Source organism: Syngnathus floridae, chromosome 2 (assembly GCF_059516105.1).
Source record: "Syngnathus floridae isolate MCC-2025c chromosome 2, RoL_Sflo_1.0, whole genome shotgun sequence".
NCBI classification, from domain to species: Eukaryota; Metazoa; Chordata; class Actinopteri; order Syngnathiformes; family Syngnathidae; genus Syngnathus; species Syngnathus floridae.
In genome coordinates, this window is record NC_142414.1 from 7309680 (window position 1) to 7575645 (window position 265966).

Sequence of the window (265966 nt, forward strand, 5' to 3'; positions counted from 1 at the left end):
CGCTGCAAGCCCGGAGCGGCCTCTTGCCCCCGCCATCCGCGCGTCATTAACTTCGACCGGTGACATCACCACGTCGATTCCTTACGGCGGTAAACTTTGGATGCTTCGATGAAATATTCCGAAGAGCCACCTATTTGCATGGATGGCGTAAAGTCGCCGAGGCCTGGGGAAAGGAGCGGGAGGAAAGAGCAAAAGGTGATGACAGAGGACGCAAGAAAGGGAGGAAGTGAGCTCAGCTGCTTTTGCCGAGAAAAAGCTGGAAAAAGACAAAGACGGACGGCACGTCGAGCGTGAGAACGAGGCGCCAAAGAGAGCAAAGGGCCAACGCTGGGGCAGACGTCATTATTTGATTTCACGTCCACTTTGGCAAGACAGGTAAAGTCGGCAAAAAGAAAGCACCTCTTGGAAACCGCTGGGGGGACATGGGGGCATCATTTTGGGGTGCCGCCAGTGTGCGTGCCAGCAAATGAGCAACACGTGTGTCCAATGAAAGGTGACTGTCGAAGCTTTCCTCAAAAATCAGCCATGATGTCACAGTGAACCCACGTTGAACCCACCTCTGTCAAAAAGCAGCTTCATTTTCCTCCTTCACGCTCTGCTCCCGCCTCGCAAATTCTTTGCCTTTTTCCATATTTTCCAGGCTTTCCCCTCACTCCAAGGCTGCACGCATGCACTCTGGCAAGACTCCTCAATGTATTCAACCCCAAACAGTGGTGGTTGGCCAAAAATGCCAGGATGTTCTGATTACCGTCAACTTGAAGCTGTGGTTTGCCCCAAAAAATGCTCAGAGTGCATGAAGGGAAGCCAAAGAAAATAAAAGTAGCACAAGTCAGGAATAAAGGGAGAATGCAAATGTAAGAAGGAAGAGAAGAAAGGGAGCGAGGGGCGGTGGGGGCAGCGAGAAGGCAGCCAAAGCGCCACATATGGAAGTGATTCTGTAATTACTGCAAATCTGTGAGCTCAAAGGGAAGGCTCTTCTTTTCCATGCACATAAAACTGCCCTTGTGAGAAAGCTGCACGGTACTGCACGGCATAGTACGGCACGGCCACTCCGCATTGCCGCCGCAGCAGCACAAAACGCTTTTACTCCTGGCGCGCGTGCTTCATATATAAACATGGGAGTGTTTTCCAACTCTCGAGCCTACTTTTGGCCACAAGAAGAAAGTGCGCTTGATTATGCACGGTCTGACTTTCCTGTTTTCATTGCTCGCCACTTCTTTTTTTCCCCCCTCCTCTTAATCAGCCACGCTGCCAGCGAATCTAAAAAAAAAAAAATACTGGGAGGTGCTGCGTCGAATCCATTTAAATCTCTCATCGCAAAGAGCTGTCATTGCTTTCATAAAGGCCACATTCAACAAGTTTTGCAAAGGGGTGGGGGCGGTGCCATGCAAGCAAACATGGTTGGCGACGATGCAAGCGGGCTGTGTTTGGAGCCTGGGGCGAAACCCCGTTTTGCAGGTGTGCTGGCAGCCTCTCGGGCTCCAAGACTCGCTGCAGCCTGTAATTACCGTGTGCCATGCCGGAACGTGTTCCGTTCACGAGAGCGCGTTTCTCTGCCACATTTACACGACGGTAAACAAACCCAGTTTGCAGAGGCGTCACTATTGCCCCCCCCCCCCCCCCCCCCCTCCTCTCTCGTGCGCGGCACGCCTGATAAACGAGGGAATAGTTTATGTAGAAGATGCGAAGCTTACCTTTTCTTTTTTCCGACTGCAACTGTACGCCGTGCGTCGATTTCAACATTCCCCGGCCACAAGTTTGAGATTGGAGCGAGCCAGCGAGTGACTGACAGGCCGACACAGCAGCGGACTTGACGGTGAAGGAGACAACAACAGAGTCACGGACGATGTTCACAAGCGTCTCCTTCCGCCGACGCGTCGAGGAAAGCTGCCAATGTTTGCTCTCGAAGCCTCACAAATCAACGTCGGACTCATTTGTCAGGTTTCCCTCGGTGGGTGCCATTGCCAATCCGTCACCGAGGCTTGAACAGATTAGGGGCGGCGATGGAAGCATTCGAGGGTGCGCATTACTGGCACGATGCCTCCCTCTAGCGGTAAGAGGGAGCGCTGCTACGGAAATCGACAATGACTCCACTGCTTACAAAACATTCGGAAGATTCGGCTTTATGATTAAATTAATTATAAACTTTTCACCTCATTTGACTGTGCGCTAACGTCTGAATACAAATTTCCAGAGGCATTTTTGCACGACTTGCTGTTCTCCACAAGGAGCTGAAATTCCCAACACAAGTTTGATGGATACATTTTCTGGTTTAATTAGAATTGGTATTCAAACCATCCTCCCGACGACCACTGAAATAAAAAACAAATTACATATTTCAAAAAGGTCATCTTTTGTACTTTATGCAACCCAAATCACAAAAAAAGATTTATGTGTTTGGGTTCCACTACCAGGAATAACCCATTGTTCAAATAGGGTAAAAAAAAATTGGGCGGGGGAAACAATCATTTATTTTCCAATTCCCACCAAAAAATAAAACATTATCGTTTACAATTTCTCGAGTGCTTATCTTACTCTGTGTGACAACCAGACTGAAAATACTCTGCATAAATATTACTCTTGAAAATTTTGTGGAAGCACTTCAAAAGCATAAACATTATTATTTCGAGTTTTGTGGAAGCACTTCAAAAGCCTCCTCAATATATTGTTGACTGTAAATTCATAATTGAAAAAAGTCCTTGATGACTCCGTATATTGGAAAGTTTGGGTCACGTCTTGTTGTGTTTACCAGCGACATGCAACGAGAAGCAGTCACGGTGAGGCACGCCTATTGTCCATGTGCTTCATCCTGTCGGCTCCATTGCTGGATGCGTCACGCGCTCGGAGCTTTGCATAAAATGTGTATCAGTGGGCCAGCGCACGAGTCGGCACATGGCGAGCGCGCATGTTGCTTGCATGGCTTTCCACAGAGCAGCTCATCAAATTAACCCTACTTGGCACGTCATTCCCACCAATCAAAGCGTGCGCGAGGAAGCGAAATCTCAAGGAGAGAAAGAGCGCGCGCGCGAGAGAGAGTGATCAAAGCTCCAACACACACAAGTTGGTGACGCTCACATTTCCAACTCACCTGCAAACGTGACGAATGTGTGTGTGTGCGTGTGTCACGCATGACACGCGGATGTGTTGACTCCACTTTCTTCGAAGGCGTGCACGAGAATGGTTCAATGTTCCCGCGTGCAGAAAGCATCTAGTTGACTCCAAGTAGAAGACGACTGCGCGCAATTAACAGCCGGAAAACGCTTCCATCACTCGGTCTTTTTTTTTTTGCTCCGTTGAGAAGAGCAGGTGCTTTGGGATTTTTTTTTTCCAACTGTATTCACCAGATTTCATCTCCAAGAAAAAATGGACAACAGCCCAGGTAAGAGAATTTAGTATTTTGTATTGCTCGACATTGATATTCTCAAGTGTCAGATGGTCCGGTAACCTTTAATGCACGGCTTGACACAGTTCACGAGTGTCCTAAAATTTGGATCCTCCGCGTCGCTTCACCAAGACGCGGCCGGTGATGCTGTTCACTTCCTGCCGAGGCGCTCCATGCAAACAAGCTCACGTGCTGTCATTGCGCGCTTCTCGCCATGCACCTGCCAAAGTCGCGTTATCAGCAAACAAACGAGCAGCATGTTTGTTTACAATGTCGAGACCTTCAAAGTTGACTTGCAGCAGTCCTCTCACTTGCTCTTCTTTCCGACGTCTAATCATCAAACGGGTAGTCCAGTCACCTTCTTTGAATTGCAGCATGCTACCGAATTCAATTTGGCAATGTAGGCACGATGCTTAAGTTCCATGCTTATGACGAAGATCTTTTTAAAGCATCTCCACAATCATGATTCTCCACTATGCGTTCTTTTAAATATTTTAGCCAACTCCTCTTGACTTGGGTGAAACGCACCTTGAAATGCACTGAACAAATCAAGCTGAGTTGGAGTAGCAAAAAATACTGAAATATCTGAAGCCTTTTTTTTTTATGCCTAGAACGGTTTAAAACATCCATCGATTTTCAACGAGCTTTGCTGATGTTGACCCACAAGTGATGAGCTGGACTAGATGTGGACTTGAGATAGACCCCGGTGCTTAGCTAGCCGCACATCTTATTTAGTTTTGCTTATTTGTAAGGTCTTACTCTAACAATATAGTGGGTGCTATTTTAGGTGTTGCAATGCACTCACTCAAAACTCGTTAAATGAAGGGAGGCAGCCGAAATATTAGGAACTGTCCTCAATATGATGCAGGCTGATTCTCTTATGTTGTGGTTTGCCAACAGACATGACAGCAGTTTCTCGGGCTGCATTTTATAATCAAAACATGAGTGAATAGTTAAAAAATAAACATGTATAGCATGCATATGAAAAAAAAATCAATTATCAAAAATGATGCACTGGAAGGCGACCTGCTGCCTTGTTAGCATGAATCACAAAAGCTCCGCCTGTAGTCCTGACTCCAAGTTTTGCATCCTTCGATCAAAAATTCCAGCAAAACAAACAAAAAAAAAAATCTGCACGTGCCCTCTCTCACAGAGCCCCGTGCAACGCGTGAGCGGCTCAAGCCCCGCCCACCGCCCGCTCCCTCTCTCACGGGCGCTTCAGTGTTGTTGTTACCGCCTCCGGAGTTTGGTCAGTGGGTCAGCGATTCCATGCATTCAAGTGCACTGTTTATTTTTTTTCTTCCTCTCCGCTCTATATCAGTCACGTTTTCCCACCTCATGGTGAGGCAAAAGTCAGGCGCTGGCTCCGCCCACCTCGTGCAGTTATCAGTGAGTGCAATGCAGTATCTGTCCCCGTGACATCGTTCCAGGGCAAGCATCCGATTAGGGCGCCTTGGCCTCTGGAACGTGACTGCGTTTACAAACCAACCGGATTTCCGATAGCAACGTAAAGGGGGGGAAAAAATCAGGCTGAGCAATGTTTTCAAGAATACATAAATGATAAGGCAATTTTTTTTTTCATTTAAAAATCAACTACAAGCCATTATGACTGTCAAAATAAATGTATGGCCTCATATTATATTTAGCGTAAACTCCAAAACAATCTGAAAAATAACTCATTTTCAAATCAGACTGGTAAAAAAAAAAAGGTTAAAATATTTTTAAAAGATGATTTTTAAAAGTGAAGACAATTTGGAATTTTAGTAATGACATGAATTCGATGCACAATTTGTCTTTGCAGGCCACGTAAAATGATGTGGCGGGCCGCATCTGGCCCCCGGGCCTTGACTTTGACACCTGTGACATACATCCAGAATGTAAATTTTGTTTTGTTTTAATCAAGAAATCTAGCAGATATTCAAATCCAGTACAACACATTTTTCAACTGCTGCAGGTTTACATATGACACCCGAAACCGATTTGCGTCCCTCTCGAAGTAGGTTGATGCACTTTGGAGGGAGGCTTGAGGCAGGTTGCTGTGGCATTGACCTACTTGAGCTCACTTTGAGTTCCTGCGGTTGCTGCAAACACCAAAGGCATACGAGTAACCATCGCTAGTAGGTCTTGCCGTATGCCACATTAGCGAGGGCCTTTCCCTCATGCGTGCACGTTGCTCCCTGCTCACGTTGCTTCTCTGCCTGACTCCAATCGCACGCACGGGTAAGCTGCAGATTGCCATTGAAGCCTCATTGTGGTTTCAATTAGTGCCGTCGACAGTGACCCAAATTCAAAGTGGCTCGGGCCGAGCGACAATGTGCGCGTGGGAAATCCCAGAAGATGAAGGCATGCATGGGAAAAAAATGAGGGAGGCACTGACTTTCCTATATTTGCTTTTACCCAATATCAATGTTTTGTTCCAAAGCTATTTGAATTGATTATAAATTGAAAATCACACATTTGACAGTCTGATATAGATAAAAAGGATAAAAAGTATGCAAAGAGAAGAAAGGTGCTTGAGGCAATCGTGCCAACTAAAAAAGCCTCACTTTTATTGCTCATCTCGACACGGGACTGCGGATTTGTTTGGAGCCGAAAGCGTGTCAGGAGCTCACGCACGCATGTGAGGCGGCAGTCAGGTGTCGTGCGGCTCGCTGGCACTGGGCACGATGCCAGTAGAGCGCGAGCGCGGCGCGGTGGTTATTATTGGAGTTGAGGAGGCAAATGCACGTGAGGCCATGTCTCAGTTCATCTACAACGCATGACTGGAAAAGGAGGCGGGGCAAAGACAAACCCCGGATGCGTTGTGTGCGCACCGGCATAATACTGCAGTATTCGTGTTTTTCTTTTGTGCAAAAAAAAAAAAAATGCGAGTACGAGTGCTCTCCGCCTTCCCGTGCAGAAGCCGTATTTTTAGTCTGCACGTTTTGTCAGCTTGAGCAGGTTCTCACGGAGCTTCTGCCCACCGATCCAGGACCATCATTACACGACATTGCGTTTTAGCTGAACAAATGGCGGAATTCTGGGGAGCCGCTCGTAGTTGTACATTCATGATTATTTTTGTGCGTGCTGATTCCTAATCTGCCCGTGTTATTTCTCTAGCACGTCATTTTTTCGTAATTCGATAATTCCACTTTTCTGTGTGGAGTTTGCATGTTCTTCCCGTGCCCTCGTGGGTTTCCTCCCGCATCCCATTGGAGGCAGATTGGAAGAACTGTGTGGTGACACCGATACCCGGTCTCGATACTCGTCCATCCCTTAAGCATTCCATGAAGATTCAAACCGAGACCGCAAAATCAGTTCTTTTGACCCTACGACATAAAATCGAAGCAAACATCCTCCATAAATATCCTAAAGATGAACTTGAAGTGAGTAACCAAAGCGTGGCTTGCTTCGCAGGAGGTGGTAGCGGAGTTATCCTATATGCAGGCTCCTCCGGAAGCTCCAGCCCCAGCCCGGGGAGCCCTTCCAGCGGCTACCAGACACACTCGCAGCCCTCGTCGCCGGAGAATGTGACCTTCACAGAGATCGGGGCGATGAAAGAGAGGTCGGACGGGTCCGCCAGTCCGACCTCAAAGGTCCGCTTCGGCGAGGTGTACGGCGGTTCTCCTGCACCGCAGCAAACCTATGCACATCTGATTGGTGGGAAAAGGCCCAGCTGTGCTTTCCATGGAACCTTTACCAGTATGTATTTTCTTATTGTCCTTATTATCTGACTTACTTAGGGAAGTTCTCTGGCAACTCATGACTGTCTTCTTGTGCTACCACAGAAAATGGTGGAATGGTTCTGCTCTGCAAGGTCTGCGGTGACATTGCGTCCGGTTTCCACTACGGCGTGCACGCATGTGAAGGATGCAAGGTAAGCCCCGCCTCCTCCGAGGAAGAAAAACCTGCTGTGGAATTTTGCAGCTGATTTTAGAGAACGCTCCGTTCTGCTTTCAGGGTTTTTTCCGCCGCAGCATCCAGCAGAACATCAACTACAAGATGTGCGTGAAGAACGAGAAGTGTCTGATCATGCGCATGAACCGCAATCGGTGCCAGCACTGTCGCTTCAAGAAGTGCATGTCCGTCGGAATGTCACGAGACGGTGAGATTTTTCGGTTTTCGGTCGAGAATGGAAGGTTGTGAAATGTTCTTTTATGAGCAAAAGCAGTCTTCTTTGATGGACGCTCGTGTTTACTCCCCCCCTCCCCCCTCCTGGTAGCCCGCCTCCATCCCCCTGTCAGACAACGATTTATGGGTACACCAACCCCCAAGTCCCCAAAGCGATCTATCATCCGGGAAACTGCTACAAACAGGGGAATTATTTTGAGAAATCGGAACAGGGTCGACTTGATTACCTCAAAGACGTCACGGGGAACAATTAAGCAGCCCGAGATGCAGAAAGCCGACAATCAAGTCGTCATCCGCCTCGATTGCTGAGCAGATTGATCATTTATCGCCGCAAATTAAAAAAAAAGGCTGACCCAGAAAAATAGTAATGTTCTCACGCAGCATGTTGTGACCTAGTTCGTGTAGTTTGCCAGCTTTTCTTCTGCCCTTATTTCTGCCAGGTGCGCAAACAGTCGGGTGGCAAAAGCATTTCTTCTGCCACGCCAACCCAGCAGCGCAACCTAAAAAGCCACTATTGCTCGTTTTGAAAAACAGGAAAACCACACGCAACTGCCTCCAGACCACAATCACCCCGATTTCGCAGTCGGGCAACCACGTTGGCAACGGCAATTCAGCACGTGAGAAAGAAGCAGAATGTATATTTAGCAAAACAGTAAATCATGTCACCCTCCTTATTTGGAGCATGCTTAAAAGTTTTCACACTTTGGCGTAACCTGGTTTTGCCAGCCCCTCCCCCACGCAAACACTCGCCCCTCATCCGTTTCACTTTCCGCGTTTGAGCGGAGCCCACCACGTCGGCGCTGTCACGCTCACGTTGCCCCACTGGCCTACTTAACAAGTGAGGGAGAGCGAGGTGGGGAAACAGCGCTGCATAGAAGGAGGAGAGGATGAGGTGTCTAAAAATAGCTTCTCCAGCTGATGGTTACCGTGGGAAGTTTGCAACTTACAATACAACACTTCCTGGAACATGAGCGCCACCTCCAGTCAGAAGTTTGACTTTCAGTAGCCAAGTGAAAAAAAAATCATAAGTGTGGCTTTGTTTTGTGCAGCTGTGCGTTTTGGCCGCATCCCGAAAAGAGAGAAGCAGCGACTTCTGGATGAGATGCAGAGCTACATGAAGAGCCTCAATGAGTCAGCCGCTGTGGACATGGACTCCTCCTCCTCTTCCCCCTCGGTGAACGAGAATCTCGCCAGCCACGATGACGGCGGCTCCACGGAGGCCATCGGGGCCATCTCCAGAGCCTACCAGGACATCTTCAGCGGCCGGGAGAGGTCGGCCAAGAGGGCCAAACTCTCCAACAAGGACGTTTCTCGAGATTGCGGTTCCCGCCAGGTTTCTGGACAAGCCAACTGCGCCCAGTCTTGCCCGCTTGAAGACAACCCGCTTCCATTCCACAACATGGACAACGCATATTTAGCGTCAACCAATCCAACTCATCGGCCGAGCGTCGACACTCTGCATCGTTGTCCCAAAGCGGGGAACGCTTCGAACCAGCCCTCCTGTCCGTGGAAGTTAGCTCCGGGAGCTAAAGTGTTGGTAAGTTCCGGAAGGAAACGACATTGGCTTCAAATGGGCTCACTCACGTCTTTCGTGTTTTGTCTCACCTTGTCCGATAGGCGTGTCCTCTGAACGCCTGCCCCGTATCTGGGCCGGAACGCAGCAGTCAGGACATCTGGGAGTCCTTTTCTCAGTGTTTCACTCCTGCAGTCAAGGAAGTGGTGGAATTCGCTAAGGGCATTCCAGGATTTCAAGAACTCAGCCAGCAGGACCAAGTCATGCTGCTTAAATCGGGAACCTTCCAGGTAATGTCATGATCACTCTCCAGCCGCAATCCAAAAGCTGCTGAAACACACAGAATCTTTTTTTCTCCACTTAGGTTCTTATGGTGAGGTTCAGCAACTTGTTCAATGCTGCAGAACATACGGTGACCTTCCTGAACGGTCAAACGTACCCGCTGTCCACCTTACGTGCTTTGGGGATGGGTTCCCTACTCAATGCCATGTTTGACTTCAGTGAGAAGCTGGCCTCCTTGGGTTTGGAGCCTGATGAAATGGCCCTCTTCATGGCTGTGGTGTTGGTGTCAGCAGGTACGCAGTGTTCCTCAAAACATATATTTGTTATCCATAATATACGTTCCCCTTATTTGAATACTATTTCCCCTTTTTAGAGATTTGCTGTGTGTATGTGAACGGATTAATTCTGCTTCCATTCATTTCAATGGAGCAAGATGATTTGCAATCTGAATGTGGTCATGGATGGAGTTACACTTGTATCTCATGGAGGCATTTTGGAGTATTTGACAGGCCTCCTCTGATCTTCCTCAGATCGTTGGGGCATCTCAGACGCGCCGGCTGTGGAGCAGCTCCAGGAGGGGCTTATCCGAGCGCTACGCTCGCTCCTCGCCCGGCGGCATCCGGATGACACGTCGCTCTTCTCCAAACTCCTTCTGCGGCTGCCAGACCTGCGCACCCTCAACAATCTGCACTCCGACAAACTTTTGGCTTTTCACATCGACCCTTGAGCAGATGAGCACGGCGAGAAAAACGTGTACATAAATATACATAGAATTATTTGGAATCTAGCGAGTCACTCGTAAGATTGTTTGGGGACTCAAGATACTAAAATGTATATTTCAAACGATTGCACCCAAACATTGCATTTGCATTGACCTCAATATGCAAATGAGTTATGGAAAGTCCCTGTGCATGTTTTATATAATTTTTTTTTGCTGCATACGTGACATTTGTCCAAATGCGACTGAACGGATAGAATGGACGGAAGCAGGGTCAAATGAAGAATGTTCTGCTGACCTTCCAGTATAAGGTGGGATTTTGCGGGCCAGGCGGAATATGTCGTAGGGATTCAGGATGGACCTTTAATACATGGAGATGATGGAGCCAAGCGCCTGCTTGCCCCCAATGTTTGTCATACAAACTAAAGTGATATTTTAGGGTGGGAGATCTCATTTGATTGGTCGTTTCACTGATTCCTTGAGTGATCATGGCTGATTGAGCACTTTCTGTACATTTTGTAAATCTTTCTTCCTAATAGAATGGATATAAACCTCAGATTGTGTAATATTATGTGTGTGTGTGTCATTTACTTTAACATCCTTTGTTATTTATTTTGGGAATCAGCTACATTTCACATCATTTAGATGGGTAAATGATTCACCAAAATTGCTGGAAAATAAATCAAGTCTAGATAAATTTTTTTTTTTTTTAATGTTATAATTATTTTCCAATTTCGTGGACCACCTGCAATACGCCACGGACCACTAGAGGGCCGCCGACTACCGTTTGAAACTGACGTTAACCAGTCCTCATCTAAAAATAAATACGGTAAATAAACACGACTGCCTCCTAGTGGCGAAAGAGACCCGGAAGTAACCGTTCTATTGACTTGAGCAAAGGCGACGGCACAGTTTTCCGTTTCACAGCCAATTTATCACACGTAATGGCTTGAGCTGCTTTTTGCGTCACAATGAAACCGTCTCACATCTTGGTAAGACACGTTTGGGCTTTTTAAATTGGGGGGCTCCGAGTAAGTGACCGTAGTAGCAGGTTAGCACGGATGCTAGCAAAAGAGCAAAAACAATCGAGTTAGCGACGCCTGCTAGCATCTTCGCATTTGAGTGTCTGTTCGAATAGAGATGCTAAATTTTCCACTCAACTGTTAATAGAAACGCGGCCATTGGCGTGTCTTTTATCCCTAACAGATGCGGAGAGTAAAGAGGGAAGAGGCGGCCAACGTCTCAGGAAAGCAGCTTTGACGTGAGCTGCTTGTGGTGTTATCCCAGCATGTTGGTGACGGCGTACCTCGCCATAATTGTCCTGCTTGCCCTATGCGTTGGCCTGGAGCTGGCGGCACGTCGCTTCGGCCCACCTCAGCCGACCCAGACGGCTGCGGCCAACCCGGCCTTCCGCCGCTTCCAGAGTGTCTTCCTCCGGGCCTACCTCCTGGCCCTGTGGGCGGACTGGCTCCAGGGTCCTTACCTTTATAAGCTGTACCGCCACTACAGCTTTTTGGAGTCGCAAATTGCCATTATTTATGTATGCGGCTTGGCCTCTTGCGTGCTCTTTGCTCCCTTTTCAGGCTGGATCCCCCAAGTCCTGGGTCGTAGACGGACCTGTCTACTCTTCTGCTTCTCCTACTCGGCCTGCTGCCTCACCAAGTTGTCCCGAGACTATTTTGTTCTGATAACAGGACGCATCCTGGGCGGTCTATCCACGTCCCTGCTCTCCACCACCTTTGAGGCCTGGTATGTGCACCGGCATGTCACTGTCCACGATTTTCCAAAGGAGTGGATCCCGTGCACCTTCAGCAAAGCCGCCACGTGGAATCACGGGCTGGCCGTGGCAGCCGGCCTGGTGGCCAACTTGTTTGCCGAATGGCTGCATCTGGGCCCCGTGGCTCCTTTTCTTCTGGCTGTCCCGTGTTTGGCGTGCTGTGCCTGGCTGGTGGTGAGCGACTGGGGCAAGGAAGAAGCGGAGGACGGCCCTGAAGGTGACAAAGGGACGCTCCTGCTGGGAGGCCCGGCCCGGACGTCGGCGAAGGGCCGCTTCTTGCACAGCTGCCACGATGGACTGCGCTGCTTGCTGTCGGACAGGAGGGTCATGCTCTTGGGCGGCGTGCAGGCTCTGTTTGAAAGTGTCCTCTACATCTTTGTTTTCCTGTGGACCCCGGTACTGGACCCTCACGGGCCTCCCCTAGGAATCATCTTCTCCTGCCTGATGGCCGCCTCCATGGTCGGCTCCCTAATGTTCCGCTTGGCCACGTCGGCGCACTACCGTCTCCAGCCGGGCCACGTCCTCTGCTTGGCTGTTCTGATGGCCTTTTTCTCCTTCTTCATGTTGACTTTTTCCACGGCCCCAGGCCAGCCGAGACCGCGCGAGTCCTTCTTGGCCTTCCTGCTACTGGAGCTGGCGTGTGGCCTCTACTTCCCGGCGCTCAGCTTCCTCCAGGGCAGGGTGATCCCGGAGGAGAAGCGAGCCGGAGTGCTGGCTTGGTTCCGCCTGCCTCTGCATCTGCTGGCCTGCTTGGGGCTGCTGGCGCTCCACGGGGAGGTGTCAGGCGCAGGTGGAGGGGAAGGGGGCGGCGGGACCAGGCACATGTTTGGCGGCTGCGCGCTTATGATGCTGGCGGCCTTGATGGCCGTCGTCAGTTTGTTCGCGCTGGGCAGGAATGACTCGGACCTCAGACTTGAGGGATCCAGAGCAGAAGGCGAAATGTAGTGAGGTGTCGACAATTCAACCCAAGTTTTCTTACAGATGCTTTCACCTCTGTTATGTCATTTCTTTGCAGCTAAGGTTAGAAATCAAAGGGTCAGAAAATAAATTTGACCGCAACTCTAGGTACCTATGCTTTTTTTTTTTTTATACTATACCTGAGTGAACATGTAAATGCATCATTGCTATTTCTGACTGTGAATGGCGAAAGAAGGGTCTGAATAATATTTAATCAATTTACGGGGTTATGTTGTTGTAATTTTGTTGTAGCCTTGAAGCAGTCAGTCATTAAAAGAGCAACACTCAGTGGACCGATCCACTTGACAGTTCCTCCTTTTTTGGGGAGTGAAGTCTGGTGATTAACTTCCGTCAGAAGTTTGTATCTTGCTTCATAAGCGAGATGTTCACATGGCCTGGTAAAGTAGTTGGTGTTGTTCTGTGGGTCTGAGTTTTCAAAAGCAAGTCAATTTCATGTGTGAAAAAAAATCTGGGTTAATTCAATATTTTAGCTGGGGCCGCTTTAATATGGGGCAGGCTGGGGGATAAACTCTTACACATGTGAAAATAGAGTTGGATTTTCTTAATCATGTACAAAAAAAACACATTTGCAGTTCTTCAAAATTGGCTGACCTTGTTGGTCCAAAATAGTCTTGAGAAGCTGGTAGGAAGTGATTTTCTTTCAGAATCAATGAAATGCCTTACTGAACTAAAAAAAAATAAACTGAATTTTTTAATGTAAAAAGATTCCCTTACTAAGGAGAAGCAGTCACATTATTTCATCCATATTTTATATTTTCACAATATTCATTCGGTATTACCAGAGTAAAAATGATGCTGTTCGTTCATAATAGTTGTGACGTCACATAAAATTAATTTGACAGAAGTTTTCATTGCACACATGACTTCCTATTTGTCTCATACAGGGCAGGGATTTGTTCCCTGTCCCAGCGTCGTGTTCGGATTGTATCACAATTTCTAAAGATCCACCATCGTCTCCTCGTCCAGGCGGCACTCCAGTTCAAGTGGCCTGGATCAACTGAGATTCTATCTGAAAATGCTTCTTGTCTGTCTGTGTGACCTGCACTTGGCTGGCGACCAGTCCAGGGTGTACCTGGATAAACACTGTCGAAAATAAATGGATGGATGGGTTGTTTGGTAAATCTGGCACTTGTGTGGTTCTTGCAAGAATCCTGTCGAACAAAGGCCTTAGCTTGAGCAGAGCCAATACTATATATTTTAACTTTGCATGACAGAACTATATATCTTAATGAGTGTAAAGCTTGAAGTTTATTCTTGAAAATCAAATGCAATTTTTGTGTAGTTTTTGAGTTCAATGACACAAAATTTACAAAAAGGTTTGCAACTTGCTTGGTGTCCAATTTAAATTTAGTTTCACAACTTAATACACAGTTTATATTAAATTAGTGCTGTTTGTGTATGTGACTCCTGTGCTATTTTTTTTTACTGGTTGTCTGCCTTATTTTGTTTGACAGTATTTTTCATGCAAACGTGTCTGTAAATATTGGGAAACATAACTACTGTGACAAAATTTTGTTTTATTTACGTTATGAGAAAAAAATATATATTTTCCACGTCGTTGACAGAAAAACGTCGCGGTAAACGCCGGCAACTATGACGTCATTATCAAACGCTCATCCGGCACAGAAGTAACCAATAACATACCGACATAGGAGTTGGCACGTCTCGCTGCCATCCAATCAAATCTCTCAATACTAGAGCGGACCGTTCAGCCATGTTGTGGTTTTGAATGAGGAAGAAGCGGGAGATAGTACTCTTCGACGACTTTTTTCCGCTTAATACCGTTTCGTTAAGGATATTAAACGGTTTAGTGTGGTACACAACACCATACGGGGCATTCCGAATGCATTGTTTGCCACCTCTCGCCTCCCTGTAGTAATTTAGACATAGTCCTGTAAATTAGCTGCGTTGCTAACAACGTTGGCTAGCGAGCTCGTTAGCATTGCTAGCAAACAAGCTAGCGAAGTCCCCGTTAGCTAAACTATCGGTCAGTGCAAACTTTTTGAATAAGCCCCGTTTAACGCGTCTCGCTCGAATGACTCGTGCTTGGTCAGCTAGTGTTGGCTCCAAAGACCGCTAGACGGCACCTTTTTGAAGCGATTTAATTGTAAACTGGCGACGTAATTAGGGCAAACTCGAAAATATGCTGAATAAATTATACGAATGGGTAAATGAATCAAGCGTTCGCAATGGTGTTCCAGCTGTGGAGCCGTCTCATACTGACCGGCCAGACGGAGATGATGACAATCGGATGAGACGGAAAAGAAGATTTGAATGGTAAGCAGGTTGCCGAAGCAGTATTTGATCACAAAACTAAACGTTGGTCATTTTATCTTCTAATTTACATGCACCACTGTCTTTTAAGCTTGGCAGACGGACATGTGGGCGACCAAAATGAACGGACACTAAAGAAATCTCGAATGGGTAATTCGATCACTGCATTAACATTACCCATCATCAGAATTGACCCTCTGCCCCAACTCTAACGCCTCATGTTTTCCTTCAGGAGATTTTATTGACACTGTCAAGATTGCAGCTGAAGGACTAAAGAATCGGAGCTCAAGCGTGGCGACATGGATGAAGACCAGTGTGAGTCCGACCTTGAGAAACATACTGCCTGCATTCTCTGGTCGTCATCGTCTTGAACTTCAGCCACCCACATCATCAGCAGCAAGTTGGACGCCGCTTCCTGCAAGTCAAGAATCGAAGGTTTGTGAATGCAATTGGGGCTGGATTGTTTTAGGGATTCCAGTGGTTGATATAAGTTGATGCAAACGTGTGCCTTGTTGTATTCTGTTCAGGACGCAGATGTAAATCCGACTTTTGCTGCTCCCGTTACAACTTTGGAATGGAAAACGCCCAGATCGGGTAAGTTGTTATATTTGGTTGCGCTTGTCAAGCTTCGGTGGGAAAGTATATTCTGCTCATGAATGCGGTCCACCATCCTCGCGATGGCTGGGTCACTGCTTGTCTCTTTGGGAATGTAAAGTTTGCAGGCGACACGTGCATATTAGTACTCCGCATCAGGAAGGCCCCAAAATAAACGGGCATCCATGCAGCTCGCCCACCACCGTCAAGCCCGACTCGGCCCCCTCCGCGCGGCTCGGCAGGCCCATCAACAGAAAGTACGCCATTCTGAGGTACTCCAAACATTGCCTCGCACCATGTTTGTTGTGGACTCGTTGGCGTGATGAACGCATTCTTCGCTTTTGCTGCGGCGGCCCCGCCACAAGCAGCTCCTGCGGCAGCATGTACGACAAGACCTTTCCCATCAAAGTGGCGCAGAGGCCGTCGCGTGCTGCCACGGCGGGCCACGTACGTGGCGCCAAAGCCCGGTGCACCGCGCAGGAGGTGCGAACCCCCTTCACTCATCGGCGGCGGTTCTTGTCCAGCTGTTGGCTGATGGCGTTTTCTGCAGTCTGTTCTTTTAGAGGAGAAGGAGGCGTACAGGCAGCTTCTGACCATGGTCTCGGCCGGCCACTCTTGTCTTTTCAACGGCCACTCGCCTACCGTGGTGAGGTCGCAGAGGGATTTGTACGTACGCTCGCTTCCTATTTTCCAAACGTTGCACTTTAACGATGCGACGGTCGGTCACAGTTGCCAGTAAAGATGTCCTCCTCTTCCCGTCAGCACCAGCTTCCTGAGCCCCAGCCGCCGACTGCTACACTTGTCTTCCTTCGCCGCTTCGGCGACGGGGGATTCTTCCGAGGGGCCGAGCAGCCCCCTTGGCAGCGGGGGGGCCTCGAGCCGGAGCTCCAGCAACCTTCCCAGCCCGGCGAGCGCCTCTTACAAGACCGGCAACGCCCGGGCCTGGTCCGCCGACGCCGACCTCAGCTCCGGTCATCCCTCGCCGTCCGCCGTGCTGGACTCCTGCTCTCGGGATACTCACTCATCGGGTCGGCTCGCAACCTTTCCGGCCAAGTCCTGAATTGATTTCACGTTAACTTACTCTTTGTTTGTCGCTCTCTCTTCTGTTTTACAGCACACGACGACGACTCTGTTATTATTGTAAATGAGAAAAAGAGCAAAAAGAGGTTAGAAATTCTTTGAACGTAAAGAACTGTGCAAGTCTTCACGCCCTTGTTCAAGCTGCTCGTTTTGTTTCCTGTGTGAATAAACGAAATAGGTCATTTGACTCGAGGCTTCAAATCCAGTTGCATGATCCATTTTTCTTTTGCAAATGACAACATGCTCTCCTTTGTCTTCCCAGCATGCCGTGTTTCCAGGCTGAGTTGTGGATTAAAGAATTGTAAGTGAAGAATTTAACGTCTCCTTTGTGGTCATTGTGTTCATTTGACACTACTGCTGCATTTTGTCCTGTGACTTCAGAAGCAGCATCTATGACTCTCGGGCCAGAGAAAGGCGAAGACGGATCGAAGAGCAGGAGGCCTTGACCGCCCGCCTGCAGCGACAGGTGACGAGACTACGTCGCACTTGTCTCGGTGCTCGGCCATTTTGCATTTCACCTGACTGTGTTACCGCCCGTCGCCTTTTAGCGCCTCTCGGAAGGAGGCCAGCGCGCCACCCATGTGGAGCTTCACGTTCGAGTTCCTTTGGAGAAGGAGATTCCTTTGACTTTCGTTTTGAAGTCCGAGGCTTTGGATGACAAGCCGGAATTCCCGGAACTCACAGAGGTGCCTGCATATTGTACTAAAAATAAAAATGTCACCGTTGCGCACTTGCTACCTGCCTTACCGGTCGGTGCTTGTCGCTCCATTTGGTCAGGAAATGGAAGCACAAGTCGACAGGGTGTTGCGACGCGGGAGTCCCGACGAAGTGTTCAGCGAAGGTTTTGGTCTCAGTCTGACGCGCAAAGATCTGCAGACTCTCAGCGGCCTCAGCTGGCTAAACGACGAGGTGAGCTCCGCCAAGGCTCTGTTGTCTCGCGCCAATAGAACTTTTCTAATCAAATTTTTAGTTAGAACAATCAATGCATATGAAATGTTCCATGTGGGCTCGGTCGAGTCAATTCTACCGTTCTTGCCTTTCCCCTTTTGAAGGTGATCAATTTTTACATGAACCTGCTGGTGGAGAGGAGCAAGAGCCCCAAGCTGCCTTCCGCCAACACCTTCAGCACGTTCTTCTACCCCAAACTGCGCAGCAGCGGCTACTCGGCCGTCCGCCGCTGGACCAAGAAGATGGACATCTTCTCCAAAGACATCCTCTTGGTCCCCGTCCACCTGAGTATGCATTGGTGCCTCTCTGTAAGTGTCGGCGAGCGGGTGAAAGGGCAGGCTCGGACGCTTTTCTCATCCGACTTCTTTCTGCAGGTGGTGGATTTCCGCAAAAAGGCAATCACGTACTTTGACTCGATGGGAGGAAACAACGACGAAGCGTGCAAGCTTTTATTGTAAGTTTAGTGTGTGCACTTGAAATGGGACCCTTGTGCTTTTTTTTTTTTTTTGCACAAGCTGTTGAAAGTCAAGTCTCATGCCGTGTGTCCTTTCTAGTGATTACCTGCAACAAGAAAGCAAGGACAAAAAAGGCAAAGAACTGGACACCTCAGGTTGGAGTTTACGCAGCAAAAAGCGGAACGTAAGTGACTCATTTGTTGTTGCTTTTTTAAAAATTATTTATTTTAATATAAATGTGATTATTTTCTACTGACCCTCAATGGGAAACTTTCTTCACTCGGAGGAGAACCGTCGGTTTGTCCCCCAGGTGTCACTGTTGGCCAGTTTGTCTCTCTACTCCAATGCACCAGGTGGCAGTAAAGCACCTCTGGTGCTCTGTCAGCATCCAACATGTCACTGAGAGGAAAGCAGAGCGCAGCTGCTTCTAATCCACTCTCACCACAATAGCCCACTTGTTTCATTGAATGCAAAAATCATCCACAGGGAGGAGCAAATCCACTTGAGAGTGCAGTGTCACAAAAACAACTTGACCAGAAATGATACTTTGTGTGTTGTCCTGTGTGTCCAAATGATAATGTCCAAATGGTTCTGAAAAATCCCAAAATGGCTTTGTTTTCATTCTTATGATCGCCTCATTTTTGTCATAACCAAGTGTGCCTCGCAGCATTAGTATTCGTGTTCTCCCTCTGCAGGAAATCCCACAGCAGATGAACGGCAGCGACTGTGGCATGTTCACATGCAAATACGCGGATTACATTACCAAAGACAAGCCCATCACGTTCACGCAGGTATGAGGCTCGCTGCACGCCGTCCTCTCCACAAAACCACAATTTCATCTCTGTCATTTTTGCAGAAGCAAATGCCATATTTCAGGAGGAGGATGGTTTGGGAGATAGTCAATCGCAAGCTGTTGTGAAAATGCGGGACACATTTGGAAGAACACCAGCAACACCAGCTCATCAATCAGATCAGGGACTGACGCCCCCTTCTGCCGCCACGCTCTCTTATCTTCCGAGGCTTCTCTCAACTTGGCCTACAGGAAGTTGCTGGAGCACCAAGCACTGCCTCCCAGTTCTCTACCTGAGGTTTGACTTTAAACATCACAATGTTTCTGCAAGACTATCACTGTGGAAATTGATGAGGAGGATCAAGTTTCATCTTAAAATTTTGTCAGCCGCCATCCTGTAACTCACCGTTGAGTGTCATCAAGATTTTATTTTATAAAAGGAAAACAATAACTCACAAAGTTATAAAGTGTCGCTGCAGGCAGGGCTCTTCACTCAGACATTTCTCACATCTCGTTGGTATTAAAATTATTTGGCACTTGGTTTGTGATGTGGATAAAAGCTACCTGAGTCTTAACCAGAGCCAAGGTGCGTAAGTGGAATCCCGCCTCCAACGCGGCACCTTCTGTCAGAAGTCGATTTTTCTGAGAAGTGCGGTGTCATGTTACAAAAAAAAATGGGAGATGCCAGCAAAAGCAAATGTTGTGGACTAGCCTTTTTTTTTGGGCCCACAATGGTTGTATATTTGCTTCGTGTAATATACGCATTGACATAAAAAAAATCAATATTTTTTTTATGTTGATTAAAAAGGTTCTTGTTTTTTGGGCCCACAATGGTTGTATATGTTTTGTGAAATATACACATTGACATTAAAAAAATCGATATTTTTTTATGTTGATTAAAAAGGTTTTTGAATTGCCTCGGAATGCTCTTTTACTTTGCTGTTGAGCAGCATGTGAAAGCAAGTAGGTTCAATTTCTACCGTCATTCGCCAGAAAACGGAGCGCTGGAAACACATGAGTCTTGCTAAAAGACTTTAAAGTCTATTTTATCTATGTCTTCTGAGTTAACAAATTTGGGCTATGTATATTCAGAATATTTTAAGCCTTGTATATATTTTCAATTTATCTTAGAACTTGTTTTGGTACTTTCTATTTTTATGTAGTAGGTCTCTTATAATAAATTCTTAATTGTTTTTTGTCAAACCGATTTTTCTCTCCAAACCATTGTACAACATGAGAATTTTTTTTTTTTTTAAATGTGGCCCTGAAAGCTGACACTTGCACCGACTCGCTTCATGCATTTGTGAAAACAAAAACTATTCTGCCATCAGCCGCGTCTCCAAAACTTTGCAAACACATGGACACGTGTGGTTGAAAACATCTGCCTTCTTGATGGAGGTCAACATTTATTTTGAAATACAAAGCTGTGGCTGTTCTCCCAAGTGACGGACATAAAGAGCGACATCATGACACACAAATGTGAACTGGCCCAAGATTTGGTAACATTTCCAAAAAAGCTGAGTCAACCCAAATTAGCAGCAATCATTCATGAGTCCCAGTGAGCCGTCTCCTCAACATTTCGAGGTCACGTATCTCAGAAATATATTATTGCCATTGTCAGGATAAGAACATAATTGCATAGATCAGACCTCGGACTTGATGAGCAATGTTTGGACGGAGGATGTATTGACACAGTACCAGCTGTGAGCAGCCTATTCAAGCGACTCATTGCCCCGTAAAAAAAACAATCTGTCGCTTTAGCTATATTTGTCGCAGCTAAAGTTCAATGCTACCATTGCGCTCGTTCCCAGCAGCCCTGGAATGATGTCATCAAACCTGGTGTGACGCAATAGCACCTTACAAACGGGGCTGATGGGAACGGGGTGCAAACGTAGCCTCAAAACCAAAACGGAGCTTCCAGATCAGGACTCGCGCTTAGAAAGTTTGTACAAAAAAAAAATGAATGAGCACAGAACGTCCAATAAAATATGGCGTGGAAATACAACAAACACACTTGATGCACACAACACGATATCAAAAATAAAAATCAACAATCTGAAACAAAACATTTAAATAATACAAAAACAGCACACGTCAAACAAAAAGTAGTTGCGGAAAAAAACATCAGCCTGCAAGTATGCCAACTCTTCTACATTTTACTTGCTGTCCGTATTTTGAAGTAGTTTGGCAGGAAAACGTGTTGAAGATGGTGCACGGGGTGTCAGCCCTTTTTTTTTGTTTCTTTGGAAAAGTAGAAAATGCACTGGTGACTTGTTGGAATATTCAAAGAAGTGCGGTGCACGCCAACCACATTCACCGGAATGATTTCAATCCACGTTGCTCTTCACTCGAGAGGAATTGTGTGATTGTCAAAAGCCTTGTCAAGAAAAAAAAAAAGACTCTTCTGTCAAACTTTCACAACTGACGAAACTGTTTGAGGAGTTGGTTGCCTGTCACCATTGTGCGTGAGATCAAAAATCATAGCAAAAGAAAAATCTGAACATCGTAGCTCCACAAAAAAAAACATGTTGGTCAAAATAATGTTCCACACTTAAGTTCATCGCCGTCTTTGCCAGACCAGAGGAGCTCCAAAAAAAAGAAGAGCGTTCTTTTGCGTCACGGTCCAGTCTCGTCAGATGGCCAAGTTGGAAAAAAGTCAATGGAGGTCAGGTGAAGTCACGCACGCCGGTGGTGAGTCAGTCCAACTTGTCTTCACTTGTTACGCTGGTAGGAGAAGCTTGTGGGTTCAGTGGACGTCTCCATGGCGACGGACTGCTGGACGGCGCTTTCCTAACACGGAAGACGCCAAAGTCAAGCAAGCGGGGAACGCGAGCGTGCACTGTGTTGGACTCACCTCAACTGAGATGTTGGTGGGAGGCACTTGCGGGTACTGGGTGACGTACGGCCCCTGCAGAGATGCGTACTGGAAAAGAGGTGCAATAGTCTTCAGATGTTTTTTCAGAAGATGGATGGATTGCATGATAAAACCCAGTTGGGGAGGAAGTGTGCTCATCAGTTCTCCTGATTTTCACCAAAACATTTTGAAGTGTGCAGATGACTGACTGTGCCGCTTCCGCCCAAGGAGAGGTGGCCGAGCTGCTGGGTCAGGGGTCCCATCATGGACGTGGGCTGGATGGACACGGCGTGCTCCATCCCAGGCGTCAGGACGGCTCCCTTTGGGAGAGTTTTGTTTTGACGGGCGCGAGAAAGTGCCAAGACGGGCGGCGGCGGCTACTCACCGAGGGCGCCACGATGTACGACGGCTGGTGGAGCCACGACGGGTTGTGCACCTGACGGGGAGCAAGCACAACGTTGCTTTGAGTGAGAAGGTCTTTCCATGAGCATCTTTCTGTCTGTCTACCTGGTAGGCGGACACGGGCGAATGCATGTACGGAGGAACCGAGGCGGGCCCGACCATCCGGTTGGAAGCCATGCTGTAGAACCTGCAGAGACAGATTTTCAGACCACCTCGTCTTCCCTTTGGGCAGCGTGCCCGCGTCGCTGCATACTGACCCGTTAGCTAAGGCTGCGCCGGGGTCGTAGGTGAGGGTCAGTCTGCCCTGGAGGGGGAATTAGGTTTGGTAGAAAACTTTTGAAGGCCACAAAAGTGCTTTGAACTCACAGTGTCTCCATCTCTGGTCCAGCTTCGTCCATTTTGCAGGTACTTTCCTTGACTCTGGCGCTTCTTCTGGCCTCCATCAGCAAATTTACACAATAAAGGCTTCGGTGGAACTGGACCAGAACATTGAGGAATATTTGAGAAAACTTTGTTCACGTTGGACTCACATTCGAGAGTGGAAAAAACCAAACAAGGCAAGTGAGTCACCTAAAACTCCGGGTGGAGTCTTGAGATATTTTCCATTAAAATGCTGGATGATGGCCTCGCATTTCTCTGTTGACTCCATCCTGGAAAATAAAGAAAACAATGAATGGCAGATGATAGGAATGACGCTGCAAACCAGGTGATGGTCTCGTCTGGGCGAGCGAGGAAGCGGGCACCTGGCAAAGCCCACTCCTCGGCTGATTCCGCGTGCGTCGCGCAGGATCCGCGTGGAAATGGCCTGGCTGAAGGGCTTCAGCATGTTCTCCAGCTCCAGCTCGTCCATGGAGAGCGGCAGGTTGGAGATGTACAAATTGGTGGGGTCCTGCTCCTGTTGCTGGAATCACAGAGGCCGAATGAAACGCAACGTCAAGCGTCGTCTTGCTATCTTTTTTAATTGCGACCTATTTTAGCGTATTAAGTCAAATAGGCCTGTTTTGCCTTTAAGAGGCGGGGCCTGCCGGGGCGGTACGTGAGTGTGAGGCGTGGACGACAGCAGCGTTTCAAAATCAACATTGAAGCAGCGATGCGATATGAAAGCATCATCACCTCGTCCTTCAGTTGAAAATCACAGCTGCAACTTTTTCCAAATTGACAAAGAGGTTGATAAAGCCTAATTTCATCAATTCAAGCCACGTAGCCACAATGCATATTCATAATCCTGCAAAATTGTAAACGCAGAGTGAATTCATTTCCATGCCATTAGCAGTGCACGCTGTGACCTGAGGTGAAGGTGAGCCCCCCCACCTCCCTCCCTCCCTCCCCTCAACAGCATGGCGGCGAATGCTCCGGCTCGCCATGAGTAATCCGACGCAGACCTTGTATAGCCAAATCAAATTATTAGCTGAGCACGCGGGAGGGAAGAAGCCGTATAAATGTCAGTGATGCGGCTTAGCGGCAGATCGGCCCGCCAGCACGCCCCCCCCCCCTGCCCCCCCCAACTCACACACCATTAATTGTCTTTTTGTTGTGTGGCGGGAAAAAAAAAAAGCGCTTTGCAAGGTCATCCATGCTCTTGTTATTTGGGAGGAGTGGAAAAAGCAAAAAAAAAAAAAAAAGCTTTATAATTGAATCCATTGATGGTGTTAAAGCAGAAACATTAAAAGTTTTTTAGGATAGTTCATGATGGCAAGTTTCATTTCGTTCCTGCGTTTATTTGTTTTCATTTTGTTGAAAAGCACAATTAATAAAGACATTTTTTTGCTTTCAAACTTGGCTTAAAAGGGGGAACTTTTTTTTGTTGCATGGTTGTTTAGGGACACAATTAGGTGACGCACTGACTGCTGCAGCAGGAGACAGGATCTTCTCTTGAGAAGGTTGGTGGACCTTTATTTCTTTTGTTTCAAAGCTGTTCTTCATGGTTTGATAAAAAAAAAAAACACTTTAAGTTGTGTGCTCATCGAGTTTGGAATTGCTTTTTCCTTTGTCCTGACGGCATATATAGTAAACTCAATTAATTAGGATTAAAAATGAAGCGCTTCAAAATAACTAAATATGTGCCGCGCCGTCACATGACAGCCGCAACCGTATGTTATATTCTTTCAATTTCACTTCAAATCACGGGCCCGAATTCTTTTTTTTTTTTTTTTTTTTACGTAAATCAGTGCTTACCTTGGCCATCTGCGCCTGCACGCCCAGCTTCTTGAGCGCCGTCACTGCCTTCTCAGCCGAGGCTGGGCTGTCAAAGTCGACAAAGCCGTAGCCTGCAAAAGCACAAAAGCAAATCATTGACAGAAGCGGCACTCATTTGCACGCATCTGCTGAGCTTCTTGAGCAAGCAATGAAGTTAAGAAATATCTTTTCCATTTTTTTTACCTTTGCACATAGTGGTTATTTTGTCCAGAATGGCTTTTGTGGAGACTATTTTCCCATAGCTGAAAACAAACAGACCAAGAAACACAAAGCGTGAGTGATGTCAATGAAGTATCACGACGATCCAGGCCGCCACGTGATCAGCTCGGCCACGTTTGGTTCCGAAGCAGAAGTGCAATGTCAGCATTTATTGCATTGTGTTTTCGCCCACTGACCACATTCCTAATTTTGGCCGTGTGTATTATTGATGTGACCTCCCTCCCTCCCTCCCTCCTGCAAGGCATGACTATTTCATGCTCTCCTCTCTTTCCAAGCAACAATCACATCTTGCATCTCGAGTCAAGTTGAGTGCTTGGCATTCACGACGGGATTTACGACGGCTGAGTGGATTGAGCTCCACGTGACTCAGAGTCCAGGAGAGTAGCCGGAGATGGGCCCCATGTCCATCCAACTTGAGTCAAATTCCAACTATGTCATGACGTGTTAGCATCTTAGCTAATGATGACAAGACGCCTTCCAGTAAATGTTATTGGAAACCGAATCCTCTCTCTTAGGCTGGGCGCTCAAAGGAAAATTTCACGCCGTGATTTTATCAGCCGTAATACGAGAAGCGCCGCAGAAGAAAGCGCCTGACCCACAAAGTGAGGCCAATTGACTCGCAGGCCTCGCACGCAGCCCCGCCCCCCTCTGGACCATCGCCGTGTTTGTCTTTCCCTTTCCCCCGGGCTGGTTGTTTCCTGTCGGGCGGGGCGGCCTTGCGTATCTTCCAGACGGCTGGAAAAGAGTAGATAGGCCTCTCCCTCGCTTTCTCAAGGTCCCTTCCTCCTCCAGTGAGCTGGCTCGGGCTAGTCCTCTTCGCGAGAACGAACATTTCCATGGCAGAACTTGGAATGTTTTCTTTTTCTCCCCCGTTTAAACACATTCAGACATCGGGCGGCTGTGCTTTGTCGGGTGACTTACGGCTGGCAGAGTTTGACCAGATCCTGGTCTGCGGTTCCGGGGTGAAGGCCACGGATGTACAGGTTGGTTTTGCTCAGCTGCTCCCCGCCATGATGGCCGCCGTTGGGGCTCGGAGGCGGCGCCATCTGATGGATGGAGGGAGACGCGTACGTCTGCTGCAAAAGAAATTTAGCAATTCAGCCGCTGCCCTTGATGGAACCTCCCTCACTCATGTATTATTTTGCTTCCCGAGGTCAAGGTTAGCTTAGCATCTGCTGCCGACACACCTTGAGCAAGTCTGTGACCTGAAATCTGGCGGCAAATGTTCACCTTAGACAAAAATTAGACAGGCGCAAAGCACATTGTGGCAGAAAAAAAAGGAGCCCTGGTGTCCGGTTTTGAAGTTCTCTTGAGAAACAAAGCAGCAGCAAGGGGGGAAGTTAATAGAAAGCAGAGGAAAGGAGGGGGGGGGGGGTGTCCTTTAATCCTCTATCTCTCTCCTCAGCGTCAAAGACACAAACCAGGAGTTGAAGCTGGATTTAGACAATGTTACATGTGTCCAAATCAAGTGGAAGATGCTCTCCTCAAGTCAGAACATTGTCCAAATCCAGAATTCCACAAATTCCAGGTCAATGTAGATCCCAGCCAGCTGAGCGAGCTGTTTGATTTCCGCATTGTTCAAGCCTTCCGAGCCACCGGGGTGAATATTTGAACGTATTCAGTCTCAGCTCGGGCTTGAAGCAAAGACGTGACGTGCTTGTTCCATTGCATACGCAATCGTTGAGTTTGCTCCAAAAATCCATGCAGCTGGCTGTAGATCCATAAAGCGCATTATGCAAAAGGATCCTGTGGTACGGACATCTGCTGATGTATATTAAAAATACAAGACAGTGTCAATCATGGTTGAGTTGCTATTGGTCCGCCTGCGATCGATCTGGCCCATGTGGGTCATATAAAGTAAGGAGACTTGCGTTGGTGGAGAACTTTTTTTCTTTTCTGCAGGCTGCCCCTCTCGGTTGAAGGAAGGAAGGAAGGGGTGGGGCATGTCGCTCGGCGTCAAAGCGCAACTTTGCCAACTTGGCACGAGGAATTGAATGAAAACAAGCATGGCAAGATGCAAATGTTGGAATAGAAAAGGCATGAGAAGAACTGTGAGGAGCACACGGTTGCTATTATTGTGCACAAGATGGAGAAGGGTGAGCACAAACGAAAAGAGCCATAGGAGCAACCTCACGACAGCCATCTCCCACGGTAGTTGCGCAATTACCGCGCCGCGCAAAACGTATCACGCGCAGCCGGGCGTGTGCGTGAAAGTCGGGTCGCCCGTCTGCGCTTGACTTCGCTCAAGGACACTGCAGCTTTACGCGGCCCCGCCGAGCTGGGAACGCGATGTCGAGCTAGCGGGAGCGGCAAAGTTTACCTTCTTGATGCCTTTGCTCCCGTAGCCGTTGTACGCGTTCACCCCTCCGGATAGCAGCATTTTGACGCGGCGGCGGTGGAGCAGCTGACGTCAGCCGGGGAAAGACGGCCAGCCAGGAGCGCCGCTGCAGATGCTTGGAGTCGCCTCGTTCTTTTGCCGGCAATCGGACGCACGACGCAGGCAGGCACGGTTGGGATCGCTCTCACAATGCTGCGTGCGCAGGACATCCCCCAGCCCTCCCCGTCCCAGCCCAGCCCAACCCAGTCTCCACAAAACACCCAATACATACTCTGGATGTGGGTCATTTCATAGTTGGACTTTTTCCTGTCTTCCCCAAAGCTAATTTCCAAAACGCAATTTACAAGAGAGAAAAAAACGGTAGAAATTCTTGTTATGCAATTAAAGATGGAGGAAAAGTGATCCTTAAATATTATTTAGAATACCAAACAATTCAATTTTTTTCTTCCATGCTTTTGCATAAAAACGATGTGATTCTGCAGGGCACGAGAATAGGCGCCATTTCCACAGCAGTGATTATTGAAATGAGGTCACTCAGATGCTTTCAATCATTGCCATGTTTTGATAGGACCATTCAGCCAGATGGGCTGTGAGCTTCGCAATAGTTCAAGGACAGCCAGGGGTGGCGGGCTCGTCACAGTCTGCAGAATCCCTGAGCTGCTATGATAAAGTTAACGACAGTCGTTCTGTATTGTTTTCAAATAGATCTGAGTGACAAAGTGTTTTAGCAGGCCACAACTGTCCGCCCGTATCTACCGATACAGACTGCTGTGAAAATATCGAGTTGGAAGTTGGGAATGCTCGAGGATGGGGGAGGGTCGCAGGGGTGGGCCGGGCCGAGCCGGGGCGGCGGACGGGAGAACACAGCCTTCCGCTAAATGCTCGGCATAGCTTGTTCAGGAGCTGCCTCGCTCTGGAAACACGCCAGCAAAAAAAACGAGGGGGCCACACGAGGCTGATGGGAGTCAATATGTAATTAGATTTAGGCATAATGTGAAGCAGATTTTTTTTGTCCCAGAATTGTATCTGTTGAGTCGTGACACAAATAACTGCATGTGGTGCAACTCCAGAATCAGATTGTGGCGAGACCTTGATTTATGCTGCAGGCCATCTGAAGATTGGGGGGGGGGGGGGATTGTGTGCAGATGTGTCTGGAGAGCGGCCAGGCCTTCTGGCTTGGGAGAACATGTGGCGTGGGAGTGTTTAGGCTGGCGCGCTTTCAAGCCGCCTCCCACACAACACACCGGCGTTGGTGACACCGGCAACGGTTGGTTCACAGCTTAAAAAAACAGGTAACGTTGACCACAACTATCCTTGTATTGTAACACTCAGTGAATATTCTCCTTTGGGAAGTAGGTGAAGAAAAAAGTTACGTCCGCTCCATTGGCAAGGTTAGTTTGTCTCCAACGCTCGCCTGGTGTTTTGGGTGCCGCTATTCAATGGGAGTCCATTGTGGACAAAGTATCATTTGTGAATATGTCGTTATCTGCAAAAGTCCTCTCACGGTTCAATTTTTTTTTCAAAGTGGCCTACACGCAAGTCTCTCCATTATGTAAGTATTTAGTGCCCCCTGCAGGTTGACATTATTTAACGAAAAACCGTTGCTGTCCGTATACAGTTCCTGCGCCTGTTGGAAACGCTTCAGCTCAATTGGCTGGCTGCTATATTTTCAAACGCCACGTATTAGAATTCATATCAGTTGAGATAAAAAAAAAAGGGCTGAATAAAAACAATCCAATGTTCAAATTTCACAAAGGCTCAAATAACGTCACGGAACGTCCCATCCCGTCCCGATGTGCAGGCCAACATCAAAAGCTTCGAAATAAAAGCCTAAGAGGCGTCCGAACTCTGTGGGTGTCACTTTGCTGATTGCCCACTTGCTTCATAGCCACCAAAACCACCGTCAGATGATCGGACAGCGTAGAAGAGATGGAGCTCGGGACGATGCAGGTTGTCGCTTCACATCTTTCAGCGTGTGTGTAGGGCCGAGTTGAAAACATTTTTAAGAAACTCGATAGAAGGCTGTGACATTATTTTGTGCTCGTCGCCTGTTTGCTTAGAAACCCTACAGCTGCCTTCTCCTTGCGTTCATCGTGGTCGTGATTGTCTTACAAACGGCTGCCATCATCTACTTGATCAACAGGTACGCGCGCTCGGACGCACTTGTCCACCCAAAGTCAAATTCCCACCCGCGGTTTTAATTTTGAAGGCTGAATGGCAACTAAATTGTAGCTTTATGTTTCAAGGCCTCAGGAGGACGAAGAGTTGGTCGAGCTGATGTCGGCTTTGCTCGACAACTCACCGGAGCACAACTGTACTGACTTTGCCTGCCACTGGGCGGCGCTGCAGACGTCATTCGGAGACCTGAAGGCGAATCAGAACTCGCAACTGAGCGTGAGACAGCTCCTGCTTGACAAAATGTGCCAGGAGATTCGCAGCGACAAAGGGCTTTGGAATCAGGAACTGAAAGAAAACTCGAGTTGGGCTTTGACGGGTTCCATGTCCAGCCTGCAGGAGAAGGTGGTAGATCTACCCATACTTAACAGAGAACTCAAAGGTAGCTCGCGAGCGAGCGCATCGTGTTTGTTTGAAGCGCGCGTCCATTTTGCACTCGCAATTTTTTTTTTAATAGCTTTGACAGATTCAATGTCCAGCCTCCAGACGAAGGTGGGAGATCTACCCACACTTAACAGAGAACTCAAAGGTAGCTCGCGAGCGAGCACATCGTGTTTGTTTGAAGCGCGCGTCCATTTTGCACTCTCGCAATTTTTTTTTAATAGCTTTGAGAGATTCAATGTCCAGCCTCCAGACGAAGGTGGGAGATCTTCCCATACTTAACAGAGAGCGCAAAGGTAGCTCGCTCGCGAGGGCATCGTGTTTGTTTGAAGCGCGCGTCCATTTTGCACTCTCGCAGTTTTTTTTGTTTTTTTTAGCTTTGACAGATAACATTTCGAGCCTGCAGGCGAAGGTGGTAGATCTACCCATACTTAACAGAGAACCCAAAGGTAGCTCGCGAGCGAGCGCATCGTGTTTGTTTAAAGCGCGCGTCCATTTTGCACTCTCGCGATTTTTTTCTTATATTTTTTTCAGCTCCCATGCCAAGAGACTGCACTGATGTCATGGCGGAGGGAAATTTCCAAGATGGAGTCTATACCCTTTATAGCTTGCCCGAGGGCTTCAAGGCTTACTGCGACATGAGCTTTGACGGGGGAGGCTGGACGGTAAGTGCTTGAGCCCCGAAACACCTCAAAGTTCCCGTTGTGATGCGTTCACCAATAAAGTTGGCCCCTTTTTCTTTTCCAATGCTGAACCTCCTGTTGGCCAGTCATGCAAATTTGCTCAACTGATGGTGTGTGTGCGTGCATGTGTGTGTGCAGGTGATCCAGAGAAGACAGGATGGCTCTGTCTCTTTCTCTCATTCTTGGGACGCATATAAAAATGGCTTTGGAACAGTAACCGGAGAGCACTGGCTAGGTCTGAAACACACACCTTAAAAGACATCCTTCTTGTCAAGCCTTTGTCGTTTGTGCGGGTAACACTGCGTGTTTGCAGGCCTGCAGAAAATTTACTCTTTGACGGTCATCGGCGGTTACCAGTTGCGGATCGACTTCCACCCAACGTCTCGCATTCAGTACCATGCTCTCTACGAACACTTCTCGGTGGGCCTGAACTTGTTGGACCCCGAGAAGGACGGCTACCCGCTGCGTGTGGACGGCTACTCGGGAAACACAGGTAGCGACTCCCACTGCCAGCGCACGCACTGGAGAGCCTGCGTGATGTCAAAATCAAGTTTCTGTGCTTTGCAGGCGATAGCTTCTCGAGTCATTCTGGGATGAAGTTCAGTACCGTAGACCGCGACCAAGACATACTTCCTAATCTTAATTGCGCCTCTGTTCAAAACTCCGGTTGGTGGTACAAAGACTGTGGCAACGCTGACCTGAACGCGCCGTACTGGGATGGAATTCGTTGTGGAATTAAATGGTCCAATTGGGACAACCTGCCCTTCGTCGAGATGAAGATCCGGCCCAATAAAGCCCCGACATGTCGGTGCTGCCGAAAGTCACACTAAGAACACTTGATAATTGGAATCGACGTCCCATCTATCCAAGACTTGTACCTGTCCAGGGCCAGGAAACGTGCAAGTAACATCTCTACAGACCCTACAGCACCCAGGTTGCTGTCTGTCTGAACTGCTCACACCCCCACACACATACAGCAAGGCCTTCCAGGTGTTATTGGGATTACGAAGTTAAATCCTTAGCTTGCTTTCCCCTTTTTACAGCAGCCATTTGTTAAAAGAGTAAACACTGTAGTAGGATTTTTTTAAGCCTTTCAGGTTTGCAAAGAAAGGCGTGCATTGGACGAATAAATGTGCCTTGCTACTGAAATCCAAATTCCATGTAAATCAACTTCGACGACTAATCATGTTGCGGCTAAAACTAAAGAGCTTTCCGACACGGATGTTTCAATCTGCAGCACTATAGCGCCAACTACTGCAAAGGAGGACTTAATTGTCAGATTTTGCGGGGGGAGGTGAAGTATTGGTGGCTGGTATCAGCAGCCTTCACCAGTACTCGATAACTCATGTCGCTGTTGCTTAGCCATAGAAAAGTGGAATGCGGTTATTGGTGATAATAATGCAGCTTCTATGATAAAGTTAACGACAGTCGTTCTGTACTGTATTGTTTACAAATAAATATGAGTGACAGTGTTTTAGCAGCACACAACAGCTGTCCGCCCGTATCTACCGATACGGACCGCTGTGAAAATTTCTAGTTGGAAGTTGGGAATGCTCAAGTATGGGGGAGGGTCGCAGGGGTGGGCCGGGCCGGGGCGGCGGACGGGAGAACACAGCACTCCGCTACATGCTCGGAATTCCTCGCTATAGCTCGTTCAGGAGCTGCTTCGCTCTAAAAACACCAGCAAAAGAACCAAGGGGCCACACAAGGCTGATGGGAGTCAATATGTAATTAGATTTATTATTATTTTTATCCCAGAGTTGTATCTGTTGAATCATGACACAAATAACTGCATGTGGTGCAACTCCAGAATCAGATTGTGGTGAGACCTTGATTTATGCTGCAGGCCATCTGAAGATTGGGAGGGGGGCATTCTGTGCAGATGTGTCTGGAGAGCGGCAAGGCTTTCTGGCTTGGGAGAACATGTGGTGTGGGAGTGTTGAGGCTGGCGCGCTTTCAAGCCGCCTCCCACACAACATGCCGGCTTGGGTGACACCCGCAACGGTTGGTTATCATTTGTGAATATGTCGTTATCTGCAAAAGTCCTCTCACGGTTCAATTTTTTTTTCAAAGTGGCCTACACGCAAGTCTCTCCATTATGTAAGTATTTAGTGCCCCCTGCAGGTTGAGATTATTTAACGAAAAACCGTTGCTGTCCGTATACAGTTCCTGCGCCTGTTGGAAACGTTTCCGCTCAATTGGCTGGCTGCTGTATTTTCAAACGCCACGTATTAAAATTCATGTCAGTTGAGATTAAAAAAAAGGGGGGGGGGAATAAAAACAATCCAATGTTCAAATTTCACAAAGGCTCAAAGAACGTCACAGAACGTCCATCCCGTCCCTATGTGCAGGCCAACATCAAAAGCTTCGAAATAAAAGCCTAAGAGGCGTCCGAACTCTGTGGGTGTCACTTTACTGATTGCCCACTTGCTTCATACCCACCAAAACCACCGTCAGATGATCGGACAGCGTAGAAGAGATGGAGCTCGGGACGATGCAGGTTGTAGCTTCACATCTTTCAGCGTGTGTGTGGGACCGAGTTGAAAACATTTTTAAGAAACTCGATAGAAGGCTGTGACATTATTTTGTGCTCGTCGCCTGTTTGCTTAGATACGCTACAGCTGCCTTCTCCTTGCGTTCATCGTGGTCGTGATTGTCTTACAAACGGCTGCCATCATCTACTTGATCAACAGGTACGCGCGCTCAGATGCACTTGTCCACCCAAAGTCAAATTCCCACCCGCGGTTTTAATTTTGAAGGCTGAATGGCAACTAAATTGTAGCTGTATGTTTCAAGGCCTCAGGAGGACGAAGAGTTGGGCGAGCTGATGTCGGCTTTGCGCGATAACTTCCCGGAGCACAACTGTACCGACTCTGCCTGCCACTGGGCAGCGCTGCAGAAGACTCAGACCTCGCAACTGAGCGCGAGACAGGTCCTGCTTGACAAAGTCTACCAGAAGATTCGCAGCGACAAAGGGCCTTGGAATCACGAACTGAAAGAAAACTCGAGTTGGGCTTTGACGGGTTCTATGTCCAGCTTGCAGAAAAATGTGGTAGATCAACCCGCACTTAACAGAGAAGTCAAAGGTAGCGAGCGAGCGAGCGAGCGAGCGCATCGAGTTTGTTGGAAGCGCGCGTCTATTTTGCATTGTTGCGGTTTTTTTTTTTTTTTTGCTTCAGCTTTGACAGGTTCTCTGTCCAGCCTGCAGACGAAGATGGAAGATCTGTCCATAATTTACAGAGAACTCAAAGGTAGCTAGCGAGCGAGCGCATCGTGTTTGTTTGAAGCGCGCGTCCATTTTGCACTCTCGCTGTTTTTTTTTTTTTTTTTTTTTTTGCTTCACCTTTGACAGGTTCCATGTCCAGCCTGCAGGAGAAAGTGGTAGATCTACCCATACTTAACAGAGAACTCAAAGGTAGCTCGCGAGCGAGCGCATCGTGTTTGTTTGAAGCGCGCGTCCATTTTGCACTCTTGCAATTTTTTTTTAAATAGCTTTGACAGATTCAATGTCCAGCCTCCAGACGAAGGTGGGAGATCTACCCATACTTAACAGAGAACTCAAAGGTAGCTCGCGAGCGAGCGCATCGTGTTTGTTTGAAGCGCGCGCCCATTTTGCACTCTCGCAATTTTTTTTTTTAGCTTTGACAGGTTCCATGTCGAGCCTCCAGACGAAGGTGGGAGATCTAGCCATACTTAACAGAGAGCGCAAAGGTAGCTCGCGAGCGAGGGCATCGTGTTTGTTTGAAGCGCGCGTCCATTTTGCACTCTCGCAGTTTTTTTTGTTTTTTTTAGCTTTGACAGATAACATTTCGAGCCTGCAGGCGAAGGTGGTAGATCTACCCATACTTAACAGAAAACCCAAAGGTAGCCCGCGAGCGAGCGCATCGTGTTTGTTTGAAGCGCGCGTCCATTTTGCACTCTCGGGATATTTTTCTTATTTTTTTTTCAGCTCCCATGCCAAGAGACTGCACTGATGTCATGGCGGAGGGAAATTTCCAAGATGGAGTCTATACCATTTATAGCTTGCCCGAGGGCTTCAAGGCTTACTGCGACATGAGCTTTGACGGGGGAGGCTGGACGGTAAATGCTTGAGCCCCGAAACACCTCAAAGTTCCCGTTGTGATGCGTTCAATAAAGTTGGCCCCTTTTTCTTTTCCAATGCTAAACCTCCTGTTGGCCAGTCATGCTAATTTGCTCAACTGATGGTGTGTGTGCGTGCATGTGTGTGTGCAGGTGATCCAGAGAAGACAGGATGGCTCTGTCTCTTTCTCTCATTATTGGGACGCATATAAAAATGGCTTTGGAACACTAACCGGAGAGCACTGGCTAGGTCTGAAACACACACCTTAAAAGACATCCTTCTTGTCAAGCCTTTGTCGTTTGTGCGGGTAACACTGCGTGTTTGCAGGCCTGCAGAAAATTTACTCTTTGACGGTCATCGGCGGTTACCAGTTGCGGATCGACTTCAACCAAAAGTATAGCATTCAGTACTATGCTCTCTACGAACACTTCTCGGTGGGCCTGAACTTGTTGGACCCCGAGAAGGACGGCTACCCGCTGCGTGTGGACGGCTACTCGGGAAACACAGGTAGCGACTCCCACTGCCAACGCGCGCACTGGAGAGCCTGCGTGATGTCAAAATCAAGTTTCTGTTCTTTGCAGGCGATAGCTTCTCGAGTCATTCTGGGATGAAGTTCAGTACCGTAGACCGCGACCAAGACATACTTCCTAATCTTAATTGTGCCTCTAAGTATAACACCGGTTGGTGGTACAAAGACTGTGGCAACGCTGACCTGAACGCGGCGTACTCGGATGGAACTAAATGTGGAATTAAATGGTCCAATTGGGTCAACCTGTACTTCGTCGAGATGAAGATCCGACCCAATAAAGCCCCGACATGTCGGTGCTGCCGAAAGTCACAATAAGAACACTTTATAATTGGAATTGACCTCCCATCTATCCAAGACTTGTACCTGTCCAGGGCCAGGAAACATGCAAGTAACATTTCTACAGACCCTTCTGACCCAGGTTGCAGTCTGTTTGAACTACTCACACCCCCACACACATACAGCAAGGCCTTCCAGGTTTTATTGGGATTAAATAAAATACGACGTTAAATCCTTAGTTTGCTTTCCCCTTTTTACAGCAGACATTTGTTAAAAGAGTAAACACTGTAGTAGGATTTTTTTAAGCCTTTCAGGTTTGCAAAGGCGTGCATTGGACAAATAAATGTGCCTTGCTACTGAAATCCAACTCCAGAATCAGATTGTGGTGAGACCTTGATTTATGCTGGCTTCGAGGCTTACTGCGACATAAGGTTTCAGGGAGGCTGGACGGTAAGTGCTTGAGCCCCGAAACACCTCAAAGTTCCCGTTGTGATGCGTTCACCAATAAAGTTGGCCCCTTTTTCTTTTCTAATGCTGAACCTCCTGTTGGCCAGTCATGCAAATTTGCTCAACTGATGGAGTGTGTGCGTGCATATGTGTGTGCAGGTGATCCAGAGAAGACAGGATTTCTCTGTCTCTTTCTCTCGTTCTTGGGACGCATATAAAAATGGCTTTGGAACACTAACCGGAGATCACTGGCTAGGTCTGAAACACACACCTTAAAAGACATCCTTCTTGTCAAGCCTTCGTCATTTGTGCGGGTGACACTGCGTGTTTGCAGGCCTGCAGAAAATGTACTCTTTGACGGTTTCTGCCGGTTACCAGTTGCGGGTCGACGTCACTCACTGTAATGGCAGCAAATACTTTGCTGTCTACGACAACTTCTCGGTAGGTCGGAACTTGATAGACCCCGAGAGGGACGGCTACCCGCTGCTTGTGGACGGCTACTCGGGAAACGCAGGTAGCGACTCCCACTGCCAGCGCGCGCACTCCAGAGCCTGCGTGATGTTAAAATCAAGTTTATGTGCTTTGCAGGCGATGGCCTATTCAACTCGTCTGGGATGAAGTTCAGCACCGAAGACTGCGACCAAGACATGCATAAAGGTACGAATTGCGCCTCTGCTTATAGCTCCGGTTGGTGGTACAATGACTGTGGCAAGACTTACCCGAACGGGTTATACCAGAAAAGATGTGCTGGTGCGATGGACTGGTACAATTTTGCCCTGAAGTTCGTCGAGATGAAGATCCGGCCCTATAAAGCCCCGACATGTCGGTGCTGCCGAAAGTCACACTAAGAACACTTGATAATTGGAATCGACGTCCCATCTATCCAAGACTTGTACCTGTCCAGGGCCAGGAAACGTGCAAGTAACATCTCTACAGACCCTACAGCACCCAGGTTGCTGTCTGTCTGAACTGCTCACACCCCCACACACATACGGCAAGGCCTTCCAGGTGTTACTGGGATTAAATAAAATACGACGTGAAATCCTTAGCTTGCTTTCCCCTTTTTACAGCAGCCATTTGTTAAAAGAGTAAACACTGTAGTAGGATTTTTTTAAGCCTTTCAGGTTTGCAAAGAAAGGTGTGCATTGGACAAATAAATGTGCCTTGCTACTGAAATCCAAATTCCATGTAAATCAACTTCGACGACTAATCATGTTGCGGCTAAAACTAAAGAGCTTTCCGACACGGATGTTTCAATCTGCAGCACTATAGCGCCAACTACTGCAAAGGAGGACTTAATTGTCAGATTTTGCGGGGGGAGGTGAAGTATTGGTGGCTGGTATCAGCAGCCTTCACCAGTACTCGATAACTCATGTCGCTGTTGCTTAGCCATAGAAAAGTGGAATGCGGTTATTGGTGATAATAATGCAGCTTCTATGATAAAGTTAACGACAGTCGTTCTGTACTGTATTGTTTACAAATAAATATGAGTGACAGTGTTTTAGCAGCACACAACAGCTGTCCGCCCGTATCTACCGATACGGACCGCTGTGAAAATTTCTAGTTGGAAGTTGGGAATGCTCAAGTATGGGGGAGGGTCGCAGGGGTGGGCCGGGCCGGGGCGGCGGACGGGAGAACACAGCACTCCGCTACATGCTCGGAATTCCTCGCTATAGCTCGTTCAGGAGCTGCTTCGCTCTAAAAACACCAGCAAAAGAACCAAGGGGCCACACAAGGCTGATGGGAGTCAATATGTAATTAGATTTATTATTATTTTTATCCCAGAGTTGTATCTGTTGAATCATGACACAAATAACTGCATGTGGTGCAACTCCAGAATCCGATTGTGGTGAGACCTTGATTTATGCTGCAGGCCATCTGAAGATTGGGAGGGGGGCATTGTGTGCAGATGTGTCTGGAGAGCGGCCAGGCTTTCTGGCTTGGGAGAACATGTGGTGGGAGTGTTTAGGCTGGCGCGCTTTCAAGCCGCCTCCCACACAACATGCCGGCGTGAGTGACAACGGTTGGTTCACAGCAGCAGGTAGCGTTGACCACAACTATCCTTGTATTGTAACACTCAGTGAGGGCTGCCCCCACAGATTCAAGAAAAAAAGTTACGTCCGCTCCATTGGCAAGGTTAGTTTGTCTCCAACGCTCGCCTGGTGTTTTGGGTTCCGCTATTCAATGGGAGTTCATTGTGGACAAAGTATCATTTGTGAATATGTCGTTATCTGCAAAAGTCCTCTCACGGTTCTATTTTTTTTCAAAGTGGCCGACACGCAAGTCTCTCCATTATGTAAGTATTTAGTGCCCCCTGCAGGTTGAGATTATTTAACGAAAAACCGTTGCTGTCCGTATACAGTTCCTGCGCCTGTTGGAAACGCTTCAGCTCAATTGGCTGGCTGCTATATTTTCAAACGCCACGTATTAGAATTCATGTCAGTTGAGATATAAAAAAAAAAAAAAAGGGGGGGGGGGGGGAATAAAAACAATCCAATGTTCAAATTTCACAAAGGCTCAAAGAACGTCACGGAACGTCCCCAACATCAAAAGCTTCGAAATAAAAGCCAAAGAGGCGTCCGAACTCTGTGGGTGTCACTTAGCTGATTGCCCACTTGCTTCATAGCCACCAAAACCACCGTCAGATGATCGGACAGCGTAGAAGAGATGGAGCTCGGGACGATGCAGGTTGTAGCTTCACATCTTTCAGCGTGTGTGTGAGGCCGAGTTGAAAACATTTTTAAGAAACTCGATAGAAGGCTGTGACATTATTTTGTGCTCGTCGCCTGTTTGCTTAGAAACGCTACGGCTGCCTTCTCCTTCCGTTCATCGTGGTCGTGATTGTCTTACAAACGGCTGCCATCATCTACTTGATCAACAGGTACGCGCGCTCGGACGCACTTGTCCACCCAAAGTCAAATTCCCACCCGTGGTTCTAATTTTGAAGGCTGAATGGCAACTAAATTGTAGCTTTATGTTTCAAGGCCTCAGGAGGACGAAGAGTTGGTCGAGCTGATGTCGGCTTTGCTCGACAACTCCCCGGAGCACAACTGTACCGACTCTGCCTGCCACTGGGCGGCGCTGCAGACGTCATTCGGAGACCTGAAGGCGAATCAGACCTCGCTACTGAGCGTGAGACAGCTCCTGCTTGACAAAATGTGCCAGGAGATTCGCAGCGACAAAGGGCTTTGGAATCAGGAACTGAAAGAAAACTCGAGTTGGGCTTTGACGGGTTCCATGTCCAGCCTGCAGAAGAAGGTGGTACATAAACCCGCACTTAACAGAAAAGTCAGAGGTAGCGAGCGAGCGAGCGCATCTAGTTTGTTTGAAGCGCGTGTCCATTTTGCACTTTTGCATTTTTTTTTTTTTTGCTTCATCTTCCACAGATTCTATGTCCAGCCTGCAGAGGATTGTAGATCTACCCATAATTCACAGAGAACGCAAAGGTAGCCAGCGAGCGAGCGCATCGTGCTTGTTTGAAGCGCGCGTCCATTTTGCACTATCGCGGTTTTTGTTTTTTTTTTGCTTCAGTTTTCATGGTTAGAGACTGCACTGATGTCATGGCGGAGGGAAATTTCAAAGATGGAGTCTATACCATTATTAGCGGGTTCAACACCTTTGAGGTTTACTGCAACATGAGCTTTGACGGGGGAGCCTGGACGGTAAGTGCTTGAGCCCCAAAACACCTCAAAGTTCCCGTTGTGATGCGTTCACCAATAAAGTTGGCCCCTTTTTCTTTTCCAATGCTGAACCTCCTGTTGGCCAGTCATGCTAATTTGCTCAACTGATGGTGTGTGTGCGTGCATGTGTGTGTGCAGGTGATCCAGAGAAGACAGGATGGCTCTGTCTCTTTCTCTCGTTCTTGGGACGCATATAAAAATGGCTTTGGAACAGTAACCGGAGAGCACTGGCTAGGTCTGAAACACACACCTTAAAAGACATCCTTCTTGTCAAGCCTTCGTCATTTGTGCGGTTGACACTGCGTGTTTGCAGGCCTGCAGAAAATTTACTCTATGACGGTCTTTGCCGGTTACCAGTTGCGGGTCGACGTCACTCGCTGTAATGGCAGCAAATACTTTGCTGTCTACGACAACTTCTCGGTAGGTCTGAACTTGAAGGACCCCGAGAGGGAGGGCTACCCGCTGCTTGTGGACGGCTACTCGGGAAACGCAGGTAGCGACTCCCACTGCCAGCGCGCGCACTCCAGAGCCTGCGTGATGTTAAAATCAAGTTTATGTGCTTTGCAGGCGATGGCCTCCTCACCTCGTCTGGGATGAAGTTCACCACCTACGACCGCGACCAAGACATGTATGACGATCTGAATTGCGCCTCTCCTTATGGCTCCGGTTGGTGGTACAATCGCTGTGGCGACACTAACCTGAACGGGATATACCTGAAAAGATGTGCTGGTCTTATGTACTGGTACAATTTTGGCGTGAAGTTCGTCGAGATGAAGATCCGGCCCAATAAAGCCCCGACATGTCGGTGCTGCCGAAAGTCACACTAAGAACACTTGATAATTGGAATCGACGTCCCATCTATCCAAGACTTGTACCTGTCCAGGGCCAGGAAACGTGCAAGTAACATCTCTACAGACCCTTCTCACCCAGGTTGCTGTCTGTCTGAACTACTCACACCCCCCACACACATACAGCAAGGACTTCCAGGTGTTATTGGGATTACGAAGTTAAATCCTTAGCTTGCTTTCCCCTTTTTACAGCAGCCATTTGTTAAGAGTAAACACTTTAGTAGGATTTTTTTAAGCCTTTCAGGTTTGCAAAGAAAGGCGTGCATTGGACAAATAAATGTGCCTTGCAACTGAAATCCAAATTCCATGTAAATCAACTTCGATGACTAATCATGTTGCGGCTAAAACAGTTTTCCGACACGGATGTTTCAATCTGCAGCACTATCGCGCCAACTACTGCAAAGGAGGACTTAATTGTCAGATTTTGCGGGGGGAGGTGAAGTATTGGTGGCTGGTATCAGCAGCCTTCACCAGTACTCGATAACTCATGTCGCTGTTGCTTAGCCATAGAAAAGTGGAATGCGGTTATTGGTGATAATAATGCAGCTTCTATGATAAAGTTAACGACAGTCGTTCTGTACTGTATTGTTTACAAATAAATCTGAGTGACAAAGTGTTTTAGCAGCACACAACAGCTGTCCGCCCGTATCTACCGATAGACTGCTGTGAAAATTTCTGGAAGTTGGGAATGCTCGAGTATGGGGGAGGGTCGCAGGGGTGGGCCGGGCCGAGCCGGCGGACGGGAGAACAGCCCTCCGCCACATGCTCGGAATTCCTCGCTATAGCTCGTTCAGGAGCTGCCTCGCTCTAAAAACACCAGCAAAAGAACCAAGGGGCCACACAAGGCTGATGGGAGTCAATATGTAATTAGATTTATTATTATTTTTATCCCAGAGTTGTATCTGTTGAATCATGACACAAATAACTGCATGTGGTGCAACTCCAGAATCAGATTGTGGTGAGACCTTGATTTATGCTGCAGGCCATCTGAAGATTGGGAGGGGGGCATTCTGTGCAGATGTGTCTGGAGAGCGGCAAGGCTTTCTGGCTTGGGAGAACATGTGGTGTGGGAGTGTTTAGGCTGGCGCGCTTTCAAGCCGCCTCCCACACAACATGCCGGCGTGGGTGACACCGCCAACGGTTGGTTCACAGCTTAAAAAAACAGGTAACGTTGACCACAACTATCCTTGTATTGTAACACTCAGTGAACATTCTCCTTTGGGAAGTAGGTGAAGAAAAAAGTTAAGTCCGCTCCATTGGCAAGGTTAATTTGTCTCCAACGCTCGCCTGGTGTTTTGGGTTCCGCTATTCAATGGGAGTTCATTGTGGACAAAGTATCATTTGTGAATATGTCGTTATCTGCAAAAGTCCTCTCACGGTTCTATTTTTTTTCAAAGTGGCCTACACGCAAGTCTCTCCATTATGTAAGTATTTAGTGCCCCCTGCAGGTTGAGATTATTTAACGAAAAACCGTTGCTGTCCGTATACAGTTCCTGCGCCTGTTGGAAACGTTTCAGCTCAATTGGCTGGCTGCTGTATTTTCAAACGCCACGTATTAAAATTCATGTCAGTTGAGATTAAAAAAAAGGGGGGGGAATAAAAACAATCCAATGTTCAAATTTCACAAAGGCTCAAAGAACGTCACGGAACGTCCCATCCCGTCTCGATGTGCAGGCCAACATCAAAAGCTTCGAAATAAAAGCCTAAGAGGCGTCCGAACTCTGTGGGTGTCACTTTGCTGATTGCCCACTTGCTTCATAGCCACCAAAATCACCGTCAGATGATCGGACAGCGTAGAAGAGATGGAGCTCGGGACGATGCAGGTTGTAGCTTCACATCTTTCAGCGTGTGTGTGAGGCCGAGTTGTAAACATTTTTAAGAAACTCGATAGAAGGCTGTGACATTATTTTGTGCTTGTCGCCTGTTTCCTCAGAAACGCTGCGGCTGCCTTCTCCTTGCGTTCATCGTGGTCGTGATTGTCTTACAAACGGCTGCCATCATCTACTTGATCAACACGTACGCGCGCTCAGATGCACTTGTCCACCCAAAGTCAAATTCCCACCCGTGGTTCTAATTTTGAAGGCTGAATGGCAACTAAATTGTAGCTTTATGTTTCAAGGCCTCAGGAGGACGAAGAGTTGGTCGAGCTGATGTCGGCTTTGCTCGACAACTCCCCGGAGCACAACTGTACCGACTCTGCCTGCCACTGGGCGGCGCTGCAGACGTCATTCGGAGACCTGAAGGCGAATCAGACCTCGCAACTGAGCGTGAGACAGCTCCTGCTTGACAAAATGTGCCAGGAGATTCGCAGCGACAAAGGGCTTTGGAATCAGGAACTGAAAGAAAACTCGAGTTGGGCTTTGACGGGTTCCATGTCCAGCCTGCAGAAGAAGGTGGTACATAAACCCGCACTTAACAGAGAAGTCAAAGGTAGCGAGCGAGCGAGCGCATCTAGTTTGTTTGAAGCGCGTGTCCATTTTGCACTTTTGCATTTATTTATTTATTTTTTTTGCTTCAGCTTCCACAGATTCTATGTCCAGCCTGCAGACGAAGATTATAGATCTACCCATAATTCACAGAGAACCCAAAGGTAGCCAGCGAGCGAGCGCATCGTGCTTGTTTGAAGCGCGCGTCCATTTTGCACTATCGCGGTTTTTTTTTTTTTTGCTTCAGTTTTCATGGTTAGAGACTGCACTGATGTCATGGCGGAGGGAAATTTCAAAGATGGAGTCTATAACATTATTAGCGGGTTCAACGCCTTCGATGTTTACTGCAACATGAGCTTTGACGGAGGAGGCTGGACGGTAAGTGCTTGAGCCCCAAAACACCTCAAAGTTCCCGTTGTGATGCGTTCACCAATAAAGTTGGCCCCTTTTTCTTTTCCAATGCTGAACCTCCTGTTGGCCAGTCATGCTAATTTGCTCAACTGATGGTGTGTGTGCGTGCATGTGTGTGTGCAGGTGATCCAGAGAAGACAGAATTTGTCTGTCGATTTCTATCGTTCTTGGAACGCATATAAAAATGGCTTTGGAACACTAACCGGAGATCACTGGCTAGGTCTGAAACACACACCTTAAAAGACATCCTTCTTGTCAAGCCTTCGTCATTTGTGCGGGTGACACTGCGTGTTTGCAGGCCTGCAGAAAATGTACTCTTTGACGGTCTTTGCCGGTTACCAGTTGCGGGTCGACGTCACTTGCTGTAATGGCAGCAAATACTTTGCTGTCTACGACAACTTCTCGGTAGGTCTGAACTTGATGGACCCCGAGAGGGACGGCTACCCGCTGCTTGTGGACGGCTACTCGGGAAACGCAGGTAGCGACTCCCACTGCCAGCGCGCGCACTGGAGAGCCTGCGTGATGTCAAAATCAAGTTTATGTGCTTTGCAGGCGATGGCCTCCGCACCTCGTCTGGGATGAAGTTCACCACCAACGACCGCGACCAAGACATGTATACAGATTTCAATTGCGCCTCTACTCATGGCTCCGGTTGGTGGTACAATCGCTGTGGCAACACTGACCTGAACAGGAGCTACATTAAAGGATGTGCTCGTAGTTTGAACTGGGACAATTTTAACCTGAAGTTCGTCGAGATGAAGATCCGGCCCAATAAAGCCCCGACATGTCGGTGCTGCCGAAAGTCACACTAAGAACACTTTATAATTGGAATCGACCTCCCATCTATCCAAGACTTGTACCTGTCCAGGGCCAGGAAATGTGCAAGTAACATCTCTACAGACCTTCTCACCCAGGTTGCAGTCGGTTTGAACTACTGTACATGTGTCCTCTCTGCATCCATTGCAGCCTGGTCATCCTGGAAAATGGAACCCTCCCATCTGTGGTCTCTTCTCAAGGTTTCTCATTTCCCCGAGTTGGAGTTTTGAGTTTTTCCTTGCCCTCCTGGGAGTTTAAAATCAGGGGATGTTTGAGATGTCATCTTTCACACGTCCTGAGTGTTGTTAGTCACCTAAATGATGAACAGAGGCTGTGATCAAATTCCTTGTTCGGCACGCTCAAACATGGAGAATCAAAACTCTTGAATCTTGCGAAGCTCTTTTTTATCGTCTTGAATGTGGGGAACGTAGAGCCGACGGATTAAGTGATTAAAGAAATTTTGGGGCATCTTCTGCATGCATTTGTCTTGATGTAGCTTTGATGCTTGAGAATAATTGTCTGACTTTCATGCAAGGCGCGCTAAGCTCCTAGAAAGGTTGATAAACTCGGTCGAGATAAATGATTCAAAGGAGTCAAGTAGTTGCATAAACTTGCTGAAGAAATATAATTTTATTATTGAGTTTGTTTTCCTCTCTAATTTGCCATTATTGTTGATCACCAGTGTATCTTATTTTTGTGTGAATTTGTTTTCCTTGTTATTTGTCATTTCATAGATGAAAACTTCTCGTAGCAGCTTTACTGTACAATACAGTGCTGTTCAATTGTCAACAAAACAGAGCGCCCTAAAATACGCAATTCACGGTTGCGTGATTAAATTAAAGAGATCAGCTATCAAACTTCAAAGTTTCAAAAATTCTTCGCCTTGGTGGCGTTAATAAATTGTCTAAGAATTAAAACAAAAATTCAAACCGTTCTCATTACCACTAGAGGGCGCCATTTGTCATGAAACGCAGAGGTCTATTCATTGGGCTTCACCAAACTCTCTTTTCACTTGGAATTCCTGTTGTGTGGTAATAAGTGTGTCAAAGTAAGTGAAACGAAACGTGAATAAAAAAATACGTTGATTTTGCCTCCCCTTAGATTATTTCTACAAATTGCAGAATTGTAGCAAATTCACCCACTCATTCAAATGTTGCCATTTGTCATTATGATACGATTTTATTGAAAATCATTGAACACATTTCACACGTGCTTATACAGTACAAAGGTCCCATCACGAATTGAGCTCACTCCCGCAATCCCAACTCGACAGTGTACTAAAAAAGCACAAAAAGGGAGGTAAGGTGACGCATGCGCAGTGGCCGTCCGCGACTCGGTTTTTTTGTGTGTGTGGAATCATGCTGGTTACGTCACAGGCTCGTCCACGGTGCTTGGAGCTGCACATTTAGCATCCACTCACGCGCTTGCACGTTCGAGGAGACACTTTGGACGAACGCGGCTATCATTTGGGCATTTTGTAATTGCCCGTCATTTGATTTGCGGAATCCTGTGAGAGGAGCCGGTGTTCTCGCGTGTGCGTGCGCGGGAGCGAGCTTGTGGAGGTGGTGCTGGCATGCATGGTGGTGAGTGTGTGCTAAGAGGGGCCAGCCACACCGTGTGCATGATGTTTGAAAGCTGAGCGCCCCTTCCTGTATCTTACATGACAGTACTGCTGCAGCACAGCGCCTCGTCTAACCTGAGCTGAGCTTCACTCAGCGGCTTTTCCATTTCTTCCTCGCCCGAAGAAGAAAAAGAAGAGGCGTGCTGGACTGAGGGTGCAACCGAACGATTCCCACCCGGATGATATCGGAGCTGGAGCTCGGATGAGGTGCTCGATCGGACTACTTTGGGTTTAGAGATCCGGGCAAAGTACCACCCCAGACACCACTGCTGCTTTCCCCGATAGCAGTGAGTGCTTAGTCAGGAGATGGCGATGAGCTGGCTCTATTTGGGATTTCTCCTCAGCTTGGGGGTCATCGCTCCGAGCCGCGCAGCCGAAGGTAAGACGCCTGTTGGCTGCTTCAACACTGTCATACCCCAAAGAAAGCGGGACCACTTGATTTTGTGCACAAAAGGCCCGTGCAGCGCACACGGACACACAAAGCGGCTTCAGCCACACCGCAGCAGCTTCATCTAATGCTCCCTACCTTCCATCGATTCAAAGTGGCGCACCGATGTGATTTGATTCAAGGGGGGCCTGCCTTTTTTGTGATTTGCAAAATGAAGACAGACGCGGCTTTGCGGCATTGACGTAAAATCAGAATAGCGATTTTGTGGCGGTTTCTATCTCCTTTCAATATCTGTGTGTTTATAAGACTCATGTCCCAATACCAAAAGTGGAAGGTTGCTGACTGCACGGTTTGCCCTCAAACAATGAGCTTGCATCCTCCTTGACTCGACTAACGACATTTTAACAGCATCGACCTGTTGAGGCTTGGAGGGAGGCTCATAAATTCATCTCACAATGAGCAAAGGGAGAGTTGAAGAGCCGAGTGTATGCATACTTGTGTTCTCACATTGTCCCCATGAAGCTCCAAAGTTCCACGCGTGTGTGTGTCGTTAGATATGATCTACGTAAGCAAATGCTTGGAGAGGGTGAAAGCCATAGCAGGGCTTCCAAAAAGTCCCAAAGCTCCTCCCTTCTCCTCCATCGCAAGCGTGGAACATCTGGGTACAGGGAGACCATTAATCCAACGTAGATGGGATCGCCTCGAGGGGGAGGGAGGGAGGGAGGAACCAGCTGAAAAGTGAAATAAACCTCAGCCAGAGGAATTTGGTCAAACGGACGTATGGTTACGTCACAGCCAGGAAATGATATGGAAGTTCTTCTATATTTGTTCTCTGGGTCAACTTAAGATGGAGCAGGTTTGATCTGAATTAGAAATAGTGCCAAATAATAAGCGAAAGAGGGGGCTGTATTTTATGAATGACAGGGGATTAGCGAGGGGAAGGTGAAAAAGTCAAGGCACTTTAGTGCTGAACAGACGGCTTTTACTCGAGGCGCTCGTAAAAGTCTTGCCTTCACAAATGCTCAAAGCTGCAGCAAGTCAAGCAGCGGACTGACTGACAGACAGAATGTCTCCTCTTGTGAAGTTGAAAGTTAGCAAAATTCAAAATTGGAAACTTGCTATGGAAATTGAGGGCAAGCTGATACCAATGAAGTGGAAAATAACAAATATTTTGTCTGCATTGAGGTTCCTTTTTGTGTCCATGACCAAAGGGTCAGAAATGGAGTTCTTCCCAAATTCCTCAGCTGAACTTCTTGGTGTCGTCTGATAATGATCCACGGAATGTACAAAAAAATAAAATCAACACGCCGGGAAGGATCTATTTCCTCGTAGAATAATTGTCACATAAAATGTTCTCGTCTCTTCTGTGTTTGTTTGTGAAACTTTGGACTGACTTCAGACTTTGCTCTGTTTGCCCAAGCCTTTTGGTTGCACCTGACCTCACCTTTTCCTCTCATACTGACGCTGCAAACATCTGCCAGCCCTCAGATAATATCAGCGAGAGGTGCGGCGGTTCATTGAGTAACTTTGAATGATTTGATTGAAGCAAAATTCTCGGCTTCTCGGGGATGATTTTCACACACGGGCCAGTCCGTGCAGGAATTAGATGACCATCTCAATCGGCCATCGCGGCTCTGCTTGATAAAACCGCTGAGCTGTGATTGGTTGTGAGCTGACAACTGTAATGATGTCATCCAGTGTCAAAATGGCCGCCCCCTGAGATGAATAACAACTGGTGGATTTTTTTCATTCATATTCTACAAAGCAAACAATAATCAGAAGCTGGGCTGCGTAGGACATATTTTTACAAAGACAATTGTTGGCTCGACTTCCCATTTAAAAGGTAATCTCCAAAGTTCCTTTTACATGTGAAGCAGCAGAGCACATCTCCATGTTAGCTAACTAGCTGCTAACGCTCAGACAACGGTTGGTTGGTTCTACTCCTTGGAAAGTCCCATTAGCATCAATGTTGCTGTTCGGATCATCTTGTGTTGACTCGCCATCTCTTGATAATCGGTATTTTTCGTAATGAGAGACGTTCGAACAAAGTGCAAGAGCAGCAGTGAAGACAAGATGACGACAAGAGCCAGCAATGTTTTCATTGAAGTTCTTCCAGTCCATTCTCAGCTCCAATCAAGCTGAAGCTGTCTTTGCCCTCCAAACGTTGCTCTTCATCCTTCCTTCTTTTCAGCTGCTACGCATATTGCTTCTCTCTAAGTTGACTTTGGTATTCCTTAATACGTCCCAAAGGCCTCGACATGTGAATTATTCATGCGGCACAAAAATTCAGGACTAACAACTTCCATCTGCCCTGGTTCTCCTGGTGTTCCTCATCATGCAAATGGTTTGCCTGTGGGATTTGGCTACAGGACTTTCACTTTTGACCTTTCAATCGGTTGAAGTTGCTACTTAGAAGACATATCAAGCAAATTCTTCAAAACACACATTTCCTCCTTTCATTCTTTGAACTGCAGCGTCAGCAACTTTCAAGTTGAAAAATTTCGCTGCTTGCTTGTTACTTTAGGTTACCTTTTGCATCAAAATCCACTCGGGCAGCCAAACATAAACAATCACAAAACGGGCTTGATTCAAATCCATCGGCCAACATGGAGGATGCTTCTTCTCGTGTGCACCATTTTCAAGGAGCGTCAAAAACTCTTCGACTGGCAGCAAATTCAATATTTTGACAGCAGCTTATTATTATTTTTTAATGTATTCTATTTATTTATTTTATTTATTAATATTAATATAATAATATAAAAAATAAATACACATAATAATAAATACAATTTTATTTTTAAATTAATAAATGATACCTCCAGACCAGTAGTACCTGATTAAAAAACTCAAAATGATAACAAAAAGTTGCACTTGGACACCCAAAACAAAAATATTAAAATATTTAAAAATATTAATAAAAATATCCAAAAATAAATACACATATTAATAAATAAAATTTTGTTTTTAAATTAACAAATGTGTTTTGCGTGACTTGTCATATACATACATACCTCCAGACCAATAGTACCTCATTAAAATTTGTTTTAAAAATGAACCAAAATTTGCACTTAGTTGTTTGCGCCTTTGCTTTAGCTCACTCGTTCGTGTTTAATACTTTTTGCCATGCCACTGTGCTTGCGGGCACTTCAGTGTTTGGACAGCGCATGACAAGGTCCAATGTACACTTTGTACGAACGCGTATTTGTGGTACCGAAGCTTCAAATGGGTCTGAGGAGACCGGAAATTGTTGTCTTTTTATGTTTGTATGTTGCTTGCATACCCTTGTAATTTGGGGGTCACCTTTCCTCTGACTCAACTCGTTCAACAGGTCATCCTGAGCTCGGCTCTTCCAAAATTCTCTAGCACCCTGGCAAATTTAGCAAAAAAAAAAAAAGAAGAGTGACTTGCTAGATGAATCAACAAATCACATCTTGGTATGAAATATTCTCGTGGCTTTTAGAAGCCAGTTTTCGCCCCTCCTCAGCCAGCCCCCAAATCAAATTAGACTTAAAGGTTCTCTCCAAATGTCAGACTGCATTAGAAGGCGCAATGCTTTATTTCCCGTTTCACGGAGACCAAAGCTTGGTCAGATTGCGAGGGGACGCCGAGGTCGGCGCTTTTGCTCATTTGTGCTCGGGAGTTGGAGTCCGGCCATTGCTAGCAAAGCTCCCTCCCTCCCTCCCTCCGTCTTAAACAGCTCTCTTCCTGCCAAGCACGTAGGTGAGGCGAGTCATCCAGGGCGAAAGAGGGCTCGAGAATCACAATGAAACCTTTGCGCTGCTGTCAAGCGGCTAGCTGAAAAGACAACATGAAATGGTTTGCTCGGCTTGGATGGTCGTTGCTTGACGCTAATCCAAACCTATCCAGTCAAATGTCACACCAGATTGTTTGCAGGACATCTACCTGTTTGCTCAAACGACAAAACAATGAAAACCGGAGTGCCAAATGGCTTAAGACAGCAAACTAAAGAGTCCAATTTTGTTTTTTTTTCTCAGCTCCCAAAGCCGAGGAGCAAACCAGGACGTGCAGTCCCAAGCAATTTGTGTGTAAAGACCTGATGACCTGCATCTCCAAAGGTTGGCGCTGCGACGGGGAGAAGGACTGTCCAGATGGCTCCGACGAGTCGCCCGACATTTGTGAGTATGCATTTTCTGACCGCACGTCAAAAGAATCGCCATTTGACTTCTAAGCGGCTGATGTCGTCTCATTTTCTGGGTGCTTTGAGTGTCGTGAATCCAGGAAGGCGGCAGTGTCAAATTATGTTTTGTTCGGGGACGGGTCTGCTCTTGTCTGGCTCGCAGTCGACTGTTGCCGTCTCCGTAGATGGTCCCGCCTTCTTTTTGGGATTTTATTGTAGCGTCAGCGTGTGCCACAAGGCCGACTGTCACGCCGCAAGAGCTTCCTCACTTTTATGTCCAGACAGGAAGATGACAGGCGGCTCCAAGGTTCTTGTTTTCTTGCATTCTATTTTCATTGTGCAGAAAATGAAGTCAACTCTTAATAAGTGCGACACTTGCTACATGACGTCATGAAATGGGGAAAAAAAAATATGATTGATTGATAATGGAGGCGTTTCCTTCTGGTTGTCATTTGGAAGCACATTGCATTGGTAAGAGATAGCAAGTCCATGATGCATGTTTGCTGCAAGATGACATCGGGACAGGGTGGAGAGATTTTCACGCCTCAAACAGTGTGTGTAGAGAGAGAGAGAGAAAAAAAAAAAGAAAAGCTGGACAAAATGGCATTTGTGTCTTCAGGTCAATGGGATTTGATTGACAGTTGATAGTTGAGTGGAGCCGCTTACAGCTGATTTAGTTGACAAGAGAGCTTGATATTTTTATTTTTTTTTGTTTGAGATCTCATGTTAGCTTGATTTTTAAAAAAAAAAAAAAATTTTTTTTTTTAAATATTTATTTATTTATTTTAGGCCTCATGTTGCCCACTCGATTTATTTATTTATTTATTTATTTATTTATTTATGAGGCCCCACATTATAAATTTGCCATCTTGAACTGTTAAAATTCAATTTTAAAGTCATTCACAAAATCAAAAGTTGTATCTTGTCCAAACATGAATGTCTTCAACCAATTATTCCTAAAAAAAAAAAAGCTCGGCAGCGGTTAAGCGAATGCTTGTGAATGAATTGAGACTGAGGCGCTGACAGACAGCGGTGGTGTTCTTCATCTCAAAATAGCAACGTTGCGCTCAATTAGCCACGCGCTCCATTCGGCCCGCCGCTTTGCTGTCCGCTGATGCGCTTCTCTCGTCCGCCGAGATCCTTCAAGACGTCTTACTGAAACCAAAGCGCTTTTCCTTCTCGGCGAGCGAGTTTGGCCCGGAGGTTAGCTTTAACGCTCAGATGATCAGAAAACAAAAAGCACTCTGAGTTTGCATGACCTCTGGAGATCCGAGTTTGGAGGAAAAGATGATTTCACCTCCTGCTGTGACTCAGAGGAATGGAAAAGCAGCCGAGTTGGCTTTTGCCACTTGCAGTCTGAAAGTGCCAATCGCTCGATTTCTCCGAACTGGCTTCTTATTGCCGTTGTAAAGATAATTTTTGTTATCTATTTGGGTCAGGAGTGATTTAATGCGGATACAATAACAAGAATCGAAAGGACAGGCCTTCTCTTAAACCTCTTCTACGTTCTATCAAAACACTTTTAACCTCCATTTTGTGTGTTACTGATAATTACTGCTCACTAAGTCGGTAAATTTATGCTCGTGCTTTTTTTCGTTATCCTACAAAGGTCATTTGAAACGCAGTCGATCCCTTTTGTTAAAATTCAATATGCTGCGTCAGAGTTTTTTTTTCTTTTTCAAACTCCTTTTGTGTCCTTTTCAATCAAACAAAAGACAGCGTCTGCACCTCATTATGATTCTATAATTGCTCCAAGCGCATTCATTGCGGTGGAGCCGGAGACTAGGAACAGATGTTTGAGGAAGCCTTAGCATGTCAGGAGAAGGAACCCTTTCCCACATCAAAAAGTTGCGGGCGTCTCCGTTGGACTGCCAACAAGCTGCCACTCGAGGCCATTTCTGATGGAAGTTTGACCTGAATAAATTGGGCGGGGTGTATCAAAATGACCATTTTCACACGTGGCCATTTTATTTCCATTTTCCTGGGGCTGAACTCGGAGGAAGGTTTGACGGACGGACAACGTTATCATTGCCGTGCAGCTGCAGCCCACACGCCGTTGCTTATCTGTGCCTTTCCGGGACCAACGAGCCAGCTCGAGAAGGAGCCGTGTGGAGAGAGAGAGTGATTCCACAGAAAAAGGAAAATGAGCAGATTAACTTGTAGGCCGAGAACGGAGACACCATTATGTGCTTTTAAAGCGCTTTTTGTAGTGGGACACCTTTTATAGTAGGGGGGGGGGCTCATTTTACAACCTGTAATCAGTCATGTAACTGTAGGCTCAGGGGGGGGTGGTGACACGCTGCCCCCATAGGAAGGAGCAAAGCCCTGCAAATGGAGCTCGCTCGCTCGCCCGTCCTGAGTCCTCCTCATCTTCAGCGAGCTATCAACGCAAAGAGGGAGGGCGAGCGAGCGAGCACACAGGACTTTCTCACGCCACTCTGGCACCACTGTCTTCAATTCTTGTTGATGTGGCCCACTTGAGTGTTCTGTCACGAGCGTCAAAGTAGAGACGCAGGAAGAAAAAGTACACCTTTATGCCCAAAATGAAAATATGTTGCTTCAGAGGTCGAGCTGTTGGGCTGCAAACCCAATTTGGCAAGGAGATTGTGCAATAGCGATTTCAATAAAGTGGAGCATATCTTGTAATCTCCAATTTATGAAGGAAGATTGAGGCTGGGCTTTTTTTTAAATGGAAATCATCATTATGTGTCTTTATTGCGCACTCAAATCCTTCAAACAACAACTTCAACTGCACTACTGGGGGCTTCATAAAAGTCCACAGGCATTTAATTCATGTTTAAGTCAAGAAGAACTTTTGGATAGGAAATTGCAGTATTACAAGAAGCCACCAGCAAGATTTGAACGCAGCCTTGCTTCACTAATCCCGCCGCCCCTTTTGCGTCTCTGACCAAAGCTGCACCATTTATTTATTTATTTATTTATTTATTCGCTGCCCCCTTTGCGTCTCTGACCAAAGCTGCACCATCTATTTATTTTTATTTTTTTATTTTTATTTTTTTTTTATTTTTTATTTGTCAGCATTTATTTATTTGTTATCATTTATTTGATTTATTTTTTATTTGTGTCTGACTTTAATTATTTGTCTCAGCATTTATTTATTTGTTATCATTTATTTATTTATTTGTGTCCATTTATTTATTTAAGCATTTATTTATTTATTTGTGTCTGACTTTATTTATTTGTGCCAGCATTTATTTATTTGTTATCATTTAATTATTTATTTATTTATTTATGTATGTATTTATTTATTTGTGTCTGTATTTGTTTGTGTCCATTTATTTATTTAAGCCTGCATTTATTCATTTATTTATTTATGTATTTATTTATTTAAGTCTGTGTTTTTTAATTCATTCATTCATTGATTCATTTATTGTCTCAATCTTTCATGGGCCTCATATTCCAACAAGGAGCAATCTTGCGGCGCATCTCTTGGTGCCAGCATGAGCAAGCACATTGTTGCACGCACACCACCGACAACTTCCTACAATGTAACAGAGCGCATAAGCGTCTTTGGTTTTTTTTTTTTTTTTTTTTTTTTTGGTCTCCCCGCCACTGCGAGAGGCGCTCTGTGTTCCCATTCAACAATTTGCTTGATCTTGCCCAACCCACAGAATTTGGCACTCTGTGACAATCAAGGCAGGAAAAAAAAAAATCTATTTCTAGTTTTTATATTTGTTTGTAGTCAGCAGATGAACATGGGTTCACCAACCGGTACTAGTAGTTTGTGACAAAAAAGCAGTGTCTTGTGAAAAGCACCACTTTGATGCAAATATATTTTGCAAATATAAGACTGAGAATAAAGATTTAATTGATTTACTACTACACAGCGATGGAATGTGCCGTGAGCTGCGGGGAGTTCCTGTTAGCAAAGTTCACGTGGACTTGGTCATTTATTGAATGTAAATCGGGCAGGCTTAGAGGCTGAGGCAGCAAAGTGGGAGAGCTGCACGTGTACACAAACAGCCATTGTTTTTGAATGTGGCACTTTTTGCTCTCCGCTGCTCGACCATGGAAGCTGGGGGGGGGGGGGGTATTATTGCCACAGATAACAAATGATGTTCCTGACAAAAGTATCCAATGAGTTGTTCTTCAAACTTCAGCACCAGCACAATTGCTGCTGCAGAAGTCTTTTTCTGCAGGGGGTGAACTTGCATCTTGAGTGTTTTGGTAAAATGGGTCAGCCAGCAGATGTTGGAAAGGGAGAGCAACGAGGGAGGAAAAGGAGGCGCAGGAAGGATGAAAAAGAGCCAAAGCAAACTGTTTGGCCTGAGAATTGGACACAACTGTGGGAGAAATGGAATCAAAATGTTGTTGTCGTGTTGTTGGGGCATGCATGTTTGATTTTTGTGTTTGGACTGGAAACACCTTGGACTTCCCTGGAAGAAAATGGCTGCTCCGTCCAAACAATAAAATACTTCTTTCTCCAATCTAACCTTGCGTTTGGTTTTCAGGCTTGCACAACCGAGTGAGCAAATGTCCCGTCAATGAGCACGGCTGCTTGGACGTTGACGTTTGCCTCCACATGAGCAAACTGTGCGACGGAGTTCCCGACTGCTCCGACGGATGGGACGAGGGTCCTCACTGCAGAGGTGAGCATGCTCAGAAGAAAAAACTTCCCTCGCCCTCCTGCTTTGAATGCTTCTTATTTCTGGTTGGCATGGAGGCGGGGTCATCTGTTGAGCAGGGGTGTCAAACTCATTTTTGTCGTTCGAATATTTTAAAAATAAAAATTGCCAGCAATATCTATTTTTTTTAAGTGAAGACAATTTGTCATTTTAGTAATGACACAAAATTTGTCTTCGCGGGCCACATAAAATGATATGGCATGCCGCATCTGGCCCCCGGGCCTTGAGTTTGACACCAATGATTGATGAGCATCGAGGCAACAGAAAAATCCCCTCCATTAATTACAGACAGGAGACAAATGGGCGCTGGAACACATTGGGTCCGTATTGTCTTGCCGCTTGCAATTTTGAGGTCACGTTTGAATGAACAAAGAAGTTGAGTGTAATAAAAACATCGAAACACTTGACTTGGAGAGCAAAGTCAGTGAAGTCCATCAAAGATTCAAAGGAGACAATAGTGGGAGCTTTTTTTGCTCGCTTGATGTCTCAAAATCTTCTGAATCTTGTGGAGATGATTGTCAGCCAATCACAGCTCAACGCAAGCGATATACACTCGCGCTTGTAATGCATGCAGGCACCCAAACATGCACTCACACGGTCACATTCTTGCAAATACACACCCAAACACACCCATTGCCCCCCCACACCACTCCCCCAACACACACACAGCAGCAGTGTGTCCAGAACCCATTTGAGGAAAAGTTCTGGTCCTTCACAAGCATCCTTGTGTTTGCTTGTACAAACTGGCGTCTTGTGCTTGCTAGCGTATGGCGGCGCTGATGTCTGAAAGCGCACTTTGTCACTCGCCGCAAGTTGTTGACAGCGGCGGCCAGAGAAGCAACTCCGATCTCGTACGTAGTTCCGATTTGCATTGTCATCATTTTTGGAAATGGGAAGGAGATTCAACGAGGAAGTTTCACACATTTGCTCATCTGGCGAGTGAGCGATTCATCATCAATAAATTATCAAATTAATTGTTTCCTGACATTCTTTCACAAAAAATTGTCCAAATCTTAATTTCAGGCTGTCACATATAATATAATGTGTGAAAAGCTGACTGATTTGTTGTTTGTGTTTCGTCAAAGTTGGCAAAACATCATTCATGTTTCTTGTGTGATATTGTTTTGGTTTTTTTCCTGAATTTTAACAAAGTAATCCAACAATGATTGGTTGATAAACAGTAATTAAAAAACTATATTTTAGATTGGCTCAGTAAAAGTAGGCCAAATTTGATATAAATCAAATTCAATATTATGATTTTTTTAAAATTTCTTCCAGGTGATACTGAATAAAAATGCCCGATCTTGCTCTTGGGCAGTTATCTTTTTTTTTTTTGTCGCTTAGGGCTTGCTTTTGTGCGTCAAGTGTCATTTTGAGGGTGATGGGGCCTCTGCAGGGGGTCAAAGGTCTTGTTCCTCAGAAGTGACTGATTTATGGTAAAAGGGAAAATGGGGTCACGACAGTTTGTCGTCCTGTGAGCTTTCTCCTCTTTGCTTCTTATTCTCCGCCGATTGTTTATGCATGCAGTGAATTGTCTTTGTCCTTCATGTCTGAGTAAGTGTGGAAGGAGAGAGAGATTTGACGCAGCCTGTGGAAAGGCCACACGTTCATCTTTATTCATGAGTGGCTCTTGACCTGAATGCTTTTATGGCTGCAGTTAGCATGACAAGACCTGTTATGTCTTTAGCTGCCATCGCTATTTGTGTGTGTTGAACTCAGTGCACGGCTCCACCAAATGTTCCTTGCCTTTGTTTGTGTTTAAAGTCTAAAAGTGGATGTCTGGGGAAGCACGTTGCCACTGTTTGGAGTTCTCAAAACATTGTTTGCTCATTACTCAAGCTGCCTCTCCGACTCTATTTGTCAGTCTCTTGTGATTCTGCGGCCGCAAAGTCCAGCAAATTGAGTTCTGGATGGGATAAGCCTCCCATTTCAACACCACCCAGTATGGACTGAACCTGAACGCATCTTGTTCTCCCCGAGAGTGCTTCGTAGAATTCAGCTCAGCTTTCCACAAATTTTGAGGCATACAAAAGAAAGAAAGAAAGAACGAAAGAACGAAAGACACAGACAGAGAGAGACAGAGACAGAGAGAGAGCTAGCTAGATAGATAGCCAGCTTGATAGCTAGCTAGCTAGCTAGCGCTCGCCTCCCCGAGAGTGCCTCGTAGAATTCAGCTCAGCTTTCCACAAATCTTCAGGTATTCGAAAGAAAGAAAGAAAGAAAGAAAGAAAGAAAGAAAGAAAGAAAGAAAGAAAGAAAGAAAGAAAGAAAGAAAGACACACAGACAGACAGAGACAGAGAGCTAGCTAGCTAGATAGCTAGCTAGATAGCTAGATAGCTAGATAGATGGATAGATGGATGGATAGATGGATGGATGGATGGATAGACGGATGGATAGACGGATGGATAGACGGATGGATAGACGGATGGATAGATAGATAGATAGATAGATAGATAGATAGATAGATAGATAGATAGATAGATAGATAGATAGATAGATAGATAGATAGATAGATAGATAGCGCTTTGTGGGCCGGTATACTATAAGGTGTCACTATGCTTGCGTGTCATGTCACAGTGTTGGGTAAGCTGCAGCGGGTAGAGGACACGTCCAGACTTGTTTCCAGACGGTGAAGGTACAAAGGTAGGAATGTCCTGGGAAGAAGCCAAGGTCACACGCTAGAGTTGCGATTGCTGGGAAATGAAACAACTTTTTCAACAATATTGAGTCTGAATTTCAAATTCTCATTTGTTTCGCTTTGCTTCCAATGCTAATGCTAACACATCTCGCTGGGCTTTTCTGTTAAGCTAAGGCATGTCCAGTTTATTTTCTGTCACGGCATTAAAAGTTCCCAAGTGGAACAAACAACGAGCTGAGTGGATTTGTGTATATTTGTGAGAAGAAATAGCGCCGACGTTTCCAAAACACCAGAAACATGCTGGTTGCTCTTCCGGCCAACTCGAGGCATCAACAACACCCAAGTCGACCAAAATAAATGACACAAAGTTGGACTGGACTCCGTGAATAATGTCAGCAAGACTGTGTTGGCTGCCATCTGCAATAGATGTCCTCATTTTATGGTCGGTGCCAGATTGACTTCATATTTTTCGTTCTATCCCCTTCGGCGCTGTAGATTTACACCATCGACATTGTTTCTTTGTGTTTTGTTATTCTGTTTAGTTGGTAAAAAAATGGTGCGCTTTTGTTATCCGTATTTGGAAGAGTCAGTCGAAAGGATCAACAGAATTGGCGTGCTTCTTTGGAACGGATGGCCTCCTCCTCCTCTTTGTGCGTGATGTTTGCTTGGTTCATTAAGCTCTGCTCAAACGTCTCAAATACCGCTCTTCATCAATCGTTTTCCTCCATTGACCTTATTATTATTGATCGATGGAGGTAAAAGTATCTTCTTGACTATTTCACGGGCTGTCAAAAAGGCCATTTGCAATATTTGAATGAGATGTGGTCACACTTGGCCATAGAAGCAGGTGAACCAAAACGGGGGAGAACATGGCGGCGGCAACTTCTTTGTGGGTGTCCATTTGCCAGGGGGCCTTTCACGCCGTGAGACCCGCTGAATGGATTGGATATGGGGGCCACACAGTTTGCCGGGGGACTCTTCCTTTCACTGGGCTCGCAACAAAAGACCCATTGTGGCTTTACATAAGCAAAGAACTGCAGCTAAAGAGCCCAGGAAGATTTGGATTCACATGCAGGTGCATACTCCACATCGATGTTCCTTCGTTCGTGACTTTGGGGTGATTTGGGAAAACTTTGATCTTTCATATCTGCACCATTTGAATTGATCGATTTTTTTTTTTTAAAGTTCACTTCTGGAAAGGAAAATGAAATTGTCTGTTTATGAGTATAGTATTTCATAAAATGGACACAAATATAAATGTTTCACAAATGTCCCACCTTCACTTCCTCAAAGTTAATCTCATGTGCTGTTTTTTGGAACGTTGGGAAAATATTCAGGCGTTGGGAACGTGCTCAGCGTTTAACCAGAGTTGTGGAAAAATCAACAAGCTGGATTTCGCTCAGCTCAACAAACACCTAAGTTCTTAGTCCAAGTCCCGCTATGTTTTGTTTTGTCTTGATTTTATGGCCACGTTCCAATGGCCACCTGCCCACTCGAGGTAACATGGAGTGTCCGTGGACCTCACGAGGCTTCTCTGACCTCGTGTTTGATATCTTCTTCATCTTTTAGAGAGCGCACCGGCCTGCGCCTCCCACGGTTGCCAGTTTCACTGCGCCGTGACTCACGACGGGCCCAAGTGTTACTGCGCCAGCGGCTATGAGGTGGCTGCGGATGGCAAGACGTGTCAAGGTGGGTGGACGCCTTTGCATTTGTTCTCCAAAGTGAAACATCGCTGGACATTTTCAAATAACGTCCTGTATGTGAAAATATTTTTTCATGTTTGTGTATTCGGGCTGATTTTTCTGTATGCGCTAGACTTCAACGAGTGCGGCGTGTACGGAACGTGCAGTCAGAGCTGCAAGAACACGGAGGGCTCCTACGCCTGCAGCTGTGTGGAGGGCTACCTGCTGCAGCCCGACAACCGCTCCTGCAAAGCCAAGAATGGTGAGAGCGACCTCGCCTGTTGACCTTTTCCCCCTGCTCCCCCCCCTCTTACGGCTCCTCTTCTCCCCTGGCAGAACCGGTGGATCGTCTTCCCGTGCTCCTGATTGCCAATCTGCAAGACATCCGCTGCACGTCGCTGAGCGGCTCCACGTCCCGCCTGCCCTCCATCGCCACCAAACAGACCATGGCCATGGACTTCATTTACGCCGAGCAGACGGTCTGCTGGATCGACGTGGGGGAAACTCCGGCGGCCACGCGGCTGAAATGCGCCGACATCCCCGACCTCAAAAGCGTCACTAACGTCCGCACCATCAACATTTCCATCACGCTCCACCGTGAGTAGCGGCGCTGACGCAATACTCAAATTCCATTGGTGGAGACGGGCTTTGAAGGTTCTGCCGCGTGTCAGTGTGAAATATCAAAAGTACGTCGGCGGGCCTGAGCCGCCGTCGCGTTCAGTCACACGCACGTACTGACCCAAATACCTGTGAGTCGCTGGAGCAGGACCCGGTAAAATATTACCTTTTATTTCACGGGTGTCAAACCCGAGGCCCGGGGGCCAGATTCAGCCCATCGCATCATTTTATTCGGCCGGCAAAGACAAATTTATATCATGACTGAAATTGTAAATTGTTTATGCGGCCCGCGACAAAAATGAGTTTGACACCCCGTGAGGCCCGATCCGTTGCTTCCAGCGGAGCCGCCTAGAAAACAATGCTAGAAATTCTTCACCAGACTTCTCCTTCCATCATTGAAAATCTTCAGCTTCAACCAACGTACGAATTAAAGCGATTCATTCCGACGGCCGTCTGCTGTCCAGACGCGCCGATAACCATTTCCATGCGGCTGCGCTCCAAAACATCAAGCGGGCAAAACTCGGCGACGTCTTTATGGAGATGCGGTCAACTTGAAGCTGCGGAGCTCACACACAAGCTGATTTACGAGCGCCTCGGAGAGCGTGGCGGATGATGCCTCGGCTGCTCACTTTGGCCCGCAGGCAGAGTTTGTGCAAAAAAGTGAATGAATGAACGTCTCCAGAGAAGACAATAAATGGCTTTCCGGAATTGTCGGTTGTAGTTTGCGCAATAGCGTCTGTGTAATGGCTGCCTGCCGCGGGGCTTGGCTGCTTTGAGAACGTTGGAAATGTCGGCGTTGTTCTGCTTGGCGTCATGACAGACTGTCAAAACATGCCCCCTTCTTTCCTGGGTGTGTTTTGTTGCGGGTTTCTTTTATCGTCTTGCGTGTTTTCACTTATTTTCAAGTGGAAGACAACCCTCCCTCAATGATTTCAGGATTGGAGATGTGCCAGGATTTTCAGCGCAGTCGTCATAAATTTACCCTGCACAGATGGACGGCTGCCACGCCTTAATGCCGACCCGTCAATAGTCGTGTTCTCCTCCAGTTCAAATGTGCTGCATGATGCGGGGGGGAGATTAGGCCCAGATGGTGTCTGATGCGCTTTAATTCCACTTTGACGTTCCTGTCGATGCTCGGTGGAATATTTGTTCACACAAAGTCCAACTTTGCTCCCGCTGAGCGAAAGTGAGACTTGGAATTTAGCTGAGGCAGCACGCAATGTTCCTCTATGTTGCAAGATGAGAACAGTTCTTGAGGTGGTTGACGTAACTTCAGGTCACTCGATGTTCTTGGTGACCAAGTGAGCGAGCCATTTTTTTTTTTTGTAATCCCTCCTCGTGGGATTGAAACAAAAGTGCCGCATGGCAATAATCCAAATTCCGAGCACATTCCAGCTGGCTCAGGATTTAAAAATAGGGTAAAAATAGGAACTGTTTCGCAAGACCTAAGTCATGATGGTTGATTAACTGGAAGTGGTTTTGAAAAGTGCAAAGAGCAGCGGGAAAGTTTTAACTTGAGCAACATTACCAATTGATTTGGATTATTGGATTTGTGTGTGTGCGCCTTCTTCAGACGTAGAGCAGATGGCTATCGACTGGTTGACGGGAAACTTCTACTTTGTGGACGATGTGGACGACTGGGTGTTTGTCTGCAACAAGAACGGCCAGACGTGCGTGACGTTGCTGGACCAAGAGCTTTACAACCCAAAAGGCATCGCCTTGGACCCGGCCATGGGGTGCGTCACCACTCACCAAAATGCCGCCTTGAGCAAACGTGCTGATCCGACATGAAAGTGTGGCTTCCTCATTTTTATCATCCTGAAACTCTGACTCACTTCCTTTTTTTTCCTCCTCTGGTTGCAGAAAGGTTTTCTTCACAGACTACGGCTCCACGCCGAGAGTGGAGCGTTGCGACATGGACGGTCAGAACCGCACAAAGCTGGTGGACAGTAAGATCGTCTTCCCCCACGGCATCACTCTGGACCTGGTCAACCGGTTGGTGTACTGGGCTGATGCCTACCTGGACTACATCGAAGTGGTGGACTATGAGGGCAAGAACAGACACAGCATCATTCAGGGTCTTCTGGTGAGCACCCAATGTTGGCACAAGCACAGATGACCAAGCACCAATGGCATCTCCATGCCTGAATGTTTCCACAAATGATTCCCGGGTCACATCCCAACCCTCCAATCTAGTTGAAATAAGTCATCTTTGGTTCCGAGTCCACTGCCTATGCTGAATGCCCGGTGCGATGGCGTTTCAGATCGAGCACCTGTACGGGCTGACTGTCTTTGAGAACTACTTGTACGCCACCAACTCGGACGAAGGCAACCTCAACCCCAAGACCAGCGTGATCCGAGTCAACCGCTTCAACAACACCGACTTCCAGGTGGTGACACGGGTGGACCGCGGCGCCGCGTTGCACGTGTACCACCAGCGGCGCCAACCTCGAGGTACCCACGTGGATAATCCGCTGGGCCCCATTGGATTTCTTCATTCCTGCATTCGATTGGACATTCCGCTTTGCGTTGTGTGTTGACAGTGCGGAGCCACGCGTGCGCCTTGGACCAGTTCGGCAAAGCCGGCGGCTGCTCCGATATCTGTCTGCTGGGGAACAGCCACAAGACGAGGACCTGCCGCTGCCGTTTTGGCTTCAGCCTGGGCAACGATGGCAAGTCTTGTAAAAGTAAGTGACGGACGGAGGAACTGGCGTCCACTCGCCGTTGCGCTGACACCACTTCCTTGTCTAGAACCAGACCACGAGCTCTTCCTGGTATACGGGAAGGGTCGACCCGGCATCATCAGAGGCATGGATATGAACGCAAAAGTGCCCGACGAGTACATGATCCCCATCGAGAACCTGATGAACCCTCGAGCTTTGGATTTTCACGCCGCCAGCGAATTCATCTACTTCGCCGACGCCACCAGCTACATCATCGGGCGACAGAAGATAGACGGGACCGAGAGAGACACCATACTGAAAGACGGTGAGGAGATTCTTTGCTGCTTTTCAAGTCCTGGCTGATTAAGCCCACATTTTTTGGGCAGGTATCCACACGGTGGAGGGGCTGGCCGTGGACTGGATGGGAGGCAATCTCTACTGGACCGACGACGGGCCGAAGAAGACCATCAGCGTGGCCAGACTGGAAAAGGCTTCTCAGACTCGTAAGACTCTGATCGAGGGCAAGATGAGCCACCCGCGTGCCATCGTGGTGGACCCCCTCAACGGGTGAGACCATTTTCTTCGAATAGCAGTTCTTCTGGCTTTTAACTTTTACCAGTGACGCTTCTAGACGTCAAAGATATAAACTGGGTTGACAGTGAATGAGTTCATTTGTCAGGTGGATGTACTGGACCGACTGGGAGGAGGATCCCACTGAAAGTAACAGAGGGAAGATCAAGAAGGCCTGGATGGACGGATCCAATCATCAAGTCTTCCTGACCAGCAAGACGGTGCTGTGGCCCAACGGCCTCAGCCTGGACATTCCTCAGGGAATCTTGTACTGGGTCGACGCTTACTACGACCGGATCGAGATGGTGTACCTCAACACCACGGAACGGAAGGTTGGTACCCCCCCCATGTTCTTGTTGCAGCCTGGTCCTCCATCTGTGGTTTCTGATTGAACAGGTGGTGTACGAAGGCCAGGAGCTAAATCACGCCTTTGGCTTGTGCCATTATAAACAATTCCTCTTTTGGAATGAGTATCGCGGAGGGAGCATCTACAAACTGGACCAAGTCACCAAGACGGTCACGCTGCTCCGGAACGAGAGGCCGCCCATCTTTGAGATTCGGGTGTACGACGCTCACCAGCAGCAAGGTACCTCACCGTTCCCGACTCGGCATCGTGATCTCGGCTAACGTCTCTTGTTTCTGGCAAAGGCACCAATCTGTGCCGAACCATGAACGGGGGATGCGGCAGCCTGTGCCTGGCCATCCCCAACGGCCGGTCCTGCGGCTGCGCCGATGAGCAAATCCTGGATGTGGATAACGTCACCTGCAAAGGTAAGATCCGAGGCCTTGTGTTGCTCTCACAGCCTTAGCGAGAAGGTTTGTTGGAGTTTTTTTTGTGTGCAAAATCTCAATGTGGATCTTATTGGAAAATGAATCACGCAGCAGGGGGCGGAATGTCGACTTTGCTTCGCACCCACAAACTACCCAAGATAGTTTTTCCGGATAGTTGCCAGATGTGTAGGAGGGCATCCTGAAAATGTGGGCAGCAGGCTATTGTGTGAACGGTTGTGGCCGTCCCGCAGGCAACCCCTCCTACGTGCCCCCGCCGCAGTGCCAGCCCGGAGAGTTTGTCTGCAACAACAACCGCTGCATCCAAGAGCGCTGGAAGTGCGACGGCGACAACGATTGTCTGGACAACAGCGACGAGGCCCCTGGGCTTTGCCGTGAGTCTTTCCGGCCCTCCGTCGCCGTTACCCGGCAACGTGGGAAGAAGCACAATCTTTCGCTTTGCTAAAAACGAACAAGCACTAGCTGCACCTCTGTTTTTGGAAGTTGGGCACAAAGAGCTGAAATATTGAAGCGTGCGCCCTCCCAAAAAAATCTGCCCGTCAAGGTCATGCTGGCTTTTTTGGAAAGGTCGCCCGAAAGATCTTTTGTTGTTTTTACTGACGGCGCTCGTGATGTCTCCCATAAGACCAACACACGTGTCCGACGGACCGCTTTAAGTGTGAGAATAACCGCTGCATCCCTACGCGATGGCTGTGCGACGGCGACAACGACTGCGGCAACGACGAGGACGAATCCAACACCACGTGTTCTGGTATGTGTGCCGGCGTATTACAGTCAATGACAAAATGGCAGCACTTGTTGCTCATGAATCGGAACCGAGGTGGCGTGGGCTGTTGCTGAAATGCGTTTTCCACTTTGCAGCCCGCACGTGCCCTCCAAATCAGTACCCTTGCGCCAGCGGCCGTTGCATCCCCGTCTCCTGGAAGTGCGACCTGGACAACGACTGCGGGGACCGCTCGGACGAGCCCGACTCATGCGGTGCGCTTCGCCGGCGTGGCCTCGCCCTCGCTGGGTTTGACCCCGCCCCTCTCTCTCTCTCTTCCGCAGCCTATCCTACGTGCTTCCCGCTCACCCAGTTCACCTGCGCCAACGGTCGCTGCATCAACATCAACTGGCGCTGCGACAACGGTGAGCAACGAGCCGAGCCGACTCGACGACACGACAACTCGGAGCCGCTGCGTCCATCGAGCCTGGCCGCCGTCCGTCTCTCGTGTGTCCAGACAACGACTGCGGCGACAACAGCGACGAGGCGGGCTGCAGTCATTCTTGCTCCAGCGTGCAGTTTAAATGCAACAGCGGGCGATGCATCCCGGAATATTGGACCTGCGACGGCGATAACGACTGCGGCGACTACAGTGACGAAACGCACGCCAACTGCACCAATCAAGGTGAAGAGCGTGCGAGTTTATCTTCCTTTTTGAATCGGATGGCTCAGTCGCGAGTGCAACTTTGTTTTTTGCTTTGTCAGCAAAGTCAAAATTCCCCGAATCAATTGGCGCCACATCGACCTTTCACTTCCTTTTTAGCAGTTCCGCTTAGCGCTTGTGTTCTGCGCTTGGCTAACGATGCGAGCCTTTTGCGACAGATGTTTAGCATTTTCAGATCCGCGTTGGCCGTTTTTTGGAAGCGGCGTTTTCATAATCCGTGCTGGATCCCAGCCAAGTGCTGTCAGAACCCAGCAAGGAGTAAACACCACTCAGCGTGACCTGTTGGCTTGATGAGCAATCTGCCTCCTGATGTCATTAGCAGAAGCGAAAGTGCGAAAGCAGCACCCTCCTCCCCCCTCCCCCCTGGCAAATCTGGCTGTGGCCTCAGGTGGCCTGCTGAACGCGAGCCAAATGCTGACCTCTGTCATTGTGTGGCCCCCCCCTTCTGCCTCTTGGGACATCAATCAGAGAACTGTGCGCTATTGTCGTTTGCCTTGGCAAGCCGCCGCCGTCGGCTTGGGCGGTTGACCGCATCAGATCAACAAAATGACCCCCGGGGTCGCCGCTGCTGCGATCTGTCCGATCTTAGCAAAATGTCTTCTTCAGTCTTGTCAGTGTTTGTTTGCAGGATTGCACAAAAACGACAACACTGCTTCTGGGTAGAACAACTTTAAGCCCCGCCTCTTTTCTCGAGGCCATTCAAATTATCATCCTCTATGTTTCCATGATCGCCTTAAACGTGGTTTTCATCACCAACTCTGACCCGAGTTGTTGATTTCTTAATTTTGGGGGTCAACTTCCTCCCATTTGTGTGCGCAGCAACTCGTCCACCGGGTGGCTGCCACGTGGACGAGTTCCAGTGTCGCATGGACGGTTTGTGCATCCCCATGAGGTGGCGCTGTGACGGCGACACCGACTGCATGGACCACAGCGACGAGAGCAACTGCGAGGGCGTCACGCACATGTGCGACCCGGCCGTCAAGTTCAGCTGCAAGGATTCGGGTGAGGACGACGCGGCAAGTTTGAGTAGATGCAAGCTAGCTGTTTTTGCGCTAGCTTGCGAACCTTTAGCCGATCTTTCCGCCGTCGTCAGCTCGCTGCATCAGCAAGGCCTGGGTGTGCGACGGCGACAGCGACTGCGAGGACAACTCGGACGAGGTCAACTGCGACGCGCTGGTGTGCAAGTTGTCTCACCACGTGTGCGCCACCAACGACTCCATCTGCCTTCCCGCCGAGAAGCTGTGCGACGGCACCGACGACTGTCCCGACGGCTCCGACGAGAAGCTTTGCGGTACGCCGGTCTGGGTTCGATCGCCATCTAAAAAATGCCGTCCCGAGACTCCCGTTGATGTTTGCGTCGTGCAGATTTGTGTTCGCTGGACAACGGCGGCTGCAGTCACAACTGCAGCATCATTCCGGGCGAAGGCTTCATGTGTTCCTGTCCGCTGGGCATGGAGCTCGGAGCTGACAACAAAACCTGCCAGATCCAGAGCTTCTGTGCCAAACATCTGAAATGTAGTCAAAAATGCCATCAGGAAAAATCCAGCGTCAAGTGCTCCTGCTACAAGGGCTGGGAGCTGGAGGCTGACATGGAGAGCTGCAAAAGCAGCGGTGAGGAGGACAAACCAAGGTGGGGCAGGACGTGAAAGCGCTTATATTGACCTTTCCATCCTCCTCAGATCCCTTCAAACCTTTCATCATCTTTTCCAACCGCCACGAGATCCGAAGGATTGACCTTCACAAGGGCGAGTTCAGCGTGTTGGTGCCGGGTCTCCGGAACACCATCGCGCTGGACTTTCATCTCAACCAAAGCACATTGTACTGGACAGACGTGGTGGAGGACAAGATCTACCGCGGGAAACTGTCGGACAACGGAGGTGAGCTGCCGGGAAAAGTGTTTGCCTTCCTGAAGGGAAAAAGTTGCATTTTCAAAATGAAACCTCCACGATGTTCTCTCATCTGGAATCGAGGTCACCCGGTACGAGCATCAAATAGTTTGTTGTGCTTGTGCGTTGTTGTGTAGCTCTGACCAGCTTTGAAGTGGTGATCCAGTACGGGCTGGCCACTCCCGAGGGCCTGGCCGTGGACTGGATTGCGGGAAATATCTACTGGGTGGAAAGCAATTTGGACCAGATCGAGGTGGCCAAACTGGACGGGACCATGAGAACCACATTGCTGGCCGGGGAAGTGGAGCACCCCCGAGCCATCGCCCTGGACCCACGAGACGGGTAAAGCAGATCGGGCGGCAAACGCTCACCTGACGCTGCAGACTCACGTGCGTCGTTTCGTGTGTGTCGTTAGAATTCTCTTTTGGACCGACTGGGATGCCAGCCTGCCCAGGATCGAGGCGGCGTCCATGAGCGGCGAGGGCAGACGCACCATCCACCGGGAAACGGGCAGCGGCGGCTGGCCCAACGGCCTCACCGTCGATTACATGGAGAGACGCATCGTCTGGATCGACGCCAGGTAGCGATTTGTTAGCCGTAGCCGCTGTGCAGCTAGCGTGACTCCCCGGCTGTCCAAAAACTTTGATCATGACTCTCGCAGATCGGACGCCATCTACTCCGCCATGTATGACGGGTCGGGGTTGATCGAGGTGTTGCGGGGTCACGAGTATTTGTCCCACCCGTTTGCCGTCACCATGTATGGAGGCGAAGTTTACTGGACTGACTGGAGGACCAACACCCTCGCCAAAGCCAACAAGTGGACGGGCCACAACGTGACGGTGGTCCAGCGCACCAACACGCAGCCTTTCGACTTGCAGGTCTATCACCCGTCCAGGCAACCCCAGGGTAGGTCCTTCACTCCTTTCTTTGGTGGCCTCCTTGCTTTTTTTTTTGTTGCTTTTATGATGCCAATGTGTTGCTGCACAGCTCCCAACCCGTGTGCTGCCACCAGTGACGGCAAAGGCCCTTGCTCCCACCTCTGTCTCATCAACTTCAACCAAACGTTCTCCTGTGCCTGTCCTCATCTCATGAAGCTGCAAGCTGACAAACGCACCTGCAAAGGTAAACGAAGATTGTCGAGTTGAAAGCAAGCAGATGTTTTGAAACTGAGCTCCACTTTTGTGTGATCTTTCAGTCACCAAAATGTCCTCCTCACTTTGCAGAGTCGCGCAAGTTCCTTCTTTACGCGCGTCAGATCGAGATCCGGGGCGTGGACATCGACAACCCCTACTACAACTACATCATCTCCTTCACCGTGCCCGACATCGACAACGTGACGGCGGTGGACTACGATGCGGTGGAGCATCGCATCTACTGGTCGGACGTGCGAACGCAGACCATCAAACGGGCCTTCATCAACGGCACAGGCGTGGAAACGGTCGTCTCTGCGGGTAAGATGACTTCCGGGAATGTTTGAACACCTTTCCCATGCTCATCTGACGCTTGTGTGCAATTTGGTCAGACCTTCCGGACGCTCACGGGCTGGCGGTGGACTGGGTGTCCAGGAACCTTTTCTGGACCAGCTACGACGCCAATAAGAAGCAGATCAACGTGGCCCGACTGGACGGTTCTTTTAAGAATGCTGTCATCCATGGTTTGGACAAGCCTCATTGTCTGGTGCTGCATCCTCAACTAGGGTGGGTTTTCCCTCTTGCTTTTTGACCAAGTTCCCCTCACTTACAAATAAATAAATACACAAATAAATACACGAAAAAACTGTCCCGAAAACCGAGATACGAACCGTACCGCGACTTATCCGTACCGTCGTGTGCAAAGTCTGAGTTCTTTTGTCCGTCTGCTCGCAGGAAGTTGTACTGGACCGATGGTGACAACATCAGCATGTCCAACATGGACGGCACCAACTACACTTTGCTCTTCGTCAACCAGAAGGGACCAGTTGGTGAGCACCACTGCAACTTAACAGCTCCAAATGATGAGATGGGATCGAGCGTAGCACTTTCTTCTCTTGGTATTTTCAACCAGGCCTCTCCATCGACTATGACAAAGAGCAGCTGTACTGGATCAGCTCAGGGAACGGCACCATTAATCGCTGTGGGCTGGACGGCTCTAATCTGGAAATCTTGGACGGCGTTAAAGGAAAACTCAGCAAGGCCACCGCTTTGGCCATCATGGGTAAGAGCATGGTCCAAAAGTTTCTCGTGATGGCGTCACCGACCTGAGCACGCCCTCTCTGCAGGAGACAAGCTGTGGTGGGCCGACCAGGCCACTGACCAGATTGGAACCTGCGACAAAAAAGATGGCGGCAACTGGAAGGTTTTAAGAAATAACACCTCTCCCATGATGCACATGACCATCTACGATGAGGACGTACAAAAACGTAAGACGCAAAGCCGGCGTGGAAAGTGGTGGATTAGCATTCCAAATGGCATGGATTTTGTTTTTAGGCAGGTGTTTACGCCTTTTTGCAACGATGACCCAACTTCCGTCCATAACACACATTTCCCATCACCGCTTCTTATTAATCATCTTTCTTCTCCTCAGCGAGCGTCAATCTGTGCAGTAACAACAACGGCGATTGTTCCCAGCTGTGTCTGCCCACCTCACCCACCAGCAGGGCCTGCATGTGCACGGCCGGCTATAGTCTGAAGACAGGACAGCAGTCGTGTGAAGGTAGCGTGCATCATCAAGGCTTTTTGGCTAGCCGTGTCTAGCAATCTGAAGCAAGGTTCTCTCTCTCTCTCTGAGCAGGCATGGGTTCGTTCCTGCTTTATTCGGTCCACGAGGGAATCCGAGGAATTCCGCTGGACCCGGCCGACAAATCTGACGCCTTGGTGCCAGTATCCGGCACCTCACTGGCCGTGGGCATCGACTTCCACGCCGGTGAGTGAGACTCAGACGGCGTGACCACGAGCGAGGCTCGCCTTGAGTCCTGAGCTGGTCCTTTTCAGAGAACGACACCATCTACTGGGTAGACATGGGCCTGAGCACCATCAGCAGGGCCAAGCGGGATCAAACGTGGCGAGAAGACGTGGTGACCAATGGCATCGGCAGAGTGGAGGGGATTACGGTTGACTGGATCGCAGGTCTGCCTTTTTTTTTTTGGAGCGCTTTCTCCATCAAAAGATGGATATTGACCAAGCCAGCGACTGCTCTTCCAGGAAACATTTACTGGACGGACCAGGGCTTCGACGTCATCGAGGTGGCCAGGCTGAACGGCTCCTTCCGCTATGTGGTGATTTCCCAGGGCCTGGACAAGCCCCGAGCCATCACCGTCCACCCGGTCAAAGGGTGAGGCCGCTCGCTTGCCAGTCGTTCCTCGAGTCAGAACGTCAACAACGTGTTGCTTTGTTCAGGTATCTGTTCTGGACGGAATGGGGTCAGTACCCACGTATCGAGCGCTCTCGTCTGGACGGCTCCGAGAGGTTGGTCCTGGTGAACGCGAGCATCAGTTGGCCCAATGGAATCTCCGTCGACTACTCGGTAAGGAGCGCGGCCGACTTCTCCCATCATCGGTCGTTTGGACACAAGGTGTGATTACGGCGCGCGCTTGTATAGGAGGGGCTCTTGTATTGGTGCGACGCCAGGACTGACAAGATTGAGCGCATCGACCTGGAGACGGGAGAGAATCGAGAATTGGTGCTGGTCAACAACAACATGGATATGTTTGCCATTTCGGTTTTTGAGGAGTACATCTACTGGAGCGACAGGTCGGCCTACGCAATTGCAAGATCTCGAAAACTACTCCATGTTAGTCATGTTTGATGGTTTTTTTTTTTTTTTTTTGCTTTGCGTAGGACTCACGCCAACGGCTCCATTAAACGAGGCAGTAAAGACAACGCCACAGACGCGGTCCAACTCAGGACCGGAATTGGCGTCCAACTGAAAGATATCAAAGTGTTCAACAGGGCCCGGCAGCAAGGTGGGAGAAGTTTCAAATTCTCTCCAAATTCTGGCTCTTCGATACTTAATCCATGAATGTTTGTCCGTTCCCCCCCAGGCACCAACATCTGCAAACATAACAACGGCGACTGCGAGCAACTCTGCCTTTACCGCGGCAACGGGCAGCACACCTGCGCCTGCGCTCACGGCATGCTAGCCGAGGACAACCGCGCCTGCCGCGATTACGACGGCTACCTCCTCTACTCGGAACGTACCATTCTCAAGAGCATCCACCTCTCGGATGAGACGAACTTAAACGCGCCCATCAAGCCTTTTGAGGACCCGGACCATATGAAGAACGTCATCGCTCTGAGCTTTGACTACCACGGTGGCGGCGGGAAGGGCGCCAACCGTATCTTCTTCAGCGACATTCACTTCGGCAATATCCAGCAGATCAACGACGACGGCACCGACCGCAAGATTGTGGTGGATAGTAAGTAGTTTGCTTTCAAACACAGACACACACCGTCAACATGTTTAATCATGTTTTGAGTACATGGTGAGAAGGTCAGCCAGTTTGGAAAAAGTTCTGCAGCCGGTCCGGCGGTTCCTTCCTTCAGTTTCCAGTGTCCAGCTCAAAGGTCTGCACCGTGTCCCCGCCCATCATCGTGTGAGGACAAGCGCTTAGAGAGTTTTTGCAAAAGGTCCAGCGCTTCCTCCCCAGCTCCAGCAACTCCCTTCTGAACTTCTGCGACATGAACCCGTAGAGGACGGGGTTCACCACCGCCACGGAGGACGCCAGCAGTCGGGCCAAAACGGCGATTGTGTTGTAGCCCTTGGAGCCCTGAATGCTTCTTCCGATGAAGGAGAACATTAGCGCGTAGGAGGGCAGCCAGAGGAGAGTGAAGACCAGGACGAGGAGAGCCGAAGTGTGGGTGACCTGCTTCTGGTAGCGCTCCAGCCGGGGGGCGTTTCCCATCAAGCGCGCTCGGCGCAGAAAGCAGTAGATCTTTGCGTACATCAGCACGATCACGCCCAGCGGGAGGGCGAAACCAAAGAAGAAGAGCCCCAGGCTGTAGACTAACTGGCTGAAGTCGGAAAGAAAGGCGAAGCAGTGCACGGCTCTGGACGCCGTCACCGTGCGGAAGGCGAACTGCGGCGCGGCCAAGGCCGAAGCGGGGAGCCACACCAGGGCCACCGTGGCTTTGACGCGGCGGTGCATCCGGGAGCGGAAGGCCCAGGTTGGGTGCACCAGCGTCAGGTAACGGGTCACGGCGAGCGCCGCCAAGGTAAAAGCCGACGCCGAGGAGCAGGCCACGCCCAGGAAGCTGACGCCTTTGCACAGGAAGCTGCCGAAAGGCCAGAAGCCCAAGGCGATGGCCGTCGTGTGGAAGGGCAGGCAGAGCAGCAGCAGCAAGTCGGCGGCGCTCAGGGCCAGCAGCAGCGTGTCGGTCCCGTGCGGGGGCCGGCGCTCCTTGCGCCTGCGCCCGTTCAGGGTGCCCATGAGCAGGATTTGTCCCAGCAGGCCAGCCACCAGGATCAACCCGTCCAGAATGGGCACCAGGACCTTAATCACAGCCTCCTCTGCCCTCTTCCTTTGTCCCACTTCACTGCTGTTTCCATACTGGCCCGACATCTCCATGTTCACGTCCGCTGGGTCGTTGGACGACGGGCAGCTGGCCTGACTCACTCTTTCATTCAGAAGGTCACCTCGGTGCTGGGAAGCTTTTCCAGAGACTTCTCTCAAAGCTGCCGAATGTCCGCTTTTGCTCTGAAACGGCGAAGCAAGACCACAAGGAGCAGCAGCCCCTGAACGATGGCGTCGGCATGTTCGTCATCATCTCCAGTGCTCCATATTAGTATCGATTTCAGCTTCCTTTAACGGATTTACCGTTCCACTTGAAAGGCGATCACTTCCACTCGAGGTCCAATCAGTTTGTAGATGCTGCTGGAAAAATAGCGACGGAATCAAATGCGATCCTGAGAGTCTGTTGAGTCTCCGGACTGCTCTGCTCAGAGTGGTCAAGGTGTTGGAGCAGGTTTCTCCCACTCTTTGTGTTTGCACAGTATCCATGAGACAAGGTTACGTAATACTGTCAGCAATTGTGCAAGCAGGGAGGATAAAAAGAGCAACGATCGGTGTTTGTTGAGTTTGTTGACGTTCCTTTTAAGTGCTCAAGTTGGGATTCAGCAACAGATGCTCATTCATCCAAAATGTCTCAAAAGGCTCTATTGACTTTGCGCACAGAGTAAACAGCCTCTTCACGTTTTTATACTCATAAAGGTCGGCCGTCGTACGCCTACGAGCAAACAATCGACGCCGCTGAAATGATGAGTGGAAGAAAAAAAAAGGTGCCAACGTGGACTCGAACAGCTGCATTGACTCGGCCTTCCCCCCAAGGCTGACTTGTCGAGCTGTTCCGTGCCAGCTCTTGGAATGATCCGGGGAATCCGCGGGGAGCTGGATCCGGGCGCTCGGCCATCAAGTGTCAGGACGACTCACGCCAAGTTGAGCGCATATGCTCCCCCCTCCCTCTAAAATCATGAGCTCATCAAGTTGGGAAAGTGCTGGACCTGCTGCTGTGATTGCGGGAGCTTTCTCAAAACATGGCCGCCAGTCAGCAGTTTTCAAAGGAGCAACTTGGGAAAATATTGGACATTGTCATGGCTTGATCTTCAGCTCCTGACCATATGTTGAAAACAGCTGCCATGGAATATCAGAATGCTAAAGAAAGAAGGACAAAAGTCAAACCAAAGTGATCCACTCACCCAATGAAGATGAAAGCATAGCTTCTTATTCTTGACGGCTCCACAACTGCTTCACCTCCTCCTTGTCTTCCACAGATGTAGGTTCAGTGGAGGGCCTGGCGTACCACCGCGGTTGGGATACGCTCTACTGGACCAGTTACACCACCTCCACCATCACTCGCCACACTGTGGACCAGAGCCGCTCTGTGGCCTACAACCGCAACACGGTGGTCACCATGTCTGGAGAAGACCACCCCCGAGCCTTTGTGCTGGATGAGTGTCAGGAGTGAGTCATTCAGATCCAAACGTGGTCCAGATCCGGGCTCCGGCTCCAGCTCCTTTTGCGTTTCTCTCCACAGTCTGATGTTCTGGACAAACTGGAACGAGCAGACTCCAAGCATCATGAGGGCTTCCCTGAACGGCGCCAACGTGCTGGCCATCATCGGCAGCGATATTAAAACTCCCAACGGCCTGGCCATCGATCACCGAGCCGAGAAGCTCTACTTCTCCGACGCTACTTTGGACAAGATCGAGCGCTGCGAATACGACGGGAGCAGCCGATACGTAAGCTTTCCCGGCGAGGTAAGAAGAGAAATCGGTTCTGATCCGGCGTTCCTTTTTAGGTTTTGTTGAAGAACGAGCCCGTGCATCCGTTCGGCCTGGCCGTGTACGGGGACTTCATCTTCTGGACGGATTGGGTGAGGAGGGCGGTCCTTCGAGCCGACAAGTACACAGGCGGCGACATGAAAGTGCTCCGGGCCGACATCCCGCAGCAGCCAATGGGAATCGTCGCCGTGGCCAACGACACCAACAGCTGTGAGTTGCTCCGCCGTGTCCGCAATTCGCCGACGTCTTTCCCTCCGCCGAGCGATAACTCCGCGTCCGCCCGCCCGCTCGCATCAGGTGAGTTCTCCCCTTGCCGCACAAATAACGGAGGCTGCCAAGACCTGTGCCTGCCCACGTCTGACGGGAGGGTGAACTGCAGTTGCCGCGGAGACAGACGACTTCTGGAAGACAACACCTGCTCCCGTAAGGGGAACGGAGAAGCCGGCTGGCGTGGAAGGCAAATGCGGCTTGAGTGATGAAAAGTGTTTTGCACCTCAGGAGCGCTGAATGTGTCTTGCGGGAGCGTGGACAACTTTGAGTGCGGGAACGGCGACTGCATCAACTACAGTCTGACCTGTGACGGCATGGCCCACTGCAAGGACAAGTCGGATGAGAAACAGTCTTACTGCGGTGAGCGCGACGTTTTTTAGCATTCAGTGAAGAAGGAACACTCGAGGAGATGGTTTCAGCCTTTTGATTTAGATTGACAAGTCTCCCTGTTTGACTTCCAACACGGAAAAAACGCAAAGTCAATTCTGAGTGATTCTTTGCTGGCTGACCGACCGTCCTTGAGACTAGAACTGGAAGTTACGTGCCAAAATTTATATTTAAATATATTACACTTAATTATATTATGTTATATTATTTTATATTAAATTGAAATACAACCATTTTTCTCATGTAGTTAATTAGAGGAAAAGACATTAGGTTTGCTGTTATGTAATTAGCGGTAACAGCAATCAGATTTAATGCTGAAGTGATTCAATTTTGAATCGTTTATGAAACGCTGAAGTGATTCAATTTCGAATCGTTTATAAAATGCTGAAGTGATTTAATTTTGAATCGTTTATAAAATGCTTCACAAATTTCAAAGACTTCTCCGGTAGGAGACTCCTTACCCAAAAGCTGCGCATTGAAAAACAAAAAAAACAACAAAAAAAATCTTGTGATATAAACTTGGAATTAGAATCTGTTTTCTGCCCCCCAGCCAATCGCATTTGTAAGAAAGGCTACAGGCGCTGCATGAACGGTCGCTGCATCGGTCACCAATTCTGGTGTGACGGCACAGACGACTGCGGCGACCACTCGGATGAAATGCCTTGCAACGGTAAGTCGTCATCATGTTTTGTTTTTTTTTTGTTTCGTTTTTTGAGATGAGGAAGTTGATCCATTTTGCCGCCTTTTGCAGTGACCCTGTGCAAAGCCGGCGAGTTCCAGTGCAAAGACGGCAGCTGCATCTCCAACTTCAGCCGCTGCGACCAGGTGGTCAACTGCGAGGACGCCAGCGATGAAATGAACTGCCGTGAGAAAGCCGCTCCGATGACACGCCGACGATCCAACGGAAAGCCGTGCCAATTTCTCTCATTCCCGTTCAGAGGCCACCGACTGCTCGCGCTTCTTCCGGCTGGGCGTGAAAGGCGCTTCCTTCCAGAGCTGCGAGAAAACCACCCTCTGCTATCTTCCGGCGTGGCTGTGCGACGGCAACAACGACTGCGGCGACTTCTCCGACGAGAGGAACTGCCCGGGTGGGTGCCCGGGTGCCCACCCACTCCGCTTTTTTTTTTTTTTTTATGCCCACGCTGGCTTTTGACTTCTTTGTCTGCACTTGCAGATAAACGCAAGCTGAAATGTCCGGTCAACTTCTTTGCTTGCCCGAGCGGCCGCTGCATCCCCATGAGCTGGACTTGTGACAAAGAAAACGACTGCGAGAACGGAGCGGACGAGACTCACTGCGGTCAGTCTCGCCTGGACAACGGCCGTGCAAAATATTAGGAACACTCCTGATCATAATAGATATATATTATTATAATACATTTATAATGAATACAATATATTTATATTAATGATTATATTATATCATTTATATTGTATAATTAATTTGATTTTCATGATTTTTTTCAGACAAATTTTGGACATCCATAATATAATTAATATATTTATATTAATAATTATATTGTATAATTTATATTATATCATTAATTTCATTTTCTTTTTTTTTTTCAGACAAATTTTGCACATCCAGCCAGTTTGAATGTGGAAACCACCGCTGCATTTCCAGCCATTGGGTGTGCGACGGCGACGACGACTGCGGCGACGGATCGGACGAGGCCAAATGCGGTAAGCCCACAGTTCGGTTGCGAGCATCTCTTGAGCCAGGATTTGATTCAAGCGCAAACATGTCCGTGCAAACCGAAGAATGTCATTCCAACAGATTGACTTGTTTGTTTCCGTGACCGCAGAATCCAAGACGTGCAGCCCCGAAGCCTTCCAGTGTCCCGGCACGCACACGTGCGTGCAGCAGCGCTGGAAGTGCGACGGAGACAAGGACTGTCCCGACGGAGCCGACGAGAGCGTCAAGGCCGGATGCCGTGAGTCGGACGCCGTACGCCGAGCCGTCTGGGTTCGATCCCGTGAAACCATCTCCCTTTCCCGCGACAGTGCACATCAACGGCACGTGTGACGACAACGAGTTCATGTGCCAGAACAGGCAGTGCATTCCCAAGCACTTTGTGTGCGACCACGACACCGACTGCGCCGACGGCTCCGACGAGTCTCCCGAATGCGGTGAGAGAGTCGATGCGGAAAATCTTCAGCCGCTCGGGATCGGCGGCCTCACTTTTGTTTTCCCTGGCAGAATATCCGACGTGCGGCCCCGACGAGTTCCGCTGCGCCAACGGCCGCTGCCTCAATCAGAAGAAATGGGAGTGCGATGGCGAGTTTGACTGTCAAGATCACTCGGATGAAGCTCCCAAGAACCCGCGCTGCACCGACTCAGGTCACAATTCTCACTCGTCAACAATCGAAAATACTCAGTTTGGTCACATCTCCCACCGGTTCCAAATGGTTTTTGACCCGCTTGTGATTCCAGAGAGGACGTGCAACGAATCGGCCTTCACGTGCCGCAACGGAAATTGCTTGAACGAGACTCTGCTGTGCGACCGCAACGACGACTGCGGCGACGGCTCCGACGAACTCAACTGCTTCATCAACGAGTGTCTCAACAGTAAACTGAGCGGCTGCTCGCAACTCTGCGATGACCTCAAGATCGGCTACAAGGTCTGTACGCCGAGAATATTTCATGAATGCGGTTCCCCGCTCCAAACGGGTGCTTGCGCAAGACCTCAACTGGTTTTGGCTCTCCTTCCTGAGAGTAGGAGGCGCGTCAAGAACAGCTTGAACTGAGCGTGAACTTTCATGTTTGGAGTAGCGAGGCTGCAGTCAGAGCTCCTTTTGAAAATCGTTAAGCGTGGCTGCCTGCGCTCTGCTGATGGCCCGGCCCAGCGTAAATTAGCTGTTGACGCAAGCAGGAGAGCAGTCATGTGACACCCTTTGTTTCTCAGCTTATCGTATTGACTCGGTAACCAAAGTGACTGCTGGATTGCGAAATATATTCACAAGGCACCTGCCTCCAAGCTAAAAAAAAATATCAGCTCAACTTACAAAATGCGCTGCCATTTTTCAGCTTTTTAAATCATGCGGAGTATCTGGATACGTCTTATACTGCCCCCTGGTGGCCAAGGCGCACACACCAAAGGGAGCAGCACAATGGCCCTTCCATTCATTATTTCAAATATGTGGTTTGAGATACAAGTCACGGTTTGAATTGGAAAGTCGATCCTTTCACAATCGAATCACTACTCGGCATTCGATAGAAATCAAATTTTTTCACCAAGGGGATTGGGGGGGTCACAGCTGCGTCAATGCTTTGTCCCTGAGAGCCGTCTGGTGCGCTCGGCACATTCAGTGCAGGTGCCATCCCGGTTTCCGGCTGAAGCGGGACGGCAAGACGTGCGTGGATGTGGACGAGTGCACCACCAGCTACCCTTGCACTCAGCGCTGCATCAACACGCACGGCAGCTTCCACTGTCTCTGCGTGGATGGATTTGAACTCAGCCCCAACGATCCCACCATCTGTAAATCCACATCAGGTATACCATACGGCAAGTCGACTGGCGTCACCATTTGGCTTGATTTCAAAATGTTTCTTTGTGCAGAGGAGGAGGCCTATTTGATCTTTGCTAACCGCTACTACCTGCGAAAGCTCAACCTGGATGGTTCCAACTACACTCTTATCAAGCAGGTAGAGAAGAAAAAGAGATCTTGTTGCTATTTCCTTTACTCGTGACCACGCTATGTTTTAGGGACTGAATAACGCCGTGGCGCTGGACTTCCATTACGCCGAGCAAATGATCTACTGGACCGACGTCACCACTCAGGGCAGCATGATCCGACGTATGCGGATGAACGGCAGCAACATGGAGGTCAGGAAAAGGGAAGAAGAAGGGGAAAAAAAACAAAAGGCCGTCGGGTGATTAGAAATATTTGCAGGTGCTTCACCGGACCTCTCTGAGCAACCCGGACGGCGTGGCTGTGGATTGGGTAGGCGGCAACTTGTACTGGTGCGACAAAGGCCGGGACACCATCGAAGTGTCCAAACTAAATGGAGCTTACCGGACGGTGCTGGTCAACAGCGGGCTGAAGGAACCTCGCGCCGTGGCAGTGGATGTGCGCTACGGGTGAGAACCCGTGAGCGGTCGCTCTCATCCGGATCGGGATGATTGACAGCTTTGTGCGTCTAGGTACCTGTACTGGTCCGACTGGGGCGACAACCCCCATATTGGGAGGATCGGGATGGACGGTAGCAACAGGAGCGTGCTCATACAAGATAAGATCACGTGGCCCAACGGTCTGACCTTGGACTTTATCAACGACCGCATATACTGGGCAGACGCCAGGGAGGATTACATCGAGTTTGCCAGTTTGGACGGCACCGGCAGACACACAGGTTCTTCTTCTTTGTACACTTGCTGCACGAGATTGTGAGAGAGAAAGCAAAGCATTTTGATGGTCAAACGTGAAGGAGATCATTTCAGCTTTGTTTGGATTGAGATCAGAACGTACTAAAGGTCACGTCAGGGCAAATTGTGAAAGTATTCCTCCATGCCAGATGACACCCTTTTCGATTAACTATTAGCCCGACATCCATAAACGTGACGGATATGGATCATAAGCGGATTTTACAAGCAAAGCATTCGCGCGGGCCAGGCCAAGTCCATCGGAGCAGAAAGAGCACATTGAGAGTATAAAAGCTAATCGGGCGCATCCAACGTTGCGTAACGTGTGTAGATATAGCGTCGGCCGGGTTGCTGCGCACCCACTCGCTTTCGATTTATTCTCCACAGTATCTGCTGCAACTGCAAAATGTCAATTCCTGCAATTATGATACAATTAAAGTCCTCTATGAATTTGTAAGCCCTTGAAAGATGGCCACTTCAGTAGGTACTCAATCCATAATTTCCAATTCAAGTCTTTCTCATTGGCCCAAAAACTCTTCGTTTGTGTCCTCCGGCAGTTCTCAGCCAAGACATCCCACATATCTTCGCCATGACGCTGTTTGAGGAATACATCTACTGGACTGACTGGGAGACCAAGTCCATCAACAGAGCTCACAAGACTCGGGGGACCAACAAGACCACCCTCATCAGCACCTTGCATCGGCCCATGGATGTCCACATTTACCACCCCTATCGCCAGCCTCCGGGTAACGCGCTCAACCCAGTCGCCAGAATTTTGCTGTCCTTTTTTTCCTCTCTCCTAAATCCGTGTGATTGTGGAAATGCTGTAATCTTTCTTGACCAGTGAGCAATCACCCGTGCCAGACGGACAACGGCGGCTGCAGCAATCTGTGTCTCCTCTCGCCCGGCGGGGGCTACAAATGCGCCTGCCCCACCAACTTCTACCTTGCCAGCGACGAGCGGACGTGCATGTCCAACTGCACGGCTAGCCAGGTGACGCCATTCATGCGAGCATCCGCGCTAGCATTCAGGGCATTAGCTTCATTTGCATTTTGTCTTGTAGTTTGTCTGCAAGAACGACAAGTGCATTCCGTTTTGGTGGAAATGCGACACGGAGGACGATTGCGGCGACCGCTCGGACGAGCCGGCCGACTGTTGTGAGTGTGGATCGTCTAAAACGTAGCGGTGTCGCGAGCGATGGGTTCACGGGTAACGGTGCTCGGGTACTTTTTTTAACAGCTGAGTTCAAGTGCCGACCGGGCCAGTTCCAATGCGGCACGGGGATCTGCACCAACCCGGCGTACATATGCGACGGAGACAACGACTGTCAGGATAATTCGGACGAGGCCAACTGCGGTACGGCTCGTCTTTGTTTCTCTTGCGATGCCCGTGGTTCCGACAGGATTTCTGACAGTTTGTGTCACGGCGTGGCAGATATTCACGTTTGCCTGCCCAGCCAGTTCAAATGTTCCCACCCGAGTCGCTGCATCCCCGGAATCTTCCGCTGCAACGGCCAAGACAACTGCGGCGAGGGAGAGGACGAGAAGGACTGCCGTGAGTGTTTTTCCGCGCTCGGCCTGTTCCGGTTGCGCCTTGCTCCGGGTCATCAAATCCTGGATTTTTCTTTGTAGCTGAGGTCACGTGCGCACCCACCCAGTTCCAGTGCGCCGTCACCAAACGCTGTATTCCTCGCGTCTGGGTGTGCGACCGCGACAACGACTGCGTGGACGGTTCGGATGAACCCGCCAACTGCAGTAAGCAGGAGAAGGAGTTGCTTTCTACACATTGTTTTCATCTGCCAGCACATTTGAATCAAATGCAAAATTAGCAAAAGAGCTAATATAGCAAACATGCCGGGCCGCTCGGGGGGTGATTAGGGGCCGCGTATGGCCTGCGGGCCGCTGATTGAAGAGCAATGCATTTGAGCTCCTCAGTAAAAGCACGCTCCAAATATTCCCGCCCGTAGCCCAGATGACCTGCGGCGTGGACGAGTTCCGCTGTAAAGACTCCGGGCGCTGCATCCCGGCCCGCTGGAAGTGCGACGGCGAGGACGACTGCGGCGATGCCTCCGACGAGCCCAAGGAGGAGTGCGGTGAGCCTTTTCGCCCAAACGAGCCGGGTCGCTCATCTTTCAGCTTTCACCACAACACGTGCTGATTTGCGCAGCCGAGAGGACGTGCGAGCCGTACCAGTTCCGCTGCAAAAACAACCGCTGCGTCCCGGGCCGCTGGCAGTGCGACTACGACAACGACTGCGGCGACAACTCGGATGAAGACAAATGCGGTTGGTGCCCCTGCTCTTGACTCCGCCCACTTTGTCCATAACATACGGTCGCTGTCATGACGAGTACATTTCATCTCCTCATGTCTTGTCTGTTTCATTTCATACTGTCGCGTTGGCATGAGCTAGAGGTGAGTCTTCATTACGCCTTCCATGTGCCGCCTTCATGCCGGAGACTTGACTTTCCTAAAAGAATGCAAAAAAACAACTTTAATTGTCCTTTCTTAAGATGACGGTCGTGATAGTCGTTTATAATTTCATCGTTGTCATTGCAAAGACCCGATTTTGTGCTCAAGCTGTAATTCCTCTCGTTGAAATGCTTTTCCTTTGGGCGCAGTTCCTCGGCAGTGCTCGGAAAGCGAGTTCGCCTGCACCAACGGCCGCTGCATCGCCGGCCGGTGGAAGTGCGACGGAGACCACGATTGCGCCGATGGATCCGACGAGGTGCCTTCAACGCATTCCATAATTTACCGGGGTGAAGTTTGACACTTTTTTTTTTTCTTTTTCTAGGATGGCTGCGATGTCAAGTGTGACAACGACCAGTTCCAGTGCAAGAACGGCCACTGTATTTCCATTCGCTGGCGGTGTGACGCCGACCCGGACTGCATGGACGGCAGCGATGAGGAGAACTGCCACACTTCCGGTGAGTGCATCATCTTTTTTTTTTAGCTCCGATTGTCTGGGATGGACTCAAGTCACTTGCTCTTCTTTCAGCTGGCCGTCACTGTCCTTCGGACGAATTCCAGTGCAACAACACCCTGTGCAAACCTCTCGCCTGGAAGTGTGATGGAGAGGATGACTGTGGAGACAACTCGGATGAGAATCCGGAAGAATGCAGTGAGTGTCGAGCACAAAAAAAAAAAAAAAAAAAAGACCACATGGTCTCATAACTACACGGACAACAAACGTAATTCAGGAAACGTTACAATGCTCCGTAAAATGTTCATGGTCAAGCTAGCACAGAAGCACAAGTTGACTTTTTTTTTTTTTCTTCTTCTTCATAGGAAAGTTCCAGTGTCCTCCCACCAGAGCTTTCCGCTGCCAAAACGACCGCGTGTGTCTTCAGATGTCAAAGAGATGCGACGGCATCGACCACTGCGGCGACAAATCGGACGAACGGGATTGCGAAGTCCATCCGGCAGTTCCCGCTTGCGAGAAAGACCAGTTCTTGTGCGCTAACGGAAAGTGCATCAGCGCCAATTTGAGATGCAACGTCTTTAATGACTGCGAGGACTACGGCTCCGACGAGATCAACTGCAAATCAGGTACATTTCTTGATTTACAGGTTTTTTTATTTTTTAATTTATTTTACTTATTATTGACAGAGAGCAAGCTAAACGACTGCAGGAGCAACAGGACTCAGTGCGGCGACGGCGACGAGGCCCACTGCGTCACCAACGGCACCGACGCCTTCTGCTCCTGTAAAGCGGGCTTCCACAAGATCAGCCATCGCACGTGCGGAGGTAAAGGTGCACAAAAGAGCAATCTTTTTTTCTTCTTCACCTCTTGACTCACATCTTTGCTGTTTATCAGACACGAACGAGTGTCTGGAGTTCGGAGCGTGTTCCCACATATGCAACAACACCAAGGGCTCGTACAAATGCAGCTGCCACAAGCACTTCACCAAGATCAACGACAACTGCAAAGCTGACAGTGAGCGCCGACTTTTCATCTAAAAAAAACAAATCCGGATTGTCAATCTTGAGCAAACTGACATTATTTCTCCTCAAGCTATTTTCAAAAGTGTAAATTGGTTAACAAGATCAAAAAAGCATTTGTAAGTCCTCCTCTGTCTCACAGACATGAACAGCAGTCAGCAGGTCCTCTACATAGCCGACGACAACGAAATCCGCAGCCTGGACCCGGGCATGCCCGACTGGCGCTACGAGCAGACCTTCCAAGGGGACGCCAGCGTCCGCATCGATGCCATGGACCTGCACGTCAAGACCAACCGTGTCTTCTGGACCAACTGGCACACGGGGCGCATCTCCTCCTACGAACTTCCCGGGCAGTCCACCTTGTCGGCCAACTCCCACCGCAACAAGCGGCAGAGCGCGGGCAGGATCACCAACTTGCAGGTACGACTCGAAGGCCCAAACGCGACCTTTGACCTTTGGTTTAACAGGGACAAAGGAGTAAACGTCTCTCGTGTCGTCCAGATTAAAGAGCTGAAGATGCCTCGGGGAATAGCCGTGGACTGGGTGGCCGGTAACCTGTACTGGACCGACTCCGGTCGAGATGTCATCGAGGTGGCTCAGATGTCAGGCCGCCATTGCAAGACTCTCATCTCGGGCATGATAGACGAGCCCTACGCCATCGTGGTGGATCCGCAGAGAGGGTACGCTATCAGCAAAGCCCAGCTTGACCGTTTTCATTTGAAATCTGCCTTCGTCTTCCAGCACCATGTACTGGGCAGACTGGGGGAACCATCCCAAAATTGAGACAGCCGCCATGGACGGAACGCTGCGACAGACCCTGGTCCACGAGAACATCCAATGGCCGACAGGTCGGTCGGCCGACCTTTGCTGAGCCTAGCTTTTGTGTAGCTTGTGTAGTGAGGTCTTTTGACTCCCCAGGTTTGGCGGTGGACTACTTCAACGAGCGTCTTTACTGGGCCGACGCAAAGCTGTCGCTCATCGGAAGCGTTCGTCTGGATGGCTCCGATTCCGTCGTAGCCGCTTCCGGCGTCAAAAACAGTTGAGCTCCTTCCTTTGAACAAAAACTTCCACTCGTGACAGGAAATGAAATAATGCTCGTGTCTTTTGCCTCCACGTCCAGAGCTGGCCCACCCGTTTAGCATCGATATCTTTGAGGACTACATCTACGGAGTCACCTTAGTCAATAACGTTGTTTTCCGGGTCAACAAATTTGGGAAAGGCCCCATGGAGACGCTCACCACGGGCATCAACCACGCCACTGACATCGTCTTGTACCACCGCTACAAGCAGCCGGAGAGTGAGTGGCATCCGTCAACTTGATCAAATCGCGCCCGATTCTTTAACGATTCTCATCACTTGTGTTTCTGTGCATTAGTGACCAACCCATGTGACAGGAAAAAGTGCGAGTGGCTCTGTCTGCTCAGCCCCAGCGGACCGGTGTGCACCTGCCCCAACAACTTCATCGCCGACAACGGCACGTGTGTGGAGAGGTCCGGCCCGACCCAGTCGCCCTTCTGTACGTCTGCCTTCCTCACTCTACTCTTCCTCTTCCTACCGGCTGTTGACGCTAGTGTATATCTCCACAGCGCCCCCCTCAGGCCCTTGTGACATTCAGTGTCAGAACGGAGGGAGCTGCTTCCTCAACGCCCGACAGGTGGCCAAATGTCGCTGCCAACCCAGCTACACCGGTGAGAGATGCCAGATCAACCAGTGCCGGGACTACTGCAAGAATGGAGGAACCTGCACCGCATCTCATACAGGTGAGTGGAGAGGAACAGGGCAGGGTCAGCTTTCAAACAACTCTGACAAAGACGCTTTGACTCGCTAGGTGCTCCAACGTGCAGATGCCCAAAAGGCTTCACGGGCCCCACCTGCGACCGTCAAACTTGTCAGAACTACTGCCAGAACGGCGGCAACTGCTCGGTCAACTCGGGCAATCAGCCGACCTGCAGCTGCCCCACCGAATACCGCGGCGATCAGTGCCAGTACAGTAAGTGGGAGTTCTCGCACGGTCACCACCTACGCATTGCACCACCTTCACCTTCCGATCGCTCGCAGGTAAATGCGAAGGCTATTGCGAGAACGGCGGAACGTGCTTGCAAACGTCCAACGGCACCAAAACGTGTCAGTGCTCCAGTCAGTACGTCGGACAGCAATGCGAGCTGGACAAATGTGTCTTCTGTGGCACGGGGAGCTGTCTGACGTCCTCTTCGGGACAAGTCTCCTGCAGGTATGTCAAAGTCTCCACATGTCTCATTTTTTGTGGCCCTCACTGTCACCTGTGTTTGTGTGTAGATGCCCCAACGGTCAGACCCAACCCAGCTGCTATACCTGCTTGGACTACTGCTCCAATGGCCAATGTAGCGTTGATACTCGCACGCTACTCCCCCAGTGCAAGTAAGATGAGCACCTTTTTCTTCATGCCTGGCAACAAATGATTAAACACGATGGCCGTGTGTGCAGGTGTCCCACAGCATGGAGAGGTTACAGGTGTGAAATTGCTTCTGCGGTGGATTCCTCGGTGTCTGGTGGAAGTGAGTGGCAGGCGTCTTGAGTGACAACTTGTATTTTGGCTGGATTTGCTGAGATTTTTTTGTTGGCTCCCAGGAACGGCATCAGTGGTGGTCCCTGTGCTTCTGCTGCTCTTACTGGCACTGTTGCTGGTTGGCGCCATCCTGTGGTACAAGAGGAGAATGCGAGGGTAGGCCTTGTCACGGTTGTCTTTCTTTGAATCAATCTTTCGTCTTCGCTTGTCCATCAAGCATCTCTTTCCTGTCTCCCAGGTCTCTTTGGCCGGCCAAATCTCGCTCTCGCTGCTCGCGGTAACTTGACAGGCTTGCAACATTTAGGCTTTGCTAAGCCCACTCCCTCCCTCCCTCCCTCCCTCCCTAAAAAATGTGTTGTCCATGCATCCCTCTGAGCGTTGGCCTTTAAGTATTTTGTCTGTCCTTGCCTGCCTTTTGGTGCCCGAGAAACCGAAAGGACGACCGCAATTTAGCAAATTTTGCTGCTCCGTCATTCGTTATTCTGTCATTGTCAGTCAGCCATTTTTTTAAGCCCAACAAAACTGTGCTCCCCCCCCCCCAAAAAAAAAAAAAACATAAGAAAAGGATGGACTGCCTATGACAGATGGGTGCCTGAGCGGCTGACAAATGACAAGCGGGCAAAGTGTTGTTTTTATTTTGCTTGTCCATACGGTTTCCTGTTGTACATGTTGCAGTGTGCTTGCTTGGTGAAGTATGGAACGGTCTCTGAATAACCGATGATGGCGTGTAAACTGCTCAGCATTCTTTCCAATGCTGCTGCAATGTTTCCCCCAGCATTTTGAAAACCCAAACTTTGTATAGATGTTACTGCCGACTTAGCTTCTCGTCTGTTCTGCTTGTTGTAGAGCTAAGGGCTTCCAGCACCACAGGATGACCAACGGCGCCATGAACGTGGAGATCGGCAATCCCGCCTACAAAATCTACGAGGGAGACCCTGACGATGACGCTGGCGAGCTCCTGGATTCAGATTTTGCTTTGGACCCGGAGAAAGTAAGGACAAGGAAACATATGTAATACACAATGCAAACCCTACTTCAAAACCGTACCCTTAGTTTGAAACCATTCTTCAAAATCCCACCCCTATTTCAGAACCCTAACCCTGGTTAGAAAGCCTCACCCTAGTTTGAAACTCTAACACTAGTTTGAAACTCTACTTCAAAACTATAACCCTAGTTTGAAACCCTACTTCAAAACCCTAACCCAAGTTTGAAACCCTACTTCAAAACCCCTAACCTGAGTTTGAAAGGCTATTTCAAAACCTTAATCCGAGTTTGAAACCCTAATCCTAGTGTGAAAGCCTACTTCAAAACCCTAACCCTAGTTTGAAACCCTACTTCAAAACCAAAACTCGTTTTAATCCCTAACCCTGGTTTGAAACCCTAGTTTGAAACCCCTAGTTTGAACCCCTAACCCTAGTTTGAGACCCTAACCTTGGTTTTAAACCCTAGTTTAAAACCTTAACCCTAGTTTGAAACACTAACCTTGGTTTTAAACCAGTTTGAAACCCTAACCCTAGTTTGAAACCCTAACACTAGTATGAAACACGACTTTGAAAGCCTAACCCTAGTTTGAAACCCTATTTCAAAACCCTAACCCTAGTTTGAAACCCTAACTGGAGTTTGAAGCCCTCAGCCTAGTTTGAAAGCTGTATCACTCATCATCATGATGATGATGATGATGATCACTGATCCACTTAACAATGGGAATAGCTGCACAGTGCAAAAAAAAAAAAAAAAAGAACACCACTTCAGCTAACTTTTCAAGAGTCATAGAAATGGACTTGGAAGCCCATGTGACTAATTCTTGTGGTTTTGTGTGCCGCAGCCCACCAACTTTACCAACCCTGTGTACGCCAGCCTCTACATGGGCGCCCACAACAGCAACAACTCCCTGGCCAGCACAGATGAAAAGAAGGAGCTCCTTTCCCAGGGTGACGAGAGCATGAGCGACCCCCTGGCGTAGAGAAAAATCAGGAACACTGTATAAAATGTATAAAATGAAGGACTACTTTTTTAAGTGATTGCAGTATTATATTTTGTTCTTTGACACCAACAAACAAATCTTCCCGTGTGGAAAAAAGGAACCCTTTCATCCACTTTTCCTCCTTTATTTTCCATTTCTGCTCGCCCTCCTCTCTCACGGTTGCTCTCTGCAAAAGGAAAAGAAGGAGCAAATAGCCGTGTAACATTTTTGACTATTATTTTTGTACGAATGGTATCGTGGGCAAAGAGCGAAACATTTCCGCTGTGGATGAAAAGATGTTTTGTTTTTGCATCCGAGCTCAACATTCTTTTACGTCGCAAAAGTTCCATATATTTGCATCTAGACCAGATATAGTGATATAGATATATATACGTATATACTTGCAAAGCTATTAACAAAGTGTCTTGAAAGTATACCCGGGAATATTTGTAACAATTTGCAGTCTGGAAGTCACGTGTGAGTGAATGAATGAATGAGTGAATGAGTGCTGATGATTGTAATGTTCCAGGAGGAGACATCTGGAATCAACACTGTGGCCTTGGATTACTGTAAGAGGCAATTTATGTTCTAGAAGGTGACAGCAGACTTACCATATGTTAAAACACACAATAATTTTGTGACATTTGTTGACTTTTTTTGCTTTTATTCCTTCTGTGTTGACCGCAACTGTATTCTGAGGAAAGGCCAGCCAGGGTTGCCATTGGATGTTTGTTTTTTTTCCTCATCATTACGTGGAATTAATTCGGGTCCTCGTTCATTCCCAGGATGGAGAGTGATCAGCTTCCCGATAAGCATTCCTTTTTGTTCGAGCCTTCGCCGCGCTGCTAATGCTAACCATCTGTCTGGAGAATGTTCGCGCTGCTTCGATTGCGGGGCCCTGAATTTGTCAGACAAATGTGGAAAGCCTTCGTTTAACAGTGTTCTCATTTTTCTTTTTTTTTTTAACATCTGACCATGTCAATCAGAACAATCATTGAGTTGGAAAAGTGTATTTGTTAGCAGAAACCCACTTGGATCTGATTGTTTTTATGATTCTCTTTCTTTTTGATATAAGAAATTAAATGGATTTTTATAGTAGAACTGTATGGTGACTCATGTCTGTCATTTGAAGAGGTCTGGGATGGCGCAAACAAAAAAATGGAACAAAAAAAATCATTTAGGGATTCACAAACTAATCATAAAAAGGAGCTTTTTATCCATCATTCTTTATTACACAGAAAATCATCGATGCAGGATCATTTTTCAAGTAAATGTCTTGATTTGATTGTACGTTAATTGATCATCTTTATATATTGTCAAAAAAAAAGGATCACTTCCACTGAAAGAAACGGGAAAGCAGGGGTGACAAACTTCAGTCCTCGGGGGCCGCGTTCCAACATGTTTTCCAAGATTCCCTCGTTAAATGCACCTGTGTCAAAAGTTAGGCTCCTGGAGGACATGAAAATGAACCGATCTTTTCACTCAGGTGTGTTTAACGAGGGTAACTTAGAAAACATATTGGAACGCGGCCCCTCAAGGACTGACGTCACTTGGACACTCCATTAGGTACACCGCCATTTTCAAGTGTACCTAATAACAGGCCACTTTATTAGGGAAATATCATGGTCAAAGGTCACAAGTGTCAAGCTCTAGTCCTCGGGGCCGCGTTCCAACATGTTTTCCAAGTCACCCTCGTTAAGCGCAGGTGCGTGAAAAGTTTTAGCTCCTTTTGAACGTGAAAGTGGCTAAAAGTTTTCACGCACCTGCGCTTAACGAGGGAATCACACGGACACTCCATTAGGTACACCGCCATTTTCAAGTGTACCTCATAACAGGCCACTTTATTAGGGAAATATCATGGTCAAAGGTCACAAGTGTCAAGCTCTAGTCCTCGGGGCCGCGTTCCAACATGTTTTCCAAGTGACCCTCGTTAAGCGCAGGTGCGTGAAAAGTTTTTGGTCACTTTCACGTTCGGAAGGAGCTAAAACTTTTCACGCACCTGCGCTTAACGAGGGAATCACACGGACACTCCATTAGGTACACCGCCATTTTCAAGTGTACCTCATAACAGGCCACTTTATTAGGGAAATATCATGGTCAAAGGTCACAAGTGTCAAGCTCTAGTCCTCAGGGCCGCGTTCCAACATGTTTTCGAAGTGACCCTCGTTAAGCGCAGGTGCGTGAAAAGTTTTAGCTTCTTTCACGTTCGGAAGGAGCTAAAACTTTTCACGCACCTGCGCTTAACGAGGGAATCACACGGACACTCCATTAGGTACACCGCCATTTTCAAGTGTACCTAATAACAGGCCACTTTATTAGGGAAATATCATGGTCAAAGGTCACAGGTGTCAAGCTCTAGTCCTCGGGGCCGCGTTCCAACATGTTTTCCAAGTGACCCTCATTAAGCGCTCCATTAGGTACACCGCCATTTTCAAGTGTACTTAATAACAGGCCACTTTATTAGGGAAATATCATGGTCAAAGGTCACAGTAGTCAAGCTGTAGTCCTCGAGGCCGCGTTCCAACATGTTTTCCAAGATTCCCTCGTTAAATGCACCTGTGACAAAAGTTAGGCTCCCGGAGGACATGAAAATGAACTGATCTTTTCACTCAGGTGTGTTTAACGAGGGTAACTTGGTAAGCATATTGGAACGCGGCCCCCGAGGACTGGAGGTCGACACCCCTGTCCAAGAGTGTCTACTTTTTGGATCCGTCTGCATTGTGAAAGAACTGCTCTTTGGCATCTGGAGTCATAAGGCGACAACATAGGCAATGGAAATACATTCTTCCAAATATGATACAAATATGAAGACATAACAACAAAGGCACATTTGAAGCAACAACTTTTGGTGGCGCTACCGCTTCCTTCTTCTTGCTCAAGGGCAGACTCACCACCAGGGGGGGCTGGAACCCCCGACCTGTGGCTTGAGAGACCACCGTGTGCATCCATCATGCAACGGCAAGCGTGTTTTTCTGCAAGTCTTTGAAAGAAAAAAAAAAAAAATATCCCAATGGCTGCTTCATCATTGACGCCCGTGTCGACGAAAAAGATGCAAGTCCATCAGCTCCTCTCACCGGCTTGCGAGCTCACTCGACGCTCCTTTGTGCTTCACTTTTTTTAAAGTGGCTGGAAAAAGGCCTTTTATAAATAAATAAATTAGCCAGCTACAACAAGGCCTTTATTCTGACCCCCCCCCCTCCTCCCCCCTTTTCTTTTACAGCCCCGGCCGGCTGACGGGCGACAAGGCCAGGAAGGTTATAGCAAAGGAAGGCAGGCGGTTTAAGTGATCGATAAGTGGTTTAGGGTCTCTTCCAACCGTTCCGGATCAGGGCGTCAGCTCGCAGGTAAGGCTGGTTTCGCAGATCTGTGAGTAGGCATGAGAAGGGGGAGGGAAGGGAGGGAGGGGAGGGTGGACAAACGTTAGATGGTCCAAATTCCTCCTGTCTATTATTTTGCTCACAACGGCTTGCTGCACGAGGGACAAATTCCCAAAGCCTTGGATGTCAACAGACGTCTGTTGAAATTCAAAGCTTTTCGGAAATATAACCAAAGCAAAAAAAAAAAAAAAATCACAGTTGAGCACTAATAACATCAGCCGTCAACAGGCGCAACACAACTCACGTGTGACTTCCTCCAAATTTGTTATTTTGCTGTCCCAACTTCAGTGGAATTGATTTTGAATGTCCTCATGTTCTTTACAGACACCAACACGATGAGATGTTAACGTGCGTATTCTGCCTTGATTGGAATTATTTTTAAATATAAAAAAAGTATATATGCGTTCATTGTGAGAGCCTGTTGAGCGGACGGCAACAATCGACACGGGACAAAACACCATTGAATGAACACTAGACAACATGCAACATAAAGGAGCAGGTGAGGATGATGATGATGAAGATGGCGGAGAAAGGCCAGGGGTGATGGATGGCCTTTTTTTGGTCGAAATGAAGCGAATTTGTGCGGCGGAGTCATATGAGATGGACTGAAGCGACCGACACGACTTAAGCAGCGGGCGGACAGGGACAAAGCTCAGCTCGGCCCTACCCTGCTTACCCTCCTTTCGGAAATACTGTCAAAAATCCTCATTTGGGCTGAAAGGGAAGATGAAAAACAATGGGTGGTTGAGGAATGGAGAAGTCATGGTTAGCAGGGAAAACCGACACCAGCAGAGTTAGTCTCATGAAAGAAAGTAAAACCTATGAAGCCAAACCTCTTCGCCATGACGGGGGCGGGGCTATGCCATTTACGTTCCGAGGGTGTTAGCTTGGTTTAGCATTTTTGCTCCCCGCAAAGAGGTTTGGCCGACCGACTCTTCTCTCAAATAAAAGGACGGCCCAAGTTAGTGGCTGTTGGATGGAGTGGAGTGACGAGGATCATGCTGCATGCAAAGTGATGGGAAGGGGTGGGGGGGGGCATACAAGAGACACCTGGACAACCTTGGCGTTAAAGGGGGAGGGGCTAGCAGTTGGAGTCATCGCAGAGGTTGGCTTCACAGAAGAACCGTGAGCCGCGTTTAGCCGTGCGGGCTGTGAAGGGCACGCTCTTCAGGACTGGGAGGGGGGAGAGAACATGTCTTTATCAGCGGGGAACGCCAAACACTGGAACACGCTCGCGCCGGCGGGCGGGCGGGCGGCATCAGGGAGCTGGACGGACGGGCGGCTGGCGCCGGGTTGCCAGCTTGGCTCACGTACGTGTCAAGTTTTCATTCATTAGGAGCAGGAAAACAAAAATTAGTGCACACGCTAACCCTGAGGCTGACGCCGCTTCATCTTCTGGTAAACCAAAAGTCTACACACCCCTGTTGAAACGCTAATTCGTTCCAAACTTTTCCCACCCTGTAACACGATTCAAAAATAATCATCTATTTTTTTTTCCAGAGGTTAAGCAAAAATGTACAGCTGTGCTTGCATAAGTGTGCACACCCAGTACATGTGTTGAGTCAGCACGCATACATGTCTGGAGAATGTTTAGATGTTCTGGTAGGCTTTTTTTTTTTTTTTTTTTTCCTGAACTCTGATAGGAGCTATTTGGAATTGCGGCGTATCTTAATGCCTTGGAAATTGGCTACGTGTCGGATTCCAGACGTCAGGGCTCGGCGCGCGCCACATAGCACAAGGTGCATTTCAAAGGAGCCGAGTAGTGGACCACCACGGTGGGGGCCGGCCCACCTGTGATGATGTCCTCGATGGTGCCGTCCTTGCCCTCGTACACGGGCCGGTGGTCTTTGGCCTGGCGTTTGCGCAGCTCTGCGATCAGCTCCTGCTGCTGCTGCCTCTTCTTGTGGGCCTGAACCTGAAACACAAGTGGCGGCGGGCACTTGTAGTCGGGACCATTTATTTTTGGCCAGCGACGGGCGGGTGGGCGTGGAGCGCACCTTGGGGTCGTGCTGCTTGGCCTCCTGGGCCAGTAACTTTTCCCTCATGGCTTGCTCCTGCTTCTTCCTTTGTTCGTTATCCTCCACGGCATCCTGAAAGAGACGAGTAACGAGAAATTTAAATGAATTTAAATGTCCTTCCAGTTAGGGTTTTTTTGGGGGGGAATAAACGCTCCTTTTTTATTTTATTGCAATTCATAGACAAAAATATTTTCCATTTGTACTCATAACTCGAAAGTGGCCCGGAAGCAGACTCCGAGAGGCCCATGTACCCGAACTATTGCTTTATCAGAGCCGTATACGCAAAAGTCTTTGTGCCGCACATTTCCGTGAATGGACCCCATCAATCTGGAGCGAGAACAATGTCAGGAAGCCACCAGAGGGAAGAAGCCGTCTAAAGAGCACAGCTGCAGCCCAACAGCTGGCCTTTCCTGTTATTTGGCCTCGGACCGGACCGGGCGGGGTCCACACAAATCTGCCTGCCTGCCTGGGATGGGGGAGTCGGGGGATGGCGGGGGGGCTTCCTGAAAAGTGCTTTTCCTTGCCATGTGTGTGACGTCACCTTGTAGGCCTTGATGAAGCGCACAAAGACGGGGAAGAAGACAGACGGTGGAGTGGTCTTGGCGCTCTCTCCAAAGTAGTTGACCACATTGTTGAAGGCTTCCTACGATCAGAACGAGAAGAGCACCGTCGTTTGGCGTGAGGCGGGATTGGCGCCGCGGGCTCGGCGTCTCCTACCTCGGCTGTCTTGGCGTCCCGCTGCAGCTTCTCCAGCTGGGTCTCACTGGCCTGGACAAAGGCCTTCAGGACCGAGTGGTCGTGGAGACTGCATTCTCTCCGGATCAGCTCCATGCCTTTACCCAGCTCCCGCACGTCCAGCAGAACGTTTTCCAGCGACACTTGGAGAGGGCGAGGAAATGAGCCGGCTTCCCGCCAAAAACGGTCAGCACGCGGGCTCGCTCACCTGCTGCGGCTTTATCCACAAAGTTCAGTTCATTGTAGAAGTTGGCCAGCTCCACGTATTTCTCCTTCACGATGAGAGCGATGTAGTGGAGCAGCGTTATTTTCCTGTCTGTCGACTTGGTGTCCAGCAACTGCGCGGGAAAAACAAAACCATCCGGGTTAGGAGGACGAGACGAGAAATAAGCGCGAGCGCTCGCCGACTTTCCTCACCAGATCGAGACTTTGCAATTTGAAGCCGTAAACGCAGCCTCGCTTACTGCTATTCATATAGTTGCCCAAGGCTAAGATGATCTGAAAGTCCAGCAGAAGAGTTAAAGCAAGGAGCTTCCGTTCGGAAGCGCTTTCAAAAACCAACCTCGAGCATTCGTTTTAATTTCGGCGAGGATTTGACCGAGCCGGAAGCGGCGATGATGGCGTTGAGTTGCGGCGTGAGGAGCCCCACGTTGTCGGCAAAGTTGCCCACAAAGGTGATGATGTTCATCCTCTGCGTGAGCCTCTCGATTTTGCTGAACGAGAGCATGAAACGGTCCTCCTCGGCCAGCTGCTCCAGCGGACGGCGCTCTCGTTCGTACTGACGAAGAACTTTGACCTCTGCTTCCGTGGGCAGGAAGCGCATCAGACACTCCACAAAGTCCACCGGTAAGGCCTTCAGGTCGAATCTAGGCAGACATCAAGTTTGGATGTAGTGGAGGAGGAGATGACTTATGCTAGGTGGGGCTCAAGTGCGTCACTGGACCACGTTTTAACGACAAAAACAAAATCGGGGAAACTGAAATAGTTGATCCCACCGCGGCTAACCACTTCATTCTCAGCAATGATCTCAAACGTGTCATGTATTTGAAAACAAATGTCGGAATTCCTTTAAAAAGACGAAAGGTATGGGTTGAATACTTCTCTATGGCTTTGCAGATCTCCTCTGTGCTCTTGTTTGCCTTCCTCAGCGTGATGGCCAAGTTCTTGGAGCGATTAGCGTCCAGCAGCGTGACTTTGTTCACCGCCTTCTGAGCCACTTTGCTTTTTGTGCATGACAGATCCACAATGGGACCCTGTGCACGGGTTTTAAAGAGATCCTCGAACCTCTCCAAATCCAGTTCCTGCACACAGGCCATTGGTCACAAAGTCAACTCCTGAGGAAGCCAATCGGCAAATACGGCCAGCCGCTCGTTCGCTGTACCTCCAGCACCCGTTCGTCATCGATCTCATTGAACACGGTTCCGTTGATCTGATTGGGCTTCAGGGCGGTCCAGTTAAACACAGGTAGGCGGAACTTTGTCTTGATGGGCTTCTTGATTCGAATAGCTGCAACAAAGCGACCGAGTCAAGAGCTGCGGTCAAGACGAGCAAAAAAAGTGCTCTCACCGGAGAGACCCACGCTCAGGATGACAGAAGGAGAAGCGTCAGGCAGAGGAGGAGCCAGAGGAGGTGGAGGAGGAGGTGGTGGTGGTGGCGTACCTGGAGCAAATCAGGAGTGAAAATATTATTATGGAGAAGTGAAAGTAGAAGCCCACAAAATGCCAGAGCTGCGTGGAGGCTCACTTGTGGTTGAAGGAAGTGGAGGAGGAGGCGGAGGTGGTGGAGGTGGTGGGGGCGGAGCTTCACTGGCCGGAGGCAAACTGGAATCGAGTAGACCCGGGTCGGACGTGGCTGCCGCCGAGGCCAAAGGTAGCGACCCGAAGTCGGCGAGGGGGATGGCGAGGCCGGCGCCCGCCGCATCGCCGCTGACGCCGAGCGGCTCGATGGCGATTTCTCCATCGGGCTTCTTGTGCAGGCGGATGGTGCCTTGCTGCTCCAGCTCCAGCAGCCGTCTCTCAATGTTGAAGTGCCTCTGGAAGGCGGCGTCCTTCTCCTTCAGCACCCTCCTCAAGGTGGTGACTTGCGTGTTGGTCGACTCGTATGTCTCCTAAGCCACCACAGGGGGGCGACGTAGAGCACAAGAGCATGACTTCACAATCTGAAAAAACATCCTGCTTCCTGCCTAATTTGCCATCATACTGATTGAGTTCAAAGCTTCTGAAAGCCAGACATGCCACCTGAGGCTCCTCCCTCTGGCTTACCCGAATTGCCTGAAGATCTTTATCCTTCTGGAGGAGGACCTTCTCCAAGTCAGCCACTTTCATCATGGTTTCATTCTCAACCTCCAGAAGCTTCTCCGTCACCTGGCAAAGAGAGGAGGTGAATTCCACCTTCACCGCAGCAGCAGCGAGATGTTTGCCTGCCGTATCCGCTCCCATTTACACGGCGCATCCTCGAGGAGAAATATGATACGGCCCGCCGGCAGAATGATGCGGCACGATGCAGCAAGCACGTGACGCAGCTCTTATTGTCAATATGGAGAACGCACATGTTGCGCTGGAATTGCGCCTCCCTTATCCTCCCTCATCATTCCTGAGAGCGTTTGTGATGAAATTCCGACCATGATGTCAGGGCTGCCTACGAGCTTTTCCATGCTCGTTACAAGGCAGCGTGGGATGCAAAGATGGAAGGAGCCAGCGCGAGAACAATACTGGGATTGTTAGGTGCATTCCAAACTTCTCCATAAACCGCGTATGAACCACAGAGAATGATAATATTAGCATTAGCAACAATAGGTTGCATAGCGCACAGATCGGGTGGTCAGCTCCGCACTTACATGAGACAGGTGCTCCTCAAGTTCCTCCACCTTTTCCAGCGCCGCGTTCTTGGTCTCGGCATCTTCCAGCAGGCCGCCCACGTCAAACACGTTGTCCAGGTAGGCCTGGATCTGCACCGATAGCTTGTCGCTCTCGGTGTGTTTACATTTCTGATGGAGGGGAACATCACGTCACGTCACGGTCTCCAGGGTGATCTCCTCTGATAGTTTTACCTCCAGGTAGTCATCCAGTCCTAGCTTGGTGAATTCAAACTGCAGGTGAACTCGGAAGTTCATGTCCTCCACCGAGTGGACCACGATGTTGATGAACTGCATGCAAGCCACCTGGGCCCCAAAGGACACGTTGACGTCTTGCCGGCGGGCAGTAAAAGACGCAAAGCGGCGCCGCTTACCATGAAGTCGATGTTGCCCTCCTCGCTACGGAAGAAATCCATCAGCCGTTCAAAACGATGTTTCTCCTTACACACCTGAAAAGCACAAACATTGAATGATTTGGATTTGAATAATATCTGAAAATGTCCCAAGGTCTGATTTTGGTTTCAAACAACTTCTTCTCATCATCAGCAGTCACGACAGGGCAAAGAATATCGACCAAAAATACCCAAAGAAGGGGATAAACAAACAATGGCATGTTTTCCCAGCAAATTCTTTTTCGGTCCTAATAAAACAAAAAAAATGAGCTGACACTGTAAATAAACAACAAAGCCCCAATTTAAGATCTTGTTTTGATGAGCGGCTGGTTTTCTCCCCCTCCTTCTGGAATTCTGATCAGGAAGATGCCCGTCTGCTAAGAATGTGCAGTCCTCATCGGGGACTTGAGGCTTATTTTTCTTGTCTGACATCTGGTGACCTCTGAGGGGTCACCACAGGGCTTCCCCTCCACCCTGTGAGGAGGTGACAACTCCCAGAGCTCCTCAACTTTCATCGCTGCATGACGGCCCTACAGGCCTCAGTGCATCCCCGCAATTCATTTGCCCTTTTTTTTTTTGGGGGGGGGGGTCTACTTAATCAACATCAGGCTGCTAAAGGTAAAAATCCAAATGTTGGACTGAGCTGGCGAACCTCTTTGAAGTTGTCAAACGCTGACAGGATGATCTCGTGACCTCCTCGAACCAGGCACACGGCAGCCAGCAGCTCCAAGACCAAGGCCTTTGTCCTAAAAGTATCAGGACGGCTCACGACGTCACCTTCAAGTGCATTTTGAAGGACGCTGAGATGTTGCTGATTCTTACCGTGAGCTCTTGTTGTTCAAACTGAGAGCGATTTCATTGACCGCATGCGCGTGAGACATGACCATGTTGAAGCCGTACTGCGAGAAGAGCAGAGAGACAGACAAGAGGATGTGGTGAGAGTGCAACGGTGGTCCAGACGCAGCACGGAGGAAGCGGCACGCAGGAAGCACCTGGTAGTTCATGATGGCTCGCAAGCATAAGATGCATACGTGCACGTCATCCTTCTGGCTGACGAGTCTCGAGTTCTTGATGGTTTTGCTGCCGGAGAGCGAGCCGTAACTGCAACAGGTGGGTAAAGTTAGCCCTCGGAGACCTTTCTTCACATCGGCCAGACAGCATCAGCACTAGCATGTCCACGGCGGCCATTAGGGCAGGCGGGCGAGCAGGACACGGGCAAGTCGTCAACAGGTAACAGCGAACAGCTCAGCGATACATACCGGAGGACAGACTGGCGGGCCGAGCGCACCAACGTGTTGCAGAAAGGCTGAGGGCTCATCTGGTGCAAATCCTCGATGGACCTGCTCCAAGATTTGGCCTTGTCCAAGAAGCCGCTATCCTCGCCATTCTCCAGCCCCTCAAAATCCAACCTGGGCCACAGGCGTAGGCGGACAGAGAGGCGTAGAGCAGATGCAGGTGGGGGAGGGGTCAGGTTAAGGGGAGCGAGGTGAGCGTTATGGCAAGAGCATCACACAGCCGCATGAGAAAGCTCAGCAAAGAAAATGGCGCTCATTGCGCTTAAGCTTCAACCGTAACATCATCCAGCTTGCCCAAGGTCAAGCGACACATCCAAAGAACGCGTTTGGGATGCACAAGCAGCTCTGCGGGACGTAACGTGCCGACTCAGCGGCCACAGCTCCACCCGCTTCCTTTTAGGATAAATACTCACATGACAGCACACTGGGCAAAGGAGAGGTACTCCACCAAGACGTCAAGACCTCTGTTCTCATCGTTGAGGAACTCCCGGACCCACCTATGATGCGGGAGGAGGGAAATACCCTTAGCGTTCACACCTTTGGATGGGAGTGCAAAGCAGAAGATTTGTTGGGCTCAAGTTCTACTGGAGAACATAACTTAAATGTGATTGTAAAGGAATTTTGTCACAAGTGAAGGGGGGCAGGAAAAGACGGAACGGAAAGCAAAGAAGGACATTTGTACGGAAACTGAAAACACGACGTGGAAGAAAAACACGTGAAGGGAGTATCAGTTGGGGATTTTCTTCTTCAAACACGAGGTTTGCGGGTGAATCAAACAGAGAGGAATGTGTCTTATTTGAATGATTGCTTGAGATGGACAGGAAGGCAAGCGGCAGGAAAAGGGAAAGGGAGGGAGGGATGGAGGAAGGCCAGCCCTGCAACAGAGGAAACCAACAAAGCAGTTGAGGTGAAGGGGAAAGAGGCGGGCTGCTTCTGAGGAGGCGCCCATGATCATTGCTTTCCTGTCTACTAACCAGACCCCCCCCCCAACCGTGACCCCTTCGTCGCCCCCCTCCCCACCCTACTGCGGCGAGCTCCTATTTTCTTGGCCGTGGCAGGAATAAAACTCAGACGTTGCAATAAAGCACGCTCGCCATTCTCCTGAAAACGATCCCACCTTATTCCTCTTCTGGGAAATCCATTGAAAGATTTTTTTCTTCTTCTCCCTTTTAGTCACACAAACGCTGTGGAAAAGTTGAATCCGTCTTTAAAACAGCGGCAATTTGACATTTACAGCAAAGGGCAGCGTCGCACCAGATGGCAAATCTTTTTTCCTAATTGCATAGCAGTCTCGTAATCCAGTGTTTTAAGATTTGTAAAATAAAACTAAAAATAGGGCTCGTTTGGAACAAGAAATCCCCGATTAAAAAGTGTCTTAATATAAACTTCGCGTTTTAGCACCATGGACCGCATTAATGTCAGTCAATATTTTCGCGGACCGGTGCTCAATGACGTCACGATTTTTGCGAAGAAAACTTCTAAAAACAATTCTAGAAAATCAAAATCAAATGGATCGATTAAAAAATAGCATCAATAAATGAAAAAAACACCGATTACACATTGTTTATGGAAGCTTTCTTCGCAAAAATCGTCCGTGTTTCGACTATTCCATTTCCGCAAAACAAACCAATCACAATCTCATACGTCACCCTCTTTCTAGCCAATCGTATAGCAGAACACGGAAGTGCGTCACCATTAAACACCATAATTTACATTACAATAATAATAAACGTTTATTATTAAATAAACGCGAATCCACTGTGTATTCCTGTGCAACTTAACTTGCAACATCCTCAAAACATCGCACCAACAACATTACATGAGTAATGTTATGTTATTTACAGGTCTCCCAGGTGTAAAATAATGCATTATTTATTATTTTTTGTACAGCCCGGTACCAAATGATCTACGGACCGGTACCGGTCCGCCGCCCGGTGGTTGGGGACCACCGGCTTATACTGTCTGTCCTCATGTGGTGCTGCACAACTTGTGTTCAAATAGCTTCATGCATCACTGTCCAAACTCCAGCCCGAGGTCCATTTGTGGCCTGTCTTTCACATTTATTTTTTTTTTTGTGTGCTGCACAGGGTTTTATGAATGTAGCTTTGAAAAGCTGTGATGTCATAACATCACAATAGATTCTGCTTGCTGAGCAAAAGGTGTCAACTTCCAAGTATCCGCGCACGCGTTTTTCCATTTTCAAAAGTTGGCCAGCCGGCCAGGCCAGCGTACACAACAAAGCTTCCTGTTAAGCACTCGATGGGGGAGCGGACACGACGGCACAATGGCTACCATCTGGGCATCGGGAGGCTCGGCCACATCCAGTGGAGCTGCGGAGCTTGGCAACTCCAAACAATGGGAGGGCCATCCGGGCAAAGAAAGGACAAACAATGCCAGCCTTTCCTTCAGACACTCACAAACAGATGGAGAGCAGGAAAATGAACACTTGCCCAATGTGGTTTGTCCTCAAAGAGATCTCCAGCTCCCTTAAGACTTTGGTAGACTCTTGTACTCTCCTGCGGAACTTCTGCGAGACACAAGGAGAGCAGAGTGTTTGTTTACGGACACCCATGAGACGCTTTGCAGTTCACGGCGAGAGTTGGTGACCTTTCTGGTGACGCCGGGGTCTAAGTAGCCGCGGATTTTCTGGATGTAGGTGTGAGGTGGATTCTTCACTTGAAACCTTTCCTGTAGGCCAAACAAGATGAACTCTTTTTTTTTTTGTTCATTAACTGAAGCGAAGACGTGATAAGTTGAGGCCAGCATACCTGGTCGCAAATCAGGTCCCACTTCTTCTCATTGTCGTACTGCCTGAGGAGCCGGGCTTTGTCTGGAGGCAGGTTCATAGAGTTCTGAAAAAAATAATGCATAAAACTTTTTCATGTGGGTCAGTGCAACGTCTGGTAGGTTCATAGAGTTCTGAAAAAAAAAAATGTTCATGTTTCAGCGCAACATCTGGCACAATGAATGGTTATGAATGACAAAGACCAAATAAAAAACTGGGCTGTAAGTGTTTCGCTTACGTGAGCAGATTTAGAAGACAATTCGATGTTTACGTGTTTGTGTTTAAAACACGAAGGCTGCTATTTGATGAGCCTCAGCGGTGAGCGAAATGCACGGAACACTGACACTTGTTTTTAAATCCAACAGCAAATGTGTGTGTTCATTTCACAATCCGTAACGACTGAGTGGGTGGCAGAAACTCCACAGTGCTACCCACGTCAGAGCCCAGTTTAAATTTGGGGGACTTTGGCGATGATCTCACTTCCTGTGTTGACATTCGGCACCCTAGCTAGCACTCCTCAGTCAGCCGCCGTGCTTGCTTGGCCTCCAAAAACCACAACCACAACGGCGGCCTAGCGCTGTCATCTCATCCTGCGCTTAAAACAACAGAAGGCCGCCACTTTGAAACTCAAACTGCTTTCAAATCTGTTACAAAACGTTTTAAGTTCCCAAGTCATGGTGTGACGTATGAGCGCTAGCTTGCTAGTTTAGCATGCGGTCACAATAGCACCAAAAGACGCAAAAAACGACCACCATTCTATTTTCTAGTTAAGCAAATATATTTGAAATGGAAAAAGAAAAACGTATGAGAGCTAGCTTGCTAGTTTCGCATTCGACCACAACAAGGAATTCCTAAACACAGCACTGAAAGACACAAAAAATGACCTGTTATAGTTAAGCAAAGATATTTGAAATAAAAAAGAAAAACACATGAGAGCTAGCTTGCTAGTTTCGCATTCGGCCACAACAAGGACTTCCTCTTCACAGCATCTTTGGTACTCATTTGCAACACTTGCACATCCAAACAGCCGTAAGACGCGGATTTAATGCTAATTTCTGAAGATAAACATTTCAAAAAATGATTCTGATTATTATTGCAATTTTCGTTTCGCATTGAATTTGTTGGTAATACAGTAGTACAAGCTTGAACATCTTGTACGTAACTGTAAAATGGCTCCAAATTCAAATATAAAACTAAACGGTTCCGGCTACAAGAAAAAAAATGTGTGGAAGCTACCAATGAAGCAAATCCACAGATGTTACACGATGCTAAAGTGAGTTCAGCAAAAGCCACGCAGGAGGGCAGCAACATGCAAAGCAGACGTGCAGAATTACACCAGGAATGTTTGTACATGTGATCTCGACTTGCTTGCCTCCATCTTTCTTACTTTTGACTAGCTCTACATCTTCATTACGATCTATGAGCTTCGTTAATGTAAGGCCGGTTTGGTGTGTCCATCACGGAGAACATCATCAGCAATATTTTAACATAAAAATAAAAACTGAGACTTTTTGTACAATGACAGTTGCAGTCAATTGCACTGAATGGGCTTGTTGTTGGATGATTACGTAAGAACAGAAAACAAAGTCTCTGAAATCCAGACATCGGGCCCGCCGGAGCCCAGCCGAGCCGTTTGTCTCGTTTTCTCAGCCAGTCATGCGTACGAAAGCGCAGGCGAAGAGCAACGGGCCTTTTTTCTTCTTCCAATTCTGAATCAGTGACAGGAAATTGCAATCGGGGCCGAATTGAGTGAGTAAACTGGCTTTCTTGAACACAATGCAGAAAAAAAATGTCACAAAAACAGCTGAAATGGCTGAAAATAAGGCAAAGCCAAAGAGGTCACAAAGCAGGGAGGAGATTTCCTTTATTTTAGGTGCCTAACTGAATTTAGTAGCTAACTTAATTTTGCTTCCTCCTGCGGCGATAGCACTCGGCACTTCCTGTGTTTAGAAGAAGCAAAAAAAAAAAAAGAAGCAAGGGAGCGAGCAGAGATGCTTTATTTCTGGCCAACCCCATTTTAGGCCTCAAATACTACCGAAATGTGAAACACGTTTGGCGCTTACTGCCCACGTCTTCTCCTCCATTCAAAGCCAAGCTTTGTTTTCATTTGGTGCCATGCCATTCCCATCCTTTGACATTTGAGACTTTTTTTTTTCGTCCTTCTAGAAAATGGATAACAACAATAGCTGGTGGGCAGGGTCGCTGATTTTCTCCCGCAAGCTGCTCGACTGGTTTGATGAGCGAGCGACGTTATCTTGTTCCACGGCTGGGGCCGAGCTACTCGGGGGACGGCGACACTTTTTTAATGCTGACATTTTTTGCTCTTTTCGTCCATATTTGTTCATAATTTGTCCAGCATGCCATGTGGTGGGAATTATCTGCTCAATTTTGTTTGTAGGACACATTAAAAAAAACAACCACGGCTGCCTACCAAGCGTTCCAAAAAAAAAAGCTCCACCCCCTTTGTACTCTGGTCTCTTCCTTCTCTAGTTCGGGATGCTTTTGACATCTTGCATTGTTTCTTGGCACTAAGCAAAACAGACTTTCCTGAAAGGAAGCGATGTTGTTATTTGAAATACACAACCTGTAATTTCCTTTGTTTTATGTTTAGGTGGGCAGCAAACTTCAACGAGGAGTGGCAATAAACATCTTTTTGGAAGAACCGTTTGTGGCCAAGGAGCAGTTGAGGGTGACCACCTGAAGGTTGAGGGGATGCAATGAGCGCTGCAGCCCAAATGGCCAACTGGCGAGCGGGTTGAGCAAATCCATCTGCCCTAATCCGAGCTGATTTACGACCTCGCCTGAGCCGACTTTATGACCTTCAACTCCCGCTGGAGAGAGCGCTGGAAAAGATCACGTTTTCCTCCACGAGCATTCTTTGCTTTACGCTCGGAAAGGAGCGTTGATGACCATCAGAAGCTCTCCATTTTTTTTTTGGGTGCTTGGCCACTCTTGCTATGTTTTTATAGTGGCTGCTTTATCTGTTTCTCACAGACGAGACACGGTTGTCATCAGCTTGGAGGGAAAAGAGTGGGCGGCCGCACAGCGGACCCAGACGGGCCCGATTTGGCCCAGACAACGTCAGGGTGGGGTCCCGGAAACTACTGGAAGGTGGATCAAGGACCTCAGCTTAAGACCGGGAGCTCAGCTAACATCTAGATTCAAAAAGAAAAATCACAGCAGACAACACACAAACTATTTTTGATGATGTCTTGTTTTGTGACATGAACAAAAAATGTCTTGGCCAATTGGTCTGAATACAAAAAGAGACAAATAGAATATTTCTGTAGAAGTAAGACACTAATCACAACTTATGACACACACAGAAAATCCGAGCTGATTCCTGTCAGGCAGTGGAGGCAAAGAAAACAGAATGAATATGTGGTCTGCTCACAGAGCATATTTTTAGGCTGTCCAAATAAGAGAAAACCGTACTCGAGCTGTGCCAGGCTTGCCTGGATGAAGTTCAGCTGGAAATTTAGAAAAGCAGAAAGAGACAAAAATAGTAGAAAGCGACGATGGCAAACGCTTTTTCACGTTTCTGGAAACAATGCGTTTCCGGTGACGTCACACAATGTCCACTATACGCACGACATGCCGCTGGGTTTTTATTCATTGTTGGACTTTTTCTGTTTGCCGGACGGCTGTGGAAAGACAATGGAGCGAGCGCTTTGCTTTCCTGAACACGGCAGCAAATCACAAAGTGACGTCGAAAGATGCGGACGCGCGTGCCTTTCTTGGCACAATGCGCAAAAGAATCGTGGGTGCTTTTTGGAGCGGCCAGGTAAAAGCTGAGAATGGGAGAAAACACCAGCCCGATCGCAGACATCCGATCCGATCCGATCGGGCGACAGCTCTTTTGAAGCGGTAACGTGAACTCGATGACGGGGGACCAAAGCTGATGCTCCCGAGGGTTGCCACACCTTTCGTTGCCTGTTTTCAAACAAAAATGACATAAAAATGTCTCATTTTCTCATTTCACGTCTGTTACCATCATAAGAATCAAATATGGAGCCGACGGCCCAGACGGAGCCAGATCTTCTCGCAGCTCTGCGCGTACTGCAAGTGAACCCGAAAGGCACTTTGGCGAGAGGCCTTTAATCAATCGTACGGCCAAAAAATCTCAGAAGCGTGAACAAAAAGCTTAAGGAAATGAGTTAAAAATAACCGTAGGGATTTCTCATGGATCCGACACAGGAAGTTTTCCTTCATTCCTGTGAGGCCGACATCCTGTTTGTTCTCGTGCGCGCGCCAGCGTGAGGCCGACGGACGATATTCACAAAAATGACAGGAATGCAGGTACGCTCTTTGAAAGGCTGCCCATTTTAGAAAAAAAAAAAGAAACATAGATCAGACACAGAGAAATACTTTATTGGGATAGAAGCCCAGTAATTCAAAAGAGGAGCTATGAGATAAAGACTGCGAGAAATAACATAAAGAAATAAACTTGCGGTGTGAACTCGGTTGGAAAAATTAAAAAAATGAGTGCTTAGGGGCACAAAAGGGGCTCCCTCTCTCAAACAACACTGACTGACAGAGCCGCCATTGTGCTGAGGCGCAAATCTGCAATTCTTCGGCTTCCTGCGCATGTATTTTTGCGGCTTGACACAAATGCACCCCACACACACAAGCAAGTATCATGTCAAAGCTCCGAGCTTGCACACGCCGCCCGCCACACATGTTTGATAATTGCACACATGTTGTATCTGCTCATTTGGCCACTTGACCTCTGCTTTCCAAAGAGAGAATTACAGAAGCACTAAAAAAGGCCGATAAAAAGCGGCCCCAAGTGAAATGGTAGCCCGCCAGGTGGACGGCTGAAAGCCAGACTGAACAGTAATCCCCCGCTTCCTCCAAGAACTCTGCGGTGGGTGCCTGAGCCAGACGGAGCTCAACTGGCAGAGAAGATGAGCAGAAGTGGTAATAAATAACACTAATGGAGGTTTTAGGCTCAGTAAACACTTCTCGCATCTTGACTTCATTAGTTGCACGTATCGGACGGGGCAGGGTTCTTCGGATTTGAAGAAGCGGCGAGCGAGTGAGTGAGTCATGGTCGCCGTGGTGCGGATGATGCAACTGGATGTCAGCCGCTACTGGAGTCACTTAGGAGGATCTCCAGACCAGACGGCAAGCAAAATTTTTTTCCCATGGAGCTCCCGCAGAAAACGGGCCAAGATGTGCACCGCTGCTCCAATAAAAAGGAAAGGGGGGAAAAAAAGTTGGTAAAGTCATTAGCGCGGAGAAGAGTGGTAGACGCACTTCAAGGCTCGTTCTCCCGACCAGACCGCAGGAATTCCAGCCGACCCCCGGTGCCAGACGTGCACCTTTCCAAGTGCCACCCTCTAATATCGGAATGCACGGCCAGGAAACGCCGAATGAGCCGCACGCGGATTGAGTTTCAATTCAGGATGTGAGGAAGATCAAGCAAGGGATGGATGGCGGAACTGAGCAGAACATCTGAGTAAAACAGTCAGCTGCAGCGGAGACTTGAACGTTCGGCGGTTTAGGTCCTGAATATGCAAAAGCGGTCAGGGGTCACCGAAGATATGCGGTACACGATTCGAAACGGGAAGACCCGCTTGAGTTTGGAAAACAGTTGGGTCACACAAAGTGTGAGCGGAGAGGTCTTCCGGGTCTTCTTTGGGCCAGTGCAGGAGGAGAAAGGGCCAAAGTCAAAACACACTTTGATGAACTTCATGCAGCCGCTTTGATGCCAGCTACAAAAATATACAGCGGGAAGCAATCGGCTAAATTTAGACTATTTTGGTTGAAGTGGAAAAAAAATCCTAAAGTCAGCGCCAGATGAAAGAAGCTCGACCTTGTCGTCCTCCCGACCGACGTTATCTGGCGAGTGGGCCGGCATTGTTTGATAAGCTTGTTGTGCTTTCCCACAAAGTCAAGGAAACGTGTCGCTAAAGTCGGCAGCGGGGTGGAGAAACACGAGAGATGTTGAGTCTGCCGCCTTCTCGCCTGGAAATCTTCCCCGCGTGGCTGCACATAATAACAGTGAAGGATTTCACTTGCGCTCGCCAGTCGATTTTGGTGACAAAGGAGACCGTTTCAAGATGTGTCCGAAGGCCGCCGCCGCCAAGTCTTTGTCGTCAAGTACAGTCATGACTCGGGCAATGACGCTGTTGTTGTTGTGTCACACTGTCAAGTCATCTTAGCATCAGAAAAAAGTTGCACAAGACACAAAAGGTGTCTCAAAGCTAATTATCTCCTTTGATTAATTAAGATATACTCTCAATACAGATAGTTTATGAAGGCAGTCAGTCAATTAAGAAAAGTAGTTGTCGCTGTCTTGAAAGGGGGAAACACCGTGGAAATGTCATAGGATTAAAATAAGATCACTTTAGGGGAAACCAAAAGTGCGTGAGTGTGTGGGGGGGTGAGGTGTTTTGATTTTGGAAAGGCCCGAAAACGTCACAATGGAATGGATGACAGGGTCACTTGACACAACAAGTGGGTGTTGACTCAATGCTCATCAGTGCAAGAGCTCAACTTCATTGTGTGTGTGTGTGTGTGTTTGTGTGTGTGTGCATGCGAGAAAATGTTTTGCAGTCGAATCACAGAATGCAGTGATGTGCTCGTTTAACACGTTTCGATTATATTAAAAACAATGAAAATAAGAAAAGTCAATCGGCCCGTTTGCCCCGTGCTGCGTTCAGCCAAATGCTGAGTTGTCTGACTTTTGGGGGAGACAAAAGAACTCGGGGGGGGGGTCTACATCAGGCGTTTGAGGGGCGGGCCAACACAGGTCTCATTTCAAATCCAAATTGTTGAGCGTTTAGAAAGTATTTATTTTGTTTCATTAGCCACTTTTTTGAAAAAAAAAAGTCTAGTGAGATACACATGTGCGTTTAGCCATAAATTGTAACATGTGTTTGTCAGATGAAGCACAAGAAACTCACCAAAACGATGGCGAACTTCTCCTCCAGCTCGGTGGGGTCCGGCATGGGCACCTTCAGAGGCAGAATGTGATGCTTCATCTCCGACTGGCCGTCCACACTTTCAATATTCCCCATTTTTCTTCGTATCTTCGTAATTATACTCGTCGCAAAAGTGTTTCAAGTTAATCCAATCCAGATCTTCCAAATATTCCAGTGACGTGATCAACGTAAGAATCCAAAGGATCCACTTCTTCCATGTAAAAAGTGACAGTGCGGTAGTCTCGCTTTCCTAAGTCCAAATGCCATTTATTCCGGCCGGTCCAGTCCGCTCTTCTTTCCGCCACGGTCCCGACTTTCTGCTTTTCCTTTCGCGTCCAACTTTCAAAATCGCTACTCGAGAAGTTGCTGCTGGACTTTCTTTCTTGGCTCCGACGCGTTTCCATTCATTATTCTTGTGTGATCCTGATTCGGCTGCTCATAGTGGGCGGGGCTTCGGTGTAGGACACGCCCCCGGGGTGTAGCATCTGGAGGAAACAGTCGCTGGAGCAGATGTACATGAATAGATGGGTAGTTGGCGTCCTCTAGTGGTCATTTAAGATTACTGCCGGGAATACAGTAAACCCCGATACACGCGAAGGAACAATTTTTTTTTTAAACTCATTTTACACAGGGGCATATTTGTCATTTGGGGGGAGGGTCCAAGGCAAAAGCCAATACAACTTTATATATTTATTAATATTAACATTTATATTATTTATGAATGACAAAAATGCACAATACACATAAAGCAAAAACTTTTAAGTTATACTTCTTCCCACTCCTTTTCAGGCATGTTAATATGATTTATAGTTTCTTTTTTGGTTATATATATATATATATTTTTTTTGTCTTTTCATTTGTGTACAGTAATATATATATATATATATATATATATATATATATTTTTTTTTTTTTTTTTTTTTTCACACACTCTAAGACCTCTTGTGCATTTTTGACTACATTTCATATATATATATATATTTATTTTTTCACATGTTTGAAATAAACTCTAAACTCTGAAACCTCTTGTGTATTTTTGACTACATTTCAGGTAAAAAAAGACACACAAAGCAATCAAGGGAATGCAAACTTTATTCCGCAATTTCAAAGCTCATATAATATCATATATATTAAGTTTAACTAAAAAAAAACAACAACACATCAGTTGTCAGCATCAACATTTAGATGTTTTGGTAACACATGAGCGAGCAAGCGTCACAGTGATAAAGTGCCACTACTACTTTCTAATTTCTTACTTTTGCGCCGCTAACTTGTTGCATCTAACACGACACATGCGAGAAAGCGAGCGTGCATGCCATGAGATTTGTGTAGCGTCAAAGTTTTCTCTTGATAAAAGCACAGTGATGGAGAGGGCTTGCAATTTTCTCAGCTCAGTTGTCAGAGGGTCGCTCTCATTTGGTAATACTTCCGTTTAGAAAAAAGCAACACAAAGCATAGAAAACTCCATTTGGAACATAATTTTGAAACCTTTTAAAGTCGTAGAATACTTATTAAGGCGACAATAGAAACACACAAACAAAAAAGAAAATTATTTTTCCGTCAGGTCGGAGGCTACAAATGTGTACAACGTACCTTGCGATATCGAGCCCTTCAATTCGAAAAGGACTTTTATATATATTTGTATATATTATCATTTATTTCTTCTTTTATATGATATACAAAGTTATAATTTGCGCAACATGGTTGCATTATGAAAGATCCATTCAGCCAAAGAAGAACGAGTCTGCGACAGCACTGCTAAAATTTTGGATGACAAGCTGGCTCCCCCCTCCCCCCCCTCATAAATACTGATGGATTGCTGTTTTATGGAGCTTTTTTTTTTTTGTCTTCCTTATCTTCAGCAAAGATGGAAAATGCCGTGAAAGCTGAATACACGCGCACAACTCACAGAGCAGGCAAGCGACAACAAATGTGAAAACGTAGAGAAGATCAGTCGAGGATTCTCCTAGCTTGACTCCGGTAGCAAATCGTACCTGCAAAGACGGAAGATTCGTTGAGCGTTCGAAGGATTTGGGCCGGCGCGCTCGAAATCTTTACCATTGTGTGACTCCGCTCTTCAGGTCAATCTGGTCCAGGTCCAGCTGCAGCTGCAGGTGTAAGGGAACCTGGTCAATCTCACTTAATGGGACTCAAGTTGCACAACAATTGCGGATTTGTTTTTCCTGGCGAGCGCAAAATTGGAGCTGACTTACTTTACCAAGAAGCTCCCTCTCTCGGCTCATGAAGGAGACGCTGTTCTTCACCGATAGGTCCAGCTTCTTCTGCGATGACTCCTCCAATGAGAGCTCAAAGTCAAACCTTCGGGAAAAGAGCAGAAGGAGCATCACTGGAATCACACAAATCAAAACAGAAGGTCGGACCGGAAAATCTGTCGGACAAATTTGTTTTTAAAAAATAGGGGAACGCAAAACTCAAGTTGTCCATTTTGTGTGGAGAACATTAACAAAGGACCTCACAGGATAAAAAAAAACCTGCAAATTCAGCAGCATGAAGGAGTTTGATGAAGAGTGCCACCTAGCTAGCTAGCTAGCTAGCATTTGCGACGACGCACCAGAGCCGTCTCATTACCTCTCGTTAAATTCCGGGTTGAGGTCCCTCTTCTTGGTGGCGGTTCTCCTCTTGGTGGTGCCTTTCTTATCCGGCAGCAGCATGAACGTCACATAAGAGTCGGCGCCGTCTTTGGAGCAAGCCGTCAAGGCTCTGCGGGGAACGTAATCACAAACTTGAGTCGCCGCCATCTTTGGCGACACGGCCATACAAAACCAGACCTGCACGCGTGGACGGTGATGAAAAGCCGGTTCTCCTCCGTGGCGTATCCGAGGCTGAGCTTCACCTGGCTTGAAGACGTTGCGCCATCGCTGCCCCTAAAGGTCGCAAACGGAAACATCTATTTAGCAGCGCGGGAAAAAGGGAAGCAGGACGGGTCAAGGTGACGCACATGGCGAACCCTGCCCGGTGTCTGAGGTCCAGATGGGAAGGATCCCATCTGGGAATGACCACGTCGCCCATGCTGTCCAGCTCCCCCGGGGCTCTGCGGCACAGCGTCGCCAACTGCGTGTCCAAGATCTGCAAGACAAACAGGATGAGTGCCCAAAAGAAAAAAAGAATCAAGTGAGCACCTTGAGCGTCGCCCTCAGCAGGATCTGGCTCTCCGGTAGAGCTCCGTCCAAAGCCAGCCAGCGGTCCAGAACTAAGTTGGGCTCGGCCATCACCTCCCTCAACGCGAGCGTGGTGGAGCCCAGAGCCTGGCCCCAACTGTGAGACAGCTGAAAGGAGACATCATGCTCACCTTGGAGACAATATGGCACTGAAGATCCGCACCTTCACCGTGAGCGTTTCCTCTCTGGGATCTCGAATCAAGAAGTGGAAGGCTTCATCCCATCGAGGAGATGTGGACCGCTCGCAGACCTTAGCAGCAAAAAAAGTTGAGAGAGTGCAGACTGCGTCCACACACACTTTTGACCTTACCTTGGTTTTGTGAGATACATTCTTGAGAATCACCTCAGCTCCAACTTTTGGCTCCTTCCCACTTTTCTTCAACTGAAATGAAGAATAGTGACGAGTCAGTGAAACGTGACATGAATGATGATGATGACGACGTGATCTTACGGCCAGGCCATGAGCTCGCTCCACATACACAAAGAGCACGGCTGCCGACGGTACAACTTTGTTCTGGAATAACTGCTGCGACTGATACTGCAGAATCTTTTTTTGGGGGAAAAAAAAGAGATTTTAGATTATAAAAGCGGATGAAGAACTCATGACACAAAAAGGGAGTCCATCTTGATTTGACCTGCTCCAGTTTGAGTAGGTCGGACACCCTGGGTAGCCATTCGAGGAGCAGGTGGACTCGACCGGACTTGACGTCGCTCAACGTGTACCACTGGAACGACAACGCGGACGTCAATGGAAAAAAAAGATTTCAAATATTTGGATGCTGCCACGCACCGTATTGATGAACTGTGCACTGATGATATCTCGTAAATTCACTTTGAACCTGCAAAGAGAGATGACGCCGTCGGGTCATGACCTTTGCGTGGGTCACGTGTGGACTCACCTTCCCAGGAAGTCATCTTGATCAATGTCCTTGTCAAATAAGTCAAATTGGATCTCTTGGCCAGGGAGCTGAGTCAGAATCACCTAGAAACATTGAAGGACATTTGATGTGAGCCATCCAAGTACATGCCCCCCAAAATAAATAAATAAATAAATAAATAAATAAAGAATAATACTAGATAAATAGATAAATAAATAAAATGATGAATAAATAAATGGAACAGAAGAAATTAAATACATAATAAATAAATAAATAAATAAATAAATAAATAAATAAATAAATTAATTAAATAAAATAAAATAAAATAAAATAAATAAGAGGAGCCCAAACCTCATAGAGTTCATTCCAGACTGGATTGAGGTTCTCTTTGATGGTGTGACTGCGGAAGGTCATCCCAGCTACTCGGATCTTGACATAGGGGTCACTCTTGCCTTTCACCATGCCCCCCATGAAGTTGTCCTTGGCTATCAAGTTTTGGGCCTCCAGCAGGTGGATCCGAAGCACCCCCTGTGGACAAAAACAGGCAAATCCATCTCTGGGTGCACTCAACGTTCACGCCATTCTTTTTTTAGTACCTCAGTTGCAAACTCCGGGTCGGGCGTGGTGTGCTGCGGGCGTGACGGCGGAGGTTTGGCTAAGCCGCCAGGCCCCATTGGGTTTAGTTCTGCTGTGATCCCGCCGTGACCTGGTCCTGAACCGGGAGCTAACGGGCGGGGCGACGGCGTGGTGGGTGTGGCGTCTTCGCTTAGCCACAAAACCTGGACACAGGCAGAGTTACTGCGGATTGTCAGATACAAAACAACTTTGGGGTCAACCACCAACCCGTAGAACAATCTTGATGTAGATACGGCCGGCAGAAGTGGAGTTGTCCAACTGGAACCACTGGTCCATGGTGAGCTCATGGGAGGTCAGGAGGCGGGTCAGAGGGATGCTCAGACTGCCCAGGGAGAGAGCTCGGTCGTCGTCCTTCACCTGATTGGACACGAGATTTACAATGCTGACATTCTTCAGTGAAGCGTTCTTCACGTCATTACTTGAATGTCGATATCTTGTTTGCGAGGATCTTGAATGAAGAAGGTAAAAGCGTCCTCCCACACGGGGTGGCTGCAACCGTAGCAAGTCTGCAAGACAAGGCAAGGCAGCTTTAGGTTGTTTCAAGGAGAGGCGGCCAATCCAGGAAGGGTCCAGGAAGTCAAAATTTTTGGCTTCAGGTTCTACGCTGAATGAGCTGCAGGTGTTTGATGCTCCTTTGTAGAGCAAAGGTTTCGTTTGATGCCTACCTTGCTCTCTTTCGTCGTATCCTGAATGGAAATCTGCACCATTGGACTCGGGTCCTTATTTCCCTTTCTCATCTGAAACAGAATCAAATCGGATCAAAGTGCGCAAAAATAAAAAATAAAACCGATCAGAGACGATGATTATCTTACAGGCAGATCCTGAGCTTGATCGAGATAGACGGCCAAGATGGCAGCAGATGGTGGATCTGTGGTTTTGCTGGTCAGGTTCTGGTTTCTCTGGATCACCTGGAGGATATTTGGTATGAACAGAAAAATAAAATGTTAAAGGAAAATAGTTCAAATTTATTGTTATATCTGAATAAGACATTGATCAAGAAAAAAAAACAAGAAAAAATTATTTAAAAAAATTTAAATCTAAAAAAAAATGTGAAAAAAAGATTTCATAAAAAGAAAAAAATTATTTAATTTTTTAAAAATTTTTTTATTTGACACACATTATTCTAAGGAAGAGACAAATTGTCACCTCAGTCAATCTGTCGGCAGACGAGAGCAGAGAGAGCCACTCCAGTCGGAGGTGAACGCTGCCGGATGGGACGTCCCTCAGATTGAACCACTGCACGCACACACACGCACACACACACAAATCAAAACATCCCAGTCGCATAAACACAAGACACATTTTAGTCCTTTAATCACAGATTTCAATCCCAAAGCGACTGGCTCACGAGGACTCACTGTCCATGTGACATTGTCACATGCTAACTAAAGTCTTGCTCAGCCATTTTTCAAGTTGAGAGGCTCCAGAAACAACTTACATCATCCACAACTCGGGCTTGTTTCACAATAGCCAGATCCACCTTGACTCTGAAAGAGACCAGACAAGTTGGATGAAATGGACAACACACACAACCATTGCCAGTCAGACGCACAAATTGCACAAGAACCGGACGCATACCTGCCCAGGAAGTCATCCTGGTCTGGGTCCTTGTCAAACACTTCCACTTCCAACTCTTGACCAGGTACTTCGTGGACAATCACCTAACACGTTTGCATCAGTAGAAGAACACACACACACAGCCTTAAGTTTTGGTTGAACTTTTAAAAGCAACCCAAATATTTGTCCCCAAGCAAATGAGAAGACAAACATGGCCATGAGAGAATCGTTTCCGCAAAGTGGTGTTTATCAGAGAAGTTGTGATTTCCTGCTTCCGACGAAGATGAAATCTTCGCGAAGCTGTTTTTCTCTGAAAGTGGGTGCCAAGTCAGAAACGTCCTGAGTCATTCGTTTAAGGAAGTCAAAGGCGCATCACATGAATTATTATTAACTCAAACGCGTGATGAATTACAGTGTTTTGGTTACCGTGGCAACCCCAACAATCTCATGCTTCAGTATATTTTTGTTCCTTTGCAAGTTCCTGTCAAGTGAAAGTAAACATCCTGACAACAGAAAAGTGTTGTTGACAAGCCAGCCAAAATCCACAAATATGTCAAAACGAAACCGAAACTGTCAAATGTCTCGCAAATGCCACCTAAAAGATTTCCTCTCGCATCTTTCTCAGAACTCAGAGCTTTGTTTTTAAATAGTGAAGACAATTTGGCATTTTAGTATTGACACATGAAGTCGATCCACAATTTGTCTTCGCGGGCCACGTAAGTTGATGTGACGGGCCGTATCTGGCCCCCCCTCGCAGTCAACAACGAGGCGCTCTAATGCCCGTTATCACTTCTTTTTTTTCCGAAAACACTCTCAGCACTCTCACCTCATACATTTCCCTCCACTGTGGGTTCAGGTTGCTGTCCACGTGACGTGAGGTGAAGATCTGCGTTCCCACACGAAGCACAGCGTAAGGGTCCGACTTGCCGTCGATCAGGCCTTTGATGACGGTGTCCTTGGCGGTCAGATCTTCGGCCTCCAGCAGGTGGATCCGCACGACTCCCTAGCGTGAGATGCAGAGACATCATCGGCAACGTGGATTGTGGCGGTTGCCCGGGTGACGCCTCACCCAGACGCTTACCCTTGGCAGAGGGGAGCGCAGCTGCGCCACCTGCAGGTCGGCCACCAGGGGAATGGTGAGGCGGTTGGGGAGGACCAGTTGGGAGGCGATGGCATCCATTATCATGGTGTCCGACATGGCGCTGTAATTAAAGCGAGGATGATGTTGCTTAGGGAAGGCAGGGGCACTGATTTCTGAAAATGAAAGTATGGAGTCAACTCACTTGAGTCCAGGGATATCCAACAGGTTGGTCAGTCCCGTCCAGTTGATGTCCAGTTTCTATCACGCAATGAGAGTTCTTCAAGCTCAACAAAAAAAAAAAAAACTAACTTGGGTCAACTCACAGGTCGGCGGATGAAGAACATGGTGATGGCTCCAACCAGTGGAACGTCTCCAATCAGAGGCTCGAGGATGACGCGCAGTTTGCCTTGGAGCTGCGCACACAAGAAGCACACCGCTTACTTCTACGATTTAGATATACGTCAACATTCGCTTGATTTTTTTTTTTTTTTTGCCTTGACAAAGACTTGCGATTGAGAGTTTGGCAATTAAAGTCAAAAGCTTTCAAGCTCTTTATGGCAGCAACCACCAAAATAATATAAAGAAAAAAATCTAAATAAAGAGAAAGGTCGTTGCGTACTCAAAGCAATGCTAGCTTACTGCCAACACGTCATGTATCACATATTGAAATGTGCGGCAACACTTTTGTTTTCATATTTGTGCTTAAAGTAGTTGAGTCAAATGCTTGACTGTGTATTTTTGTTTTATACTGCCTCCAGTGGCCAAGTCACATACAACAGCTCTAGTGAATTAGCGTTCGGTACAAAACTGTTTCATTATTCAAATTTGACTCATATCTACTCATATTCCAAAAAAAATGTTTTTTTGTGGGGGCTGGTACAAATTAATGGCGTATGCATTGATTTCAATGAGGAACGATGATTTGGGATATGAGTGTTCTTCTTCTATCTGTATTTCCATACCTGAATTCCTTTGACCCCAGCTTTGCAGAAGTACTTTTTGATTTCCACGTTGATCTCGGCGTCGCCGGCGTAGCTGTGGGAAGACGCGCGTTTAAATAGGGAAGCTGATGAGATGCGACGAGAAGACTGTTTTGTCTTAAACAAACTAACGAGGACAAACATCTCGGGATCATCTCAATGTCTGACTAGACGGACTGGTTTCTTGCACAGAAAAAAAAATTACCTAAGGTACAAATCCAACATGACTTGTCTTCTGTCGTGCTCTGTGTGAGCTTTGACGCCGACCACTTTTAAAGCCTGTCAAGATAACGCACAGCGAAGGCAATGGAAAGTTTTAAAAAATTAATTTTTGACAAGATACGTGGAGGGAGGGGCAAGGCCATACCTTGTCTCCGAGATTGACTTTGGTGAAGCTCAAGGTTTGCAGATGAATGCTGGAAGCTCGGATGGTTGGAGCGATGGTCTCCAGAAGTAACTTTTCCACAAAGTGGCCTATGAAGGGCCACGCTTGCTGCAGCATCTAAACAAAGGAGGACAGGTGATCCAGTCAAGCTCAACGTGCTTGCAAGTTTTATTCAAGCTTTTGTCCCGCAATGTAATTATTCTTTTCTTCAATTAAAAACTATGTTGGAATTTTTTCTACCACCTTGGGTATTTTTCATTTTGGGGTTTTAAGTTGGACCTTTAAAAGCTTGCGTGATATGGCGATACCTTGCATAGTTATTTATAGCTGAGATTTAAAAAAAATAATAATCCAGGTATTGCCCAACCTAAATTTATAAATATTACTAAATGCTGTATGTTGCTGTATTACATATTATTTGTATTATTTTATTTTTATAATGATTATTCATATGAATTTGATGTACTGGACAAAAAAAGTGAGGCTAGATTCAGAAACAGTGCAAAAAAAACTTACTTTCATCTATGATTAGAAAATTGAATAAAATTGTGCTATTTCCTGATGAAATCAAAGTTGAATAAAATTGGAATATATTAGTGCTGTACATGCGTAAAAATAACTATTCCCCCACACATGACAGCAAAGGTCAAATGGAAAGTGGAAAAAAATGATAAATAAATAAATCATCACTTTCCCGTTATTACATTTTGGACAGCGTCAAACAAAACATGGTGACTTTGGTGTTTCCATCATCAAATCACCGCGGCTGAACAATGTTAATTTTCTAAAGGTCTGCCAGCCGGCCAGTCCGCGTCAGCATTCGGCTGTGAAGCGTAGCGTGAGGCCACTGTCGGGCTTTAGCGCTCCAATGACCTTTTGGGCTCGAGCGAGTCACATGACCGACCAAACATCAGAGTGCGGCCGAGCTTGTTAGTTTATTTCAGAATACATTTACAACAAGATGGAAGAAAAAAAACAACTCACCTTATTAAGCCACTCTGCTTTTTCCACATCTGGGAAGGTCACCTGTGAAGAATTCACAAAGGTCAACCAGAACTCAAACATGACAGGGGAGCATGAAATAACTCGTGAGCAGATTTTGTCCTCTTCTTCGGATCCGAGTGACATTGCGGGGAACAAAGAGCACATTGTCGCTCCGTCTTTGCAAAGTTGATGATTAAGTTAAGAACCGGAAATTAAGTCGACCTGAACGTGCATACACGCCTGCAGCCGACATTATTAATAAAAAACCTTAAGAATGTTGAAAAGCATCACGTGAAGCCATGATGAAGCTAACTCATGGCAGCAAATTTTACAAAAGTACATTTTCCCGACACACTGTCCACGAGTGCTGGACTCCACTCAACGCCCGCCGACGTGATGAATACTAATTGTGATGCAATTTATTAAGCGCTAATGGCATGAGAATGGAAGACAAATGGCAGAAGCTGGAGCCAAAAACACACTCGGAAAGCAATACGTCACCACGGGACTTGACACTTGATGTTTGGGTCTTGGGAACATATGTACTCTATGGGGGCCTTGGAAAAGCTCCAAGCAGCTACTTCACATTTCAATAATTAGCCCTCATGGCTGTTTTAGTGGAAATTGCACCTTAACTGACCTCAAACTGTCCTTCTATTATTTTCTGACATCATTCGATGGAGCTTTGCTGTTTCTCTCTACGTACACGCGCGCGCGCGCCCGGTGATGCTCTCGAACCAGATATGGTGGTGCACTACGCGGCTCATAACTTCATGCATTTTTTTCTTCATGCGTAATCCCCTTATTTGCCACTGTTCGTCTTCAGTTCCGATAAATGAACCAGGCGCTGAGTATACTTGAAGCGTGCTGGTCAGGGAAGGAGACTCAATTAAAAGCAACTTGTAAATTGTCTTATCAATCAGTTAATCACGATCGCCAGTGGGCATGCACCTCGCTCAGACTGACTTCGGCACAAGAAAACTGCGGAGAATGGCCACGCGGCGTTCCTTACCCAGGGAGGCAGATCCCGCTTGATTCGGAAGATCTTCTCCGTGGTGAATTGCACCTCGTTTTCCAGGAGGTACATGGCCGCGTTGAGCCTCCTCGCTTTATCCTGTCGACTATGCTTCCAGCCCATATAGACCATGACCCCGAGCAGGACCAGGGAGATGCTGAAGCCATAATATCCTGCCAGGTAGACGGGCAGGAGCGCGCCTAAGCATTTAGCGAAGGACCACAAGGCGCTCACCGCGCGCTCTCCTGCGGGGGCTTGGCCCGGCAGCGGCGGCGAGCTGCTGCTGGCCGTCCCCGCTGTGCCTCCGCTCACGGCCGCTTCTGCCTCATCCTCCGCGGATGGCATGGCGCGCACGACACGTTGGACCTCCGCTTCTGACTTGAGCTCGCTCTCCTCTCCTCACCCCGCCCTTCTGTTTTTCTCCCCTTTGCCTTCACCAAGAGTTAGCTCGCATAAGCGCCGCGTTAATGGCAGCACATGCGTGGATTAAATCATGATGAGATTCCGCACTTCACGCTCGGCTTGATTCTGCAGAGCACCAAAAACGACTAAGTGGCGTCTTGGTGGACGTGTCTTCTGCAGGCAGCAGTGAGCTTTAAGGGCGGTCTCTCTCTCTCTCTCTGGCTCTCTCTCTCTCTCCTCCTCTCTCACGTCAAACCGGCTGGCTGGCAGATTGAGGCGAAATCCCACGATTAACTCTCGTGCACGAACGTAACACTCACGCGCATGGCCAGTAAACCAATTTCCAAATAATCCGAATCAATAACATAGCCGGGAGCCCCTCCTCATGCATGCCGCCATGCAACGATGGGTTGTTATCTTTTCAAAAGCGAAAGGAAAGCTGCATTTTGCCTGCATGCACAAGCGATTATCTACTGCCGCAGCTTGCCGAGCTGAGCCGAACCGAGCACGAACACAAAAATGACCAATGTCTTCACAATATTTAATATTGTGCTTTGCTAAATTGGGATCATAAGATGACAAAAGCTACTTAAATGTCACATCATGGGTTGCTCCTGCATGGCAACAGTTGAACGTCACGTGGATGCGACCTTCACTGGCTCGAGTCGCAACGGTTGCCGGGATTCAGCCAATTAGTAATATTTGCTCAAAGTTAGACGAGTCCTCATGCAAACATATCAGAGTGCCTGCCTGGTGATGGTCTGAGAGAATTAATTTGCTGCAGGAATTGGAATTATTTAGGAGAAACAATCATATACTAATTTATTAGATTCTTATTCTCAGACAAAAATATAATTTTGTCTGAAAATAAGAATCTAATAACATTCAGAAGACATTATACATTAAGTTGTGGGAAAACACAAAAGTGTGCGTGCTTTTGCTGTGACAAAAGATTCCAATTAAATAAGCGTGTTTGAAATGTAAAGCAAGCATGGAGAGTTGACTTCCAGATTTTGCTGCATCATTTAAATGTGATCGAGGGCCTCTGGTGAAAGTTGGACAAAGTCACATGGTTCAGGGGGGGTCAGCTGAGCAACATGAAGAACCTCACAGACACGAGAAACACAAGCTGCAGTCACGGGTCTTTTGCATCATTGTTGACTTAGGACATTATAACCAGGCAGCACGGTGGGCATAATGGTTTGCTTTTCTGCCTCGCATTCCAAAGGTTCCGCGTTCTAAGTGCCCAGTGATTGGCAAAGAGACTCCAAAGCAAATGTTGCGACATTCCCACCGCTATGAAAGTCATGCGATGTGGATAACATCAGATGTTTTTTTTTTCCTCCCTAAAAATGTGACCCGTCTGTGCCCTGTAGAAAGCTGCAAAGTGTTTGGGACACTCTGAAACTGCTTCACGTATGTGCAAAATCTTGCCCAGTTGGGAATTGTTGACTCCATCGATGACCCCTACGCAAGGTTGCTTATTTTTCCCATTTTTATTTTTTAAATTATTTTCCTTGCCCTCCTGGGAGTCAAGCTCATGGGATATTGTTAATATTGCCAAATAAGGGCATGCGAAGCTCTTTTGAGACTCGTCTGTGATTAAGAGCTTTATATTGGAATGATCAGGACATTTCGTTGTTGTCCAAGGCTGCCATTCGTCTTTCATTCGTCCAAAATAAATCACCGACCTGGATGCTGCTAAAAAAGCTAAACATCTTTATAGATTTGGAAAATAACCATTCTGATATGGATCAACTAGCATTCATTGGTAATTCTAGCCAGTTTAATTGCAGGGTTAGGGTTATAACAAAGAATAACAGAAAACTAAAGAGTAGCAACCACCTCTTGATTAATTCTGTTTAAGTGCTAAAATACAGCAACAGATAATTATTATTTCATTGCAACTATGCAGTTTGTTTAACTTACCATCATCAGTCTTTACGAGGAAAATCTTTTTGTTTGCACCGAATGACGTCTGAAGTAGCACTGGTGGAAAGAAAATACTAAAATGTAGTACAAACCACAAGCTACAGTTTCTACACCCAAAACCTTTATTTAACATAAAAACAAAAGGTTGAACAACGAAGCAAAGTTGAAAGACCAGAAAGTCCAGGACGTGAGTCCAGAAAATCCAGAGGAAAAGTCCATCATCAACCTGCAGGTGTCAACTCATTGTGTTGAGGACACGCTTTTAGATGTTAAGACTTCCACGAGACACTCCTGCAGCATTCTCCATCCGTCCATCGATCGAAAAATGGGCAAGTGCCTGAATTCGGGATCATCTTACTTGGACCTCTGTCTCATCTTTCTCCTTTTGCGCTTCAGTCTACAGGATTAATTCATGATTGAGGCGTTTTGAAGTGAACAAACAACAAGCATGACAACAAGAGTAAAAAATGCTCACCTGCGCATGCGCTTCTTTCTCCACTGCGGAGTAGGAAAATATTTGCATATGTCAAAATTGGCTACGTATAAATGCAATCAAAATGGATTCACATTAAATTGCGATAATAATCCGAAACATTTTGCAAAGATTTCGCTAAATATTCTGTTGTAATGTAAACGCATTTTGGTAACGAGCTAGCTAACAAGCGTTAGCGCCACGAAGAAAGTCATTTCATCATATAAAAGCGTGGGGACACATACCTTGGCTCGCATAGCGAACGGGTCAGTCTGAAAATGTCGGATACAGATGAAATATTGGTCAAATTATATTCACAACGAGCGGATTGACTCGGATTATGGCGTCAAAATACGATTGTACGTACCGTTCAAAGAAAGCGGTCTCAAGATGACGTCATAAAAATGCGTCATTACTAGTAGCCTGCAACGTCACTGAGGAGCGGTGCATCCTGGGAAAACGAGTCCAGCGTTTCTGATTATTGAGTTTAATCATTAGAGCGCAACGAAGACAGATGAATACATGACGTATTGCATGACGTGTAAACGTGTTAATTTGGGGACCTCATATAGACATTTAAAGTGCTATAATCAAATGTAGCAGTGCCAAAATTACATTATTTTTATGTACAATGATGGTCTGCGGGAAAAAAAATTCTGATTAGATTAATATCAGGAATTTAGCAGGAGGTAAACGCTTTCAAATTTGGAATGTATGAACTTCCCATTGCATCCAGACAACTCCACTCTCATGACTTGGACTCAAATTGACTTAATAACTATGTTGGTTTCCAAACAATGTTCATGGGACCTCAAAATAGAAAGCGACAACAACATAACATGATGCATTTTTTTTTTTTATATTTAAAAAAATCTAACTTGAAAAACAGACTAGGAGACAAAGTTGAATTTATTCATTTCTACATCTTCCAAATGGATCAACTTGACCCAGGTTAAGTTGCTATTTTTCTACAAATCTTGACTCAAGCTGACTTGGCATCCATGTGACTTAGTTTGACTTGAATTCAATGACATGACAAGTCATTCTGTTTACATTTGAAAGTCTATTATTGTGCCTTTTGTGAGTTTGAGTACATCTCACAGCTTATAAAACTGAAAGCAGCGGTGAACAAAAAGTTTTGCATGCCACCAAGCGAGGAATCCGGCGCAAGCTCTCTCGAGTCAAGTCGGCAGTTGCCCGTCGGTCGACTCCTCAATTAAGGAGAGTGTGAAGGACTCCAGAAAAGTTGAAGCCAGAATCTGGGCGCTATCGGCCGAAACCTTGCCGTTGCTCTTCAGCTCTTTCAAAATGCTCGTCAAGCTCTCCACCCTTTTCCTCAAACGTCGCGTTTTCTGATGAGAAACCTTCATTTTTCTCTGAAGGCTTCTGATGGTGTCTTGGGCGCTGTCCAGCTTGCGCTTCACCTTTCGGGGGTCGGGGTCAAGGCAGTAGTTGTGATCCAGCGCGGAAAGTCGCGTCGCCGACACTGCGGCGGCTTTCGGGTCCGGTTGGGGTTCGGGCGAAATGGGTTTGTTGGCTTTCCGCACCTTCAGTTTCTGTTGAAAATATGCATTTGGATGAAAAAGAAAATGTCAATGGAAAACGTGAAGATTGTTCTCAAATAATCTTTCTTTGACACTTCTGCTGACTACTAAACGGACTAGTAAGGAGCGGAGAAACGGCGTCGGGCCCCCACCGACCTTTTGCAGCCATAGAGGAAATTTAAAGACGCTCGGTATGACGCCTTGCTTGAGCCGAGTCGTCTGGCCACTTCGGTCAAAATCGGCTTCCAGGAAATGGTCGCTACAGAGCAATGTGACACCGGGCGTCGCCGTGAAGTTCTTCCTCCTCAACGCTTGGACCCACTCTCGGCACATTTTTTCATCTTTCGGGAATCTGTTCAATCAAATAATGATCGACCATTGCTGCGTCATCATAACATTCTTTCCTTGTAAATGAACAAACGAACCATGACAACCCCCTTTTAATCAGCAACTCTTGCTTATTTCACACCACGCTTCCAATTCATAGAGAAGATTCAATTTTCCATCTAAATAACTACTTTTGAACTTATGTTCAGTAAACTCTAGTATTATGAGTACTGCATTTTCCATCACATCACAGTACTTTCTGACATCCGCAGTTTCTCAATTTACGTTCTGCGATCTTGGAAACGTCATCAGTCGCGGACAAAATATCTGCACTGCTCATCCTTACGAGGGTCGCGGGTGTGATGGAAACTTGGACCAATGATGTGTTAGAAACACATAAGCGTTCCGATTTACAAATCGATCGGCGTTCTTCGGAAGAACGTCACTTGGCGAGTTTACGAGGCCATACTCTGCGTTCTTTACATTGAGAAACGGCCATTATAATCACCTGCACCGTTGCCATCATTTTCTCTTTCTATTATGCACAATCATAAGCTCGCCTCCACATATCTATCCCACGCGTTTGATTTCTTTTACAATAAGCTGATTTGTATAGAAGAATATACATGGGAAAAAAAGCATTTATAATCGAATTCTTACCGATGAAATGTGCATGTAGAGCTTTTCCCAGACTTATTGGAACAATCGTATGCTACACACTGTGGCATTTTCGTTGTGAAGATAGAAAATACTGTACAAACACCGATGACAAGAGTCTACATTCGCGTATTTTAGTCGCGCTTTAGCAAATGGCAACGCATGATGGCTGCCGCTGCATTTCCGGTCAGGGTTCTTCTTCTTCGTTTATATTTCTGACAATATAGACGGCGATTTAGCATACTACTGCCCTCTTCAGGTATTATGCTTCAATTACAATTTAAAGGCCTCACTACAGCGAGTAGGTGCTAACACTGTCAAATAAACGTTCCATCATTTCTAAATTAGATGATGGGCTCTCTGAATTAGTTAATAGACCCAGAGAATGAATTTAGTAGTAAATTTAATCACAAATACACATAGCCGTGAAAACAGCTTTAAAAAATGTTCATGTATGAGTTTGTCCTGTTACATCCAGACGAATACACCATAAATGTAAAAAAAAAAAAAGCAATGCTAGTTATTTAAAATTAACATGGATTAAACGGCCAGACTTGCTATTTAAAAAAGGCTTTTTTGTTCTTGTATTCTTACGCTGTTTAAAATGCTGACCCGCACAGTCCAAAAGAAAACATTCACAAATGATGTCGCATGTCTCTTTAATGATTCCAAAAATAGCCTTTAAAAGTGTGGTTTGGTTCTACAAAAGCAACCATCATTGGAGGTCTTATGTAAACACAGACTGTCAGACCTGCTGGAGGCACACCGTTTGAATGCGGAACCGCTAACAGGTTGAAACGTGCGCTGTTGAGAAGAATCGGTTCAATTGATTCTCCTTGCGATCGCTATCGTCCAACAAGTATCCCTGACACCTTATCGTGTATACATAGTCGCGGCAGCGCAATACGCCGACCGCTGGTGTCATAACTGTAACTCGAGCCATAGTAGTTATAACGGGATTTAAAATTCTGACAACATTGTGAGCACCCAAATTCAAGTTCCGTTTCCTTGCCGTGCCTCAATGACACTATTTTGAGCATCCTTGACATGTCGCTCAAAGTCAATTTTATTCAACGATATCTTTTCATGTGGCAAAATGGGATGAGGCTCAAAGTCAACCGGTTAAACGCTCCTGTGAGATTTTGCTCCGAATGGCAAATTCTCTTTCAAGGACAATTAAGATTTACTCCGTGTGTGTGTCTGTGTGTGTGTTAAAAATCTATCATTTTAAGAGCAGCCTCATCCCAGACTGACATATGTTGGATTCCAGAGGTGCCACCTTGCCACGAGGGCCTCCGACAACGGGGACAGAAGCGAATACGACGTCTGTTCTTTCGGCGATGTCACACGTTGCTCAGATTTATTCCGCGCCTTCCGTCGGCTGTCCTGTTGCGTTCTCCAGCGTCTTTGTGGCCTTGATGAAAAGATCAAAATGAGAGGCGCAGCAAGACACCGCAATTCCTGAATGACGGAACTCACCTTCTTTTTCTTTTTCTTCTGCGTCTTACGACTGGTTGAGCTTTGAAGCAAAGCCTGTAAAAAAAATGAAAATGACTTTGATAAGCTCCCAAGAGCAGGACACCGTACATCACCATTGTTGACGGCTTTGCGAGTGCCAAGCCAGCCTTTGGAGGGTCCATTAGTCAGACGAGGTTTTTTTTTCCTGGCAGCGGAGTCCCATTCGTCAAAGGCTTCTCACCTTCAACTCGACGTCCTCCACCTCGTTCTCCGACTTGTACATTTCGGGTTCGTAGAGGCTGTTTGTGATTCGCAGTGGTCCGTTGGCCATGAGCAGCACGGTGAACTTGAACTGAGCGACAAACTCCCCTGCACACAAAATGAGCTTGGCTCAGCTCGGGTCGGCGGCCTGCGAGCGAGGTGGAGGCTCACCTTCCTTCTCCTGGAGAACGTTGAAGGGCTGCAGCAGCTCGTGCTTGGCGCACTCCACCACACCCAGCCTGGCCTTCCCTTCGTCCTCAAACGCTCTGGAAAAAAATCAAAAGTCGTTGGGTTTGGCATTTGCTGCTTTGTTTGAACACAAAAGCTGCATTAGCATGCATACCATCAAACATTCTTTCATCACCAGTGGAATTGAGAAATGTTTCTGCAGTTTGCTCTTATTCCTTTGGGTCATACTGCCACCCGGTGGCGAAAAGGCGCCAATGCAGAAGCTGTTCCATTGGTTCACATTCTATCGAATTATGTTTTGATTCACGTTCTGGTTTATTTTGGGCTCGCCACAATGCGACATCTTCCATCTCTGCTTTTTAATTAAAAACACTTTAAATGTTGTTCTATTGGATAAAAAAAAAAGAACGTAAAGATTAATACCTCAGCGTGAAAGCCATTTTATCAAAGCGTCTCTCCATCTCGCTGAAGAAGGTCCGAGAGGTCTTCATCTTTAATCCGTACACTTTGTTGGGATCTCGTTTGTAAACGGTGGTCCTCAGCCCACCGTCCTTTGCCTGGTTTGTGACACAAAGCGGCGTTCGTTTCCATTTGATGATGCGTGCTTGCCGCTCACAAAGCGGGACTTTTTTTTTTTTTTTTTGGTCTCACCTTCCCCTCGCCTGTGCTGACGAGCACATCCACCGCGTACACTTCATGCACCTCAAAGTCGGCCTTTTCGTGGTCCTTCCTGCGAGCGCAAAGTGAGGTCAATATGGAATTGTCACTTCTGCGCAACGGTTTTGTGGTTTTGGAGGATAAAGCTGCACCATCTTCTTTCAAACCTCCAGTGAGGCTTACTTTGGTTACAAAACGAGGAGGAGGAGGGAGCGAAAACCCAGTTTGCACCGCTAGCTAGCAGATATCACAATCCTAAAATTCGAGTCACGGCATATCTCCTTGCTCAGTGCACCTTTGTTGGTCCGTTGGGTTTTGGATGATGGTTTTGTCTCCATCGATGACGTGCTGTTTCAGCTGATGGGACAGCAGGCCTATGAACAAGCGTGTCAAATTAGGCGCGCCGACCGCACAGCCGGACGAGAAGACACTCACCTTCGATGGGCGTGCACTTGAACGACTTGGCGATCTTGTTCCACGCTTCTGTCACTTGCGTGTTCTGAGATGGAGGTACAAACGAGCGATTGGAACGAGCGTGCGCCAAGGCGATGGCGTGAGAATGTCACCTGGTTTCCCGGCTTGACGAGCCGCAGGGCAGCCTCGGCGCACAGGTGAGCTGCCATGATGGCGTCGGCCTTGCGACCCGTCAGGGGCTTTTCCTGCAGACACGGATGGACGTGTGAGAATCTCCAGCTCGAGTAAATTAAACTTTTCTATTACCTTGGTCACACCGACAACAAAGCTGTGAGCCACGTTGGCTATGAAGCCATCCACGTGCACGCCAAGATCACTAAAGACAGGAAAGAGTGAGCAACATGCTAACACCTCTGCTACGTGCAGTTTAAACCTTTGCTCACACTTTGACGAGGTCCCCATCCTTAAGGGCCACATCGGGGTCACTCTTGAGCGGAGAGTGATGGCACACGCAGTTATTCACTGACACGCATGTCGGAAAGGCGATGCCTGGGAGGGGAGACAAAGCGTTTGAATTTGATGACAACGTAACGGGGAGGGACACCCAAACAGCGGACCTTTCTTCATGTCCTTCTCCTTCTTGAAGATTTTCCCACTTTCTGTTAAGATGAAGGCATCTCCTTTTTCACACAGGCTGAGCACGGAAACGCCAGACATGGCCGTCTCGACCACTATCTTCAGGGCCTCTGCAAAATTGACAAAAAGGCGCGGCCATTAAATGGTGGAAAGTGTGTGTGTGTGGGGGGGGACAAGTTCTAATAATTGAAGTGTGCCATCAAGAAAGTAATTTGTCTGCAAATGAATATATTTTTCTCTGAATTCGTGGAATTAAATATAGCTTATTTGAAACACAAACACGCTATCTTCGCTACAATAAATGGAGACAAATGGGTTGATCCAATAACTAATTTATGGACTTTCCAAGCAGGTCGACTCGATTGTAAAATTTAATTTACTTGTGCAGCTAAAATACACGTGCAAATGCAACAGACGTTTGTTGACATGCATTGTGGTTGAAGTTCGAAACATTACCGTAACATTTTTCCCCACTTGTATTTCAAGACCTTGTACATGAGCTAGTGTTATAAAAACGTATGCGGTGATCATATTTCTATTTTTTTCTTAGTCTGTGCAGTGCAGCGTGCAGAAACGATTTGTTTTAAAAATACAAATTAGTGCAATTGGCTCATCCACTCATCACGAGAGGCTCGCGTTGACGTCTTTAACTAATTATGTTATAAAACACCTTTTTTAAAATGTCTTTGTGTGTACACATTTGTATTAATATACTTTGTCGACGTTATCAGTTAGCAATACCTAGCTTGCGTTACTCAGCCATTTAGCAGCCAAGCTAACCGCTGCTAATGAAGACAACAGCATGGCGACAAACGACTCGCCACGTTAGACAAGTTCGAGCCAAATATACGGACCGAGGTCCGGTTCGGGGGAGGTTTTGACGTAGGGGCCACTTTGGGCTTAGCACATTTGTTGCGGGTCAACAGCTGCAGCTGCCGGCCGGGTACACACGGGTGGTGGGCGACTGTCTGCATGCCTCAGCTAGCTAACGTGAAGCTCGAACATTCGGGAGCTGAGCTGCTGTCACGTTCCTGAACCACTTACGGTTGGCGATCTCGGCTGCCATCTTATACTTGGTCACCACCAAGTCATCGGCGACCGTCTGCTCCGTGTTTTCTTCATCCCCAGACATGTTGACAGAAGGTCCAAGAAGTCAGAAGAACTTTCTCCCCACCCAACAATGTGTCAGCTCGGCGCCGCACAATGTCCCACGCACGCCGAGAACCAACAACCGCGAGATCCCACCCCTTCCCAAAGATGCATTAAACTCAAGTCAAGATAACCACCGTCATGCCGCTGTTGTTTGGTTTGCAAATGGCACTACAGTGATCCCTCGCGACTTCGCGTTTCGTTTATCACGGCTTCACTACATCGCGGATTTTCTTTCAAAATTAAAAAAACATTTAAAAGTCAAAATAAAACTTTCAAATTGAGGAAACGTGTCTAACCTTTAGGACAATGTAGTATTGCTCCAAATGTTCATTTACATTCTTTTAGAAGTCCGTTTTCGCTTGTTAGCACGATCTTTCCGCTAACTCATTAGCCTGCCCAGTACTTCTTGTTGGTGACCGTACTTCGCGGATTTCACTTATCGCGGGTGGTTTTTGGAACCAATTATCCGCGATAAACGAGGGATTACTGTATTTGTACTTAGATGTACAGTAATGCTCGGATAAGTATTATTTTGAAAAGAAATCAAAAGACTGGTGATTTTTCGGGAGCCAAAAGGTATATTTTATTAAACAAACATGTGGTAAAACATTGTATAAAAAAAAATTGTCTGACATAATGTCATCAGTGTACAGCGAGCTTACAAAATGATGGCAACTCTCCATCCATTTAATCCTGAAGGTACAAAAATGGCACAATACAAAAATCCGGTGAGTTCATCTCTGCTTATTCTACACTTGCTCTCCAGCAAAATGCGTCTCAACGGCGTGGACTAGGTCCGAACAGCATCTGGCTTGAGGAACAATCTGCTGTGCCAGTAGTCTGGATTGTCAAAGGACGAGGTGCCACCAGGCTCTCCCGTGCCCGCGCACACCTTGATATATCCCCCGATCCCCGCGCACCTGCCGCCGCCCGACTCCCCCTTCACTGGAAGGTTCTGGTAGGTCGCCTGCTCCTGCCCGCTGGCGATGCCTTCAAATGTGGCCATATCTTCATACTCCTTCCCTTCTTCATTTGGCGAATTCCCTCGAAGTGCTTGTTGTTTATTTGTGTGATGGCACTCTGCTAATTGAGCCTCCTCTTCCTCACGTCTTCCATCCGACTCGCGTCTCTGCCGCGCTGGCGCCTCGTCCTCTGTGGAATCGCGGCGTCTAATGTCCATGTATTCATACCTGCCTTTCCCCTGAGGCGAGCCCACGCGGTCCTCCTTGGCTTGGATCTGCTTCTCCAAACTACACTGATGCTTCTCTGTGGCCAAATTGTCCTCGAGGTTCTCGTTTACCTGCTGATCGTCGGTGGCTGGAACTGGTGTCAAGGTGTCCTCGTGGGCAGGTAAGAGAGCAACAACGGCCGGAGAAGGTAGCGATGGGGTATCACCCAGTGAGGAGTTGACCTTTGCCGAGCAAAGGTCACCTTCAGATTTGTGGCTCATCACCTCATACTCCAGGGCCAAACTTTTCACTTTGTTTAATCCAGGCGTGACTTTACCAGCTTGTGAGAAATGACATAAGCAAATATGTCAATCAAATTATGTGCGCCCTTCACATTTAGTTTTTTACCTCTTTCTGGAGCGCTAGGTGTTCCAGGAGGAACATAACCAGAGTGGTCTGCCTCCTCCTCCTCACCGCCAGATGTCCACATCTTGTGTGAAGACGGACTCGATGCCGTGGAGAGCTTTCTATGCCTGTCCGCTCGAGGGACGGGCCTGTCCGAGCCAAGCCGAGACCTGTGAGGAGCGCCGGTCCTGAAGCCTTCGTCTGCCTCCCTGCCATTCCCTCTGACCTCTAACCTTTCGGGCAGCGTTCGCACCGAGCTCCGGCGGGACCTTTGGAAGCGCAGCTTCAAAAAAAGGACATATTTTGAAAGTCAACTGAAATTGTCCACGTACTATTAGAGGAGAAAGGGGAAAAAAGCTGAGCACTACCCTGTTAATGCTGCAGGGGGCAGTAGAGTCACAGTTTCATGGTTGTAGACGATTTAAAAAAAAAAAAAAAAGGGATCCTCTTTTTTGTGTGTGTGTGCGTTTGTGTATCTAACCTGAAAAAGGCTTTCTACAGGATTTGGAGTCATGGGCAGGTAACCAACAGGTACGGCAGCGCCCTAAAACGTCACGAGAATAATGCTCACTGCTGAACGTAAAGTCCCCGTCCCCCCCAAAAAAAAACATTCAGCTCATTACCCGATACGAATTCATCCTTGAACGAGAGAGACTCCACGAGGGCGAATGTTGCAGAGGAGGTGTTTGGAAACCTTCCTGCAGAACCTCCTCATCTTCATCCACCAAATCGGGGTCGAGCAGCCCTCGCTCAGAATCTCTACGCTGGATGTCCCGCGAGGTGCTATCGTCCTCTCCTTCCAGCTGCAGAAGACAACCAAGTGGGAATTTGCACGTTTCCATCAAATGATGAGCTTCTCACCTTGATGACCAGGTATCTGGGCGGATCTCTCGCCATGCGTGTAAAGTCGCTAGCCAGCTCTTTAAAGGTGGGCCTTATGTTTTCATCAATCATCCAACCTGAGACGAGAACAACCAGCCGGCTTTCACATCTTGCCCGAACGTGCCACCGCTTGCGATTTTACGCCACTTACATTTGACCATGACCATGTAGACGTCGATGGTGCAGATGGGCGGCTGTGACAGACGTTCGCCCTTCTCCAGCAAACACGGAACCTCCTGGGCTGGTGCCGAGCCGTAAGGCTCCGCCCCGAAAGACATCATCTCCCACACTGTCACTCCTGCGCCAAAGAGCGAGAGGTTTTTTTTGGAATGAACTTTACAGGTCTTAGTCATCAAAAGTCCATGATTGCGTAATCCGACAGCTCACCATAACTCCACACGTCACTTTGATGAGTGTATCTTCTAAACAAGATGCTTTCGAGAGCCATCCATTTAATGGGAGTCTGCACAAGAACATTGAGTTGGCATACAACAACGTGCGGCAGGGTAGGGGAGGTTAGGGGGGGACCTTGGTGTTGGTGTAGATGTATTTCTTGTCGTCGGGATAAAGGAGATCTGCGACGGCGTAGTCCGAGATCTGGACCTGGTAGTTGTTCTTCAGTAGGATGTTGCGTGCCGCCAGGTTCCTGTGTACCACGCAGTGTTCCTCCAAGTAGTACATCCCCTGGCAGGAATCACGTCAGCGTGGTGGACTCGGGTCGGCGGCGCCGTGCGGACGACTTACTTTTGCTATTTGCACGCACCAGTTGAGCAGACGCTGGGGGCCCAGGCTGTTCTTGTGCCGCCTGACGTGCTCCAGCAAGGATCCCAAGGAACTGAGCTGGGTGACCAGCTGCAGACTGGAGCCGGGACAGATGCCCAAAAGTCTGACGATGTAGGGGTGGTCCAGGCTGCCCATGGCGAGCATGCGCTGCGTGGAGAAGGTACGAGGACGATGGACTCCAACCCTGAATGCTTATTTTCGGACGCTCAATTCTCACATCAGTTATCTCGGTGAAGGTCTGACGGCCTGAGCTGTCCTGGAGAGTCTTGATGGCCACCGGGATCTTCACCGTCTCTCCATCTGGAGTCCAAAAGCCCTTTGAAGCAGAAACAAGCAGTTGAGCCGCAGTCACATATCAGGCTACAAATAACAAGCAGACGATGGCTACCCTGTGGACTGTGCCAAAGACACCAGATCCCAGAACTTTGAGCTTTTTTAGCTCTGAGGGCTTCAGGGTGTGCGCGTGAACCTTGGTTCCTTTCTCCCCGGGACCCAGTGGCTCAAAACTCTGCCAAGACACAAGACCTGGCCTGAGCACATCTCGACCGAGGTACAGAGGTGGGATTGACTCACCTCTCCGCTCTCAAGGTATCTCCGCATGGCTCTCTTGCGGCGGATGGCCAGGCCTCGGTGGTAGAGCAGGCCCAAGAAAAACAACACCAGGCAGAATATGAGGCCAGCTGGCACACCTAAGGCGATGCCTGTGATCTGGCCACTTCAGAGTGAAGATGATAGGGTGGAGACATGGGGCACACAGGTCAAAGGAAAGTTGGAAAGCCATGTCGCCATTTGCTTCATGTGGCAGGAGCAGGAGACCAGATAAGATCAAACGCATCTTCTTGCGGCTTGCGCACAGCTGTGCAAAACTTACATCTCAAAGAAGAGCTGATACAAGCGTCTATTTGAATGTAATCAAGTCCAATATAAGAATCCAAGCTAGCCACAAGCCTCACCATGCTAACCCCACAATTGGGAAGTTCAGGCGGAAAAACTCACCCGCTAGCAGCCAGTCTCACAGTCTCCAAACAATCACCAAGTCCTGGGCCTGAGCATCTGCAATAGACAAACATTACAAACGTTACAAACGTGACGTTTGGGTGCTTCAAACTAATAATCCTGATAAATGCCAGAAGTCCTACCCTTGGGTGCAATTGTGGTGACATGGTTCACAGTGACCTTCCGCGTTGGCATATTTGAAGATGAGGCCCCTCTGGCCATCGTTGACCCCGGCAGGGCAAGACGACATGCAGTAGGGACCGTCTCGAAGGTTGGCGCACGCCACGCACTCGTACGCTCCCTGAAAGAAAAAACCAAAGCCACTCAAAGGATTGAAACGCACGGCAAAAAATCCGTGTTAATCCATCATTATTTTTTTTTTGTCAGTTATTTTATGCAAAGATGAAAAGTATCGTAAAATATGAAGAAATGCTGTGGTTGTTCGCACAATATGATTATCATTCAATTAATTGGCCACTATTTTCTTCCTTACAGAGAACTTGCTAACGTAAACAAACCCCGTAACGTATAGAAATTCCTATGGTCCTTGAAGTAAACACTCAACTCTCGGTGGTTTTTTTTGCGATTAGATCTCGCGGGATTGGAAACGAAGAAAGTTGTTGCTGGTTGGATTTATTAAAGATGTGTTCTTGGGAACCTAAATTTGGATTTCTTTTGGTGTTGATAAAACGTTACAAACCAAATAGACACAATTTATTCGTTGTAGCTGTAGTACCCATAAAACGCCAGTAGATGTCACTATCCTTCTGCGTCAGGTGACTTCTAATTTGTGCTTAACTTATACTACAGTACAGTAACAATTAATTTGACTCAAAAGATGGCCATCAAATTTTATGAAGGCGAACCTTCTTTTGATTTTTAAATCAGAAAAAAATTTCCTACCGGCCCCGTGCAGCTGACCTTCCCGTGCAGACGTTTGCACTCGGAGTGACAGGCGACACATTCTCCGTCAGCCTTCGCAAATTCCCTCGAGGACCTATAAAAGTAGACGCCATGTTAGCTTCCATCACATCTTCATTCATTCTTTAGCTTATACGGACCCAGTTTCAAAATGGCAGCTGTCCACACAAGTGCCATTTCGGCTGTAGTTGCGACAGGAGAGACACTGGTGCGGTCCGGGGCCCCAGCAACCCGAGCTCGAACACAGCGGGTCACACACGTGACCTTCAGCGACTGCATCAATCAAATCCGAGAATCACAAATGCGCTGCCATTTTTCCGAAGGTCCCAGCTCACCGCATTGGTCCAGCGGCTTGTTGCTGTTGATGCTGTTGACTCGGAGCCGCCCCCCTCGGAACAGCTTAGCCCAGTTGACGGTGTGGTGGTAGCAGAGCTCGGGGTTCTGGCTGATGTACACGCTTCCGTCGCTGATCTCGCGGAGGGAACGTAGACCCAGCGAGGTGAGCGTGGAAATGCACATCACCATCAGGGAGAAGCGTCTGTGATTGACACATTGGTCATAAACGGGCCAGAAAAAGCAGATGGGATCATCAAGACTTACCTGTGAAGTGATCTTCCTTGAATGGTGGTGAGACTGGAAAAGACGGATAAATCGCTGAGCTCTTTTGGCCACGACTGGATGTTGAGGATGTCTGGTTGTGCGACACAGTCAAACATCTGCTCAACTCGACATGACGACAAAGTGGAGCAGACATCGTACCGGTTATCTCTCGAACGGTGCGGAACACTTCTAGCTTCTTAGCATCCAGCGGTGGGATCTTCTTGAAGTCATCTCTGAGGAAAGCAAAGGTTAAAGGGCACACCAGACCCAATTTAGCGATACACGCTAGCGACTCAATTGTCTTGGGCATACCCGAGAATGCCCGTGACCAAGAAATGAAGACTTCCTTGGATTTTGGTACAGTTGATGAAGCTGTCAATATTGCTGGAGTCCACAGTCTGCCTATGTTCCGCCCCGGTGCCTTCACACACTGTCAAAAAAGAGGATTAGAGGATTCCACTTTCTGCTCAATTTGAGAATTTCTCCGAGTTAAACCTTTGGGGCAGAGTCCAACGCAGGGCTCGCAACGTCTGTGGCCTTCTCGCTCCACCTCCATCTTGCCTGGAGGACAGACGCTCACGCAGGAGCTGCCGTCTACCACGAAATGAGCTAGGAGGAAAAGCCACAAAGGAAGTGAGGCCGAAGAAGAAGGAAAAAAAAAACTGCGGCTTAATTGGCGCACTCACCGGGGCACTGAGAGACACAAATGGATCCGTATTGATATTTAGCGTTGGGGTTGCTCTCCATCTGGAACGTCTGTTTGTTGTAGATGAGAGCTTGCGGACATTGAGGCACGCAGGCTCCCGAGTCGTTGAAATGACGACATGCCTACACGCACACAAATGGAGCCGAGACTTCAATTGTCAGCTTTGCACGTTTTTTTTTCTTCTTGTTCTACGGAAGTTTTTGTGACAGACCGCTTTCCGTTTTAGCGATGCGGAAGGATGGAAATACAGGGATTTAGGTGATAGCTGATTGAGAGCGCGAGAGAGCGAGAGAGAAAAAGAGAGAGAAAGAGAAAGAGAAAGAGAGAGATAGAGAAAGGGAGAAAGAGAGAGAGAGAGAAAAAAGAAAGAGAAAAAGAAAAGGATAGAGCTAGATAGAGAGATCGAGAAATAGATGGATGGATGGATGGATGGATGGATGGATGGATAGATAGATAGATAGATAGATAGATAGATAGATAGATAGATAGATAGATAGATAGATAGATAGATAGATAGATAGATAGATAGATAGATAGATAGATAGATAGATAGATAGATAGATAGATAGATAGATAGATAGATAGATAGATAGATAGATAGATAGATAGATAGATAGATAGATAGATAGATAGATAGATAGATAGATAGATAGATAGATAGATAGATAGATAGATAGATAGATAGATAGATAGATAGATAGATAGATAGATCGATCGATCGATCGATCGATCGATCGATCGATCGATCGATCGATCGATCGATCGATCGATCGATAGATAGATAGATAGATAGATAGATAGATAGATAGATAGATAGATAGATAGATAGATAGATAGATAGATAGATAGATAGATCGATCGATAGATCGATAGATCGATAGATCGATAGATCGATCGATCGATCGATCGATCGATCGATCGATAGATCGATCGATAGATCGATCGATAGATAGATAGATAGATAGATAGATAGATAGATAGATAGATAGATAGATAGATAGATAGATAGATAGATAGATAGATAGATAGATAGATAGATAGATAGATCGATCGATCGATCGATCGATCGATCGATCGATAGATAGATAGATAGATAGATAGATAGATAGATAGATAGATAGATAGATAGATAGATAGATAGATAGATAGATAATAAACAAACGAATAAATAAATAAATAAATACATAAATAAATGAATAAATAAATAAACAAACAAACAAACAAATAAATGAATAAATAAATAAATAAATAAATAAATAAATAAACGAACAAAATAAATAAATAAACAAAAAAGTAAATAAATAACTGAACAAACGAACAAACAAATAAATAAACAAAGTCTATAAATAACGTAAACTAATAGCAGCACTTACAAAACAGTGGACATCCAGAGGGCCCGTGCATCCCGCCGCACACTCGGTATGACAGCAATCCCTGGGGCTGGTCCCAAAACAACGACCGTTACACTGCGGAGCGCACAGCGTCTTTGTCACTGAAAGGCACACAAGCGACACAATTTTTACATTCCATCCGCTCTTGAATGCGAAAATGGGAGCAATTGTGCACTCACAGATCTGACAGTGCTTCTCACTTGGCCCCCAGCAATAATGGCCACAGGATTTGTGGCAAGGCCCTGAGACAATCAAGGAAAAATCACAATGCGCACCAGTAAAAGCAGTTCATTCATTTTTCAGCTGCTCCAACCTCTGTCGCCATTATAGTAGATGTCAATAGGAGCGTTGGCATCCCTGATGATATCTTGCCAGAAGACCCACGGACTATAACTCAAGTATTTATTATTAATGATCTGTACCCCTCCCTCCAAAATTTCTGCAAGGAAAGAGTGGACTGGTTAACTTTCATGAAAGTACATTTTCATTTGATATTTTTGATGATTTTAATCATCTCACTGGTGGTGTTAATTGATTTTTTTTTTTTAAAGAAAGAGTGCAGAATATAATGTCTACAATAGAATATAAAATAATAATAATAATAATAATAATAATAATAGTAAAATATAAATAAAATATCGGTCAAATGAAAAATAAATAAATAAATAAATAAATAAATAAATAAATAAATAAATAATTTCTGGTTAAAATAAATAATGGGCATGTATTTTTGTTTTTTGCTTTGACTTGCGAGTGCAAATTTGACTTACGATACCTTCCAGTTCATCGACACATGACAGCATCAGTTTGGCAAACAGAATTGTGAAATCCAAAACTCTAAAAAGTTGCTCCAAGCTGAGAATTGTCTATTTAAAGCGTTGTCACCTGTCAGATTGGTGAGACCGAGCCGCCGCAAGCCGTGCGATCCGTCTTTGGGATAGTTGAGGTAAACGGAGAGGGCAAAGCGCCGTTCGTAAAGGCTGCTTCCTCTGATGACCCGCAATTGCTCCAGGGGAATTTCCCCAAAGTGATTCATGGCGATGAGCACGTAGCCGGTCACCTCGCGGATTGTCTGCACACAAGAAGAAGACCCTTACCAAGCTGCTTGTGGTGCACATTGTTTTGTTTTTTTTACCTTAAGGAAAGAGAAATCCCAATTGCTCTCAATCTGCGTGACTTCCAGGTTTCCCATGATGATTTCACAGCCGTCATAGCGCTCCTTGATCAGGTTGTATTGATTCTCCTGAGAGCCTGTGGAGCTCAATCCATTCTGGGTGCCAAGACACACCGCTAACACATAGCAGAGGAAGACACATGAATGAGGTAAAACACACTCTCAATCAAATATGCAAACACACTCTTTGGTGTCCCGCAAGGCTCAATTTCGCATCCCCTTCTGTTTTCTATTAATTGCTGCCACTGCTTCTTTCGGCCTTCATAAAATACCATACAATACTCAGATCAGTAGTTTCCTCTAAGCTCCATGCTGCACATTTACACCTAAACAATCTTTCCATGTCGAACAAATGGGTGTATGAGTGAGTTCCTGCTTGTCAGTTCTGCAGCTGGATGAAAAATGTGCAGAGGAGCAAAACTGTCGACAGTTCATCACTTGGACACACAGAGCCCCAGGCTGACGGAATTGACGACCAGGGGTCGAAGAGAAAGGGCTTCTCTCATACAAAGTTCTTATTGTGATGAAGCTATAAATGTGGACAGTCTCTCTCTCTCTCTCTCTCTCTCTCTCTCTCTCTCTCTCTCTCTCTCTCTCTGCAGTGACAGTACTTAGTGTGTGTGCATCTTGGGGTTCACTACAGTACATATATGTGTGGCAGAGGTTGTGCTGCTGAGACAATGGCTGGTGTGTGAGTCGTCGTTTCTTCTGGCACTGGGAAGGGAAATATCATGTCAACATTTCTGAGCAAACAAAATGGCATCGGTCAATTAAAGCAACGTCTCCTCTATGGATTACGTTTGGAAATCCGTGCTTCTCAACAGAGATGTCAACCGATAACGTCTGGCTTTCACGAAATTGCCAAATTGTACGTTGCCTGGTGAAAAAGTTGGCCTCGGAAATTTCGATTGCTTCCGTTCATCAGTGGCAGTTTGATTGATTCAAGCACGAAGAAAGTGAATATGAATGGTTGCTCACTTACCATCATGCGTTGGAGTCAAAGTCGCTTGCGGACTCCACAGCAATGCCACGGACACGCAAATGACGAGCCACTGCTTCATATTTTCTCAAGTATAACCATATCACACCAGTCTTGACTTCATCCGACCTTCCTCGTCGTCCTTTTTGTGTAAAAAGAACAGATGAAGGCGCCTGATGAGTTGATGAAAAGAGGCAACAAGTGGCATTTTGTTTTGAGCAAGAACTTCCCTCCCTGAGCGGCTGCTGTGATTGGCCAGGGACAAGCGGCCGGGCGGGCTTCTTCCACCTATCCCGGCTCGATCCGTCGTTTTGTTTTTGTTGTTGTCACTGAAAACGTAGGATGTGTAGAATGATTCAACATAAAATAATTTGCCTTAATAATAATTTTGGTTGTACTCTTTGTATTTTGTTGTAAAAAAAAAAAAAAAGGGGGGTTTTTTTAGACTGCTTTTTCCGATCTGCTATACAACAAATGCAAAGTTAAGCGCTCTGAACGTTATGCGTCCCTCAAAAGGAAGCACAGATGCGTCTCATGGCGGTCCGAGTAACGTCAGACGACTCTGTTGGTTGTGTAAAAAGCAGTATTGTCCCCCCCCCCTCGTGCAGCCTGCTTCTTAATCACCTCTTTGATGCACATGAAGCAGCCGGCCACAATGTGAGCATTGTCAAATGGTCGAGTCACTACTCAGCCCCATAACAGGCTTAATTTGTGCAAAAGGCCTCAAAGTCGGCAAGATTCCTCAGACAGCTAAACAACTCACTGCCCGGCAAGCGTGAGCAACTTTTACTGATAAATTGTGACTCATGGATGCTACATTTAAAGTTACTGGAAAGTGGGGGGAAAAAAATGCATGGCTTCGAATTTGGAGGCATCACAAAAATAGTGTTGTTATCGAGCCTACCCATCTTTGAGTAATTTAAAAAAAAAATTTTTGGCAATGTTGTAGTCAAGACTAAGACATTACCGAAACGAGACAGTATTGAGATGGAAATGAGACCAAAGTAAATATGCATATAAAAAAGTTGACCTTTTAAAAGATATTTTTATATTCTTATATTATTTTTTATATTTTTTATGTATATTTACTTTGAGTTTAGGGCTTTTAATGAGTCTTAGAAAATATTTGTTTTATTTAAATTTATTAAACAAATTTGATGAATGTTGAGCAATGTATTGTAGAGGATGAGAAATATGATTATTCACCCTTAAAAGACGCACTGGAAATATTCATTGACATAATCTACAATCATATTGGCTTAGCACATTGGCAGTCAATTAACGGAGGAAAAACTCGGCTCGTGATTGGTGTCATCCTTCAATGTTGTTCTACCTTGTCTTTGGAGCATAATGCAGTATGGCGGATCGACTTGTGTGGCTTTCTGGCGTCTTCCCTGCTAAAAGATTAGCAAGACGGCTTGCTCGTGCTCGGTGTGCTCCGCGTGCTCGCGCTCTCGTTTCCTCCATACCTTTTTTTCTTCTGGGCCCGCCCACGAAACGAGCACTTAAGCGGGATAATAATGTCAACATGTACTCAAACACAATATGAAAGCATATTAGAAAAAATAATAATGAATGGAAAACAATTGAATCCGCAAATAGATGTATAAAAATGAAAATACTAATTGGCTACAAAATCATGTGGCTTAATGAAAGATGTAAAATGTTCTATTTTGTCCAGATGGCGTTTGTCAGCTTTTGTGCTCAAACTTTAATAATGGATGCCTCTTGTTATGTTTTTTAGTTTTTTATATTAAAAAAATGCTTATTATAGCGCCATTCTAAAATTACAAAACCTGAGAGGTTATGGTCCGTGCATCTGTTGTCCAGCAGGAGGCGACAAAGCTTCAGGTTGAAGTTGAAAGCCCCTTCACTTGCTCCAGCCCCTGCCCTCCTCTGACCTGAGAAAATGACCAAAATGTCTGCAAAGCAGCACGACTTAATGAGATGCAGAAAATGAAAAAACAAAGTGCAAGAGAAGCGAATCATTGTCCATTTGTTTTTGAAGACAATAGAAATCAACTCTCCTCCTCCTCCTCCTCCTTGGTTGTTGTCGAGCGTCCTCGATGAGTTTGGTGTCAGCCATGCAGTCTCCGATGTGGCCCCTCCCAATTAAGGCGAACTGCGGGAGGGTGACTGCTGTGGCCTTTTGCAGTTATGTCTCCCTTCAAAGATTGATGAATCGATTGTGGAGCTGCTGCCGGTGTGTCTGTGCCCTGGGCGAAGGCGTCCCGGTTACGGGTGGGAATCCCAGCTATGGCATCTACCCTGGGGCGACTATTGTAGCTGTCCTGCAGGGGGCCGCAGAGCTGGTGGCCCCGGGAGCCAAGTGGAGCAACTCGGACTCACATACTGCTGTCACATCCCTGGAGACACATAGCGCTGCTCTTGTGCCAAGAAAAAGCAATACAACCTCAACTCCACATTCACCTAAATGTTTTTGGAACAGTTTTTCTGGCATATAAATATATATAGCAGTTGCTTCCAGAACAGAGCTGAAAAGCAAAACATTCAATCAATGTCCGTCGGATAGAAGCGAGTCAACGCTGGCTCCACCCCTTTGCTGTGACGTCACACTTGCGTCAGGACGGCTCCACTTTACATATGAGGGGGGTCGCTGATGGTGGTACACTTGACTGTCTTGTGAGTTCGATTCCCGCATATGATGGTGTGAATGTGTGATTAAAAATAAAAACTCACACATGAAGAGACAGACGCCTTTGGGAGCGAGCGTCGGTATTTATTTACAGCAGTTGACAGCCAGTCGCGCCGCCCGCAAGCCGATTTGTCTGTCTTCACATGCAGCATGGGAAACAATCGCATTCTTTTCATTATCTTCTTTCACTGCTTCCACTCGCAAAGAAGTGATATACAGTATTGAATAGTTACACTTCAAATCTACTTTACAATAAATAAATTTTGCTGAAATATAATTATTAAGTGCATTATTGGGGTAAATAAAGGCATGTAATCTAAAAAAAAAAAGGAAATATATGTATTTCAATGTAAGTCAAATATGCCTTTGACTCTATTGCAAACAATGTTGAGCTTTTGACGGTATCTTGCTAGTCCCACAATACTAATATATCATTTACATCAAGTACAATTAGGTAACATATTATTACTCCACCTGCAGCACAAGTGTAGACCTGGACAAAATCAGACGCCAAAGGAGGGAAAATACACGTGGCGGTTCCGAAACATATTCCCGTCGTACATCCCGATGTACGGATCCAGTGTCGAGAAAGCATTGAAATCACACACATAATAATAATAATAAAAAAACTCTCACAGAAGATCCAAACAAACCAATCAATCAAATAAATAATCAAGTCAAAGAACAACAGAGATGTTTGTTTTGGGGGGGAAGGCCGCCGAGTCAGGGATTTCTCGGCACCGCCTCTCCGTGTCAACTCGATGCGTCCGGACCTGGATGGAGCTGGTTCTTCACTTTTTGTTCTTCAGCTGATTGGCCAGCCAGTCCAGGCCCTCGTAAAGGCCGTCGCCGCTGGTGGCGCAGGTGGCCTGAATGTACCAGTTGCGGTGGCGAAGGGAGTGCAGGCCCAGCTTGTCGGTGATCTCCGCTGCATTCATGGCATTGGGCAGGTCCTGAAAAAACAACAAAAGCGGTCGTTGCGTCACGCACCCCCGGGCGGGTCCGAGCGGGTCCGCACCTGCTTGTTGGCGAAGACAAGAAGGACGGCATCCCGCAGCTCGTCCTCGGCCAGCATCCTCATGAGTTCCTCTCGAGCTTCGTTGACGCGCTCGCGGTCGTTGCTGTCCACCACAAAGATCAAGCCTGCGCAGGCGAGATGACGGCGAATATGCTAAGTTGACCTCCTGTAAAATCTGATTCTGCTGACATCAGCATGAGTGGCCACTTACCTTGAGTGTTTTGGAAGTAGTGCCTCCACAGGGGACGAATCTTATCCTGGCCGCCCACGTCCCAAACAGTGAAGCTGATGTTCTTGTACTCCACCGTCTCAACGTTGAAGCCTGAGGAAATGACAAAGGAGTTGCACAAGCTGGATTTTTTTTATTTGGTGGTTCTCGCCTCACACACCAATTGTAGGAATGGTGGTGACGATCTCGCCCAGCTTCAGCTTGTACAGGATGGTGGTTTTCCCCGCCGCGTCCAACCCCACCATGAGAATCCGCATCTCCTTTTTCCCAATCAGGCTCTTCAACAGGTTTCCAAAGATGTTGCCCATGATAACCAGCGGCCCGCTCCTCAGCTGCAACAAAACTATGACGCGGAACTCTTAAAAACCACGCGGCACATTTGTAATGCCTTCACCTCTCAGAAGAAATGAAACATACAAAAGCTGGAGTTGAAAGTTCAAACCAAAGTTAATCATGATCAGCACTGACACAATCGGCTGTACAGGTAAATAATATTCACTACCTCGGGGCAGTGCAGTAGAAGTAGGTGCAATTGTGTGTTATGAAATAAAACTCCACGCAATCTCGAAAGAGACAAATTCCAAAACAAATCATGAATTAGCATCGAGTATGCTGGCCGAGAACCAGACTGCATGCTGCAGTATGCTGCAGTCGCTTCAGCCGCGTGGACCGAATCGATTGCCTCGCGAGACATCCAGACATTGATGATGATTATTATTACTATAACGATGCAGTGTTCAAATGATAAGCATTAAAAGTCCATCTTTGCTAAATAAATGAAAGCCATATTATTCGCCCTTTGAGTGTGTGTGTGTGCGTGCGCGTGTGCGGCAATCGTCGCATAGTCACGACTAGCACTCCGCTCGCCTTAATGTGGTCGATTAAAGAGCGCTAATTGAGTAATATTTGTTAGGGGAAAGGCTTAGGGGATGTCACATCAACGTGGGCACGATTGTCACGTCTCCTCGTCGAAACGATGGCGCAATTCGTTTGCACTTACCGTCAACGGGAGGCTGCCAGCTGGATGAAGGAGAGAGTCAGGTTCGTCGCAAATCCCGCGATGACACGCCCGCGTAGTCTCGCGGGATTTGGCTGGATGAGCGCAACGGTACAACGATCATGCTGTTTAATGTCTTCTCCTAAAACGGCCGTTTTGTTTTGTTTTGTTTTGTTTTGTTTTGTTTTGTTTTGTTTTGTTTTGTTTTGTTTTGTTTTGTTTTGTTTTTGCGTTTTACTAATTTCTTCAGTTTTACCAAGGGCTGCTCATGTGAGCTGAACCGAACCATTGTGACACAAAGTAAGAATCTAAAGTGTTTGAATAATTAACACTAGGATCGTCTTTATAAATAAGTAAAGTGTAATAGGAGGCTTTGTGACTCCTTCTGCCACATAATTAGCTCGACAAGTGTATAAGCATACAGTACTTGGCTGAAATTAAATATTTTAACAACAAAAATATGGCACCCCCCTTACCTCCAAAATAGTTTGTTCCATGACCTTTTTTGATCACCTATGACCCCAACACAATCACTCACCACTTGTGTAGCTCAAAATAATTTTTTTCAAACACGGGAACAAAACATCAACATGACAACCCTTGAAAACTATTTATTGTTGTTGTAAAAGCAGATACAACGAGGTTGGTGAATACACAATGTTGCATTTTAGCACGTTGCGTAAATTCAAATTTGTCCCACAGCTGTGTGTGAATGGCGACAACAGGAAGTGTGCTCCAACAAATACTAGACAGGAAAATTAAAATTCTGTGACAGTTTTCAGCGCACACTCACATGATGTGTTTATCACGAATAAAGGACAGGGAATAAAGTGGCGAGCAGATGTTTGCAGCTGCACGCCAGATTTGGGGGTGGAGCAGACTCATGGCGGGGTTTGTGTGAGCCCAGAGTTTTGGTGAGGGTTACGCGGGGGTTACGGCGGGCCGAGCCGGGGCGGCAGTGGAGGTGGGCCGGCTAGTTATGACTTATAGGAAGCTCTCCTCTGAAGTCGCTGCCAGCGCGCACCCCAGCAAACACAATCACAAGTCTGGTGGCTTCTGCTAGCTGAACTAATGAGGGCCTGCAAGTTGAGGGCAGGGGCTTTGATGTTCTGGGTAGCTGCGTCCTTGTGTTTTCTCTGCCGCTCTCGTCCCACATCAAAAACCCAAAGGGGAGTTGAGAAGCAGATGTCGGGAGCCTTGTATTTAGACAGCGCGGGCGCATGCACGCTATTCATCCCTTCCCCGAAGCCCCCATTTCTCCTTCCTTGCAGCATGGATCTGCTCTCAGTCTGTATCTCTGCATCCAGCTCACACTCCATCGCCTCACTTGACACCTATAATCAAGATGTCAATCTGTGCGGCTGACTTTTTTTCTCTCCCAACTTCCTCTCTGGTTGCCTCTCTTTAATTTTCAAGCCAGTCTGGTTGTCGTTATTGGCTTGCTATCAATGTGTTTGGCTTTGTAGCATTGAGGGAGACATTGGCAAGGGGAGAAAGCAATTGCAGTCTGTCTGACACGTGCGTGGAGAAACCGTGACGGGGGATTCAGCACAAACCAGAAATCCAGATCTTTATCATTCCATAGCATTCAGTGTCACGAAAAACCAAGCTGGCAATGTTGCCAATTCAGTGACATTCCTAAGGAGGCCAAAACGAGTTTCCCCAAGTTTGCACCATTTTTTTTTTCATCATAGTTGCTATTTTTCTTGTATGAAATATTTGTGGGGCCACAGGGAGCAAAAATGAAAGAGCATTAGAAGAGAAGGCAATTACAACCAAGCTGTTCTGTCCTCCAGCACAGCGACAACAGAGTAATAATATTAATAAAAATAGATTTATAAATGTACAGTGCGTGTCGACTGAAAAGAAAGCACACCACTTGGTCTACTTGCAGACGCTGAGCCATTCGGTGACGTGGCACTCGTCACACAGAACGTAGCAGCACCAGTGAAAGGTGCAGTTACAGCGCCGGCCGCGGTTCTGCTTCAGGATGTTGTGTCCTCGGCCGCAACACAGCGAGCCGCAACCCTCCGTGCCCGGGCTGCTTTTGTTGCAAACGCGCCCGTGCGTGCCCAGAGAGTCAGCGGCGGGGTCGCGCTCGCAAAAATCGGGCGACTTCTCAAAGTACACCAACTCTCTAGACAAGCCGCCTCCGCCGCGACCTCCTCTGGAGCTCCCGGTCCTCCTGCGGCCCACATTGCCGATTCGTGGATTGAAAACGCCGCTGTTCTTGTTCTGGGAGTTGACCAGGACGGCCGAGAGTAATTTCTCCTTGAGTATTGAACCCACCAGCCGGAACTCGGGAGATACGTGCCAGCAGGTCTTGAACTGGCAGCTCCCTGATGTGCCGTGACACTTGCACCTCCTCTTCATGTTGTCGGCGACGATCTGGCAGGTCACACACACGTGGATATGGGTCAGGGTCAATTATTTTTGTCGATCTAGTCAAGCATGATGCTAAATGTGTCAACTAACACTTGCTCCATTGACTAAATGGTAAGTCAAGTAAAAAAAACACCATCATGTTTTTTGGATTTGGTCATGTGACATTTGCAAGCTGAGCCCAAAATGGCCGCCCCTTCAGATGGTCTCCAAACCGGTGGCTTGCTCTGCTTAATTCATACTCCACTAATGCAATTCCATGTTTGGTCTAGTGGGGGCGCATGGAGAATAGCGTGGAGAAAATTTTTGACTTCTTCTTGAATAAATTTGAAGGTGAGCCCATAAGACCTTGAGGGCCAAAGTCACAAGACTCACCTGCCGTCCCACTCGCTTGTTGTGTATCCTCATACGAGCATGGATGTCTCTCGGGGACCCCAGTGAGTCCAGCCACTCCCTGGAGAAACGTTCCCCAAAACGTAAGTCGTGATTGCAGCCGCTCCACTCCCAAGTCTCCTGCATGGAGCTGAGCTCGTGGGGAAAAGGCTTGAGGCGCTGGGCAGCGGAGGTCGGGTCCAGGCGGGCGGAGGAGGGCAGGCCGGCCTTCTGCAGCATCTGCAGCTGCAGCCGCGTCAGTTTGGACCGCATGAGCTCGTCGTCGTCCCTCCGACGCTTGCCATCGCAGCCGCATCCCCCCAGCTTGCCCAGGCTGCAGGCCGAAGCCACCGAGTGCGCCACGCCCGCCGCTAACAAGGCCAGCGAGAAGGCGCTTTCACGAAAACCTCGTCGGAACACACGCAGGACACAATTTAAGAAGTGACCGAGTGTAGAATTGCATGTTGCATATAGCTTTGCATTCAAGTCTGCTAACTTCATGCTAACACATCTTGGGAAACGCCATAGCATTATAACGCTTTTGTACACAAATGGTGCAGCAACACAAACAGTCCATTTCACATGACTCACAATAATACATCGCAGGAATTATCCGTGCAAAAAGCAGTTCATATTATTTCAACTTGCCGAGTCACTTCTAGTAGTTTTGAAACTCTTCTTTGTGCCCCCTGGTGGCCAAGTCGCACAAGCTGTTTCATTCTTTGCATTCTAATTTTTTTCAAAATGAAATACAGCATTTTCCTCATTTAAGCACTTTGCAGATATGTTTGGTTGGTTTGCTTTGATTTCAAGAGGAAAACCTGGCTTGGTGTCTCACCTCTGTTGAGGATGACGCTGTGGTGCAGCAGCTTGCCGAGAGCCTCCAGGGACGAGCAGTTCCACCGCTGGTCCCGCAGCTGGTGCTGACACTCGTGGATGGCCACCTGGATGCCTTGCAGGGCCGAGGCCGTCACGTCGGGTCGTCGCACGCACATCCTCAGCTGACGCTTACTCAAGCCGGCCAGACGCAGGCACACTGAGTTGGGGGTTAGGACTGGCTCTCCTGCCACCTTCAGGCTGAGGATGTCATTACACAGCACCCTGCCACGCCGCCCACACCAGCGCATGCATACACGCACGGGAGTGGACAGTCAACTGGTTGCAGGAGCCAAGCGCAAAGCCGCGCCGCGGAGACGACAAGACAGTGAGTGTGTAGAAAGTCCTTCCACACTGAGCGCTTTACATCGATTCCAAGCAGGAATGGATGGATGGATGGATGGATGGATGGATGGATGGATGGATGGATGGATGGATGGATGGATGGATGGATGGATGGATGGATGGATGGATGGATGGATGGATGGATGGATGGATGGATGGATGGATGGATTGGATGGAGAAATGAAAATATTGATTTACAGTACATTTAATTCAAGTTTACGTATATAAGAGGTGTGCGTGCATGCGTGCGTGTCAGTGTTACGTGCGTGCGCGCGCGCGTGTTTATGTCTCGAATTTCATGCGAGGTTTTTGATAAAAACTTCAATTGCCATGGAGAATACTTGGACTACGCATGAAACCCCCACACGTGAATGAAAATATGTGTTCAAGTTTTTGGATCATCGGGTGGGAAGAATAGCTCTCAAGTGCACTTACGTCAACGCAGGTAGTAATAACAATGCTGCCGCCAAAATCGGGCACCGGTCCAAGCGGAGTTTATGTGGTAGTTCCATTTTCTGTCGCGCCGTGACATTAAACCTCTGGTGAAGTTGTCCCGTGTTTAAAAAGACAATTGTTTTTCAAGAGATAAGGATTTATTTTCAATACAGCGGCGCCAAACGAGGAGGGAGAGTGAAGACGAAGAGGGGAGGCGAAGAAAGCTGGAGATCACTGGAGCAGGATGGGGTGGGGGCGTGGGGGGGTAAAGAGGAGGCCCCACAGGCGGCTGTTTGCAAAATATTGGCCACCATTGAAGTTGGACTGTCATCTTATTAGGTCATAACATGCTCTCTAAAATAAAATTTTAGGGATATGAAACAATGTCCATAAGCGCAGAGTCAAATGAGGAACCGACACATTTTCATGCCATTGCTGACGCCAACTCAACAATTTAAGACCAACTTGCATTTTTGGAGCGTAAACCACTTAGTCAGCAAAAATTAAATAAATTAAATAAATAAATAAATAAATAAATACATGATATAATAATATACTCCAAGTGGTGAGATGCTTTTTTGTGCATGAAAAAACAAAACAATTGCATTAACAATGTTGTACTCTTCCAATAATCTTAAATTAAAACTTTACTGAATTTACTTTGAAGGTGAAGGGAGAACAACAGCAATGTGTGACCATCAGCAAACCAAGGGAAAGGTTTTGTCATCATTTTTTTGGTAATTGGTTATGCGGTGCATAAATGAGTAGATTGAAATTGTTTTCAATCTGCAACGCCAGAATTATTTGATTTTATTATCTCCGTATTTCTTTTATTTTGGTTATTTGCGTCCGTGCGTAAAAGTTACTCCATGCACCTTTACGCACAAGCGGCGCTTCCCTAGCATCAGTGCGCATGCACTTCCTCTAAGGTCATTGAAAACTAGAACAATAAAACCTCCGGCAAGAATGCATGTGGACATACTTTGTCCACGGAAGAGTGGGGAAGAGTCATTGATGGATGTGGGACGAAGGAGAGGGAAGGGGGCGGGGCTATTGGCACTGTACGACGGAGGCAGCAGAAGCAGCAGCAGCAGGCAGGCGGCACCTCACAGACAATACACCCCAACTCAATCGCATGCACCCCCAACCAACCACCTCCATCAGAGCGACAACTTCACTTTGTCATCTCAACCTCTTCAGGGGAGTCATGAAGTTCTGAGTGATCCGTTCAAATGTGGCTGGATCGATTTCAATTGTCTGAATGTATAACGGGACAGTTTGGGCTGAGGTGGGAATTCTCTAAAGTGAGCCAGCTATATCAACACGCACATGTTAAAAGTTCGATGCGGAATTGAACAAAAACAGAAACAGAATAGACGCTGAGTCCCCCCCCCCCCCCCCCCCCTCCCCGAACACGACTCGCATAGTGACACCAATTCATCTAATCTCCTTCCATTCCCTAAGCCGCAGCAATGAAAAGTGCATTAGCATTCTGCTTTGGCGTGTATATCTAAGTGGCTTAAAAAGTGATTTGAAGTTGATTTGTATATAAAAGGCTCCCCCTTGATCCGGATTGAAGCTAATCTGCTCGGTGTCGCATGACTGCTTCAGGAAGCCCCGTTTGGGCACCGAGCTTCTCGCGATTCCAAATGTCGTCAAAGCTGCTTTACAAAAGCCCATTTCCTTTTTACTGTCATCACAAAGATTATTCTTCCACCTCTCTAATATGGAAGTATGCAAATTGGCAGATAAGCGCGGCGGGCGCGCGCACTTTGGGGACATTGAGATGACTGAAGAAATGGGCTCACACCGAGGGAGGTCTGCGGGCCAGATGTTGGAATGACTTATTTCTTAGTTCGAGCAGGACGCACACTCATTTTGCGGCACCGCGCGCGTCAAATCATGTCCAACCGAATCACACATACAAGCGAGGCGTGGCTGCGCGAACTCGGTCCAAAACGAGAGCGAGCTTTCAGAGAGGAGGAGATAGAGAGTTGGCGAAAGGGCATTCCCATGCAGCCGCCCCCACGTCTGCACCGTGACAGCCTAGCGGACGCCACCTTCTGCCTGCGCGGAACAACACACGGAGAAGAAAAAAAAAATTCCAGTGCGGATTGGATCATGCCCTGCATGAGATTCCACAAATGCGCAACGCCACGGATTGCCCCCCCCCCTCTCTCTCATCTGTCTTTTCTGCACAGTTGTGTTTCCTTATTCATTGTGCGCCCCAATGAAGAGCATTAACCATCCCTCCCTCCAATCCTATTGAAAAGACTCCGAGGAAGAGTGAGGGGGGAAAAAACACAGAGGGAGACGTGAGCAGCAAATCCCTTTTTTATTCCCCCCTCGTAGCACTCAATAAGAGAAGAATGTGTTGCCTATCTGCTGTCACCGCCGAAGGGATCAAGTCGGCGGGACCGTCCCACGCGCTCCATGCACCGCGCAGAGCATCACTCGGAGGGACACAGTGAGGAGGAGCGCATGCACGCACGCAGCTTCCTCGCATGCGTGCACGACTCTTTGACTTCAAGCCTGCGATTTGTCTCACGTCGACAGCAGTCAATTAACTCCGACTGGTGAGTTGATGCACCTTGCACAAGAAGCGATGTTTCTCTTGAAATCGCATCGTGATTGAGTATTTATTATATTTAATGTGTTTTTTTTGGGGGGGAGGTGAGAGCGCGATGCGGAGTTTGGCGCTTCTGCTGGGAGTCAAAGCCGCCTGCATCCTGCTGGTGTCGTCGCTCTCCGGTACCGGGGCGGTCAACAACAGCGGCCGCTGGTGGTGAGTCTAAAGCCAATTGGGCCAACTCAGCTCTCTGTGCATGGAGTTTTTTTTTTTTTTTTTTCACGCTCCGATATCAGATATTGTGTTACTTTTGGCACCGTTCACTAAATTCTACCGCACGAGCTCTTCTGCTTCCAAACTGCCAGTGCATTTATTGTTCTTTCTTAGAATTATTATATCATAAATGCATTTGCGATACTGCCCCCCCCCCTACCCCCGAATAAAACAATTCGTTTATGTAAAATTAATTAACTGTCGAATAGAATCCAATAAGAAGACTCGTTAAATAATATTTGGACACAAGGGAGACATTTCTTGCTTTGAGGTTAGGTTTTTGTTTTCGTTGCATTGTTTTTATGAGCGTGTTCAAATGTTTGTTAATTGTGGTTTGGGCACTTTGGACAAAAGATTTGAAGCATTTTGGAAGAGTCTTTGCTGTTTTCAATAAATTGACAGCTGACATTCCAGAAGCTTGCGAGGCTAAAACAAACGCTTAAAAATAAAAGTCAAATTATTAGCACTCATTTTCAAAGCAGAAGTAGGTCATTATATGAGGTGAATGAGTCGAAATGAAAAAAATAGACTTGCCAAAAATGTCTTCAGAAGATAAATTAAAATGAATTTCAAGTTGGGCCTAAAATACACATTGCCCTCAATTTTGCGCACCTTGCAAGAAGCTGAATGTGTCAGAGCTGCCCGTAGTCATTCATGGTGGTGGCAAAAAGGTGGATCCAAATGCACAGAAGCGGAAAGGTGGGGCAGAGGTGCTCTCCAAAAATACAAAAAATGAAAACTTACCTGTATTCATCAATAACACAAAGACGTCCAAAATAAAGTGACAAAATCCTTGACTGGCATTGATGTGAATTTGCCAGAGACCGCTAACAGCAACAATGAATTGACTTGGACCGAAAGAGACCAGGAAACTTTAATCCGAGCAAGTGATGAGACACCTGGACAAGACACAAGTGGCTGACGGAGCTGATTGGCTAACACAATTAAGGGGCACAGGTCAACGAGAGAACGTAGTGACTGCCTCGTTATGGGTACAAAGAATACGGGGCAAAACTCAAATCAAAATCGACACGTGACAAAACGTCAACATTGGCAACATGTGCTCGATCCAGTTCTGGTTCACTTTGATTTGCTATTCAAACAGCATTTTGCCCTTGTTTGGACAGCCAGTCAAAATCTAAATTTTTAGCCCAACTCGATTGAAAAGCCTCAAAGCACATTAATTCTGACTTTGGACTCTTTTTCTACTCTTTTTTTTTTTCTTCTTATGAAGAGAGACTTTTTTTTCAAATTTTTTCACATTTTTTTTCAAAATATTTTCTAATTTTTTTTCTCATTTGTTCTCATTTTTTCTCATTTTTTCTAATTTTTCTCATTTTTTTCTATTTTTTTCCCTCATTTTTTTTTCTCATATTTTCTTCTTCTTACAAACAGAGCCTTTTTTCAGCCCAGTCTGACTCTCCCTTTGACTCGTCCTTGTGCTTGCGCCAGGGGCATCGTCAACGTGGCCTCCTCGTCCAACCTTCTGACCAACTCCAAGAATGTGCCGTTGGCGCTGGACCCGAGCCTGGCCCTTTTGAGTCGCCGGCAGCGTCGACTGATTCGGCAGAATCCTGGCATCTTGCACGCCATCACGGCAGGACTGCACACGGCCTTGAAGGAATGCAAGTGGCAGTTTCGTAACCGCCGCTGGAACTGCCCGACCACCCACAACCCGGCCATATTTGGCAAAATTGTCAATCGGGGTGAGTCTTTCTAGTCTTTCCCTGCGGGTCGTCCTTGGAAGACTTTTGGGAGGCGGGGCGGCCATTTGTCCAGCTACCAGATGAAGTCCGGCTTCTGATGAAGCCTCGCTGTGGTTTCTCAGGCTGCAGAGAGACGGCCTTCGTGTTCGCCATCACCAGCGCGGGGGTGACGCATGCCGTGGCCCGCTCGTGTTCGGAAGGGGCCATCGAATCGTGCACGTGCGACTACCGACGCAGAGGCCCCGGGGGGCCCGACTGGCACTGGGGCGGCTGCAGCGACAACGTGGACTTCGGCAGGATGTTCAGTCGGGAATTCGCCGACTCCAGCGAGAGAGGGCGAGACCTGCGTTACCTCACCAACCTGCACAATAACGAGGCCGGCAGAATGGTGGGGAAGGACGCCGGGGTCGGGTCGGGCGAGCGGGCCACCGAGTTTGACTTTGCTCTCCTGTCATTACAGACGGTGTCGTCGGAGATGCGTCAGGAGTGTAAATGTCACGGCATGTCGGGCTCATGCGCGGTACGTACCTGTTGGATGCGCCTCCCGAGCTTCCGCGCCGTGGGCGACGTCCTCAAGGAGCGTTTCGACGGCGCTTCCCGGGTGGTGTACGCCAACAAGGGCAGCAACCGTGCCTCCCACCGAGCGGGCCCTCGCCACCTGCAACCGGAAAACCCAGCTCACAAACCCCCTTCCGTCGTGGACCTGGTTTATTTTGAGAAATCGCCAAACTTTTGCTCCTACAACGGCAAAAGCGGCACTTTGGGAACTTGGGGTCGAACTTGCAACAACTCTTCTCCGGGGCTGGACGGATGCGAGCTGCTCTGCTGCGGACGCGGTTTCCAGACTCGGGCCGAGAGCATCACCGAGCGCTGCCATTGCACGTTCCACTGGTGCTGTCACGTCAGCTGCCTGAACTGCACCAGTACTCGAACAGTACACCAGTGTCTATGATAACCTGGCGGCGGCGGCATTCCGGGCCCGTGAGAAGCAAAAGTCGCTAGCAGAGAAAGTCTCAAGTACTGCACATGGGCAATTGCGAGGGAGAACCAGACAGGGAACTTTATCAAGCCCAAATTCCAATCAGTGGATAAAAGCACAAACGTATCAACAGGGTATAAAAGTTCACGCTTGCTTATATTTAATGCTCAGAAGTGTTGTGAAAAGAAAACTTGATAGCTCATAAAGAAGAAGAGACTTCATTCTCTTGCAGATCTTCCAATTCTTTGACAGCAATCCATTGGTTGCGGCCCAATAGATAAAAAAATATATATCCTCCAGCACATTTTGATTTCTTAGAGACACTTCTCAAACCTGATCTTCTGGCCGCAAAAGTGACTGGCACAGGTAAGTTGGAGAGACTTCGCCAGCACCAGTGGCATCTTCTCAGCACGTTTCCAGACCTGATTCAAACCACAGAGACTTAATCAGCTAAGAGGACCAAAATGTTGTACAGATCCAAATATTTATATAACAAAGTCATTGCTGGATGAGCCGTCGAATGTCTTTATTTGTTTTGTAGGATGATTTCCTGGAATGACCACTTGGTGTGTTTTGCCATGCACTGAATACACACTTGCTTTTGTCAGTGTCAATCTAAAAAATATTTGATATTACGCTAGTAAGATGCCAGCGAGCTCTTTAGGGAAGACGAGTGATGTAGGCGCCATTGTATGATAGAACAATAAAGTTTATATTTTTCAATCTGTCCACGTTTTGGTGGTTTTTTTTAGATGCTCAACCAAGTGAGCATCTATCCCTGGGTGTCCTAAGCTTAATCCTATTATCAGGGGCAAAGCTCACAAGACATCTTTGCATCTGGGCTCTCCATTGACAAAGGCAGCTTATGCAGACACAGACACCTTCACGGCGCCATCTAAACTAGTCTTGATTTTTTTTTCCTGAAGAAATGAAAACGGGCATAGTTGGCTCCGACGCTTGCTTGGCGGCGAGGAGCAGGCGCAGGGTCGGCGGGCGGAGGGTCGTTAGAAATTGATCGGCTATCGCTCGACATCTAATGTAAAAAAAAAAAAAAAAGATAGGCTGAATTTCTTCCATAATGCAAAAAGAAAGATGGAGGACTTTGAGGGAAGCTGGGAGTAGAGCAGGCGGGGTTCAAATAGCAGGCATGAGAGCGAGGTGGGAGAGTCGGAGGGTGAGGGAGGGGGGGCGAGGGGGTCCGTGCCTGTGGGAGTGCTGAGGAGTCAGTGATAATTAGCTCAATTAGTGACAAAGGCAGTGTAATAAATACCGACTTAGTGTCTGGGTCCCCGCTGGCCTCTCCGTGCGCAGCCTGCGATGTGGCCCTGGCCTGATGGACAATTCATTAAAGTGACAAAATAGCCCAGCGTCCAGGCGTGACGCAGCAAGTTAGCACCCCGCCGGCCCGGCTCATTGTTCTAATTGTCTGGGCCGGAGTCACTTTGTGGCCGCCTCCTACTTGAGCCACCCCGGCCCTCGGAAAAGCCCGGGCACTTTACGCCCCACCTTAGTGTGTGAGTAGGTGATCGGCAGGTTTGGGGCGGGGGACAAAACAAAACAGTGAGAGCCCCTCGGGGAGGGGGGAGGCGGCGGGATTAGCCCACGGAGGTTGCCCGGGAGCGCCGGGAGCAGCGCCGATCGGAATGTAGGAGAGATGAGTCCAGAAGCTCGGATGCGGGACAAAGCGAGAGTTAATAAGGAAAGATTGAAGGGGCCGGCGACAATGGGCCGCCACCCGAGTCCAGATGAAATTGCTTCCGAGGATTATTGGGAGAGGGCGTGAGCCATGTCGGCTTTGTGTGCGGGTGTGTGTTTGGTCGGGCATTTGTGTGTGTTTGTGCCGGGCAGGGGGAGAGCTGGATTGATGGCCGCCCCTCCGGTCGGGGAGCGGGGGACCGGGCCGAGGCTAACCGGCTGTTCCCACAGTCTGTTCTGCCGCGGCCACCTTTGACACACGGGCCCGCCAGGCGGCGAGCGGGCAGGCGTGGCGACCTGCCCGGCGTCCAAAACAACAATACTGTCGCCGGACGACCAGAGGGGAAGCGCGGGCCGCCGAGAAAGGCGAGAAATGAAACCAGCCCCAAAATTGCTTTGAATGAAGCTTGGAAAATAGGCGGGACTGCGACTGACTGAAAGGTGATGAGCAGCTTCTTGTAGAAATTCCTCTCTGAATGTCGGGAGCCTCTTTGCCCGCTGGCTGGAGCGGCTTTCCATTTAAAGGTCAATTTGGGTCACTGAATGGTGGCAGGCCGCCGCCCACCGTGGCTGAGAAGGACAGTGTGGGCACAACGGGCAGGAACTGAAAGTCTACCTTTTGGTCATTGTGTTCAAATTTATGCTAGTGTTGTCATGACGCCAAAGAATTAGAGGTGGAATTGTCTGGAGCCGTGAAATAAAAAGATACTTGAAGTGGATAGATGGACAGACTGACGGAGGGATGGATGGATGGGCGGATGGTGTGTGATTGCAGGCGGCAGCTGCAAGGCAGAGCCAGCTCAGGAGGAGAAGGGCAAGTGACCTTTGGGGCAGATGGCAGTTCCAGAGCGAGAGCCACGCAGCATCACAATGGCCGTGGCCTCCTCCGTCACTTCATCATCCGCCGACCTGCCGCAAGCGAGAGCTGCTTTCATTGTGCTCCGGCTTCATCAGCGACACGGCACATTCCGTGCAGCCCTCAACAAGTGTTGAAGCGAGAAGGACGAAGCGGGCTGCTGAAACATTGTGTGCCCAACATTAATAATACGGGATGGATGGAAGAACAACAAAACCCAGGACGCTGCTTTCCATGTATGTCCCACATCAACAACATGAGCATCCTTGAGCCAAGCCGTACATGTCTGCGTGTGCTTGCATGTGGCTGCCCGCACGCTTCCTGCTGCCATTTACGGTCCAGCCCATCTGGCAAGAAGACAAGTCCTCTTTGAGGCCATGGAGTGACAGGGGACAGCCAGGCAACCACAGGAGCCACACATTTGCCCCGAGTGCCCGGAATGGCTTGCATAACACAACTACTACATTCTCTCCATTGCTACAAAACATTGTGGGTGTCACATTGTTAAATAAAAAACATGCCACCTGCGTTTATGGGACACACGCAAGCTTTTATCGCTAATGGCTTCCAGAGCTACAGAGAAACTCAAAGCGGCGCCAGCTGTGTTTCAAAACACGCGACTGCACCCTTGAAAAATAAAAGAAAAAGTTCATTCTATAAAAACACAATTTGTTGTTTGTGTTGCTGGTGGGTCCATTCTTTTAGTTTTTTTTTTTAGAATTAAGTTACTCATCAAAGGAATGCGTTTTAGCTTCACAGCAGGTGCCAAAGTGTGATTCATAATTTCATGAAACCAAATAGCAGAGTTGGAGCAGCAGATCAGCATGTAGACCTCATTTAAAAAGTATAGTTTGTTACTGTACTTAAAAGGGAAGATTGCTCTTTTTTATTTTATTATTATTATCATTATATTTTCGCTGAATACGTCGCACCTTTTAGTTGCAAACCACTGAAAATAAAGTTTTTTCTTCTGTAACGAGCCGCGTAATCTTGATTTGATTGCCCTCTAGCGGTCAAATCTTGGCACTACACATTCTAACATTGCTCAAGAAAAAAAAAAGTACACTGGAACTAGCGCCAACTGCTGCGTGGTGTCTTTGCCCCATTCCCCCCCCCCCCCCACACACACACGCACATTTATTAGTGACGTCACAATGCCACGTAGGACACTACAAAATCGGAATCAGGACCCAGGACAGTGGCATGCGCCATCATACCCAGTTTGAAGCAATGTGGCTAGATTTGCTCATTAAACTTTGATTAATTACGTGATGTCATTTGCTTGAACGATACATACACCACGTATGACGTCACTTGGTGACAAGCTATGCCATTTTGTTGAATTCCGCAAAGACAAACGTTTTAGACATACCTTGGAAGAAAATGTATTCCATAAAAAGAAAGCAATAATCATTTTAACAATAACCCGAACTTTAATAACAGTAAAAAGTTTGCAGAATATCGAGGGCAACGCATTTGTAATTGCAGAAAACATCTCAGAAAGCAACAGGACATTTTGAAGTGATGAGGCAGTTCAACTTTGAGGTAAATTGTTTCTGTCATATAATAGCACTCACAAAAGAACACAACAAAATCCACACAAGGAGACACAACCCCATGCCTCGTTTTTCACTGAACTTCACATTTGCAAAAAAATAATAATAATAAATTGACAATTCAGGTGAAAGCAGGGTAGTGACAAGCACACATGCTGTCGTCCAGTCACGCACGTTCCTTCATTTGAGGTTCTTAATTTTTTTTTTTTGGTCAAACTACCTCATTACATTCTGTGTTTAAAAAAAAATCACATATTAAAGCAGCAAACCCACAATAACAAGTCAAAAATACTGAGTTTGGTCTCATTCGTGTTCCCAAAATCGACATGGACAGAAACGTCACTGTACTGTAGCAATAAGGTTGTTGGGTGCTAGAAAGAAGCAGGAGGTAACATCTCTCGTCCGCTTGAGGAACACGCCGGAGAAGATTTGGAATATAGCTGATTAAATACACCCAGGTTGAAACAAGCGACACTTAAGAAATAGACTACCAACATAATTCAAGTTAGACTTGCTAAACGATGACGCCAATTAACTTCCAAGTGCCACGAGCAAAGTGACTCAGTCCTATAAATTGTGCAACGTGATGGGAGTCTGAGAAAGGCAAATGATATGACTTTCATTGTGAGAGATTGATTCAGTCGTTAGTTCGGGGCAGAAGAACGAGCACGACTAAATTAAGTCGTGTAAGAGTAGGTGAAGTCCTGCCGGCGCCATCTTGGCCAGGGTCTTCCTTGTAAACTTGATGGCTCAAGTTCTGACCAGTTCCTCGAAAGGCTCACTCCAACACATGCAAGGTAAGCTACTTCTACTTTCACGAAATGTCCATAGTTCTGGTTCTGCACCGAGTTTCCAACGTCCAACACTGTAAACAATTATAATTAAGGCAGTCCTTTTCAGTTTGGAGCCTATGACGAAAGCCCCGCCCCCTTTTCCGGTCCCAGAGGTCCAAACCTCTCAAGTGCAAATGAGGCTCACACACCTCACTGACGTCACAATTTGCTCAATGTAAACACGGTGCCTTCCGTTCTGCTTGTGCACGCAACCATTTCATGGAGTAATTGAAGTCAAGGGGAAGATGGCTTGTCAACATTTCCCAGCACCTGTTCCCTTCCTTTTTTTTTTTTTCAGTTTGGGAGGAATCCCCCAAGAAGGCACTTTTCAAGCAAAATCATATTTTGCCCGATGATTCAATAAGAGTGCAATCCATCATTCCATAATTTAAACAAATGCTGCTCTCGGAAGATTCTTCACCCGTTTTTGCTTCATTTGAATAAAACCAGGCCCAGCCATGGCCGTCCGGGAACCGTCAGCCTGCAGCGGCTGCTGCGGCCACCAGAGGGTGCCAATGATGCATCTACTGTGCGCGATTTAAATCTAATGCATCATGATTTTTTTTTCTGACAAACTGGGTTTACATGGAGGCTTGTAATCCGATCCAAACAACATTGAAAACCCAAACACAAAGAAAACGCTCCATATTAACACCTCAATCGGAATACATAGGCCCAATTCGAATGGAATGGAACTCGGATTCACGAGGGCAAACTATTCTCTTTCGCAATTCCATCAGAAGTGGCGTTTGACGATCTACTGCCGCCCTCCGAGCAGAGCTTCTCTGCGGCGGGAGAGCTTGACAAAAACTAGTACAACTATTACGTTAAATCGATGACTAAGCTCAATCTTGATACATGACGTCGATCACGCATCTTAAAAACGGCTGAAATTGTGGCGGGTATGTAAAGAGCGGATCGGAATGGATTGCATCACGTGGAAACGCTTGACCAGAGATCTTCGACGGGAAAGACAAAACAGTGCTGTAGCTAACAAAAGGACGACTTTTACATTTCAAGCATGTTGCGGAGGAAAGATGAGCCCCGGACGCTTTTCTCGGCGCTCACCTCAGGCCAGCCGGTGCTCCCCTCGACTCATGTGCGAGGAAAACTCGTAGCGGTCCCGGCTGCAGTGGCCGCAGATGTTGCACTCGAAGGGCCTGCGGAAGCCGTGGCAGCCCATGTGGATGGTGAACATGACGTGATCCAGAAAGAGGATGCGGCAGTGGCGGCAGTGGAAGCAGCGCACGGGGCGTCCGTCCCTGTCCAACACCCGAACTTTCTCGCCGGAGGGGAGCGGTGCACCCACGCCCCTCTTGGCGGGAGGCGAAGGGCACACTCGCTCCCACTCCGGGCCGAGGCCGTAGGGCAGCGCCAGGCTCTGGTAGTGGAGGTGCTGGTTGTTGTTCGAGATACGTGTTTGGACCGCAGCCCTGGCGCTGAGGTCTTCCGCTGTGCTCTCCGTATCTGTCGAGTCGGGGCATCCGTCGGGTGAGGTCGCGTGGCTGTGAAGCGAAGGCAGACCGTCGCAGCCTTCGCCCGCTTCTTGAGAGGGCGGGCCGAGAGGCGGCAGCGAGACTCCGGCTGGAGCTCCTTGAGGTGGCACCTTGCCCAGGATGGCGCGCAGCTCACACGAGAAGGCGGGATGAAACGCGACATCTTGGGGCTTCGGTTGCTCCCCTTCCCTCTCGGAACCGGACGACAAGTCACACGGGACTTGAAGATGGATGCGCCTGTCAGCTGGGAATCCCAAACAGCAGTGAAGGTCAATGGATGACCTTTGGTGTGTGATGGTATTTCATTTGGAAATATGACAACGGCGAAGCCTCAGAGTCTCTGCAAAAATTATCTTGCTTGAAAAATTAATATCAGCGGTGGAACTGGAATTATTCTAAATTAAATTGCATGACATACTGGATCCGACCCTTGTGAGGAGAACCGGTTAAGACAACGGATGTTTCATTTGGCAAAAACAACAACTTACCCAGAAACTTCTGTGGCGTTGACCTCTTGCGCTTGGTGATGCTAACTGCTAATCTATCCGCAAACTGGGCTTTCCCACCTGACGTGTCCAATGTGCGTTCAGCCATCGTCTCCAAATTTAACGACTGATCATCTGCAAACAAAATCCATCATGACCATTTTACCATTTTTTTTTCTAATGCATCAACTTCCACTGACCTTGTTGTAGTCTCTTGGAGTTGACCCCTGCCTTATGGTCCTGGTTCTTCAGAAAAGTATGGCAGCGGTCAAAATGGTCCTCCAATGTGCTCTGCTGTTTGTAGCTGCGACTACAGTAGATACACTTGAAAGGCTTTCCCCCAAGTGGCGAAGAAACTGCAATTGGGGTCAAAATGTCACATTGAAGCCTCACAATGGATGGGAAAAAAAAATAAATGTTGACCTGCATGTGTGCGCAGATGTCCGGCGAGGGCGTCCCTCCTCCGGCAAGCGTAGTTGCAAATGGGGCACTTGAAGGGTTTCTCTCCGGAATGCAACTTGATGTGACGTAACAAGTTGCCCTTCTGGGTGAAGGAAGCGCCGCACTGGTTACATTGGAAAGGCCTCTCGCCTGACAACAAACACCAAAAACCCTTTTTTTGTTTTTCCTTTTTATCAACTCGTCGGCCGGGATCCGCTCACCTGTATGGCTTCGTTTGTGCACCATCAGCACATTGGGTCCGATGCAAATAATCCCGCACACGTCGCATTGGAACTTTCCGTTGGGAAGTCGGACGGGTCCGGGCGAAGCGCTTTTGGAAGCGGTCGACTCCCCGTAAAGATTCCCCGGCCCGATTCCCGAGTGCCTGGCGTCCTCCGTCGGCTCCGCTCGGTTGGGTGACGGCGGCGATTTTTCTTCAGCGCGCGGCTCCACCTCGACGGGCTTTTCTGGAAAATCAAATGGAGCTTACACAAGCAGATGACACCGAGAGCCCGGAAAGTAGAAAGCGAACCCGCGTGAGAGCGACGAGTCAAAGTCCGTTGACCGTTTGGGTCGTCCGTCGACGGGTCGGGCTCGTTGCCTGACGAGTGAGCGCATCCGTTGCAGTCGTCAGCATTCATGCTTTCGCCAGATGCCTGCATCTGCCAAATCCAAGATGAAAAGTGTCGGCACTTCACTGAGACATCCCCGATTTGGAGTGGACTGACCATTTGGAACGCTTGCGATATAGTGCGAACTTGTCGCAAATGTGCATCTCAGGTCAGGGCTCGGCCTGCGCTGTTGGACGTGCATTCATCTTGCGGCCTGCGGATAAATAGAAGGACGTTGAGACGTTAGGAACGCTCTGCATGGATATTTAGCGCACAAAAATGAATGAATGAAAAAAATGATATTACAGTAACAACAATGCTTTGTTGATGGGAAAAAATTAAGAAAAAAAATACTATTAGTAAATCAATTAAAAAATATACCAATAAAAAATAAATTGAAAAAAAAATCAACAAAATTAAATAAAAATTAAATACAATTCTATGAAAAATTCTGAAAGACTTTGAGGTTGGTTTTTACACTGAACTGGGAGTGGCAACGAGCTCAACAAGTACCTGCACTTTGACAATTTCAGTGGGGTTCAGCAAGTTCACGACATTTTGCTTGCAAGACAAGGCCAAACTTGACAAGACAAACTCGCAAGTTGCGAGGTTGCAATGATCTCAATATACACAAAAAATTTTAAATACTTGATTAATTGAACACAAAGCTCTAATTGTGTTGTGGCAATGGCAACAGGTGCATAGTTGTAGCTTTTGCTACCTAGTCCGCTTCGTATTTATTTCCCCTAACAAGTACAGAAAAGCTTTTTACATTTTCAGTAAACTGGATAATTGTAAAAAAATGTCAGTTTCTAACAAAAACAAAAATCAATCTGACAGCTTCAACAGGTCAAGAATGGGACAAACTAATAGATTATAAAAACTTACTCTTGGTCTCCAAAGATCTACGTGGTCTTGGGTCAAGGCCTCCCAGTTCCTTAAGAGACTCCCAAGTGTCCAATTTGACAGAAATTTCTTGCTGGGTCAAAATCTGCCATGTATGAACCAAGATGACCCAAACGCTGAGAATAACAAACTTAATCAAACATACCGTACCATTCAACTCCTTTCTACCCGATTATTCCTTTTTCAGCCTTGGTGGAGGTCTCTCTAAATTATATCACGATGGAACACGCCGCACGAACAAATGCAGAGCTGCGGAACAAGGGAACGTTGATATGCTGCCTGCCTGCCTACTTCCGGCCGCTTGGAGAGCAACAGGCGCGGATGCAGACGCGCCAGTCACACCAGGGCACGGCTGGGTGGGGGTGGGGGGGGACGGCGCGTACTCTAGCGCCGACTCTTGACCGACAATCGTTCATCTCTGCAGGAGGGCGACCGTGCGGTTATTATTTTGCAAATAACTAGCTGGCCTCCACACACACATATTTGGCCACTTGTTTGAGCCACTCGGCGCGTTTCCTTGTTGGCTAAAAACGGCGTGTCACCAATGACGGGCGGATGACAGCCGCATCCACGCACGCACGGACGCACGCACGGACGCCCCAGCATCGAGCACATTCAGCGCTGCCATGCAATGTTTCAATGTTTCTCGCGCCCCGTTGCTATGGCAGCAGCGCACACGACGAATGGCATTCACCCCCGTTCAACTCTCGTGGAAAAAAAATAAAAGGCTTACAAATGGTGGCTGTTTTTAGGGTTCGCGAGCGTTCATAAAACGCCTTCTTACCTGCTCATCCACCGCTCGTTCTTGCCTTTCTCGGAAGTGTCTGGATTGAGCTTTGTTTTCAACGCTCAGGCAGCATCGCTCGAATTTTTTTTTTTTTTTTTTTTTTTTTACCTGAGAGCCCTAAACAACTTCCGGCCTGCAGACTGTCGAATGCATCGATTCGCATAAAGATGCAAATTGATTAGTAGGCCTTACGTTCAAAATAAACTAATAAACTAAACTAAATAAATGGCTTTTTTTTTTATTAGTTGGACTTTACATACGTCATTCAGTCATACATTAAATAACATTCAAACCTTAAAAAACAAAAAAGCGCTGCCGCTTTAACAATAAATTACAAACAAGACAAAGTATACGGTTATGCAAAGTAGCGTACAACATTCACGACTCCTGATTACGGGTGGAATATAACAGTTCAAGGATGGATGTTAAGAATGCGCCACTAGAGGGCAGCAAAGTACTGTCTTCCGTTTTGAAGTCAGGATTTGCAGGCCTTATCCTATCAATGTATGAATTTGAACCTTGTTTCTTTTAAGATGTTTCAGTATTTTGTTTACCGATGCGTAGCTCTCAAGTGTGTGAATAAAGAGAATGGACTGAATTTTCTTTCCAGCTCAAGTCAACTCTATCAGCCAAGAGTGGCAAGTTGGCTAATTTTTTTTTCCCCCAGATGATAATAAAAAATGACTTATTCTCAGCAACTATCTGAAGGGCCTGTGGCGCTGTAGAAGAACCCGATACGCCTTGTGGATCTTGATAAACGTGGCTTCGGCATCCTTGCTTGGGTTGTGATCCGGGTGCCAAGTCTTGGCAAGCTCCCTATAACCACGTGTTATCTCCTCAAGAGAGGCTTGTGCTCCTAGCGATAAAACCTGCAGTACATGACAATAAAGACATCAAATCAACAAAACACACCCAATGTGCTCCAAAAGCAATAACTCACCTTCAGCGCCTTTTTTTCCTCCTCCGTGTAATCTTTGAGGAGAAGAATTTCCAGCATCTTCTTCCAGGCTTCTTCATAATAGTCACCTCCAGTCACGACGCACAGGAAACGATACGGCATTAAAAGAATGTACTCCAAAGCGCTTCGGAGCCAAGGGAAGAACCAGAACATATCCAGTAGCGCCGTCACACAATCCGAGAGGTAATACAACGTGGCCGTGGTGTTATGGAGGACGCAATATGCCAACGGAGCCGAGAAGGCCAGCCAAGCCAGACTCAGCATGCAAAGCCGCAAACCTGAAAAGTACCCCAAAGGTCAAGGATAGTCGAGATTGAAGCCGGACGATTTTTGGTCCTACCAAGTGGCTGGGCGGTCCTCGCTCTCTTGTACCTGCGGTGCTGTGTGGCCGTGACACTAGCCGCCAAGCTAATGGGCAGAGGGGCGAGAGTGCTGCCATAGAATATCGGGGCAGTTATGAGACTAGCTTTGAGCGTTTTGGGGAGATCGGAGGTTTGTCGGCCCACGGTGGACACCAGGTGCACCCCTGCGCCCACACACAAAGGCAGAACAATCAAGTGGAAGAAAGCCAGGGAGCGCAGCCCAATTAGCGCCACCAAGCCAAAGTAGATCCCAACACACACCTGGCCGATAAAGCGAACTGGGTTTACTGGGGGAGGGAGCGCGTCGTAGTACATTCGATTCTGCGTCTTGGCATCTCGGTTGGCTTCACACACGTACGCCGGAATACGTATCAGGTCTCGGATCCAGCCGAAACCGAAACCTCCCAGGGTTAGGAGCCATAACAGGCCGTGGCTGTCCCGCCCCAAATAGAAATGGTGAAGGCCAAAAGGACCACCTAGCGCCCACAGGGCGTAGGCGGCCGTGACGCGTTTCACCATCTTGTGACGCCCCCTGCAGGTGATGACACTCTGGTGTGCCCTGTGGGGAGAAGACACATGAGTTTCATTTTTAAGTTGTGTTAATATTTGACAGTCGTTAGCTTCACTTTACTACTAGTCGGGGTTGCAAGGGACTGCTGTGCAAAAGTGATATACCGCGAGACTTGAAAAGTTATTACTTTTCTTTTTTTATCTTGAATTCAAGAAACATTGTACTGTTCCTCCTTGGCCACCTGGGGGCGTTATAATGCAGAAAAGAATTAGACTTTCGCAACTAATAGTAAGCGATGGCATGTTTATTTACGCTGTGGCTTGACTTTTTGAAAGGAAGGCAGCAAAAAAATAAAATAAATAAACCAAAAATCAGCTCATATTTTGAAAAACCCGTAAGTTAGATAACGTACCACAAGGCATCACGATAAATCGTTAACCGCATGTTGTATTTTCACAAATTAAATCATTCAATAATCTAAACACAGCAAAAATAAAGTAATCAAAACATCTTGATAACATCAACATACTCATGCCGGCCTAACGTTTTGTTTACTTGCCAATTTCGGTTTGAATGTTGGAAATCCTTGAGATGATCAATCTTCTTCAGTCTTTCTCCTTTCTCTTGTTGCAACAGTTTGGACTTTGTCAGTGACAGCACGTGATACACGTCAACGTTTATGGACCTTGATCACTCTCGGTGCTCATTGCCCCAAATCGTAATGGTAGCTCGTATGACATCATGACTTACATATTTACTCGGAAAGATTCGGGTCGGAAAATCCGATGTTTAAATTCGCTCTGTTAAATCGCTCAGTGTGCTGCGTTTGACATGTAGGTCACCGCGCATGCGCAAACGTGCACTAAATGTCAGGCAGCGATTTTTATTTCGCTTTCTTTTTTACTATAGTTTTGGTCATCAAAATAAGTAGGAGGAATTGGAACAAGTAAGAAGACCAAGACTTTCATACGAAATGGGAGGTGGACTTTTTTTTCCCCCCACAATGTCATTTTTGAAGTGAAAGTGTGTGCGTGCGTGTCCTTGCGTGGAAAAAGTTGCAAGCCTATTTTGAAAAAAAGAGTCTGCTGGATTCTGTCCACAATTTAGGGAGCGCGTTATCTGCGCCTCACGGCAAAAGCCTTTGCCAATCACCTGTTATCCAATTTACTCACTGCGGGCTCGTTTGATTTCTTCAGATTTAGGAAAATGCAAAGACACTGGAGCAGAAATTAGACTTACACAGATTGGTTGAGTTCAATCACAATTCTTGTTCAAAAAGCTCTGTTTTCAGGAAAGTACAATACAGCGCTGGGCCCTTCAAGAGCGGAAAGTCTCCATTCAGAAAAGGCAAAGTCCAAGGTTGTTAGATCAGTTTTATATTCAGTAGCACATTGTGGGCCGAGATTGATGGGTGAGGGTGGGGCAAGTTCGAAGGAGAGTCTGCTTGCATGGAAGTGGTGCTGGTTATGGGCGATTCGGTGTGTAGGTGGGGGGCTGTTGTCCTCCATCCCGTCTTTCGGCCTTGGCGATCATCTTTGGCCGAGTTCTCGGGTGGGGGCTGTTGTCTTCCCTCCCGTCTTTCGGCCTTGGCGATCATCTTTGGCCGAGTCTTTGGGTGGCTCCTTCTGGCACCTGCTGGTTTTATCTCCACGTGACCTTCCTGTGAACATTCTTCTCCAATCTTGGACATACACTGTCGTACCTCATTCTTATTCTTTTAATTTTGTCATTTCGTACGAAATTATGTTAGCTTTTGGCTGTGACATCATTAATCTATTGCTGTTTTTTTGATACATCATGTCTTTGCTTATTCTTAGTTTAATCATGCTTCCAACCGTATCTTTTCTTTGTAAGGCTAACTATTTCCCTCTGTGCAGAGCGTTCAGTAGTAATCAAAAACTGGCGTCTAGCATGAGTCAAAACATAAGATACAATCAAGTACTGAACGGTCAAGACGACTCTGGCCGTGTCCATGATTCAGAGAAAAAACATCAGGCATGCATTCCACAGTTCCTTAAGGGTCATTAAGCTATTTAGGCAATATATCAAAAGTCATTTGTTATTTCAAAGTGCTCAGAAATATATATCAGATCATAAAGTTATAAGAACCTTTCTCATCACCACTTATCAAAAATGTCTAGTTATGTCTTCTTTATTGATTTGGTGTGTAGGTATAATTATATGCTTAAAATGTTTCTTTTATTTATTTAACATGTGAATATACTTGTCTGCTTATGTACTTTATTCAATGAGGTTTGAGCATATCTGTTTTTGTAGCTAGGCAGGACTTTTTGTATTTTGACCCCATTTCCTGCAAGTCCATGCAGTGCTTTTAAACATAATTTAATCTTACGTTCACACACATAAGGACACACGTGCAGGCAGCCAAGGAAAGACGTCAGAGAGAAACCTATTTGGCATTTCTACATTTGGCCCAAAGCGATGTGTTTCATCTTTCAACCGTGACATTTTGATTCCAAATGCCAGGTAACTTCAGATGAGCGACTGGGAGCTCGGGTTCAAGTAATAAGTCATATTCGGAAGGGGAATCGAAGTACAACCACAGTTACTCAAAAATTGAAGTATATGCACGTGTGCTTGCTTTTTCTGTATTGCTTAGGATGACGTCAACATATCTGCGTTATTTTGTGATTATGATGAGATGTCCCGTGATTGACAGCTACCTGTGGCAAGGCTACTGTACTTAGCCCCGCCCCTCGGTCCCGCCCCCTAGCTTCTTAACCGAGTAGCACGGTGCTAATCGTAGCACACTCAACCCGACCCGAGCTGCTCCACTCACTTTCCATCTGCGGGGATTGTTGACGAGATGCGCCGACTTGTAACATTCGGACGAGCAAAAGTGTTTGGCTCGTGAAGCCGACATTTCCTCTGTTATGGTGTCGGAGGATGGAAACGGACGACGTGTCGTTGAGGGAGCAACTTTTCCACAACCGTGTCCGGGAGACCATCGTAAGTGTGCGTGCGTTCGCTTTTCATTCTCAAAACGATAAATAAACAATGCAAAAGCACACGTGAAGTGACGTCCGCTGCTGGGGAGCCTTTTTGAAGCGATGTCAACGCTACGTTACTTTTTATTCTTTTTTTTTTTTTTTTTTTAAATGCACGGATGCAGCTGGTAGAGAGGGGAAATGGAGTGGCCTCATCACCCCTTGCTTTTGACAATACATTCTTCTCTTTTTTATGTTTCCACTCCCAAGTGATCTACACTATCTACAACTCTAATGTTTCTCAAGAAAGAAAAAAAAATGTCTGCACAAGATAGCAGGAAATGCATTTAACCTGCTGCCATACTTTAGAATAAATCATACTTTCTTGAATTGTGGTCAGGCAAATACATTTTTTTTTCAGCTTTGAACGTGTTATTTGCTTTGTTGCATGATCTGTTCGGTCACTGTGGCCTGCTAACTTTTATTTTTTTCAATCAGTCAGTTTGCCCCCAAGTGTACATTTCATTTCCTTTAGAGCCTTCAAAGAGCTGACTAAAAAGGCATTCCAGTAAGATTAGATTTTTTTTTTCTGATTTGATTTTATTTTCTCGCCTAAGATGTCAAATGTTATTCATCTGTACTTTATACATGAATTACGAAATGCATTTCACGTGAAGCACTTTGCGTCCTCTCTGAAAAGTGCTACAGTATAAAAATCTAATTAGTAAACGAATATAACGATGGTGACGCCTTTTACGTTTAGCAACATTTTGACTTGGCTTCTTCAAGTACCTTGAAATGATGGTGGGGTCAAAAGGATGCTTTTAGTTTGCGGCATTGAAAAGGTTTGCTTTTAATTCTTCAAATACCCAAAACATAGTTCAATTTGGAGATACCATATCTACAAGGTTGCACTTTACTCGGCTTCTCGACACTCGCTCGGCCCAACCGGAATGACGTAAGAAAAGTTCAAGTGATCTTTTGAGTGTTTTCTGCTGCTTCCAAATTCTTTTGCTCAAAAGAAAACACCAATGTTGTTAGTCACGGCTGATAATTGGAGGACTTATTCCAGGAAGTGATTTTTTTTTTTTTTTTTTTTGAACCCACGATGTGAATAGATTGCAGACGAGCTCTGCGCTGTGACTGCTTGAATGCTTTAGGAGATTGTCAAACTTTTGCTGAGCGTACAATTTGTGTTCGAACCAGACTTTGACGCCAAAGCTCGTCTTGTCCCTTCATACTTGAGTACAGCAAATTCAAATGAGTCAAAACTCGGTCGTTGATCCCTGGAGCGAATTTTTTTTTTTGTTGAGAGATGTGATCAAGTTGTTTTGCATCTTGTTAGCAACGCGCAAACAGAAATAAGACACCAGCGAGAACTGGAGCTCTTTGGCGGAGGCACTTAACGTTCCAAAGACTAAGAATTCCGGAGCCACGCCTGGTACCTGGAGAAGGCCCAAGAAGAATGTCATGCGGATAAAAGACAAAAGTGTCTTGTGCACCTTTGATCGTACGTCAGCTAGGATTGGAGGTTAATTAACGTAACCATGGCAACGCTACAGCATCACGTGCAAATACTCGTGTGAAGAAGCCTTGGCGCGTTTTCCCATTCGGCTTCATTCGAATGTCCGCGATGACACTGTCAAATCGGTAGGCTGCTTGTATTGCCAGATATTTCTTTCCCGTATCTATTTCCAGATTAAATGTCTGAAAAGATGAAGAGAGAATTCGCCAATAATTTCAGGGAAAATACTATATTGGGATTAAATATCTTTATCAGGATATAAAATTGCCTATATAAATTTAACAAATGAGATTTTAAGGAATGGATCTATTGAATTAGAATGCTGATTTTTAATTAAATTTAAAAAAATAATAATTTTTGATTTAATTTTGATTATTTTTTATTCATTTTATTTATTTATTGTCATTAAATTTAATGTTTTTTTTTAAATAATTCCCATCCCGACTTAAAACGTTTCCGAGCGCTCCATTTCATAGATGTTTTTTTCTTTTGTCCCTTTGCCCCTTTTCCAAAGTAGGTCACCCGCCGTCCTGCCCCTCAGAATCGAGGGGGGCGGGCGTCCAACCCCCAAAACAACATTGCAGCCTACACATTCATTCATGTTTTCATTGCATCCTTTCTGCAAAAAAAAAAAAAAATTGTCACGATGCCATTTCTGCAGGCAAATCTCACCGCGTTGTTTGTCTTGACGTCAAATTAATTGGTGTGAGTCACCACTTTTTTTCCGCACCACCTCTTCTTGAGAGTTTGCAAATTTGTTGTTTCGAATTTGAAAATATGACATCCGGCACGAGCTCCTTCCGTCATCCAATGGAGCGTGAGCAATAGCGTTGACCCACATCTTGGACAGCAGATATCTGCCACTTACTCTCATTTAGAGGCCCTTAATCTCCTCTTTGCATCACTGTCACCCATTTGGAAGTCTTTGTTTGAATGAGCTAATGCCTCCATCTGTCGCCATGTCTCATCCATTTATCCTCTTTGCGCCTCTTTTTTTTTTTTGTTTAATTTGGAGCTGTTGAGCCTCAAATGTGAATTGTGTGTGCAGATCTGCGTGCTGCTGTTTTCGTGCCTCTACATGGTCTCCTACCTCATCCTGGCACGCTTCAAGAAGACCGCCGAGTTTGTCACAGGTGAGTCCAAAAGTTTTGTTTGGAGGCCCGCCCACCTTAGAAAATCCACTGGATGCTCGTGCAAGAACATTGGTGTGACTTTTTTGAGCAGACCCCCAAATCTTTAAATATTTATTCATTGCTTCCAAAAGCACAAACAAGCGTAAATGTGGTTCCTCGTATTTATAAGCCGTTGCAATGTTTGCGCGAATGTCTGAAAGTAGCTAAAGGTGCAGAAGGCGTGTTTGGCAACTATCCCCCCCCCCCCCCCCCCCCCCCCTCTCGGGCCGGATCAAGACGAGGAGGGGCTGCCCGAGAATCTCGTTCCAAGATAAACAGCGCCTTGTACTTTGGGCTCGTAGCTTCAGGCTCTTTTTCTGCTGACACAAACATCCTGACATGTTTTTAACACAAACTTTTTTGAGGGTTAATTTGGGTGGGTTTTAAATTCACTATAAAGTTTTGCATTTGAAGACATTCTGTTGTTTTTTGCTTTTTGCACGTTTAAGTGTGCGACTGGAGCGTACTCGTTGATTGGCAAGAATGTCGTGCTTGCATGTTTGGTTTCGTTGTCAAAAGTGGGGAGGAATCGTCTTCACATTTCTTTGAGCTTACGGTGGTTATGTAAGCCATTCAATATCTTGGCTTTATTGAGAGCAGATGTTCCAACAGGCCAAGTGGCTTTGCATCTGTTGCCGCGCCAGGTCCGCCATGCGCCAAATAGCAGCAGCACGTCAACAATGAATCGCAAGAGGATTAGGGACGGTGAAGAGGAAAAAAAAGGAGAGTGACGGGATTCTGATTTTTTTTTTCAGAATTCTGACTTTAAAGTGAGAATTCTGAGGAAAAAAAGTCAGAATTATAAGGGAAAAAGAAGTTAGCATCCGGTCCCTCTCCTTTTTTTTCTTCTCTTTTTTTTCTTCACTGGCCCTAATTCTCTTCCGTATTGTTTTGGAGCCCAAAACTTTTTTTTTTTTTCTGACTTTTTTTTCCTCAGAATTCTGACTTTAAAGTGAGAATTCTGAGGAAAAAAAGTCAGAATTATGAGGAAAAAAAAGTTAGCATCCGGTCCCTCTCCTTTTTTCTTCTTCTTATTTTATTCTTCACTGGCCCTAATTCTCTTTCATATTGTTAAAAGGAGCCCAAAACTATATTGTTTTTAATTAATTTTTTGTCTTCTTCTTCATGGATGCCTTTGAAACTAACAAGAAAGTTGACATTCCCACTGACAATTTTTTTGTTGTTCATTTATACCTTTTCAAAATGTCCTAATTGTTTAAGTTATTTATGACTTGGGACATTTTATTATTGTCCTGTTTTCTTTTTTTTTTTGCCCTTTTACATTTTACTGATATCTTTTCGCTCGAAATAAAATGGATTCATTCATACCTCTGATCCTACATTCCAAAAATCCTCCCTCTGAGGCCAGTGACAACTTTTCATTTCTGTATGGCTTGACCTTCACCTCTGCTCCATGCGTCCAAAAAATGACCTCCTTAAAATCAGAAACAAGATTATTCACAAAAAGTGAACGCTGTGCTTTCTTTCAGATGATATCGAGGATGCCACGGTCAACAAAATTGCGTAAGTGTCACGCTAATCATTAATCGTCTCACGTTGATTGTTGTCCGTGTGAGTGAATCGTCTGTTTATTACCCGGTGGAGTGCGGTTGTCCCTTTGCCCCCGACACGCTGGCACTGTCGTCTTACCTCGGCGACTCATCTTAGACTTTGCCCCTGTGCAAAAGCAAACAAACAAACAATGCAAAGGTGACTGCTGGTTTGAATGTGTTCCCCCCCTCCCCTTCCTTTTCCAGACTGTGGCTGTGCACGTTCACGCTGTCGGTGGCCGCCTGCGCCGTGCTGCTCCTGCCCATCTCCATTGTGTCCAACGAGGTGTTGCTCGCCTTCCCGCACAGCTACTACGTGCGATGGCTCAATGGCTCGCTCATCCACGGTACATTTATATCTCAGCTGCATTTTACAAACTACCAGAAAAATAACCTCCTTGTATTTTGTCAGGGTTGTGGAACCTGGTTTTCCTTTTCTCCAACTTGTCCCTGGTCTTCCTCATGCCATTCGCTTACTTCTTCACCGAGTCTGAAGGCTTCGTAGGCTCCAAGAAGGTAAGGGTGCCCGCTTTTGGACAAAGAGCGACTGGAGAGCTAACGTCGAGCTCGCCTCTAGGGCGTCATGGCGAGAGTATACGAGGCGGTGATCCTGCTGCTTCTTCTGGCCCTGCTGGTGTTGGGCATGGTGTGGGTGGCCTCGGCTCTTCTCCACCACAACGTGGCCAGGAAGAGCCTCTACGGTGAGTCGCCGTCTCCGCCACCCCTTGACAACTTTGGGTCTTCTCATATGTGTGTGCTTGCAGATATGTGGGAGTACTACCTTCCCTACTTGTACTCGGGCATCTCTCTCTTCGGAGTGCTGCTGCTGCTGCGTAGGTCTCGCTCGGAAAGTTCTGCATGGTTACCATATGGCCGCTGATTTTTTTTTGGTCTCTCCTCAGTGTGCACGCCTTTCGGCTTGTCTCGGATGTTCAGCGTCACCGGCAGCCTGCTGGTCAAACCTCGGGTGAGTGATATTTTAAATTTATTCATACATCTCACGCGTGTTTAAAAATAGCAGCTTTGAAGGTGAACTTTTCTGACTCATCCGCAGCTCCTCGAAGATGTGGACGAGGCCCTCAGCTGCACCACGTTGGAGGAGGACTCGCTCTCCAGGAAATTAAAGCGTGAGTTGCCCGTCTTGCTTTCATCCATTGCGCATGAAGTTTGACGGTTTGCTCGGGTGAAGGTGGCCGATCGGAGTCCTGCTGGGTCAAGCTGAACGTCGAGGCTATGAAGAAAGAGCAGCAAGCGCTCCGAACAAAGCGCACGGCTTTGGGTGCGTTTCGCCTCGCCGTCGGCCACGCCCGACGTTTGCGTCCTTAACTCCTTTTGACCTTTTCAGAGACGCGAAGGAAAGCTTCGGCCTGGCAGAGAAACTTAGGCTACCCGCTGGCCATGCTTCTGCTCCTCGCCCTCACCGTAAGCATCTTCTCGCGGGCCGACTGAAATTTCCGTGCTAATGTTTTTGGGTCTTCAGGTGTTGTGTGTACTGATGGTGTGTTTCAACGTGCTGGAGTTGCTCCTGTACGAGACGGCCATGCCCAGAGGGATGGAAGTAAGGATTAGCTGGGAGCTGCTGCCATGTGTGTGTCGCCGAGTGACAGCTTCTGTATGTGCTTTCAGGACCCCCATCTTGGGATGGCCTCCTTCTCCATGTTTGGCTCATTGGGTGCAGCGGTTCAAGTGGTCCTCATTCTGTATCCTTTGTCGAGAGTCGGCCATTTTGTGTTTGCTGATGGTTTTTAAAAATTTGTCCTCAACGGTGGCCGGCAGCTACCTGATGGTGTCATCCGTTGTTGGCTTCTACAGTTCTCCTCTCTTCACTGGCTTGGTGCCTCGTGCAAGGAACACAAACCTCACACAGGTACCCGATTCCTTGTATTATTATTTTTTTTGTTGGACTTTTTGTCTAAAATGAGATGTTGCACCTGCTCCCACAATATAAGAAATGTTGCGCAATCAATTGTTATCCACCGCACTTGTCACCTGTAGTTAGCTTGCTAGCTATTTAGCGATTGGCCAGGACACTCTTGGGAAAGACATTTTTGATATTTTTTTATAATCCAGGTAACATAAAATAATTAAAAGGAGACCACCATTCTGAAGTCCCATTTTACATACTTTCTGGCTGTTTTGTTTTTCAGCATTTGACATTTCATCAGTGACATTTCTGTCGCGGTGACTTCAAATAAAACAAATTTTTCATAGAATCACTCCAGTGTTTTAAAATATTTTGTGTGATTTTTATATAGATTATTTATTTATTTTACTGCTCCATCTTTTCTAATATATTGCTTGTTTGTTCACTTTGAGGTTTGTTGTCCAAAATATAGTGTGTTGTAAATAAAATCTCTTATTTCTCTTGTGCTTCTGTTCATAAGCTGCGTTTTTTTTTTTTTTCTTTGGTCCCCTTTAGATGATTGCCAACTGTGTTTCTCTTCTCATCCTGAGCTCGGCACTTCCAGTCTTCTCACGTACACTTGGTAAGGAGAAAGAAGCAGGCAAGCACAGTCAGCTTTTTTTTTTTTTTTTTGCACTTGTAGTTTTAATAACAGCCACACGAGGGCGGTAAGAGCCTTTGTGAAGCCAAACTTGAGTGTTGCACTTCTCTCTTGCTTTTAGGGATCACGCGCTTCGATCTGCTGGGAGATTTCGGCCGCTACAACTGGCTTGGGAATTTCTACGCCGTGTTCCTCTACAACATGCTGTTTGCCGGGCTCACCTCCGCCTCCCTGATCAAGACGGTCACCTGGGCGGTGCAGAGGGAACTCATCCGGGCGTTTGGTGAGTCTTCCTTTTTTCTTTTTCTTTTTTTTAAGTGGTCTTGCAACATGAGCGTTTTGAACTGAAATCGAGTGCACTTGGATGGCCGTCAAGCCTTTCCCAGCATGGGGCCCCATTTCCCTGTGGGCTGGCCGCTTTTCCTCAGATAGAAAGAATACAATTTGTACAGGAAAGTGTAAAAGGACAGGAGGAGATTCAGATCCCCTCGGGGGGGACCCGCCGCCCTCGACCCCTCGCAGCACACACACACACACACACGGAGTCTCCGCCCAACACAAACACACACAGTGGCCCTTCCGTATAGTTCAGATAGCATCTCTGCGCTAAGGCCACCTGACTTATTCTTTCCCTTTGCCTCCCAGCTCACTTTTGTTCCATGATGAATTGAGTCTGCTTTCACCTCGGCCCCTCTTTTCCCTGTTTTTAGCACCCCACCCTGCGATTGTGTAATCTCATTCTCTACCTTTTTGCAGGTCTCCACCGACTACCCTTAACCGTCTCACGCTCGACCGTACCCTTCAGACTCCTCCTGGCCAGCGGATTGTCCAAAATCCAGTGACTTTGTCGTCGCTTTTTTTTTTTTTTTTTTTTTTTTAAAGGATTGAGCCAAACACACACCTTGTCGTCATTGGCGACGTGGCCTGCACTGAGCAAAGAAGGATGAGACCGCCTGACCGTGTGCGGTGGGTGCTCCGGTCAGATGTTGCAGTAGATGAACAAAACCTCAAGGCTCGTTCCTTGTTGAGCTTGGAGACGGCCCCAACAGGTGCAACCTGAGACCAAAGCCATATTAGATAGGCGATGGCGACTTGTGAAAAGTGCAAGTCAGCAAAGCTATTTTCAAGTGAGGTCGTTTCCTCTTCCGGCTCTAGCTTGAGTGAACGCTCACGCTGGTTTTCTTTGTGACTCGCCCGCACTTTCTTCTCTCTCTCAAAGGGCGCTCCACGCTTTTAAGAGTTGGAATCTGATTTCCATCTGGTGCGGCCTGGACCGCTGCACGGTCGATCGCTCGGCAAAGCAGCACAAACAAAATGGCACCGTAAGGTTTCCAGTTCCTTTGGAGAATTTTTTTTTTCCTTTTGTAGATGAGCAAGTTTACAAAGTCAAACAGTGTGACTTACAAAGATGCTCGAAACGAAAGCTTTACACTTTGTCTTATGCATTGATGGCCCTAGGGGGCGACGTGTGACGTGGACCAACCATACTGTGAATAATGACCATGATGCCATTTTATGGGCAAGTGCAATACGTAACATTTAAAATAGATTTTTTTTTTTTAATGTGCTCGTCTCAGCTGCCTCTTGTTTAGTCGCTTTCAATTTTTGGGTAACTTGATAGGCCGAGAGGGCCAAACTGGTCAGTTTGCCTTCCTCGGCTCTGTCGACGTCGCTGTGACCAGCAGGGGGCAGTCTATCTCAAATTTAACAATCTGTATTTTCTGTGCGGTCTTTGCTGGCCTTTTTAAAAAAACAAAAACAAAAAAAATTGACCACCACATTGTATGATCACTCTGAGGATTGTCCTCTCACTATTTTTTGTCTTTTTGAATCAGCTGGAACACAATATTTACTTATTTCACATGCGAGGAGCTTTACATCACGGGTTTTTACGTATGTTAAATTGTCGAACGTGATACCGAATCTTTAGAGTTCATCTCAAAGATTGCCAAATAGTTCTCATTGTTTACTTTAAAACACTGTTGTCATTTTAACAGGAAAACTAATAAAAAAAAATGTCTTTATTTTTTTTGTTTCCTTTTGCTGATTCTGCAACAAAAGCATTGGGCTGATGGATCCTGATGACCTCCACCCGTCTGGTTACATTTCTTTTAATCAGCTTGAGAAGAATGCTGTATTTTGGCTTGTCTTTCAGCAGGGTCTAACCACGACGCCACTTTTGCGGTGGAGCCCACGCTTTCCCTTTTTCCTTGCAAGTGCCTGATTAAAAAAAAAAATCATCAGGACTGACATTCTCTCCTTCACATCTCCGCCACAGTCGGCTCGCCGCCTTTCTTCCGTCACTCTTCCTTGCCCATTGTCCATTTCCTCATCCCATTTTTCTGAAGGCAGTTCAAGAGAAGGCCGACTCTTGATTAATTTCTCTGGCTTAATTTTTTTTTGTTTGCGTTTCTTGTTTTGTTTGGTTGGATGTTTTAATCACGCTTATTTTCTTAAGGGTTTGTTTTGCATTGAGTTTCCTTTGCAAAAAGGAAATGAACTCAGACGTGGACGTTGCGTTTGTGCACATCTGGAGGCTCGTTGAGGTCTGAGGAAGTTCCAGATAGAGCTTTTGTTGACAGACTGACACGTGCACTTTTACTCTGTCTAATTTTCATGCATTTTCCAACAAACAGGTTGTTTTGGTCCAACGTTGCCATGCATACGTTGCCATATGGTCATCCCCCTTTTTCACAATAGCCCAAATCTGCTTATATTGCATTGAAACCCACATTGGAGCATTTTGTTGGTGTTGCGTTGACCTCTAACCTGAGGTAGCACAGGAGCAGCACCTGAGGAACAGGACAAGATTTATTCCAAGCAAGAATGCTTCTCATGTCACCCACTCGGGTGACACACGTAGACGGGTTGCCGGCCGTATCTCGGACAAGGCTGCTCGTAATGGGGTGAGATAGGCTATCTTTATTGTCAAAACATAAGAATGAAGGGAGGGAGGGAGGGGGAGACAGATTAGCTTTCCTGACAGTGGGTCGTTTGAACTGGATGCCAAAATGAATTAGACGCCGTTGCGCCGGTCGGCCGGCCGGCCCTCGTTTGTGTGCTCGCAAGTGAGCGAAGCGCTCACAGGAAAAAGGCGAGACTCGCCGGCTAATCAGCTGATAACGCCACTCGCGCTCTCTGCCCGGCTGGCATCCTGCGTGCACGCTCGCGCCACGCTTGCTTCACACGGGAAGTCCTCCTCCACTTTTAAATGATTATTTTGCTACTTTTCGGGGCCAGGTTGCTGAATGTTAAAAGAAAACAAAGTTGTAAGTGCATCATATCTAGCCAATGAGGTGCTTGTTTGGGTTCAGGAAGTTCCACTCTTTTTTGTCTTCTCCACCTTAATGTCTCCTTGGCCTCCTTCAAATTTTGTTGCTTAACTTTAGGAAAAGTTGGATGTAATATGGTGGTGAGCCTGCAAGTGCACGAAAATGCCCCACCCTGCCTCTTCCTGCGCCGATAACGAAGTGAGAGATGCCGCCACCGCCGCCGTGCAGAAGGAAAGACCCTTCGAGCGGCCTCCATCTGAGGAAGTGGAACCTGCACAGCGTTTCTCGGACAAGACAAACACGTGAGATGTCAAAGCCGCCATCGGACTGCAGCTCTGTCCCCCCACCCCCTGAACAACATTGGACCCAAAACCCTTTTTGGAGAATAAGATGAGGTGCTGACCTGGGGAAGAAGGGAGGAGAGATGTCATTTGCATTGGTGTGGCTTTGCAGGAAGCTCAAGCGCATGTACTCCCATCCTGAATCGGACGGGGGAGTTAAAAAGTTCACAAGAAGCAACAAGGGGGAGGATTGGCCGCCAAAATAAGACAAAACAAAACCAATAAGCACAACTTTTTATCCATCTCCATCCCACAGACCCTGGCTCGCTTCCTTCCTTCCCCCCCCCACTTTCATGTTACATTCTCAAATTGCTTTGATGAAACGTGTCGACATGGTGAAGATGTAAACGTTTTTTTTTTTGTCTGAGTCATGCCCTGCGTTTGTCATGGAAGCCGACATCTCTCATCTGCGCTGCTTATGCCAGACTTGTGCTGTCTTTTGTTTATTCATTAGGACAGGAAAATGCTGTTTCACTCTGACACCCCTCCCTACAACATCCGAGATCTTCTGGAACCTCCCAGCTCGGATGCTTGGGATGCAACCTTTGGTGACCTTTACAAGAACATTGCAGCCAATGCTGATCTTATTTTGCTGGTTGAACACAAGTGATGGAGCAACACATGTAGACAGATAACCATCGTATTTTTCATATTTTCTTTTATATTCTGGAAAGAAAGACTCATCTTAATGCAGGTTACCGTGACCGTCTTCATGTGTAGCCATATTATACTGCCTCCAAGTGGCCAATATGTGCACAGCAGAAGGAGAAGCGCAATCTCCATTAAATTGAAGAAAAAAAAGGTGGGTCAAAGTTATTGAAGCGTCATTATTGTATGTTTTATCAAATTCAATATTACAGAGTACTCCTTTATTACTATTTAATATTATAAAATCATCATTATTATTACTGTAAAATTATTGTTCTTATAAAATAATATTTATAATAATTATTATTATTATTACTAATATTAAATATTAAGAGACGGATTAGTATTTTTTTTGTTTTTTGTGGTGGGGGCTGGAAAAAATATTTGATGGAGTATATGGTGACGGAACAAACTAAACTTGAATACGTCAAGGTGTCACTATTAGTCTTGGAACTGCAAACAATTTCGCCCTCCCCCTTCATAGCATTATTATCAGACGCATTTCATGTCTCTATTGTTCTAAGGCGGATAAAAATAAAGATGTTGTTTTCGAGTGTTTTTGAGCGAAAGGTCTTGGGGGCACCAGCTTGGTTCCTCAAACACGGGAAGTAAGGCGGACTTTTAGGGGTGTCAAGGCTGGACACTTGTTTTCGCTGCATGACCTTCACTTTCAAGTCCGTCTATTAATAACATTTTTTTCCCTAACCTTCTAAATATTTGACCTGTTTTTCCTGGTTATTGATTGATGAACCAAAAGTGCATTTGAACTGTCTCGCGTCATTTATCTTGGATACAAGCAAAGTGGCCCGAACGAACATCCGAGATGTTGATGACGGGGGTGGAGTGGTGTCATTGTGTTAACACAAGCGGACTGACTAATCATGTGTCCTTTCAAAGGTTGGATTGGAGGAGGCGTGTGCTGTCCTGGCGCGGTGGGAGGAAGGGAGGGCAATCTGCTGCCGCCGACTCTAATAAGACCCAAATGGCTGCTGCAAGGTGGCCAGCAGCGCGGCAAGTCAACAAGAGCGCAGAAGGACGCGCAGAAGAGGATGACGGAGTGAGGCTCGCTCCGACTTGAAAAAGCGCGCACAAGAGGATGACGGCGTGACATTCGCTCCGATTTCAAGGCGCGCGCCATCACGCACGACGCACCGGACTTGAGCGACGTGACAGGTATACAAGATGAAGATGACTTTCGGTGCTCAGGTGGCTTCCAACCAGCTCATACGCACGTGGTCAAACTTCAAGACCTCATACGGAAATGTGTTGTAGGTGCTGATGAACTAGTACTTTCCGGTTCCATTTCAAGGGATGTCCGAACCCTGAGTTTTGATGCTCAAGCTAGCAGCGTTTTGGAATGGAGCAAGATTTGAGCATGCACCCCACCTGAAGAATCAAGCCGCCCAAATGAAGCAGCCCCGCTGGGTTCGGAGCTCCCGGCTGGGCCTGCTCGCCCTGTGGACCTGCCTGTGCCTCGCCGAGGGATGCGGGCCGGGCCAGGGCTACGGCGTCCGCTCCAGGCCCAGGAAACTCACGGCCATGCGCTACAAGCAGTTCTTCCCCAACTTCTCCGAGAACAACCTGGGAGCCAGCGGGAGAGCGGAGGGCAAGATCACCAGGAACTCGGAGCGTTTCAACGAGCTGGTGTGTAACTACAACCCCGATGTTGTCTTCAAAGATGAGGAGAACACCAACGCGGACCGCTTCATGACTAAGGTAGTTTTTTTTCACCTTCATTCATTATTTGCCATTTGACCTTGCTCCTGGCACAAACAAATTTCCACCTCCCTTCTTTTAAGATAAGAAAAAAGAAGGGGAAAAAATCAGCACTCCCTCTTAAGAGGCCCAAGCGAGCAGCTCCTTTTAATATTTAACCAAACACCTTGCTGTTAGGACAGGTGCACCCTGAAAAATTCCTTTTTTAATAAATAATATTTTCAAGGCACTTTGCGTCTGGATTGGAGCAATTTGTGAGGCCAAGCGTGATTTGTGGCTGGGTTTGCTTTTTTAGGCACTAAATGTGGCCCATGAATATCGGCGCTTGTGATGCGTGCCCTTCTCATGCCCACTTTTGGCCGTTTTGGCTGGTTTGCCCAAATGTGAAAGCGGTTCTTTGTGCACCACTTGGAGAAAGGTCGCCTATACGAAATTCCCGCCTGCTGAAGTAATGGCACCGTTGGAAAAGCCACTATTGTAGTTGTGACAATGAAACGCCTCTCTCTCTTCAACGACGTTTGCTTTCTGTGCCTCTTTCTCACCCTTTGCTGTCACATTCCAACGTGCACGCCAATACAATTTCCCAGCGGCCTCGCGCATATTTGCTAGCGGCGCTCAGATCCGCCTTCTCCCACAGCTTCTCGGCAAATGCCGTTCGCTCGCTCAAAGGACCGAGAGCCCGACCGATGACATCGCTTTCTTCACCGACGCCGGCCCACGGGAGGCCGAGGAGTCACCGCTCTGATCTCGAGTCTCACGCTTGCCGCAGCTGGCAAAGACAGAGAAAGGCCTTGATTATTCTGTCACCCTGTCAAAAAAGGCAAAGGAATGCGGCGGCTGAGTCGTAGCCTTTTTCTTACATTCTCGTGGAGGAGGAATTTTCGTGCCAGTAGACAAGCAATTAAAACATGAGGGAGAACGTGTTGAAAAAGGAGTCCAATTCTTCATGGTCACGCTTGGAAGCGCTGGACTCGCATATTGTGCTCAGCTTCACCCTGTTAATAAATGATAACAACATTTGTGCTTGAGTGGCCTTCAAACATCCGCGGTCGGCCGCCACGAAAGCACGATCGCTTTATAGGAGTTGAAACAAATGCCGAGCAATCTGCGCTTTGGGCCAAATATGGCCCACCACATCATTTTATGTGCAAACACCTGTGTCAGATTTTCTGATACTCGCAAAATATTGAGCTATCTAAGAGGAAAATTAAGGAATTCACTCTGGAAAATTTTGCAAAGTCCAATTCAAAAGCCATATTGCTTATCCATTTTAAAGCTGGATCAGGTTTGATTGTTTGCGTCGGAGTGGAACTAAAATGCCATTCAACATTTTGACTGTTCCAGTATGGTTTAGTATCGTAAAAGCGCCTCTCACCAAAATAAATAGCTAATAAGTAGCTAAAATAAGTAGCAAATATATATTTCTATTTTGTTTTGAAGGAATGGAAATATAAAATACAAAATATTTCAAAAAAAATTACAAAAAAAATACAAATATTTAGATTTGTTGTTCCAGACTAGCTTCACTCTCCGTAGAAAACATCAGCACCAGTACAGTACAATTTAATCCGGTTCTAAATTTCACAGCAGCTTCAGTCACAGTTCAAAAACCTTATAGCGCCCTCTAGTGGACAAAAGGAACAATACATCTATTTCGGGAGCGAGTCTCTTCGGCACTTTTTGCAGGGTTTCCCAACCTTGCCAAGGCACCCATTTTGCTTTTAGACAATCAAAAAGACCAAATAGTGAACTCTTGATGACCTTGTATAAAATTTACTGCGTTGATGATTTAATTTGACACTGAACCCCTTTTGTGTTTGCTTCTTGTAGCGCTGTAAAGAATGTTTGAACAGGCTAGCGATCGCCGTGATGAACCAGTGGCCAGGGGTGCACCTACGGGTGACGGAGGCCTGGGACGAGGACGGCCACCACCCTGCCGGATCCCTGCACTACGAAGGTCGGGCCGTGGACATCACGACCGACGACAGAGACACGGACAAATACGGGCTGCTGGCCCAGCTGGCTGTGGAGGCGGGCTTCGACTGGGTCCACTACGAATCCAAATATCACATCCATTGCTCTGTCAAAGCCGGTAAGATCACTCTGCAAAAGAGAATTCATGTCCGGACTTGCATGGTTGAAGGTCATTGAAGGTCATATGCAAAGATGGATGTACTCATTTGTGGAGATATGACATTTAATCGTTTTCCTGATTTTTTGGGGATTTTTGTCCGGTCTCTTTCTGCAGATCACTCGGTGGCGGTGGAAAAAGGAGGCTGTTTCCCAGGCTGGGCCCGGGTGACTGTTGCTGGAGGAAAGCAGAAAAGCATGTCCTCGCTCACCCCCGGGGACAAAGTGATGGCCGCGTCGACGACGGGTCAAATCGTATTCAGCTCGGTTCTGCTCTTTCTACACTGGGACCGGGCGGCCCGGGTGACCTTTCTGTCTCTGGAGACGGAAGACGGCCATCGATTGGCCATCACACTGCACCACCTGCTCTTCCTGGACCCCGGCTGCGCGCTTGACGATAGCAAGTACCAAGCGCGATTCGCTAGCAGAGCCAGAGCCGAGCACTGCGTTTTGATCCGGCGGGCAGACGGGCAGATAGGTCCGTCTCGAATTCGTTCGCTTTCCGTGGAAGAGAGCACGGGGGCTTACGCGCCTTTGACAGAAGACGGAACTTTGTTTGTGGACGGCGTGCTGGTGTCCAGCTACGCGCTAGTGGAAGGGCAGCTGCTGGCGCACTGGGCCTTTGGACCTCTGCGATTTATCTCCTCAGTCCAGCGCCTATTTTGGGGAGAAGAGACGACTGGCACCAACACAACCTGGCTCCGTCGTAATGGAGCTTTTGACGTGAACACTTCTCTTCCAAGATGTCAGGATGGAGCTCGGAGAATGCCAATCCAGCGTCAGGCATCAAACGTGCACTGGTATGCTCGACTTTTGTACAGTGTGGGATGTATGGTTTTAGACTCCAACTCTTTTCATCCTTAAAGGTATAGCGTTCTTCTTTTTCGTTCACTTCCACCGTATGATAACTAAACCTCACTCTGTCTGCGCACTGGGTCGTTTGTAATTATTCTTTGGAATATTTTTCACATGCATTATTAGAATTTTGCCAAATCAATAGATTTTATATTTTTCTACCATCTGAAACGTAATATATATTTCATATTTTAATAAATGCACCATATGTATTGTATGTTTTCACCTTTTGTCATCAAACATTAAAATGTGATTTAACGAGACAATAATGTTTTCTGTTTTAATCACAAAATACTCTTTCCTTCTTTTTCTTCTTCTGTGGGGTCTATTGGCAGTTTGCGAACAACCTTACTGGCGAAGTAACGCCACCTACTGATAGTGTCCTTACATTGCAAGGCAACCAATGTGAGTTGAAGGAGTCTAGGCTGCCGTCGAGCGGTGGTTCTCTGAAGTGCACTCGCGTCTCAAATTTTTAGTTAAAGTGGATTCTTAAAATTCAGAAAATATAAAATAGTTGCTGTACTCAAGCACATTTTTCAGGTATCTTTATTTTTTTTACTTTGACACATGGCCCAATCAGCTTGAAGTATTGTACCTAATTGTCCCTCCTTCCTACCACAGTGGAGCGCTCCCAGATCAATATTGGGTCGAATGATTTGAGTATCAATCTGGCTCTTGTCCGGTTACCTGATTCATGCTCTGTTGTAAACACTGTGTGTGTCATCTGAGGGATTATCCTTGAGATGCAGGGAGGCAGATGGAAGGGAGTCACTCTGCTTTGCTGCCGGCGAATGGGAGCAATCGGGTGCCCCTAATACCACCCTCGATTTACAGCCATTGGCTAATCGGCCTGTCCTCCAAGCAGTCTCGCCCCCCGCCCCCTAAAAAAATCTAATCCAATCTTGCTAAATCTGAATGGGGAGGTAACTAATCCTGTGCAAAGGCCTAGTAACAACCTATTTTCAAAATGAAAACCTCCACTTGTGTATGTATTATTCCGCTTGAAAAGGCAGGACGGTATAGACCATTTTTACACTTTTATTAAAGCACAATTCTTTAATATTGAACCTCAAGGGTCTTCCTTTATAGGTTGTGTGGATTTAAATTCTGGTAAGAAGTGTTGAGAATTTGGGGTCATACAAAGGTCTCCACATACGAGCAATAGTGCAGTGACAATATCAATTATCAATATTATGATCAAGGAGGTGAATTTAAACTAGTATCAAAGTTGGAGGGTTAGGGTTAGCAACTGTTAACAACATACTACCGTTTCATATGTTGTTTATGATTCCAGCCAAACGCAGCAGAATCGTGGCAATTAAATCAGGATCAAAATAATCTGCTTCAATGCTTAACCAAATCAAATCAAAATCAGCTCCACCAGGTCGGGTCATCCACGACAACAGAGCGCTGCATGCGTCCGTCGCACGAAGCGCCTGCAGTTATAAACAACCTAATGAAAATGGCTCCCATGCTTTGGAAAGTGAATTGACCTCCAGTACGATCGAGTGTTAATATCCTCCATGTTTCCGCGCTGTGCCTGCCAACTAGCACAACTCATGTGCAGGAAAAAATAAACAATGCAAAACTGTTTAATTTTAGATATCCGAACGTTGACACACTGCGTATCGGACGATTGGTTGATTTTTTTAGAGCGCTGGTAAATGTTCTTTTGGCGCAGTTTGGTCAAGTGCGAACTGGAATGAAGCTAAAAGAAAAGGGTTGATGCAAAGTTAAGATATAAGTAAAAATATGTTGCCAAGTAAAACACGACGTGTTTTTGCAGCGCAAAAGTGCGACCTCGCCAGAAGGATTCCACAACACAAGTGGCTAGTCGTTAGCATTGAAGCTACATCCACAAGCTCGGTCGAGTGTTCGCAGAAAAAAAAAACACTTATGGGGACTGTCGTGGTACTACGAGACGTAACGGTGCCTCGCGATTGCTGTCTGTGTCTTGCAGCAAGCCGAAGCGGCCGTGAGCTCACTCAGGTAGCCTTCTCCGCGCACTTGTGTAAAGTGTACTGAGGAAGGACCGACCGAGTGAGTGAGCCTTCCGCCCGTGTGCACTTCCCCCACCTTCTCTCTCCCTCTCACTCGCTCCAGCCGGCTAGCCGCAGCGTTAGTCCGCTACATAAAATGAAGCGACCAGAAGCATTACGGGAAGCTGCCGTGGGGCTCTTTGGATTTTGCTGATGTATGAGGAGACGCTTTTGTTTTTGTAAGGTCAGTGGCGTCAATTGGGACTTTCCCCAACTTGCCGTGGCAGGCGTAAATCGAGACACACTAACCCTGACCTTAGACCGGGTAATGTTGGCTCCGCTCTCGGTAGCATTTAGCTGTTAGCTTGTAGCAGATGACGCGGTCTACTTGCTGGGGTAGTAGCCGTGTTACCTGGGCGCTAACTTCGGCTTGGTTTATGTTCCTTGGTGACGGCGTTCGGAGTGTTTTAGTTGAAGTTAGCAGGTGTCAATTCCTGAAGTGAATGCGGTTATGCATGCGACTAAGCGTAGTTCTCGCAGTTTTGACTCTTCGGGACACTTAGCTGCTACGTCACCATCGCTAGTTGTTCGATTTTCCGTTTCAGTCCGTCGCTAGGGATGTGGACTAGGCTATTTGCTGGACCCGTACGAAGCCCTCAAATCGGTGTTTACATTGAGTAATGATTCATATGGCTGTTACCATCCAGCCGTGTTATGTTTTCTCTGCAAGATGTTGTTTACGATGTTCTTTGCGATTACCAGCACAATACGATCACTACGAAAGTTAATTTGTTATTACTTTCAGTGTCAAACCAGGTTGCTGTTTTGCCATCACTCACCACTTTCGCGAGACACTACCGAATGCGTTTTCGAATCCAAAGCTTACGAATTAACTAGCTTTTCAATTCCCCATCATGTTCTGTCGTTATCGTGGAGTATTTCGACTTGTCACATTTTATTCGATGTCGCCTCTCTCCGCTTTTCCGCCAAATTTACTCTATTGTTCACCTTTTGATTTTTGGACCAAGCAAATCGCGTTCATCAAAGTTAAGCCCAAGGTGGTGTTTTGTTTTTAAATTATGCTGCTGACATGTGCAGTGTTGTGTATACACGTGATATTCTTCTCGCATTCAATAATATTTAGATCTCCGATGCATGACAAACACGTGAAAGACATTCGTCCGTCCACCAGACGAGTTTTTTTTTTCCAAAATGCGGTGTGTGTAAATGGCAGTACATGATGAATATTTACTTGGAAACTATTTGTTCTGTAACTTAGCATAGTTTCAGCACACACTATATCACACTGCTGGCGCCGCGCACGTTCATTTGTTGTTTTTTTTCCCCTGCCATTGGAAGACTATCATCATGCGAGCACACATTGGGGACACTGCCATGTTATTATTCGGCTGAGACGGGACTGCGTGCTAAAAGTCGCTTTCCATCGACATTGACGGTTCGTAGAATGCAAGATCGCTGGCCAAACACGACCCACGCTACGGTTTCGTGTTATTTGTCGTGTTGCAGAAACAATGGCGAGGCCGTCGTTTGATTTACTGTACTGTTCCAAGTCGATGGCGTGAAGCTCCAAGCGGAACTTTAGTGTGAGCGACTTTGTTTCCGCACGACAACAAAAGCGCTGCAACAGGAAGCTTGTAACGCGGAAGTTGTCTTTTCTTTGTGTATCTTCAATATAGGCTATTTTTTTTTGGAAGGTGGAGGCATATCTGAAACGCCCCAGTTAGTTGTTACGACATATCATGTTCAGTTTGTGCTGGCATCTAACCGGTTTGCAATATGCATTGCTGGGTGAATAAGCACTTTATGTGTTAATTCCGGTGTATCAACTTCCTGCATCACTCGCGCTCATTTGCTCAATTTTCAAGCACACTCGATTGCATTAGTGCCCGTGTTGGTCAATGACTCACGCCAAGCCACATTACTTTGGGAAAAAAACTGGATGCATTTATGTATAAGGTGGTTGGTACGGAGTAATTATTTTTTTGTGTTGATTTAACATGGTTTGTAATAAACATTTGCATTTAAATAAGGGAGAATCTGCATGTTTTTGCTATATGGATGGGAAGTCATCCATTTTATTTATTGTCTCATCGCTGTCACTTTTGTTACATGCTGTGCACGTCTGATTGATATGATTTCAGGAGGGTTTTATTATACTTAATAGTAGTGGTATTGCATTGTTTTAAGACATCTGTATTGTGACACTGCAGATCTCTGTCAAGGAGGTCAAAGTCAGTTTGGGGGATGGACGAGCAGAAGTCAAACTGCGACGAAAGCGACTCTGAGCCAGCAGGTAATTTCCTCAGTCAGAATTTCTTAGAATCACATCTGCCATATTTTGCACTGTGAAATTATGCGACTGTCATGGTAATTGCTACACAATAATATATATTATTGTACAATGAATCAAATGGACAAGAGTCTTACTTTCCAGACTCAATAAATTGTCATTTACACGTATGTCACCAGCATTCAGCCATTTATTTTTGTTTTGGTTCCTATTTCCCACGAATAGCTGCTGTGCGATGTTCTTGAGAATTAAAAGTTAATTATCCTCAAAAAGGGGTTCACCTCAATTCAGTGGGAATATAAGAAATAATGATCATATCCCCCTATTGTGGTCGTTTTTGGAAAATGTCTTGTCCTGGCCTTAAAAAATGTGTTATCATGACGGTCAGTGTTTGAATGTATTTTTCAGCTGATGACAACGCTCCCGCTCGACAAGTCGTCTCCTCTGAGGGAGAGCCCCAAGCTCTCCCCGCTGCTGAGGATGTGTCGGCTCCGACCGCCGCATCTCCAAGTCCACCCGAGTATGTTCCTTCTTTGCTTTGCTCGCCGGCCGGCGCCGCTTCCCGTTGACAATATTGAACACGGATTCTTTGCTCGTGTTTTGAGTAGGGAGAGCGTGAGGGCTTGTGCTCTTTGCAATTGCGTGGAGCGCAGCCTTCACGGACAACGGGAACTGCGACACTTTGAGTCGACTTCAGAACCGTCAACCCTCCGACCGTCTGCTTCTCGGCCGCCACCGCCCGGAAATGATGAATTGTCTTCCATTGGATTTTCGGACACCCCCTCCCTGGCGTCACTATTTGATGACTCAGGTTAATTTCCAGACAACAGTTGCTCTGTCAAATTTCCAGACGATGTCTGTGGATGATGACCTAATGATGCTGTTTGGAATGCAGGAGCTTGTTGGGTTCATCACTGGTGTGCGGTGTGGTCAGAAGGAGTGCAACGAACGGACGACGGCGGCGGCTTGGTGAACGTCGACAAGGCTGTTATCTCAGGGACGCAGCGGGTAAGGCTATAAAGTGGATTCAGTGTCAAAAGATGAGAACGTAGCCAAAGGTTTTCATGTTTTCTTTCAGCTTTGTGAATACTGCAAAAGGCTGGGCGCAACCATTCGATGCCATGCCGAGGGCTGTTCAACCTTTTACCACTTCCCCTGCGCAGCGGCCAGTGGTTCCTTCCAATCCATGAAGCAGCTGGCCCTTCTCTGTCCGCAGCACATAGACCAAGCCCAAGACTTGGGTAAGATCAAACAGGCATCTTTCTTCATGCCGTCAATTTGAAATTAAGGCTTCAGTTGTGGTTTGCCCACCAGTCGGAGCCGCCGGCGTTAGCCATGATGTTCATTTCATTTTGACTTTCACAGCAGGGGAAGAGTCTTGGTGCGCCGTGTGTGATCTCGCAGGGGCACTCACAGACTTGCTGTTCTGTACGGGCTGCGGGCTACATTATCACGCGGCCTGTTTAGAAATCGGGGCCACGCCCATACAGCGGGCGGGGTGGCAATGCCCGGAGTGTAAAGTGTGCCAGACCTGCCGGTGAGTTCCAATGCATTAGCATGCAGCCCCAAATATTTGCTTCACATGCCGTGTTTTCTTGGGATGTCACGCCACTCATTTGCCTCGCTCTGATTCTCCAGACAACCAGGTGAAGACTCCAAAATGTTAGTATGTGATGCCTGTGATAAGGGCTACCACACCTTCTGCCTGCAGCCCGCCATGGATTCTCTCCCCACGGATCCGTGGAAATGCAGAGTAAGTCATCTTCGTCGTCTGTTAAAGGTGGACCCTTCCTTTAAAAAAATGAGTTTCAAGCATTTGCAGGAAAAATTTCGGGCTACATCGATCAAGTTTTTCTCTCCGCTATGTCAACCCTTTCAGAGGTGCCGCGTTTGTATGGAGTGTGGCGTTCGTGGACTGGTTTTGCCGGGCTCGGCGCAGTGGTTTGACAACTACGCCGTGTGCGAGGCCTGCCGGTGCCAACGCGGCGGCGTCTGCGGCGTATGCGGCAAAGCTGCGCGCCCATCCGTGGCTCTTCAGTGCTGTGCCCTGTGCCACAGGTTTGTTCAGCGATCACACGCACAACTGCTCCTCTGTGGCTTCTTTCAGTCAAAATATCTTTTATTCTCTCAGGTGGGTGCACAGAGAGTGCGCGCTGCCGGACGTCAAGAGCATTTGCCTGCTTTGCAAGGACGATCGACATCAGCGTCTCGCCGACACCCGCGCTGCTGAAACTCAAAGCGCAGAGGTCACGGAAGATGCCGAGGGGCAGCTACAGTTGGTGGAGATGACCGTCCAGACGGAGGCTGACGTGACGACGGAGGAGCAGACAGACGCGATACGAGCACAGCCGCCGGGAACGCCAGATGTGGGCGTGGCGGGCGCCGCCACTGCGGAGGAAGTGACACCCATGGACCTAGGTCAGTCCCTGCCCATCACAATTTGTGCTGTCGCTACGTAGTTCCAAAGTCTGACTTTCACGCGAGACTTGGGAAATATGAAATTATTTTTTTATAAAAACCTAGCACAGCAGTTTAGCTAGCCAATAATATAAACCATTCTTGTCGCTGCTGAGATTTGCAGTCTTGTTGGAAATATAAAAATTGCTCCACAGAAAAAACAAATTCTGTGTCTAGTTGCAGAACAGTCCAGGCTTTTTCAGCTGGGTGAGGCACCAGCACACCCGTCCGTCCACTTAGTGAGGATATGATCCATTAAAGACGGATGGATCCTTTTGGTTTTGACAATCGCGCACCGCGGTATTTTGCAGGCGCACAACAGCGGCACAATTCAGACCGAGACGATTTGCAGCAATACACGTGTTGCTGTATACAGAGAAAATTATTCTGTGTAAAGTCCGTAGTCTTAATAAAATAAAATAAACAGACCTTGACCAGTTTTTTCCTGTTATGTAGATGCAGAAGCGAATACTCTTGGGACAGCGGATGTAGGCGACAAATTCTCAGAGGAGAAGCTGAAGTTAGAAAAAGCCGAGTGCATTTCAGAGTGGTCTCCAGGTAGGAAGGGCCAACTGTTGACCTACATACTTGTGTGGACAAAAAGCCGGCCGGCTGTGGCTAATGAAAGATTTGTAAGTGATTCAAGTAATAACATGCATTCCTTAATCCTAGCTGAAGAGTGCTCGAGCAAACAGGGCGCCCCTTGTCTACCTACTGATGAAAGGCCAGCAGAAGAGGCGGTCGGCCGTGTGATCCGAGCTGCCTCCCAGAGCTCCGCTGCCGCGAGATGCTCTCCAAATCCCCAAGTAGAAGAAGAAACACTGGAGGGCCCTGAAAATATGGAGGTGGACAAGGAGGAGACTCTTCTTTCTGCGGATAAGCCTCTATTAATAAAGACTGCTTGCGGTGGATTCCAAAACGTGCAATCATTCAGTAAGATGTCGCCCGAGTCGTCACCTCCTCCGGCATCTCTCGACAAAGCTGACGAGCGGGACATGAGTCCGTGCCGGACGCGCCGGGCGTCGTCAGACACCCAAGACGGACGCTCGACCGGCAACGCGGAGGAGAGGCTGCTACCTCACTCCGAAGACGAGGAGGAGGAGGATGAAGATGACGACGAGTCAATGAGAAGAGACGGGCGTGATGTGGATATACAGGAGGATGAGGTGAAGCCGGAATTGCTGCTGGATGATATGTCCAATGAGAGCAGCAGTGGTTTCTTGGGCTCTCCCGGGGAAGCGGACGCTCACCTTTCTATGGAGCTCGGCCGCTCCGAAACGGATGACTCGCTTCCCTTTGAACCCCTGGGAATTCACGCTGAGAAGGTGAAGCGCCGGGGCTCCCCTGGGCGCTCAAGGGTCAAACAGGTCAGTGGATTTTCTTGCGTACCTTGTGTTGTTTTTTTTCCATTGGAGACTCACCGTGTGGTCTTCTCAGGGTCGAAGCAATAGTTTCCCCGGGAAGCGCAGACCGCGAGGAGGCGGCGGAGGCCGAGGGCGGGGTGGCAGGTCTCGCCTCAAAGCCATGGCCTCTTGCATCGACGCCTTCTTGGTGAGTTCTGCGTCCCAAATCATACAGCAAAAACATCACTTTAACTTTTTTTTTTTTTAATTTGTCCAGCTAAGCATGACCACCGACTCTGGAATAAGTAAAGAGGAAGATGACGAGGAAGACGACACCATGCAGAACACAGTGGTTCTTTTTTCAAACACTGACAAATTTGTCCTGCTCCAGGTATCGTGCCTTCATTTAAAATGCATTAATTCAAATTTTTGCGTCACAGTTGAAAATGCATCTCTTTTTTTCTTTCCGCTTTGTTTCAGGATATGTGTGTGGTGTGCGGCAGCTTCGGAAAGGGTGCGGAGGGGCAATTATTGGCCTGTGCGCAGTGTGCTCAGTGTTACCATCCTTACTGTGTGAACAGCAAAGTACATCCAACTCCTTGAATTTGTTTTCCCATTGCTTTATAAGTGGAGGTAAAGCAAACATGATCTTTTTGTAGATCACAAAGACGATGCTGCGCAAGGGCTGGCGCTGTTTGGAATGCATCGTGTGCGAAGTATGCGGAAAGGCTTCGGACCCTTCCCGTCTGCTGCTGTGCGACGACTGTGACGTCAGCTATCACACCTACTGCTTGGACCCGCCCCTGCACACAGTACCCAAGGGAGGTTGGAAATGCAAATGGTAAAGAGAAGGAAAAAAAAAAAATCTTTGAAAGCTTTGTTCATCCTTGTAACTTTGAACGAGGTCAAATGGAAATGAATTCCTGGAAATTTGCATCTTATGTAAAACAGCATTAGCTATTCAGAGGCGATTTACTAACTCCTGTCGTCAAAGACAAATCATTCTCATTGGTGCACTTTTTCTTTTGGACTCCTTGTATGGATTAATTGCGTCGGTGTGATTTTCCAAGGTGCGTGTGCTGTGTGCAATGCGGGTCCAACTCGCCGGGTTTCCACTGCGAGTGGCAGAATAACTACACCCACTGCGGACCCTGCGCCAGCCTCGTCACCTGTCCGGTTTGCAGAGAGAACTTTATGGAGGAGGAGCTGCTACTGCAGTGTCAGCACTGCGACCGGTAGGTGGCGCTCACGAGAACCAAATACGTCAATTGAATCAAATGAAATAATGATGACGTTTGTCGGATATGTTTTCCTCCATAAATGACTTCTGGTTTTATTCCAAATGTCATTTGGCTCTTTAAAGATGGGTGCATGCGGTCTGCGAGAGTTTATATACCGAGGACGAAGTGGAACAAGCGTCTGATGAGGGCTTTGCGTGTACGTCATGCAGCCCGTATGTTCCCAAACCTGTGGGTGAGTCTGAAGCATACACAAATGACAGAACGTTCTGGCATTGTTGCTGGATGAAACGTGGACATGATTTTCTGTGTTTATTTATTTTTCCCCACCGTAGTTGAGTCGTCCATCATGGCTTCGATCAGGATCAAAGAGCCAGGTTAGTGAAATGCGTGGCCTTTTTTTTTTTTTTTTTTTTTTTCGATTGTTTCTCACCTGGTGAACTTTACAGAGCCGCAGTTCTACCGCTTAGAGGGTGTTTGGCTGACTGAATCGGGGATGTCCCTGCTGCGGACCATCTCCATGTCTCCCTTGCTGAAGAGACGGCAGCGTCGCTCTCGCCTCGGCACTTTGTGTTGTGAAGGAGGAGGCCCTGATGGAATGGACGTGAGGGAGGAAGGCGAAGGGGAAGAGGGAAAAGGTTAGAACGTTTTCGCCGCATCGATTCGCGTCGGACCAGCTGTATTTGTGTTTTTTTTTTTTTTTTGTTCACTGATTTATTTGATCTATCCAGTCTGTGGGGAGTCTATGGATTGTGACACGAAGATGGAGAATCCAGGAAGCCCTGACAGAGAAGGTGGCGTTGATGGAGGCGCAGACGGCTTGGCTGAATGCGATGTTCTCAAAGGTGGCGTCGACGATACAGAAGATGGCAAAAAAAGAAAACGGAAACCCTACAGGCCCGGTAGGCTCACTGTTTTTTTTTTTTTTTTGAAAGCTAGATTTAGCACATTCTTTCGAGTACGTTTGACGTGAATTTGTGGCGTTAGGAATTGGAGGCTTCATGGTGCGACAAAGGAAGTGTCACACACGCTTGAAGAAAGAGTTTTTTGCCCAGCTGGCTGGAGAGACTACGTTAGACGGGCACCCAATAGAGAGAACCATCGAAGAGGGTCAGTGGAAAAAATGAATTTTCATGTCAGTGTGCTCATATGCAATCATGATTTTTTTTTTTTTTTTTAAATGTCTTAATTGTCGCTGAAGTAGGACCCCACCCTGACACGGATAACATCATGGACCCTAAACCATTAGAGGGGGAGGAACAGGCGAAGAAACGTCGAGGACGAAAGAAAAGCAAACTCGAAGACATGTTTCCAGCTTATCTCCAGGTTTGTTAGTCTGTCTCGGTTTATGTCCTTGTTTGAAATCCATGTGTGCAATGTTTTTATTTTTTTTCTGCAGGAAGCTTTCTTTGGAAAGACGCTTATCGACTTGAGTAAGAAGGCCGTATTGACGAGCCCCGGGCAGAGGCCAGCTGCATGCATTCTTCAACCTCCATTACCGCCACCATCCGCTTGCAAAACGACTTCCCCGGAAAGTAAGAAAACGACTTGAGCGCATGATTTAACGACAAACGAGTAAGCATTCCCATGTGACCTTTTTCTGCGTCTCGCTAGCCGAGGCCAAGGATGGGTTGGTGCGTCATCTCAAGCAAGAGGGGCGTGAGGCCCCGCTGGCTCAGGGAGAAGGTGCAGGTTAGGAAGCGAAACACTTCCACACGCGGCTTACTCGGGAACTGCATTGTCAAGACCCGTCCGTCCTTTTTCAGGAGTCTCTGCGCCATCCTCAACACCCAAGGACCTAGGGTCAACCGACCCTCGTGGCTTTGATGCGGACAAACGTGAAGGTAATCGTTGTCGCCGAGCCCGGCAAATATTTCAGAGGCGTTGAACCCTGTCTTCACGTTAGGTCTTCCACAAGGAGTAGAGAATCAGGATTCGGAGCAGTTTTTCCGGAAGGTGCTAGGAGTGTCCGAAGGCTCCACCTTGGAGGGTATGAAGCCCATCTCAGAGGGCAATAAGGGAGAACTCAATTGTGGCGCCCTGCCACAGAAAGCTCTCCTCTCAGGTGTGTAGGGTGGGACACCTGCGCTTGCATCGGAACTGTGATCATTTGAAGCTCGGACTTGAAATTGACGTCTTTTGTAGGTTCTCTGCCCTCAGCTGGAGTCATGGACGCGTTCCCCGCCCTTTCTCAGTCACCCTTCTTTGACATGCGGTAGGGAGAGCTCCCTTTCTTATTTAGCTATGGACAGTGCATGAATTATTTTTGAATCGTGGAGATCTTCAACCTGTTGAATTGTGTTCAGGGAAAAAGGAGGGATGTTCAGCCCAAACGGCGGCGAGGAGAGTCCTTGGGCTACCCCGTCGACCCCGGCGACTCCTTCCTCGCCACCGACCCCAACCGAGGCGGAAGGCGACGGGCTGTCCTACAACCAGCGCAGTCTCCAGCGATGGGAGAAAGACGAGGAGCTGGGAGAACTCTCCACCATTTCTCCCGTGCTTTATGCTAACAGCAACTTTCCCACTCTCAAACAGGACTACCCAGGTGCGTGTGGGAAACAATCATCATTTGATGAACGTTGTTTCAGCTCGAAGGTGTTAGATATACGTCTCATATTTTTTCCCAGACTGGGCGAGTCGCTGTAAGCAAATCATGAAGATCTGGAGAAAAGTGTCCGCAGCTGACAAGGTTCCTTATCTGGTACGTTTTTCTTAACAACAACAAAAAAAAAGTTGTATTTGATTACATTTTGCCAAAATGTATTGCTTTCTGGGCTGCAATGAATTTGATTTAGCATGCTTTTATTTCAACAGCAAAAGGCCAAAGACAACCGAGCAGCTCAGAGGATCAACAAGGCACAGAAGGTGAGTTAAAGCTTCTCGTAGCCGCGGCGAATGAAAGTTGGAAGCATTGTAATCGCAAACTTTTTTCTCTCGTTTCTCTTTTTCCGACCTCGTAGCAGGCCGAGAGTCAGATGTGTCGACCCGTGAAGGCAGAGCCAGTGCGTATTAAAGGGGAAAGACCCAGTTTACACCTGCAGATCCCCCCGCCTTCCGGATCGACGTCCATGTCGTCTCAGCCCAGCTCGGCGGAAAGCCCCTTTCCTTTCCCCCCGGATTCGGGATCCTCCTCTGTCTTTTTCTCAGATGGTTTCACAAAGACGCCGGGATCGGCCGAAATCCGTACGGATCCTTTTGCCAAGCTCCCGCCTCAGTCGCCACGTTGTCACTCCCACCCACCGACTCCTTTATCCTATGCCGGGGCAAGTCCCGTACAGGCGTCCTCCTCAGGTTATTCCGCTTCCGGCCCACAGGGTCCTCCTCCTCAGGGACGGCCAGCTAGTCTTGGCCCCTTTGACATGCAAGCAGGGACTTCAGGAGCCACCAGACGGGCTCAGCAGGTTGACCCCTATTTCAGACCGCAGTTACAGCATCAACAGGGTCATTTGTCACAATCTCAGCAAGGCTCACAAGAGTCCCTCACAGCTCTCGCGAGTCCTCATTCAAGAAGTGCCGGCATGGGCATCGAATCCCCCATTTTCTCGCCGCCGCATAACACACACTACGGAGACCCTCAAAGAACTCTGCAGACGGAATACGTTTCATCCCCGGTACCGTCGCTCGCCTCCTCGCCCGCCAGCCAGTATCAGGCGGATATGAGCGCACCTTCTCCTCGCACCGCTCCCGTCGGAAGACCCGACCTCGCCGCCGGGTCCCCTGCTGGGATGCTGGAGTCCGGGGATGGACTATTTAAGGCGCCCTTGACACCACGGATGCACCAAGGGGACGGCACGACGCTTCCTTCTGGAGCCTCCCCGAGCCACCCCTCTGAAGGCTACAGGCAGTCGCCCTCTCACCCTTTCTCCGACCACCCCAATCAGTCTTCACTCGCTCCCAAGTTGCAGTCAGGTGACGCCGGTTGTCTCGGAGCCCAGAGACACCCTGTAACGCAACAGGAAATGTGCTCCAGGGTTCCCTCCAGCCCGCAATCCCAGGGCAGCTGTCAGTCTCCCCACACGCCCGGAGGCCTCTCCAACGATGCCTATTCCGCACAGTCTCCCGCCACCCCACGTTTCCAGTCCCCGGATCACTCTTCGCAGCCACCTTCCAGGCCACAGTCTCGAGACCCATTCGTCAGTGTCCACAAACCGCCCCCCCGCCCCACGTCTGCTGCACCAGATGGAACCGCAAGTTTCAAAAGCTCACCTAATCCAAATCAGTCCCCTCAATTACATTCCAGCGGTAGTCCCATCGGGGATTCCCTATCTGGCAAACCCTCAGCGCCCCCACCTCCGTTTGGTCCTAGCGCAGGCACCACTCAGATATCCCAACAGCAAGCACCGGGTCAGCCGCAGCAAACACAGCCCACGGCAATCGCAGACATCTACGCTTCTAGACCGATTTCTGGATCTCAAGAAGTGGCGGCTGTCCGCCCTCAAGATCCACCTCATCAGCCATCCTTGCCGGGCGCTCAAGAAATGTCCGACGTGTCGGCGGTGCAAGACCCTGCACTGGTGGGCCTGAGTCCCTCAGAGCTGGAGAAGCACCGACAGGTATTCAAGTATTGGACAAAAAAAAAAGTTATTATCCCCCTCCCATTTGTTGTTGTTAATTGATGTGTTTTTTTTCGCGTTTAGCGTCAGAGATTGAGGGAATTTCTCATCCGACAACAAATGCAACGCAACACCATGCGACAAGAAAAGGAGGCAGCTGCAGCTGCTGCAGGCAACGCATCTCCGGGATGGCCAGGAGCTGAGACGGCTACTTTTCAACAAGATAAGATCCACAGAGCACCGCCGCCTTATCCACAGGTGCAGTGAAAGCTTTGCTATCTCAATGCTGTCATGCTGGGAAGTCTCAAGCAGAGGACACCAAAAAGAAACATTACAATTCACACAGTTTTTTTTTTTTAGACTTCATGAGTAGACTTGTCTGGTAACTCTAATGCCATTCATGCAAACTAAGGAAATAAAAATTTACTATTTGAAGGAAGTTGAACGCATTAGTGGGCAGGGTGGCTATTGACACACGTGGCGAAGTTTAACATTTGCTGTCTTCTTGAATTAGGATCGCGTGGCTGTGAACACGGTGGCCGCTCAGGCCGCTGCTCTGGGAAAGATGCCCGTGAATGCCAGCGGCTTGGGTGACAAGCTCATTTGCCCACCATCCACAGGAAACCCCGCCATCATGGATCCGAGCGCACTCAGGTATGCCCTCAAGCAGTCAGCTTGGCAAAATTGGTCAGACCTATCACTCAACTTTTTACATCTCTGTCCTTCAGGCCATGCGGGCCCAACAAGCCTCACGGCATGTTTCCTCGTCCACCGTTCCCTCCTCAGTGGCATGCCGCTGCAGGACCAAGGAGGTTCCCCCACCCTGGTGTGGATGCTATGGCCATAAGACATAATCTCACTTCTCCTGTCAACATCCAGGCTATGGAAGCTATGGGTCACCCTCACCCCATCATACCGGGGCGTGGAGGAGACAATATGCAACCAATGGGCCAAGGACCCCCACCGCAGTTTATCGAATTAAGACACAACTCGCAGAGGCCGCCGCTCCGACCCCAGTTTATGCCTCGCGGACCTCAGCCCAGACAGCGTCTGTTTGTCCCCCAAGACATGCCAGCGCCTTACGTTCAGCAGCAGCATCCCGGAGCACTCGCCGGTGCTGTTCCATCTCAGGGGGGTATCGACTCCCAATTGAAATTACAGCAGAACGAATTGTCGGCTTTATTACCTCAGCAGTCTGCAGTCCCGGGAGCGCAGCAGCCCCAGGCGGTACTTTCGAGTCCCACCACTCCCGGCGCCGGACATCGGCAGCTCTCACAACCGAGCCTCGTCACAGAGCAAAACCAAGAACACAATGAGGCGCTACCGGAGCCTGATCTCGAGGGCCTCGGGGTTGCCCCGGGCGAGGCCGGTGTGGAGGATGAAGAGGATTTAGCTCTTGACTTGGACCCGGATAAAGGAGATGATGAATTGGGAAACCTGGACAACCTGGAAACTAATGATCCACATCTCGATGACTTGCTTAATAGTGACGAGTTCGACCTGCTGGCTTACACTGACCCCGAACTAGACCAAGGAGACCCCAAGGATGGGTTCTCGGACCAGCTGCGTTTAGTCGAAGCGGAAAGCGAAACCCCTTCATCGGCCTCTGGGTCTGCCGTGGTGGAACAGGTCAAGTTAGAGTCTGGCCAGAGGTCCCTCTCGACGACACCGGCCTCGCCGGGAAGGTCATCCACCCAAAGGCCGCCCTCTCCTAACACAGCTGCGAACTCTAAAGTCAAAGTCGAACGTCTCACCCCTCAGCTCCTGTCAGGACAGAATGCCGTTAAAGATGAAATTTCTTTACTGCTGGGTGGGAACGCAACTTCGGCCTTGCCAGCGCAGCAGGAACACCCGTCAGCTTCTCTCGGTTCTGTTCGTTTAGGGGGGCTTCCGTACGCTCTACAAGGTCAGGACGGGCCCTTGCCTTTTCCCGCGGTGGCCACGCATGCCGACATCGGAGACGACGCGCTCGACCTGCCCGACGTTGGAGGACAACACTCTGCTGCCGTCGACTTGGCAAAGGTAGAAAGCTCGTTGGATGGCGAGCTGCCTCTCCTGATACAAGATCTTCTGGAACATGAGAAGAAGGAGCAGCAGAAGCAACAACAGCAGCAGCAGCAGCAGCAACAGCTCAGCTCCCTTCACCAGGGAGGCATGGCACCTCATTTTCCCTGCCAGCAGTCAAACTCACAAGCGCCCGTACCGTTAATGGTGCCGCAACACCACCGTCCGCCATCTCAAGCCGCAATGGCCCCGCCCGGCATGGCGCCGCGTGCTCCGCTCATGGCGCCGCATCAACAACGGCTTTTGGGAAGCGCAATGGCGCCGTCGCCTCACATGGCCATGAGCCAGCAGCAAGCTATGGTGAAAATGGGGCAGCCAGGAATGCATGCAGGGCTCAATCATCCACCCCAGCAACCTGTGATGAAGCAGTCGCCCCTGGCTAACAATTTCTTCCCAGACAAAGGTAACCACCTTTATCAATGATTCTGCACTAATTGATTTTTTGACGTACTGTATCAACCGATATTGCTTTGGTTGTGTTTTGCAGATTTAGACAAATTTGCCGCCGATGACATCATGGATCCCATCGCCAAGGCAAAGATGGTGGCTCTTAAGGGTATCAAGAGAGTGTTGGCACAGGACCCCATGGTTGTGCCCCCGGGCATCAACAGGTATTTAAAAGGAGTTTTGTTTTAATCTGTAAATGATATGTCTGCTTTTCTGTCTTTTATTTTTGTACAATAGTAAGCACAATTTCCCAAAAAAAGCTTTGTGCTAGACTGACAACTGTTTGTGTTGAGTTGCACGTTTTACTTTCTTTTCAGGCAACAGGTTTCTCTACTTGCTCAACGACTGTCGTCTGCTTCAGGCACAGAGCCAGGTCAAATGCCATCCGTGCCTCCAAAGGTAAGCTGTGATTCTTGTTTGTCATTTGATGACATGACCCATTGAATGCATTCTTGTTGCCTTCAGGAGGGAGAAAGCAGTGATCCCACCCAGTCGAGAACAAACCCTCCGCCGTTTGTTCAAGGAATCATCAGTAAGTACTACACTGCCGGTTCTTCGTTATTTGTAATGTACCTTTTAAGTGTAAATGTCTAAGGTCATTTTTCCGGTTTCAGATAATTCCGAACAGCACCAGTATGAGGAATGGCTTGTTCACACCCAGCAGTTACTCCAGATGCAGTTGAAATTTTTGGAAGAGCAAATCGGGGTCCATCGAAAATCTCGTAAGGCACTTTGCGCGAAGCAACGCACTGCAAAGAAAGCCGGCCGAGAATTCGCTGAGTCCGACGCTGAGAAACTCAAGTTGGTCACTGAAGAGCAGAGCAAAATTCAGAAACAGCTTGACCAGGTAAGTACATTTCAAAACATATTTATTCATTTATTATGATTCTCAACAAGTCCAAATCCCTTTTGGCTTCTGTTTTTCTTTTTTTTTTAATCATTAAAAATACCAACAACAAGTATTTCTTTTGCTCCAGGTACGGAAGCAGCAGAAGGAGCACACCAATCTCATTGCTGAGTATAGAAGCAAGCAACAGCAGCAGCAACAACAACAAGGTCCAGGTCTTCTAGCTCCTGGACATTCTGCACAGGGAACCCCACCTCACATGTTTCCCAAGTTACCTGGCCAGATGGTGATGGGGCAACAGGGAAATCCAGTCATAAACCAGCACCACGGTATGGTTCCCCAAGGTGGAATGCCCGTCCGGATGCCGCAAGGTCAGCCTTTCATGGGACGAGCCCAACCTCAGCTTCCGGTGGCTCTCGGAGCCAACGGTGCTCGGCCCGCGTGTCCCCCCGGCGCCCCGGCGGGATTCTTCCCACCGGGGCCAGCTGGAATGCAAGGTGCTGACCCCAGGCTTCTCCAAGAAAGACAGCTTCAGCATAGGATGCACATGGCAAAGCTCCAGCAGCAACAGCAAGCCATGATGGGCCAGCAGCAACACCGAAATCCACAGTCGGCCTTGATGACCCCGACGCAGCCAGCCTTGATGGGGAATCCACTCGGATCGCAGCAACAGGAGATGTTAGCCGGGAATCAGCAGAACATAGCTCAGGTTCCACAAGTAATGGGTGCAGGTCAACCTGGGGCTCCACCACCACAGAACTTTAACGCTGGCCAGCCCAATAACCAGGCTCCAGCCATGGTGGCATCCCAGCCCGTGCTGCCTGGGACCCAGCCAGTGACGCAACAACAGAGGGCCCCGATGATGGGTCAGCAGGGAATGAATGTATCCCCGGGTCACGCTATTCTCGGGGGTCCCCCGGCTCAGCAGGCTCAGCTGACTCAACAGCAACAACAACAAAACATTCTGGCACAACGCGTGTTTTCTTCTCAGCAGCAGCAGAATGTCACCAAAACCTTTGCTCAAGTTCAGCAGCAACCGATGACGCAGCAAAGGCAACCGACGCCATTGATGAGCCAATCGGGCCACGAGCAAGGAAGACTTTCCCAACCCTCGACGCCACAAATGGGGTCATCCCCTTCAACGGGTACCAGCACGCCTCAGCCCTTAGGAGCTTCGGATAGTCAAATGGTGGAGACGAAAGAGGGAGACAATCTCAGCGGGGATAACCAAACTCCATCGCAGCATAGTGGGTCGTCCACCCCCAATCACGTAAGCCAGGGAGGCTCTGCAAATGATCCGCAAGCTGATTTGGGGCCACAAGCACCTCATCAGCAGCAGCAGCACCAAGACCAGACGTATTCCATGCAGCAACAACCGTCACTTCCTGATCAACAAAGCAGTTTAATGGGAAATCAACAGGCGGGTGTGGCTCAGCAACATCAACTGCCTGCTGCTGCGCTACAGAGGCAAGATTCGGGGAGTTCTGACAAGCCCACTTTGATGGTGGTTAAACAAGAAGGGACATCTGCGGATTTCTTAGCCCAGCAGCAGCAGCTGCAGCAGCAACAACGGCTACAACCAGTTCCGAATATCACGCAGCAATCCCCAGACATCCAGCAACAGTCTGTCCTCATGAATCATCCTCAACAGCAAAGCCTCTTGGCACAGCAGCAAAAGCAGCAGGCCATGATGGCCATGATGAGAGCTCAGCAGCCAGGCGGGATGGTGCAGCCGAGGCCTGGGCTTCCAGCTGCAGCCGCACGCACCCCCATCAACCTCCAGGTGCAGGCTATCATTGCACAAAATCCACACTTGCGCAATCTTCCCCCCAATCAACAACTACAACACATCCAAGCCATGCTTGCCCAGAGACAGGGACCTGGGATGCTGCGAATGCCCATGGGTCAGGGACCCCAAAGTCAGTTGAGACACCACGCCTTACCCGGACAGGCGCCGCACGCTGCAAAACAAATGCCGAGAATGGAAGGGCAACACGTTCCGTTTGGCGCCATGGGGAAGCCGGGAGCGATGTGCGCTCAGCAACAGAGCGCCCCTCCTCACTTTCAGCCCGGACCCATGGGACCGCAAATGGGCCAGGCTATACAACATCCGGTTATGAGGGGGCAGCTACTGGTGCCGCGCTCTCCTGTGGACCACAGCCGCATGATCAGGCCCACATCGCCACGTCAATCGCTACCCGCGCACCCCGGCGATCTCAGAAGCCCGCTGGGCCAAGTTGTCGGGATGCGCCCGCCCACCCCGAACCAGCACCAGCAGCAGGCACTAACGACAGCAGCGGGGATCCGTACGCAGGGATCCCCTTCTCACGCGTGTTCCCCGAGAGGTTCTTTCGGCATGAGCCCCACCCATCCCACCTCCCCGCACCCGGCCCACGTCTCTTCGCCTTCGTTAGCCGACGGCCGAGCCGGAAGGGGAAGTCCGTACGGTCAAGTCAAGGCGTCTCCACTCAGGTCACCGGGAGCCAAGACTCCGTTTGAGTGCGCAGGGCTGAAAGTGGAATCGCAGATGCCGTCGCTCGGCGAAGCGCCGATTCCAAACGGTCCGCAGACGGAATCGTACGCTCGACAACAGTCGCCGCATGTTGCAGACGGCCGCGATCCTCACCCGCTGCGTGGCTCCACGCAAGGGGACCTGTGCAAGTTGACCCTGCAAAACATTAAACAGGAACCAAGGGAGGTGCACTGTGACGGCGCAGGAGAAGCCGCATCTGGTGCCATCAAGCGAGAAGCCACGGGCGACTTGGTTTCTTCAGGGAGCAACTCTGCGTTCATGAATGCAGATGACAGCAGATCTGAAACTGGACAACAATTGCTCCAGAAGCTCCTGAGAACAAAGAACCTTCAGCTTGCTGCCCAGAGGCCCTCTGATGGCATCCACAATGAGATCAATGGCCACATCAACAGCAAACTGGCAATGCTGGAACAGAAACTTCAAGGGACTCCACGAAATATGGAGGTCAGTTTTCTTATCTTTTTCTTTTCTTCTTCACCGACTTCTTCTGTGGAGGAGTATATACTATATAGTTATTTTCTTGACACTCAGGATTTGCAGTCTATTAGCAAAAGAACTCCAGCACAAAAGCCAAAGCGTACTAATAAAGCACCTGGAGACCGGGGCTTCAACGCACGCAAGAAGAATAAGAAGGAAGAAGTTGGCAAAAGTGCCGAAGCACTCATAAAGCAACTCAAACAGGTACACGCACATTTCTCAAGTGATTGCTTCCGTACTGGCTGCTAATTGAGCTTTACTTTGCCAGGGTCTCTCTCTGCTGCCCCTGATGGAACCTTCCATCACAGCCAGCCTGGATCTGTTTGCTCCTTTTGGGAGCAGCCCGGCCAATGGCAAAGCCCAACTCAAAGGGTCTTTTGGAAACGCCATGCTCGACAACATCCCCGACTACTATTCTCAGTTGGTCACCAAGGTAAAGCCGAGGTCAAATGTCCGCTGTCGTCGTTTTGTTCGGGCCGGTGAACAAGGTAGGATGATCTTCCCTCACAGAGCAACCTCAGCAACCCGCCGACGCCTCCTTCCTCGCTGCCGCCGACACCTCCGCCTTCTGTACAGCACAAGCTGCTGAATGGAGTGACTCCCGGGGAGGAACTTTCTCAGGGTCCGAAAAATGCAGATTTGAAAAACAAACACATAGGTAAAAACCCGGACGTTTGTTTTGAGTAGTTGCCCGGAATCTCACTTTTTAAATGTTCTCAACTTGTTTGTGTGTGCAGAAGCGGTTAGCGAGGAGACAAAGAGCGTGGACATCCTCGCCGCGCTTCCCACTCCGCCACATAACCAGAACGAGGACATCAGGTACAGCGGGGCTTCTTTGCTGCCGTCTCGCGTGTTTCTATGCTCTGAAGCAAAACGCAATTTTTTTTTTTTTGGGACAGGATGGAAAGTGACGATGAGGACGCCCCAGACAGCATCATTCCGGCGTCCTCCCCGGAGAGTAACGTCGGAGAAGAAACTCCGCGCTTCCCTCGCCTGCGTGAGCCGAAGGAAGAGGAGACGGAGAGGGCCATCTCACCTGTCATTCCTCTCATTCCTCGCACGGCCATCCCAGGTAAAAAAAAAAGATTTGTCTGCAAGTATCATGGAGAAGCTTTCAGAGTGCCAGAAATTCTACAACGCCTTGTTCTCTCTCGCATGGCAGCCTTCTCGGAGAGCAAACCATTTGAAGCGGCGGACGGGCGAGCGGGTTCCATCTCTAATCGCTGGGATAAGGCCAAAAGTAACGAGGTGGCCGTCACCTTCACGTTGTCCTCCATGGCAGCCAAGGTACGACCGGATTCCGACCATCTCGTCCCGGCTCGCATAGCTGACTGAAAAGTTTTCTCAGAAACTGAACGACGTGATGGCGGCAACGGCCCGGCTGCTCAAGATAAGGATGCCGGGGTCATACGAGGTGACCTTCCCTTCTCAGAACCCCGGAGTGGATGATCCTGGAAAAGGGCCCGGACAGTCAGGTAGGCTCTTCTTGGAAATCCAGCATACTTGATAATTGAGCTCAGCTGATTCTTTCCATCGTGTCTTCCAGGTGCCTTGTGTCTTAAGGACAACGCCTCATCCGGTCAGGACGAGTGGTTACGGCAATTTGACGTGTCTCTGCCTGGCTGCACGTTGAAGAAACAAGTGGACATTCTGGCACTGATCAAACAGGTCAGTGGAAGCTCACTTGGATCAGCTAGCGCAAGTTTGACTTTTTGTCTGATCGCATTTACTTTCAGGAATTCCCGGCCAACGACGACAAAACAGTCCAGCACTGTTATACCACCAACGTAAACGACTTGGATGTACGCCACCTTCCCATCATACCGGTGGAGGAATCCCCGCCTCCGTCACCATCCCCTCCCCGTCCTTCGACCCCAGCTCCGCTTCCAACCGATGAGGTGGAACCTTCCAAAAAGCCGGGCGTAAAAGTCTCATCCCCCTCGCCCGCCTCTCCGCCCGCTGTTCAGATCAAGATGGAGCCGGAAAGCGACGACTCGACGCCGTCGACAATCGCCGCTCCTGAGACGGCCTCCGATCACCCCGCGGCTCCACCAGAAGAGCCCCTCACGCTCGTTGCCAAGAAGGAGGAAGCGGTCGGCGATCCTCTCACGGCGGATCCCGCCAGCCCGTCGGAGTCCTCTCTCAAGGTGGTGAAGCAACGCAGGCCTCTCTCTCCCGACGAGGAGCTCTTAGTCCCCCACGTGAAAAAATGGAAGGGCATTCGCTGGAAGCGGCTGCAGATCGTCATCTCCATCCGCAAGGGCGGCTCCAAGAAGGAGAGCGGCCGCGAGGTGTTGGAGCTGATGGAGCGCCTCCGCATTACCCTGCGACCCGAGAGGTTGCCGCGCGATAAGCGCAAGTGCTGCTTCTGCCACGAGCAGGGCGACGGCGCCACGGACGGACCGGCCCGCTTGCTCAACATCGACGTGGACCTGTGGGTGCACCTCAACTGCGCTTTATGGTCCACGGAAGTATACGAGACGCAAGGAGGCGCGCTGATCAACGTGGAGGTGGCGCTGCGTCGCGGCTTGCGCACGCTGTGCGCGTGCTGCCAGAAAACGGGCGCCACCAACAGCTGCAACCGACTGCGCTGCCCAAACGTCTACCACTTTGCCTGCGCCATCCGGGCCCGCTGCATGTTCTTCAAAGACAAAACCATGCTGTGCACCCAGCACAAGCTCAAGGGCCCCAGCGAAGACGAGCTCTGCTCTTTCGCCGTCTTACGGCGGGTCTACATCGAGCGTGACGAAGTCAAGCAGATAGCCAGCATCTTACAGCGAGGGGACCGCGTCCATCTCTTCCGCGTCGGCGGCCTGATTTTCCACGCCGTCGGGCAGCTGCTCCCTTCCCAAATGGCCGTCTTCCACTCGCCCACCGCCATCTTCCCCGTGGGCTACGAGGCCACGCGGATCTACTGGAGCACGCGCGTGCCCAACAAGCGTTGCCGCTACCGTTGTCGCATCGGCGAGGACGACGGCCGCCCCTTGTTTGAAGTGCGTGTTCTGGAACACGGCATGGAGGATTTGCAGTACCGTGACATGACGCCGCAGGGTAAGACTCCAAATACACTCCGTGTCCACTTCCCCCCGTGGCGGAGACTAAATGTTTCATCCCGTTTCTCGGTAGGAATCTGGGAACAGGTGGTTCACAAGGTTGCCAAACTGCGAGATGAATCCTCCATGTTGAAGCTGTTCACCGAACACGTCAAAGGAGAAGAAATGTTTGGCCTCACCATTCACGCTGTCATGCGCATCACCGAGTCGGTAAGAAGCCAAATATTTGGAACTACTGAGTGGTTAGCACATTCATCTCACAGTTGGGAGCTTCTCGGTTTCAAATCTCAGTGGCACGCTTTTGTTGGCCAAACACTATTTTCCTCACCTTTCTTGTATCGCAGTTGCCCGGCGTGGAGAACTGCCACAACTACCAGTTCCGATACGGCCGTCACCCGCTGATGGAGCTCCCTCTGATGATTAATCCCACCGGTTGTGCTCGCTCCGAGCCCAAAGTGCCCACACAGTGCAAAAGGTACGTTTGGCCTACGTTGCGGCCCTTTTTTTGGTCAAAGAGGCCATCACCTTTTTTTTTTTTGTGTAGCGCTACTGAGCGCTTTTCTTTGCCGTCTGTGCCCAGGCCGCACACCTTGAACAGCACCAGCGTGTCCAAGGCCTACCAGAGCACCTTCACCTGCGAGATGAACACGCCATACAGCAAGCAGTTCGTCCACTCCAAGTCCTCGCAGTATCGGCGCCTCAAGACCGAGTGGAAGAACAACGTGTACCTGGCTCGCTCTCGCATTCAGGGCTTAGGTCTGTACGCCGCCAAAGATCTGGAGAAGCACACCATGGTCATCGAGTACATCGGCACCGTCATCCGCAATGAGGTGGCCAACCGCCGGGAGAAGATTTACGAGTTGCAGGTACGTGCGCCCGAGGTTGCGCCGCCACAAAATGACCTAAAAGCCCTTCGGCTCATCTTCTGCCTTTGTCCCAGAACCGTGGCATCTACATGTTCCGCATCAACAATGAGCAGGTGATTGACGCCACTCTGACCGGCGGCCCGGCTCGGTAAGCAATCCTGACGACGAGTTGGCTTAGGAAAAATAGTGAGGTAGCTCAACATTTTGCATCTGAGGGCCATCATAAGTCTTAAATTATTGTCTGATTGTCTTATATTACATCAACACAATGAGTAAAAAGTGTTTATTCAATATGGTTGCATTTTTTAAGGGTAACAAAAACACCTGCAATATTTAAAAAGTGGAGACACTTTGCAATTACAGGACATTTTATTTTTATTTTAACGCGGAAAGTTGAGTGATTTAAATTCTGATGTTCAGCCTTCAACCAAACTAGTTTCATCCCATAAAAGTTGCTAAAGTGGAGCAGCAACACATACAAACAGTATGGCGTGTAATTCTCCATACTATGTAGTTCCCCAACAGATCCAACAGGTGGCACTGCAGAGAACAAAGCTGGTCAAAATCTTGTGCGCCTGTGAATTTGCTGCAAAATCATGTCATTCCGTTTTGTGTCGCCCCGTTTAATTTTCACCTTTTCTTCTCCACGGCAGCTATGTCAACCATTCCTGCGCTCCCAACTGCGTGGCTGAAGTTGTGACGTTCGACAAGGAGGACAAGATCATCATCATCTCCAGCCGCAGAATCCCCAAAGGAGAGGAGGTATTTGCTGCTTTCACTCAGGAGGCCTTCATGTTCCATGTTAGGTTCTCGGTCGCTGCTTTCCTCCTGTCATCTTGATGCGATCGTCGTGTTTTACGCTCATTTTATTAAGAACAAGTTAACGACACGTTTGACGACCTGACGTAAATGCAAATGCGCCGGCGATCGGCTTCTCAATGAAGCCCTTACCGCGACCGACGCGTGAGCGGACGTGTTTGTGCATTGCAGCTGACCTACGACTACCAGTTTGACTTTGAGGACGACCAGCACAAGATCCCGTGCCACTGCGGAGCCTGGAATTGCCGCAAGTGGATGAACTGAGACGAAGGAAGGAAGGAGCATGGCCTCCTTTCTGCACCAAAGCCTATTTTTGTTTGTTTTTAAACTTGACTTTGCCAGTGCATAAGCTGCTCTCCCCCAAGCGGAGGAAGGCTGGCCTCCATCTTGGGACGACTCCGAGTGACAGTAGAGCATGTAGCCAAAGGTTTGACGAGCATTAATCATCGCAGCACCACCACCACCTCCCCTCTTGATGGTGGACACCACAGTAATGGGGCGGGCATTTTTTTTCACCCCCCAATCACAGTTTTTGCTTGGCCCTTTAAGAAAAAATATTGGGAACAATCATGACAACAAGCGCCACGCATCAACAATGAGAAAACAAAGAAAGAAGCCATTTTAAAACCCTACAAATGAACTCGTAATGCATTTCTACTTTGGACCTACAGTACTTCCCATCTCACTTGCGATCACACCCTCGCCCGTGACAAAAAGGCACCCCTGCCCCTCCGCCCTTCCCCTCCGCCCTTCCCCTCCGCCCTTCCCCGCCCCCTCATAGAATCATCAATGAAGACGACGCCGACGTTGGCTAGCGAGACAATCTTGGTTGAATATGAACTGTTAGTGACACCGGAGGCGCCCCGGTGCGCAGTCCGAAAAGGTTCGTCGGACCCGGTCTACCTCATCGATCGAAGCGGGGAAGTGACCGCTTTGTAAAGAAGAAAAAAAAAAAAAAATGACATAACTGTTGACTGCTACTGTGGAATGAAAGTGGGGTCGGGAGGGGCCGTTCTTGGACAAGCAGGGAATCTTAAGCAGCAGGTTTGCTCCGTCTACTCTATGCTGATGATCATTTACGACACGGAGCCCACCTGATGATGATTATTATTCGTGACTTATTTATACAGAGGAAGCGTTTTTGATAAGCATTACAACTAAAAGGCAATCAGAAGCTCAGCATCGCATCCCGCCTGCCAACGCATCATCCATCTCGATCCCCTTCGTCTTCTTCTTGTCCGCCGCCGGCGGACGCACGCACGACTACTAAAATGTCCTCTTTCAATCAATCACGCTCACATCCTCCGTCGGATTTTGCGGAAAAAAAAAAAACATTCTACTGTTGTGGGTCTTCCTTTTGCCTGAGTGCAGCCTGCGGCGTTTCTACTTCCCACGTGCATGTGTGTGTGTGTGCGTGTGTGTGTGTGCTTTTCTAGCGCCGGTCCTGTCCTCCAGGCTCAACCGATGGCAGGGAAAGACTAATTGGATAAAAGGGCATTTGTTTCCTCGTCTACCTGAGAGTCGAAAGGAAAAAAAAAAAAAAAGTCTTTAAAGGGAGCTTTACTAAAAACATCCCTCACTGCTATGTTACCCCTTCCTTCCCCAGGAAAAAAAAAAGAAAAACCCAAACACCTCACAGGATGAAAAGAAAAATGCAAACTTGTACAAATGTATATAACGGTTTATGCATTTGGGGCCTGCGTAGCCAGCAAGTCTCTTTGTAATCAAGAAATTGTAGAGATGGAAGAAAGACAAAAATCAACCACTGGATATCATTTTAACAAAAAGCTGTACATAGGTATAAATATATGTAAAATGGCAAACTAATATCTTTATGTATATGAACCAGAGTGTTTTTTTGCATCAACCTGTTTTTCTATTGGTGTTTTTTGCTATAAGCTCTCAGTTTGTCGAAATCTAAAACAAGGCGGTAAGCGGAGAAGCCCGAGGCGATGACATAAAGAAATGCACGCGACACAAGACAGCGGGGGTGCATAGCGTTTGTATTTATGTAATTTTGTTTTGTATTTATGCTTACCAAATCATGTTCCATCTTTGCCTCCAATTGGATGACTCCCCCTCCCCCGAATGGAAGCTTTTTCTTCTTATCTTTGTATCTTCCCTCTAGAAGTGAATGTGTTGTGAAATGGTTACTTGGCCTCATGTGTGGAATAATCCCAAAATCCACCCCAGACTTAACCCGGTAATGAATTGCACTCTTATGAATCTATCTATCTAGCTATCTATATATAATGGAGAAGTTTGCTCAAGTGGTAGATATTGATCAAGTATCCCAAGCAGTGATTCTACATGTGTGTTTGCAATGTTCCTATTTCAAGGGAAGCCCATCATGAGACCTAACGCCTCTCACTGGATTTTAGACATTTTCAACTATTCTGAAATCTTAATTTAAGTTTTCTTCATATCTTATAATTTAAAACGTTTGCTCAAATTGAAGTTGTTGTGTTTTTATTCTTAACCTCACCTACTTTTTTTAAAAAGATGTTGCATCTGTACAGCAGATATACTTTTAGGGACGACAAATAAATATATTGATTTTTATTGTAAGTGGCATGTTTTGTAAGAATATTCTTTCGAATTGTACAGATTTTTCCCCCCTTCAGGAAGCCAGAGGTTTCTTTATATACAGTTTCCCACTCCTTTGATGCCCCCTCATATTGGTCTGCTTTTGTTTCTTGTAAACAGAAATAAAAATGCATTTTAAATATGTGCACTTTTCATTTTTTCCATTCCAGCAATAGTTGTAATATTGGAAAAATATATTTTTATGAGTGCCTTCGTTCTTTAGTCCGCGTGGCTGTGCAGTTTACAGTCATATGTGTAAAAATAAATCAGATTTCAGCTCTTATGTGTTTTAAATACAATGTAACAAAAATACCCACGTTTTTATCCATCTGTCCGGTGAAAGTGACGTCACAATCGCTCACGTAACGACCAATCACGGCCCGGCTTGCAAATGACCGGACTGAGAAAACAGGTGAGCCGTAATGGTCATTTTCAGTGGACAGGAAGTAGGTAGCAAAATGGCCGACCCCAACACCTGAGGTTAATCAAAACAGGTGGATTTTTTTATGATTTTGACACGTCATTCATATGCCACAAACGCAGTTTCAACCAAAATGTGGTGTATAAGTTAGTGCGGGCGCAAAGAAAGTATTCTTAAGATTGAGTTGACCGTCCTTTTAGATTTAATTAACGACCCCCCCCCCGGAAAAAAAGAAGAAGAAAATTGTGTGCTACCCAAGTGAAATTCGCTGGACGCGGACAACGGGACCTGACTGAAATAAGCATTTTCAAGGCGGACTTTAAAAAGAAAAAAACTGGATATTGAATGGATAAATCGGACGTTTGCAGCTGGCTGGTTTGTTTCAACCGCTCAAACCTCACTGCTTGGATGGATGGATGGGCTTCGTCTACAAAGAAGCATCGCTGGTGAGTACCATGTTTTTACAAAACGATTGTGCATTGTTATATCAAACGTGTTTTTTTATTTAGTGCCGATCCTACTTTGAATATTCCCTGCTCAGTGACGATGTATGTGGGTGTGATTAATTGTTGCGACTGGCTGGCGACCAGTTCAAGGTGTACTCTGCCTTTCACCCGAACATATTTTATTTTTACACGTGTGGTAGTTTGCCAGCTATTTTCAAAATGAAGCAAAAAGATTCCAGAAGCCAGTCAACTTAAGAAAAAAAAGAAAAGGAATTTATTGTATATCATCTATATACAGTCATCCTGAAAACATTTTCACAACATGATCTTTCTATCTTGAAATATTACACATAGACAGAATGTCCAATAGCCGTGTATGCATGGCAACAAAACAAAACATGGACAGGGCCGTTGTACATTTTGTACAATCTATCTCCCGTCTCTCCCCGGCTGCATGCATGACAGACACCAACATGGAATGGACGCAAACAAACATGGACACACAGATTCCTGATTGTGGCCGAGGCCAACAAAATGAATGAGAAACATGCAGCTCGACTTTGGCAGCCAATCCAGGAACTACTTTTGACATCATGCTTCTCTGCTTTTGCATTCAAACCGGTTCCAGAAATTTAGGTTGCTCCCTAAAAGTATTCCAGTGTCAGTGAGAGGAGGTGTTTTTAATTACATCTGTGTGGTTAAGCCCTGAAAACTTGCCTGGTAATCCCGACCATGAAAAGAAAAGATCAGATGCAGCAAACATGTGGGATCAGTAGTACCAACAGATGAGAAAGGGGAAGGAGAAAAAACAAAACAAAAATGAAAGAAAATCCAGCAGGTTCATTTTGTTTTGTTGACCAAAAAAAAAAAAAAAAAACTGCCAAAGTACCATCACTGTTCACATTGGTGCTTACGGATAAGGGGAGTGTTATTTAATTTAAAAAGAACCACAAAAAAAAAGGTACCCATCATCAGTAGTGTTGAAACTCAAAAGAAAACACAATTCATGAGAAACGCATAATATTGAGATATACAGTATATCTATTAAAAAGAATAAAAACATTTGATACGCCTCTCGGCCCGACGCACCTGTGTCACCGCGGCGTTTGGACGACAGGCGAGCGCCGATTTGCGACGCGCTGGCCGTCTCACAGTGTTCATCCACATCAAGTCAAAAGTCACAAATAAATAAAAAAAAAAACAAAAAAAACATTTTTCCCTGCCAGTCGGGTGATTGCCTGCAGGTTGTACAGAGGAAGCTACGCACGGTCACATTTTATGTTTTTTTTTTTTTTACCTCGAGTTAGCGATGGATACGGTGGTAGGATGTTTGTAGTCCTTTCACATGGGACTACAAACATGGCCTCCGCCTTCCTCAAACATTCACAGCTGTTACATGGATGGGAAAATTTTGGAGTGAATTAAAAAACAAAAAAAAAAATCATGAAAACTGTACAATAGTAGTTCCTGCCATCTGAAAGATGAAAAGAAAAGTGAGATGATATTAACAGTGGTAGTGCTGCGGCCCAAGACGACGGGAAAGGGTTCCAGGGTCGGGTCGGGGTGGGGGGGGGGAGACACGAGGACGTTGGACAGGGTTGGTGGGTCTCAGTAGTTTTGGCTAAAAAGGTGAGGTAGGCCTTGGCTTGAAAACTGGCAGGGCTCCTTTCACATCTTGATGTCCTCCTCCACGCTGAGCTGCGACAGCGTCTTCTTGATGCGTAGCGCCGTTAGCCGCGCCGCACCGTTGGCGTACCAGCACTCGCGCATGATCTTGCCCATCACGCGCAGCGACTGCACAAGAATGGGACATAAATTTAGCGAAAGTCTTGGGATGCCAAAAGCTGTATTTATTATTTAGGGGTCCAAGCAGAATTTTTTTGTCGTCGTAGAACGGAAGTGTAGTGTGTTGCTTACCTCGTAGCTCTGCCACCAGTTGGGCACGTTGGGCCGCAGCTTCTGGTCGCACACCACCTTCCTCATCTCCTCGATGGAGGGGTCAGAGGGCACCAGGTCATAGTAGGGCAGCTGGTACTCCTCGTGGATACCTGCCAGAGTAGCGGGAACAGCGCTTAGCGTTTGGAGCCCGCCGCTGGCTCGCTCCGATTGTGGTCAACTCACCTCCGGCGTTGCAGCGGCGTGCGATCTCCCAGTACACCAAGCCCAGAGCGTAGATGTCGGCGCACTTGAACGAGTCAAAGTGCTTCATGTTGATGCTTTCGTCCAAAACTTCCGGGGCCATGTACCTGCCGGGGCGGGCACGCACGTTTATTCAAAAACGTTATTTCGAATCGAATTGATTGGCTTGGTGGTCCGGAAGGTGTCGAGGCTGACCTTTTGGTGCCCACGCGCTGGTTGGGGGCAATATCGATGGTGTCGGTGATGGACTCGTGGCGGACGGCCAGGCCGAGGTCGGCGATGGCGCACATGCCGTTTTTCTTCACCAGGATGTTCTTGGACTTGAGGTCCCGGTGCGCGATGCCGGGCTTACCTACGAGACGAGCGGTGAATTTAACGTCGGGCGGCTTTAACGAGGCCGAGACACCGCCGAGCTCCTCTCACCCTGAGTGCCGAGGATCTCCATATGCAGATGTGCCAAACCGCTGGCGGCCGACAGCGCCAGCTTGATCATTCCCTCGATGGTGACAGAGTAGCGGTTCAGGTAGTCGAAAAGGGAGCCATGCTCGTGATAGTCTGACACCAGCCACAGCTGAGTCCATGTGCCATTGTCTGAAGCAGAATACACACATCTCGCTAAGTTCATGAAAACGTTCTTAACAAGACGCTTTTAGCAAACATCTCGTTGTCCTTCTCATTGCCTGACCTTTATTGTCTGCCGCGATGAATCCCAGAATATTTTCATGGCGCAACATGATTGTCTGGTAGATCTCGGCTTCTCGAAACCAGGAGCGCTCTTCTCTGGATGAGAAGATTTTCACCGCCACGTCGCCGCCGCGCCACTTCCCTCGCCAGACTTCTCCGAAACGGCCCTTTCCTATGATTTCCTGCAGCACGATGGTCCTGGCCACGGTCCTTTGCACAAAGAGAGGCAGGCCTGTAGGGGGCGGTAGAGGACATATGAAAAACGGTCCGGTAGGGAGGCACCGCGGAACAGTCAAGCACTCAAAAGTCAAGCATGTTTAACAGCTGCCGGTGTGCAACATGACCTCATCGTGTTCCCGTCACAGACTTGTTTGCACACATTCCGAGCGGTTTACTGCGAACCGCAAGGTATTTATACTATTATACTTTGGACCGCAGATAAAATAATTGCAGCCATGCAAAGTTTCCAGTCTTGTAAAATCCGCTGTGACTACCGCAAATTGTATTTCCAATTGTGATAAGACTTTGCTCACGGGTGGCCTCAAAGCTTCTTTGGACTTCAAATGGACTTCCATATTTGGAAGCCGGAAATAAAGCATGCCCCCAAAACGTCATGTGATTACCAGAGCCTGATCCGGAGGTAGACATGTCATAGATGAGGTCCTGCAAGGTCTTGTCCTTGGCCAAATACAGATGGTCGCAAGAGGGGTCCTCCACCTCCAGCCTCTGCCTGTGACCGTAGGCCCTCTGATGATATTGGAAGAGGAAGACGCCCACCATCAGAAGTACGCAGAGCAGAAAGACGGGCCCCGCGATGACCGCCACCAGCTCCACCGGACCCCAGGAACCGGACGAGCCTGAATCGTCCTCCTTTGTGAGCACTGGGAGCACAGAGGAGGTGGGCACGTGAGTCTCGGCTCCTCGCGGGTCGTATCACCTCCTCGCGACAAAGCCTTACCGGGGACTTTCAAGTCAAGACTGTTGCAGTAGTCCACATAGCAGCAATGAGTGTTGAGCAGGCCCTCGGCGCTCAGGCAGTAGAAGGGTTGCCCGGGCGGAACCAGGTCGTCCCTGTTGATGCAAGTGCGCATATGCTGCTCCTTTCCCTGGATGGTGTACGTGGAGGCCATGCAGGCGCCATCCGTCTCGCACTCGTAGCCCGTCTTCTCGCACGTTGTGCAGTTACAATGAAGAGCTGGGGGGGGAGAAAAAAAAAAAATTCAAGCCGCTTGTTTGTTGTTGTCAGATCGTCGTGCGGCATACCCGTAGTTTTATATTTCATCTTTATGAAACACAAAAAATACAAGACATTATCAAAAGGCAATTTTTATGACCTGATAGGTACTTGGACCTTTGACCCCAGTTTATAGCTTTCGAGTTGCCTCGTGCTGTACAAAAATAAGCGGCTGTGATCCAAGAGGGTCGTAAGGTCATCTGAGCCCACTTGCTCAAGCACGTCGCCCCTCTGGAGGACCAATGGAAAATAAAAGTGAGGTCAGAGCCACAAGGTCCGCCCACTTTAACCAGTAGCAGTGATGGCAAAGCGAAATGGAGTCGTTTTGGAGCCACATGAGACATGTTTTCATTTGGCCACCATCGGGCGGGCGCTTGCTAACGTTTGATGCTAGCAAACGCGTGGAGATGAGTTCCCAGAACAGAATCCAAAAAACTCCGTGTAGCCTCCTCAGAGTAACATGTCACCACCGACCGACAACGAGTCATTCGGTGGAAGACTTCCTCTGGGGGCCACAAAGAGGAGATGAGAGCAGTTCTTATCTTTCTCCTCTTCCAGAGAAGTGTGACGGTGAGTTCAAGCTCTTACAAAGTCTGGCACGGAGAGAGAGAAAAGATTGAAGCGTGGCAAGCTTACTCTAATCTTCTGTTTTATCCGGAGGGTCCCTTTGACCAGATATGCGCAGTGTGGCTGAGCAGATTTTTTTTTTTTTTTCTTTCCCCAATCACGGGAGTGACCATCTTGCAACACAAACCAAATTGTGCTTGCGTCAACCAACGGCAAAGTTACAAAAGCCGTTTTGGTGCAACTGAAGCCTCATCCTGTGTGGGAGAGTTTTTTTTTTTTCTTCTTAATGTGTCACGTATCGCTATGTGACTAATCTAAGCTTGTTGACTGGGGAAGAAGAGCACTGTTAGCAGGAATATTTCCGCCACACCTCGCAATCCGGAAGAGGCATCTATCTTGGCAACCTCATGACACTTTGCACACTAAAAGAGCAGCACTTTGGCTCTGACAAACAAAGTTGAGGAAAAAAATTCCGTGGCCTGTGCAGACATGGCTGAAAGCTGGCCTCAAATCCTTCACTGATGGTTTGTGGTCAACCAAAAGTTTGTTTTGCGGAAGGCTGCACTCCAGGCATGGACGTTTCTGCTAATTGGGGCCGAGCTAGCGAAAAGCAGCGAGCGCTAACGTCTGCAGCCGAAATGTGCCCGCACATTATTGTCGCTCTTTACAACACTCGTGCTTTGTGCCCAGATTAAGACGACATGAGGAGGGATTGCAGCGGCCCTGCGTGAACAAAGAGTAGAGGGCTAGGGGGGGGATGGGCGCTGTGGAAAGGAGCGCCACAGCCAACAGCGACAACCCCCAATATTTGAGCGCCAGACAGGGCAAGAGTAGGAGGGGGGGGGGGGGGTCTGGGCTGGACAATATAAAAGAGAGGGGGGGTTTAAGGGGCCCCCGGTTGGTGATCGGGGTGCGCTCGAGGGACCGGCTGTGAGCGTCATTAAAACCCAGTCTAGACTTTGACTTAGTGGAGGGAGGGGGCAAGTCACAGCAACAAGAGAACACATGGGGCCGTGTGTTTGTCAAGTTCCTATCATTCCGTGCATGCTGAGGCAGGAAATGACAAATGTTGTGAGGAAGGGATTAAAAAAAGAAAGGAAAAAAAGCACCTTAGCCCAAACCAGTTTTGCTTCAACAGCACACACAATGCCGTTGACTTGAGTGCGTTTGTGTGTGGCGTCCACCAAAGTCCGGCAAACGGCGAGCAAGTGCGCCAAGAGCGAAGCATCATTACCCCCAATGTACCGGCTGAAATTCGATCGCCGCGGATACCAGACAGAGTTGATCAAGACAAACAGCCGCCACCAGACGCCGCCACACACAGCAAACACTCAACGCATGCACTCACACATACACACAACGGCAATAGCATGCCTCCGAATCGATGGTCCGGGAAAGCACAAAGTCATTACCTTTGTCTGCATCACGGAGTCAAATTACCGATCCGATTGGAAAGTCCAGTCCGGGCGGCAACCTCGGGTAGCGCTACGGCTACTACTTTGTCATTGCGCTTGGAGTTTGCGACCGTGTCGAGGACAGACAACGTGTTCGAAAGACAATTGACGAATTCAAACCATCTGCCGCCACAAATGATTTCACACCCAAACTGTCAAATTCGATATTGTTGTGAAAAATATGTCGCTCACGTCCGCAGCCTGAAAACAGATTGAAAAGCCGTACGGAGGAACGTCGGCCAGACGTCAAGCACCATGGAGGAACGTCGGCCAGACGTCAAGCACCATGGCAGTTATCTGCTCAATGAAGCAGCCAAGGCCGCTTGTGAGTGAAATTGCGGCTCTTGCGGTGATGGCGTTCCCTCGCTAGTAGCTGCCCGCGCCGGCCGGCCGGGTCAGCCACAGTGCACGCCGTCTGCTGCGCCAATTAAACCTCCGGGGCACAACCCGGGTCGTTATTGACATGAGACCACCTCACACTGGACCTCAATCTGTGTGCAGCTCACTTGCCAATGGCGAATACTGACTACAAACAGGATTGGGATCATGCCGACACGAGATTTAAGACGAGAGGTTCAGCGAAGCTCGCAAAAATTCATACATAATTCATATACTTATATATACTTCATGTACTTTTGATTTTTGAGTGTAGATGTATTTTTGAGGTGCATTCAATGAAAAAAAGAGAAGCGTAAAAATGTCTCAGCAGGGTGAGAACAATTTTTGCCAACTAGCTCCGCCCCTATATTCGCTCGGTTTACGATACAATACTTGGGTTCCAATTTTGAACGCAAAGTCAAGGTCATTAGCCGCTTGAACGCCAAAGTGCAATGTGGCAACGGGAGCGAGCCGCTCCCCAACCAGCTCACGGCTGTGCGCCCGACGGCGCCGAGATCACATTGCAAGTGTGTGCGCCAGCGCGCAACAAACATAACTCGTTCCTAATCTGAATCAAGTCAACAACACGTGACTTGTCAAAGCATTCAGTCAAGGAAAACAAAGCGAGGGAGAGAAAAAAAAAACAAAAACTCGCCACTCTCAACCGCAGCCGTGCAATCTGCTCAGACTAAGCGATTTTCAGGTTGGTCTGGTTTCGGGCCTTACATTGCGTAATCCTTCAGAGGCAGTAATTTGAGGGCCCCCTTTCACTAAAGACCCCGGCCGGCAGCTGGACAAACCAATCCTCCCCCCTCCCGTGACAAGCTCAGCCACTTTTGTCTGCGTAGGTTCCAACTCCACCCCCCAGCCCACTCTCGCACTTGGCCGTCAACGACCATGTTTACACGCAGCCACGAATTTTGACACCATTCAGGTTCACGTCAATGCACGCGGAAACCCGAATATCTCCCAAATCAGGTTTTTAAAAATCTGAATATCTTAGATTTGTTTTTAAATCCTTCCCAGTAAATAAATTCCGGTTTTAGGGCACATGAGGCCATTCCGTGTCACAGTACCAAATGGAAATTTCAGGCCCGACAGTTTACGGGTGGCTATTTTTGACTGGAACTTGTCAGATAATCTTAGTAGAAGATTTAACCAGGGTGTGAGCAGATATGTTGACAGTGCTCTGTTTTACTTTATTTGAAGCCATTTTTAACTTTGGACCATGATGGTGATTCTTTTTTGCACTTCAAGCACTCAAATGAAGGAGCTTGTTGACTTGAGTTTACTTAAGCTTGATCGGTTTTGCAGCAAGTTGCAACAAGGGGAGACGGCTTGTTGAGATGGAGCAAAGCGTGGGCAACTTTGAAAATATTCTGGCTTGTTTTTACTGGGCGGAATCTTTTATACTCTCGACGTGACTTTGTTTACTCCCTATGGTTAGAAACAAATGTGTCCTTTATTCTCCTTGAAATTAGCTTATTACTTTTTTCATGTCTTGCCAATAGATAAACATAGAATAAATTAAAATAGCCAAGCTGCAAATGAATGAAGCAGCTCCGACGATTTTGCCACATCCACTACGGCGGAGAGGCCCAGCATAAACGATGGATCAACAGTCAGAGAAGCAAAAATATTCCCCATCCATGACTTTACCTAAGAAATTAGATAATTAAGTTTATTTAGATTAGGTTTATAAACAGACATGAGTGATGTCTGTTTATAAAGTGTTTTTGTATATAAGCAACTTCTCGTGCTTGGTTAACTTTTACCCATGGCCCTGTACTTAATTAAAACAATTTCCACCTTTTGACTCGAGTAAGAAAGTTCTTTGTGATAGACCAGGCTACAAGTTTTTGTTAAGCAAAGCATGTGAGCACTTTTTCCATCTCTGCTCGTGAAAACGCGCTGGGCAGCTGCTATCATCTGTCGCAGCAGAAGGCGAGACCGGGCCAGGCCAAACTGGACCGGAGACGCGCCCCTCCAGACCCCCACTTGCCACATTTCCATCACAATACCGCCAGACTTGAACTGTGACGCCTGTCTGGACTTTGTGAATACGCGAAGGTCGTCCGCTCATGGCCAGCATTCGCACAGCTCGCACCCTTTGCCAAAATGGACACCGGTGCAATTGCTCAATGTTTACTCCCAAACACGTTTCAGTCACTTAAGTGGGTTAGGCCGCCATTGTGGAAGCCCTGCTTTCCATCCACATGATCGAGCACGTTGAAGGAGGGAGCTGATCGACACGCACAAACTATAGATACGGGATAAATAATTAGGGGGAAAAAAAGCGCAAATGAGCTCAACACCAACTCGTTCCGTACGCGTCCTACGTCACTAATCCATCCATGGACTCGCGCATAAATAAAACCACGGTTAGCTCGGAGACGCTCCGACGTAAACAAGCAGCACGACCCGGTTGTTTTGCTTCGAGTACCCGGCAGGTGTCGGCAAACTAGTAACACTCATTGTGATTTCATTTCTCCCTTATTTTTTTTTCCAGTGCATTTTTGCATTTGACTTTATTTATGGGTCAGCGCTCGCGGTGAGGCAAATCCCCTCCAGTGCGCAGCGGCGGCGCCATGGCGGGGAGGGAGCGAACGACAACACGGATAAGGCACAAGCGCGCGCCGCGCGCACACACACGGCGAGCGATCGAGCGAGACAAAAGGCGAAAATGTGCTGGGCTCGGCTCAAACTTACCGTTCGCGATCGCCAGCAGCCCGAGCAGGGCTAGCAACGCTCGGCCGGTGTGTTTCACAGCCATTTCTTGCACACTGCCATCGCTTCGCACGCTAAACACGGGAAAAGTCGACCGGCTGCAACACAACACAACCACAGTCCGACCGCAGTCGCCACACACTCCGCACACACATGCACCGAAGCGCACGGCGAGCCAGGCAGGCGCGTGACGTATTTAAAGGGGCAGCGGCAGTTTAAAGGGGAGGTCCGCGTGTCCTCTTCCGAGGTCAGCAGCAGCAGCAGCATCTTTACGACCGCTGTTCGCATAACATGCAGGAAATAAATGACATTGTTTATTCATAGAATGCACGACAGTCTTGCCCCCCCCCCCGCCCCCTCGACAAGGAAAGCGTGTTCATGCTATTGCGACAAGGTTAGTGTGTGCGCGCATGTATTTGAGATTGCATAAAAGCAGCTGAACTCATTTTCCCTCCCGAGGATGGGGAGGGCAGTGGCCGGGAAAGAACCCTCTAAATAATACTTGTGCCGATAAAGGTGCGATCAATCTGTGTGAAGTTATGCAAGAATTTCTTTCAACCATTTTCTTTTGTGCAAAGATATTTAATGGCTTGTCGTTGATTTTAAAAATAGCAGACACAGTTGTGATGTTGTGTGGTCAAACCTTGCCAGCGGCCTTCCAAAATTGACGACTTGCATGCCCCCCCAAATATGCAAGCTTTTTTGAAAAGCTCAAAAACTGTCCACACTTGTTTGTCTGTTTGGGCCTCGTGGCGACCACTCCAGCGACTACTCGACTTTTTAGCAGTGTAGAGAATGACTGTCCAATTCAGGAGTTCCCAGACTTTGTCTCAAGGCGAGCCATAAAACGACCTATTTTTGATTTTTTAAAAAAACATTTGAATGTGGACTGTTAACAAACACCTCACAGCTCTATGGTGGTCTTTTCCAATATTGCTGTGTGAAGTTTGCATGATCTGGCTGTGCTTCTCCTGTGTAAACTTTTTTCATCTTTTTGATCACATTTAACTCAAACATAAATGGCAAGCTGCAAGCCAATGATCTCGTTTCGGACACAAAACGTTTTTTATGTTATATTTTGTTCAGCGAATGATTAGTAAAACAAATGTGGCCCATGTAGAGCCAATTATTTTGAAATCATACATTATTTCATTTGAAATACATTCTTTCCATGCATTATTCAGTGGTTCATAATTTACTCCAGACGGAGCCCCAGGAGCATGTTTGATTTGAGAAAGGAAAAAAAAAGCAAACAGTTTTTGCTGCGAATTGTTCAACAGCATTTTTTTGTTGTTTAAAATATGCAATCATTTCATCTTGCTTGAATCGGCTCGTTTATAAAGAAAAACAGTGCAAACAGGAAAAGATTAAACCACCCCCCCTCCCCTCCCCTCACGTATTTTAGTGTTGCAGATGTTTTGTTTTTGAATGGAGTAGGATTGTTTTAGGAGGCCTCGAATGGGGCCTGCTTGCCTCGGGTCTTGAGACGTAGGTCCAATTCTGCAGTTTCGGCCCACGAACCAGACGTGTAATCTGGCTTCCATCAGCAGTCCAATTTGAACCAATTTGGTTGAATTAAAAAAAAAAAAATCATGTTGCATTTGCTTGCAGAGGCTGAAGAGAACAAAATGAGTTTGCTACTGGCTACACCAGCGCAAGGAAGTAAACAAGCGCCGCTTCGGGGACTTTGTCTTGTGTCCGATTCGTCTTGAGATGACCTAACAAATGCCTCCACGCCCCCGTGGGAGAAGCCCAACACACGAGAAGCTAAAGTGAACTCTCAGGCAGCCACCGACGGCCTGCAGGGTTAAAAATAATCGGACTGAGCAGACAGCCTGGGGTTTGAGGGACTATTATTGTTCTGGACCTGGTTCAACAACTCCACGCCTAATCATGCACACAACGCCATGGAAACCAGAAGGGACGTTTTGTTGCAATCTAATTTCAACCGGCTCTTTATTAGCTGTCTGATTTGCTTCACATTAGAGAAATTGCTTCATGCTCCAGCATGACCGTGTTTGCTTCGTCCAAATGCAATTGAGCGCAAATAAGGAAATGTCTTATGTAAACACAATGCTAAACTTTGAGAGTATTCAGACACACAGATATGTCGCGCTAGGTCAAGATATAAGGTAAAATAAATAGACATGATTTAATCCTGGAGAAGAAATAATTATTTTTAAGTTTATTATTATTCTGCCCTCCAAATATTCATTATTTTAATTTAATGGTGTGGCATATTTATTCCATTTGCCTTTTAACGACTTTCCCATTTGTTTTCAAATGTAACATGAGAAAAATATTAATGTTGACCATAAAATAATAACTCAATAATTGTCACTCCTCATCATCTTGAAGAAGTAAGCCGCAAAAATCAAGCCCTTTTTTCCCCCACATTACTTTGCTGCCCTCTAGCGGTCATTAAGAGATTTACAACACATTCAAGCCTATGAATTCAAGAGTTGATGCGTTTGAATAAAAAAAGTTTAATTCGAAATACATAACAGATGTAAATGATACTTTGTTGAAGAAAAATAATCTTGATCAATACTTTTTGTGTTTTGTATGCCGTATACTCACAACGACATTCATCCAGCTATAAAAGTGAAAAGGGTGCTTACAGAACAAGCATTGTGCTGCTGCTATGTGAAGCCTCATCATTTTTATTCATTGCAGAAGTCTTTCTTTGTTTCTCTTCTTTGGATTTTTTTGGAAACTAGTCAGGGGGAAGATAAATAGCCTTCGGCGCAAGACAGTCTAGACACTACTGCAAAAAAAAAAAAAAAAAAGGCTATTGTGTCAATAAAATGCAGTGAGTGAGTCATCAATTGAAAATACGCAAATGACATTCGCCACCGTGCCAACGGCAAAGTAGCCCAAAAAATCCCTTCAAGCTTCTTCAAGTCTAGAAGTCCTGTTTGAGTTTCTTGATGCTGAAGTCAGCGGGCAGGTCCAGTTTGGAGAGGGTCTTCTTCACACGCAGTGCTGTAAGGCGGGCTGGCGCGTTCTGGAACCAACACTCCTTCATGATCTTCACGATGGATGACATGATCTGCACACAGGCGCAAGAATGTATGGATGAGATGATTCTTGGTTGCCGCCATCATCATCCTCCTCCTCATCAGGCGCTGAAACATTGAATTTTTGTGTACCGGGTGGGAGTGCAGCCGGTTGTGCAAGCTGGGCCTCTGCTGATCCACACACACCACTTTCTTCATCTCTTCAAAGCTGGGATCGGAGGGCACCAGGTCAAAGAAGGGAGGACGGTACTCTTCCACAATCCCTGGGAAAAGGAAAAAAAAAGAATGTTTTCAAATTGTAGCCCCAGAAATATTGCAACACATCCCCTGGAGGCTGAGTGGGAAACTGGGCCGAGTGGAATGCACCATGTTGGAAGACTCAGCCTAATGAGAACTTAGATCCATCTTTTTTTTTTTTCATCTCTGCATGCATTTGGAAAACGTCTCCATCCTTGTTCAGCCGGGTTACGCATTTGATTACACAGGAAAAGATAGAAACTCCCTTAGGGAACTGCACACACACATTGTGTGTGTGTGTGTGTGTGTGTGTGTGTGTGTGTGTGTGTGTGTGTGTATGCATCCGTCTGCATGCTGGCACTCGGGCGTCTGGTGTATGTACAAGGCAGTGCTGACACCAGATAAGACTGTTTATAATTACTGTAGCGCTAATCGTGAGAGAGGATAGTCGAGACGAGGGAGGGGAGAGACGTGCCGCTAACTGCCTTCCTCCCCCCCTCCCCTCTCTAATGTACATGCAACCCAACCAGCCACACACGTCTGATAACATGTTTTGTTTTCGCTCTTGACATAAAATCAGACTCCCGGTTGGATAAAGATTGCTTTGGCTCCAGAAGAAATAGTTGCCGCCCAGTCGTGCAAAAAAAAAAGAAAGTCAGATGGCAAGATGTTTTGACAATTCAATGTTTGGTTTGACCACAAGGTCGTGAGTGTTGTTACCGTTGACGGTGGTTCTGCGGGAAATTTCCCAGAAGACCAAAGCCAGGGCCCAGATGTCCGTTTGCTTGTAGGACTCAAAGATGTCCATTCGAATGCTCTCGTCCAGCACCTCGGGTGCCATGTAGCGTTTGGTCCCCACGCGAGGGTTGTGGCCCACATCCAAGTAGTCGTTGGACTGGGAGTGGATCACAGCGAGACCTGACAGAGGAGTAAAGCAGGGCGGCGCCCTCGTCGAGTCGCGCCGATGAAAGCGCCGGCGGCCGACCGGCCGGCGAGTCCTCACCCAGGTCGGCGATGCAGCACTGGCCGTTTCTCTTCACCAGGATGTTTCTGCTCTTCAAATCTCGGTGGGCGATGGCGGGTTTGCCCTGGGAGCTGACGATCTCGGTGTGGAGGTGGACCAGGCCGCACACCACCGACAGGCACATCTTCAGGCAGCTCTCGGGTTCCAAGCTGCCGTACTGAAGAAAGTCGTAGAGCGAACCCAGTTCGTGAAAGTGGGTGACCAGCCACAGCTGGGTGCTGGAATTCTTGGACGTCATGTCGGAGGCGATGAAACCTGAAGCGGGAACGGACCGCGGCTCGTTTTTAGCCTCGGCCTTTTGACCCCACGCGCCGCAATGAAATCGAGCGCAGCACCCAAGATGTTGTCGTGCCGAAGCTGCACGGTATTGTAGATCTCCGTCTCTCGGAACCAGGACTGCTCGTCTCGGGAGGAGAAGATCTTGACGGCGACGCTCTCCCCCATCCAAGTTCCCCTCCACACCTCCCCGTACCGGCCTTTGCCTGCCATGAAAGATTTGTTAAGTACCCAAATGGCAGCGGCGACAGATAATCCAGACTGACCAACACATTCCACAAGCGAGATCTGCCTGGCCATTGTCCTTTGGACCAGATAAGGCAGGCCGGTCCCGCTTCCCGATGTGCAGAACTCATCATAAATACCCTGGAAAAGAACACACACCGTCCGTGATCCAACTCTGGGAATCGGTGATCTGATGGCTTACCCCGTAAGTGGGATCTTCTCCGTTGGGGACCTTCAGCATGCTGACGTCGTGCTCGTCTGCATTTTTGAGGCGGACGTGCGCGCGGCGCAAGCGCAAAAAGATCAGCAGGCCGCACAAGCCCGCGGCCGTGACGAAGAGCAGCAGAGCCGCCGTGATCCACAGCTCCGGGCGGGGCTGCAGCGGCGCCACCGTGCTCGTCTCGCCATCTGCACGCACGTACGCGGGCAGCACGTGTCATCGTTAGCAGGCGCACACATCATATTTTGGGCAGGGATTTTATTTATATATTTATCTATTTATTTATATTCATTGACTTATTTATTTATTATTTGTATTTTATTATTTAATTATTTTGATTTATTTATTTTGATTTGTTATTTATTATTAATTTCTCACTCAACACTATTGTTATGCACTTTATTTATTGCTTTTTTCTTTGTTTGTTCTCTTTTGTACTGTTTCTAAGTGACCTACTGGGACCAGAATTTAAATAATTTCATTTAAATAATCAATTTTGACCCCAAACATTTTGTTCAAGACGCTCGGCGGAGTGCATGCTCGCTACTGACTGATGTTTGGAGGCGGCGTCGCAGCGGCGTTGCAGCGGCTCTCCCGGCAGCAGTAGACGTGGAAGCGCTCAAAGGAAGTGAAGCACTGCTCCCTGTAGTCATGGTTGGAGAAGCAACCTTTCTCCTCATGGCCTTGCACCCACGTGTAGAAGCAGACGTCGCCCTTGCAGGTGTCGTTCACGCATGTGCCTTTGGTGTTCTCGCACATGCAGAGCAGCTTCCCGTCATCCTCGGAATCTGCAAACGGTGACCAAGTTCCGTCAAGACTTGCGTGCTATGTCCGGCTGTACATATTTTGCCCACCAGGAGGCAGAGGAGCCGCTCAAGATGAGCTCAACGACAGGCTGCCAAGTGGAGATACTTTTTTTTTTTTTTTTTTTTTCAACTTTAGCTTTTTTGCCCTTGCAAGGACATGCGTGCGCCCGTTGTGACGTCACTGATGGATGGAAGTTCTGCATCGAGCCATCGGGGAACACAATTCGCCCAAAAATAATAACGGAGTTTCTGAGGAATTGTTTGACATGTAACCAGACGAGCGCGTGTGTAAACGACAGGCGTCATTTCAATATTAGAATTTCACTTCCGGGACCTTCAACTCACCTGCGTGGCGAGCAGACGTCAACAGCAACAGGCCGACCAGTACCAATGTGAAGCCAAGAGAGCCGTCCATCCTGCGGACCGGACACAGAGTTAATAAACACAGCTAAGGGGTCAAAGATAGACAAACGTGATTGTCCTGATATTTCTCTTTATGGAATCTAAAGCCACAGAGGAAGCACTGAAGTCCAAAACAACGCTCAGTGGGCCCAGCCTGTCTGTCTATGTTCTAATTACTCTGGAAGGGGAGGGGGAGGCGGAGGGGGCACTCCAGAGTGTTTGTCTAAGTGGGCTGAGACTGCGTGTGGCGCTGCGCTAGCCAGGCTCCAGCCAGGCCCCAGGCAGGCCCGACCCGTCCCGTCCCGGCCCGTCCGCTCCTCGGCTGGACTGCTTGCAGAGTAAATATTGACGGCGATGCTTCCTGCCATTGAGTGGCCCCACCCGGCTGGTCGCCCAGACTCCGGCTGCCCATTGTTTAGGGTCGCGCTGCCGCGAGTCACGCAAGTCGTAGCGCCACCCGCCAATGCGGAAGCACGCTGGTGGCTAGACGAGCCTTTGGAGACATTTTGAGATTTTCCGTTTGATGGATTCAAGTATTAGTATAATACGAATGTGTGCCCTTTCCCAGCTGAATTTTTGAGCCTTCAATGAACCTAAGAAGAATCATTCTGTATTGTGAGAGGAAGTCAAAAAGTCTGAGGAGAACATTGAAAGTGCACCACACAGGAAGCTCAACCTTAAACGTGTGAGGCGCTCATATTTTGTCCTGCTCGTTCCTTGGGCCTACTTTTACCGCAAGTTTCAAAGTGTTGAGTAAATCAGATTTCCACTGAGTATTTCTGTCGCTGTCGTGCATCAATGACTCAAATCAAAGATGCCCTGCTTTAGTCTCGTGCACTCCACTCTTGGTCCACAAGCCATTTCTGACCAAACACGAGCACTTCCTGCAGTGCTGGCGTGCGACGAGCAGAAACACAACTCCACCCACTCGGTGCAGGGGCACAGCCGGCTTTCATTTATCTGCCGATGGCTTTATCGTAATCGTGTGTTCCATCGCGGGCCGCTCTGACATCGGACTCCGCCGCGCTTCCTCTCCAAGCCCTCTCCCGTTTGTTCCCGTCGTGTCCAAAGCTCCTCCTCTGTGACCCAAGAGGAAAAGATCCATTGTCATCTCTTCCTCCCATCGACAACTTCAACTCGGGGAGGCAGATCTCTCATTCCATCTGAATGACTGCGTGGATGGGAGGCCGCCTCACCGCACAAAATAAAAAACACTTGATAATGTAACCCGAAGCCACCTGAAGAGTATCTGCAGCATAATACGCACAATTGCAAATGTGCACAATGTGGCAGACAGTGAAGGTTCGATCCCCGCCCCACGTCGAAGCGAGACCCCGAAGTCCCCAGTTGCTCCTAATGTCACCAGTGGGTGAATGTGAATTGAGTGGGAAGCGCTTTGACAGGTCAAAGTTCACATTGTTCAAGCCAAAAGTTAGCATATGGGGCTTTCTGCAAATGACACCGACAAATTGGAAAGACTCAGCGTTGTCTTCATCTGGCAGACAAAGCCAAACTTGACAGACGTCACGGCTCACTTAACATCTGCGTGCGCTCGCACGTCCCGATGTTATAGAATTTAGCAAAAAATGGCGCTCATTTAGAGTTTATTTTGCTCGTCTGATGTGGGCTGGATTCATTTTCAACACAGTCAATCAGCTGAGTTCAGGCCAACTACACCCTAAACTTGCAGACAAGCAATTACACAATCTCTGATGCAGTGCCCTATAGCTACAACTGCATTAAATGATTTGCGTTGCAGTATGTGTCCATCAAAACACATTTAAATTACTCTCCAGTGTGCATGTGTACCAAATGTTGTGTTTGTGTATATACTTACTTTTATACTTACTGGTAAATTATTGATGCTGAAGTAGACATTGATGCCTTCATGTACGGTAAACATTTGGGGATTTAAAAACTTTCCATAACAACCACGAAAATATATGCGAAAATACTAATGAAAAATTTTCCTAGCTCGACTTTTTATTATTTAAGTACTTTTAGGAAAAAGTACACTGGGACAATCATTATACTAGAATCAAGTTTGTGTTTCATTTACAAACACTTCGACAAGAATTATTCTGGCACTGATTCGACTTTAACTACTATGATGTATTATCTTAAATGTTTTTTAAATCTATGCGTGCAGTCTTGAAATCTCTTACATTTGATGACACCTGTTGATTCTCGGAAAACAAATGCGACTTACGCTTCGGTTCCAGGAACCCTTAATCTCTGACTAAAATGATAAAAAAATCAAATACATAATTCATCCGTGCCGTGTTTTGACGCCATTACCTGTTATCGAAACTCCTTTTAACGTGACGCGTGTGAACATTGCACGTCTTCCATGTCCACTTCAAGTGTCTTGTCTCCCGTTTAAAAGAGCTCCGCGAAAAAAGCTCACTTGAAGAAATTCAACTCAAAGATAAATTGCATCCTTGCTCGGCGTTCGTGGACAAAGTAACCCCCCGAAAACTGCTATTTTTTTTTCTCCAAATGGTCCGTAAACGCGTCCGTCGATCGTGGACGCAGTCGCTGCAGTGTGAGATTATCTCATCTCGGATCTCGTTTCAAATCTACGATGACAAACACAACCTACCTAAAACGAGCAGCCCGGAGCAAGCCCGCTCTCCAGCCACCCTGCGAGGGCTGCTAAAATAAGTTCTGTTCCATGCCTTTTGCTGATGTCTTTGACCGTGATCAAAAGGCAAGATTATTTTTTATTTTTTTGCCACAGTCCAGTTTTGTCCCACCCCTCATTGTCCCGCTCAGCTCAACTCTGCCTGGAATGTTCTCATAGCGGTTTTCCTGTTGCTAAAGCTCGCATTTTCCCCTTTCCCCTGTGGACTGAGTCTGCATTGCACATTGCAGGAATGTGCTTCAAAGATGACACGACAACACTCGCTGTGGGTGTGATTTGTTTTATTTCATTAACTGGAGGGAAAAAATATCAAAATGTGTTATCCGTCTCTCGGTGGAAAATCTGACAGTTCAGCTCATTCAAACTCGTTCGTTAGAGTTTCAAAATGATGCGCAAAGTTTGCTAAGGGAAGTGCCAAAAAAGGAAATCCAGGTAACACGCACGCGCACAAGCACAGAGTATACGTCATGGAGTCAAGAGAGGAAGCCTAGTCCAAAAATTACTTGACAATAATATTCTTTATGCGTCCCCCCATTCTTAACAAGGCATTCTAATTTTCAGCTTTTGAAGTATGAATTATTTTTATTTGTTTTGCCTTGGACACAAATCTTGTGCATAACTTCAGCAATAATTCTTGCAGCTTTTACATTTTGTCTGTTTCTGTGGAAACTTCTAGTTTGGGTCATGTTTTGTCTATATTTTCGGAGCCCTCGGATATTTTCTCTTGCTCCATTTCCTTTTGCTTCTCCCTTTTTTTCTTCTCTTTGTACCTCCACACGGGAAGTTCCAGGTAGCCATTCTGCTGATTCTTCTTCTTCTCAGTTTTAGGAGTAGGCTCCCCAGATTTAGTCACTTCAATTTTGGGGACGCAGCGGGTGGGGAAGATGCTGTTCCTACGCGCCACGCTGCGGGGTAGAAAGCCTCTCACGGCCCCTGGTGGTGCGCTCTCCCCGCGCTCCGCCTTCTGGCAGCGGGAGCTCAGCTGTATTGAGGCGGCGGAGGCGAGGGGGCCCTTGCTGTGAGACACGGCGCGTTCCGAAAGCTTCGCGCTGCTGTGCTCTTCAAGTAGCTCGGGAAGAGCAAAACGCCGCTTGCCAATTTGCGGGGGGCTGCTGAGACACAGCGGATGACAAGCGGTGGCCACCAGGGGGCTCCGGATGCCGGTGGTCATACGCACCATGTGGTCCATGACCCCGTTGCCTTGGGGGTCATGCGGGAAGCTGAAAGTCAAGTTCTTCTTGATGATCTGGCGCAGTTTTCTGCCCGTGCTTTTGCTGCCGGTGGCCTTGGCCACCAGCTCTTGGAGTTGCGGCCACTCGGGTGCGTAGCGTTCACAAAACTGCTCGGCCACTGGACGAGCTTGCAGACGACGTATTCTGGTCAATGTCTCAAATCGTCCTGTCTTCAAGACCCAGTCCTTCAAAGCGCCAGCTTGAACGTGGTCTCTTGCGTTCATATCAGCACCTGCGCGTGACCGAAGAGTCAAATGTTAACGGCTGGCTGCTGGTTCACTCGTCTCGAGTTGGGTCATAAATCACGGTGGCGGCGGTTCTGAGGCCTGTGGTTCCAGTTCCCGTGTGGACTTGACCTGCTCTTCCGGGAGTTTTCTCTGGACAGCGCATCTTCCCAAAGTTCAAATTGTCCAAAGATGTGAACTGTTATTTTTTTTTTTGCCCAAGTCAGCTGGCATTGGCTTCAGCACACGAGTAACCCGTTTCATAAACACCAGTACAGAAAACGGATGGAAGGGTGGGCAGTCAAATACCGCCACCATGTGGCCACTTTTGGAACTCAACCCATTCAACAAGCGCTCCTTCATTTAACACAGACCAAAGGGCGGCCTGGGTGCCCCATCAGGCCCTCTGAGCGGCTCTCACCGTGAGCGCCATCTATGCAGAGCTTTTATTTTGAAATTTGTGCTTTTATTTTATGTGCACAAATGGCGGACTTTAACGTTACCGTGCATGAGCAGGGTCGACATGCACTCCTCCTGGCCCTGCAGGCCCGCCTTCATGAGGGCAGTAAAGCCACGAGGATCTCTGAGCTCAGTGTCCACACCTGAGTAGTAGTTGAGGATGAAGTTCAGAATGGTGGTGAAACCTGCGCCAAGAAAAGCTCGCTGTGAACAGAGGGTCGATTCCCGACCTATGTTCGTGTGTGTGGTGCAACGTACCAGCCTGGGCGGCAATCATGAGGGCGGAATTGCCGTCGTTGTCCTGGTGGTTGACGTCGATGAGAGGGCAGACGTGCAGCGTGCTGACAACGTCCACAAAGCCTTTGCTCACAGCCACCATGAGTCCGCTCTGCCGGGCAAGAATGCAGACAAGCTAGAAACAGGAACAGGCTCCCCATGCATTCACCCTCTCACCATCCATTGTTTATGTAGTGCGCTGTATATCTTTCTTTTTTTTTCTTTTTTTTAAATCCAAGTGTGTTTTGACATGGACACAAGTGAAACACTAAAGACAAAAACATGACTTGTAAGATCATTTCATAGCATAACAAATTCATCTGAGGGGTGTAACAGAAAATAATTGAGAAGCACTCATCTAATTGTAAATTTCAGGAGTCAGATAATTCGGAAATATGAATTCAAACTATATTGGGAAAATAGCATTTTTCTCTCTTTACTTTGCCATACAAGTCTATCTCTCTATCTATTTATTTCTTTTTTATTTATTAAGTAATTTATTAATTTATTTACGAATTAATTCATTCATTCATTTATTTATTTACTATGGCTATTTATTTATTTAGTTTATTTATTTATTTAATAACTATTGCAGGGGGGATTGGAATTGTGGCTCAGTCTAGTTTTGAAGTTAAAAAAAGACATTTGGAGTTGGTCTGTGACCACCAGACTGCACATTGGAGAAGATGGAACTGTAGCGGTTCTCACCCTGCCGTTGATGTCCAAGTGCATGGCCTGGTCCTTGCTCACGCCTTTCTCCAGGATGCGTCGCAGGTAGACGGCGTCATTGGCTGCGCAGGCCTCGTACAGCGTTTGAGGAGGCTTGTCACGGCTTTCGATGTGAGGAAGCAGCGAGTCGTCACGGAGGACGCTCCTGGTGGTGGAACCGTCCGGGTCAGAATCCTCTCGCGGGCCGGCACCCGAATGTGGGTGGTCACATGTGGAGGCCATGAGCCCCCAACGCCCTTTCGGCCGGGATCACACCCGAGCGTCTCGTCTTCTCATCTGGAAGTGCCAAAATAAGTTCCTGTCCGGCTTTTTAATTGAGCTGTGATGTTTGCGATTCTCACAGGGATTCAAAACCTTCAAGCTTGTCCTTCAAGGTGCGCTGGAGGAGCACACAATGAAGATGGCAAGCTGCACTTTGAGTGTAGCACTCAACATGTTGAAAATGTATCAAGACCATGATTTAAATATAAAGCGAGAGAACCAGATTACGCTTATCGACGTGAGGATCGCTCAGGAAACTTTTTTGACCCAAGTGCGCTCTACCTGCTGATAGACAGCCATTCTAGTGGAGTAATAGACAAACTTTAAACTCCTTTTCATCGATGACCGGTAATATATTTTTTTTCTGTCACTCAAGCAAAAGTTTTAGCCATTTTTTTTCTTTCAATTCAACTCATTCTGTGGTTTCCACTTCCTGCCGAGCGTACCTTCCGCTTCATCTCGCCACTGCTCGAACTCCCTTTAACTTCCAAACGTGACCCGTGCGCCGTCTTGACTAATGCACAATTGTAAATTATTTTCAAAGCAACCATGGCATAGGTGTGAGCCATCATCCTCACCCTAAAAGAATCCATCCAGAGAGCATCATTTTCTTCTCCCTCTGCGTTGGCAACTGCGCGCATCTTGCTGCTTCTCTTCTAAGAAATTGCTTTGGCTTTGGTTCCCCAAAGTGTCCGTGGCTCTCGTCTGCCCCCTCCCTCCACCTTTTGTAAGGGCTGCTGTCCTCCTTGCAGGTCCCAACATAGACCGTGCAGCACGCCTCCCCCCTCCCTCCCTCCCTCCCTCCCTCCCTCCCTCCCTCCCTCCCTCCCTCCCTCCCTCCCTCCCTCTCATCACGATTAAAGAAAATTGAGGGATTCAGACTGGCAAAGAGACAGCGGCAACCCTTGCTCCCCTCGAGATTGTTGAGTACCCCAAATATTAACCATATGCACTCGCTGGTGCCCGTCCATGAGATCAGCACACGTTAAAGTCCATTGAAAAGCCAGTGCAAGGAGATGATGTCAAATCGGGCCCTTCATGTTGACATCCATCAATCATTTGTATGAGGAAAAATGGCTTGAGAAAGGCGTGTTTTGAGTTACAAGCGTGGTCACGGAACTTTTGGAACCCTTCTCTCAAGGCACCCATTCATGTCTTCCGTTTAAGCAGGACTTAATTAGCCTTTAACGTAGTTGACGTTACTTTTGAAGCTTTTAAAAAAGACATATTGTTTTGCTCAAGCTGCCTCAAGTCTTGTTTCTTGCACCAAAAACCGCTGCGGGTTTTTGTTTGGTCCAGGGGTGACGCCAGCACTTTAGCATACTTTGTGAAGAAAGTGAATTGTCATTAGAAAGCAACTGGAGTTGCAAATGTTCCCACTGGTGGTTCCTCCCATTTGGGAACTGTGGACTGAATGTGGACAAGAGCCCTCACATGAGCAAGTTGATTGAAAGCATCACGTCCTGACTCACATGATGTCAAAGTGTAAAAGACGCATGAACCCGGCCGGCGACCTGCTGAGGTTGCGCAAGACTTCCGCTCAGATTTCCGCTCAGGTCTGCCTCCCTCAGGTCAAAGATGGAAATGCTGTACTTGAGTCATATCTGGTGTGGTAGGTCAAACATGTTCAGACGACATAGCGTCCTATCAGAAGAGGCACAAGTACGTACTTTGTACTCAACTACAAGTAATTGTGTAAAAAAATAAAAATAAAAAGACAGAGCAGGTAAATTCTGAAAGCATAATCAGGACCGCACGAGCACAGACCAAAAACGGAAGACTGTGCCTGAAAGCTTCAACATCAAGAAAATAAAGGCCAAGGTTGCTGGGCAATAAATCTGGTTGATTTATCAACCCTTCGTCGTCATCCATGCAGGTTAAAAATGGCGCTTCCAGCCAGCAGAGGTCGCTGTGAGAGTAGAAGACGTCTGCAAGCGGCTTGGCAAGCCATGACAGCGCTAAGTTTAGCCTGTTTGGTGAGCGATTGTGTACACACACGGCTAATATTAGACTCTTGGCACTTTATCCAGGACTGTTACCGGCACTTAGCTCCGACTTTTTCAGTCTGCTACTGGATCCTCCGGGAATCAATCCGATGGACGGAGAACTAACAGCAAATTTTGGACAAATAGGGCGATGGAGGCAAAGTCAGAGAAGTTGAGGTTTGCGCTAAGCTCAAAGATTCAAAGACAGCCGCAATTTGGGGCCTCCCTGCCTTCTGCAGCAACTTGATCTGATACTGTGATCTCTAAAAAAGAAGAAGACTCAGTATTTATTGGAAGTGTGATGAAAAGCCTTCCTTCTTTGGAAAGAAGACTTTCCTGGCAACCGCAGTGAGAATTGAGCAATCTTCATGGACTTTCATTGTTGGAAGAATAACTGTGACGATTAAACACGGCATGAACTTTCAAACAGATAACACATGGGCTTCATCCAATTTTATTTTGGATGCATTTTGCAACACCGGGAAATAGTAAATTGCTCATTGTGGTCATTTCAAGGACTTGAGTGGAGATGTTGGTCCAATTACTGATGGTATCAGAAATAGATGGGCTTCAGGGGCTCTGCGTTCATACCTTATTTGGGGTTGCCCCTGCTGCTTGAGACTTCACACTCTCCCCGTGTCACTGGCTGAGAAGAGGTGGATCTGGATTTGTCACAGAAAGGCAAGAAGAAGCGTAGCCTAAATCAAGCTAATCTGAGGGATCCGTGTCATGAAGACACGGAGGGGGGGAAAGTAATGGTAGATGAAGGGAGGATAGTTTGGGGGCGGTGATCTTGTGCAGCCAATGAAGAACTAGCCGGGAGGATTCCAGAGAGAGCGACGGACGAGTCTGGGCCAACCGGTTGGACACTTTCAGAAGAGGCTGCGGCGGACGCAGAGGAAGACGGAGCGAGGAGGCCCCCATCAATCTGCCATGCGTGTTTGCACAGGAGCTTTTCATTAGAAGCTGCGCTTGGGGATGGAACAAGAGAACAAGCGAGACTCTTTGGAGGCCAGAATGAAGGCGCTTCCCAAGAATCAGGGACGCACGGACCAGATGTTGGGAGCCATGGCTGACATGCTGACCTCGGTGGCATTGCCCAATCAAGCTTGGGTGAGTTGCAAGCACATGATTGACAGCTTGCTACAGTTGGTAAAAAAAAAAAAATCTATAAAACAGCAAAATTTAATGTAACTGCAACAATCAGAAGAAAATAATTGAAGAGGTAAAAACACATCATTTTTTAAATTTTGTATTTAACAGTTGAGAGTCCAGCTTTCCAAAGGTCATTAAAAGAGGCCTTCAAAAAGAGCTTTCTGTTTTTTTCGTTTTTTTTCATCATCCACATTTTGTGGCACCCTCAGCGCCTCGGGCTGAGCATTCGAGAGCCGCTAGATGACGATCCGGAATGACGTTTCATGACGCTTCATGAAGCGTCATGAAGCTTCATGAAGCTATAACACGTATTTCTTTCAATGTGACCTGTGACCTACTCGTCCAAATATGCTTTGGGGGCCTTTAAAGAGCCACGTGAACATGACATCACCATCATTAGCAGAAAGCATCTGGCATTGTATTACTCCACAGACTGTCTGGTAGTCTTCCCTTCTTCTTTTTCGGGGGGGGATCAATGTTTGTTTGAGTCCTGTGAATGAAGCTCACGTGCCAGGAACCATCACGCCATAACAGTGAGTAGCGTCGGCAGACTGAAACCTCTGCCCTTCCACTCAATTGTTGCTGATGGAGGAAAGCGGGAAAGCCTTATGGAAAAATACAAGCATGACTGTTAGATTTTTGTGGTTGTGAGAGCGTAATCACTCTTAGCCAGACTTGCTCCAGGAGAGCAGGACTGCCTCTGACAAAGGCGCTCTGTGTGTGTGTGTGTGCAGCTGGTGGAGGGCGGCGAGGCGGACCTCCCATCACGCCGAGAGGAGAGGGGCTCCGTGCAAGGCCGCTGGGAGCCCGATTGGGAGCGCTGCCGAGAAGGAACAGGTAGGACCGGAAAGCTCCGCCCGCCGTGCTCGTCCAAACACTGGCCCTCACCTAACCAGTCACCAGCAACAAAAGCTTCCCGCTCGCTGGACTTTCCGTCTTTATGTGGAGGCTGTAAAACGAACCCCCCCACTCCCCATGAGCCACTCAATCACTCGAACGTCAAAATATTAGCACACAATGTTAATTTTGCCGCATTTCAAAACAGGCTTTTACCCTTTTTTTTTAATTGCTAGTTTTTATTTCCTTTAGATTTTTTATTTTTTGAGTTTTTTAAATTACTTTTTAGTAGAGAGTTGTTCATTTATATTATTTTCTAAATGCTTTGTATTTGTAATATTTTTTTTTAGTATCTAGAGTATTCATATTTTTTTTATTATTTTTTTCTATATCTGGAGAATTTTCCCAGTGCAGGATCACTCGGTGAGTGTCTAACTAATTGCATACCATATGGATTAGAAGGGGGACTAATCTAAGTAGTGCCGATAAGCGAGTAATATTGCAGTCGAGTGGACCCCCGCAACTCACGGAAGTGAGTCACCAAAACATCCAAATACAATTCGCGTTCATTTTAAATGCATTATGGAAACAAAAAAATGGAGTTAAACTTTGAATAAGCATTTTCCACCCGAAATGCGTTGCCCCCCCCCCCCCCCAAAAAAACAAATATAAAATTAAAACTGCAAAACGTATCCTAATTTGTTACACTGCCGACGTGATGGGAGAAATTTCACAATGGCAATATGTTTGTAGCCAATTGTGTAAGTTGTCCGTTCGTTGGTGGCACTTCTTGAGGCACTTCATTCCTTGTTCCTTGAGTGCAGTGGAACAAAAGGAACTTTGTTCTGGATCAGAGTTTGGATTGGGTGCTGTATGTGTAAGTCAACGCTTGGTGTAGCAAAGAAGTGGCCCGCCGAGGGCGACAGGAAGCTGTCCGCGATGCTTATATCAAATGGCCTGCTTGAAAAACTACTCCAATTTTTCTTTCCTAAAAACAAACACAAAGAAGTTATGTCGAACCAAGGTGACCAAACGAGAACTTGCTTCTTCCGCCTCAGCATATCGGCCTACATTTCCTCCGGATAGGAAATTGCATGGAAAATGAGGGCAAGACAAGGCAGGAAGACGGCCAGACCACAACAACAAGAGGCAGACTTGGACTACCTCACACTTGTTCACGTTATACTTTTTCCACTGCCATGTATGGAGTATTACGACAATGTAGGAGGAAGTTGGACAAAAAGCTACAAGCGATAAAAATTGGATTGCAACACAGTTCACAGAGAAAAGCTAGAAAATTGGATTCTCGTAATATTTATTGATTTTAAAAAAAGCCTTTCTTCTAATTCAACATCTTAGCTATCGTGGAAATTGTAAAGATAATTCTTAAATGTAGTGGTGCCGTCATATATAGCTCAACTTTTCTTGTGTTGCGAGATAGGACCAAGGTCAGGCGATATTTTTTCACTTTGACTTGACAAGGAACTCAACAGGAGCTTTTAGTCAGATAGTGAACAATTTTTACGAAAATGAGGTCGATGGATTTCAAGCAACCATGTAACTTCACCTCAATGCTAACCTTAATGCTAACGCATAATGAGAATCACCATAAAGAAGCTAACAATTAGCATTTGTGTTGCAGTGTATTACCTTTTAAGCGGCAAATATTTGGACGCAAGTATCAACTATAAAATCACTCACAGGTATATTCTTTATCCTCTGTGAAGAACGACTAACATTCCTGCCGCTTCCTGAGAAGCAAAAAACGTGGCAATTTTTTTTCACTGCTGTATGAAGTCAAAATTATTTTTCCACATTAAAAATCGAACTTTTTTTCTTACTATTTTCTGTTGCTCGTGAATTTCGATGTACTTGAGGCACGTACGTGAACGAGCTCGCTTCTTGGAAGGCCATCTAACATGGATGAAGCCACTGTGGACGTGTGATTGCACGCCGCTATGCTTTGTCACGCCGAGGTCAGCGTGTTGTTGTGTGTGTATGTGTGTGTGGAAGGGATGAGATGAGGAGAAGGCTCTGCCATGCTCCGCAGAGCCATAAGGGCCATCTGTTTCGTCTTCAAGACGCCTTCACGTGCCTTGAGAGGAATCACAGCACAGAACCCAACTATCCAATTTTTCTCTTTTTGCAATCGTGACCAGTGTTGGCACGTGACGACAACCTCTTGAAATGACAAGAAGGAGCACCTTGAGAGGAGCTGTCCTCATCTTACTTAGCGTGACCGCTTTCAACACTCTCACGTACGTCCAACATGATCTTCCAACACTCTCTAATGAGTGTGAGGTCACGTGAGCAGCATGAAATCATTTCGATCAAGTTCTGCTTGAGGGTGGGAGAGTGCCGATCCCTGGAGGCCCCCTGGGAAGGAACTCGGTATGTGACCTTACATGGGCAGAGATCGACCTGAAGCTAAAGCTGAGTGGCATTGCGGTGAAAGGGCCTCAGGTTAATGCAGCATTTTGATGCACCCCATCACATCCTACAAAGTGAGACTTTCTTTCTGCGAGATGGAGATGCAGCCCACCCAAACTCGTTTCCCTCTACGTCTTTGGGAAAAAAGTGAACGTCGTGCAGGACAAGAGAGATGCTAACCTGACGGTGTCTCCCGTTTCGAGATGGGACGGCAGCCAAAAAGCTCCCCCTCGACATGTCTAGGATGCCCCTTCTCCTTAATTGGCTCTCAGCTTTGCCACGAAGGAAGAGGGAGAATAGCCAAGGGAATAGGAGAGGGGGAAAAAAATCGAAGTGAGCATATTTTGGCAGGGTTTCAGCTGGATGATGGACTGAGGAGAGGCTAATGTCAGTGGAGGTGGATGGGTGGGGGGTGAAGAACTGCATGCGTAACTGCTGAGCTGACAATGAGAGCACCGCTGCCATCTACTGTCGTGGATGTGCAATTACACAATCTTTTTTGTATCCACTCCTACAAAATAAGCAAATTTGGAATAATAATTGTTCTACTTGTACTTAGAAACATCTGAGTTCACCGTCTGGGCTCTTCAAATCATATTTCCTTCCCGAATTTGTCTCTTGCATGCGGATCGACTGTCTCCTGCCCAAACAAATGTTACGTAAGTTGATTTGAAGCGTGGGGGGATTCAAGGCGAGATAAAAGCAGAGAGACAAAAAGGTGTTAATGCATGCCCCCCCTAGATCATGAGCACGATTTTCCATATTCCTGCACAGTTTTTTGCGACACGAACGACACGATTTAATCTCCTATCAGCTCCTCGTCAAACGTGCCGAGCTTTTACCGAGTAAGCCGACGCCACGCGGACGGTATCGATGTCCGTTATGCAACAGCTATTAACGCCCCCTACTGGGCGTCTTGTGCTATCACACTTTGCCAGCTTATTTCAACCTCACATTTATGAATGTTGTTGACTTTCGAAGCGACGGCGGGAACGCTTTGATGCTCTTTTGAATTGCTTTATTTGAAGCACGTGTGGCGTAGAATCAACTTTTCGAGCTGACGTCTCACGAGGCATCTCGCTGTTCTTATGCAACGACGTCCGAGAACTTTTGAGAGTGACGGAAGGTGTCGCAGCGAGGCATAAAGCGGCACACCGCGAGGATTTTTCTTTCATAAGCGCACCTCGAGGATTTTTCTTTCATAAGCTTCTTAGTCACATGATGCACACACTCCAAACAGAACTCCAGCGGCTTCAGATGAAGTTGTCAAATTGTCTGCGTGATGCTGAGATGAGCTCGAGAATAATTGTCAGCTGCGGCCATGTTAAAAGCCCTTTGAGACGTTTCTGGGATTCATTCCTTCACCGCCATTGACGAGAATAGACGTCAAACATCGCTTTGTACTGGGCTGCCGTTGACGAGAATCGACGTCAGACATCACTTTGTACTGAGCTGACTTTGTGGAATTAATTAATTAATTTATTTTCTTTTTTTAATTTTATTTATATTTATTTAAGAATCTTGCCGTGAGATGCCACATCTTGCCGGACAGGTTGTAAATGTCTTTGCTTTTTGAGCTCATCTCCCGAGAAATGGGAGCAAAGACAAAAGCGTGGCATACGGAATCTTGTTCAGCACATTGTGCACCTTGAAAGCAGATCCCCAAGCGCCTCGCTCGTTTCGTCTTTGTGCAGAGACGACATCTGGGATTTGTTTGTCTCTCCTAACACATTAGCCAGTCACTGAGCTTGGAGATGAATTGTCAGGACACACACACACGCACACAAAGCATAGCAACATAGTGAAATTGGAGAGCCCACGGCTCGCTCCACGGAATTACAAAGAGAAAAGAAAAGCTGCGTGTGTTGAGCGAACACAGACGTCGCCGGGAAAGGCAAGAACATTCTTGCATGTCACTTTGAAGCAAACGGCAGCGCATGACACCTGCGACCTAACATGGCTTCTCTTCTGTTCGCAATATGAAGTCTCAGCGGCGGGTGGGAGGGGATCAACTTTTCATCTGCTGCTGCAAGACGGGGGTGAGGGAAAAAAAACAGCTGAGATGGAAAGGCGAGTTGGGCTTTATTGGCGGGGGGCGTTCAGGAAGAGCCAAAATGAGGGGAGTGGGAACCTTCTCCTGGAATAGCCAGTGAGGAGAGCTTGCAGACTCCACCCTCCATCCTCAGCCCTCCCCTCCTCTGTCTCTCTTGGCTGAAGCAGTCTGTCTTTTAAGCAGGCAGTTCACACAAGCGGCGAGCGAGCCAGCCTACTACATTGAAGAAAAACCGAAGACAATATGCTCAGCGCAAAATGGCTGGTCATCCCCCGCTCGCTGGATTTCTTTGCACCTTCTTTTGTGGACTGTGGATGTGAAGTCAACTAAAGGAGGAGGCCAAACGGACCTGATTTTGCTTTCCGCTCTGAACTTTTAACGGCAGGGGGTGGGGGCGGGGGGAGCGGCGGGTCATGCCCACCTCTGCTCATGGTCCAACAGCATGAAAGGGGGCCACCGTCGCCATCGCCACCATCGAGGCTGCTGTGGCTGCCAACACTTGTTCCGAAAAGTCCTGACTAAGTGTGGCTGCTGCTATGCCCGGGTCAGAGGTCAGTGTCACACACACACACAAAGTAAGTCAGTCGCTTGAAGTTGCTCTCCTCTCCCTCCTCCGCATTAGCTTCTTATCTCTACTCGTCATCCATCTTCTGATTTAATAAGTGAAAGCCTCCCACGAAAGCAACAGGTGTGACACACACACACACACTTTCTCGCATAAAGCAGGCAGAGACGGAACAGGAAAGGAGGATGTGCATCACACATTCTTCCATGAAAAGCAAGCGGGATGGATGAGTGTGTGTTTACGTGAGATGGAGTTGCAAAGCGTCCTCTCGCTGCGGGAATGCGCGGCACGTGGCTGCATCAAACACGCAAGGGGGAATGCCCCCCCCCCCCCCCCCCCTTCACGCCAACTGTGCCGTATGTTGTCATGAAGCAGTAGTCCAGTAGGAAGCTCCTTTCAAAGCGGCGGGTGGCGCCGACTCGGCGCTCTCATTGGAAGCCGTGTCGCCGTTTGCCACCGGTGGACACACGGCATCGCAAAGTTAATCAAAGAACGGGCGGCGGGCGCTCGGAAAGGGAAAAATAGCAAGCTGAGGCTGCACGCGTATAGGGGGTCTCGGGGGGGGGTCTTCATAAAGAAGGCTTTAATATTATTGGCTGGCGTTCTTGGCTAAATACCAGAGATTCCTTGAGTTTAATCTCTTATATAATAGATATTCTACTTTTCCATGGCCTGTAGTTCCCAACCCGCTGCCATCAGGTTCTGGAAGTTGGACCCAAAAGGAAGACTGAAGAGAAGTCACGGCGTCCCAGTTGATATTTGGAAGCGGAAAGCACTCCATGTTGTTTTATAGTCTGAACAGGAATTGGCTCCGTTCCAAGTGTGCAGCAGGCTCCGGGTTCAACTGGTCATGTGAAGCCCGTGCCCGCTCGTTACCACGTCGAGTCGCTCGCGTTGCTTGAGGAATGGAGAGCGGCAGGGCGTGAACTTTCTTTCCCCGTGGAATCTTTTCGTCGTGCTGCTCTAGGTAATCTATAAAGTTGGCGACGAGGATTAGATGTTCCCGCAAGCGTCGGAGAAGACCATCTGTCATCACAGAGGGGCGAGAGATTTTGAAATTCGGAAAAGCCAATTTTCTAAAGAGATTTCTTGAGCATGGGCTCCGTTATAAACGACTACATTTTCTTTCATGTGCTTGGCTGTCCATCGATGGCTTGTACGAAGGCAGCGTTTTTTATTTATGTTGTGATGAATATCGATCTGCACTAAACAAAAGGTTCCTTCCTCGTACTGATGATTTCTTCTCTTTTGTTTGCCTGGAACGGAGAGGGGGGTGACTGGCATCCAGTTTGTCCGTCCATTCCTTCCTTCCTTCCTTCCTTCCTTCCTTCCTTCCTTCCTTCCTTCCTTCCTTCCTTCCTTCCTTCCTTCCTTCCTTCCTTCCTTCCTTCCTTCCTTCCTTCCTTCCGACTGTCCTTCCTCCTTCCCTCCCTCCCTTTCTTCCGTCTTTCCGTCCGTCCGTCCGTCCGTCCGTCCATCCATTCATCCATCCATCCATCCATCCATCCATCCATCCATCCATCCATCCATCCATCCATCCATCCATCCATCCATCCATCCGTCCATCCATCCCATTCATTCAAAAGCCACCGAGGCGGACGAAATGACGGCCGTGAGTCATCCCGTCATGACGTGTGTGTCGGCCATGATGTCCCAATGTGCAGGCTCTTTGGCGCTCCACGGGGCGTTGCCTCCCCTCTCCTAACCCAGCATGGCACGCTTAATCTGATAATTTACGATCTTGTTTCAAGTCGGCTGGCGGTGGCCGTCTTTTGCGAGAACAAGCAACTCAATCAGCTCATTCTCTGTAGGCCGCCTCTTCTTTTTGTGCCACAAAGCAGGAAGCACATTGGATTTAATATGGATCCAAAAACGGGCTGCGTTACTTTTGTTTTATGGACGATAATTTTGGCATGAAGGGAAATAGAATGTAGAAACTTGATCCAATGGCAGTGAGGAGGGATTATTCATCTGAACTCGACGGCACGGAGGTTGGAAAGATTGGGAAGATGCCCAACAGTGGGAGCCATAATTACGGAAAATGGCTACAAGTCAGCTGTGCGATATTAGCACCCATCTGCACGCCTTAACAAAGTCGTTTTAAAACACATTCCACTGGACATATTTAGGTTATTGCTGTGCATTTTATTTCTCGTGACCCCCCCCCCTTTCCAGGCTTGGTCGGACCTTTGGAGTCTTGCTCCTCCCCCACAACAGAATTGGCATGCCATCATTTACATCAGCGGCTATCCCAAGAGCTAGCTGTCATTAGCGCTAGCGGAAAACAAACTTTCAAAAGCTTCCTGTAAGATCTGAAAGCCAAAGGCTGCGAGGAGACACTTTTTGAGACTGACCAAAAGCGCTCAAGATTCCCGACTAGGAAACGTGAGAAGGAATTCACATAAAAAAAGCCGCATAGACTCCCAGTGACAACACAAAACGTGCTTTCCTTATGCATACATGGTCATGTTGGAAGGCCCATAGAAATCTCCTACATCCACAATTATTTTGTAAAAGAAAAATGCTGAGTCATGGAGCAAGTCATGCAAGAGTGTTGTGATTGCCTTGCCAAAACAGAATTCTTGCTTTGAATGGACGATTCCACCCCAACGTGGGCCAGCGGTCGCTTCTTGATGGCTATTCGTTTGCTTTCCTTCGCTGTTTTGCTTCTGCTTTATGATTGAGCCAATGGAAGGCGCAGCTTGTGTGCTGACTGAGCCGTGTCATAAAGATACACACACACACACACACACGCACACACAACACACACGATACAGAAAGTATTGATGGTACTTATCAAGATTTGAATTTTTTTTTAATTTAATTCTTGGCCTCTTTGTTTTATGCTTTTGTTTTAAAATTTTAATTTTTTATTTTAATTCTTGGCCCCTGTTTAAAAAAAAGTCATGATTTTTGGGTAATTTCTTTTTTTTACAGGATTTTTAAAAAATTATTTTAATTGTTGGCCTTTGTTTAAAAATAAATTCAAGATTTTGGGGATTTTTTTTTCGTCAAGATTTAATTTTTTTTTCTTATTTCAATTCTTGGCCTCTTTGTTTTGTGAGCACCATGTCTCCTATTTGGGCATTTTCCGACGAGCACTTAGAAATCAAATGAAGCCACTTTGTCGACGTCTTTTCCTCAGACACTTTGTGACAAATGGCTTGCGTTGTGACGGAGAGCAGCCCTGTTGGCAAAAGTGGGGGAAAATTGCAGCGTGGCTTTTTTTTTTTTTTTTTTATGTCTCAGCTGGAGAACCTGTTTTTCACATCAGCTTATAAGGCAGACTAGAGACATTATGGAAAAAGCAACCAAAATAGCAGAATTGAAGGTATGCCGCCACTGCCGCTGCACTGCTGCGCCCCGACCTTGTGTGCCGGCCGAGATATTTTTAATCTTTGCCCCCGAGCCCACCCTGCGCCCAGCCTTTCCGCCGTGTCCATATGATTTTGTTTTTCCTTGCCTCGCGCATGCAGGCGGAGGACAGAGGGGGGGGGAAAGGACGAGGTGACCTGTGGCAACCCGTGTTGCATGATTTGGAATCTAACCCCTCCCCCCCTCCCCTTCCTGCCGGTTATGAATGATGTGCAACGTTTCTCTTCTTTTCTGCTCAGCGTTTTGCTCAATTTTCTCGGACGTATGAGTTTTTGCACAGCTTTCCTCCAACTTGCAAGCTCCTTTTGGCTTCCTCAAAACGCCATTGGTAAATGTGAGAAGGAGGCGGATGAGGGAAGAAATTATGGAAGACAGGAGTGCATTCCATACCTTGTTTAGCAAGAATTCTCCCACAGCAGCCACTTCTGAGGCCACTTTTTCAAACGATACTTTTTCCCTTTTGAACCTTGCGATCCACTTTTTTGTACGTGTTGTGGTAAGCAGTTCCCAAACACGGGCGATGTTACACCAACAACCTTTATTTTCATTTTCAGAGAAACAAATAGGTGCAGATGCTGTTTTTATATGACCAAACTGCAAAGATGTTCATTTTTCTTGGGTAAAATTGTATTTTTTTTAGAACTGAAGATGGATTTTCAGAGTAGAATTATTATTATTTTTATTATTATTATTTACAACTGACGATGTTTGCTAAGATCGTAAGAGTAGATTTTTTTTGCAAATTATGTTTGCTAGGATTGTAAGAGTAGATTTTTTTTGCAACTGATGTCTGCTAGGATTGTAAGAGTAGAAATTTTCTTTTTTTTTTTTACAACTGACAAGTGCTTGGATTGTAAGAGTAAAATTTTGCAGTCAACGTCAAATAGCCTGAGAGTTGCGTCTTTGCCGTATACTAAACAGGTCACATTGTCACGACTCGTCCCCGGTTGTGTTATTTATTATATGTAGGTTGTCATGGTTTCCGTCCGTCTGTGTACTCGCCCCTCCCTTCCTGTGTCAACTCACAATCTATGTACTAAACACAGTCACCTGCCTCTCGTTACCTGTCTCGTATTTAAGTCCTGTCTGCATGTCACTCCTGTCGGGTCATTGATGTGCTTTGTCCCCCGGCCTCTCTGTCGTTCTTGTCTTTTTGTTATACTCGTTCCTAGTTGAGCTTCTTGTAGTCTGTCTTTTGAGTTCTCCAATCAATCCTGGTCCGTTCCGATTCCTGGCAACATCAAAATCTTTTGCTTGTAGAAATCAAGTTTTAGGGGTTTTTTCAAAGTCACTTGTAATTCTTTTTACTTGGCGTGCAAAAACCTTAGCGAGCGCACTGTAGCGATATGAATTCTAGACTGCGGCTAAAAGCATGTGTGTGTGTGTGTCACATTTGCTTGTGGTCCTGTTTAGTGTGTTGTTGTGTGAGTGGAAAAATGTTGTGTATTGGTCTGACGTCCTCCTAATGGCCAGAAGCAAAAGCGTATTGTTTTCCAAATTACAACAAGCGCAGCTGCTCCGGTCGAAACATTGACAAAAAAAAAAAAAAAAAAAAAAATCAATGCTAATGATGACACATACAAAGCGGCAAATCTTTTGTTTTCTCATCTTCCCATGGTCTCCTATTTTGTGCGGCACTCTCTCACTTTCTTCTTTTGACTTTGGTTGCCATGGCGATGAAGTCGAGAATCATGACACAATATTTGTCTGGAAAGCTTTGAGCTGCTCCTTTTGTGCGCTCCTTGGCCTCACCAAATTAGCGTGATGCAAAAACAAGTGGAGATCGTAGGTACCGCTCGGACTCTGATCTCACCTGGCTCGCATCCTGACCACCACTTTGCTTTGTGTTCTCAGCCCTGCTGGACTTAATGTCAGCCTTGTTTGCCAACGTGTGAGTCATCCCCCCACTCCCCCTCTTTGGCGTGTGCCTGGATAATCATTGCGATGATGTGTTTGCGTGCTAACACGCGAGCGGACTTTTTGGTCGTATCTGACTCAGTTCTTCTCTGGTATTTGTTCAGCAGATGATTCTGTTCTGTGTGTATTGGACATTAAATAGGACAAAGAAGAACAAATTGCAATGTCGGCCAGAATTTGGCCTCCCAAATTTCCTAATGGCACTCGGGCAAGGCTTTTTTTCTTCTGGAGTTTTCGTTGATGCTTGACACGGACTGGCTTCTCCCTCTGTTACTTAACTGCGCGTGTGCGTGCGTGTGCTCCTGGAAGCGTGGCGGTGTGTTGATTCCAAAAGTGGGTCAGTAGGAGGACAGGAAATCTCCGTTCCCTCGTCTGCCTCCTTGTTGCTTCTACGCAGACGGGACGTGCTTTAAAAATCTGCAAAAGGAAATTTGATTATTATAGGTAAGAAATGATCCCTTTAGGTCGACTTGGTAAGACGCTTGCACCTCCTTGTTCTTGTGTGCTGACATCCAAGGGGCAAGAGTGCAGCGCAGACTAATACGTAGTGGCAGGAAAAAGGATTTGGGGGGGTCAGATGATGCAGGAGGAAAGAGGAAGGGTGGGAGAGACGAGTACCGGCCGCTATGTATGAATCACAGGTCTGCATGAATCAAATGTCAATGCGCATAGTCACGCAAAAGTGTCACAAAAAAAGATTGCAACTTCCCAAAAGCCACACTGACGTTATTTTACAGGACAAAGGTGGAGCTTTGGAAAATGTCTTCTCCACCTGGCAAACTATGGAGTCCATCGCAATTGCGTCTGATACTAAGTGCCTGTCTGTCTGTCTGTCTGGATGTCTCCCTTTCAGTCTGCACATCCTGCATGCTGAGTGTCCATTTCCTCTGAGTGGCTGAAATGCAATCGAGCTGTCCCGCCAGGGATGAACGCAATAAAGTTGTCGGGCGAGAAAGGGGATGTTGTTTGTGTGTGTGATGTTGTGCAGCTCTTGCGACGTGGGGGGTGTTGTTATTGATTCCATCTGCTTGCCTCGTGTGTGTGTATGTGTGTGTGGTGCCGTTGAAAGGACAGAGAAAGTGGAGTTGCTGCGAACAAGGATGCTCCATTAGCGCCCGCGCTTTTAGCCTGATTTGTCCGCTCAGCAGCTCTCAGAGCAAGTGATCAATAATGAAGGAAAAGGATGGCTGTCTATACGTGCGCCATTCTCCAAGCTCATTTTTCTTGTTGATGTTCCACGTTTACCCGCTCTCCTCTTTTGTGCCAAACGTCAAAGGTTTACGAGCCTCTGGAAAATATGGCGGCGGTCACCCTCTTACGTGACTGGGCAAGTGGTTTGTTGATTACAATTAGCGGGTTGGCTTCCGCCACATTAATTGAGCTTGTGAAAACTTGTTTTCTCGGAGCTTTCTGAAAACACGTCAAAGTTAGCAAAAACAAATCGCCCCAATCTCAACCGTGTAATTAACATTTTGATTTTTCCATGAATCTTGGTTGCAATGAAGATGAGTGAGCAAAGCAGCAGTCGCCATCTCCAAATGAATGTTTGATGTTTCCTAACTGTCACAAGCTAGCGCCGTAGTTAAGCTGCATTAAGGAAATGGCTGTAGCTAAGCTTTGCTTTGAGGTTCCATTATCCCAATGAATAGCGTGCGGCACTATCAGCACACGGCAGGGTTGAGGGAGAGTGGGAAGATGAACCCCCCCCCGAATGTGTGGGTGCGTAATGTAAAATAAGCAAGGTTGTCAGTCGGGGGAGCGTGTCGCTTTGAACGTCTTTTTCCTTTTGTGCTTTCCCGTTGCTGTGACTAAAAGATTCCACAGCTCTCTCCGCGGCACCTAGTTGAAGGTTTCCTGAGCTTTATCGGGTCAGCTGGGAAACCGCAGTTGCCATGGTGACAGATGTGGAGGTGATGAATCCGGCGTGTTGTGTGTATATCAATGTGTACCGTATTTTCCGGACTATAAGTCGCATTTTTTTTCCATAGTTTGCCCGGGGGTGCGACTTATACCCAGGAGCGACTTATGTAATGTGTTACGTCAGGCTTTTTCTCAGTTCTTTGTTTGTGTTTATGTAACGTTAGCATAGCCTATTCTATTTCTAATTTTAATTTCCTTTCAAGATGCTTGTTCTTGGTGTTGGATTTTATCAAATAAATTTCCCCCAAATATGCGACTTATACTCTTATACTTTTTCTTCTTTATTATGCATTTTGTGGCTGCTGCGACTCCAGGGCGACTTATAGTCCAGAAAATACGGTACTTGATTCAGCGGGCTGAAGAGCTTCAGCCGCTCTCTGGGCCTCTCTCGGCCTTGGTGGGACTCTCAGAAATACTGCGAGCCTTAACTATCCAATTCCAAGAGTTTCTAGCATGCAAAGTTCCCAGTCAGACTTCCTTCTCACGTCCGTTTCCAGCGATTGTTCTGCTGGACACACGCTGCTCAGATTAGAGAGGAAATTCTCTCCCTCTTGTGGAAGCGTAAAGCATGTCTGATTTGAAAGTCGTGTTTACATCAGGCAAGGTGACATTCAGAGAAGGACAATCATCCACGCTCACGTCAAATTGAAGCCACAGTGCCCGCATTCAAGTTGGACTTGTTTCACTCTACTTGGAATTTGAGTTGAGGGAGCGCGATGTCTCCACGCTCAACTTTATCAAGGCAATTTTCTTGGGAGACACGTACCAACGCAACTGCAGCCCCGATAACATTCCTGGAAAGAATATTTGGAGCTTTCAAAAGGAGATAGGTTTCGTCGGCTTTCAGTAATCCTAAAAGCCGGAGAGTGTTTCTTCATTGCGATCCAGGGTCAAACCTGAGGTCAGCTGGATGCATCGCATATTTGAACACATTGTGCTCGGGTTTGGGGGTAACGACGGACACAAAAGAAAGAAAAGCAAAAAAAACTGTCCTAAGCAAACATCCTGGTTCTTTTTGGACCTACTCAAAAGTGCAGCTTCCTTCGTACGTCTGACATCATCTTCATCCACATTCTTCTACCTTTCATCTCATCATGTGACCAAGTGAAAATGGTGCACTTCCTGTAAACAAAGCTCACACAGCTGTGTCTTCGGGGTGTGTGTTTGTGTGTGGCTATTTTTATATATCCACTCTTTGTTTTTATTTCTCGCTCACTTCCACGTCGGAGCGACCTGCGGCGGTGCCCTCCGTTTTGCTTCAGTGGGCACTCATCAAACGCTCACATATGCCGTTTTTGCTCCACCGTTTATGGAACATGCAGCGTAAGCCGGCGTGACGTGGTTGGAGTCTCCGAGGCCCGGCCGCGCTTGACCTCTTTTGCTCTTCCCGCAGACTCGTATTCGACGGCGGCAGGCAGCGAGGGGAGCATCTCCACCTCTGTGGCGTCTCTGCCTCCGCTGGCTTCCAGCAGCTCGGCGCCCAGCTCGCCGGGCTCCAAGCGCTCGGTGAGCACGCTGAAGAAATGGCTGAGCAATCCCGTTCGCAAGCTGAGCGTCGGGGCCAAAGGCGAGCGTCAGATCCGCAAACTGGAGGGAAAGACTCCTCCTCTTCCTCCTCCTTTTCCATCCCGCAGTCCGAGCCAGGATCCGGGCGGTTCCCTCAGGCCCGACGAGCCTCTCGCCATCCTGCCCGTCACGCAGACGGAACTGGTGAGCTTTATGCTGAGCGACCATTTACTTGTCCTGAGCTATCAACTGAACTTTGCTCTAAAACGCTTTGGTGGTGATGTCATCATTAATTATGCAGTATGTGGCTTGATAGCAAAAAAATAATAAATCTCTGCGTGAAATATTTCAATGTATTTGGCTTAATAGCCCAAAAAAAAAAAAAGCTTCTCTCTGCGTGAAATACTTTAATGCAGATTGCAGCGCTTAGCAAAAGGTCAATTGAGGTCACATGATTAGTTTTGTGATTCAAATGAATCTCCAACATTTTAGCTGCTATTAATAAAACATGAAGCTGCAGTTCACCTGAAATGACCAACGAAGCTGCTTTTCCATCTTGGTGTACGGCAGGAGTGGAAAGACGGACTGGCGAGCCCCGAGGATCTGTCGCCGGCCACACTCCAGTCCCCCGCTTACATCACCGACTCGCTCATTGGCTGCACGTCTCTGCCTCACACGCAGGTCTGTCTGTTTCTGTCTGTCTGTCTTTGTCTCTGTCTGTCCCTCTCTCTCACTCGCAATTGTTTTGTTAACAAACAGAACATTTGACCCGCTTTTTCAAAACATCGTTTTCTTCCTCCTCCCCTTGACATGGGGCAGATCGAGGCTGACAGTGAAGTGCTTTCTGCGGCCATTTTTTTTTTTCCAAGAAGATCAATAAGTGGAATTGCCAGTCAAGTAAATAAACAATTCCTAGAATTTGCGTTACTAGGAACGCGTCAGTCAGTCGCGCAGTCTTCGATTGTCTGTGGCGGCGAGCGGCGGGGAGCAACCTGTCTCAAGCCAGACTCACATTTTATAAACAGTCTCGGATAGCATCGAGCAGAAAATGGCTGAAAGATGCCGGCGCTGAGGACACCTGATGCTTGGCAAGAATGCTTTCATGTCGCCATCAAACATACCGGCGGCGCCTCCGTTTGGCTTTTAGTTCGGATCTGGCCTACCTACCTGCCTGCCAGTTGAAAGAAAAAAAGATCTGAAGCAAAAATGATTATCATGAAAAGGCCCAAATAAGAAGACTGAGGTCAGCCATCTTGAAAAAGAGAGAGAACAGAAGGAGAGAACACTTTTGGACACACTGTTGTCTCTTATCGAATCAGCCTCCCCCCCGTCGACCATGCTTATTGTTTCTCCGTCAGTGGAACATTTTGTTAAGCAGCCAAAAAGGAAGCTGGCTGGCGAACCAGATGAGAACATTTTCAATGGTTTTCCTGAGGAACAGCCCGTACGGTCGTCTCGCCCCGCAACATCAACAATACGATGAAGTTGTCAGGCGCTATCCTTGGTTCTCCGCGCTCGGGCACGGTGAGAGCTAGCAGGCCAAACACACGCGATGCTCTTCCAAAGCAAATGATGGTTGCTACCTCCAAGCGCAACTAAAGATTTGGGAATGACTTCATGGAGACCGCACCGCATGCTTGATAAATGGTACCAAAACACAGAGAGAACAAAGAGTGCATAGAAGCAACAGCCGCCAGCCGGCATTGGACTTATTTTGTGGTCACGCAACTCCAGGGGAACATTTCAGCAGTTATGTTGTCAAGGTTTGTCTCGCCGAGATGCAGCTTTCCTTATTTACGGGCTGGCCTGGCTGGCTGAAAAATAAAACGTGGACCCGGGGGAGACGGCCATTTGTCTTTCTGCGGGCACATCTGGATGTGATCAGGGAAGCAGCTTGGCTCAAGCTCTCCTGGAGGGGCAAAACCAGCCAGGGGTCTCGCCGTCTCTGTGGGGACTCGCTTGCTCCTGCTGTGCACCTACCTCCTCCAACCCCCTCTCTCTCTCTCTCTCTCTCTCGCTCTCTCACATTCCCTCTCTCCCTCTCTCGCAATCCCTCTCTCACTCTCTCTCACTCTGTCTTTCTCTCTCGCCGTCTTTCTCTCTGTCTCTCTCTTTGTCTTGCTGTCTCTCTCTCTCTCTCTCTCTGTCTCTCTGTCTCTCTCTGTCTCTCTCTCTCTCTCTCTCTCACTCCTTCTCTCCCTCTTTGTCTCTTTCACTCACTCACTCACTCACTCACTCACTCACTCACTCACTCACTCACTCACTCTCACGCCCACATTTCTGTCTGTATTTATTTCTCGGCGATTAGGTGTATATTTCTGGTTGCGGTAGCGGTGTGTGTTTGTGAGTGTGTGTGTTTTGTGTTCCAATTTGGGAGGCTCTGCTTGACCTGACCTGTGATGGCTGACATGGATTTGAGCAAAGACAGACAGCCGTAGATTTAGATTTCGCTTTGGAGCGTCCAAGGAACATAAACAAGCCAGTGTCTAAAAATAAAGGAATAGGATCATTTTTGTGAGAGAGAAGGTTGTTGTCCAAATTTAAGCGAGATTAGCATACGCTGCTTGCGGCCCCCGGTAAATTGTGAATTCCAGGAAAACGGCATCTCAAGGATTGGAGGCGCCCTCTTGTTGTGAATGCCGCAGCAGAAATGAAAAGGTAGAGCGGCGGCCATGCCTGTGGGCTCCTCCAAGCATGGTAAACAGGAAAACAACCTTGACGAGCTCGTAAATCAGCCCGCCACTTCTCCGCCTGCTGCCGTCGTTTTGCTCGTCCTGCGGGCGCCAAACTCAATCAGGTTCCTCGGCGGCTTCGTCTGTCAGCGGCACTGCAAACTTTTCATGTTTATCGCCTCATCTTCTTCCTTCCATTTCTTTGACTGATCTGTCAGGTTTGCCCATCTCCGTCAGATCATCTTCTCGTTCGAATTTGTCGTGCGCCGGTTGCCTCGGCAACCTGCGTCATTACGGCGCCCCCGCCTGCGCTTTATCGCCGTTGTTTGCCACAATGGCGGTCCGCCCCAGCCGCCTTTGATTGACACGTCTTGTGCGTCCTCAGGACACTCTGGATACCCAGTCCAGCTCAGTCGCTCCGGACGACAGTGGCTCCGTCCTGATGGACGACACCTGCAGTCAGTGGTCTTCGGCCGCGGACACCGAAGAGGAACGGAGGAGCGCCCTCGAAAAAAGCTTGTAGGTCTTCCCGTCAAGAGTTTGGATCTTAAGTCTGATTTTAGTTTAGTTTATGGTTACCCATTTGTCTCTTTTGTCTCTCAGGTACGTACTGAAGGAGCTTATTGAGACGGAGAACCATTATGTAGCAGACCTGGGCCTCATAGTGGAGGTAAAGCTCAAAGAACTTCAAATCCTCCTCATTGCCATTTTGGCATTTGGGCGCCGTCTCCAGTTTGAAACAGATGTGAGGAATTATGACCTGGTGCCTGAGATCGCTTCAAATACTTTGGGGGCGTGCAAAGATTGCAAAAAAAGTCATGTCATGCGCAAGCTAGCTTTACGAGTCATGGATTCTTTTTTTGTCCAAATTCTATTAGCACCTCCGCGGTTGTCTTGCAGGGCTACATGGCCACAATGAACTCCAAAGGCATACCGGAGGACATGAAGGGAAAAGACAAGATTGTTTTTGGGAACATTCATCAAATATTTGACTGGCATAAAGAGTAAGGCCTCCATTTTTTTCCAGGGGGGAGGACAAAGGAACAATGGCTCGGGCATACAGGCATGTTGTTTGTGTTTCCTCCTCTCTAGCTACTTCCTGGGAGAGCTGGAGAAGTGTGTGGCCGAGCCAGAACGACTGGGTCAGCTTTTCATTAAACACGTGAGTATTGAGGCACGTACATATAGCTAGCTAGATAGCTAGCGAGATAGATAGCTAGCGAGCTAAATAGGTCGCTAGCTAAATAGATAGATAGCGAAATAGCTCGCTAGCTAGCTTGCTAGATAGGTAGAGAGATACTTTATTGATCACGGGGAAAAATTAATGTGCCATATTTTGTTTGGCCTGCAGGAGCGGCGTCTGCACATGTACGTGGTGTACTGTCAGAACAAACCCAAGTCGGAGCATATTGTCTCGGAGTACATCGAAACTTACTTCGAGGTGAGGAGCTTACTCCATCGCTTTGTTTTGTAACACAAGACACTTTGCAATCAATTTGCTGCTTTGTTTACGTGTCACGTTGAAGGTTGGCGCTGTCGCGTCCACATTTGATTTGTTTCTTTGTTTTGCGTCAAGGAATTGCGTCAGCAGTTGGGTCACAGACTGCAGCTCAATGATCTGCTCATCAAACCAGTCCAGAGGATCATGAAATACCAGCTGCTGCTCAAGGTGAGCATTTTTTCAGCTTGCACATCCAAAGTGCCCGGAGCGGCCACGAAAACGGGTCCAGATCTCTGGAATGTTCTAGTACCCATGCTGTGTTTATTTGCGTAGGACTTCCTGAAGTATTCCATCAAAGCCGGGATGGACACGGACGAATTGGAGGTGGGTGTTCTGAAGGAACCGGTTAGCTTGTGTTTGGATTTATCAGCTCACTTTTCAAACAGAAAGCGGTGGAAGTCATGTGCTTCGTGCCCAAACGTTGCAACGACATGATGAACGTGGGCCGACTCCAAGGCTTTGAGGTAAGTCCCGAGGATTTGGACGGCAAGGCAAAGGGCCACGAGAGGCTCCTTGCGCTAAGTTTAGCAGCGCCACTTCCTCTTGTTGTTGTGTTTCTCTTACGCTGCGGGTACAAGGGCAAGATCACAGCCCAGGGGAAGCTGCTCCAGCAGGACACCTTCACCGTCACCGAGCAGGATAGCAGCTTCCTGTCCCGAGCCAAGGAGAGAAGGGTCTTTCTCTTTGAGCAGCTGGTTATCTTCAGCGAGCCCATTGACAGGAAGAAGGGCTTCTCGCTCCCCGGCTACATCTTCAAGAGCAGCATCAAGGTAAGAGCGGAAGCGAATTGGCTACAAGATGGAGGTGTCACCTGGATTGGATTCCAGGTGAGCTGCTTGGGGGTGGAGCCTCCCGCCGAAGGTGACGACGCCCGTTTTGTGTTGACGTCGCGCAATCCCGACGGCAGCGTGGTGCGCTTCCAGTTGCTGGCCTCGTCCCCGGAGACGTGCCGGGCTTGGCTGGACGACGTGCTGCGCATCTTGGAGACGCAGCGTAACTTCCTCAACGGTTAGCTCCGCCCCCATCGACGTATCTTCTCGGGATTTATCATCAAATGGTCTTTTTTTGGTCAGCCTTGCAGTCACCGATTGAGTACCAGAGGCGGGAAAGCAAGTCCAATAGTTTGGGGCGATGCATGAGACACCCCGTGTCCACGGACGGCGCCCTGCGACCGCACTCCTCGGCTTCCATCGACCGCCACAAGCTACCCTCCCTTCATTCCCACAACATATCGCTGCCCGCCCTTCACCTGCCCAGTCAAGGTCCAACCGGAGGCGCCGCCGAGACCTTCTTACGGCAAGATGTAGGTGTACGTCGAACGCCGTCGCATTCTTGAAAGGTCTTGAACGCCCGCCGTCGCCTTTTGCAGTCGTGCCCTCCCGACTCGGTTTCTCCGTCGCACGTTCAGCTGACCTCGTCTGACTCGCCCAGCTGTGGCGCCGTTTCCAACGGGCTCCACGCACCATCCACGCAAAGCACACAGGTTTGTTACCTTTCTAACGATCTTGCCTTTTAATTATGGGGACTAACTAAAGGATTCGGTTAGGACCTCGTATTCTTAATATTATTGGTTGATCTTTCTCGTCTGGCATCAAAAGAGCCAACCTTGACCCTGACGGTCCAAGCGAGCGTAGACGTGTTTTTCTAGAAGCACTTTTCTAACCACAGAGCCATATAATGAAGTCGTTACTTGAAGCGAGCCACGGAAGGGAAAGTGGGTTCGTGCATAAACATGGTGGAAATTGTGATGGAAAGAAACGTAATCGTCAAGAGAGCGAAAAGGAGAGTAGCACGTAAACAACATACTTCAGGACTCCGGGAACAGAATTTTGGAGCAGCTGGTGAGTCTTGAGAGACTTTTCGCAGCAGCCTGAGCAATATCAATTTTTAATCATGATACTCGTACAAAGTAGGGAAAGTTTTTTTTTTTTTCTTTCTTCGAATGCAAAGTTCTTATGGTGTCGGCAGTTTGTCCGGCGTTTTCTTCTCTGACTCAAGCTGGAGCGGCCGGCTAGCTCACAAACAGGAAGCAGGAAGTGGCTTAGAGATGCTTATCCAAAGCAGATAATTGTTTCCCAAACGCGCCGACCTGGGCTGAATAGGAGGAACTTCACGCCGAGCCTGCAAACACCACATCGCTTTCTTCCACACGTCAACATTGCATTTTCATGCGCGGCGCTCGTGCTAACCCGAATAATACTGAAAAGTTTCCGTGGGTGTGTCAAATGTTGTGCCGCAGAGAGCGGGCAACGGCTTCCGCAGGGCCCAAGCGGCGGATTCCGGAAGCCAGGCTCCGTTTTCGGGTCCCTCAACCGGACGACGTCCGAGCAACTTGGCCCAGCTGGCTGAAGATGACCTTTGAACTCAAATGGCTTCCCTCATCTTCTAGCCTGGCATGAAGGCGACAGAAGGCCTTGCGCCACAACTTACTTGGGCAATCTCGAAGGAATCTGTAATTGACTTTTCTTGAAAAACAAAAAAAAAGGTGATGAGCCACTTTGTGTGCACATGAAGATGATTCCCGCAGGATGTCGCCGGCCGGGCAAGGACAATCAGCGTCGGGTGACAATTCCTGCTTTTGACTTTGAAGGGTTTTGACTATCAAATGTTCATTCCTAATTGGGGAGGTCACTGGATTGTGCCTTTCAGTTCGTACGCACCAATGTATGGACACCTATTTTTTTCCCGCCCCCTCCCTGCATGAGAACGGATGTGCATGGACGTGCTCTTCCTGTCCTCTCTGCTAATAAATGCTGTGGTCCACCTGGCGGATGTTCTGCTGAGGCGCAGGAAACACGTCAATGGTCAACATGACACCAAATTCAAGGGTCAGTGAGCACGGAGCATCTTGAGCAAGTATACTCCGCAGACACCAAGTGCTTTGATTGCGCTTTTGCAGGACAGAAAATGACCGCTAGAGGGCGCCAAGCGTCGGACACTGCGAGGCTGCCTGTCGGTTTGTTTGCGCACCGCAAAATTCTCTGGTCTATCTTGTATTTGTTTTTCTTTGTTGTTGTTTTTTTTATTGCTGTTATTATTATTAATATTATTTTAAACTTCCTTCCAAAGCTGAAAAGTGACTTTTTATTTCAGAGGACAAACATGACTGTGATGTCCAAGAAATAAAAACTTGTAATCAGTTATTTGCTCTCTTGTTCCCTCAATTCCATTTTCTACAATTCTGGTCTTTGGATGTAAACAAACTCATTTGCTTCCCTTTCTGTCAAGAAGCGTTATGCCTTTTGACCAGTAGAGAACGACAGAGTGCTTCCTCATCATAGCCACAGTACTGTCTCTCTCGCTCACGCTGATTTAAGCGTAGGGGTGGCACATGAATTGCATGGGGGATCCAATTCGTACAACCTTACAACCAATACTGTTCTTTAGTCACGCAGCTTTCCATGCTATTTTTTTCTACAAAAAATCCTTACTGCACGTGTTCTTTTTTTTTTATATACAAAAAAAAGGCCTATGATACATTTGTCACATTTTTATAAAACAAAAGCCCAACTATACTTGATTATTTTTTTACAAAAATAATCCTAACTATACATGGTCATTTCTTTTCATTCAAAAAAGTCTCACTTTACATCTTTTATTTTGAACTCCTAACCCAAGTTTGGAAGACCTTACTTTAAAACCCTGAACCTTGTTTGAAACGCGACTTTGAAACCCTACCCTAACCCTAGTTTGAAACCCCAACCCAAGTATGAAACTCTGACCCTACTTTGAAAACCTGACTCTGGTTTGAAACCTGTCCCTACTATGAAACCCAACTTTAAATCGCTAACCCTAAGTAAATCTGCCATTGCTATCATTTGACTTATCACATTCTTTAAACACGATTTTTCTTGCTCCCCAAAATTGCCAATCAAAAGTATCGCTTTTATATGACCGTATTTGCCGTAATTTTACATTCAACAATGTTCGTGTCCTCGATGATGTGCAAAACGCCATAAAAAGTTCTTTTGCCATCGAGACGACCTTACATGGACTTCTGCAATGCCCCCCCCCCCTCCCTTGAAGAAGCTTCAAACAGTGGTGCAAACAAAGAGAGGGAACCCCTGGATGAGCAGACATCTGGTTGGCCGCTCTCGAGATAAAGGTCCATTCGGAGCCGTAAAGCCGAGCCTATCGTAACACGACTGTGATATACGGCTACAGTTCACGAGGGGGGTGGGGGGTATTAACTTTCACAAGGGTGCAAAATCAAAGGGAGTTTCTGTCACCAGCGAGGGGGTCTCGGCAACAGGGGTCCCATTCACAGGCAATTCCTAGCCAGTGCCCTCCTTCCCTCCCTCTGTGGCATCTGTTGACTCAATCTTCAATCAAACTCTAAAAGGCCACACGACTGTGAACTTGCTTGCAGAAGGCGCGAGCGAGCGACCACGGGATGACAATTTAGTCGGAGGTGCTTTGAACAACCGTCTTGGGCTTCCTTCACGCCGGCGGCACAACGGGGCAGCTTTATTATTCCGTAGGGGATCAAATCATCATTTGCATGTACATCAAATGTTAGGGCTTTTGGGAGCTCTGCAGGGGAGGGGTCCCCATTTAGGGAATGAGAAAGATAAATAAATAAATCAGCCCATTTTTATGCGCGTTTGCACTTGTGAAGGGCGAGAAAATAACATTAAAGAAGTGCGCCTCGTTTCAATTGTTTATTAAATTTCACATGCGGCCATTAACCAAGTAACAGTTTGCATTTATACATAATTACAGTCACATTGGAATGTTACGCATACACTTTGGGAAAGTGTTTTAAAATATTAAGGTGAGGCAAACAAATTAAAATTTTTGCACTGTAGGGGAAAAAAACAAAAGTTGGGTGAAGTCAACATTTCAAAAATTAACGTTGGGCAATTGAAGGAAATATTTGAAGTTTGGCTTTCCCGTATTTTCAACAAAAAATAATAAACATCCCTCGTATTGCTGCCCAACTTTAAGATCTAAGTAAAATCAACTCAGCAAATTGTTTTGGATCAACTCAAAAAAAACTTGCTTTGTTGCCATAAATGTCAATGATTGATCTTTTCAAGTTGTTCCTCTCCCAAAACATTTTTCTCCATGTAATTCTTCAATTCAGCATCTTGTCATTCTTCATCATTCATCCCGAGCTTTCTCGTATGGCTTACCTTTAATTGCACAAAGGCGAGGTCATGTTCCTCATTGAAATATAACAAGAGAACCGCTTTCTAAAATTGAGAATCTGTGAAGCGTTTTTTTTTTGTTTTTTTTTTTTGCTGGCCTGCTCAGGACGTTCGGGGAGCTCGCCGCTTGCCCCGGCCGGTGTGCAAAGTTTAGATCGGGAGCTTCCGGACGGCGGCCGTTACTCTCTCTTGATGTTGGCCAACAGAGGGTCGGCGGTGTGCGTCGGCTGACCGGAGCGGCTCTTCCTGCTCTGGTGGGTCTTGACGTGCTTGGAGAGGTGGTCGCTCCTCATGAACCTCTTTCCGCACTGCTGGCAACCGAAACGTTTCTCGCCGGTGTGCGTGCGCAGGTGCCGCTGCAGCTCGTCGGAGCGCGTGAAGCTTTTTCCGCAGAAGAGCCAGTTGCAGATGAAGGGCCGCTCGCCGGCGTGCCAGCGCAGGTGGGCCTTCAGGTGCGAGGTCTTCTTGTACACTTTACCGCACTCGGGAATGTGGCAGATGTGCAGTCTCTTCTTGCCAAACTCCAAGCCGGCGCCACCGCCGCCGCCGGCTTGGCAGTTGGGGCACTTGCAGCGCCTGCAGCGGCGCGTGGAGCTGAGCAGGCCCTTGGAGGTCCCCTGGAGGAGAGCGGCGATCTGCGGCTGGTGCCCCAACACCAGCTGCCTACCCAGAGTGAAGGGGTGGTTGGAGGGAGGGGCGTTGCTTTGGGGAAGGCTCCACCATTGCTGGCCTTCTTCACCGTGATGCCTGGCCGAGGAGTTCTGGAGGAAGCCGGGGAAGTTCTGTCCCACGTTGCTGTGTTGCGGGTAGTAGGAGCCATTGGCCTGCACTTTAACGGGGGAGAGTTCGAACGAGTAGGCTGAGGCGGGCTCGGCCGGAGGGGTAAGAGGAAGCTCGTGGTGCGGATGATGATGATGATGATGGTGGTGGTGGTGCGGGTGGTGGCTCAGGCTGGACTGCACGTGTCCCGGAAACTGCACCTTGGGCACGGTGAAGGTCATTTGGTGCGTGCCGAGGGCTGTGCCTGGCGCCATGTCGTTGCTCCACAGCTGGAACATGCCGGAAGCGGAGCTGACGCTGGCCTCGTAGGGGAACTGGGAGCCTTCCGGGCCTGTGCTACTGCCCACCTGCCAGGCCTGGCTGCAGGTGGTGGCCAGGAAGGACAGGGCGCCGGGAGGGCCCTCCGGAGACGAGCTGGGCGTGCGGTCCTGTTTTGGGGGCAAAAACAAAATGGCCGTAAATACAAAAGCACACTTAAACTGAGCTTTGATTAAATTGCATTTTATTAGTCAGCGCAAAGGAAATATTCTGTTATTTGTAGTAGCAGATTAGCTCATTGAGCACCTCTCATAATTTAAAATCAGTCAATCTTGTTGTTCAGTGAAAAAAATGGTTTGTTGAATTTACGGAATTTTATTTTGCCAAGTGGTTGCATGAAATAAAAGCATCCGGATCCAAATACATATGAATTATTTTATTTCGTGCAGCCACTTGCCAAAATGAAATTGAGTAAATTCAACACACACACCATCACCTAACAAGAAATTTAACTTTAATTGATTGTAAATTGTGAAATGTGCACAATGACTCATCTTACTGCTACTACAAAATATTTGCTTGATTCAACAAGACCACTCCAATCCTGCCAATGTTAAAATCAATTCCAAAATATCGAATCGGATTTATCAATCCAACAATTTACAACGGTGCAAGGAAATCTATTCATCACTAAAATTAACTTCATCCCGAAGTTAGTCAAACACAATCAAGAAAATATAAAGCTGCTAATCGGATCGTGACTGCACTTTTATTTTTGTTCACAGGAAGAATTGTCTATTCTATAAAAAGAAGTGAAGCAAGTCCTCGACGCTGAAACATGAAAGTGCAGAGTCACGTGTCGGCAACAAACCTGCAAAAAGGTATGCAAAAAGTTGTCAGTCCTTTGTATGGTGAGCGCAGCCATGTGTCCTCGAGTCGCGTCTTCTCCACCACGCAAGTGTAACGCAAACGCCCACGCGAGGCTGCAAAGTGGACCAAAGTGACGCTTTTACGCGCGCGGCTCCTGCGCACTCCCGGGAGAACCGCACCGGGACAATCCCGCCGCATTCAAAAACAAAGTCCACGCTGGCGAAAGGTGGTCGCGGTGCTCCACAGCGTGGGATGTACGTGCAGGGGCGGTCCGCTTGAAATCGTCGCCATCAACTCCTGACGAGGCTGAGCGGGTGCTCGTCTTTATAGAGGCAAAAAGATCCGCTCCACGGGGTCTCCAGTGTGATGCAGGAGAGCGAGTCAATGAAAAGGAGAGCGTCAGATGAAGGGGTGGGCTGCTCATCATTTCAAGCAAAAGATGACCCCCCAACAAGTGACTCCTCCCCTCTCCTCCTCCATTGATGTGAACACAAGTGGAGGGACGACCCTCCCTCCTCGCGCAATTTATGATCGTAAACTTTTGACATAGTACGTTATAGTATGATACTGGATAAAAAAAAACAAATTATTCTATTTGTATTGAATTTAGTGATTCTTTTGCTCACTGGTGATTTTGGAGGGCCCTCATTTTTCAAGCGGGGTCCCAAAGTGGCTGGATAAAAAAAAAAAAAAACATCTTCATGTTGTCTGGGTTGACTTGTGACCCAACAACAACAATTGTATGTCTGCTGTTCTTCACCTTGGTGCTGATCTTGGCTTTTGTTTCAAAGTCCAAGTACCACTTGGTGGTCAGTCTGCAAAAACATCTCTTTTCTTATGGCCACTTTGCACGGCTTTCTTTTTTTGCGGGGTTGAGCAAATTTCAGAAGTAGAGATCAAAATGGGAGTCAATAAACTCTGATCCAAGTCCTATTTTTTCTTTATTATCGATAAAATAAAAAGTCACATGCACTTAGAGTTCTCGTCATGTGCGTCTCGGCTAAACAATCTGAATCATTTGTGGGGCCTCGGCTCATCTAAAAACGACCAAAACAATTACAAATGACATCAGCGGTTCTATTGGGATGACATTGAAAATTTGCTGTCCATTTTAGAAACCTAAGTGGGTGCTTTTAAAATGCCACTGGGAAGCTTTTTAAGGGCCAGTTAAAGTGCTCAAAAGGTTCAACTGTAACAGCTCGTTTTATTTGAACGAAATCTAGCAGTCGTCACGGAAACGACCTTACTTGTATTCTACGCAGAATATCAAAGCCGCCATCTCTCCTCCACTGAGGACCAAAAACTTGCTTACTCTGTTCAATTAAAAAAAATCTCGCATACATAACAGCAGCTCAGTCAAAAATTATTTTTAACTCGACAACTATTGCTTCATCTCCTCGGTGGGAATTTGAATAATAATTGATTTATTCCGAACGCAGCGGTGTCTGAAATTGGAAGTGTTAGCTTCGGATCCCAGTCAGCAAAAATGATCCATAACCATCGTGAAATTCAACACAGGCGCAAAATGTTCAAGCACGCAAAATGTTTATCGTCCAAACCGCTCCTCTGAATTCGAAACTTTTCCGTGGAATGGAAGAATGAAGAGCACTTCACACACACACACACAAAGCTAATTGATAAAACTCAATCAAAGCGAGTTCTCACCAGTAGGTGACACATGAAATAGGCCGCCCCGTGTGACATTCTCACATCGGTGAGTTCAAGTGGAGGCCGCTTCAGATGTGCTCCATTAAATGCAGATTGAGCCTTAATCTCATTCTGCGAGTCTGCTCACTATTACAATGTTAAGAGTTGAACTCCAGGCTGGGAAGCCGCTTCTCATGTTAATTGGCTTCTCCTAAATAAACGTACCTCCAGGAGAAGGCTGACAAGCTCCTCTTACAAGAAGCCATTTTGTAGATCTGATTTAGCGTGACGTGACACTGCACTCGTTTTTATTGCGGGCTACATCTCGGTCATCGGAAGGCTTTTAAGGCCTTATATTATACACAGTATGTGCTACACAACAAACTGACGAAGAACAAAATGAGACTTGTAAAAACTTTATTTTAAAAACATGGATAGTAATAAAAATTGCTAGCAAAATCTCTATTTCTAAATTTGTAATATCAGTATTGCCACGTGAAGTCCACATTAAATGATGTGGTGGGCCGTATGTGGCCCCCGGGCCTTGAGTTTGACACCTAATTTTTTTTTTTTAACGTTGAGAGCAATATTCCGAGCTTGTGTGCAACGCGATGAATATATTCGCTTCGGGGGTTCTGTGAATGATGCAAGGAACATTTTGCTCTTGTGTTGCCAAAGGTCACCGCAGCTCTGGAAACAACTTTCATTTGAGTGAAGGACCAAATACTGACGAAGGATGACGCCGTCTCGGCTTTATTAGGGAGCAGAAGTTGTTAATTACCCCGACTCTTATTTCCTGTCCCCTCTCATCAACCCCCTCCTCCTTCCCAAGCAAATATCCCCCGCCACCCTCCGACATCCCCCGCCCGCCCCACCTGCCTGCCCCGCCCCCCCCCCCTCTAGTGCGCTGCCTCCCAGATGAGTGTCTTTGAAGTGCAAAGTAGCCTCTCCTCACTTTGAACTGTGAAAACAATGCTCATGTGGCTGGCTCTGCTTACCTTCCCCGTGTTAGCTCATTTAAATAGACCTGGATTTTCAAGGGAAAACTCATTTCCACAGAAAGAGGTCCCCGTGTTCATTAAACAGCTGCCGAGATGGCCGCTAATCAGGCCCGCACCGTCGCGCATTTGCCGTCGTCTGCAGCGAGGCGGCCGCTCGCTTTCTCCTCTTCGGGAGGAGATACCATTATCGTCGTATTCGGCCCACGAAAGGGGAAATTGGCCTTTCGTGGGCCGGCGCTAACGTGACAACGGGCTAAAATGTGATTGGACAAAACTAGGAAACATGCAAGCAGCAAATAGAAAATGAAGTCCATTGGGAATAAATTAAAAGGCCTTCGCGGAAGAAATATTTAAATGAAGGTTGCGAATGTAGGTCGGCGTTTCTCGTAGCGTCTCGGACAGCGGAGGAGGCCTCGCTCGCCCCGACGGCCTGAAGTTTTCCGGCAAGATGGCGGAGGTCAAAAGTGCGAGTTGCTCGTCGCCATCTGTCCGCTTCATTGTGTCGCGTGATATCGCCGACGGGATGATACGCTGGACCAGTCAAGTGTTAAAAAACTCGGTTGATTAGTTTGCAGCAGGGCTCAACCCGTATTTTATTTTTTTCAACCTGCGAAACAGGAAAATCAATCGACCTCACCGGCCTGTTTTTAGTTCCTGATATCGCAAACTCGGAGGAGAACGTTGAATAGTGGAGTGGCTAAGTCAAGCTGTTTTGACCATGGCTGGAGGCAGTTTGAAGTTTTAAAAGCCTCCTCCCTAAATTGTCCCAGCTGTCTTGACCATCTGCACTGGAAAAGGACGAGCTCCACACAGGAGAGCGGCCTTTGTGCTGGTGGCCATGTCAAAGAAGCCATTTTACAGCATGCCGCCGATTCAAACGGCCCTCCTGTGACAAATGTGGCCTAATGGACGCCACAGACAGAAAGACAGACAGACAACATGCTGCTTGGCTCGCATGTATTGAGCTCCAGGACGGGGCAAGCTGGGCTCCAATTAGCATGACACTCCCTTTCACGACCTTCGGGAGGAACATCAACAGCTGGACTTTACAGTGGCACA

The 265966-nt window shown here is 47.6% G+C and overlaps 30 protein-coding genes and 1 long non-coding RNA gene across 65 annotated transcripts in view; 15 read left to right on the forward strand and 16 right to left on the reverse strand.

Moving 5' to 3' along the window:
- Positions 1-2006, reverse strand: part of rarga (retinoic acid receptor gamma a) — a 27127-nt gene extending 25121 nt beyond the window's left edge. Inside the window, exon 1 of the mRNA XM_088358868.1 lies at positions 1695-2006. The gene's annotated coding sequence lies outside the window, so the exon portion shown is untranslated. The remainder of the gene's footprint in view (positions 1-1694) is intronic.
- Positions 2007-2663: 657 nt separating this feature from the next.
- Positions 2664-10571, forward strand: LOC148401459 (nuclear receptor subfamily 1 group D member 1-like). The gene is made up of 8 exons (XM_088358855.1): positions 2664-3379; positions 6779-7063; positions 7150-7238; positions 7322-7466; positions 8542-9029; positions 9110-9295; positions 9370-9580; positions 9818-10571. The coding sequence occupies exons 1-8, from the start codon at positions 3364-3366 to the stop codon at positions 10012-10014; spliced, it is 1617 nt and encodes a 538-aa protein (XP_088214981.1). The 5' UTR covers positions 2664-3363; the 3' UTR covers positions 10015-10571.
- Positions 10572-10838: 267 nt separating this feature from the next.
- slc61a1 (solute carrier family 61 member 1) lies at positions 10839-13036 on the forward strand. The gene is made up of 2 exons (XM_088369612.1): positions 10839-10997; positions 11212-13036. The coding sequence occupies exon 2, from the start codon at positions 11294-11296 to the stop codon at positions 12725-12727; it is 1434 nt and encodes a 477-aa protein (XP_088225738.1). The 5' UTR covers positions 10839-10997; positions 11212-11293; the 3' UTR covers positions 12728-13036.
- Positions 13037-14425: 1389 nt separating this feature from the next.
- senp1 (SUMO specific peptidase 1) lies at positions 14426-20104 on the forward strand. 3 transcript variants are annotated; one of them, XM_088356379.1, is made up of 18 exons: positions 14426-15037; positions 15126-15184; positions 15267-15469; positions 15562-15628; positions 15750-15900; positions 15994-16111; positions 16179-16294; positions 16391-16656; positions 16743-16794; positions 16971-17009; positions 17090-17174; positions 17257-17394; positions 17486-17617; positions 17761-17964; positions 18031-18110; positions 18211-18295; positions 18807-18902; positions 18968-20104. In XM_088356379.1, the coding sequence occupies exons 1-18, from the start codon at positions 14904-14906 to the stop codon at positions 19028-19030; spliced, it is 2088 nt and encodes a 695-aa protein (XP_088212505.1). In that variant the 5' UTR covers positions 14426-14903; the 3' UTR covers positions 19031-20104. The 3 variants fall into 3 exon arrangements, with proteins under 3 accessions (XP_088212505.1, XP_088212502.1, XP_088212511.1); XM_088356385.1 differs by having other exon boundaries at positions 14427-15037; positions 15997-16111; XM_088356376.1 differs by having other exon boundaries at positions 15750-16111.
- A 168-nt stretch (positions 20105-20272) lies between these two features.
- On the reverse strand, positions 20273-27114 carry LOC148401462 (RNA-binding motif, single-stranded-interacting protein 2-like). 6 transcript variants are annotated; one of them, XM_088356500.1, is made up of 13 exons: positions 26893-27114; positions 25494-25645; positions 24537-24595; positions 24333-24424; positions 22901-23058; positions 22728-22807; positions 22524-22633; positions 22415-22461; positions 22263-22344; positions 22141-22191; positions 21965-22075; positions 21756-21824; positions 20273-21691 (listed from the first exon to the last, which is right to left on the reverse strand). In XM_088356500.1, the coding sequence occupies exons 1-13, from the start codon at positions 26950-26952 to the stop codon at positions 21614-21616; spliced, it is 1149 nt and encodes a 382-aa protein (XP_088212626.1). In that variant the 5' UTR covers positions 26953-27114; the 3' UTR covers positions 20273-21613. The 6 variants fall into 6 exon arrangements, with proteins under 6 accessions (XP_088212626.1, XP_088212615.1, XP_088212635.1 ...); XM_088356489.1 differs by having other exon boundaries at positions 25494-25648; XM_088356509.1 differs by having other exon boundaries at positions 21934-22075; positions 25494-25648.
- A 1170-nt stretch (positions 27115-28284) lies between these two features.
- LOC148401463 (uncharacterized) lies at positions 28285-31298 on the forward strand. Its single transcript, XM_088356440.1, has 10 exons — positions 28285-28883; positions 28971-29053; positions 29157-29467; positions 29543-29614; positions 29691-29762; positions 29844-29915; positions 30001-30131; positions 30288-30384; positions 30463-30642; positions 30717-31298. Exons 1-10 carry the CDS (start codon positions 28818-28820, stop codon positions 30977-30979), a joined length of 1347 nt encoding a protein of 448 aa, XP_088212566.1. The 5' UTR covers positions 28285-28817; the 3' UTR covers positions 30980-31298.
- An 814-nt stretch (positions 31299-32112) lies between these two features.
- On the forward strand, positions 32113-35410 carry LOC148401464 (uncharacterized). 6 transcript variants are annotated; one of them, XM_088356412.1, is made up of 13 exons: positions 32115-32249; positions 32501-32649; positions 32760-32842; positions 32946-33235; positions 33329-33400; positions 33502-33564; positions 33642-33713; positions 33789-33860; positions 33942-34013; positions 34099-34229; positions 34383-34479; positions 34558-34737; positions 34812-35410. In XM_088356412.1, the coding sequence occupies exons 2-13, from the start codon at positions 32629-32631 to the stop codon at positions 35072-35074; spliced, it is 1416 nt and encodes a 471-aa protein (XP_088212538.1). In that variant the 5' UTR covers positions 32115-32249; positions 32501-32628; the 3' UTR covers positions 35075-35410. The 6 variants fall into 6 exon arrangements, with proteins under 6 accessions (XP_088212530.1, XP_088212547.1, XP_088212516.1 ...); XM_088356390.1 differs by having other exon boundaries at positions 32114-32249; positions 32946-33400; XM_088356404.1 differs by lacking the exon at positions 33502-33564 and having other exon boundaries at positions 32113-32249; positions 32946-33400.
- A 21-nt stretch (positions 35411-35431) lies between these two features.
- LOC148401465 (fibrinogen C domain-containing protein 1-like) lies at positions 35432-36941 on the forward strand (the record flags this gene model as incomplete). Its single annotated transcript, XM_088369176.1, has 4 exons — positions 35432-35485; positions 35642-35738; positions 35817-35996; positions 36071-36941. Coding segments are annotated over 4 exons (591 nt in total), but the record flags the coding sequence as incomplete, so codon positions are not given.
- Positions 36942-37996: 1055 nt separating this feature from the next.
- On the forward strand, positions 37997-40626 carry LOC148401466 (microfibril-associated glycoprotein 4-like). Of its 2 annotated transcripts, none has more exons than XM_088356457.1 (8): positions 37997-38170; positions 38281-38363; positions 38467-38777; positions 38869-38928; positions 39014-39144; positions 39301-39397; positions 39476-39655; positions 39730-40626. In XM_088356457.1, the coding sequence occupies exons 1-8, from the start codon at positions 38150-38152 to the stop codon at positions 39987-39989; spliced, it is 1143 nt and encodes a 380-aa protein (XP_088212583.1). In that variant the 5' UTR covers positions 37997-38149; the 3' UTR covers positions 39990-40626. The 2 variants fall into 2 exon arrangements, with proteins under 2 accessions (XP_088212583.1, XP_088212577.1); XM_088356451.1 differs by lacking the exon at positions 37997-38170 and adding an exon at positions 38175-38193.
- A 397-nt stretch (positions 40627-41023) lies between these two features.
- On the forward strand, positions 41024-44748 carry LOC148401467 (microfibril-associated glycoprotein 4-like). Of its 2 annotated transcripts, none has more exons than XM_088356477.1 (9): positions 41024-41175; positions 41685-41858; positions 41944-42026; positions 42130-42440; positions 42529-42600; positions 42684-42814; positions 42971-43067; positions 43146-43325; positions 43400-44748. In XM_088356477.1, the coding sequence occupies exons 4-9, from the start codon at positions 42161-42163 to the stop codon at positions 43657-43659; spliced, it is 1020 nt and encodes a 339-aa protein (XP_088212603.1). In that variant the 5' UTR covers positions 41024-41175; positions 41685-41858; positions 41944-42026; positions 42130-42160; the 3' UTR covers positions 43660-44748. The 2 variants fall into 2 exon arrangements, with proteins under 2 accessions (XP_088212603.1, XP_088212596.1); XM_088356470.1 differs by having other exon boundaries at positions 41685-41833.
- A 287-nt stretch (positions 44749-45035) lies between these two features.
- Positions 45036-88551, forward strand: LOC148401468 (low-density lipoprotein receptor-related protein 1-like). Of its 3 annotated transcripts, XM_088399852.1 has the most exons (90): positions 45036-45246; positions 45331-45663; positions 49668-49808; positions 54283-54420; positions 58665-58784; positions 58911-59039; positions 59114-59374; positions 60969-61131; positions 61259-61481; positions 61660-61849; positions 61939-62082; positions 62147-62383; positions 62445-62625; positions 62738-62960; positions 63025-63214; positions 63277-63399; positions 63651-63791; positions 64043-64168; positions 64279-64395; positions 64465-64545; positions 64638-64805; positions 65664-65846; positions 65938-66135; positions 66210-66455; positions 66524-66721; positions 66868-67072; positions 67146-67310; positions 67392-67636; positions 67718-67852; positions 67954-68181; positions 68253-68427; positions 68596-68690; positions 68774-68923; positions 68988-69128; positions 69293-69421; positions 69500-69631; positions 69700-69834; positions 69910-70039; positions 70105-70231; positions 70307-70458; positions 70546-70670; positions 70749-71123; positions 73475-73664; positions 73738-73942; positions 74002-74194; positions 74282-74407; positions 74483-74614; positions 75192-75311; positions 75393-75506; positions 75580-75729; positions 75816-75938; positions 76208-76321; positions 76444-76572; positions 76643-76768; positions 76839-76979; positions 77073-77260; positions 77949-78132; positions 78199-78284; positions 78346-78465; positions 78533-78720; positions 78784-78989; positions 79557-79745; positions 79844-79992; positions 80063-80156; positions 80239-80355; positions 80434-80553; positions 80631-80753; positions 80966-81091; positions 81166-81282; positions 81617-81723; positions 81790-81922; positions 81994-82116; positions 82284-82544; positions 82605-82742; positions 82813-82932; positions 83080-83357; positions 83439-83617; positions 83679-83785; positions 83856-83975; positions 84058-84234; positions 84313-84453; positions 84524-84697; positions 84766-84927; positions 84996-85167; positions 85233-85334; positions 85401-85471; positions 85545-85638; positions 85721-85759; positions 86329-86473; positions 87308-88551. In XM_088399852.1, the coding sequence occupies exons 2-90, from the start codon at positions 45591-45593 to the stop codon at positions 87443-87445; spliced, it is 13689 nt and encodes a 4562-aa protein (XP_088255978.1). In that variant the 5' UTR covers positions 45036-45246; positions 45331-45590; the 3' UTR covers positions 87446-88551. The 3 variants fall into 3 exon arrangements, with proteins under 3 accessions (XP_088255978.1, XP_088255969.1, XP_088255986.1); XM_088399843.1 differs by having other exon boundaries at positions 45036-45663; positions 63025-63218; positions 63281-63399; XM_088399860.1 differs by lacking the exon at positions 85721-85759 and having other exon boundaries at positions 45037-45663.
- On the reverse strand, positions 71209-72652 carry LOC148401469 (galanin receptor type 1). Its single transcript, XM_088399873.1, has one exon. The coding sequence runs from the start codon at positions 72270-72272 to the stop codon at positions 71247-71249; it is 1026 nt and encodes a 341-aa protein (XP_088255999.1). The 5' UTR covers positions 72273-72652; the 3' UTR covers positions 71209-71246.
- Positions 88552-89883: 1332 nt separating the features above from the next.
- fmnl3 (formin-like 3) lies at positions 89884-108270 on the reverse strand. Its single transcript, XM_088368791.1, has 26 exons — positions 107813-108270; positions 100885-100968; positions 100724-100804; positions 100567-100643; positions 98530-98613; positions 98081-98230; positions 97814-97922; positions 97644-97720; positions 97474-97567; positions 96804-96878; positions 96625-96735; positions 96412-96561; positions 95837-95938; positions 95319-95682; positions 95142-95234; positions 94957-95081; positions 94674-94876; positions 94138-94441; positions 93993-94073; positions 93784-93913; positions 93558-93718; positions 93382-93483; positions 92820-92912; positions 92614-92737; positions 91882-91995; positions 89884-90809 (listed from the first exon to the last, which is right to left on the reverse strand). Exons 1-25 carry the CDS (start codon positions 107924-107926, stop codon positions 91904-91906), a joined length of 3180 nt encoding a protein of 1059 aa, XP_088224917.1. The 5' UTR covers positions 107927-108270; the 3' UTR covers positions 89884-90809; positions 91882-91903.
- Positions 108271-108904: 634 nt separating this feature from the next.
- Positions 108905-120931, reverse strand: esyt1a (extended synaptotagmin-like protein 1a). Of its 2 annotated transcripts, none has more exons than XM_088368659.1 (31): positions 120857-120931; positions 117511-117552; positions 116509-116643; positions 116347-116420; positions 116124-116196; positions 115485-115574; positions 115364-115419; positions 115162-115282; positions 114907-115083; positions 114102-114184; positions 113962-114010; positions 113670-113759; positions 113336-113431; positions 113189-113260; positions 112943-113029; positions 112731-112880; positions 112484-112666; positions 112239-112415; positions 111909-111991; positions 111800-111848; positions 111645-111734; positions 111461-111556; positions 111320-111391; positions 111173-111259; positions 110971-111117; positions 110790-110917; positions 110620-110715; positions 110420-110551; positions 110044-110149; positions 109889-109938; positions 108905-109824 (listed from the first exon to the last, which is right to left on the reverse strand). In XM_088368659.1, exons 1-31 carry the CDS (start codon positions 120860-120862, stop codon positions 109797-109799), a joined length of 2925 nt encoding a protein of 974 aa, XP_088224785.1. In that variant the 5' UTR covers positions 120863-120931; the 3' UTR covers positions 108905-109796. The 2 variants fall into 2 exon arrangements, with proteins under 2 accessions (XP_088224785.1, XP_088224784.1); XM_088368658.1 differs by lacking the exon at positions 120857-120931 and adding an exon at positions 118523-119325.
- Positions 120932-120963: 32 nt separating this feature from the next.
- On the reverse strand, positions 120964-124071 carry LOC148401472 (THAP domain-containing protein 2-like). The gene is made up of 6 exons (XM_088368660.1): positions 123863-124071; positions 123032-123227; positions 121699-122887; positions 121577-121603; positions 121335-121357; positions 120964-121256 (listed from the first exon to the last, which is right to left on the reverse strand). Exons 1-3 carry the CDS (start codon positions 123928-123930, stop codon positions 122513-122515), a joined length of 639 nt encoding a protein of 212 aa, XP_088224786.1. The 5' UTR covers positions 123931-124071; the 3' UTR covers positions 120964-121256; positions 121335-121357; positions 121577-121603; positions 121699-122512.
- Positions 124072-124501: 430 nt separating this feature from the next.
- On the reverse strand, positions 124502-128718 carry LOC148401473 (proliferation-associated protein 2G4-like). Its single transcript, XM_088359014.1, has 13 exons — positions 128519-128718; positions 127456-127584; positions 127282-127387; positions 127145-127214; positions 126991-127083; positions 126860-126923; positions 126720-126798; positions 126419-126497; positions 126191-126324; positions 125750-125844; positions 125559-125686; positions 125339-125392; positions 124502-125273 (listed from the first exon to the last, which is right to left on the reverse strand). The coding sequence occupies exons 1-13, from the start codon at positions 128604-128606 to the stop codon at positions 125220-125222; spliced, it is 1173 nt and encodes a 390-aa protein (XP_088215140.1). The 5' UTR covers positions 128607-128718; the 3' UTR covers positions 124502-125219.
- A 472-nt stretch (positions 128719-129190) lies between these two features.
- erbb3b (erb-b2 receptor tyrosine kinase 3b) lies at positions 129191-141176 on the reverse strand. Its single transcript, XM_088358980.1, has 29 exons — positions 140429-141176; positions 138636-138961; positions 137615-137769; positions 137365-137551; positions 136793-136918; positions 136659-136721; positions 136462-136580; positions 135069-135210; positions 134878-134991; positions 134695-134812; positions 134542-134615; positions 134383-134473; positions 134118-134320; positions 133923-134055; positions 133765-133858; positions 133005-133162; positions 132862-132918; positions 132439-132580; positions 132254-132373; positions 132083-132181; positions 131827-132012; positions 131611-131766; positions 131470-131545; positions 131234-131380; positions 131062-131159; positions 130824-131003; positions 130682-130744; positions 130204-130483; positions 129191-130135 (listed from the first exon to the last, which is right to left on the reverse strand). The coding sequence occupies exons 2-29, from the start codon at positions 138712-138714 to the stop codon at positions 129417-129419; spliced, it is 4179 nt and encodes a 1392-aa protein (XP_088215106.1). The 5' UTR covers positions 138715-138961; positions 140429-141176; the 3' UTR covers positions 129191-129416.
- A 175-nt stretch (positions 141177-141351) lies between these two features.
- On the reverse strand, positions 141352-143627 carry arf3a (ARF GTPase 3a). 2 transcript variants are annotated; one of them, XM_088369058.1, is made up of 5 exons: positions 143536-143627; positions 142696-142878; positions 142518-142628; positions 142307-142431; positions 141352-142241 (listed from the first exon to the last, which is right to left on the reverse strand). In XM_088369058.1, exons 2-5 carry the CDS (start codon positions 142841-142843, stop codon positions 142080-142082), a joined length of 546 nt encoding a protein of 181 aa, XP_088225184.1. In that variant the 5' UTR covers positions 142844-142878; positions 143536-143627; the 3' UTR covers positions 141352-142079. The 2 variants fall into 2 exon arrangements, with proteins under 2 accessions (XP_088225184.1, XP_088225185.1); XM_088369059.1 differs by lacking the exon at positions 143536-143627 and adding an exon at positions 143038-143524.
- A 514-nt stretch (positions 143628-144141) lies between these two features.
- On the reverse strand, positions 144142-148376 carry wnt10b (wingless-type MMTV integration site family, member 10b). The gene is made up of 4 exons (XM_088359001.1): positions 147943-148376; positions 147125-147387; positions 146290-146693; positions 144142-145920 (listed from the first exon to the last, which is right to left on the reverse strand). The coding sequence occupies exons 1-4, from the start codon at positions 148017-148019 to the stop codon at positions 145417-145419; spliced, it is 1248 nt and encodes a 415-aa protein (XP_088215127.1). The 5' UTR covers positions 148020-148376; the 3' UTR covers positions 144142-145416.
- A 984-nt stretch (positions 148377-149360) lies between these two features.
- wnt1 (wingless-type MMTV integration site family, member 1) lies at positions 149361-154197 on the forward strand. The gene is made up of 5 exons (XM_088358990.1): positions 149361-150518; positions 150616-150727; positions 152237-152490; positions 152613-152878; positions 152951-154197. The coding sequence occupies exons 2-5, from the start codon at positions 150627-150629 to the stop codon at positions 153440-153442; spliced, it is 1113 nt and encodes a 370-aa protein (XP_088215116.1). The 5' UTR covers positions 149361-150518; positions 150616-150626; the 3' UTR covers positions 153443-154197.
- Positions 154198-157430: 3233 nt separating this feature from the next.
- ikzf4 (IKAROS family zinc finger 4) lies at positions 157431-163225 on the reverse strand. 4 transcript variants are annotated; one of them, XM_088369425.1, is made up of 9 exons: positions 163133-163150; positions 162331-162433; positions 161560-161656; positions 161364-161493; positions 161053-161298; positions 160814-160981; positions 160591-160746; positions 160394-160525; positions 157431-160149 (listed from the first exon to the last, which is right to left on the reverse strand). In XM_088369425.1, exons 3-9 carry the CDS (start codon positions 161560-161562, stop codon positions 159479-159481), a joined length of 1506 nt encoding a protein of 501 aa, XP_088225551.1. In that variant the 5' UTR covers positions 161563-161656; positions 162331-162433; positions 163133-163150; the 3' UTR covers positions 157431-159478. The 4 variants fall into 4 exon arrangements, with proteins under 4 accessions (XP_088225551.1, XP_088225549.1, XP_088225550.1 ...); XM_088369423.1 differs by lacking the exon at positions 163133-163150 and adding an exon at positions 162499-162659; XM_088369424.1 differs by lacking the exon at positions 163133-163150 and adding an exon at positions 162494-162659.
- Positions 163226-163357: 132 nt separating this feature from the next.
- dnajc22 (DnaJ (Hsp40) homolog, subfamily C, member 22) lies at positions 163358-165803 on the reverse strand. Its single transcript, XM_088369427.1, has 4 exons — positions 165526-165803; positions 164434-165014; positions 164076-164371; positions 163358-164004 (listed from the first exon to the last, which is right to left on the reverse strand). Exons 2-4 carry the CDS (start codon positions 164972-164974, stop codon positions 163834-163836), a joined length of 1008 nt encoding a protein of 335 aa, XP_088225553.1. The 5' UTR covers positions 164975-165014; positions 165526-165803; the 3' UTR covers positions 163358-163833.
- A 1888-nt stretch (positions 165804-167691) lies between these two features.
- On the forward strand, positions 167692-176689 carry lmbr1l (limb development membrane protein 1-like). Of its 2 annotated transcripts, none has more exons than XM_088368473.1 (17): positions 167692-167942; positions 170488-170572; positions 172102-172135; positions 172369-172508; positions 172574-172677; positions 172739-172862; positions 172926-172994; positions 173064-173128; positions 173216-173288; positions 173351-173440; positions 173507-173583; positions 173642-173719; positions 173788-173861; positions 173938-174028; positions 174581-174647; positions 174787-174948; positions 175422-176689. In XM_088368473.1, the coding sequence occupies exons 1-17, from the start codon at positions 167874-167876 to the stop codon at positions 175505-175507; spliced, it is 1488 nt and encodes a 495-aa protein (XP_088224599.1). In that variant the 5' UTR covers positions 167692-167873; the 3' UTR covers positions 175508-176689. The 2 variants fall into 2 exon arrangements, with proteins under 2 accessions (XP_088224599.1, XP_088224601.1); XM_088368475.1 differs by having other exon boundaries at positions 167694-167936.
- Positions 176690-179962: 3273 nt separating this feature from the next.
- dhh (desert hedgehog signaling molecule) lies at positions 179963-183896 on the forward strand. 2 transcript variants are annotated; one of them, XM_088368477.1, is made up of 4 exons: positions 179963-180099; positions 180199-180642; positions 182473-182734; positions 182891-183896. In XM_088368477.1, the coding sequence occupies exons 2-4, from the start codon at positions 180259-180261 to the stop codon at positions 183634-183636; spliced, it is 1392 nt and encodes a 463-aa protein (XP_088224603.1). In that variant the 5' UTR covers positions 179963-180099; positions 180199-180258; the 3' UTR covers positions 183637-183896. The 2 variants fall into 2 exon arrangements, with proteins under 2 accessions (XP_088224603.1, XP_088224602.1); XM_088368476.1 differs by having other exon boundaries at positions 179984-180642.
- Positions 183897-185689: 1793 nt separating this feature from the next.
- Positions 185690-211344, forward strand: kmt2d (lysine (K)-specific methyltransferase 2D). 8 transcript variants are annotated; one of them, XM_088362914.1, is made up of 55 exons: positions 185690-185850; positions 187838-187920; positions 188326-188437; positions 188526-188728; positions 188813-188925; positions 188996-189158; positions 189283-189454; positions 189556-189670; positions 189797-189975; positions 190049-190335; positions 190831-190932; positions 191047-191741; positions 191812-191925; positions 191995-192108; positions 192198-192302; positions 192377-192558; positions 192788-192952; positions 193081-193190; positions 193291-193332; positions 193405-193593; positions 193687-193857; positions 193943-194065; positions 194157-194281; positions 194355-194490; positions 194570-194647; positions 194722-194799; positions 194862-195020; positions 195101-195170; positions 195262-195500; positions 195583-195656; positions 195770-195820; positions 195916-197508; positions 197593-197766; positions 198023-198162; positions 198237-199975; positions 200060-200183; positions 200337-200418; positions 200485-200551; positions 200634-200866; positions 200997-203843; positions 203931-204080; positions 204145-204309; positions 204387-204534; positions 204614-204695; positions 204776-204948; positions 205039-205163; positions 205225-205351; positions 205423-205544; positions 205613-206927; positions 207003-207139; positions 207274-207404; positions 207474-207795; positions 207870-207943; positions 208449-208557; positions 208786-211344. In XM_088362914.1, the coding sequence occupies exons 2-55, from the start codon at positions 187872-187874 to the stop codon at positions 208876-208878; spliced, it is 14787 nt and encodes a 4928-aa protein (XP_088219040.1). In that variant the 5' UTR covers positions 185690-185850; positions 187838-187871; the 3' UTR covers positions 208879-211344. The 8 variants fall into 8 exon arrangements, with proteins under 8 accessions (XP_088219040.1, XP_088219062.1, XP_088219055.1 ...); XM_088362936.1 differs by having other exon boundaries at positions 207510-207795; XM_088362929.1 differs by having other exon boundaries at positions 195919-197508.
- A 293-nt stretch (positions 211345-211637) lies between these two features.
- arhgef25a (Rho guanine nucleotide exchange factor 25a) lies at positions 211638-258344 on the forward strand. 5 transcript variants are annotated; one of them, XM_088398471.1, is made up of 18 exons: positions 211638-212067; positions 237160-237262; positions 250916-251028; positions 251157-251232; positions 251599-251709; positions 254086-254219; positions 254304-254370; positions 254601-254704; positions 254793-254862; positions 255052-255141; positions 255277-255369; positions 255475-255525; positions 255588-255665; positions 255780-255971; positions 256029-256209; positions 256275-256504; positions 256571-256684; positions 257441-258344. In XM_088398471.1, the coding sequence occupies exons 1-18, from the start codon at positions 211967-211969 to the stop codon at positions 257561-257563; spliced, it is 2031 nt and encodes a 676-aa protein (XP_088254597.1). In that variant the 5' UTR covers positions 211638-211966; the 3' UTR covers positions 257564-258344. The 5 variants fall into 5 exon arrangements, with proteins under 5 accessions (XP_088254597.1, XP_088254580.1, XP_088254589.1 ...); XM_088398454.1 differs by lacking the exon at positions 211638-212067 and adding an exon at positions 235814-236383 and having other exon boundaries at positions 250916-251232; XM_088398488.1 differs by lacking the exons at positions 211638-212067; positions 237160-237262 and adding an exon at positions 241791-242296.
- On the reverse strand, positions 212319-221424 carry acvr1ba (activin A receptor type 1Ba). The gene is made up of 9 exons (XM_088398513.1): positions 221233-221424; positions 215849-216085; positions 215514-215771; positions 214892-215122; positions 214630-214797; positions 214402-214558; positions 214189-214313; positions 213985-214115; positions 212319-213861 (listed from the first exon to the last, which is right to left on the reverse strand). Exons 1-9 carry the CDS (start codon positions 221294-221296, stop codon positions 213736-213738), a joined length of 1497 nt encoding a protein of 498 aa, XP_088254639.1. The 5' UTR covers positions 221297-221424; the 3' UTR covers positions 212319-213735.
- acvrl1 (activin A receptor like type 1) lies at positions 223717-230179 on the reverse strand. The gene is made up of 10 exons (XM_088398500.1): positions 229759-230179; positions 227404-227474; positions 226804-227040; positions 226235-226440; positions 226074-226173; positions 225867-226013; positions 225511-225786; positions 225228-225425; positions 224403-224533; positions 223717-224302 (listed from the first exon to the last, which is right to left on the reverse strand). Exons 2-10 carry the CDS (start codon positions 227471-227473, stop codon positions 224156-224158), a joined length of 1512 nt encoding a protein of 503 aa, XP_088254626.1. The 5' UTR covers position 227474; positions 229759-230179; the 3' UTR covers positions 223717-224155.
- On the reverse strand, positions 230371-234018 carry ankrd33aa (ankyrin repeat domain 33Aa). Its single transcript, XM_088398527.1, has 5 exons — positions 233864-234018; positions 233004-233300; positions 232278-232407; positions 232064-232204; positions 230371-231568 (listed from the first exon to the last, which is right to left on the reverse strand). The coding sequence occupies exons 2-5, from the start codon at positions 233244-233246 to the stop codon at positions 230787-230789; spliced, it is 1296 nt and encodes a 431-aa protein (XP_088254653.1). The 5' UTR covers positions 233247-233300; positions 233864-234018; the 3' UTR covers positions 230371-230786.
- Positions 258345-259849: 1505 nt separating the features above from the next.
- sp5l (Sp5 transcription factor-like) lies at positions 259850-262662 on the reverse strand. Its single transcript, XM_088367735.1, has 2 exons — positions 262261-262662; positions 259850-261559 (listed from the first exon to the last, which is right to left on the reverse strand). The coding sequence occupies exons 1-2, from the start codon at positions 262312-262314 to the stop codon at positions 260531-260533; spliced, it is 1083 nt and encodes a 360-aa protein (XP_088223861.1). The 5' UTR covers positions 262315-262662; the 3' UTR covers positions 259850-260530.
- On the forward strand, positions 260336-263154 carry LOC148401488 (uncharacterized). Its single transcript, XR_015855681.1, has 3 exons — positions 260336-260605; positions 260702-260803; positions 262175-263154. It is a non-coding gene; the product is annotated as an uncharacterized LOC148401488 (long non-coding RNA).
- Positions 263155-265966: the final 2812 nt, after the last annotated feature.

Bases quoted from the DNA above. Each gene is read 5' to 3' on its own strand.
- LOC148401459 (XM_088358855.1), top strand. The intron at 9,296-9,369 runs GTAATGTCATGA...TTCTCCACTTAG, and splicing joins TTAAATCGGGAACCTTCCAG to GTTCTTATGGTGAGGTTCAG. The intron at 9,581-9,817 runs GTACGCAGTGTT...GATCTTCCTCAG, and splicing joins TGTGGTGTTGGTGTCAGCAG to ATCGTTGGGGCATCTCAGAC.
- slc61a1 (XM_088369612.1), top strand. From the start codon at position 11,294: ATGTTGGTGACGGCGTACCTCGCCATAATTGTCCTGCTTGCCCTATGC.
- senp1 (XM_088356376.1), top strand. From the start codon at position 14,904: ATGCTGAATAAATTATACGAATGGGTAAATGAATCAAGCGTTCGCAAT. The intron at 16,295-16,390 runs GTACGTACGCTC...TCTTCCCGTCAG, and splicing joins GTGAGGTCGCAGAGGGATTT to CACCAGCTTCCTGAGCCCCA. The intron at 18,903-18,967 runs GTATGAGGCTCG...TCATTTTTGCAG, and splicing joins AGCCCATCACGTTCACGCAG to AAGCAAATGCCATATTTCAG.
- LOC148401462 (XM_088356489.1), bottom strand. From the start codon at position 26,952: ATGCTGCTATCCGGAGGGGTGAACGCGTACAACGGCTACGGGAGCAAA. The intron at 24,425-24,536 runs GTAAAAAAAATG...GTGCTTTTGCAG, and splicing joins AATAACCACTATGTGCAAAG to GCTACGGCTTTGTCGACTTT. The intron at 21,692-21,755 runs GTGAGTCCAACA...CTTCCGTGTTAG, and splicing joins CCACCAACATCTCAGTTGAG to GAAAGCGCCGTCCAGCAGTC.
- LOC148401463 (XM_088356440.1), top strand. From the start codon at position 28,818: ATGATCGGACAGCGTAGAAGAGATGGAGCTCGGGACGATGCAGGTTGT. The intron at 28,884-28,970 runs GTGTGTGTAGGG...CTGTTTGCTTAG, and splicing joins GTCGCTTCACATCTTTCAGC to AAACCCTACAGCTGCCTTCT. The intron at 30,385-30,462 runs GTCTGAAACACA...GCGTGTTTGCAG, and splicing joins AACCGGAGAGCACTGGCTAG to GCCTGCAGAAAATTTACTCT.
- LOC148401464 (XM_088356390.1), top strand. From the start codon at position 32,629: ATGGAGCTCGGGACGATGCAG. The intron at 34,230-34,382 runs GTAAATGCTTGA...GTGTGTGTGCAG, and splicing joins TTGACGGGGGAGGCTGGACG to GTGATCCAGAGAAGACAGGA. The intron at 34,738-34,811 runs GTAGCGACTCCC...TGTTCTTTGCAG, and splicing joins CGGCTACTCGGGAAACACAG to GCGATAGCTTCTCGAGTCAT.
- LOC148401466 (XM_088356457.1), top strand. From the start codon at position 38,150: ATGGAGCTCGGGACGATGCAG. The intron at 38,364-38,466 runs GTACGCGCGCTC...TTATGTTTCAAG, and splicing joins ATCATCTACTTGATCAACAG to GCCTCAGGAGGACGAAGAGT. The intron at 39,398-39,475 runs GTCTGAAACACA...GCGTGTTTGCAG, and splicing joins AACCGGAGAGCACTGGCTAG to GCCTGCAGAAAATTTACTCT.
- LOC148401467 (XM_088356470.1), top strand. From the start codon at position 41,813: ATGGAGCTCGGGACGATGCAG. The intron at 42,027-42,129 runs GTACGCGCGCTC...TTATGTTTCAAG, and splicing joins ATCATCTACTTGATCAACAC to GCCTCAGGAGGACGAAGAGT. The intron at 42,815-42,970 runs GTAAGTGCTTGA...GTGTGTGTGCAG, and splicing joins TTGACGGAGGAGGCTGGACG to GTGATCCAGAGAAGACAGAA.
- LOC148401468 (XM_088399843.1), top strand. From the start codon at position 45,591: ATGGCGATGAGCTGGCTCTATTTGGGATTTCTCCTCAGCTTGGGGGTC. The intron at 63,219-63,280 runs CTCACCGTTCCC...TGGCAAAGGCAC, and splicing joins GCTCACCAGCAGCAAGGTAC to CAATCTGTGCCGAACCATGA. The intron at 85,472-85,544 runs GTGAGTGGCAGG...GTTGGCTCCCAG, and splicing joins TTCCTCGGTGTCTGGTGGAA to GAACGGCATCAGTGGTGGTC.
- LOC148401469 (XM_088399873.1), bottom strand. From the start codon at position 72,272: ATGGAGATGTCGGGCCAGTATGGAAACAGCAGTGAAGTGGGACAAAGG.
- fmnl3 (XM_088368791.1), bottom strand. From the start codon at position 107,926: ATGGGGAATATTGAAAGTGTGGACGGCCAGTCGGAGATGAAGCATCAC. The intron at 97,923-98,080 runs GTATGTATCGCT...CACCTGTTGCAG, and splicing joins GCCCGCCAGTCTGTCCTCCG to TTACGGCTCGCTCTCCGGCA. The intron at 91,996-92,613 runs GTGGGCCGGCCC...CCCCCCTCCCAG, and splicing joins CATCGAGGACATCATCACAG to TCCTGAAGAGCGTGCCCTTC.
- esyt1a (XM_088368658.1), bottom strand. From the start codon at position 118,870: ATGCCATCCGCGGAGGATGAGGCAGAAGCGGCCGTGAGCGGAGGCACA. The intron at 113,760-113,961 runs GTAAGTTGTTTC...GTGTGCGTGCAG, and splicing joins AAGCCCGAGTTGTGGATGAT to TGGTTCAATCTGAGGGACGT. The intron at 113,261-113,335 runs GTAAGATAATCA...ATTCTGTTTCAG, and splicing joins ATCAAGCTCAGGATCTGCCT to ATGAGAAAGGGAAATAAGGA.
- LOC148401472 (XM_088368660.1), bottom strand. From the start codon at position 123,930: ATGCCACAGTGTGTAGCATACGATTGTTCCAATAAGTCTGGGAAAAGC. The intron at 123,228-123,862 runs GTAAGAATTCGA...TTGATTGAACAG, and splicing joins TCTACATGCACATTTCATCG to ATTCCCGAAAGATGAAAAAA. The intron at 122,888-123,031 runs GTCGGTGGGGGC...TATTTTCAACAG, and splicing joins TTCCTCTATGGCTGCAAAAG to AAACTGAAGGTGCGGAAAGC.
- LOC148401473 (XM_088359014.1), bottom strand. From the start codon at position 128,606: ATGTCTGGGGATGAAGAAAACACGGAGCAGACGGTCGCCGATGACTTG. The intron at 127,215-127,281 runs GTGAGCAAAGGT...TCCTGTCTTTAG, and splicing joins GATGGGGACCTCGTCAAAGT to TGATCTTGGCGTGCACGTGG. The intron at 125,845-126,190 runs GTATTAATCTTT...ATTTTTTTCCAG, and splicing joins AAAATGGCTTTCACGCTGAG to AGCGTTTGAGGACGAAGGGA.
- erbb3b (XM_088358980.1), bottom strand. From the start codon at position 138,714: ATGAAGCAGTGGCTCGTCATTTGCGTGTCCGTGGCATTGCTGTGGAGT. The intron at 130,745-130,823 runs GTAATGAGCTGA...GTGACGTTTTAG, and splicing joins CAAGGATGAATTCGTATCGG to GGCGCTGCCGTACCTGTTGG. The intron at 130,484-130,681 runs GTTAGATACACA...CTTTTTTTGAAG, and splicing joins CTGTAGAAAGCCTTTTTCAG to CTGCGCTTCCAAAGGTCCCG.
- arf3a (XM_088369058.1), bottom strand. From the start codon at position 142,843: ATGGGCAACATCTTTGGAAACCTGTTGAAGAGCCTGATTGGGAAAAAG. The intron at 142,432-142,517 runs GTAAGTGGCCAC...TCGCCTGCGCAG, and splicing joins CTACTTCCAAAACACTCAAG to GCTTGATCTTTGTGGTGGAC. The intron at 142,242-142,306 runs GTGCGGACCCGC...TTGTTTTTTCAG, and splicing joins TTGTCTTCGCCAACAAGCAG to GACCTGCCCAATGCCATGAA.
- wnt10b (XM_088359001.1), bottom strand. From the start codon at position 148,019: ATGGAACTACCACATAAACTCCGCTTGGACCGGTGCCCGATTTTGGCG. The intron at 146,694-147,124 runs GTGAGACACCAA...TGTTCCGACGAG, and splicing joins CAGCGTCATCCTCAACAGAG to GTTTTCGTGAAAGCGCCTTC. The intron at 145,921-146,289 runs GTGAGTCTTGTG...GTGACCTGCCAG, and splicing joins ACAAGCGAGTGGGACGGCAG to ATCGTCGCCGACAACATGAA.
- wnt1 (XM_088358990.1), top strand. From the start codon at position 150,627: ATGCGGAGTTTGGCGCTTCTGCTGGGAGTCAAAGCCGCCTGCATCCTG. The intron at 152,491-152,612 runs GTGAGTCTTTCT...GTGGTTTCTCAG, and splicing joins TGGCAAAATTGTCAATCGGG to GCTGCAGAGAGACGGCCTTC. The intron at 152,879-152,950 runs GTGGGGAAGGAC...CTGTCATTACAG, and splicing joins ATAACGAGGCCGGCAGAATG to ACGGTGTCGTCGGAGATGCG.
- ikzf4 (XM_088369426.1), bottom strand. The intron at 160,982-161,052 runs GTGAGCGGATCC...GTTTGTTGTCAG, and splicing joins GCACAAACGAAGCCATACAG to GCGAGAGGCCTTTCCAATGT. The intron at 160,150-160,393 runs GTAAGTTGTTGT...TGGGATTCCCAG, and splicing joins AACGCCACAGAAGTTTCTGG to CTGACAGGCGCATCCATCTT.
- dnajc22 (XM_088369427.1), bottom strand. From the start codon at position 164,974: ATGGTGAAACGCGTCACGGCCGCCTACGCCCTGTGGGCGCTAGGTGGT. The intron at 164,372-164,433 runs GTAGGACCAAAA...GGTACTTTTCAG, and splicing joins GAGGACCGCCCAGCCACTTG to GTTTGCGGCTTTGCATGCTG. The intron at 164,005-164,075 runs GTGAGTTATTGC...CATGTACTGCAG, and splicing joins AGGAAAAAAAGGCGCTGAAG to GTTTTATCGCTAGGAGCACA.
- lmbr1l (XM_088368473.1), top strand. From the start codon at position 167,874: ATGGAAACGGACGACGTGTCGTTGAGGGAGCAACTTTTCCACAACCGT. The intron at 172,995-173,063 runs GTAGGTCTCGCT...GTCTCTCCTCAG, and splicing joins CGGAGTGCTGCTGCTGCTGC to TGTGCACGCCTTTCGGCTTG. The intron at 174,949-175,421 runs GTGAGTCTTCCT...ACCTTTTTGCAG, and splicing joins GGAACTCATCCGGGCGTTTG to GTCTCCACCGACTACCCTTA.
- dhh (XM_088368477.1), top strand. From the start codon at position 180,259: ATGCTCAAGCTAGCAGCGTTTTGGAATGGAGCAAGATTTGAGCATGCA. The intron at 180,643-182,472 runs GTAGTTTTTTTT...TGCTTCTTGTAG, and splicing joins CGGACCGCTTCATGACTAAG to CGCTGTAAAGAATGTTTGAA. The intron at 182,735-182,890 runs GTAAGATCACTC...CTCTTTCTGCAG, and splicing joins CCATTGCTCTGTCAAAGCCG to ATCACTCGGTGGCGGTGGAA.
- kmt2d (XM_088362891.1), top strand. From the start codon at position 187,872: ATGGACGAGCAGAAGTCAAACTGCGACGAAAGCGACTCTGAGCCAGCA. The intron at 205,164-205,224 runs GTACGACCGGAT...AAGTTTTCTCAG, and splicing joins TGTCCTCCATGGCAGCCAAG to AAACTGAACGACGTGATGGC. The intron at 207,796-207,869 runs GTACGTGCGCCC...CCTTTGTCCCAG, and splicing joins AGAAGATTTACGAGTTGCAG to AACCGTGGCATCTACATGTT.
- acvr1ba (XM_088398513.1), bottom strand. From the start codon at position 221,296: ATGGCTGTGAAACACACCGGCCGAGCGTTGCTAGCCCTGCTCGGGCTG. The intron at 214,559-214,629 runs GTGAGAGGAGCT...CTCGTCTCGTAG, and splicing joins GGAGATCCTCGGCACTCAGG to GTAAGCCCGGCATCGCGCAC. The intron at 214,314-214,401 runs GTCAGCCTCGAC...CCGCCCCGGCAG, and splicing joins CAGCGCGTGGGCACCAAAAG to GTACATGGCCCCGGAAGTTT.
- acvrl1 (XM_088398500.1), bottom strand. From the start codon at position 227,473: ATGGACGGCTCTCTTGGCTTCACATTGGTACTGGTCGGCCTGTTGCTG. The intron at 226,441-226,803 runs GTCAGTAGCGAG...ACGTGCGTGCAG, and splicing joins GACGCCGCCTCCAAACATCA to ATGGCGAGACGAGCACGGTG. The intron at 226,014-226,073 runs GTCAGTCTGGAT...CTTTCATGGCAG, and splicing joins CTCGCTTGTGGAATGTGTTG to GCAAAGGCCGGTACGGGGAG.
- ankrd33aa (XM_088398527.1), bottom strand. From the start codon at position 233,246: ATGGCCTCCACATGTGACCACCCACATTCGGGTGCCGGCCCGCGAGAG. The intron at 232,205-232,277 runs GTACGTTGCACC...TTCTTGGCGCAG, and splicing joins CATGATTGCCGCCCAGGCTG to GTTTCACCACCATTCTGAAC. The intron at 231,569-232,063 runs GTAACGTTAAAG...GGTCACGCGCAG, and splicing joins GTCGACCCTGCTCATGCACG to GTGCTGATATGAACGCAAGA.
- arhgef25a (XM_088398454.1), top strand. From the start codon at position 236,249: ATGGAACAAGAGAACAAGCGAGACTCTTTGGAGGCCAGAATGAAGGCG. The intron at 237,263-250,915 runs GTAGGACCGGAA...CTCTTCCCGCAG, and splicing joins GCGCTGCCGAGAAGGAACAG to ACTCGTATTCGACGGCGGCA. The intron at 255,526-255,587 runs GTGGGTGTTCTG...CTTTTCAAACAG, and splicing joins TGGACACGGACGAATTGGAG to AAAGCGGTGGAAGTCATGTG.
- sp5l (XM_088367735.1), bottom strand. From the start codon at position 262,314: ATGGCTGCGCTCACCATACAAAGGACTGACAACTTTTTGCATACCTTT. The intron at 261,560-262,260 runs GTTTGTTGCCGA...CCCCCAAAACAG, and splicing joins TTTTGCATACCTTTTTGCAG to GACCGCACGCCCAGCTCGTC.